Consider the following 204476-nt stretch of genomic DNA (forward strand, 5'->3'; position numbering starts at 1 on the left):
CATGAATATTTTACGCACAGGCTCCGTTCTGGAGAACCGAGGGCTTTTTTTTGCCGACTGTTCTTCCGCAAGGGAAGCTTGATATAGAAATGTTTGATAAGTCAATTTGTGTTTTCTTTGAAGTGGTAATAACAGCCACTTGTCGCGTTCTGGCAGTGCACCATTCAATGGGACTAAAATACCTCGTTTTGTGGAAATCGGTGGAGCAATAAGAATGTACCACCCTGAGCATTAACCTAGTCAAATTGGAAAAGAAGTCTTCTCGTGTATTTGATTTTTTTTTTTGGGGGGGGGGGTAACATTTGTATATTTTTGCTGAAGATAAATGAATATGAATGTTTTGTGCTCACAATTGTTGATGCTCTAATGCAATGCAAACGTTAAATGACATTTCATTAATTGTTGATTCTTCTTGCTAGCGCTTTCTTTCTTTCTTTCTTTCTTTCTTTCTTTCTTTCTTTCTTTCTTTCTTTCTTTCTTTCTTTCTTTCTTTCTTTCTTTCTTCCTGGCAGCCGTGGCATTTGACTGAATCCTTTTGTTTTGGCTTTTTCCCCTTTATTGATTTTTTTTTCCTTCTTCAACACAAACCTCGTACGCAAATGTTCCGCCACGGCCGGCTGATCGCTTTTAATTGATTCTTCTGCTCGAAATTAATTAGGGCGTCCGAGGCAGATTGAAGACAAATCATTTTCCGCAACGGCAGCCGGCGTTAGAGAGCCGCACTGACGGCTGGTTTTAATGAGGGCGCAGCACGTGGGCAGGCGGGGGTGTTTGCCCCCCCCCCCCCATATTCTGTCAGGTCAGCGGTCATCATGTTATTCTCTCGCTCTTCCTCTCTTTTGCCGCCTTCTCGCCAGATGTGAGCAAATGTGTCGTGCGTGCTTTCTTCAACCGACATAGCAAATGTCCGCTGCCTTTCTTTCTATTTTTAGTCTTATGAGTCTTTCTATGTTATTGTTGGTGTCAAAGTGCAAAGGCAGAAACGTTTCAAAGTGGAATGTGAAAATCCGCCGTTGCACTTTGTATACATCGCGGAGAAGTCACGGCTGCCTCCCGTCCCGTCCAGGCCGCTCCTCTCCTCTCCTCTCCTCTCCTTGCCTTGCCTTGTCGCTCAGCCACGTGTGAAATGAAGTTCCGCTGCCTCGCCTTGCCTCACCTCGCCCCGCACCGCACGTAGCTGTCTCGTGTGGACGCAATGAAGCCGCAAGAGCCTCTTGTCATTTGATTTTGTTTACAGACGAGGGTTCGCAAAGGGTACACCTTGCTCAAGCGGAGTCTTTATGCTGGCTGGCCACAGTCCAATATGAATCCATCCATTCGCTCTAGAGCTTGTCATAAGTTGGGTGACAGGTGAGTCTATCTACGCTTGGTGCTTTTGGGCAGGTGTAGACAGCCGTTCATGTTCATCATTAAAAGGCCTTCTGTAGCGTGCCGCTGTGCTTGCAATGCATTTTGCCTTCTTTTCCATTTGATGCCTTGAAAACGCTGGATGTCAAAGGCAAATGGCAACTAGTATGTGACAATCTGCCTCTCAAATCTATTTGGACTGGGAGGGAGGGAGCCAGGGAGCCAGGGAGCCAGGGAGCGGATTTGTTCGCTGTGTGATGATTTATTATTTATTTCTTTTTTAATCATCCGCCCGTCACCTTTCACTGACTTCTTGCTTGCAAACAAACTGTGCGCTCGAGCGTGTGCGTGTGCGTGCGTGTGCGCGTGCGTGCGTGCGTGCGTGCGCCGCTGAATAACAAATCGCATATTTTGGCTTCGACTCTGATAATTAAAGAGCAGTGTAAGAGTGAAAATGTTTGGAATGTTTGCCTGTTTTGCGAGGTCTTTGCAAGGGCATGTCTCATTGAGATCTTTTTTTCTTTTAATATTTCCTTGGCAAGTGGAAAGTTTGAAAATATTTTCCTCGCACCAATCACCATGGAATTGGATGGAATGGATATATGTGTCATGACAGCCCACTTTGAGCAGAAAGCCGGCCAGCCAGCCAGCCAGCCAGCCAGCCAGCCAGCCAGCCAGCCAGCCAGCCAGCCAGCCAGCCAGCCAGCCAGCCAGCCAGCCAGCCAGCCAGCCGTTCTGAGCAAAGCCCCCCCTTGGAAAATGAGAAACAAAAAATGATGTTGCTTGTATAGGATGCAACAAAAAGTCTTAAGGATGGAGCATGAAGTTAGCCATGTTATGTTTGCTCTTTTCTAGCCACCACTGCGCTCACACATTTTTCTAGTGTTTGCTTTTATTGTTACATCGTCATGGTGATCACGGCCAGAGTGCTTGTTGTAATAGTGGCGAACGGCTGGCCCTCAGTTATTGACTCAAAAGGCGGAAAAGTGCCACTCTGACTGGGGAACCCATGGGGGCACGCCCGTCGGGCATAATCAAGTCTTGGAGATGAAAGTGTGGAGATGAACATCATGTATTCACGCGTGCGCGTCAGCCCGGGCCCGGTGTAGCCTTGTGTGAAATTGCCACCGACGTTCATCCGTTCACGCATCCGTTTGTTCATCGGCGCCGCGTTGCATCTTCAAGGTGGCCGGACCTTCTGACGAGCCTTCAAAGGCTTCCGCTGAGCCGCCTGTCCCAGTGAGAGATGACTGCGTGACGGAGCGCCAATCCATTGTCAGGGAACACTGACATTTAATTTAGAGCACAACAAAGCTAATGCGGACGTGGCGGAGCTGGGACCTTACCCGGGACACGCTCCCAACTTTAAGACTTGGGCTCAGAGAGAGAGAGAGAGAGAGGGGAAAAAACAAGAGTTCTGGCCCATCTATCAGTTGTAAAAATGGAATGCGGCCTTTGAGTTTTCCCACCTCAGCATCCGTGCGAATGCTTGTTTGTTTCTGGAGCAGGCGGGAGAGGCTCCACTTCCCCAAATGAAAAGGAATGGAATGTTCCCATAGCTGCCTTTGGATGAGAGCTTCTACCGTGTGCCGGCAATTAGCTTGAAGCATACAATACGTTATATAGTCATGCGGTATCATTCCTCATCCAAAAGATGAAAAATACACTTAATGCGTGCGACAGGCAGAAACATGACACCACACGCCACGTCACGCCACACCACGCCATGCCATGTCCTCCTTTTAAGCAGAATTGATGTGGGCGAGGCGAGGCGCGGCAACCATCTTGGAGAAATGTCAGCGCCATCATTCAAACGGAAACTTGATGTTATATGATGACCTTTTACACGCCTCCTTCCTTCCTTCCTTCCTTCCTTCCTTCCTTCCTTCCTTCCTTCCTTCCTTCCTTCCTTCCTTCCTTCCTGGATGGATGGATGGTTATTGTTTAAAAAAAGAAATGTCTTCACCTTGTGCTCTTTAGCGAGGTCATAATCAACCATTGTACATTTTCTTTGTCTTTCTCCCTGGGTGGGGCGCCGTCACCTTTAGAATAGCGAGCAGCGCTGTCGAAAAAGAAAAATGAGTCGGCAACACCAGCACGCAGTCGCTCGCTCGCTCGCTCGCTCGGGTCCAAAAGGGCCAACGGTGAACTATTTGATGTGCGCAAATGAAAATTGGCTTTTCTGTTTATCCAGCGTTTTGATAAGAAAAAGAGCGAAAAAGAAGCAGCAACTGTTTGAAAATATTCCTTTCGTTTCTTCCAATTGCCTGTTATTGCTGCAGGCAGGCAGGCAGAGGCAGGCAGGCAGGCAGCGACCAACATTTATGACATGGCACATGTTTAAAGGAAGGTTTTTTGAGGGCTTTGTGCGTCAAAGAAAAGAAAAGAAAGGTGGCCTCAGATGTTAGCCACACAGAGCCCTCTGCTGGCTTCAACCAAGTCAGCTCCTCATCATTGGAATACACTTACTTTTATTTCTATGTATTCATTTGACATGACCTTCTGAGCTCCAAAATGATGACTGTAAACATTCTATTGTATGTTGTGTTTCTTTCCTTCTTTTTCTTTTGAACGCATTGCCATCCTCGCATATTGTCATGTTTTGTTGCGGCGGCGGCAAACAAACGAGGATGGAGGCAGGGGTGAAGGGGGATGAAGGGGCATCTTAGCGCAGCTAGGGGGGGAGGAAAGGGGGGGGAGGAAAGGGGGGGAGGAAAGGGGGGGGGTCTGCTCGCTCGCTCGCTCGCGGCTAGTGCTGCGGGAAGCAGAAGACGAGCCAAAGCGGAGGGAGGAAGACACGCGGGAGTCAAGGCAAGCCATGGAAAGTGGCAAAAGAGGAGGAGGAGCACAGAGTTGATGCATTGGAGTATTTTTAGAAGGCAGGCAGGCAGGCGAGCGAGCGAGTGAGCGAGCGAGCGGTGGCTTCACGAGGACAAAGTCGTCCGCGTTGTTGTGGTTGCTTGCTTCCCCGTCTATAGCCATTCTGTAGCCTTGCGCTCCAGACCTTCCAGCCAGCCAGCGAGCAGCAGCAGCACGTGGAAGTCAAACAAGTGAGAGCGCAGACGCTGGCTGACCGTGATGCCGCCAAAAGCCGGCAAACGGTACGACGGAGCCGCTCTGCTCTGCTCTCATTGATTTCATTAGCTTCTCATCTCACGTTTGTCACCCTCCTCCCCCCCACCGCTCGCTGGTTTGTATTCCGTCCTCCCTCCCTGCCTCCCTCCCTCCTCCTCTGGCATCCTCTCTTGCTCGCTGTGTCACACGAGCCGAAGCCGCTGCCGCCGCCGCCGCCGCCGCAGCAGCAGACACTCTTCAACGTGTGAGTCGACAGCGCCGGAAGGGACCGAGGAGCCGGCCGAGCGAACCTGCTCGGGGGCCGGCGTCCTTGCGAGCCGCAGCCGGAAGGGTGATGGTCCGGGTGTGGATTTAGCCTTGACCCTGGAGCTCCATGTGGGCGGCAGCCCCGCAAGCCGGGCTGGGAAATGACGCCGTTCCCGCGGTGGTAGGAGCCCTGTGGGCGGCGGTCATGGCCCGAGAGGGGCGCCTTCACCCGTCAAGTCGGGCGCACGCTTTTGCTCTGCTGTCACGGACGCGCCTCCACGGCCTGAGGCAAGTGTGCGTCCCCGGCGGCTCGCTGGGCCGAAGGGTACTGTGGCTCCTGGCGCTGTGCGCTTCCCTGGGCCTGCTGCTGTCTTGGTCCTCCAACCGGCTGCTGCACTGGATGTCCTTCCCCACCTACACCCGGGTCCACACGGAGTGGGCCAAGGAGCTGGCCTTCCCCGTGGTCACCATCTGCAACAACAACCCCATCCGCCTCTACAAGCTCACCAAGAGCGACTTGTACTTTGCCGGACACTGGCTGGGCCTGCTGCTGGCCAACCGCACCGTCCGGCCCCTGGTGCTGGACCTGCTGCAGGAGGACCGCGTGGGCTGGTTCGGCAAGCTGTCCGACTTCAGGCTCTTCCTGCCGCCGCGCAACTTCGAAGGCACCAACTTGGAGTTCGTGGACCGGCTGAGCCACCAGTTGGACGACATGCTGCTGTCCTGCAAGTACAGAGGGGAACCTTGCGGGGCTCACAACTTCTCGTCTGTAAGTCGACCACGCGCGGCACCGTTCGTTGGGTCCGGAGGCCGAGTCGCCCACCGTGGCGGCTCACGTGCTCGACCGAGTCCAAGTCTGTAGATGAACTCGCTCGCTCGCTCGCTAGGAAAGCTTCCGCTGCTTTGTCACCGAGCGACTCGATCGGCTTGGACAAAAGCCTTCCACGGCTTGGGTCATTATCGTTTCTTTTTTACGGCGAGCCATTATTCCAATTACGCGCGGCCCATAGAAGCCTTTGATTAATAGCGTGGAACGGGCTGAGCTAGGCTGTCTTTGCTACACTCCCAGACACTTGATTTGGCATGTTTTAAAAGGGGCCAGGTTGCTTTTCCAAAAATCCAAATTTGGCCCTTTCCGAGCTGTTTGGGATCACTAAAACGGTGAGGCCTCTTGTAATGATCCGAGTCCTTCGAAGCACGTGCAAATCGATGGCGTTGTGACATCCCGTTACAGCCAATCGTTACAGCCTCACTTGTTGGAAACGCCAGCAAATTGGCCTTGCTGGAAGAGGCTTGCAACCTGTGCTGGATCATTTCAAGCTTCAACAGAAAGGTGCCATCTTTTCACTTCCAAGAGCCACCCGCCCGCGTGGTTTCAAAGGGAAAGCAAAAAGTTGGAGCCTGTGTGGCCGTTGCTACGCTTATTTTGGCTCTCTCCTCCTCCTCCTCCTCCTCGCATTGTTGTTGTATTGGTGTTTGCGCACTGACAACCCAAAAGCCCACGAGATGCATCAGAGCCTGGCGCTGAAAGGGCTTTAATAACAAGCACGTGCGCACGCGCGCTCCCTTCCATTAGCTTTCAGCTCGACCGACACGTGAACGCCGAGTTAGCTTTGATAAAGTTGTGTTGAAAATGAGGTCGCGTGTGCTCGTCATCATGGACGACGTGGACGAATCCAACTGGCCTAATTGAAAGTGAACAATGTTGTTAGGTCGCCTGCAAAAGTGAAGTTGTGATTTGAAGAGGCTAAAAAAGCCCGGGAGAGAAAGCGCTCCCACCTGCAACTCCAGCAATTAAACAGCGTGATACCTGATCAGGCTTGGCAACTGGCGTGGAAAGAAACGTTTTTTTCCTCCGCCCTGAGGCCAGCCACTATTGTTGGCTATCTCCATGCACTCAAGGTGTTTTTTTTCCTACACGACTCACTCGGCGGGGAGTGGCGTGCTTGACATTTCTCGTTCTTTCAGCCTGATGTTTCCATTGTAACGCGGCCGTTAGTGCCAAGTCGCGCCGCTGAGACCATGGGCAAAAACAAGACGTTTGATTTGAAAGGGATCCATAGATGGATCCGCCCACGGATGGTGTCGGGTATCGCCGCCGCAATTGAGGGCGGTCAGAGTTCAGCTTTTGACAAAGGTAAGCTGCTGGGCTATCCACTCACTTGTCTGTGACCCCTTTTGCGGGTCGGAATGGCGCCTGTCCACTTGGTAGTGCGCACGCACGCACGCAGTCATGAAGGATGCTCCCCGGTGTTCACCGCGGGCTGACCTTTTTCTGCCTGCCACCAAGCGTGAGATGGATCCAGTTCAGGCTAAAGCCACGCCGGGCGGGCTCTGGTGGCTCGCCACCATCTCGTTTTGCCCTTCCCGCGATCCAATTTCCCACCCACTGCGGCATTTTGGCTTTTGTGATTGAAAAGAACGGTGTGGCTAATGGCGGCCAGGTAGCCAGCCCCCTTCAACACGACTGACAGGCCAAAATAGCATTGTTCATTTTTGTCGCTTTCAAGCAACATTTTTGGCGAATGCTCCTCAATTGACCGACCGACCGACCGACCGACCGACCGACGGCCCAAAACCACGCTGCCTCTTTCCAATATATCGCAACGCCCACCACGCTCATATTTCTTCCCTTTCAGGCCAGCAAACGCCCACACGAGTGAGCATCACATTGGATGCAGTTTGGAGTTTTACTTCAGCGCCCAAAACTTGCCACTGACTTCACTCTGAATTTCCAAACGTTTTAAAAAGGCCAACTGGATGTGAACGCTTCAGTGGCTAGTTGTTGACCAAACGGCAGCTCGGCCCAAATCAGGTGCGGGCTTCTGATGATGCGCCTTCATTATCGTCAAACGAGGTCACGGTGTTCCCGTGCGTTCGTCGTCCTCCTGCTGACAGCCAGGGAACGGAAAGCGCCGGCGGCCAAGCAGGACAAATGTCCATGGCTAATCGCCCCGTCGTCCTTAAGCGTCTTTGGTGTCTGGCGCTCTGCAATGAAAGAGCGACGAGTTATGCGGGCGGGCTCGTCGTCCCCGCCCGCCCGACTCGTTGAAGGCGATGACACGTGAAAGAAAGCGCCGATGCACACGTTGCCCTTTGGGATTGTTCGATAGAAGCCCTTTATTTCAGCTACATTATGAAATGAAACTCCAGCTGTTGTTTTGTGTGGTCGGAACACGCAGGATGTTGCTCGTCAATTGGGAAAAATCGCAGTCATCTTGAAACACTCGCTGTTTTTTCTTCTTCTGTGTTAAACACAAGCGCATTCTGCCACCTAGTGGTAGAAAATTGGCTTCTAAATGGACCTTTTTGCCATCAAGTGACCTCGTGCATGTGAAGCGTTTGCTCTCGTGCGGTCCCGACAGTCATGTTTTAGTGTGCGAATGTGATTTTTTCTCATTTCTGGCGGTCTGAGCGCCGAAAGGCCTTATCTTCCTCATACACTGGCTTCTTTCATCCGCATTCCTGATGAGCGCCGAGAGAGACCGTGCGGGGTGCTTTGGTGGCGCCGCAGTCGCTATCTTTTGTGCTCTTTTATCAGCACGAGGCAACTTGGCCCTTTGGCAACGATCCCACCGGCAGGCTGGAACATATTCCAAAAATGAAGAAAAAGCTGTCTACTTTTCCCCCCTCCTACTGCTCCTCTTTATCTTTCCAAATGAGAGGGGGAAAAAAACCTTGATGAGAGGCGATTTGCGGCGCCTTCCAACTTAGCACTCAGGAGCACTCGACCCGCACTCCAATTCCCACTCGATGCGTTGGCCGCATAGTTGGTTAGTCTCCTCCAAGTGGAGGGTTGAAAGTGAAGGTAAACAGCGAGGAGGAGCTGTTGAGCTCCTGTCAATAATTGAACGAGCCCAAGCACTGCTATCGTCTTCTTTGCAAAGAATGGAGGCTTGGAGGAGGCCATTTGCACTCATGCCTTATGTGTGTGTTTGACGGCTCCCTTTCATTTTGCCACCCTTCAACCCCACTGTGTGTATAAACAAACTCAATTCCACATCATGGAAAGAAACAGTCAAAAAGGCCTTCAAAGGCAAACTGCTCCCAATCCTGATTGTATGTCGAGCCACAAAAAACATCCAAATAGTTGGCTAGTTTAGTTTGAAGATGACTTTTCAGGGTCATTTTTTTCAATTTCCACTTGTCCCTCAAGGACACATTACTTCCAAGAGATGATGAGACAACCCACTCGTTTGACTTTTTTTTTGAATTTTTTTGAATTTAATTTAATATAGCCCCCGCAGCCTTTTTAACTTCACATGAGGAGACTGACCCCAAAAAATGTATCAATCAAAATGTCAAGGCACCATGCCTGAAAAGACACCATTTTGACATCAAACGTGGACGACCAAGATGTCAAACAGATGGAGAACAAATGTTTTGTGGGTAATGAAGTCTGCTTACTTTCCAAACTTTTCCCAACAAATTTCACATTTTTAGAAGCAACTGTTGATCCAAACTCTGACTGGCACATCTGTGTTTGTGTGTGTGTGTGACCTTCTAAGTAACCTCCAGGGGCGGCACACATGCTACCCCCCCACCCAATGCAAATGTCAAGCAGCACGGCCAGGACGCTTATTTGTCTGTCTCCAAGGTCACTTGACAAGTGGGCAAACTCCGCCGTAGCGGGTGTGAGCACTTTTCTGGGGCCAACTATAACTTGGGCCGTCAGTGGACGGTCAAAGACGACCGGATACTATTCACATAAGCAATTAACAGCGCTCCATTTTGTATTGGTGGCCTCGTTGGCTTTTCAGCTCAGTTGGGTCCGCTAGGCTGTTGGGTCTCCCACGTGTGGCAGCGGCGCACAGCAGGGAAATGTGCTAATAGGGTGTCCATATTTCCCGACTCCTGCTAAAGACACCCGTGGGAGTCGGCGTAATGAGCCGGCGCCACCTCTGCCCGCCGAGTGATGCGGATTACAATACTTGGCGTTGGCATCCGTCTGGCGAATGTCGCTGGTGGCAATTTGGCAATTTGACCCAGAGCGGGAGGAATCGCATGGGAGACTCCTGCCTGGTCGTCGGTCGTTTGGCCAAGCAGGCAGAACGGGAACATATTTGGCTGCCTGCCTGTTTTTTTCCCGCTCTCGCTCATTTCACATGAGTCATGAATAACAAGAGGGGCATCTTAGTCGCCTGAGCAACAGAGCAGCAATTTAATTTCAGCTATCTGCGTGAAAAGAAGCCAGGAGTTTCCAAATGAGTTTCTAAAAGTCGTTAGGAGGAGCACGCTCCTAAACAGAACAATTCAAGCTGCTGGCCGAGGTTTGTTTTGGATGTTTTCAAGGTCTTTCTCGGTGGGTCGTTGCAGATGCCGACCAAATGTGAAGTTGCTGAGTCCAACTGGTTTCGGCAACAGCCGCACTGTGACAGGCGATATGAATCATTTACATTCACCGGTCGGACTCCCTCCCAGCCTCCCTCCCTCCCAGCCTCCCTTCCTCCCTGCTTGTTGATCCCTGCGATATCCCCACCCCAAGTCCGTCTCTGGAGTCTGATCCAAATAAGCAGTGTTGCCAAGGTAACGCTTAGGGTGCCTGCCTGGCTGCCTGGCTGCCTGGCTGCCTGCCTGCCTGGCTGCCTGGCTGCCTGCCTGCCTGCCTGGCTGCCTGCCTGGCTGCCTGCCTGGCTGCCTGCCTGGCTGCCTGCCTGGCTGCCTGCCTGGCTGCCTGCCTTCCTTGTAGTATCGCACTGACACTTTGTCCCCTGTTCATTCCGTGGGAATATTCCAACGCACGTCACCGGGATGTGGCGCGTCTCTTCCGACCATTGACTTTGACTCGAGGACTCCTTTCAAGCAACGTGTGAGGAGGCGAGACGGGGATACGTGTCCTTGGAGCCTTTGAACGCGTTCACTATATAAACACTGACACACACCCTCAACTTTGTGGAGTGACCGATGTCAAATTAAAGAGTAATACGAGTGGATGCAGACAACATGATCATCATTCATTTTGTGATAACCTGTTGACCGAAAACGGTAAGGATGCGCTATTGACATTGCTGCCGTTTTGGTTAGCAACAGAAGTCAAACGGGCTCAGCAATGACGTTAACCTCGGTGAAGTCGTACGCTCTGCAATTGTTTCCCCCCAATCGCGTCATTCTAGACTAGCAAAGCGCTGAATGGTGGAAGTGCACTCCCAGAGGGAGGAGGGTGAAGCAGCCAAATGAGAAATCGTAATTAAAATAACATGATTACAATCCCTTTTCTTCCTGGCCACCGTTGGATTTCCCCTGCCATGGTGATTCGTTTCAGGTGACGGCTTTTCTCCCCACCTTTAATGAAGGGGCTTGGATGTTAGCGCTTCTTTTGGCGTCAGCCCCAGTTGGCCAGCCAGCCAGCGCTGACAGGCCACTGTTTTGTCACTCAGATCCCAACCTAACCCCGGCGAGCGCTCCGCTCCGCCCGAGGCTTGTCATTTCACTTCCGTATAATAGATCTGGGCGGCTGTCGTCCATCCCCGGTAGCGGCGAGGACAGAGTGCTCTGTTGTCGCTGCTTATTTGAGGCTAATGATGCCGCTGTGGTGGGTCAAGGGCAAAGATTTTGCTTATGGAGGATTTTCATGTTGTGTGGATAGTGGAATTGGTCCGTTTTTTATTTTGCTCCTGAAGATAGATGACTCGATTTTGTAAATGCTTGCATCTTATTAAGCTACTGGCTAACATGCTCGCTTGTCATGCTTACGCAAATCCTCTTCTTCAGCAGCTTGGGATGTGTTTGCTTCTTGTCAAACATCAACGCGTGCTCTCGCTTCATCTATTTTGAGCGCGTCCCGTGGAGCTAGTCCCTTCATTAGCCCCGCTCTGTGATGATGCGCCTACTCATCGCAGACTACCGTTAAATAATTCCCACTCACCTTCGCTCAAACTCGACAGACAGGAGGAGGGATGTGGCGAGGAGGGTACGACGATGTCGGCGCTCTCTAATGCCGCGCACTTAGCTTAAGCCGCGCCTTAATATTTCACAGCGTATTCAGATCACTACGTGGAGACCCGCCAAGACGCCTTTTGTTATCGTTTGCAAGTCAATAAGAGGCGAGCATGCGGCGCAAACGATATTCTCACCAAACTAATTGCTAATGACTCACGCCTTATGATGAAGGAAAAAACGAAGAAATCACGCTGCACTGGGAACAGCTCTGTCTGTCCATACCTGATTTCAATCTGATGTAATCAGTGTGCAGTTAGCATAATGCGACCATGATTTGATCGCACCCCCTACCTACTAGAGCTTTGATAACCCAAGATTTTTGGGGTGTGCGTGCGTCACTCCTTGTTGGCCGACCACTCGTCATCATCATCATCATCATCACAACCACCACCAGCAGCATCATCGTCATGGTGAAGGCAGGCATGAATTTCACATTGTCGCCAGCTTGCCTGTGATTAAACTGAGAGTTGGACAGCTGTGAAATAGATGTGAAAAAATCCAATGAAACACAGTCTGGTCTTCTCCAGTGAGCACCAAAACATCTGTTGAGCATTTTGAAATTCTGCAGGCATTTGGAAGCATTGCAGAGCGAAGCTGTGTTGTGGCTATATGTGATAAAACAGTGAGCTGTTCAAAATTGCAAAGTGCATACCAATGGAAAACAAGGCAGCGTACTGTCAACCTCATGCGAAACACAATGTGGTGTTGAAATCAAGTCTCAGCCGTGCGTGCGTGCGTGCGTGCGTGCGTGCGTGCGTGCGTGCGTGCGGTTGTATCCCGCGGCTTCAGGCGCTTCCCACCTTCAGGCCTTCCGGAGCGGAACGGCTGAGCCGTGCCGGCGCATCTTTCAATCTCCCAGGCAGGCCAGCCAGCCTCGCCAATGATGTCGCAATGACATCAGCAGCACTCGGAAAGGGACGTCCGCGGGTGATAGGCGGGTGACGGGAGGCGTCACCCGTGTTTGATGTTTGATGCATGTGGACAAGTGTCCACTCTTCTCATGTTCTGACGAGAGGAAAAGCAGGCCAAGCTGTCACACTCCTCATATTTATTTTCTTCCTCTCATCTATCATCGAGCGAGCGAGCGAGCGACGGGTCTAGCTGTCGCTTACCTAATTAATGAGTGCGTTCCCCATTTAACCTGAAAAAGTCCTGGCTGGCCATTGCAAAAGGCTCCAAAACGGCATCCCTCCCTCGCGAGGCGGTATTGCAGCAGATCCCGGGAGCGTGCCGTGCGAGAAGGAGGTTAAGCATCATCAGAAAAGACACGACGGCCATAGTCGACGTGAAGTCAATCCTCCTTATCGGGACTGCCACGTCTCTTCGTGGTTTATTTATTCGCTCCCGCTATTTCGCAGCTGTCAGAGCGGCAAAGTGAAGAGCGAGCGTTTGGATGAGAGGGGTGGCGGCACGGCACGGCACGGCACGGCACGGCACGGCACGGCATGCCGCGTCGCGCCACGCTGCATGGCGCCGCGCCGCGCCACGCCGCTTGTCTAGGCAGACACGAAGCCAAGCAAAATACGTCCGAGACACTCGGGCCCATCTTAAATGCATTGCGCGATACGGTTGACCTGGGGAAAAGACGGTAGTTGACAGCTAAAAACACCATTTGGTGGCAAAAAGGTTGACGCGCAGCTCGCTGTCAAAAGTCATTATTCAAGGTCATGATATTTATCTCCAAACGTTGTATTTTACAAACAACTGCGTACATTGAGCTGTTAGTGTTCCTCTTTCCATTCTATTGGACCACCAAAACATTGTTTCGACCCTCAAAGTTGTTGTCGTTCACCAAAATGGATGGACCTTGGGGATGGACGTCAGCACATTTTTCTAGGACATTTTTTAAACTATGGTCTGTGTCTAATTTCTCTCTCGCTCTCAGAGTTCATTCGAATAGTTTTCCGCCGGCTCGCTTTGCGCTGATGCCACAAAATGGCCGACAAGCACTCATTGTCTCCGAAATCACAAATGGGCAGCCGGACGGAATGTTTGATTCTTTTTGTTAGCCTATTTTGCGCATTGTGTGTGGGCGGGCTTTCTCTCTCTCTCTCTCTCTCTCTCTCTCTCTCTCGCTCTCTCTCTCTCTCTCTCTCTCTCTCACTCTCTCAATGCAATGCTTCAGCCGTGAGATATTGTTGTGAATGCACTGCTTTCCAAGCGGTGGCCATCATGGCAGGCAGGCCCAACTGCTTGGGAAAAAAAAAACAAATAAGGGCAAATGGGGAAGGATACCGTTTTGGTTCATGGCAAAATGAAAATCATTTCAAAGTGGCGGCGCTTAACGTAACCATTTTTCCAAAACCTGACTGACTGGTTTTCATTGACTTGAATTGTTTCAAGCAAGTGTCAAGCAGCCTGCTGAGTGGGCTCATTAGCACGCGGTCGAGCGCGTCTCATCCAACAATTAGCCTCCACCGCTACTAGCCATAAATTTGCACGGCACAGTGGGCAGGCATCATGGCACCTTTTAGAGGTTTGAATTGCGTTCTCTTCTCTTCTGTAAAGTCCCACCGTGTCTTTAAACAGCTCAGCAGTCGGCTCACGGCCGAGAGGGCCTTTGCTCTCTCGCTCCGATGTGCCTCCTTTTTTTAAAAAGAAATGATGCGTGTCAGCCCGCGTCGCTCGCTCGCTCGCTCGCTGGCCGGCCGGCAATCTCCGGAAAAGTTACATCCCCCTTAAATGCTTTTGTGACTACTGTTGGATTGAGGAGCGCCTTCAACTGCAAGTGAAGGGAGTCTGTAGTAAAAACTCCTATCAGGAAGTTACAAACGAGAACAGAAGATTGCCTGTAAATTGGATTGGCGTCATCCGTGACTTTGCTTTTGCTATCAATTACACCAGTAATGGATTTAGGCGTCTTCTTTTTTTTTTCCAGTCCGCAGCTCGTGCACCAACATGGTGCATACCGAGGTCACGCTAGCAACGTCTGAGGCCTTCTTCGTATCCGTCCGGCTTACTAAGAGCCATGTAAGTTTGAGTTTGCCGGCTGCGTCTGACAAATAATTCAAAGTCAGATGTAAACACACGAGCGCGTAAACACAGTTTTTAGTGATGGCAAGTCTTTTCCCGCCCGTGGTGTGGTTCCGGCCGGCGGCGTCAGCGGAGACCTCATTTTTCACTGATCTCCCGGCAGGTTTAAACATATTCCATAAACCGGCTGAATGAATAATTCAGAGCTGCAACCTGTGCAAAGGCCCGAAGCGCGACTTCCTCCCAAATTCCTATTTTCAGCATCCCGCTGCTTGGCCTTTCAATCTCCCTCGCTGCCATTCTCGGAATATTGTCAATGCTCGATAGGAACGCGGCCGTGTGGACAGCCCGCCCCGCCCCGCCACGTCTGCTTTCAGCCTCTAATTCCTTCCCAATTATGAAAAGGTTTTTTCCAGCAAGGATTCTTGAGGTTTTTTTTTTTGGTGGGTCTAATCATGCCAACCAAATGTGGTGATGCTAAGAGACAAATTAGGCGTTGAAGCCCGTGGCTCCTTCCAAGCTTAAGTTTCCCCCAGGATGAACCCACCTGCTTTTGTTGTAAGTTTCCCTTTCCTTCCAAACTTTCCCTTCCAACGAGGCACATGACCGAACCGCAACGTTCGTTCTCTGCTGAGCATTAAAGACAAGGGTTTGTACCGCCGAGATGAAAACGAGCTCATCGTCACACGCAAGTTATGCAAGCGAGTGTTTGATGCTAAGGTCGGCCGGCCGCAATTGTGCTTTCGTATTATTTCTCTGCGGGAGTGTTGTGCCGTGGCCAGATAAAGCAGTTCTCGCTTGTCTTTGATGCTAACACAAGACCCAATATTTGACTTTCTTTTCGTTCGCCTTGCAGTTGTCTTCTATTTCCGTGCCTTGAGCAAAGAATCATGGCTAGTCATTAGAGATGAAACTGTTTCCTATATTTGCCTATATTTGCTCTCTAATCAGCCAACAGTTGACTGCGGTCCAAAGTCAGTGTGACGAGGATAGACAGGATCGAAAATGGATTTCTGCTTCTCCCTCTTGGCAGTAAACTTGTCTGAGTCGTCACCGTCCCACTCGATTTGGTCTTATGCTACGATTGTGAAGTCTTTGCCGGCCGCAAACATGATCAGACACACTCGGTTCCATCGTAGAGATGGACTCCTGCTCGCTCGCCATCTTTGTCATTGTCTGGCGTCCGTCCTTTCACGTCAGCCAGCCAGCAAGCCAGCCAGCGGGCCAGCCAGCCAGCCAGCCAGCGGGCCAGCCAGCCAGCCAGCCAGCGGGCCAGCCAGCCAGCCAGCCAGCGGGCCAGCCAGCCAGCCAGCCAGCCAGCCAGCCAGCCAGCCAGCCAGCCAGCCAGCCAGCCAGCCAGCCAGCCAGCCAGCCAGCCGCCCTGCTTGAATGACGCGTCCGTCCACCTTGAGTTACCGATCCAACCGTTGGAATACTTTTAGATTTGGCTCTCCAATCCCGGAGGAAAGGAAAAGAAGTGTGCGGAAGGAAGGCCAGGCAAAGAGGCGTTCTTTAAGCCAAGGAGACTCTCACATCAGCAAGTGAATGGAATCAATCAGTCGCGGCGGCGGTGGCGGCACTTAATAACGACACTCCTGTCGCGACCTTGCAAATGATTACTTCCTGGAGGTCAAAGAGCCCGTTTGAAGAGTCAAGCGCAGGACAGTCACACTGATAATTGGCCCAGATAAATTGGAGCATTTTCCCCTCACAAAGGACGGATTAGAGGATGATTATCCGGATGGCTTCGTCGACCGGCAAAAAAAGTCTCGGGAAGCCGTGCCGAAGAAGACACCGCCCACCGCTACGTACGCAAACGGACAACGTTTGCATTTGCGTCCTTGCGAGGAGGCAAACTTCGACGAGGGCTTCATTTGGAAGAATATATGCGGCTTGGGTGGGGCAGCGCTCTTGTTGTTTATGGTTATTATAATGACCGTTATTATGGGATACGCTTATCAAATCTCACATGGTCGATAAGCAAGATGCATGACGACTAATGACCGGGGATAAATCAAGACTCTTTGCAAATGAAACCCGACCTCAATAAATGAGCGAGCACAACTCTGCCATTGATTGGGTGCGTGCCTGCCTGCCTGCCTGCCTGCATGTGTGTGTTTACTGTCCGTACGCGTTTATCCAGCTCTGTGATTAAGCGAGCTGAGGTGGATTGGCGCTGTTTTGCTAAGTCATGCGGGATTTATATCATCATGATATGAATAATAGACAGAGGGTCTTTTATAGCCAGATACACGTTTCTCCATGCCGTCGTCAGCTGTCATTCCAAATTTTCGAGAACAGCTCGCACACCCGGCCGGGCAGGCGGGCATCATGTAAAGTATGCAAATAGCCGTGGCGCTAGAGGAGCAGTTGAACCAGTGACTGTGTTCTCCAGAGACAATCAATGGCCTCTTAAAGAGCGCCCCCCCAATTGAATCACCTCTCCCCTCACTTCATTTCCACTTTTATTTCACTCACCTCTTGCAGAAAATTCCGTCAAGTCAATGCGGCATGGCTTCCTGGTAGATTGACTCTGGTCCAATCAACTCCATCCCGTCAAATTTTGCCCGCTGTTGCAGTCTTGTGTCCCGGCCTTTCTTTTTTATAAAACCATTACAAGCCATCCAATATTCATGCGCTGTAAAACATGCAGCACAAAATGGTCGCACGCTAGCCCGTCATCATCATCATCTTGAGACAAGAGGAGGAAAGTTGGCACGGTGGATGAGCGGGTGACAGCTGCCTTGGGCAGCAGCAAAGGTATCAAACCATGAGCACGGAAGCAGCAAGCCAGTTAACGTCAAAACATTCCAGATGACTCTTTTAGCCTGCGTTCTTTATATAAAATGGATTCTTTTTTTTTTTTTTTTTACGGTATAGCAACCAACAATATTGGCAACATGTCTTTCTTTCTTTCTTTCTTTCCTTCCTTCTTTCTTTCCCTCTTTCTTTATCTCTTTCTTTCTGTCTTTGTTCTCTTTCCACTGTGATTATATTTCAAATTTCCCACTGTGTGTTTTATCCCTGCAGATAAAACGAACGGTCGTAATAATCCAATAAGTTTGACAACTCTCACTCGTATCGTCCGATAAGAGCTCCTGGTGTGTCCTCCGCTTGTATTACCATGCAGCTGTTGAGCCAAGCTGTGAAAATAAATAAACACACAAGTGATGAATTCACCATGAAATGGTCAATTAATGACTGATATTAAATTGGATGTAGCTTGATTATTAGCATGCGTCGCGCTGGAAGACCGATCGTGGAGATAATGAGCTCTATTGTGCTTTTAGCCCAGCGGGATGAGATTGGAGCGCGTTTGGCGTGTCTGGAAACGATGGCATGTCAGAGTGCGTCAGCATATCGGTCCGTCTCAGCTAATTGAGGCGGCACGTTGGTTTCGGCATTCCACATGTACAAATGTGGCGGAAGCGCGGCCAGAAAATGACATTTGAAACACCCTCCCCTGCACGATGATGCTCATCTTTTTTTAATATGACATTCCTATGAAAATAGAGGCCCACTGTACAGCAAAAATTCTCAAGGAGTCCAATTATTGCCCAAAAAAAGTATCTCCTGTTGAAATAGCACTACCACCGAGCACTTTGTCGACTCAGAAGACTGCCTTGATACGTATGTTAGCATAGCAAGTGTTGGCAGGCTAAGATTTGGTCGATTGACTGTACAATTTGTATTGGTTCACTCTGCCGCCGTATGAGTCCATCTCCTGAACGTGATCATGACGGTGAGCCACTTTGATTTGTTGTTGTTGTAGATTGGACTGCACCGTCTCAATGAGCTTCTTGTACTGATGGCAGGCGGGGGCGGGGGATCATAAATCGCAACCTTTAAGCGGCATCCGCGCCAGCTCAGCCCGATGCTGATGATGCGCTTTAAGGCGGCGATTGCAAAGGGACGTCAGAGCCAATCAATCCCACATTGATTCTTTTTTTTTCTTTTTCTGTCCGACACAAAGAACTCTTTGTCCTCACCGTGTTCCGGTGTAATTTATGGCAGTTGAGGAAACCAGGGGACGGACTTTAAATGTCTTGTTTACATGTTAATGATGATGATGATGATGATGATGGCGGCAAGTACAGAGGCGCTGGGAGGACAGTGTCGTCGCGGCGGCGACTGATAATGAGCTCGGGGAGCCCGTCACCTCCCCGACCGTCATGTGTTTAACGAGGTCGGCAACCCGCTGCGCGCTGAGCTAACTGACTTTTAATTGCTCTCTGATAACAACACACACGCACGCACGCACACACACGCACACACACACGCAAACACAAAACACTTGCATGCAGTGCCCGATTTTTTTTCTCAATGCTATTGTTTCAATGCTGATGTCTCTGATGCTGTTAATATCTTGTGAGTCATGAAAGATGTCCAAATGCTTTACAATTGCTGGCTGCCAGCGAATAAAAAAAAAAAAAAAAAAAAAGGCTTTAGTATTTGAAGGGAATTTGAGAGATGTGTTAAAAAAGTCAGCGTGAAATTATCATCTCACAAGTCGTGAAGAAAACCCCCTCTACCTTTTCTCCATCAGCACGTGCATTTGAAAGCATTTGGACAGCAGAGCGTCGGCCTCGGGCGACTTGCGACACTTTACAAGGGCTCTTTCTATTTATTCCTTTTGCGCCGCACATAAATAAATGTTCTTGACATTTCAAATGTCACCTTGAAGAACTGCCGTGAAATGTCAGCGTTTGATGATTGCCTGCGCACATGTGTCATTTTCTACATATTGAAGGCAAGGGGGAAAAAACAAAAGAAAAAGTTGCGCTCCATCTCAATAATAGCAATAATAGCAATAATGGCATGTCTGCTCTGGCACTCTCACAATTGGCTGGCAATCGTGAAGCGGCCCGTCACCCATTTTGTCTGAAGCCCTGAACACACCCTCCATTTACCTCCCTCTACCAATACTCTTGACCCTCAGTCAATAAAGTAAAGTTAAAAAAAACAACAAAAAAAAAACACATGTTCTAACTTTCCCTAATGGTGCTCATTTAAAAGCTTACAGAAAATGTTTCTCCATTTTCAACCACCACTGCTTTTGTTCCTCTCCCTTCCGCACTTGGATGATTCGTGTGAACAAAGACACTGGCTAATAATTGATGGCGCAGCGAGCCAGCCAGCCAGCCAGCCAGCCAGCGGTCGGTCGGTCGGTCGGTCGCTTTGAGCCCAGTTTGCTCCTCCGATGAGCAAAAAGCTAGGAGAGCGGGCGCTGATTTTGGAAAGGCCCAGCAACAACGCACAAATCCATCAGAGGAATGAGCTGATGTTATCGCTAAAGCTCCTCTGGTGCTAGCTAGCTCGCCGGGGGTGCGAAATGAACAGTCGCAACGGCCAAGTCTGTTCAGATCATTTGGCCCACGATGAATAAGACTCTTTCAGTGTTTGCTTTCGCCGCCGAGCAAATGTTGTTTACCGTTTATTTCTTGTAAGGACAAATAAGTTAAGCGCGTGACACGGTGAGTGAGTCTTCAGAATGGGAAATAGAAATCAGTTTTTGTTCGCAGCTTTTGTTTGCGTTTATTGCTTCCGTCACTCTCGTTTGTTCTCAGCTTGCAGGTATGAAGCCATCACGGGGATGTTGCCCTGATGTCACACCGGCGACCAATCACATTGATGTGACATCCCTAGCCAAAAGTCCGCAGGGCTAAGCGAAATGGGGAAAGACACGAAAAGAAACCGCCTCGGCGTGTTCCTGTGACTAGCAAACCCACGGCAAGGTTTCCGAAACGGCATTGGGATTTGAAATTGGCTTTTTAGTTATTCATGTCCCCTCATGTTATCATTTCATTTTCTTTGCAGATTAATATTTCACTCATCCGCGCTCCATATTCATGCCAATCACTGACTGGCACATAATGCGGAGGGAATTATTGGAAAGCACATTTGGAAACGACTCCATTTGGAATTTGATGTATTACCCACAGTAAAGTTCACCGCTTTTAATTGCTTCTTTCAGCTCTTTTTCCGTGCGGCTTCTTTTTTTATGATCGCGTCACGTGTGGAGTGAGTGGGCTTTGGCGAGAAAGCAGGCCATGATTAAAATTGCTGACCTTTTGTCCAAGCGAGAATGAAAACGTGTCAATTGAAAAAGGACTGTTTCACATTCCGCGCAGTTCAATACAATTGGCACAACGGGGAGGAAAAAAATGCTTGGCGGCTACTTTGTAACTTCCCACCACTAAGCAGGTGTGCCTAATCCAACGACCGTGAATGCCTCGTGCGACTCGCCTCAAGCAGAGTGGATGTCATTTTTGATGCATTAGCATTAGCTGTGCTAAAATCCTAAGAAATGCAGGCGGTCATCGCGTTTCACTGGTTCGTCCCTTTGCGTGAGCAGCTACGGTCGCTCACGCTACAGCTACGCCACAGCTACGCTATGGACGGCAAGCGATGCTAGCAAGAAATGGCCTTTCGATGAAGCAATAGCTGTTGGGAAGAATCCACCGCGCCATTCAAGTTAGGAACAACAGGACATTTAGTCCCCTGATAGTTGGATTGCAGTTTCATGTGACTTATTGACTCTCCTGCTTCAATCCTCCACTATTGGGGATGTGGGACTAACCTCCACTCCATCTTTTCTCCGAATAAACAAGTGAGCGGGACTCCATCTTGGCGGGGACTGCCGCGCTAATCGGTCATTAGCGGCCATGGGGACGCTAATGTAGACGAAGAGCGTGCAACTATGGAACAGATGGATGAGCGAGTGAACAGATGGAGCCACGACAGACGCTTAGAGTAGATATAGAAGATACGATCGGACTCGTCCTTGGCGTGTTTGACCTAATGTGGGGTGACAGCAATTTCCTTCCTTCCTTCCTTCCTTCCTTCCTTCCTTCCTTCCTTCCTTCCTTCCTTCCTTCCTTCCTTCCTTCCTTCCTTCCTTCCTTCCTTCCTTCCTTCCTTCCTTCCTTCCTTCCTTCCTTCCTTCCTTCCTTCCTTCCTTCCTTCCTTCCTTCCCTTTCCTTCCTTCCTTCCCTTTCCTTGACTACGGGGCGCTGTATTAAGTCACGAGGGTGCCTGACGACTGTTATCAGGTTTCACCTCCTCACTGAAAAGAAAATGTGACAAGCGAAGGGGAACATCTTTCATGGATTTGCTCCGCAGCCAGCCCTAGCCACTCCCCAGCCACCCCGCCGTGACTCCCCGTGCGTCACGTTATCTCGCCGCTGTCAATGACACAATGCAGACGTGGTCGTAAATCAGCCGCCGCCGCTGCCACCATGTCATTCCAAATGACACGTTGTCACGGACACTTTGAATTTGCCTTATTTGAAGGAAAATCAATTCGATATGGGTCTGTCAATTGAATATTCCGTTGACTGCTAGCGTTAGCATGAGCAATATTTCTCAGCGGACATGACCACGCTAAGCAGCTAACCTCACATTCATTTCACTGTCCTATAACTCACCTAACCCGTCCCGTCCTTATTGTTGACCCCTTCCTCCCCTCGCTCGCTCGCTCCCTCCCTCCCTCTTTCCCTCCCTCCCTCCCTCATCCGCGCTCATATAAATCTCGCACCCACCGCCCGCCATTCTTTTGCACTATCGCAGCAGCATCGCCTTGTAAAAAAATAAAAACATCATCATGGAGCGCCGTGATGAACGACTTCCATAAAAAGTGGCCGTTGGTTTGGAGGTGGCAGGAGCTGCGAAGTCGACCCCACGGCGACCAAGGAGAAGGCGAGGCCGACTGGATGGGTCACAAATACTGATTTGCACTCTTTTTGTTCCACTTATACATTTGCCAGAAATTTCAACAAACTTTCTTTCTTTCTTTCTTTCTTTCTTTCTTTCTTTCTTGCTTTCTTTCTTTCTTTCTTGCTTTCTTTCTTTCTTGCTTTCTTTCTTTCTTGCTTTCTTTCTTTCCTTCCATCTTTCCCTCCCTCCCTATCCCTCCCTCTTCCTTCCTTGCTTCCTGTATTGTTCTTCTTTCCTACTTTGCTCCTTTCCTCCTTCCTTTGCTTTGCATTTATGCATTCTTATTTCCTTCCTTGTCTCATCTTTGCTTCCTGCCTGCCTCCCTTCTTTCTTTTTCTCTTCCTTCCTTGCAGTGGTCTATCCTGCCATCCTGTTCCTTCCCGGCTTCCTTACTATCCTTCTCCATTCTCCTTGCCTTCTCTCTTGCTGTTTGGCTGTTTGATATGATTGAGTGTTTGGAACTTTCAGTTGCGATGATGACTAAACTATTTTTGTTCAGCCCCCCCCCGATTTAAGCCAGTATGCTCGCTCGGACTATTAAAGAGCCTCACATGAAGGTGCCTTGATTTGTGTTGAATAATTTAACAACGGAATACAGTCGTTTATGTGAAATGCCTTCATGACTGATTAGAGTCGACGGCGTCAATTATTCACACATTTTGGCGGGCGGCAGAGCTGGAACCCTTTGCGCAAGTGGAATCGAGAAGGAGGCTGTCATTTCAAAAGGGGGCATGTGCGGGTATTATTGATTGATTGATTGATTGATTTGCTTATTTATTGATGTGGAGTTTTTGCACTAAAAGTGTTTCTCTCCAGTCATAACTTGTGTGTACTTATGGTCGTGTAGTCTGCTCTCATAACAACTTCTTGATTGTCCGAACAATAACTCGGCCGGCGCCTCCTAAGAAGTCCCAGCTCGGATCCCCGGCGTTTCCATTTTCTCATTCCACCGGGCTGCTAAAGGCAAACGGGGAAAAGAATGTGGGTATTCATTTAATGCGGCCATTTGCATAATTTTTCATTTCCACGTCGCGTGCCGACGAGTGTAATTTGAGTCTTCAAATTGGATTGAATTTTAGATTCGATTCTGTGTCAGCAAATGACACCATTGGCTAAGTGTGGCCTTGTGAGAATCCAGTATACTGCCATCCATCCATCCATCCATCCATCCATCCATCCATCCATCCATCCATCCATCCATCCATCCATCCATCCATCCATCCATCCATCCATCCATCCATCCATCCATCCATCCCTCCCTCCCTCCCTCCCTCCCTCCATCCACCCATCCATCCACCCATCCATCCACACATGTACTGTGCTCTGCAATTTCTCCACTTTGTTGGAATGTTCTTTTGTCATGTGTCATATCGCTTTTCTTGCCTCACCTTTTTCCTCTTTTGCATTTATATCTGTCAACTTATCCGATGCTCCCCTTTCGTCCTTCCTTCCTTCCATTTGGTGTCCTTCTAAAGCAGACCGCATGTCTTTTCCTTTCAAAGGAATAGTGCAATTCCTCTGTGGGATTTTTTTCTTGCTCCTCTGACTATTGTGTCAGATGTGTGGACAGGCCTGAGAGCTCATTATGGGCTCCTCTTTTTCTTTTTGGACGTCTCCACCGGAGGCAACAGATGGATGACAAGTAGCAGGAAGCGACGGCTTATGATTTTCACCAGCGGAGGCCGCGGTTAGTCGTTAGCATCTTTTGTCATCCCGTCGCCCCGCGGGATGACAACTCTTTTCTCCCGGGACCTTGTTGACTCGGGCCCCGACCCGCGCGGGCGCCAAGCATAGTCGAGCTCGACAAATGCAGCGGTGACCTCAAATCCATTCCGAGCCGTAGAGGGGAGGGGGGGGAGAACCCCCCAAAAAACACACCTGCTAGCAAATTGTGCAGATTCCCAAATAAGACCACGTAGCTATGTATTATGTTCCATTTTTGTCAATTGTGAAGTGACATGAATGTCTTTATTGTCGATGAACACATTCCGTCTTATGATGGAATTTGAAGTCAGCCGGTGCCGCTGGTGTGGCTCGGGGGCCGAGTGTGTCCGTTTGACTCCAATGCAGTCCACGTGTTGGTTGATGTGTTGTTCCAGTTGAAATGAAGCCACAAATGTGTTAGCATGTTGACTCTTTTGGGTTTGTGCCACACTCCAATTGTGACACTGCTGAGTCTGTTGGAGGGGATTGTGTTGGGGGGGGGGGCTGCTCGTGTAGTTAACGTCTCACTTGTTGTTGCGCCTGCGGGTCTGCTATTAGCAAGCGCATCGTCGAGGCCAAAAAGACACGCTGGTCTTGGTCACAGTGATACATGCAAATCTCATCTTTTGTTTGTGAACTAATTAAAAGGAGTTGCCTGATTATCTCAAAGCAGATGGATCTTGGTTAGGCTAATGAAGTGGGCGGTGCTGGCTGGCTGGCTGGCTGGCTGGCTGGCAGGCTGCCTGGCAGAACCTCTGACAGCACAATGAAACACGGCTTGGGCGGGCGGGCGCTGGCTCGCTGGCTGGCTGGCTCGCTGGCTGCTCAGCTCCGTACAATCGGACCACGTTTGTCGTTTGCGCTCCGGGAGTCCCGCATGACTCTTGACGATGGCAATGGCCTTGTTGCAAGTTTAGTGCTGGAGTCAATGGGCAATGTGTGTGTGTGTGTGTGTGTGTTTTGCGGCAGGTGTTCACCCGCTACGGCAAGTGCTACATGTTCAACGCGGCCGAGGAGGGCAAGTCCCTGCGCAGCACCGTCAAAGGCGGCACGGGGAACGGCCTGGAGATCATGTTGGACATCCAGCAAGACGAATACCTGCCCGTGTGGGGCGACACAGGTGGGCCTCGCCACCGCCACAGATCATTTTTTTCATTCATGCAATTTCAAATCATGAAGGCGGCGACGGTGACTCGCGGTGACTTCTGTGGACGAGGGAGCACATGGCATTGTTTCATTTTTTTGTTTTGTTTTTTGTTTTGTTTATTTCAGCTTGTACACAGACATCATCAAAGTCACACTTTCTTTACAAAGCTTAGAGTTCGTTCCGTACTTGCCGAAAACGGAACGGGTGGAAGCAGCCTTGCTTATCGAGTCCCGTCCCAAAACTTTCATCCAAAGATTTTTCGTGTTTTCGCAGCCATTGTTGTTTTTGCTCACTTGTCGTTATTTAGGCCATCTGCATAGTGCGTTCACAATTGTTCCAAAAAGATGCTTCAAGCTAATCTCACTCCCACTTGTCAAACAAGGACAATGAAATGGAGCTTTGCATTTGAAACCGTTACAAATTAGCGCCGGTGCCGTCCGTCCGTCCGTCCGTATATTTGCCCTCGGTGAGCAACTCTCATCACCATTCATATTATGAAGAATGCTTTGAGCTTGTTTAGTTACACAAGGAGTCTCTGGAGTTTCTGGTTGCCCGGTAACTAGACTTTATTTCAAGAATGTGGCTGCCTGTTGTTGTGCATCCAACAGATGCGGCAACTTCTCCACAGTAGGCCAAATCATTAAGCGCCAGCCGGCCAGCCAGCCAGCCGGCCGGCCGGCCAGCCGGCCAGCCAGCCGGCCGATATTCTCCAAATATCAATGTTGCTTGGAAACCCTGAAGCAGATATGAAAGGCTACTTTTGAAAAAGCAAATTTTTTTCAAATTTTTTTGCTTGTTTCCAAGCAAGTCTTCCTTTGGTGATGTTTGTTGCGCTTTCCCCTTCGGATGGATCCTCAAGCACAACGACGACAAGCTGAGCCGATGATCATTGTTTGCCATCGCAACTAATGAGACATTTCTCGAGAAAGCAATTATGCTTCGTGCTCGCCCCGCGACTATTTTTAGTCTTCTTGTGAAGCTTTGAGCAACGATGGAAATAATTCATAAGCAAACAAGTGTGTGCTGCCTTGACTTGTTGTTGCTTTTTGCTTTTGTGAATCCAATCTTTTGCCATCAGTTTGGATGTAGCGTGAGCGCATGGAGTGGCATCAGCGCTGGCGAGAAGGCATCGGCGTGCTTTTTTTGGGTGACTTTTACGAGCGCAGCTTTCCGGAAGCCTTTCCTTTTCTTGCGAGTCTTTTTGCATGCAAGGACTCAGTCGCTAGCGTCAGGGCCAAAGCTAATTTGCATGTGTGGGTGTTAATGTGCCAAGAAAGCAAAAGGCCTTAAACAAGAACGCAAACGAGGTGAGCTTTAAAACACTTGATGAATGACCACGCTCCTTCATTTACAACGCCGGCCCGGCCGACCGCGCGCGCGTGTGTGTGTGTGTGTGTGTGTGTGTGTGTGTGTGTGTGTGTGTGTGTGTGCGTGCCTGCGTGCGTGCGTGCGTGCGTGCGTGCATTTTTTTTTCCGTCTCTTCAGAGCTGTAGCAAATGCATCAAAATGGATGTCAAGATTTTGAAGGTTGTCAGACACTAGGCTGATGAGTGGGTGGCGCTACTTTATTGGCAGGGAGCGGAGGGAGGGCTTGATTAAATGCTTCCTAGAACACAAGCGCCAACGTGAGTGACACGCTGGCATTATTGATTTCCACGCAGAGACATTCACCGCCTGGCTCGTTTCCCATAAATGTTACTTTGTACGTGGGTTTTTGGTCAAACCCTCTTCACAAGCTTTTTTTTTTTTTTTTTCCCCTGTGCACATGTTTTGTGACAAAAACATTCCTATGATCCAGCTGCATTTTGTCCTCAAACGGTTTTTCTTTACTCGTCAGTTGTGTTCAGCTCCCTTCTGATCTTCTCCATCCATGGCTTTTATTCAAGCGCCACTTTGTATTCCAATCAAACAAGTCAAAAGAAAGCCATTGGGCGTCTCCTCCCCATCTGCTGTGGTGTCCCCGACCGATTGTGAACAAAAGGCATTTGTATTCCTCGCAGAGGACACGGCGTTCGAGGCAGGGGTCCGAGTCCAAATCCACAGCCAGGCCGAGCCCCCGTTTGTGCACGAGCTGGGCTTCGGCGTAGCGCCCGGCTTCCAGACCTTTGTGGCCACGCAGGAACAGAGGGTGAGTTTGCCCTCGCCCCGGAAACTCGCGCTGGAAAGTGTGTCATTTGAAACGCTAACCCGCAATTGAAGGCTTAACTTCCATTTTAAAGTCTCATTTGGAATCCTTATTTGAAAGCCTAGAAGTCCTTAGCCTGGCTTCAAATTCGACCTAAAAAGTCATTTCTTTTTCAAATAGGCTCCTGAGTTATTCTTTCTCTCTCTCTCTCTCTCTCTCTCTCTCTCTCTCTCTCTCTCTCTCTCTCTCTCTCTCTCTCTCTCTCTCTCTCTCTCTCTCTCTCTCTCTCTCTCTCCCTCCCTCCCTCCCCCCCCTCTCTCTCTCTCTCTCTCTCTATCTATCTACGAATGTCACGATCAATGTGTCTCTTTTAAGATGACGCCCTCGCTTTCACAAGTGTCTGCCGTTTTGACTTGAGTGTCATTTCTTGCGTATTTTGTCATAAACTCCATCCCTTCGTCCTTGTCCGGGCGTGGTGTTCCCCGCTAAAAAGACGCCACGGGTCGTATTCCACCTCCAGAAAGTTATCAAAAATGGCCACAGGAAAGCGTCTCGTTTTGATCGCATCAAGGCTGAGGTGCGGTGCGTGTCGTGCAAAAGGCGTTGTTGGCTTCTTCGCATCTTAGCCTTCAGGGTGAGTGTCCGTTCCCGTCCGTCTCGTCAGCATGACAACCATTACTCGAGCGTGAAATATCATCGAATAATACGTTAGAAAATGGTACAGACCCCAAATTGGAAGGCGCCAAGCATTTGTGTAAATCCTGCCTCAAAGGCCGCCGAAATCTAACTCGAGTCTTTCTATTTCACGGCGTACTTTGATCCAATTGAGCCTGCGCTGTGAAGTTCAAGTGCGTGATGATAAAACCAAAACAAAACAACAGGCTTTCCCAACAATTTGCCGAGTGAACCGTAAAGCCTCCTTTAAGTCCCCCATCCCTCCCCTCCCCTACCTCAGCACCGGAGTGAAATATTGATGAAGACAACAAATGGCAGGCGCCTGCCAAGGCTTTTGCCGCTTATTAGACCACGGCCTCACATGCCATTACACCAAATCAATCCGATGGCCAATTAGCCCCAATTTGCTTTAATTGGGCCCAAGGAGAAGAGAAGATTAGCTTAGCGATCGGAAAGGTTACGAATTGCCCAGCAGCACCTTTCACCCGGGTGTTTGTCGCATGGGGGCATTCCGCTTTGAGCCGACGACGTACGCAAACAAGCGTGGGGACGCTTCCGTCGACGTGCCGCCGCTGTTTTGGTTGGCAGCACTTAAGTCTTTAACTTCGAGGGCAGGGATGGCCGAGGAGCCGGTCCTAATGGCGTCGGGGGAGGACGTCGGCCGCTTTCTCGTCATCCGTCACAGCCTTCCACGGTAATCAGTAGCATTGGGCATGCGCACTTGGCTGCGTTTGAAGCGGAATGTTGGAGCATAGCCAGCTAGCGCAGCGCAGAGCAGACGCGCTTTAAAATCCCAGCCAGCAGCGAGCGGTCCAACCCAATTTCACCTGGCAAAGGGAGCGTCTCGCCTCATCCCCAAAATGGAGCGAGCGGCTCCTCCCTCGTGCCCAACAAGATGCTTAATCAAGCCTCATTCTTGTTGTTCTTCAGCATGTCGGGGTGCCGCCCGCCTCTTCTCTTGATTATTTGGGTCAAGTATCTGCGCAAGTGTGAAATGGTTTGCCCACTGTTGAATCTGTTGTCTCGCCAGTGTTGAATTTTGCGCCGCCTATGGTTTGGGCGCTAACTTGTTGTCCTTAGCATTTGTCAGCTAGCGCCATTTTGTTGGTCGAGGGCACTCGCAATTTCTCCCTTCCTCCCTCCCTCCCTCCCTCCCTCGTAGCTGAGCTTCCTGCCTCCGCCCTGGGGCGAGTGCGAGTCCAAGGCTCTGGAGTCGGGCTTCTTCCAGGTGTACAGCGTGACCGCCTGTCGGATCGACTGCGAGACGCGCTACATTGTGGAGAACTGCAACTGCAGGATGGTGCACATGCCTGGTAGGTCCAAAGTGAACAATGCAGCAGCATTGGCGCTCCAGGCTAACATACTCACTCGTTGGTCTCGGTGACAGGCGACGCGTCCTACTGCACTCCCGAGCAGTACAAAGACTGCGCTGAGCCCGCCCTGGGTGAGTCACGTGATGGTGCCGTGCCGTGCCGTGCCGTGCCGTGCCGTGCCGTCGGTTTGCAAACTTCTTCCGAATACGATGTAACTCAGAACGTACTACCTACTGAGTGAAGGGGGGAAAACAGCTAGTTCTTGGAATTGACACTCAGTGAGAGCAAACACATTTCAAAAAGTTCACATAGGCTAAGAAATACGTAAATGAGCCCCGTGTTAAATGTTGCAGTCAAACTTGACTTGAACACGCCGCAGCAACCGCCCAGAAAATTCCCGCCTAAATCAATCAAATCAATCAGCTACTTGAAAAACTCTGAGGCCACGAGTGTCAGTAGCGAGGCAGAGGATTGCTCGCCGGCTTGCTCGCTCGCTCGCTCGCTCGCTCGTCTTCTCTTGTAATTGGGCCGCTTTTTGGCGCCCGGATCTCCGCATGCAAATCAGGTCACGTCGGTGCCAATTTGTCGAAATCTTTCCGACTTTGTTTTCCCCCCTTCCTTTGAATATGATTGTATGAGAGAAAACAAACGACAGCACCTGTCTCCAAGTTGTCAGAGGAGATTACGCATCGCTCGTCTCATCCGGCGTTGAAAGTTGAAGAGTACGCTTTGACGACCGGAGTTGTGTAATTAGCGGCGAGACGTTGAGCCCGTGTGACAAAGCGTCTCGTTAAATGAGCAAGACTACTTTTGTTATTTGACGGCTTAGGTCGGAATAGTCTTCAGGTACCTTGTGGCTTCGCATCAATTGTCTTTGGTTGGCCGGAATATTTTGCCAGCTAGCGAGCTCGCTTGCTTTGTTTAAGGTCACTTGGGAAAAGAATTACCATCCGAGTTTGATTGGGACTTTTCATTGGATGTGGCTAGAGATTGCCTCCTCTTCTGCGCCCTTCACCGTCACCACCCCTTCATCATCCTCATCATCATCATCATCAACCTCCTCATCCTAACGGTCATTAGCCAAGCTGTCGGCGTCGGCGGAGAGCAGCGGCTGCATGTGCCGCACGCCGTGCAACGTGACGCGCTACAACAAAGAGCTCTCCATGGTGAAAATCCCCAGCAAGACTTCGGCGCGCTACCTGCAGAAGAAGTTCAACAAGTCGGAGAAATACATCGCGTACGTATGCCCACGCTGTCCGTCCGTCCGTCCGTCACGTGCTGGCCGACGCATTTGCTCTTAGCGTGTTGTTTTTTTCACAGAGACAATATTTTGGTGTTGGACGTCTTCTTCGAGGCGCTCAACTATGAAACCATTGAGCAGAAGAAAGCCTACGAGGTGGCGGGCCTGCTGGGTAATCCAAATAATGATGATTTTTTGAATCGCTGGACAAATGTGGTGGAAGAAGAACGCTCGCACGTCAATAATAATAATAATGGAGGTAATCGCCCCGACAGGTGACATCGGCGGCCAGATGGGCCTCTTTATCGGGGCCAGCATTCTCACCATCCTGGAGCTTTTTGACTACGCCTACGAGGTCAGTCGTGCTTGCACGGAGGAAGAAGCACGGTACGGTTGGTTAACTCGACTGGACTTTTTCAGGTGGTACGGGACAGACTACTGGACCTCCTGAGTCGGGAGGACGAGGAGGAAGGCCGGCGACGGGATGTGGTAAGTGCGCCCCGCCCCGCCCCGCCCCTTCAGTGATATTTAACTTTGTTTTTCTAAAAATGTGGTTACTGGTGTTTTTTAATGATAAGACATTTTCATGTAGTAAAGGTTTTCTAATTTTATATACTTTAATTTGCAATTCTTTGTTCATTTCAAAACAAACAAAATGTCCGGTACTTTTATTCGTTTAATATTGGGTTTTGTTATGTTGTCATCAAATGACGTATTTTGAATGAAATTTCATTTGGGTACTCGGACTTTTTCATTCCATTGTATTTTAAAAAATGAAAACCATTGTTGCCTACTGTTCTTTTCACCTTATTTCTTTTTTGTTGACTTATTTGTTTGTTTAATTTGATTTCCAATGAATGAAATGAAATGTTGGGTATCTTTTAGACTTCCTGTGACCCTGTGGCCAACCACTCGGAGTCCATCAGCCACAGCGTGGCTGTGCCCCTGCAGGCCACCTTGGAGGAGATTGCCTGCTGAGGCCCTGCCTGGCCTGGCCTCCTGACCCCGCCTGGCCTGGCCCCACCCCGCCACCCCATCCCCTCCGTCCACTTTGAGGAGAGCCAACCATGAGACGCTAAAAAACCTCAGCCGAGCCAGATGGGTCAGGGAGGGGCGGGCCGAGTGGCGTGGCGTGGCACAAGGTTCAAGGTTTGGAGACACACACCTGAGAAGCATCCGTTGGTGGCTCAGCGGACACCATAGTGAACCAAAAAAAAGACTGAAAGCCACCAAAGCGTATGCATCACTCATAATGTGGCCGCCCGCTCGCTCGCTCGCTCGCTCGCTCACGTGATGAATGTACAGCTTCACCCTTGGATTCCTCTTTCAGCTTTAAACGAAGAGACTAATCGCTACTTTTTGTCGGACAAGGGAAATAGAAATGAGCCGGTGGAGACAGAAAAGAAACTTTCTTTCGATTTGGAATCAGTCCACCAAAGGCCTCAAGGGCGTACTCACACTAGGCAACATTTCTTCTCCTTCCGTTGATTTCTATTTCACAAGATGGCAGAATCCTAGCATGATGGGCCATTGTCATTGTTGAACAGCCTGGCTTTTTTTTCCTCATTATTCCGTCCTACCGCTTGTGTCACTCCAATGACACACGCAGACGTGATGAGCACCCATCCATTGGAATGTTCTACCTGAGGATTAGTTCTATTGTGCAAGATGGCAATCATCAAGAATGCGGAGCCGTTGTTCCATGAATGAAATGATAGGCGAGCTACCGAGAGTTGAGAAGATTTCAGTTCTTCACTCCATTTGTGTAGTGCGGTGGAGCAGTTATGGCTTCGGAGATGAGAGGAGTGATGGCGCGAATCAAAAGCTCTGCTTTGCCTCTTTTTTTAGCTGTGCATTTGTGTTGTCATTGAATGCTGCTCTTTGCAGTTTTTTGGACTCAATGGATTCTTTCGTCTCATTTATATCGTGCACGATGCTAGCTAGCGTACGGTGGACTCGGTCGGCCCAAGTGCCGTTACGATGGCCCGGTGTGAGCGCGCCCCGACAGAGGAACGGAGGATCTTTGACAGGATGCCCGCCGTCCCACTTCAAGTGGGGTGGCAATGGAAGCCAGAGAACAAAATGGTGAGCACGTCTTAAAGCAAAACATCCCTGACAACTTTTCACCATTTTACCCCCAAAACAAAGAGCTCTGACAGAAAGCTTTTTTTGTCTCTCTCTCTCTCTCTCTCTCTCTCTCTCTCTCTCTCTCTCTCTCTCTCTCTCTCTCTCTCTCTCTCTCTCTCTCTCTCTCTCTCGTATTGGTGTTGTTCAAATATGTATGTTTTTGAAGGTTTTACTGAGACACATTGTTCTTCAGAGTTTTGGTGGAGCGCTGCCCTCTGCTGCCTTGCGATTGGCCCGTTGTCTCCTGCTGCGGCTTCCGGAATACAGCATCTGGAATTGTGATTTTTTGTTCCGTTTCCACCATCAATCCCAGCATGGTCTCGCCATCTCACTCGGAATGGATTCATCACTGCACTTTTAATTCTAATTGGTCTTTACCCCCCCATGTGTCCGCCGCGCTTGAAAGCCAGCGGCGTCTACGTGCTCCGCCTCGGCGCGACCTGGAACTGCTCGCCGTGCTCCGGCGCCGTTTTTGTGCCACAGCGCCAACATTGTGTTTGCGTGTGTGTGTGTGTGTGTGTGTGCGTGTGTGTGTGTGCGTGTGCGTGTGTGCGTGTGCGTGTGCGTGTGCGTGTGTTTTCAATGTGAACCCATTAAACAACACTTTTTTGTAACACGTGTCTTCTTCTCTTTGATGTCATTGGTGGTCCCCGCACAATTTTGCATATCTGAACTCTTGTTATTTATTTACAATGGGATATCACCAAGAAATTGTTATCAAAACTTGATCCGTTCCAGGGCGTTGCAGGTTGGTCTATTATTTCTGGAATCATCTTCCAAAAGCAATATGGACACTTTGATTTTCAATGTGTTGCCACTCGTTTTGTTGTTCCAAAGAGCAGATGTGTCGCCACACAACACTCTTCATCGATCAAGAAATAAAATTGCAAGCAACCATGGCTGGCTGGAGGTGTGCTTAAATAGGTGACTTTGCCTTGGATTAGGATCATGTAGAAATCTCCTGAGTGAACCCATGCAAAAGAGCTGAGAGTGTCTGTTGCTAGGTAACAAACATTAAACACAGCAAGACTTGGTGGACTTGTCTTAAATGCGCTGCGGGAAGAACTTTGAGTCAGAGAGGTGGCTTCCCGTTCACGAACAAGTAAGTGAATTGCATTTCCCGTTCACCGATTCTACCCAATGGAGTGTCCAAGTGACGTCACAGATCAAACAGCCAATCAGGAGGTGGGGGTGAGGCCGGGTGTGGCACTTTTGGTTAAGCTTTGACCATGATATTTCCCTAATAAAGTGGCCTGTTATTAGATGCGCTTGAAAATGGCGGTGTACCTAATGGAGTGTCCGTGTGACGTCACAGATCAACCAGCCAATCAGAAAGTGGGGGTGAGGGCGTGTGTGGCACTTTTCACTTAAACCATTGGTGTGGACCTCCAGTCCTCGAGGGGCCGCGTTCCAGTATGTTTTCCAAGTGACCCTCGTTAAGCGCACCTGCGTGAAAGGTTTTAGCTCTTTTCACGTTCCGCAGGAGCTAAAACATTTCAGGCAGGTGCGCTCAAGGAGGGAATCACACGGACCCTCCGTTAGGTACACCGCCATTTTCAAGTGTACCTAATAACAGGCCATTTTATTAGGGAACTATCATGGTCAAAGGTCACAGGTGTCAAGCTCGAGTCCTTGGGGCCGCATTCCAACATGTTTTCCAAGATAATAAAGTTCGCGAGAGTGACCGAAAAGATCTAAAGATCTTTGTAGCCATGACGGAATAACTTGTTTGGACCCGTTTGAAAATCCTTGATTTGCTATGACTCAAGAATTGTCTCTGTGCAACGGTGTGGTGTTTCTTAACAACTGAATTGAAAACGAGTCCACGGGAGCACTGCAACGGCCGCAGAATTTTTGCCAGAACAATTCATTTTAGGATGAACTATCGATACAAATCTTTTCATTTGATTGAAGGCAATGGCGTCCCCCTGCCTGGCAGGGGTTTTTGAGTTTTTCCTTGCCCTTTTGGGAGCTTAAGATCAGGGGATGCTTTGAGAATAATTGTCAATTTTTGTCTATGCGAAGCCCTTTGAGACTGTTTGTGATTTAGGGCTAGACAAATATTTTCATTTGATTGAAGGCAATGGCGTTAACCACTCGACCAGAGCCTGCTCGGAAACAAAAGGAGATTTGGTCATATTGATAGGGTACCCTCCATCCAAACATGTTGGGTGTTTCAACGGATAGTCATCCGAAGCCACCCTTTCCACAGTAGTCGCCATGACAGGCGACCACCTGGTGGCGGCAGTGTGCCGAGGGCCGCTGGACGATCAGAAGAAGAAGATTTGAATCGACGGATGTGACGTCAGGTCTTTAGGTCAATTGAAGACAGGTGTGCTCGCCCAAGGGGAGTTATCATATGCAGGTGCCACCGAGCGCGTGGCGGCGGCGGCGGCGGCGGAGGACGGTTTCTCAGGTAAGCGAGCATGCAAGCAAATGTTTGTCGTCTCCTGCCGTTTTTCACGACGGACGCCGTCCGTGTTTGTTGCACGATTGGCACGCTTTGTTGCCTTTTCTCACAAGCCGTTTTTGTTTTTCGTACTCGTGACTCGGCCACGTCACGTCCACCGCGACGGAGGTAAATTGTAAGCCGCAGGCCATTTAGCCCGTGAGCAAATGTTTGCAGTTTCTTACGATGCCATTTATTATTTCTTGCAGGATTTTCGCTGTCTAGGGAGTGCTTGAGGTTTCGGCACGGCACGCCACAATCCACTTTGCGTCGTGTCGTTGCGCGTTTTGGTGGTATTTTAAATGTCTTTCGCGGTTGTTTTTTTTAATGCTGGCCAGCATTTTTTCATTCGTTTGTCTGTAGAAGGTTCGTAAATGACGCCGCCGATAAGCGCGTGTTTGTCGGACTATAGGAAATGTTAGTTTGACTCTAGTCAACTAAACCATTTTTGATTATTTTGTATCATCCGTGTGCCATTTCCGTGTCATGCAAACTGGTGAATGCAACGTATGTGTTACGTCATGTCCAAATCGGACCAAATCCATTCAAAGATGGCGCCCGCCCGCTCGTTCCGTTACGCAACAAACATTTGCGTGGGTTATTTTCTCCCCTTTTGGACGCAGCGCCGCCAACCTGGATCATCTGTCCAATGTGAGGTGAGTTGTAGATGATGAAATTAAAATACGAATTATAATCTTTAATAATTCTTGTAATTTACCACAATGTAATGATTCTATATTTTTTCAAATGTAAAACTCTACTTAGAATGTATCAAATTAAAATATTAACTACAATTTTGATCAATTATCGTAACTTACTACAATATAATAATTTTTTTCAAATGTAAAACTCCTAGTATGGATAATTGTTGGTCAAAAAAATCATGCCATTGGCACTCTACTCAATGTCTATTTTTGTTGCAATAATTTGCTTGTCTTTTGTAGCACTTAAAAAGCCCGCCCAGCCAGCATCCCTCTATACAAAGCAAGCAGGAGGCTCTTGAAGGAGCCCTTTCAGTGATGTTGAGGACACTGAGGAAGAGTAGTCCTAAATCAGGTGAGTTTGTGCTTCCCAACACACAATGGTTGTCGAGTTTTAGCTTCCCAGCACACAATTAATGGCTGTGTGTTTTTGTAGGCTGCAAGAGGAGCCGAATGGGAAAAGTATAATTCCATATGAAAAGGCACAATGGCCTATCCAAAGGCGCAATGGCCTATCCAAAGGTGCAATGGCCTATCCAAAGGTGCAATGGCCTATCCAAAGGCGCAATGGCCTATCCAAAGGCGCAATGGCCTATCCAAAGGCGCAATGGCCTGTCCAAAGGCGCAATGGCCTGTCCAAAGGCGCAATGGCCTGTCCAAAGGAGCAATGGCCTGTCCAAAGGAGCAATGGCCTATCCAAAGGAGCAATGGCCTATCCAAAGGAGCAATGGCCTATCCAAAGGAGCAATGGCCTATCCAAAGGAGCAATGGCCTATCCAAAGGAGCAATGGCCTATCCAAAGGAGCAATGGCCTATCCAAAGGAGCAATGGCCTATCCAAAGGAGCAATGGCCTATCCAAAGGAGCAATGGCCTATCCAAAGGAGCAATGGCCTATCCAAAGGAGCAATGGCCTATCCAAAGGAGCAATGGCCTATCCAAAGGAGCAATGGCCTATCCAAAGGAGCAATGGCCTATCCAAAGGGGCAATGGCCTATCCAAAAGAGCAATGCTATATCAAGTCAAGAATCAAGCAGCACGCTGCAAAAGTCGATGTTTGCGGATCATGTGCCCAGGAGGGGGCAGTGTGGTTGCCTTTGGTTATGGGTGCACGACGGAAAGGTTGCAGGTGTGGCCAGTGTTTGGGGCTCTGATGGTTGGTCTTGCTTAAGAGGTGTGCTGTGGTTGTGGCTTGTCTGGATCCAGCGTTGTCTTGTGCTTTGTTGCCATTGACGGCTCACTTGGGGGAGGACGTGGTTACGTGGACGGAGACAAAACGAAACTTTGATGTGGATCCGAATGTTCAATTTTGCCATATGATGTGTACCATTTTGTCTTTTTCTAACCTGCCACTGTTGTACTTGCTGCATTCTTTGTTCTCCCCCATCGGTGTAGGGCGGCGTTGGAGCGAGCCGATCCCGAATGTCCAATTTTGCAATTTGACTTGTACCATTTTGTCTTTTTCTAACCTGCCACTGTTGCACTTCATCTAACCCTAACCTACCACCGCTGTGGTACTTGCGTTCTTTGTTCTCCCCTTAGGTGTAGGGCAGCATTGGAGCGAGACGGTAACATTTTGTGTCTTTTTCTAACCTACCACTGTCGTGCTTGATCTAAGCTGTGTGTCCTTTGTTCTCTAGGTGTAGGGGGCGGTGTTTGGGCGAGCCGGTCCACGAGGAAGACGTAATGATGCGAGCAGCGCCCAACTCATTGCATGTTCTGCCATTTGCAGGCCGGACGCGAAAGGGGGGGGCGCACGGCCCGATCCGACCGGGCGATGCTCACCAATCGTAGCTAGCCGCTGTGATCAAGTAAGCAAGTGACCGACAACTTGGGGTGCTGTTTGTGTTTCTAACATTTGTTTCTCTTTCTGCAGATGGCGACCGGGATGTGACACGATCTGATCAGAGGTGAACGTACCACTGTGGCATCGCTCTGACGTCGCCGAGTTGTGAGGGAGACCCGCTTCCCTGGAGGCGTCGACCTGCGCAGCTTCAACGTGTGAAATGGATTCTTTTTTTCTTTTTTAAATTACACCAGCGGTGTCCCAATGTCTGCTTGAGGGCTGCATACTGAAACAAATTCTGAATTCTTTGACGCAAATTCATTAAATCAATCACGAAATGTTGCCATTGATATTTAGTGCTACAAAGCAGTGTCGTGTTCAGTCGTGTGGTGTGTTGATCAAGTTGCCCCGAGGCTGCCATTTGGACACCAATGGTGACGTGTGTGTAGGGCTGCACGTGTATTGGAAAACTGCCATATGGTGGTCTAGGTTATTGACATGCACTTTAAGACAGCAAAGAATTTTTTATTTTCATGTCTCAAATGAAAAATGCTTTCTTGCCTAACTATTTGTAATGAGTTAAGACGATAAGTCATTGATGTAAGTTAAAGTTAACTCATCTAACTGATCTCATTGCGATCAAATAGTTAACCTCCATCCAAGAATTTTGCACAACTTGCCTCAATGCAGTGGTCTGGCCCAATACTGCCATATCATTGATTTTCCAAAATGTTGTGCAGCCCTCATTGAGTGCCAAACGCGCAGCGACGGCAAGCGCAAGCGACCGCGCAGCGACGGCAAGCGCAAGCGACCGCGCAGCGACGGCAAGCGCAAGCGACCGCGCAGCGACGGCAAGCGCAAGCGACCGCGCAAGCGACGGCAAGCGCAAGCGATTGCAAGCGACCGCGCAAGCGACGGCAAGCGCAAGCGACCGCGCAGCGACGGCAAGCGCCGGCAAGCGCAAGCGACTGCGCAAGCGCAAGCGACGGCGCAGCGAGACTTTTGTGCTTGTCTTGCTAGGTGGAAGAGACGATGTATGAAACGAAGAGCCGGTGGACGGAGGCCACCAGACCCGCGATTGGTGAGCGGGGTGCAAAGGAAGGAATCACCCAAAGAAAGCAGTCGCCAAGTGTTGAAGAGGAGCCTGATGCACGACTGGCCAAGGCTGGCCAGAGGCGGTGACATGGCAATCCAATCTGCAAGCGTAGTGTACACAGTGTTGGTTTTAATTTGATTTCCTTATTTGTCTGCCGTTCAGGGTTGCCGGGGCGGCGGATGGGACGAGGGCCAGCCTGCACCGAGAGGGACTGGGCTGCACCCACAAGACCAGGGAGGGGGCAGGTAATGAGTACGTTGACACAAGTGAGCCGCATGCAACTGAGTGCCGTTTGTCTTTTTGCACTTGTGCGAGGCGGAAGACGAGTCCAACACCGGCCGGAGCAGACCCGGACCTTGGCCCGTGACGAGCGGCCCACACGAGACTGATGGGTGCAGATGCAGCCAGTGTTTCGGGGAGTATGACTTTGGTTTTTCTTTTGTGTTTTCCCTACCCCTGTCTATTTGAATAGGGTAACTAGTAGCACGCACGGGCATTTGGGTTGCTGTGACCCTCTAGATACGAATCGGCAAAGTAGACACCCCCTGCCCCCCCTCCTTCCCTCCCTCCCTCCCTCTCTCTCTCTCTCTCTCTCTCTCTCTCTCTCTCTCTCTCTCTCTCTCTCTCTCTCTCTCTCTCTCTCTCGCGCTCTCTTTCTCCAACGCGCCCGGCAGTACCTGCATGGCCTGGTGCACTCAGGGTGGAACGTGGCTATACCTTGCCCTTTGTGGAATACCAGGGTATAATGTCTGCCAGACTGGGTCCCAGTGTCGTCGACGGTGTCGAGGACAAGGAGATTCTCCGTGACGCTCTCCGTGACGTCACGTTTTCCTCTTTTTTTCCTCTCGGGGCCAAGCCAGCTCTACTCAGGGGGAACTGGCCGGTTACGCTTAAGTGCGCACCAAAGCCTCTTTTCATCTCCTCTCGCTCTCTCCCTCCCTCCCTTCCTCCCTCCCTCCCTTTTTGTAAGGGGTTAAACATTTCATAACCCGGATTGCGCCAATGCGGGAGGGCCGTATGAGACATGCGCCAGCCCGTGCGTGCCGCTAGTTACCTGATTCAAACTTACCTTAGTCTAGGTTGGGGGGGTGCTAGTGGAATTTTTCCCCTTGCCAAAACCAACACAATATGTCTGCCTTTCAGGATTGCTGGGGCACTGGATCGGACGAGTGCCTGCACAGAGAGGGACTGGACAGGACCGCGAGACCAGAGGGTAATAATAAAAAACTTTATTTGTAGAGCACCTTTCATACAAGAAATGCAGCTCAAAGCACTTTACGACAAAGAAAGAAATTATAAGCATTGAATTCTTCATATAGGAACAGACATAAAAAGAAAACAAAAACATTCATGTGTGCACACGCTATTAATGAAGGGAGCTTAAAATAGGAGCAAGCTTTAATAGACAGGTAATGAGTACGTCCACAGAAGTGAACCGCATGCAACAGAGCCGTTTTTCTTTTTGCAGTGGCACAAGGCGGAGGATGAGTCCAAACGTCGAATACCGGCCGTGGGGGGAGCCAACCTTCGCCCGTGATGAGCGGCCGACACGAGACGGACGGGTGCGGATGCGGCGAGGGCAAAGCGCCCAGCCAGCATTTAAGGAGAGTATGACTGCGTTTTTTCTTTTGTCCTTTCTTTCCTTCCCTCCCTCCCTCCACTTTTTCACTGGGTGTGCACACTGGCTATCTGCATGATGCCGCTTTCTTTCTCTCAGCGCCGCGTCATTTTGCAATATTGTTGTTTTACTGTTGTTTTTTTAATCATGAAATGAACTGTTTGTACTGTAATTGTGTGTGTACCACTGAACTGCAATTAAACTGTGAACTGAATTCAAGTGGTCCATTTTAAACATTGGCATTGGCAGTCTATCGTGCATACAAACTGGAATCATTTGAGACATTCTCAATGACAAGACAATTGTAAAGTTAGGCTGAAACCAAATTGACTTAAATATGCAGTGTCAGGCTTTTTATTTATTTTTTTAACTACACAAAGAAAAGCTGCATGCATTCTAAATTGTTGACAAAAGCCAAGTAGCCAGACACCCATAGATGCAAACGACAAGTGTACATACGGTCTCTGTTGCGATCAGTAAGTCATCTTTGGCAACCCTGCTTTAAAATGGCCACCGAACTCAGAATCTTGCAAAATGTTGGTACATTTTTCTGTAAGAGTAAAAGCTGTTGAGTCTAGTCAGAGCCATTTTTTGGTTTGTTTTGAATCGTCATGCATCATGTGGGCATTCTTGTGAATAAAATCAACAGTGGTGTGTTTGCTTCCTGTTGGTGGTCTTGTAAATAAAGTCAACTTTGGTGTCAGTCATCATTCGCAATGTGCCTCAATCAATGGTGCTGCTCTTGAATGTGAAACTTATTGCATGTTTTGTTACAGGGCTTGATGTCTTCATTGGCTGTTTGACTACAAAAAAGGCTGTTGCTGTCCAGTCCAGGTTGCTGCTATAGTCAATTGAATTTATAAACGTAGCGTGTAACTTCCAGGGCCTTAGCTTTCAATTCAAAGCAGAGTTGCGTAACTACACGGCCAGCCTCGGCACATGTACTGGGTGGTACCACCCAGTTCAGAGTGAAGTAAAGGCCAGAGTGGTCCTATTCATACCGGGATCCTTATGAAATTGACCATATCAGAAAGGCTAGATGAATTCCAAGTGCTGCCACCGAGTAGCAGCATATTTGCCTCAACCTGTCTGGTGCTGGGTCAATGCGATGCACCTTTCGTTGTTTTGCCCAAAACAACCTAAGAAATAAAGTAGTACTGTTATCTTGCCAGTGTGCATGTGTGTTAAAAGTACAAAAACTCATTTGCATGATAGACGTCTAAACCACATGCTAGATATTTGCCTCAACCTGTCCGATGCTCTATTTAACTGTATGCGATAATTTTTAACAATTTTAATTTAAATTTTTAAGTACATTACAAATGATAGGCGCCCCAATTAGACAGCTGGATCAATGTGACCTGTCTTTTGCGGTTTGTTCTGCCCAAAGCAACCTAATACACATAAGTACTGCCGCTATCTCGCCAATGTGCGTGTCTCTAAAATGTACAAAGCAAGCAAATTCATTTGCATAATAAACTTCCAAACCACATGCTAAAAAAATATTCATGTGATGCAGAAAGTCTTCTGTAGCTTGCTAAGATTTGCCAATTTGAGCAATGCCGTATCCGAACCCGAGGCTGGGGGTTGCCCGTCCATGTGCCTAATCGCTCGGGCATTGATACATCAGCAATGTCAAGTCAAGTTTATTTGTATAGCCCTAAATCACAAACAGTCTCAAAGGGCTTCACATAGACAAAAATTGACAATTACTGTCAAAGCATCCCCTGATCTTAAGCTCCCAATGCTTCCTTCTAGGTCTCCTCATGTCCTCAGCACTGCAAACCTTTGTGCCGGTACACCATATGAAATAAATGACGGAATATGTTTTTTTTTTTTACACCTCTAATGTGTATCAAGCATACCAGATGGTGTTTTAGAACAGCCTAGAATATTAAGTTACAAAAAGTTAAAAGTTAAAAAAAACTTACTAAAGCTTAAAAAAGTTATTGATTATATATTTGCTCCAAGGAGGGAGTATTGACAAACGTCACCTCCTTCATAGGGGGGGGGGGGGGGGGGGTAGTAGGCGCAGGCGGCACGGGGAGCAGGCGGCGCAGGCGGCACTGGGAGCAGGCGGCAGGGGGCGCAGGCAGCAGGGGTGGGGAATCGAACCCTGGATCTCAGGTGTTCAAGCGCAGCGACGGAGCCACTCGCCAAGCGTGGCGAGCTCGGCAGTGACCCCGCTTTCACTTCGAGTCATTCTTATTCGTTCAATATTGCGCTCCGCGCGCGCTGGGTAAGTACAAAAGAGAACTTGCGGCCGCCAGCTGCCATGTCACGCTGGCCGACCGGTTCGTGACACGGCCTCATGCGCCGTACAGCCCTGGTTCGATCCCAGCGGTGGGAACTTTCTCCGGCCCACTTTTGTAAGCGTCTGGATACATGCATATAGGTTGCATGTCGACGCATTTATTTATGTGTAAACGCCCAGTGTGGCCCCGCCTGCAAGTGGGCGGGGCGACGCAGCTGGCCCCGCCCCCATCAAAATGGCCCCGCCCCCATCGAAATGGCCCCCCCCCCTGCCCTACAAAAGACAGTAGGGTAGGGGGCGGGGCCATTTCGATGGGGGCGGGACCCCATCGAAATGGCCCCGCCCCTGGCCCCGCCCCCCTGCCCTACAAAAAGACAGTAGGGGAGGGTAGGGTAGGGGCGAAGCCCCGCCCCCTGCCCTACATAAAGACAGTAGGGTAGGGGGCGGGGCTTCGCCCCGCCCCCTGCCCTACATAAAGACAGTAGGGTAGGGCCCCGCCCCCTACATAAAGACAGTATATATATATATATACTGTATATATATATATACAGTATATATATACTGTATATATATACTGTATAAATATATATACAGTATATATATATACTGTATATATATACTGTATAAATATATATACAGTATATATATACTGTATAAATATATATACAGTATATATATACTGTATATATACTGTATATATATATATATATATACTGTATATATATACTGTATATATATACTGTATATATATATATATACAGTATATATATATATATATATACTGTATATATATATATATACAGTATATATATATATACAGTATATATATACTGTATATATATACTGTATATATATATATACAGTATATATATACTGTATATATATATACTGTATATATATACTGTATATATATATATACTGTATATATATATATATACAGTATATATATATATATATATATATATATATATATATATATATATATATATATATATATATATATATATACAGTATATATATATATATATATATATATATATATATATATATATACAGTATATATATATATATATATATATACAGTATATATATATATATATATATATACTGTATATATATATATATATATATATATATATATATATATATATATATATATACTGTATATATATATATATATATATATATATATATATATATATATATATATATATACTGTATATATATATATATATATATATATATATATACTGTATATATATATACAGTATATATATATATACAGTATATATATATACAGTATATATATACTGTATATATATATATACAGTATATATATATACAGTATATATATACTGTATATATATATACAGTATATATATACAGTATATATATATACTGTATATATATATATATATATATATACTGTATATATACAGTATATATATACTGTATATATATTTATACAGTATATATATACAGTATATATATACAGTATATATATACAGTATATATATACTGTATATATATTTATACAGTATATATATACAGTATATATATACTGTATATATATTTATACAGTATATATATACAGTATATATATACTGTATATATATTTATACAGTATATATATACAGTATATATATACTGTATATATATTTATACAGTATATATATACAGTATATATATACTGTATATATATATATACAGTATATATATACTGTCTTTATGTAGGGGGCGGGGCTTCGCCCCGCCCCCTACCCTACTGTCTTTATGTAGGGCAGGAGGCGGGGCTTCGCCCCTACCCTACCCTCCCCTACCCTCCCCTACTGTCTTTTTGTAGGGCAGGGGGGCGGGGCCAGGGGCGGGGCCATTTAGATGGGGTCCCGCCCCCATCGAAATGGCCCCGCCCCCTACCCTACTGTCTTTTGTAGGGCAGGGGGCGGGGCCATTTCGATGGGGGCGGGGCCAGCTGCGTTGCCCCGCCCACTTGCAGGCGGGGCCACACTGGGCGTTTACACATAAATAAATGCGTCGACATGCAACCTATATGCATGTATCCAGACGCTTACAAAAGTGGGCCGGAGAAAGTTCCCACCGCTGGGATCGAACCAGGGCTGTACGGCGCATGAGGCCGTGTCACGAACCGGTCGGCCAGCGTGACATGGCAGCTGGCGGCCGCAAGTTCTCTTTTGTACTTACCCAGCGCGCGCGGAGCGCAATATTGAACGAATAAGAATGACTCGAAGTGAAAGCGGGGTCACTGCCGAGCTCGCCACGCTTGGCGAGTGGCTCCGTCGCTGCGCTTGAACACCTGAGATCCAGGGTTCGATTCCCCACCCCTGCTGCCTGCGCCCCCTGCCGCCTGCTCCCAGTGCCGCCTGCGCCGCCTGCTCCCCGTGCCGCCTGCGCCTACTACCCCCCCCCCCCCCCCCCCTATGAAGGAGGTGACGTTTGTCAATACTCCCTCCTTGGAGCAAATATATAATCAATAACTTTTTTAAGCTTTAGTAAGTTTTTTTTAACTTTTAACTTTTTGTAACTTAATATTCTAGGCTGTTCTAAAACACCATCTGGTATGCTTGATACACATTAGAGGTGTAAAAAAAAAAAACATATTCCGTCATTTATTTCATATGGTGTACCGGCACAAAGGTTTGCAGTGCTGAGGACATGAGGAGACCTAGAAGGAAGCATTGGGAGCTTAAGATCAGGGGATGCTTTGACAGTAATTGTCAATTTTTGTCTATGTGAAGCCCTTTGAGACTGTTTGTGATTTAGGGCTATACAAATAAACTTGACTTGACATTGCTGATGTATCAATGCCCGAGCGATTAGGCACATGGACGGGCAACCCCCAGCCTCGGGTTCGGATACGGCATTGCTCAAATTGGCAAATCTTAGCAAGCTACAGAAGACTTTCTGCATCACATGAATATTTTTTTAGCATGTGGTTTGGAAGTTTATTATGCAAATGAATTTGCTTGCTTTGTACATTTTAGAGACACGCACATTGGCGAGATAGCGGCAGTACTTATGTGTATTAGGTTGCTTTGGGCAGAACAAACCGCAAAAGACAGGTCACATTGATCCAGCTGTCTAATTGGGGCGCCTATCATTTGTAATGTACTTAAAAATTTAAATTAAAATTGTTAAAAATTATCGCATACAGTTAAATAGAGCATCGGACAGGTTGAGGCAAATATCTAGCATGTGGTTTAGACGTCTATCATGCAAATGAGTTTTTGTACTTTTAACACACATGCACACTGGCAAGATAACAGTACTACTTTATTTCTTAGGTTGTTTTGGGCAAAACAACGAAAGGTGCATCGCATTGACCCAGCACCAGACAGGTTGAGGCAAATATGCTGCTACTCGGTGGCAGCACTTGGAATTCATCTAGCCTTTCTGATATGGTCAATTTCATAAGGATCCCGGTATGAATAGGACCACTCTGGCCTTTACTTCACTCTGAACTGGGTGGTACCACCCAGTACATGTGCCGAGGCTGGCCGTGTAGTTACGCAACTCTGCTTTGAATTGAAAGCTAAGGCCCTGGAAGTTACACGCTACGTTTATAAATTCAATTGACTATAGCAGCAACCTGGACTGGACAGCAACAGCCTTTTTTGTAGTCAAACAGCCAATGAAGACATCAAGCCCTGTAACAAAACATGCAATAAGTTTCACATTCAAGAGCAGCACCATTGATTGAGGCACATTGCGAATGATGACTGACACCAAAGTTGACTTTATTTACAAGACCACCAACAGGAAGCAAACACACCACTGTTGATTTTATTCACAAGAATGCCCACATGATGCATGACGATTCAAAACAAACCAAAAAATGGCTCTGACTAGACTCAACAGCTTTTACTCTTACAGAAAAATGTACCAACATTTTGCAAGATTCTGAGTTCGGTGGCCATTTTAAAGCAGGGTTGCCAAAGATGACTTACTGATCGCAACAGAGACCGTATGTACACTTGTCGTTTGCATCTATGGGTGTCTGGCTACTTGGCTTTTGTCAACAATTTAGAATGCATGCAGCTTTTCTTTGTGTAGTTAAAAAAATAAATAAAAAGCCTGACACTGCATATTTAAGTCAATTTGGTTTCAGCCTAACTTTACAATTGTCTTGTCATTGAGAATGTCTCAAATGATTCCAGTTTGTATGCACGATAGACTGCCAATGCCAATGTTTAAAATGGACCACTTGAATTCAGTTCACAGTTTAATTGCAGTTCAGTGGTACACACACAATTACAGTACAAACAGTTCATTTCATGATTAAAAAAACAACAGTAAAACAACAATATTGCAAAATGACGCGGCGCTGAGAGAAAGAAAGCGGCATCATGCAGATAGCCAGTGTGCACACCCAGTGAAAAAGTGGAGGGAGGGAGGGAAGGAAAGAAAGGACAAAAGAAAAAACGCAGTCATACTCTCCTTAAATGCTGGCTGGGCGCTTTGCCCTCGCCGCATCCGCACCCGTCCGTCTCGTGTCGGCCGCTCATCACGGGCGAAGGTTGGCTCCCCCCACGGCCGGTATTCGACGTTTGGACTCATCCTCCGCCTTGTGCCACTGCAAAAAGAAAAACGGCTCTGTTGCATGCGGTTCACTTCTGTGGACGTACTCATTACCTGTCTATTAAAGCTTGCTCCTATTTTAAGCTCCCTTCATTAATAGCGTGTGCACACATGAATGTTTTTGTTTTCTTTTTATGTCTGTTCCTATATGAAGAATTCAATGCTTATAATTTCTTTCTTTGTCGTAAAGTGCTTTGAGCTGCATTTCTTGTATGAAAGGTGCTCTACAAATAAAGTTTTTTATTATTACCCTCTGGTCTCGCGGTCCTGTCCAGTCCCTCTCTGTGCAGGCACTCGTCCGATCCAGTGCCCCAGCAATCCTGAAAGGCAGACATATTGTGTTGGTTTTGGCAAGGGGAAAAATTCCACTAGCACCCCCCCAACCTAGACTAAGGTAAGTTTGAATCAGGTAACTAGCGGCACGCACGGGCTGGCGCATGTCTCATACGGCCCTCCCGCATTGGCGCAATCCGGGTTATGAAATGTTTAACCCCTTACAAAAAGGGAGGGAGGGAGGAAGGGAGGGAGGGAGAGAGCGAGAGGAGATGAAAAGAGGCTTTGGTGCGCACTTAAGCGTAACCGGCCAGTTCCCCCTGAGTAGAGCTGGCTTGGCCCCGAGAGGAAAAAAAGAGGAAAACGTGACGTCACGGAGAGCGTCACGGAGAATCTCCTTGTCCTCGACACCGTCGACGACACTGGGACCCAGTCTGGCAGACATTATACCCTGGTATTCCACAAAGGGCAAGGTATAGCCACGTTCCACCCTGAGTGCACCAGGCCATGCAGGTACTGCCGGGCGCGTTGGAGAAAGAGAGCGCGAGAGAGAGAGAGAGAGAGAGAGAGAGAGAGAGAGAGAGAGAGAGAGAGAGAGAGAGAGAGAGAGAGAGAGAGGGAGGGAGGGAGGGAAGGAGGGGGGGCAGGGGGTGTCTACTTTGCCGATTCGTATCTAGAGGGTCACAGCAACCCAAATGCCCGTGCGTGCTACTAGTTACCCTATTCAAATAGACAGGGGTAGGGAAAACACAAAAGAAAAACCAAAGTCATACTCCCCGAAACACTGGCTGCATCTGCACCCATCAGTCTCGTGTGGGCCGCTCGTCACGGGCCAAGGTCCGGGTCTGCTCCGGCCGGTGTTGGACTCGTCTTCCGCCTCGCACAAGTGCAAAAAGACAAACGGCACTCAGTTGCATGCGGCTCACTTGTGTCAACGTACTCATTACCTGCCCCCTCCCTGGTCTTGTGGGTGCAGCCCAGTCCCTCTCGGTGCAGGCTGGCCCTCGTCCCATCCGCCGCCCCGGCAACCCTGAACGGCAGACAAATAAGGAAATCAAATTAAAACCAACACTGTGTACACTACGCTTGCAGATTGGATTGCCATGTCACCGCCTCTGGCCAGCCTTGGCCAGTCGTGCATCAGGCTCCTCTTCAACACTTGGCGACTGCTTTCTTTGGGTGATTCCTTCCTTTGCACCCCGCTCACCAATCGCGGGTCTGGTGGCCTCCGTCCACCGGCTCTTCGTTTCATACATCGTCTCTTCCACCTAGCAAGACAAGCACAAAAGTCTCGCTGCGCCGTCGCTTGCGCTTGCGCAGTCGCTTGCGCTTGCCGGCGCTTGCCGTCGCTGCGCGGTCGCTTGCGCTTGCCGTCGCTTGCGCGGTCGCTTGCAATCGCTTGCGCTTGCCGTCGCTTGCGCGGTCGCTTGCGCTTGCCGTCGCTGCGCGGTCGCTTGCGCTTGCCGTCGCTGCGCGGTCGCTTGCGCTTGCCGTCGCTGCGCGGTCGCTTGCGCTTGCCGTCGCTGCGCGTTTGGCACTCAATGAGGGCTGCACAACATTTTGGAAAATCAATGATATGGCAGTATTGGGCCAGACCACTGCATTGAGGCAAGTTGTGCAAAATTCTTGGATGGAGGTTAACTATTTGATCGCAATGAGATCAGTTAGATGAGTTAACTTTAACTTACATCAATGACTTATCGTCTTAACTCATTACAAATAGTTAGGCAAGAAAGCATTTTTCATTTGAGACATGAAAATAAAAAATTCTTTGCTGTCTTAAAGTGCATGTCAATAACCTAGACCACCATATGGCAGTTTTCCAATACACGTGCAGCCCTACACACACGTCACCATTGGTGTCCAAATGGCAGCCTCGGGGCAACTTGATCAACACACCACACGACTGAACACGACACTGCTTTGTAGCACTAAATATCAATGGCAACATTTCGTGATTGATTTAATGAATTTGCGTCAAAGAATTCAGAATTTGTTTCAGTATGCAGCCCTCAAGCAGACATTGGGACACCGCTGGTGTAATTTAAAAAAGAAAAAAAGAATCCATTTCACACGTTGAAGCTGCGCAGGTCGACGCCTCCAGGGAAGCGGGTCTCCCTCACAACTCGGCGACGTCAGAGCGATGCCACAGTGGTACGTTCACCTCTGATCAGATCGTGTCACATCCCGGTCGCCATCTGCAGAAAGAGAAACAAATGTTAGAAACACAAACAGCACCCCAAGTTGTCGGTCACTTGCTTACTTGATCACAGCGGCTAGCTACGATTGGTGAGCATCGCCCGGTCGGATCGGGCCGTGCGCCCCCCCCTTTCGCGTCCGGCCTGCAAATGGCAGAACATGCAATGAGTTGGGCGCTGCTCGCATCATTACGTCTTCCTCGTGGACCGGCTCGCCCAAACACCGCCCCCTACACCTAGAGAACAAAGGACACACAGCTTAGATCAAGCACGACAGTGGTAGGTTAGAAAAAGACACAAAATGTTACCGTCTCGCTCCAATGCTGCCCTACACCTAAGGGGAGAACAAAGAACGCAAGTACCACAGCGGTGGTAGGTTAGGGTTAGATGAAGTGCAACAGTGGCAGGTTAGAAAAAGACAAAATGGTACAAGTCAAATTGCAAAATTGGACATTCGGGATCGGCTCGCTCCAACGCCGCCCTACACCGATGGGGGAGAACAAAGAATGCAGCAAGTACAACAGTGGCAGGTTAGAAAAAGACAAAATGGTACACATCATATGGCAAAATTGAACATTCGGATCCACATCAAAGTTTCGTTTTGTCTCCGTCCACGTAACCACGTCCTCCCCCAAGTGAGCCGTCAATGGCAACAAAGCACAAGACAACGCTGGATCCAGACAAGCCACAACCACAGCACACCTCTTAAGCAAGACCAACCATCAGAGCCCCAAACACTGGCCACACCTGCAACCTTTCCGTCGTGCACCCATAACCAAAGGCAACCACACTGCCCCCTCCTGGGCACATGATCCGCAAACATCGACTTTTGCAGCGTGCTGCTTGATTCTTGACTTGATATAGCATTGCTCTTTTGGATAGGCCATTGCCCCTTTGGATAGGCCATTGCTCCTTTGGATAGGCCATTGCTCCTTTGGATAGGCCATTGCTCCTTTGGATAGGCCATTGCTCCTTTGGATAGGCCATTGCTCCTTTGGATAGGCCATTGCTCCTTTGGATAGGCCATTGCTCCTTTGGATAGGCCATTGCTCCTTTGGATAGGCCATTGCTCCTTTGGATAGGCCATTGCTCCTTTGGATAGGCCATTGCTCCTTTGGATAGGCCATTGCTCCTTTGGATAGGCCATTGCTCCTTTGGATAGGCCATTGCTCCTTTGGATAGGCCATTGCTCCTTTGGACAGGCCATTGCTCCTTTGGACAGGCCATTGCGCCTTTGGACAGGCCATTGCGCCTTTGGACAGGCCATTGCGCCTTTGGATAGGCCATTGCGCCTTTGGATAGGCCATTGCGCCTTTGGATAGGCCATTGCACCTTTGGATAGGCCATTGCACCTTTGGATAGGCCATTGCGCCTTTGGATAGGCCATTGTGCCTTTTCATATGGAATTATACTTTTCCCATTCGGCTCCTCTTGCAGCCTACAAAAACACACAGCCATTAATTGTGTGCTGGGAAGCTAAAACTCGACAACCATTGTGTGTTGGGAAGCACAAACTCACCTGATTTAGGACTACTCTTCCTCAGTGTCCTCAACATCACTGAAAGGGCTCCTTCAAGAGCCTCCTGCTTGCTTTGTATAGAGGGATGCTGGCTGGGCGGGCTTTTTAAGTGCTACAAAAGACAAGCAAATTATTGCAACAAAAATAGACATTGAGTAGAGTGCCAATGGCATGATTTTTTTGACCAACAATTATCCATACTAGGAGTTTTACATTTGAAAAAAATTATTATATTGTAGTAAGTTACGATAATTGATCAAAATTGTAGTTAATATTTTAATTTGATACATTCTAAGTAGAGTTTTACATTTGAAAAAATATAGAATCATTACATTGTGGTAAATTACAAGAATTATTAAAGATTATAATTCGTATTTTAATTTCATCATCTACAACTCACCTCACATTGGACAGATGATCCAGGTTGGCGGCGCTGCGTCCAAAAGGGGAGAAAATAACCCACGCAAATGTTTGTTGCGTAACGGAACGAGCGGGCGGGCGCCATCTTTGAATGGATTTGGTCCGATTTGGACATGACGTAACACATACGTTGCATTCACCAGTTTGCATGACACGGAAATGGCACACGGATGATACAAAATAATCAAAAATGGTTTAGTTGACTAGAGTCAAACTAACATTTCCTATAGTCCGACAAACACGCGCTTATCGGCGGCGTCATTTACGAACCTTCTACAGACAAACGAATGAAAAAATGCTGGCCAGCATTAAAAAAAACAACCGCGAAAGACATTTAAAATACCACCAAAACGCGCAACGACACGACGCAAAGTGGATTGTGGCGTGCCGTGCCGAAACCTCAAGCACTCCCTAGACAGCGAAAATCCTGCAAGAAATAATAAATGGCATCGTAAGAAACTGCAAACATTTGCTCACGGGCTAAATGGCCTGCGGCTTACAATTTACCTCCGTCGCGGTGGACGTGACGTGGCCGAGTCACGAGTACGAAAAACAAAAACGGCTTGTGAGAAAAGGCAACAAAGCGTGCCAATCGTGCAACAAACACGGACGGCGTCCGTCGTGAAAAACGGCAGGAGACGACAAACATTTGCTTGCATGCTCGCTTACCTGAGAAACCGTCCTCCGCCGCCGCCGCCGCCGCCACGCGCTCGGTGGCACCTGCATATGATAACTCCCCTTGGGCGAGCACACCTGTCTTCAATTGACCTAAAGACCTGACGTCACATCCGTCGATTCAAATCTTCTTCTTCTGATCGTCCAGCGGCCCTCGGCACACTGCCGCCACCAGGTGGTCGCCTGTCATGGCGACTACTGTGGAAAGGGTGGCTTCGGATGACTATCCGTTGAAACACCCAACATGTTTGGATGGAGGGTACCCTATCAATATGACCAAATCTCCTTTTGTTTCCGAGCAGGCTCTGGTCGAGTGGTTAACGCCATTGCCTTCAATCAAATGAAAATATTTGTCTAGCCCTAAATCACAAACAGTCTCAAAGGGCTTCGCATAGACAAAAATTGACAATTATTCTCAAAGCATCCCCTGATCTTAAGCTCCCAAAAGGGCAAGGAAAAACTCAAAAACCCCTGCCAGGCAGGGGGACGCCATTGCCTTCAATCAAATGAAAAGATTTGTATCGATAGTTCATCCTAAAATGAATTGTTCTGGCAAAAATTCTGCGGCCGTTGCAGTGCTCCCGTGGACTCGTTTTCAATTCAGTTGTTAAGAAACACCACACCGTTGCACAGAGACAATTCTTGAGTCATAGCAAATCAAGGATTTTCAAACGGGTCCAAACAAGTTATTCCGTCATGGCTACAAAGATCTTTAGATCTTTTCGGTCACTCTCGCGAACTTTATTATCTTGGAAAACATGTTGGAATGCGGCCCCAAGGACTCGAGCTTGACACCTGTGACCTTTGACCATGATAGTTCCCTAATAAAATGGCCTGTTATTAGGTACACTTGAAAATGGCGGTGTACCTAACGGAGGGTCCGTGTGATTCCCTCCTTGAGCGCACCTGCCTGAAATGTTTTAGCTCCTGCGGAACGTGAAAATGACCAAAAGCGTGCTCTGCATGTGCAAAAGGAAATCATCAGCGTTGATCAGAGACGCTGAGTCGGATCACAGTCAATCATCAGTTTCCGCCTCCTTCCCAACAAGTCAGGCTTGGTAGCATGTATTTTTGTCTTTGTCCAAAAAAATGTCTTGATGATTGATTAGGGATTGATCAATTAGTCATGGTTTCTTCAGCGACTTGTGTTAAATGTTTCTTCAGTCAGCCAGCCGGGCAACGCATGAGCACATTCGTGATGTAATCGTGGAACTCACATCATTTCATAGCTATTGGTTTGATTTTAGGTCCACGTTTGCTTGCTCGTGTGAAAAATGAACCCGACACAACGCTGCCCTCTAGTGGTACCTGAAGACATCACGTGCCTCAAAAGTCATGAAGGTAAGAAAAAACGGTTACATTTAATCACGCACGCAAACAGATACAGTAGAATTAAAAATACATTCAAATTGCACATTTCATTCAATGTGTTTTTGTTTGGGAAAAGGGACGGCAACATATAGTTGCGAAAATGAGCTTAGCATTAGGCTCGTTTGTCAGTCCAGAAGGTGAGCGGCGTGTCGACGGCAGTACTCGCTGAAGGTGAAGTGCTCCACGGCGAACGGGACGTCCTTCCACTTCTTGACCGTGGTCCTGCCGCCGGGCGTCTCCAGGACAAAGTGCTTGATGGCCAAGTTGGGCAGCAGCGCCAGCTTGTGGTACTTAAGCTCGTAGCCCCACCGCTGCAACGCAATGCATGGTGGGACACTCGCGACGCAACAATGGGCTTTTTCCCCCATCTGGAAACGACCCGATGAATCGTTTGTCCAGAAACTACGGCGGTAGTAAGCTTCTAGTCTTGATCGTGCCTGACCGTTATTGCGACACGTACGCTCCAACGCTCTATCTGCGTGACTGCTAGTGAAAAGTCAAGGCAAAGTCGACCGATACCTTGTTGCAATTGCCGTTGTTGCACGTGATGTTGCAGCCTGGCTCCCAGTCCTCAAACGTCTTGTCCAGACGCACCAGATTGCCCTCGTTGTAGCGACTCCTGAGACCGGAGACTGGTGTCAAACATCAGGCGGTCGGTGCCTGCCGCTCCGTTGGCCGCACGCCAGCTGACCTGAATTGCGGGTTGACGTTGACGTAATGCGTTTTGTCCAGCAGCCGGATGTCGCTTCCTCGCGCCACAGCCGTCAAGCAGTTGGCGCACAGCAGCTGGACTTGGGCGGCCGAGTAGCCGCCGCTGCCGCCGCCACCGCCGCCGTTCTTCTCCTCCTCCTCCGTGCGCATCTCTGCCAGCCGAGCGCGCTGCTGGAGCTGGGCGATCTGGAGCGGGTTTGGTTGCCAGTCTGAGCGCGACTCTTCTTGGTTTTGGTCAAATCATTTCAAGATACGTGATAAAAGTCCCAAAAAAATAGCGTGGGTTCTCTTTGGCCTGGCAGGCTCACTCACCTTGGCCCTGAACTCCGGCGGGCTCATCTGGTGAATGGTGCCGACGGCGGCGGCGGTGAGGCCCTCCAGGTAAGTGTTGAGGTGCTCGCGTCGCTCCTCGGGCCCGCCGCGCTGGGCCACCAGCGAGTAGTGGCTGTCTTGGGCGCGGGCGCGACCGCGCGCCTGCTGCTGGGCGATCTCGTTGGTCAGCAGGCCGTAGCGCACCACCAGGTTGCACTCGCTGATGTCCAGGCCCTCTTCGGCCACGCTGGTGGCGATCAGGAGGTTGACGGAGCCCAGGCGGAAATTGCGGATGGTTTCGTTGCGTTCGTGCTGCGGGAAAAGTGACAGTTGATCCGAGCGGGTTGCGAGATACCACGGCGTCTTTGCGGTGCGCTCGCTCGGTCGGCTCAATTGTTTCGGTGATCTACGACGCTAGCCGGCTCACCTGCGTCATGCCGGCGCCGCCGGTCACGGCGGCGGGCTTAATGCCGGCCGAGCGCACTTCGTCTTTGGCGAGCGCCCATCGGTGTAGTGCCTGCGTGCTCCGGCGGGTCTTGCTGAAGATGATTCCTCTGGACTGGGCGTTGGGAGAAAAGTGCCTCAGCAGGATGCTCTCCAGCTGCTCCATTTTGGGGTTTGTGTAACGTGTGTCGCGAGCCAGGGTCAGCAGCCCGGCTTGGTTCTCTGCGGGCCGAGTAAGCCGTGTTGGAATCGAAAAATGTCCAGTTTTTCAAAGAGAAGCAGCCACCTTGGAAAAGATTGACCAGAAAGCGGTCGATGTCATCCATGATGGTGGTCTGTGTGTAGAAGTCCTTGAGAGAAGTCAGCGCGTCCTCCATCAGCAGCGTGTCGTGGATCAGCAGCGCGTCGTTGTACTGCCGCAGATGGATGGCGCATTGTTGCAGTCGCCTGTCGCGCTCCTTCACGCCTGCAATCCGCCGTTGGCATCAGCTCAAGTGCAATCACAATCAAATCTGGATTCGCAAATTGCAGCGGGATGGATGACATTGGAGTTGGAAGTGTATTTTTCTTGCGTTTACATTCCACTTGCTGTGGAAGTTCAACCAAAAGTTTGAACATTTCTTCCAGCTAAGCTAGAAGTCAAAGGACCTCGCTTCTGCAGTGCAACCACATCGCTCTCGTACTCCTGCGTGCCAAACTCTCGGAGGGTGACGTCCTCGGGAGGCTCCATGAAAGCGTGGATAGCTTGCATCATCCGCTTCACGTGCGCACCAAATGGATCCTACACGCGCAGTCAGTCCGCCCGCTTAGATGCTTGGAACAAAATAGTGGCGTGCGTGCGTGCGTGCGTGCGCGCGCGCGTACCTCCTGTCTTTTGTCCACAATATCAAAGGTTTGAAGAGGCCTGGCTATTTTTACGTTGAGCTCGTCAATGCAGTTTTGGGCGCAAACGATGGCGCAGTCCAAGTTGGCGCACATCTGATACACACGTGATCATGGCAAATGCACACCATCCAAATGTACGGAAGCGTTTGTACCTGCAGGACATGCTGCACGGCCTTCTCCGGACTTTTGGCTCCTCCCGATCCCAGCGACGCCGTGAGGCCGAGGATCTGCGGCAGCCGTCCGTCGCCGCCGCTCATCTTCTTCTCCAGGTAGAGCCTCATGATCTTGCTATACACCGTCTTCTTGACAGTGCGGTGACACTCGTCCACCACGAGCAGGGTGATGTCTGCGAGCGCGCGTGCGTTCACGGCAACATCACCCGCCGTTGGCTCGCTCGCTCGCTCGCTCGGGGTTCTCGCGTCAACCTACCCGAGAGCTCCACGTGTTTGTCCTCCTCATCGCTGTCCAGGGCATTCAGGAGGATCTGCGCCGTGCACACGAGAAGGTCGCGGTCACGCAGCACGGCGCCCAGGAAATCCTTTTCGTGGCTGTCGCTGCTCACTGCTGTCACTTTGTAGGCGTGCCCCAAGAATGGGTGGAACTCCTTGCTATAGTGCTGCTCAACCAGGTGCACCTGGAAGAGTCAAAGCAACACTGACAACCGGAGTGGGCTAAGTCCGTTTTGATCATTCGGTGATGACAAGCGCTTAACTAAATGCATGGGTGGATGGAAAAAGGAATGCAGTTCAAATGAATACATTTGATGATCCTTACCGTATTGACCAGGACCACCACCTTGGCCCCAGGCGTCCTTTCCAAGTGCTTGCGGGCCACGTAGACGGCGGCTCGCGTCTTCCCCGCTCCCGTTGGCAGCCACACGATGATGTTCTCCCCCTGCAGAGCCCTTTGGACCACCTCCTCCTGGTACCCGTGAAGAATCACATCTGCCATCCCGGAACGTCTGGAACAGGTGGCTAAAAGGAACTTGACTTCAACTAACTTGTGTTCAGAGAGCCGAATGTCAAGGACCCAGCCGTCTCGTCTCGGCGAAACTCACTAAAGCGATCAGCTGACCAACAGGAAAACGAAAGTAAACCCGAGTACTCGGAGCCGAGCCGAGCCGAGCGGGGCGGGGCTCGGTAGGAACGACACGATTTCAATACGTAGTTATTCGAATACAGTTATGACACGCTGTAGCTAGCGTGCTGGACGGCTTCCAAATAGTGCTGCAGCCAAGCCTTTAGCAAAAAGATGGAGAAGAAAGTATGAATGTTGACAAGTCGCATGCAAATGCACGCATTGGCATTGGCGTGCTTGCTCCTCCTCCTCCTCGCGTGGGAAGATGGATGAAACTCAACGACATGACGACATGAAACCCAAATGTGAGGAGTCAGTCGAGAGGAAGTCAAGTGAGCTAGCTTGCTACACTTGACGACTAAAGATGACTTAGCACAAAATTTCTTTATTGTCATGAACAGTACTATAGTGACGGCAAATGGCAGGCATTTCAACATTGGGACCCAAAAGGTATGCGCAGGCATGCGCGCGCCCGCCCGCCCGCTTGGGGGCGGGGCTAAATAGCTTGTCTGTTCTTGTTCCTTGATGTGCTTCTTACTTCTGCCACAACGTCACGGAAACGCAACACTTGATAGTTCAAGTAAAAAACCTTTTTTTTTCTGGATGTACATGAAGGCAGCACATTCTTCCCAATGAATGCACTTTTTTTGAAGACAGAAGTACAGCAAATGTCTGTTTTAACCTCAGATCTAGATGGAACCGCTTTTTAAGCACAAAGGAGCTCAAATGCCTTCATTCACTATGACGAACAAGACCTAAAAGGTTCATCGGAACACGTGTTTGCTTTCGTGCTCTTTTTTTTAAATACATTTCTTATGTACAACAAAATAATAAGCGCAGTAGGGAGGCTTCAAGTGTGTCAGTAACCGAAGGCAGCGTGGCGGCTTTCAAGTCCCCGAGGTCCAGTTTTTGGCGACATGTGGAATGACATTTGACTCTTTTTTGAAATAAAGTGGGTTTCTGGTGTAGAACTTTGGTACTGCGTTTTGCCGCATTGGAGTCCTGCGCAAAAAAGTAAAAAAAACCAACAAACCCAGCAGCAGCAGCAGCAGCAGCAGCAGCAGCAGCAACAACAACAACAACAACAACAACAACAACAACAACAACAATAACAAAAAACCATGTTCATTTTTCAATGAGGCCACCGTCTTTGAGCTTGAAGTAGAAGAACTTTTCGAGCGTGTTGGCCGACTTGCAATACTCGCTGTCGGGCGGGTTGTACTCGCGGCAGTTGGTGATGATGCGCTGCAGGTCGGCGATGAACAGCTTCTTGGTCACGTAGTAGCGATTCTTCAGGCGCTCCGTCATGGTCTTCAGGTCTGCGCAGATCATAGAAAAAGCAAAGAAAGAAAGAATGTAGGTGAATAATCACTTTCAACTAAGCCCGGGTGAGAGATACTATTTGGAAAGATGACACGGAATGAGCGGCGGCGGCATACCGATGGGAAAGCGGATGATCTCGTAGTAATCGGGCGCTTCGGACTTCTTGACGGGTTCCATGAAGGGCCAAGCGTCAGGGTGAGTCTAAAATTGTCACAAATGTTTGCGTGCAGCCAAAAGCGGTGAAAGCTGGCTACTCCAAGTATGCTTACGGTAGCTACCTTTATTTGGGCCAGTAGGTTCTTGAGCATATTGTACAATACATCGGGGTCCTTCACTTCTTTCCTATTCAACAAAAGCAAGTCATCAAATGTGGATTTGAAATCAAGGATTTCCATTTCCTATTTGACTGCAATGTCCATTTTGCACTACCAAAGGGTGAGCTTGTTGGAACAAAGTCCAATTGCGTTCCATATTACAGATTGGAAAGGCATGCGCTCCACTCATTGCCACTTACACTTTCTCCTTGACGCTTGGCTTCCAGCCTGTTTCTCCTTGGGGACAATAAAGAAAAGAACTTGAGCACACTTTAGCTAATATTGCGGCGCTGCCGGACGGCCGGCGACGCTCACGTATGCCGGGAATGCTCTCCACGGGGATCTGTCGCACGCCCTCTTTGAAGCAGGTGAGGCCCGGGTAGACCTTCCTGATCTGACTCTGCTTCCTCTCGATCAGCTTCTTGATGATCTGACGGGGAGGGCAGGGAAGGCAAGGCAGTTGGAGGGGCGACGCGACGTAACCGTTAGCATCTGCGCACGTGCGCACATCCAATGAGACGGCTAACCTCTTTCTGCCTCTTGATGATATGCGACAGCTCCGTGTAGGGGATCCTGGGGTTCAGCTCACACTCCATCAGCGTGGCTCCCTCGTAATCTTTAATGTAGCCCAGGTAGCGGCTCTTGGGCACTTTGATGTCTTTGGAAAATCCCTGCCAGAACCAGGTCCGATTTGATGGAAAGGAACCAAAACCCAAAAGTCGAGTGGAGAGAGAGAGAGAGACAGAGAGAGCGAGAGAGCGAGCGAGCGAGCGAGAGAGAGCTCACCTGCTTTTTGAAGTAGCCAATTGCGTACTCGTCGGCGTAGGTGAGGAAGTAGAGGATGTTGTGCTTGATGTGGTACTCCTTCAGGTGGTTCATCAAGTGTGTGCCGTAGCCCTGACCGAGGGAGAGTACATTTGAGTTGGAGTCTTGTTCAGATAAAGCCGCCGGCCTCGCGTACCTTCACTTGCTCGTTGGAGGTGACGGCGCAGAAGACGATCTCTGTGAAGCCCTGGGTGGGAAACATCCTAAAACAGATGCCCCCGATGACGCGGCCGTCTTTGATCAGGGCTAAAGTCTTGTGCTTCCTTTTGGTTGAAAAAAAGAAAAACAAAGGAAAACTTGTGAGGAGCGCTTGCCAGTGGCGGACCGGACCGGCCCGGACCGGCCCGGCCCGGACCAGACCAGCCCAGACCAGAGGAGGGATCTTACGGGTCAAAGACGAGGCGCGTGATGTACTCTTTGGGCATGCGAGGTAACTGGTGCGAGAAGACATTCTGCAGGCCCACCAGCCACATCAGGATCTTCTTGTTGGACTTTTGGGACAGCGAGTTGCCGATCACGTGGAACTCGATGATGCCGCGACGCTCCTCCAGACGGGCTGTCTCGTCACGGGCCGCGTTGGGCGTCAGCAGGTTGGTCTGCAAACGGAAACGTGTCCCGTGGCTTCTGTTCCGACACTAGCCGTGATCAAATGGCAATATCACCACCTCGGGGCCCAACATGGCGGCGGGGTCGGTGATGGTCATCATGACCTCGTTGACCAGCTCCATTGGAATGTCGCCCATCACCCGGATGCGCTTTGCGTCCTCCAGCGTCAGCGCCTCGGGGAGTTTACGCTTCTCGCCTGAAAAGAGGAAGAGCGGGTCATGACGAGGATTTTGGGCAGCACCCCGCGCACATCCGAGACGCTAACCTGGAATGAGCTCGGAACCCGACGCATCCAGAGACGAACCGGCGGCGCTCAGAGCCTTGGAGAGGGCGGACGAGCAGGACGCCGCCGCCGCCGCCGCCGGACCGATCACTGCACGACCACGCTCGCATTTTTAGATATTATGTATGCTATCGATCCCTCTTTAATGTTTTAATGACACACGTGAGAAGTAAAAATGGAAAATGTCGTCCCTCCCTCCCTCCCTCCCTCCCTCCCTCGCTCTCACCCGTCTGATGTCCCAGCTGCGTCCCGTCGGCGGCAGGCACGGTGAAGTCGGCCTCCCAGATGGGAGAATTTTCCCCGTAGATTTCCTCCTCCAGCATAGAGAGAAACCTGTCCGCAACGCATGCAATTCCTTTGGCAAAGTGCGCCAAATAGTTCCGGAGGCCGATATTTTCAAGTCGAAGGAGACGATTGGCCGAGTAATCAGCATTGCCACATATGGAGCCACGGTTAGTCGGCTTGAAGTGAACGACGCACGCTTGAACTTGGACGACTCATTTGACGGTCAGCCGTAAAAGTGGCAATCGTCGGTCGGGCGAGGCTTACTTGGGAAAGTGCGTCAAGATGAGCGTGCGCTTCTCAGGCAGCAGCTTGTCCTTTTCCACGCGGAACTTCTCCAGGAGCTGGCGCCGCGTGACGGTGAAGATGGACTTGAGCAGGCTGCGCCCAAAGACGTGCGTGGTCTCGTAGCGCGGCAGGCTGTCGTTGCTCTGCGGCACGTGGCAGTAGCACAGCCAGCGCGTGTAGTCCACCTTGTAGGCCGTGCCGTCGTCCTTCTGCGTGCGCTGCCGGTACTGCGTGGGCGTCTCCAGCTTCCAGTAGTTGAGGCACAGCAGGAACATCTTGGACAGCTCGAACATGGTCTGGCGCTCCTTGGGCGCCAGGTGGCTGAATTTGTACTGCACAAAGTTCAACACGCCCTTCGGAGAGGAAGATTGCAAAAATGTCTGTCATTTTTGCTTTTTGTTTTGAATATGACATGACATGACATGACATTGGCCATTCACCTGCTCGATGTTGGGTTTTTCAAAGGGCGGACTGCCCAGTGATCCTTCCACCACTGGCTGGCTCATCTGCAGGATGGATTTCCTCAGCAGCTACCAAAGAGAGACCATGTGATGACACACTTTGTACGGACGTGGCTTGAATGTGTGCCTGCGCTCACCTTGAACAGGTAGAAGTAGACCTGCTTGGTGTCCGTGTCCTCCTCCTTGTGCACGGACATAAACAGGTTCTCCACATCCACCACCATTCCGAGCAGCCTGTTGATCTCGTCCTCGGACACGTTCTCCAGGTGAGACACGTGATCGGCTGCAAGACGCAAAACCACGAGGCGGCGGAATGAACCTTGATGCATTCATCTCCAAGAGAATGTGGAGTCCCATCTTTTTGAAATGTTCACTTTCTCCCCACATTTGGGCTAATTGACGTAGTAACACGCTAAGTTCCTCCACCAATGTGACTTGGACACTCGTTTGTCTTTGCCTTATCAGTGACGCCGCTACAAAATGACGCTACACTTGAACATTTCGTTTCACGTAACATTCGGACAGACTTGAGGCAGCCGCTTGGTTGGTGAACTTCACTTGTTGCCAAGTGGTGATTTTGCAACGCTGCTCCGATGACAATCGGCAAGGCAATGTTTATAAACACTGTCAAACCTAAACTCTGAAATTGTGATGGGCTCAAGTCTGTTCGAGTGACACCTGAAAGACAATTGAAGTTGATAATGACTTTTGGGACACTCCACCCCACCCCACCCCGTCCTTCCGTATTCTGGGAGTCGCTAGGTACCGACCCAGGGCATGTCCACAACTGCGGCACGGCTCGCTCAGGCTGGCGGCATGTTGCTGCAGGTCGACACGGGGTGCCGTGGGAGGTTTCGGGTTCTTCCATCCGTTGCATTTGCATGTGTCACTGGCCTGAACACGAACACACATAGCAGAGAATAGAAAGAACGCCATGTGGATGGATGGATGGATGGATGGATGGAATACGTACAGCGATCGACTTTGTTGTGGTTTGGTGCCTTGAAGCGAACCTTCATTAGGCAGCTGAGTAGCGAGCGACGCGGGAAAGTTAACATTAGCTCTTGTCGCTATCTACGTGTTTATGAACTCTCACAAATAGAATAAATGCAGTCATTCCAGCGGAGTGAGTGCTTTGTTTTGAACTTTAGCCAGCCATGCTAATTGGCGAGCTAACTACCTTGCAGGCGGAGAAAACCCCAAGTTTCTCGAGCTTCTTCGCCCGTGGAAAGGCTCGAACTTGGGCTTTCTTCTGGCTGGCGCGTTGCTGCTGGCTCAGCCCAGGCCTGGCCGGGTCACTGTTCCCTGAACCGGAGCCGGTCGCCACGGTGGCGGCGCCAGACCCGGTCGACCCTGCAGCCGACTGGGCTTGGAGAAGCCGGGGTTGCAGGCCCTGCACCGCCGGGTCCGACATTTCAAACGCTTTCCTCTTCTACTTCTTCGCTTTCCGGTGAGCTCATGTGCTGCGTTTGGGTACGCTAGGAAAATTGACAAACAGCTGGCTGAGAAAAGGACGAAACATTATTCGTATTGACTATTCACTGCGATTCTCCCCTCTCTTAAAAGAACAAACAAACAAACAAAATATAGTCGTCAAGACTAATAACTAAACCTGATGCCACCGATGTATACTCTAATTCCTTCAACGGTGACCAATAAGCGCGTCCATGGAAAAATGCAATGTTATTGACGTACTCAAGTTAGAGAGCTTTTTAAATGAGACGTCAGAGTGCAAAATGTCATTTAGCACAATCCGCTAGGTTTTCAGGTACCCTGAAGGCAACGCGCTTTTCCAGAGGACAGTGGGTAGTGTAGTTTTTTTGTGTTTCGTCCATTCTCCCGCTAATAAACTTTTAACATTGGAAGTTAGTCCTCTTAATTCGTTAATAAAAATGGAGATTGATCTCTAAAAATGGAAGAATCTTTCATTTAAAATATAAAAATAGGTGTCACTAGACTGGATGTGATCATGTTTGCTTATCAGGAATTAGACACTGGGGAAAAACATATAACTTGTCCAGGTTTATTGGTAAAATTACATGGTTTTCTTTTTCCACCCACCTTGTCACTCTTCTACGCATAATACAAATGAAGAAAATTGCCAAGGTAAGCAACTAGAGTCACAAAGATGATGAGACAGGAAAACCCAGAGTCGAGCGTCTTGATTCACAAAGATGTTGAGACAGAACCAGTGCATTTCATACTATAGATTTAGCAAAGAAAATTAAGACATGGAACAAAAACAACAAAGAAATAATGCTGAGAAAGATGGGGAAGCTGATTGCTTCTGATTGGTTATAAACTCCACAAATTAGTTGTTATTGAGGTTTAATGTTCAACCTACGCATGGGTGATGTTAATGACATTACTATTTTTATGCTTGGGTAATCTAACAAGAAAAAAAGAAATCATAATGATGTTATCATAACATTTGTTATTATGAGGACGATATTGCGGCTGCACAGTTCTACCGAGAAGGAAGTCTGCCTGCTCTCCATCTTTTCCTGTTGCATTATTTTTTCCACACAAATACAGAAACAAAATTAAGTGAGCTTTCGTGATTTTTTTTTTTTTTAAATTTTTTTAATAATACCACAACTGGGATGTTTGTTCCCCTACGAGTCCACCATCAAAAGTTTGGGAGGGGTTGGGGGTCGGGGTCTTTAAAAGGTGATTGGTCGCCAGGCCGATGATGTCATCGGCCAGAGTTTGTAATTTCCGCCGTGTTTTGGTCCCAACGCCGTGACATTGTTTGACAGCTGGCTAATCATATCCGGTCCGGTCCGCTCCATCCGAGTGGGTTAAGTGGCTGGGATCAGCTGGAGTGGAGGACGCCATGCCCCGCCCCGTGAGGGTTAGTTGCCACCGCCGCCGCCCCCACAACACTGGCCGCCACCGCGACCTTGGGGTGCCGCCTCTTGCAGGTCCACACCGCCTCGGGCCCGGCCGCCACCGCCCGCCCCGCCCTGCGGCTCGTTCTTGGGGAGCTTCTTGGCTGTTAGGAATCAGTGGAGATGTTTTGTTAAAACATTTTTCCCTCACACATGGTCGTCGGCACGGTGGGTAATCAACGAGAGTCAAGAAAGCCAATCAAAATCGGTTTTTCTTGTTTTCCAAAATGATGACAAAAAAGTCATTCTAGTGACAGAAAACCCTTGCATTCTTGCCGGCCAATAAAAAGCCATTGTTTCCAAATGTTGGACGTTTTTCTACTGATACAAATAGAAAACATAAGTTCCATATGTGAAATACAAAATGAAATCATTTCCACCTTACTCAGGCAACTTTTCCCAAATCATATATTACAAATGCAACAAGGCTTACCTATTGCCATAAAAATCTCGTTCACATTCATGGCGGTCTTAGCTGACGTCTCCATGAAGAGCAAACTGTTGTCATCTGCGTACGCTTGGGCCTCCTGAAGACAATGCATGTGAGCAATTACACCAAAAAGCAATCATCAAACCAAAAACAAACGCGTCCGTTTCCAATCTTGACCTGGAAATCGACAGCTCTCTTGTTGGGCAAGTCGGCTTTATTCCCTGCCAGAGCGATAACAATGTTGGGGCTGGCCTGTCGCTGCAGCTCTTTCACCCAGTTCTTGGCACGTGTGAAAGTGTCCTTCAGAAAAGGAGAAGAAAGTTGGCAAAACATACATGCGTAGTTATATATAGTTATACATAGTTTCTCACGCACGCACGCACGCACGCGCGTGCCTACATATCCACTACAAATGATCAAGTGAGAGCACAAAGGTCAGTAGGAATAAAGTAATCATCAACCCAAATGGGAGGACAAGGGTCAGCAAACTAATAGCTTGAGTCTGCTCGTCTGAGCTTATGGCTTACTGTGTTGGTGATGTCATACACAACAATGGCCGCCTGGGCGCCTCTGTAATACATGGGCGCCAAGCTGTGGTAGCGCTCCTGGCCCGCAGTGTCCCAGATCTCAAACTTGACCGTTGTGTCATCCAAGCATACCGTCTGCGTCAGGAAGGCCGCTACGGCGGAAGAGAAAAGACGGCCGTTACTGGACTTTTTGACACACATTTATTTCACACTCCAAAACGGTAAAAACGACAAACATTTGTTGATCGGAAATATATTGTCCTGAAAACTTTGTGCTGGTGACAGCCATAACCGTGATAAGAGTTTACAGGGCGGGTGGGGGCTGCTGACTCAGGTCCTCGTCACATGACAGAGGAACCCGAGCTCTCACTTCCACGGTGCAGACTTTAGAAAAGAAAAGAAAAAAAAAAAAGTAATCTTCGACCAGCACGCCCGCTGACTTAGGTGAAGATTGAACCCACCTCCGATCGTGCTCTCTTGATACTCGTGGAATTGGCCTTTGACAAAGCGTAGCACCAGGCTGGACTTGCCCACCGCCGACTCGCCCAGCAGCACCAGCTTGAACTGGCAGATTTTGTTGCTGGGCGCCGCGGCGCCGTTGGTCCGCGCGGGTCCGCCTCGTCCGGCCATGAGTGGGACTTGATTCGGGGTGGGGGAAGGTCGACGCTGGCGGGCGGGCGGGCGGGCAGGCGGACGGGGTGGCCGGGTTCAGTTAGGGCAGGAGCCGAAAGGAGGAAACCAAGCCAGGGCAACTGAAAAACACAAGCGGTTCCACTTCAAAAGGCGTGAACTTGACGTTGCGATGATCAGCTGCTCGGCTCCACCACTGTCAGCGTCTGGCTGTGGGTTGTGGCCTACTGTTAACAGCGTTGTCATGTTGGATTTGTGCACATGCAAAAGTGCACCGGCGTGTCAGAATCTTATCAACAGTTTATATCTGCTCCGTAGGCATGTTTTAGAGTGCCGTGATGTAATATCTGAAAGCAAGTTATGTTTTAGCTTGCATTCACTCTGATGCTAACAGCACTCCGCTCTACGTATGACTTATCTTATTATTATCGATGCATTTTGACTGTGACTAAATATTGCAATGTGTTCATTTAAAAAAAAAAAAAAAAACACATTTTGTGAACGATACAAAAGGAGGAGCTGAACTTAACCCACGACTTCCTCATCCTGACACCAGCAGCTTGCGAGTTTTGTGCCGTTCTGTGTTGTAACACCTACCTACCGCTCAGTGGTACCATTCAAAAAGCTATACTTGCACTAAAACGTTGCGAAACGTGGAGGCGCTCTGCAACAGGACAGGAAACGAGGGAAGTGGAAAGAAAGTGAGCAGAAAAGCGTTTTACCGCTGAGCACGGTAAAAAGTAGGGATCAGCCTCGGCTGGGTCACATGGCTCCAGCGGGGAGGCGTCGAAACATGACAAAAGGTGAAGTTAAAACATCACGGCTGATGCAATCAACTCCAAGTGCCGCTGAGCCCGGCTTAATCTTCAACATGTGATGGCAGATCACGACTCCCTCCATAAAATATTCAACAGCAGCCAATGGGGAGACTCAAGCGCACACACACACTTTTGGAACATTTGTAGGTTTCATGATGGATGTGTAGGACACTGAAACCACATGACTGTCAGCCAGACCAACGGACTGACGTTTGAAATAATGCACCTCGATTGGCCCTCAGGTCAAATTATTTTCAAGGTTACCACCATCAGCTCAGTCAAAGTCTGTTTTATTGAAGGAAAAAAAAAATCATTTGAACCACAATTCAAAAGCAATGCCCCATTCTCATAAAATGTTCATTTACTTCTCTGGCCTTTTCTTGCATTAAAAATTTTGGCCATGTGTGTCAAGCGCCGATTGTTTTTCTTGGTTGTTTTTTTTTTTTTTTGCCCCTCTGGGATTTACAGAGCTGCTCACATCGACGGATGCTTTTTTGGTGGTTGTTGCTTGCATCCGTAATGGACCTCCACTGGGAAGTGGGTCAAAGAGGGAGAGAAAGAGTGGGACAAAGAGGCAAAAGAAAAGGCAGGAAGGAGGAGCTGTCAAGAGGAGGGGGCTATGATATATTCATGACGACCTCCTGTACATGATGCCGAGGCGAAAACTAACGGGTGCAGTCGCGTTTGAGGACGCGACTGACAAATATGGACAGGCAGGCTCACGATTGGCCTAAAAGGAGGTGAGGATAGTATGGGACTGGCTCTTTCTCGAAATGAAACCTTTATTTACACGGCGGATAAAACGTGCAAAATGAAGCTATCAATCAAGCTACTGTCAGCTCCAGTCACTCTCCTGAAGCAAATGCTAGCTCAGTAGCATCATCAGCTGAGCATAACAGCGAGATATCGGAAGGGAGGAAGGAAGGAAGGAAGGAAGGAAGGAAGCTCCCTCCGTCCCTCCCTCCCTCCCCCCAGAAAAAAAACTTCACATTCCGCTTACGTTAGCAGCCTAACATCAAAGTAACCTAAACGCCGTTTCACGATGATACAAATCGGCGTTTCCTCTCGTTTGTTACTGTGGCCGGCAATTGTGTCATGATATGAAGTCGTGTCGTGTTGTTTTTTTTCCTGGACGTTCGGTTCGGTCTCGGCTACCTAGCGAAGCAGCATCACCACTTTGACTGAGATCGCTTTTGGAACATGAGCAACGTTTAGCTCATTTTCATTAATAATTAAACGACTAGTGTTACGATCGACCCACTGGTTCATTAGGTATTTCAATAGATTTGACTTACATCACTCTTTCTTCCTTGGCTGCTCTCATCGGCCGTCTTCTCCTCCGTCTTCTTTTTGGGCTCTGTGGCCTTTCCTTCCGGGAACCGCCCACTTTGACGTCCTTGTCCGCCTGACCAATGAAAGCCGTACGCAACAAGTATCGCGAGACTTTAATATTTAGGCCAAATACGTGTTTGTTTGTTTGTTTGTTTGTTTGATTGATTTTTGTTGTTGATACGTTTGGAATATTTTATTTACAACAAATCCATTCATAGTTGAACGAAAAAAGGGAGGACTTCAATGCAATGGTATCGTCGTGACAGTTGAAATCAAACAAATAAGGCGGTAAATTGTCCAGTAAAAATATTCTTAAAACAAGAACAAAACATACATTCGAAATCCAACAAATACGGCAGTGCATTTTCCAGCAAAAAATATCCTTATAACAAGCAAAATGTATGAGACAAAACGAAAAAGTAACAATGGTGTATGTATAACATATTCAGTCTCAACAGTATCAGTGGCTTGTCTTTGTGGAAAATGAAAAATGCGCGCAAAGTCAAAGTGTGTTTTGCCATTTTTGAAGGACTACAGCACATCTTGCAGTTCACTAACAAGAAGTCGAACAGTAAAATTCACAAGTTCAAACCGTTTGCTGTATCCCAACAACTGCGTACTATTTCTCGGAATTTAGTAGTTTACTTTCCATTTTGTTGTTTTGTTTTTCTCCAAACCTGCACAATACATTTCCGAATTTACTGCGTGGGGGAGGATAAATACCCTGCCACCTCTGGGAACCAATGACACGCAAACATGGCAGATGCCAGTGCAGCCAGCAGATGTCAGTGTAACCACGCGTTGTTTTGACATTCGCCGGACGCTTAAAGTGAACGTGGCAAAGGCAGATGTGCACAAATGTGATTCTTTTTTTTCTTTTTTTGACCGTGAGTCCTGCAATTCGATTTTCCCCAGGACGCCAACGCAACAGGAGTGTTCGATTTGGTTGACGTAACGCACCACCCGTGACACAGGTTATCTAAAAACAACGAGAATTAGTCAAAGTCGTCAAAGTGCGTGATGTGACGTATCGTGCTTGATTTATGATGATATGTGACGATTATTTTTAATTGGAGGAGAGCCTCCCACGCTTGTGGAAACAGGATCGCGCGTGCGCGCGCGCGCGCGCGCGCGTCGGGCCGGGAGGGGCGTCGGCGACGCGCTTTCCGCGTCGGCTCGGCTCGGCTCGGCTGCTGCCTCTAGTTCCCAGTGTGGACTACTGACAGCCAGCTGTGCGGCTACACGACGACGACAGTAACAGCTGCGGACCCACCGCCTTCGAACATTTAACGCTCCGCTCCTGAGGTGCGCGTTTGGGAGGCGATCTAAAGCTCAAGAGAGAGAAGAGAGGAAAAAGAAGAGCGAAAAGGGCTCGTTTCGTCGTTGGTTCCTGTGCTAGCTTAGCTGAAGACGAGCATTCCTCCGACATGAATCCGCTGTGTAGCAGATGTAATCTCGTCGTCTACCCCACGGAAAAAATCAATTGTCTGGACAAGGTAAGAGCACCACAATCTTTTTTCATCGTCACTACAATAACTCATATTCAATAGCCCTACTTATTCAGGCTCTTTTTTTAGCTTGAAAGGGAGACACCTTGCGTTTTTTTTTTTTTTTTTTTTTTTTGGAGGAGGAGGGGGGGGGGGGTGAATGAATCGAGTAGGAAGAACCCAGAAAGGGACACACACACACACACGCACACGCACAGGTATGGCTAGCATGGCCAGCTAACAGCGATCAATCGTAAACACACGGCCTCCGTTTTGAATAGGGATTTTCAAAAGTGACATTGTGCTATTTTGTTGGTTGTTTTGTAAAGCTGCTCGGCATCGTAATGGGGGAAAGCGCACACGAGCGCGAGCGAGTCTGGCTGGGGCCTGCACCTATCGAAAACGTGACGTCACCGCCATAAACCCCAATTTGTTCCCTCACTTCCAGTTTGACGTCATTTTCTTCACGATCGAACAGTTACAATGTGGTCGTTTCCTGTCAGGGGTTTCCCTTGTGCCATCGGCTGCTCTTTTGCTTTTCAATATGGGACGTGTCGCACTCAGTCCCCTTGTTAATCCCGCAGATTAGTTTGCTGAGATTTGCTTTCAATCCCGTCCAGGTTTAATCTCACACTCAGGTGGCAAAATCTCATCAATTGTGGATCCGAGTGGAATATCAGTGGGAGAAAACAAACAAGCACCGTGGGATAATGCGTGAGGGAGGAGATTGTCATTTTGTAGAAGGGTGCATATCCCTTTTTGAAAGTTATCCTTAAACCATCTTTACGGTGGAGAGCACTTAAGTGTGAGGCAATCCACCGACGAATATTGATTCATTTGTTGAACGTATAAATAAAAAGATACCAATTTAAAAAAAAAAGATAAACATGTTCAAAGGAAGTAGGAAGTCAATTTTTTTTCCCCTTGAGTCCTACCTCCCCTTTACAAAATGATGACTTGTGTTAATTAAAAGCATTACTACTCCATGGCTTTAAAGGCTCACTTCCTGTTTTGTGCCGTTTAATTTAAAGTATAACTATTCAGACGTTTCTTGTCAATGGCCATGCCTTTTGGTGTTCAACCTGGAATTTGTCACGCCCCCTCTCCTTAATCCCACAGACAGACAGGCAGAGAGAGAGAGAGAGAGAGAGAGAGAGAGAGAGAGAGAGAGAGAGAGAGAGAGAGAGAGAGAGAGAGAGAGAGAAAGAGGGATGATTCACTTGTTGAGATTTGCCTTCAGTCCCAAGGACGAGACTGAATCGAGTGGTCAGGTGGCAGTTCTGGCCAATTACGAAGCATCAGCACGAGGGACAACAAATCTCCTGGGCGAGTGTGTGATTTTACATATTGGAGAGAGTCTTTTGTTTTTCTCGAAGGGTGTTGTCCACAACTTGTGGCCCCACGCACGCACGCACGCACGCACGCACGCACGCACGCATGCTGCAACTCCAGATGTGGGTGTGGTTTGCCTCTTGCAATGGAGCTGGAGGCCAAGTGGGCCATTTGTTTAATGGACGTGCTGTTGAAAATCAATCCCACCCTTTCTCCCAATGGCCACGTCTTTGTCGATGGACATCTGCCCTATCTCCATGAGCTAGCTATTCTTTTCACATCCGGCGCATAGTGTACTTGTACGGCGTCTGCCTGTACATTATTGGAAGTTTTGGCACTCAGGCTTTGTGCAAATGCATGGGATGCGGATGTTTTGTCTGCGTTCCCCTCCCTACAATTAGAGTTGCGCTGGTTGGAATCTGGCCAGAGGTGGAGCACAGATGGGAGGAACGCGCGGTGTCAAAATGCCGCGCGGTCTCTCGTGATTTGTCAGCTCAGGTTGACTCTGCTGCTGCTGCTGCTGCTGCTGCTGCTGCTGCTGTGCTGCTGCTGCTGTCTTGCTAATTGTGGCTACCTTCAAAAAAAAAAAGAAGCTTTACCTGCCAAGCTCCTTGCTCGCCTCTATGGCGCTCCAGTCCCCACAATGGCTTGCTTGTGTGGCAGCTGCATTCCGCTCTAGCCCGAGCAGAAGGAAGGAAAGGAGCGCTGCCAAAAGACAGCAAGGCTTCCTTTCCTTGGTAGTCTTAGCGACGGCGACGACGTATGTCCTAGCAGGGCTTTTTGCAACAGACTACCTCCGAGAAAGGTCACGTTTCCCGGTCTGTGCCATTTATAGAAAGCGGTGAGACGAGCAACGGTTTGAACCCGTTTCGATTTTCCAGACGCTCAATGAAGCCTCGGCAGATTTAGCAGCGGCAGCAGGCAGTCACCTGAGTGTGAGGCTACTTCCTCATCGGAACCAGGAAGCAGGTCGGGTGCTCTGCAGCAGCAGCAGCAGCAGCAGTCAGTCACCTGAGTGTGAGGCTACTTCCTCATCGGAACCAGGAAGCAGTGCTACGCTTTCATAGGTCTGTGTGTGTGTGTGTGTGCGCGCACTTTGTCAATCGAACATTCATCTCCCTTCCAAGTCTGGCTTGCTCTATTCGATGAACAAACTGCGTGAATGTCCTTAAATGTGTGCTCATGGGCTCGCTAAGCAGATGTCTGATCTTAGCGAACATTCAAACATTCTAAATAGGTTTTAAATGGGAGCATTTCAAAAGTTCTTGAAAAGTCTCGAATCTTGACTTCTTTGCAAACAGTCCGGGCACAGTGGCACGTGAGAATCATCGGCTAAAGGACAAGAATAGATAGAGTCCCTCAAGGTTGGAGCTTTGTTACCACAGCAGTGCTAGCAGCTTCACTGTCCACTATTTGGGCGATTTCCGTGAGCCTGACTGAGCATCAATGTATATATAGATATATAACCTACATAGTGTGTATTCATACACGCATGTACGCCGCACACTCATGTGCCCTTGAGCCGTGAAGACGACGCACCGAGACGGTAGTGTTTTTTTTCTAAGGGCTGTTTCTGGCGCTCCATCTCAGCAGTGTCCTCATTTTTCCATCTCGCTGCCCGGTCACGGAAGCCGGCCGGCGCTATCCCAACCATTTGATGCTCTAGCAGACTGCGCTTCCAAAAGGAAATGACGGGGGTCCGTCCGTCCGCCCGCACATCTTTTGCTTCCACTTGTTTGAACGCAAACACAATGGAGGGAGTGCCATGTGCCTGCCTCCTGCCTGCCTGCCTGCCTGCCGTTGGTCATTATGCTTGATAGCGCGTGGAGAACAATATAAGGTTAAGGCCATTCCTCACAAAGCTGACATTTTTACGCACGCCTGTGTGTGGCTGGCCACTGATGCTGCCAAAGAATTTGAGCCGATTTCAAAATAATGCCGGATCATTTTAGCCCATTTTCAAATGATGTATTGGATTGGGGCAGCTAGAGCCCAAAAAAGAAAAAGAAAAAGTCAATCAATCGAATGACGGCAGCAACTAAATGGAAGTCATTAAGCCAACTCCTTTCTGGGCGTAGTTCAGGTTGCGCTTGAGCGACAATAATGTGCCGCTTGCGGTCTGCTGTGTGGCAAGAGGAAGTAAAGAAGTGTGCATGGCGTGACACGGGCAGGTGGAACGTGGATCGGCAGGTTTTTGCAAATGGTTAACGCGTGAGCGAGCGAGCGAGCGAGCAAGCAAGCGAGCGAGCGCTCTTTGTTTTTGCCAAGATCCAAAGTACGAGCTGACAGGATGGCTTTCCATTGGAGTTGTGTTGAAAGCGCAAGCGCTACAATGGTCGCTCGCAACATTGGGGCTGTCACCAACAAATGCAAACTCACTCTGGCCATCCAATGGCTGCCACACTGCTGTCTGTTCCTTCTCTCCTTGGTACTCTTCCTTCCTTCCTTCCTTCCTTCCTTCCTTCCTTCCTTCCTTCCTTCCTTCCTTCCTTCCTTCCTTCCTTCCTTCCTTCCTTCCTTCCTTCCTTCCTTCCTTCCTTCCTTCCTTCCTTCCTTCCTTCCTTCCTTCCTTCCATGGTCCTGTCCCTTCCTTCCTTCCTTCCTTCCTTCCTTCCTTCCTTCCTTCCTTCCTTCCTTCCTTCCTTCCTCCCTCCCTTCCTTCGAGGCAGGCAGTCGCTGCCTTCCTGGCCTCCCTCCCTCCCTCCTGCTCTTTGGCCTTGTGTTTCCTCCCTCATCTTGGCATTTGTGTGTGTGTGTCGTGTCAGCCGTGGCTGTCAGAACCCCCCTCACCTCAGTCCAAAGTGCCAGAGGAGGAAAGGAAAAGGGTGGAGAGAGGTTGACTTGGGAGGGACACAATAGTTCCTTTTCTCCAAAGTTTGTCTTTTGCTTCTCTAACAATAGCGTTAGAGCCTGAAAGTCCATTTCTTTTTTTTGTTTTGCTCCAAAAACCTGACCGTGAGTGGCTTTCAGGAAGGAGAAGTTAGTTGTCTTTTCTTCTCTTGGTTGACATGTGTGCGCTAACAAAACGCCCTCCCTGCCTCAACTGCCATTTTGAGAGGAATTTGTAGGGCAGCGCAACTGTGGTGGAAGATTTTAATTAGCAGCGACCTGGCAGATTCTGCTGCTAATGGGAGCGGTCTGAGCGTCAACTTTCCAAGGGTATTTCTGTATTTTCCAGCGGCTTGCCCTGCCCTGCCCTGCCCTGCCCTGCCCTGCCTTGCCCTGCCCTGCCCTGCCCTCCCAGGCTCTAAAAAGCCGCCACCGTGCAATTGGCCTGCAAATACTTTGCCATTTTCTTTGTCTCCATAACTAACGTGTTGACATGTTTTGTTTCTCTCCCACAGTACTGGCATTCGCGATGTTTCCGCTGCGAGACCTGCAATATGTCTCTAAACATGAAGAACTACAAAGGCTTTGCCAAGAGACCGTACTGCTCTGCGTAAGTCTTTCAATGCGTTTGTGCTTGTCCTGACCTGACGTGACGTGGAGGCCCTTCTTTCTCTTTCCCCTCCTCCCTTGTTTATCTGGGAGGGAGTGCGCCATGGCTCGCTCACTCGCTCTCTTGCTGACAGAAAAAGTCCTGTGATATGTGGTGTGGGAAAGCGCCTCCCTCCTCGCTGGTGGGAGGGGAGGCGGGGGGGGGGGGGGGTCAACAAAGGAAATTCCTAAAGTTCCTCTCAAGTGACACAGGAGGACACGGCGCTAACTAGCTTGTTCACTCATGCCGCAACACACCAAATGTGGAATCTGCGGAATCTCCCCTCTCAGAATGATGTTCTTTCATTCGGCAACCGTTGCGCCGCCAAGCCATGGTGTTATCATACGGAGATTTTTTTGGGGGGGATCGATGGATTGAAATATCTTTATTTTGAGCCAGGGCGTGAATTGAACAACGCCCTTATTTCCTTTTTCAGTCGGAGAATTTGCGAGGACTTTCATTTTTGGCGGCTGCTTTCCCCCCAATATGTGAGCCAGACAATAAATGTGCGCTTGTCAGGGAGGCTTTAGATTGCGGAAACATTCAGTTTGAATATCCGCGCGGTTGCGGCTCTGAGCTACATCAATTATGAGATTCAAGCAAATCTCTCTCCTGGTTCATGGTTGATGCAAATAAAGACATTGGAGTGCTTATGTAGCGGCGTCGGGGAGAGCGCCATTTTAACCAAAAGAAATGATGTCAACTGAAACGGTGAGCCCGAGTTTCATCTCAATTGAGTGCTGCACTCGTTGCCTCATGAATTCACTTTCCAGGCTGCGTGGAAATGGAACGGAAGATAACAAACAAAAGATGATTTGTTAATCGGCCGTCTGCCCTGGCAAAAATCGGGGGTAGGGCGTACAACGTCGGCGTGCGTCTATGCTCACCTCCTCGCACGGCCAAACTTGCAACGGAGCGCCACGCGTTTGGACTGCCGCAGATGTTGCGAACAGAGACGCCGTTCACTCGTGCACATTGGCGGAGCAGCGCAACGCTATTCCATGTGCACCAGCCAGCCAGCCATCCAGCCATCCATCCATCCAGCCATCCAGCCATCCAGCCATTCAATCATGCTATTATCAAACTCTGTGAAGGCTCCTACAGTAGCACCGATTTGAGTGCGGCCGGCCAATTTTGGGATTCTTTTTTCTGGCTTCTCCTTTTTGTTTTTTGCTGGGCCCCTTTCGCTGGTGGCGTCTGCAGGAGCCAGACTCTTCACGGCGTGTTTATTTGGCCTCTTCACGTTTGTTTAAAAGAGTCCACTTGAGCGTCAACACGCTCGGTCCCTGCCGCCCAAGAAACATTTCTATTGCTTAAGTGTGCTCCATTCAAATTGGATATGCTGTGTAGTTTTGACGAGTTGATTTCAGAATGTACGCGCGCCAGTTCTTTCACGGGGAGTTTTCTTCCGATGACAGGCTGCCGTCCGTCTCCTTCAAATGTTCCCCTTTGCTATTTGCAGGCCCTCCCCTCCGTTGAACGCCGCCGCCGCGTTTCCCGCTCCGAGTATGTGGACGTCGCCACTCTCCGACAGATTATGTGTGTGCGCCCACGTGTGCCTAGTATAGCTACAACACACACATGTAGCCATTAAGCCCCCTGCTGGGCAAAGCGTCCTTCCTTTTTGCGCTTGCCATTTATGCATGTGCCTCCTACTCAAATGTGTGAGTCATTTTTATGTGACACAGTCTGACTGACGGATGCGTGTTCTTGGGACTCACCCGCACTGTAACGTACGCTTGGTTGAGTGAGTGCACGCACGCACGCATGCACGCACGCACGCATGCACGCACACACACACACACACACACACACACACACACACACAGACATGCACCTCTTTTTCAAAAGCCAATGACGATGAGTCCTGCGCACTCAATTTTACAGCTCTGGCTGTAAATTAATGGCAGCAGGATTCCAGGGGAATTTATTTTGAATGCGTTGTCAAAGAAAGTGTAAAGAAGCGGCTTAAATGGGCTACTCGTGGTCATTGAGACCATCTATTCAAGGTGGCCCAAAACCCCGAGTGAGGCATTGTGGGAGTTGTAGTTATTTCAATTTGCCATATGTACACAGGATTGCAATTTTTTTTGGACTGCTGTTTCTTCTCTACTCTGAGGTAGAAATGAAGCTTTTAAAACCTGGGAACGTTTTCATAAATCTCGTCACATGCCGTTCGTCTTCCTGCTACGTCCCCGTCAATGTGCCTGTGTCTGCGTTTGTTGATTTTTGATTTTATTTTCTTTGCCCCCCCTCTTCCACACACCTGCTTAGGAACTTTGAGGCTCCTGTTACCGCACACACACACACACACTCAAGCCTCACTTCCTCTCTCTCTGGCTACCGGGTCTCCCCCGACGGCACATTGTGTGCCTGCGGTCTTCGGGGGCTCCTAGCTCAACTTTTGGACCTCTGTGAAAAAGAAATGCCTGTCAGTTTTGCGGGTGTTGATTGGTGCTCGGCGTGTGTTTTGCAGACACTACCCCAAGGCAAACTTCACCTGCGTGGCTGACACTCCAGAGAACATCCGCCTCAAACAGCAGAGCAAGATGCAGAGCCAGGTGAGCAAGCTCAATTCCAGATGTGGAGTTCACGCGCACGCACATAGGCAGTGCAAGTAAGTTGTTGGCAAAGGTCCACAAAAATGAAAAACGCAACGTTGGGCGTGCTGAAGGCCGCTCCAGCCTGCCTGGCTTGCTTGCTTGGTGTTTTAGTGGCCAGCAATCCTATTTACACATTGTATGTATGCTGCTTTGGACCGGGCAACTCATCTTTCCTGTTGGAGCAAAATATGCGTTTGAAGCAGGTCATGTGTTGTAATAAAAAAATGCCTCCAAAGAGACTCGAAATGACCCAGCAAACTCTTGCTCCTCCCACTTTCGGTTTCCTGTTGGATATATCAAATTGAGATGTCTTTGTCACACAGTGCAGATTACACTACATGTTGGGGGGGTTGGATTATTGGGGTGAGAGCGGAATAGCCGACGGGCTGAGTGACAGATGGTGTTTTTATTCATGCATGCTCATCCTCAACAAGCGGACAGGACAGGACAGTGACAATTTGCCCGTTTAGGGTCCAAGCCCTGACCCTGCAAGCCAGTTTGTTTGGGGACGTTCACGTGCCATGGCAACCCTATTGCTATGGAAGCTAGCTGTCACCACCTCATTACAAGACTTTGCCAGGGGGAGGGAGAAAGGAAGAACACAGAGTGAATTGTGGAGCGCGAGCGAGAGAGCGAGAGCGAGAAAAAGAGGAAGAAAGACGCAGGCAGGCAGGCAGTCAGGCAGACCATTGGAGTTGGCTGCTCGGAAAGGAGGAGCCTGTCTTAAAGAGGCTAACAGCCCCAGAATGAAGACCAAAGATCTCTCCGCGGTGGGGCTTCATACATATGCAGTGAAATATGAATGAAGGAAGGAAGGCGACCAAAAAGGAGGCGGGGAAGGAAAGCAGCCATGGGATTGGAAGAGCCAGAGAGACCAACAAAAAAAAAAGTTCATCTTTGCTTGATTTGACACTTGCATGCATCAGCCCTCAAGTGTCCTTACTGGGAGAGAAAAGCCCCCACCACATGCCATCTCCTGGTGCCCATAGATGGTTGCCACCTTTGGAGTTGGGATTCTTCTGCTCATTTATCCCACCAGAAAGCCAGTGCATTCAAATGAAAGAAATGTGCATCTTTGAAAAAGAATGTAGGTCAGCGGCCATGAATAATGTTGGATTTGCTGACGCACGGACGCACACGTGCACTTTAGCTCACTTATGTAGATGTGATGTTTGCTATGTGGTCATTTGTTTTTTTTCTACTTAGGTTCTCTACAAGGAGGATTTTGAAAAGAATAAAGGGAAAGCCTTCACCGTGGTCACAGACACGCCAGAGCTGCAGAGACTCAAGAAATCACAGGACCAAATCAGCAACGTAAGTGTCAATCTTGCAAGACTGGCTTTTGCGTCTTGCTCATCATCATCATCATCATCTCCTTTTTGCCTTTCGATCTGATAAAGCCAAGCGACACATAGGGTGAAGAGAACAAGTGTCCCCCCACTTGAGAGTCGTCGAAACTATTCGTAAAGGAAATTGGAAACAATTTTATGGGTCGGGCACCCGTGATTTACAATGTTTTGCTATTTGCGTCTGGGCTTGGTCACTAACTACTGTGAATAGTATGCTTTCGCTGCAGTACAGACCTTTTTTTGCTCGGTGTCCCGCATCAAGAGCCATTAATTAGCCTCTAAATAAGAGCAGTGAAGTCGAAAGACGCCCGCCCGCACACGCCGCTTGGTCTCATGTTCTGCCACTGCCTATTCCCACGGGAATGGCACACAGCGCACGTGACGACGCAGTCGGAAGTGGAGGCTGTTGCTAAAAGGTGCATTACAGAAGCTGAGATTGAGGCGCCGGCCGCATCTGCTTGCAATCACTCCCGTCCCGTGGAATGCCATCCTGTGTCCCGCATCTTCCATTCGCCACCATTGAGGAGCGCGGGCATGGCCACTTCCTGTAAATCAGACTGCTCCTCAAAAGGGGAATGAGCCATCGCATCGCAGCGCCGCCGCCGCCGCAGCAGCAGCAGCAGCATATTGCACTTGAGAGCATTGTTCTGTCCGTCACTCGGCCCGCTGTAAATGGACTCGTCGTCGTCACCGCCGCCGCTAAACACAGTGGGCCCCTTTGATAGCGCCTGCGAGCCGAGCCATAAATCTTGACCCGGCCGGGAGTGCAGCGAGTCAGTCTGTTGACAGGCCTCTATTCATGAAGGGCAAGGCGTCGTCTTTTTTTTTTTTTTTTCTTCTTCCGTCGCCTTCATCTGCTTGTGTCGGCAGCGGTTGCTAGGCGATAGCGCTCGCCGGGTTTCCTGCCGGCCAAGATGTCACATCCTGTCTGTCAGCTTGTGGAGGTCGGAGGTGTTATTGCACTCAGCGACATCCCCACCCACACCCATCACGGCTGCAGGCGTGTTGCAACTGGGAGACCCCTGGTGGTTAGAAAGTCAACTGCATTGTGTCTGTGCCATAGTGAACACAGTGCATTTAACCCCTTTTTTTTTTTTCTTCACAAGTACTGGTACTTTACAATGATTTCAAATATGAGTTAAAAGTGGTCCTCCTTACAAATACTTTAGTGACTATTTCATGAAAAACTCCTTAAGTACCCGGTGAGTATTTTTTTTTTTAATTTTTTTTTTTATCGAAACACAAATGTCACCTGAACGAGTGTATGAAATAGTTCTAAAGTAAGGGAAGGCAGCTGTAAGAGAAAAGTCAACCCAGCAAATTGTTTTCTCCCCAATAGATCAAGTACCACGAGGAGTTTGAGAAGAGCAAGGGTTCACATGTCCATGAGGAGAGCAAGACTCCGCATCCACAGCCAAGCAGCCCTGCCCCAGGTAGTCAGTCCTACTGCAAAAGCACTTGCAATTGGTTCCAATGGCAACCACCGCTGACTGCCATCTTGTGGTGTTTTTGTGTTCAGCCGCTTACCAGCCCGTGGCCGCCTCTCAGAACTACCACTACGATCCTACTCCTGAGCCTGTGCGCCCGGCAGCTGCCGCACCGCCTTCCAGCGCTGGGGTACGTCACCCTTGGCTCGGCCCCGAACAAACACCCGTTTTATTTCAGACGAGTGCAGCGTCGCCCCAATCTTGTTGAAACGTCAAAGGGCGGGGGCTGTGTGGGTCCACAGAAGCGGTACCGGGCGGTGTACGACTACGCCGCCGCCGACGAGGACGAGGTCTCCTTCATTGACGGCGACGTGATCGTGGACGTGCAGCAGATCGACGAAGGCTGGATGTACGGCCGGGTGGAGCGCACCAATCAGCAAGGGATGCTGCCCGCCAACTACGTGGAGGCCATCTGAGAGAGAGGGAGAGAAAGAAGAGGTAGAGAAAAGGGAGGGAAATGAGAAAAAAGGAAGAAAAAAAAAAAAGACCAGTGCCATTTCATCTTTAACGCCGCTTCTCTTGATTTGCCCCCCCCCCCCACCTCTCCGCTTTCTCACTGTTCAGCTCGCTAACCTAAAGCCTTCTTCTGTCTTAAATATTTCTTGTCTGTCTGTGCTGATGTTTGGATGTCACTCATCCTCCTCCGCCATCTACGTCTCTTCCACCTACAGCACTTAACATTCCCCCCCCCCCACCCCGGTGCAAATATTTGGAAAATCCCTCATTGTGCGCTCGCCAACGTTTCTTTGTGTACGCGCGTACATTTTCCTTTCCATGACTGGAAGAAAATTTAATCTCAGTTGCGTCTACATTCCTTTGCTCTTTGAACCCTGGGATCAGCAGCCAGCTGTCCATCCTAACAGAGTGTTTTACTCTTAATATATTTATAGACCCAATGTGATGCACTGCATTGTGGGTAATGTTGTTCGACTGGAATCCGGAGCTCCTGCTGCTCTCGTCGTCATTTTGCTTGTTTGTTTATTTGTTTTTTGTCTTAATGTCGGGCAGACACAAGAGGGATCAGGGATAAGTTGGGGAACGTTTGCATGTGGGCGCATGCCTAACCTCCCTCCCCTTTTGCCCCAACATTTGCGTACATAGCACAACTCTGTAGTCCGACACTTTTAAACCTTTTATTCCACCGCTTCAACAACATTCCAATCTTTATTTTTCTGTTAGATGTGAATGAATGTCTTATCTATCCTCTCCTATCTTGTGCTCCTTTTTCCTTTGTTCGCCTTTTTTTTTTTTAAATCGTAAAACGCTTATTTTGAACAGGACAAATTGTCAAGTGTACGAAATAAATAAACCAGCAACGCAATTGATGAAGGTGGATGAGTTTATATCAAATGCAAACAGCAGTAAAAAAAGAGGTAGTGGGAGTCGGATGAGGAAGCAGTGGTGAAGCGAGCGGAACGCGTACGCCTGATATCAGTTGTGTGGCCAAAAACGGCACCATTGGTCGGGGGCCGCGCTTTTCTGCCGTTGCTCTCTCGACGTAGTAGCTAGTGGAGATTTCTACAATTGGGTATCGTAATAGGCGTCGTCAGTCTTTACTCACAGTTTATTTGATGGTTTGTTTTTGGGCCCTCTTCCGCTCTATCTCGTCCAAGTTATCCCGTCCTCGCCTTCTCCATCTGTGCTTCTGACCCGTCATTCCATGCTTCTCCTCGTCGCCGCTTATATGTACACGTCATAATAGGAATCTTGTAATCCCGCAGGTGGAAGCTTGCAGACCAGTTTTGTGCATCTCCATCTTGATTTTTTTAATGTCATTTTTTAAGGAATAAAGATAGCATATGCATATTGACACGTTTTAAAAAAAAGTACAAGACATTGTCAGATGTTAGGACCAGATATCATCTCGTGTCACAGCACTTCAAACTGTACTTAATGATTCTGCAGATTCAATAAAAGTCATTTTTCTCAAGACTCTGGTTGACTGACTTCCCTCTGTCCGAAGTTCATGATGCGCTGTGGCGACCCCTACTGGGGTAAGTAGAAAAGAAAAGCGTTTTCTTCTTGAGGGAAATATCGTTATCGCCACCTGGCGCACTTACCCTGCAACGACACCATAGCCGCGTGTTCCTCTTTATTCATCATTCAATAAGTATTAAATGCACAATAAGACATTGTGATGATGAGGAACCCCCATAAACACATTCATCAAAACGGATTCAAGACCTTTTAAAATAGACGTATGACTCTTTGCTCCGATTTTGGTCTGCCAGGTGTCGACCGTAAAAGGCTAACGCCATTTCAAACAAACTAAACATAATATAGGTACACATGCACGATATTAAAATGTCCTAAACAAACTAGTCGATAGTGGTGGATTTGAAATATTGTCCCAAGTCATCGTATTTGGGTGCTTAACAGCCTTACAAAAACGCGGAGCATAGAGTGGTTTGTCGTTGCCCATTTCCGAAGTCTTCCGATTGTAGCCGAAGGCAAACACCGGCTCCCGCCCAGTTCGCTTCGCTCCTCGCTGACCAATTTGTCGTCATCGCAATCATGGTGGACATTATGGTGTTGATGTTCTTTGCAATTATGGGCCTCGTTTTTCTGTCGTACATCATCTACATGCTGTGAGGATGACGGTGGTGGTCCTGCGGAGTGCGACGAAAAAGAAAAGGAGGCGACGGGAGGCGACGCGAGGCGAGGCGAGGCGAGGCGAGGCGACGCGAGGCGCCTTTGGTCTGCATCCCTTCTGCTTCCATCCCGGACGAGGGTCAGGATGCGTTTATAGGCATTACGTAAATGGGATCATTTTGCCTATGTGTTTATTTTGCACTTTTTGGAATATGTCCGAATATTTGTTGTCTGGTGACGTGTGTAGTTATTGGGCCTCATCTGTTTCAGGGAGGACAACCAATGGCTGGACAATGAAGCCTCTCCATGCAGAAGCTAACAGATGGACTCTCCCGAATGATTCAATTAGTTCATCTTGTTTTTGTGACAAGTCAGCGCAATACGGCTTGGAAACACCTCAGTGGAGCATTCGCAGTGATTTAAACTCACTTGTTTTTGGTAGTTATTAGCTGTACACACGCATGAAGATCACCTTTTGGTTACCACCAAAGCTTACTTGCTGGCATTGTATTGCTTAAAGATTTTGTGTTCATTAAAGATGATTCAAATGGAAGTCGTGGTAGATGTGATGGGTTTTTTTGTCCAGCATGGGGCGCCCTTTGACAGTTTTGTTTGGGTTTCTGATGACTTCACCAGGTATTTTGTTAACTAGTATTGGATATTTTTTCGCCCAATTATCTCAAGGCACTACTGTATTTCCCCCAACTTCGGCGTGCACCTGAACCTCCCCTTTCACCGCCGGTTATTCGTAAATGCATCACGTCCGGCTTGAAAGCCTTAAGGGTGTGTATTTGTCTCACTCAACTCTTCACTTGTGGAGTTCCTGTTATTTGCCGGTTGGGAGTTTCCCTTGAAAGGATGCATGGGTCATTCCCCCTTCCCTTGCGCTCAACAGGAATGGCCGGGCCGAAAACAAAAAAAAGAGGACTACATGTCCCAACATGCCCCTCTCTCGCTGTTGGGCGGGGCTTGTAAATCCATCCAATAGCGCGTTGGTTGCTGTCGTCAATGGCAACAGAGGTTTTTAGTGAAGGAAGCATGAGAGGGACAGCTGGAGCGCGCGCGCGAGGCACAACTCCGGAGGCAGCCGGCCAATCAAGACGCGGCCGCCCTTTCCGCTGCTTCCCTCTGATTGGCTACCCTAACCCTCTGCAGCGGGAAAGGGGGAGGGGAAAGGAGCAAAGGGAAGAGACGAACAGCAAAGTGTGTGTGCGTACGACACAAGAGAGCGGGAGTCTTATTTTTTCGGTGGCGAGGATTCCCATCAGGACACGGGAGAAACCGGGAATAGAACGTGGACGAGAGTTGTTTGGAATACTACGCGGGCAAGAAGAAGAAGAGGAGAGCCGTCATGGCACGCTGAAATCATGGAGCAGGTGAGGATGCATAGGGGGAAAGGGAAGGGAAGGGAAGGGTTCCATCTCAATGCTTGCATGACAACGTTACTTTGCTGCCCTTCGTTTCATTGACGTCCCTTCGAGAGGTAACGCAGCCTCCGCAGATGTGCAAACAAGTGTGTACATCCCATGACCTCATCCCGCATCCCGCCCGGAAGCGGGGTGGTGAGGGAGGGAGGGAGGGGGGACACGCCCTGGCTGGCAGGGCAGGGCTTCGGTTCACGCCGTTGGTCACCCCCGTACGTAACCTGCCCCGTGAAGCCTCATATACTAGAAGTGGCGATGATGTCAGCAGTGTCACAATAAGTGTTACGCTATCAATGCTCGGTTTATTAGGTACACCTGCACGCGCGCTAATGCAATGCAATGCAATGCAATGCAATGCTGTGTTGTATCTTGCAATGATATTTTGGGGTAGAAGTTTTCTCTTTTTTTTTGCTGTCCAATAGAAGCAGAATTTTCTTCACTTTTTATTGTGATGCACTATTCACTTGTCTGCAACAACATTTAGGGTTTTCTTGTTTATTTTCCCCCCAAAATACAGACAAAAAAATATGAAACACTTTGTGCAGGTGTACCTAACATTGTACCCGTTTATTTTGAATGCTAGCAAAACAATCGCTTTTAGCACAACGGCAGGGAGGGAGGGAGGCTTAAATGCTATTTCTAAGTTGATGACTCCTGTCATTCGAACACGAAAATGGTTATCCTACTTCCTGTGGGTCATGTGACTCGGTGTTATTATTGCTGTTTAGCAGCAAGGCCGCTTTATCTTTATCTTTGCCTTGTGTTTCCCCCTCTGCAAGTGTGTGTGTGTTTGTGCGGAAGATGACTTTCAAGGATAAACTCACTCACTGACATGAGTCAACCGTATCCAGGCAGAACTCCCACAGACGCACGTGGAAACGACCTTATGCTGGTTAGCCGAGCTAGCGCTGTACTGTACAGTAGTCGCAGCTCGATGTACACATCAGAGATGTCCAAATAAATACGCATGTCATGCGGGTTGTTAAACTTTTGCAATAATGGAGTGTGCGAAGGAGGAGGGCACAGAATTAGGGCCAGCGCCCTCTTTCTGCCACATCCTTCTGGATCGATGCGAGGGGAAAAGGAGCACAGGCCGAGGCCAGGCGATGATCCAAACGTCGACATTGCCTAGGGTCAACGCACTTTTTCGGTCAACGGTCATTAAGGTCGACCTGGACGGGCGGCAAGGGAGAACGTCTCCACGGAGGGCGGATATGTACTACATACTACTAGTTGACCTACTGTACGAGATGACTTGCCACCGTATTGCATATTGTAGTATTTCACGTGGCAGGAAAAGTCGAGAGCGACCGTGCGCGGCGGTGGCGGCGGCGTCCAAGCGCCTAATGAGTCACAACTGTCCGACCCAGTAGGTGAGAGGGAATGTGGACAAATGTGCGAGAGAGAAGGATCAAGGAGAAGAATGAGCATGTTTGTGCGCCTGCCTGCCTGCCTGCCTGCCTGCCTCCCTCATGGTGGAACAGGTGGTCTAATCTGACAGCCCACCCCAGGAAAGCCCCCCCCACCACTAGCTTCTCATCTTGGAATGTTTTCTTGTTTTGTTTGGAGGAGTCAGAATTTGTCCAAAGCCATTTGAGTCGAAAAAATCTATTTCATTGGAAAATAATTGTGAATAAACTCGCTTCTTAGCTTGGTCAAACTAAACTTGTATGTCAGGGTAGGACTATACCTTCCTGGGTGTGTGTGGTGGGTGGGCACTTAGCGTTTGTCCAGTACAGTACAGCGTCCGTGTTGCTAATATGCAGGCAAAGGCCAATGTGGTGGATGCCCGCAGGCTCGCACAATGGCCAGATTGTCCCGGGACGCAGAACTAGGACACCCGTCTCTCCAGGAAGTAAACAGATACTGCTTTACGACCATCACTACTTTGTGTCTCACTATTAATGTGTGTGCGTGCGGGGGGAGAGAGAGAGCGAGAGAGAGAGAGAGAGAGAGAGAGAGAGAGAGAGAGAGAGAGAGAGAGAGAGAGAGTGAATGTGCAGGGTAGTCAACCTTTGTTGGCAGCACTTTGTTTCTTGTGTTTGTTTTTCCATTTTCTCATTTTCTAATGGATTTCTCAAATTGATGTAGTTTTGACTGTATTATTTTTAAAATGTGTTGAAATGTGATTTGTCCCAAGTGTTTGAACCTAAACCAGTTGACTAGGAGCAGAGGAATACATTTGGCGTTCACTCTACGCATGCTATATTGCGCTCTCGTGTGGCGTACATTGCAAGTGCATCCAAGTGTGTGTGTGTGTGTGTGTGTGTGTGTGTGTGTGTGTGTGTGTGTGTGTGTGTGTGTGTGTGTGTGTGTGTGTGTGTATGTGTGTGTCTTCCAGCTAGTGTGGTGGGTAGGTGGGTGGGGATTATCTCTTTCTGGAGGACGGACGTCTGTCTGTACAATGAGCTAGCTGCAAGAGAGCAGATGGTGTGCTCTTCTTCTTATTCTGACTTCAGTCTGACTATTTCTTTGTTTTATTGCATCACTTTTTCTCATTAGCCAGTCTGTGAAATTGAGCAAACTTCCTTGTTTTCAGTTGGAATGTAAATTAAATGCAAATGTATTGTAGTAAAAAAATTCCAAGAATTTCACATTTTCATACATTTTGATTTTCGACCTCCTACGTATAGCCTGACCTATGGAATCTAGGACGTATTCTTCCAGACGCGGCACGCAGACGTCTGTTTTCCAGTAAGCCTCATCTATCCGCTCTTCGTCATTATTAAGACACTCATGAAGGGATTGCGAGGTTGCGCTTTGTAAATATTGTGGGCGATAGAGAGACAAAGGGCTTCCTGAATGACAAACTCTTTTGTCCGGGAGTCACATTGTCCCATCGCCGTAGGAAGTGACGGAGCCGAGTGGACGGGAAGCGGAGATGTGAAAGGTGCGGCGGCACTGGCACTGGCACTGGCACTGGCACCGGCACTCTGAAGCAGCAGGAACGTGCCGGCCGGGTTGCTACTGGAAGGATGACTCAGCCCCAGGATTTATTTTCATTCTCACAAGAAAGGCGAGAGGAAAGGGGAAGTTTTCGGGGATTGAAAGATATTTCTAGCCACAGATGCCATTTATAAGAAGCGCTGAATAGCCCGGAATGTCGCTCCCGTCAACTTTGTTTTATTTTTTCCCCATGCTGCCAAAGTCGCAGTAGTCGTTTTCTTGAATCGTTCAATCAATGATTTGACCAAATCTTTGAACGAGGCTGCAGTTTGAACTCAATTGCCGTTTTTGAAATGAAACGACATGTATTATTCCTTCATTTATTTCAACGTATTATTGATTGTATTTGATCTTTGTGTCATGATCATCTTAGTATCATCATCATCACCCAGCGCTCCGCCTCCCCTCATCATCTCAAGGGGGGGTCTCCGTGATTGGTCTCCCGCATGAGCAATAATCGCTAGTGGAGGGAGGGAAACGTGCGCTCGCTCGCTCGCTCGCTCAAGCGTCTCAACACTGACGCTTGTTTACAGCGTTGGGCTGAGCACGGCATTATGTAACGGCCCCCTCGAGGGTCTGACCCTCGCTCAGATGGTGTCGCCTCACTTTGGCGTCATGAATTGCAACGGACGGAGGAGGCCTGTAAGTGCATGTCATCATAAAGAACGAAGGGATTGCTTTGAAACCTAGTAGTATATATTTCGAAACAATTTGGGACTGCTCTTTGAAGTGGTCCCGATGGCGTAATGGCAGCCGCACGGGCCCTCCTCATCTTGGAGCCTCTTCAACGATTGCGTTGCGTTGCGTTGCCCTTCCAATTTGCTCGTGCTTTCATTGCAAAGCGCCACGTTGGATCACGTCCTACCCAAAGTGAAATACTTTTTCCTTCGACACCTTTCCCAGAATGACTCCCAATTGTAGCGTGCCCCGCAAGGAAGGGGAAGGCGGGCGGGCGGTCGGTCCGTCAGGACCACCGTGTGCATATTTGTTGTCTTTGTGCTTAAGATGCGGGCCGTTATGTACACTTAGTATTTGCGATACATTTTAGACATGCAATTTTAAATACACAATGTATTTAAAAAGTGCGTTGTAAAAGTTGTTTAAAACGTGTGGGGTGGATTCAACTGCGTATGTATATTTATGGGAGGAAAACCTATATGTAGTCTATAACTGGTTTTGATCATGGCAGGTGAGTGTGGAACTTCTATCACAGATAATAAAAAAACGAAAAAAATGCTGACCAAACTAGTTTTCGCTTTTGCTGGAATAAAAATATTCAATCCAGTAAAGTACGTTGTTCAATCTAGCCACCTGGGATTCTTCTGAATCACTCGTCGTGCTAGCGCTTTACTTTGAATCGCTACTTCCGGCGTCTTTTGTGTTGTTTGCCGCTGACTTGACGGAAACGGCCAACGACCGAAGAAGGGGAAGAAAAAGTAGTAGAAGAAGGAGGGGCGGCGGGCAGGCAGGCAGGCTGGGCAGGACAGGGAATGGAATGATATGGAATGGAATAGAATGGAATGGAATGGAATGGAGGGGGCAGCCCGCTCAGAGACACACGCAGAGGCAATTGTCTGGGGGAAGTAGTAGTAGATAGAAAGAAAGAAAGAAAGAGAGATAGATAGATAGATAGATAGATAGAAAGAAAGAAGTGGCGATGGTGCTGGCGTTGAGGAGAGAAGGAAGGATAACAAGTCGAGCTTCTCCGAGTTGTTAGGAAAAGCCCTGCCTGCAAACGTGTCTCGTGGCCACCGTCCGACAGCCTCCGCCGCCCAATGAATGGAGTTGCCTTCTGCCTTGTTGGAATACCTCCCTACTCCTCCGAGCTGCACGTAAGTCAACGCCGCCCGCCTTGTTTTGTGCGTGGAGGAGAACCGACCGAGTGGCGGTAGCCGTTGTGCGAGCGAGCGAGCGAGCGTTCCTGCCTGCGGGGAGCGCTGACGCCGCCGCCGTTGTGCCGAGCCAGCCGAACGTGATTCCTAAGCCGATTAACAAACAGCACACGGACGGAGAGTGCAACTTTTGAAGCCTTTGTTGGAGCATTTTGAGCGCCAAATGTTGCAAAGACCGACGACATGTGAACGCGGCGTTGCCCGGAGGGACCCCAGTCTGGCCAGGGCCAGGGCCAGGGCCAGGGCCAGGGCCAGGGCCAGGGCCAGGGCCAGGGCCAGGGCCAGGGCCAGGGCCAGGGCCAGGGCCAGGGCCAGGGCCAGGGCCAGGTCGAGTCTTTTGTCCGAGTCGATGCTGCATGGTGCGGCAATCGCCGAGGGGAGGGCGGACTGGCCTCAGCTTGGCTGCCTGTCAGTCCGAGCGGGACGTCCCGAGACGGGATGCAGTGACACTCCGCGGAGTGACTCGCGAGGGCCTCATATCGGCGTCTGTGAAAACGTTATGCGTCGTCAAATTGCGCTTCGGGCAAAGGTGAGGCAAGCCAAATGGGTGGCGGTGGTGACGTCACAGCAAATGACAAGATGGGGAAAGTGGGACCGAGTCAGTCAGTCAGTCAGTCAGTCAGTCAGTCAGTCAGTCAAACATCTCAAGCTCTCCCCGGCAAACCTTTACATGGCAAGTTCTTAAAAGTCATTTTTCCAGCCCCACACGTGTGTGTTGTGCTCAAGAAGCGCTTGTGTGGTTTTGTGGTGTTTTGGGGAATCATGGCGGCCATCGCAACAATGGTGACTATTCCTGATGTCACCAGAGTGAGTGCTAATACAGTTTCCCACTTTGTGTCTTGGGACTATTCTGTCTGCTCCGTGTTTACGTTCCCATGGCTGACATTTTGGTCTGCATTAGGAAGGAATCTTCTCATCCACATTTTGATAGCCCTTCTGGACATTCTGATCTCATTTATGGACACTCTCGTATTAGTCCGCTTGAGGATTATAGCGGTTTGCTCTGAATTGCCATGTGGATAACAGCACTCCCCGCTTTCCGGTCATCCGTGCTCCTTTGCAGCATCAGCCAGGCAGCCACGCCCTGCTCAAGGGCCAACCAAGGCCGGCCTTGCCTCCCCGCCTGCCTGGCTGGCTGGCTGGCTGCAAAATGCGTCTATTGATCCAAGTTGCGATGCGTTCATAGAGAGGATCGTGCGCCGTAAGACAATACTTCAATAAAGTTGGATTGAATTGGTGGAGGTTATTTATGGACATGAAACACGTACACATGCACACTGTCATTATGTTTGCAGCTCTGTTATTGTACTTGGTCTGCCATGTTTGCACGCGGAGGTTCTCCGCACCAGCTGCCGTTGTGGTCGCGTCGAAGGGCATCCGTCGTCATCGACGTTGTCGACTCGAGCAGAGCGCCCATTGTTGTTTGGTAAACCTGTTAATGGCGATTTTTTTTTTTTTTTTTTTAAATGTATGTAAAAACAGACATCTCCTCCCCAGCCGGCGTGCTTGAGAGATGAGGCCATTTGATATATTCCGGAAAGAAGGACAGGTCTGGTCTTGTTGGTTCAGCGTGGACTTGGCTGTTCCATTGTGCGCTGGGTGGCTGGCTAGGTAGCTGGGTGGCTGGCTAGGTGGCTGGCTGGCTGGCTGGCTGGGTGGCTGGCTGGCTGGCTGGCTGGCTGGCTGGCTGGCTGGCTGGCTGGCTGGCTGGCTGGCTGGCTGGCTGGCTGGCTGGCTGGCTGGCTGGCTGGCTGGCTGGCTGGCTGGCTGGCTGGCTGGCTGGCTGGCGCTGGGGTGGCTGCTGTGATCCATCCACTTGACGACATTGTCATCCACTTTGGGAACATTCTAGTCTAGTGTCCACGTTGAGGATATTTTGGTCCGCTTGAGGAGCATTATGGTCCACCGTGAAGACACTCGGATGTAGTACGTCCGGTTTTTTTTCTGCTCATTTTGTCACTTCAGAATCACGGTTATCTTGTGTCCAATGAAATCCCCTCCAGGCTTTTTAGCGGTTGAAAGTGGAATGTCAGCAGAGGAGGGAAAGAAGAGAATCCATCCCAATGATTCATGGCCACAGAATGATGCTCATGGAACAGGTTGGGAAGTTGCTCGGCAAGTCCAGCAGACAAGTGAAGCCGAGTGACGTGCCACTTTCCACTCATGTTGTTGTTGTTGTTGTTGTTGCTTGCGGACCGGACCGTCTTGACAGTCAGAGTCATGGGATGGAAATTAGCGAGAAGCTAACAAAAGCCGCAGAGAAGCTAGCGTCACAATGCTGCCATTGTTTACGTTCAGTGCTGGCATTATGTTGTCGGTGCCCACGTCCACGTACGTCATCTCCACAATGCTCTGCATACTTTTTTTTTCTTGTCGTTTGCTTGAGTTCAAAATTCGGTTCATTTAGAACGCAAGAATGTTTCCCAACAAAGTGAAGCGGCGAGTTCCCAAGGCGGACCTTTAAATTGTGTCCTCAAGGTGGAGCAGAATGCGCTTGTTGTGCTCAGCTGTGCCAGTTTATTAAGAAAGTGGATGGATTTCATGCTCCACGTCAAGATTCATCAAGCTCCCGCTGCAATCACTCCCTCCCTCCCTCCCTCCCTCCCTCCCTCCCTCCCTCCCTCCCTCCCTCCCTCCCTCCATCCATGTTGTCGCAATGATGGCACGGCACGGCACGCTCTGCTCTGCTCTTCTGACCATCTTCAAAGAAGCGAGCGGCAGCAGGCTGGGAACGACAACTCTCACTCGGGTCCTTTTGCAAATAGAGTTGGGAAAAGCTTCACGAGCATTGGCACCAGGTGGAATTTGGAGCTCGTTACATACGTACGCATATCCTCGGAGAACTCCCTAAATGGTCTGGACAAGGCGGGCGGGCGCACCTCCTCCGGAGCACTCTGGAGCCCTGATGCGTGGCAGGAATGCACAAACCAGATCAGCTCAAATGGAAACTCCAGGCGGCACGTGTCGCTGGCTGTAATAAACTCCGGGGCTCCGGCCTCGTTGACCACGCCTCCCCCAGTGACGTCACCGGCCAACGCCAAACTTATAATCTCACCGGTGTAATTACACAGAGGCGGGGATGAGCTAATTTTGGACATGCGGGGCCTCTGGCTGCCCAGATGCAGAAAGAAGAAAGGCAGGGAGGAAGGAGAGAGAGAGCAAGGGCAGGCTCTTACTGCAGCTCAGACGTGACCGCTCTGATTGCTCCCAGCGGCTGTGGTCGGCACATGGATGGGAGATGAAGCGATGGAGAAGTGTGTGGGGGGCACTTACGCTCCCCCCCTCCCTTTCCAAACGGCATCATCGTCACAGGAAGTAAAGCTTCCGAAACCGCAACTGCCGACGAGTGTCGTGCCACATTGGGCATTGTGAATGCTTGTCTGTAGCCACAATTTTCCTCCATTTTCAGAGTAAATTGAGCTTGAACTCTCTTGTGAAGCAGTCTTTTTGAAAAGCTTAACCTTTCACCTACAGTCAGTCCATTTGAAACGAGTTGTGGTTGCTCTGAACCTCTGGAAAAGTTGCCTGGCTTGAGACTGGCCCCGCTCCCATTGTTAGCTGAATGTGGACGCTCGACTCCCCTTTTAAAAAGTAGGGATTTTTTGTTTGTTTGTTTCCGTCGTTATCTTTCCTCGTCCCACGGCGGCTCAGGCCTGTTTGGGATCGCTCAGGATTCAGGACGGCTCGAGTCACGGCCGCTCCGGATGGCCTGCGCCTCGGCGTTAAATCAGCATCCCGTGATAGCGCCGCTCGCGTGTCACGACAAGCGGGGAAAAATCGGTCAGGAATTTGCCGTACAGGAGCTAATTGGAGCGTGTCTGCGAGGGAATGTGTGTCACGGCCGGCCGGCTGCGGGGGATGATGAAACCCAGCCGACCGACGCAGCTCTCCAGATGTCCCCAACATCTGGCATGGCCCTTATTGCCTTTATTTGATGCGATTTGTAGTTCATAGCAGCCCTCCCTCAGCTGTGTCAGGCCCAGTGCACACGCTGGCTGGAAGGCTGGCATTGGCGGTGCTGTCCATGAACGTGGTCCCTCGCTCCCTCCCTCGCTTCCTCCCTCCCTCGCTTCCTCCCTCCCTTGCTCCCTCCCTCGCTCCCTCCCTCCCTCCCTCGCTTCCATCAGGCCCAGTGGTGGCTTCCCTCTAGTGGCCGCCTGCTGCTAACGGCACCCGGCATGTACAGCCAGCTCCGCTATCACTTTTTTCAGCCTAAGGCCTTTTTCCTTGTCGTTTATTTTCAATGGTTTTTGTTATAGTATTTTAGTTCTTCTATTTTGGGTTATTCCTTGTCTATATTTTGTGTTTTGTTTGTAATGTAATAATTCTGGGACATTTTGTGTGTTGTGGTTATTTTTGTCATTATTTGTGGTAATATTGTGGTTTTAGTGTCTTCATTTCATCACATGTTGTTCATTCTATTGTTTAGTCTTGGCCCTCAGTTCCAGTTGGGATAAAACCAAACCAAACCAAAAAAACAGGTTGAGCTTTGTTAATCTGTTGGCCCAGCATTGATGATGTGAGATTAAACGCTATCATCGGGCTAATCTGATGGAGCAAGCAACACATGCGCTGTTGTCCCCGCAGCGACACCCGATGGATGTTTGTAGTGGCGCACTTAAGGAAGGGCGGCTCGACGCGCGGCGGCGGCGTCTCAGCCAAATCGTGCAGCTGCGCCGCGCCGCGCTACACTGCTCTGCCCTGCCCTTAGAACGGAGCTTAATTATATACAATAGCCAAGTGTATTTATAGTTAGCCTTGAGTGCGTGTGCTAACAATTGTTGCACGCAAAGTGACAGCGTGTTTTCTTTCCATTTTTATGACCTCCATTGTGTAGTCTTTAAAACGACAAATCAGTGTAGAAGGCTGAAGAAATCATTTTGGCCAGCGAGCATTTTTGTGGCAAAATGTGTGGTTAGAATGACAACAACAAGTAAAATGTGTACTTTTCATGGCACTCTTCTTCGCAGTTGCTCTTTCCCCATGCATGTCCTGTGTGAAATATTATCCCATGCAGGCAGAGAGAAGCAATTTGGCGCATTGGAACAGACACACTCTCCATTCTTGACACTTATTTGTGCATGAAGCAAACACGGAATAAGCCAAGCATCTGGACACGCGCACGAGCCTTTGCTGGGACAATTAACGATGTCAACCTGAGTGACTCCAACGCTGAGCTCCGTTTGGTGCATGCACGGGAAACTTGTCTGCGTTGATTGTTTTGAAAAAGAATATCGGTCCAGTTTTGAGGCACTTGCTCATTTCATTGAATGACAAGTTGCGCTTGCAAAATCTTTTCCTCTCTTGTCGAGTACCACTTTGTGTCAACCCGCCCACTTCCGCACGCACGCACGCACGCACGCAGCACACGTGCTGCCACGGCATCTGCCCCGCGTGATGTTTTTGGGGATTACACGAGTTGTTCTTGCCCTGGTGGAAGTTGACTTCTGGTGGCTTGCTGACAGAGATGAGAGGATTTGTCAGCTTTTAGCCATCCACAGTGACGGAGGAGGAGACAAGCAAACCGGCCAGCCAGCCAGCCAGCCAGCCAGCCGCTGTGTGTGTGTGTGTTTTGGGGGTGGACGCACCGCACTGGCTTTCTATGCAGAAGAGCAGCGGGAGGGACGGCCACGCTGTCACTCTCTCTCTCTCCCTCTCTCTGTCTCCCTCTCTCTCTCTTCCTCTCTCTCTCACTGTCGCTCGCTCTGTCCAGAGAGCGTACGGGATTAAGACTTGCCGAGGGAGATGGCAAAGGGAAGTCCAGTCAAGTCCCAGATCCTCCACTGTGTCCCATGCGCTGGGTTAGCCATGCGCACGTGAGCCAGCGCCCCGTTCCCATGCCCGCCGCTATGCTCCCACGCCCCGTGCCGGTGGGGTCCGACTGGAGCTTCCAGAACCCGGTGGGAGTGGACTGCAGTTCCCCCGAGCCTCGCTGCATCTGGGTGGCGGTGCTTCGCGGCGTCGCCGGGCCGCCGCCGATCGTGCCCGTCGGATGTCACCACATTTCCCGTCAGTTGAGGGTAAGGCGAGGAGGGCGCGTGCGTGCGTGCGTGCGTGATGGTGGTGGCGTGACGTCACGTGATTGCTTGCAACATTTAGGACTGCAGCACGTGTTGTCGATTTCAAGGCCATAATTAGCATTTTTTGTAGCAATTTTGGTCCAAAACTAGTGGAGTGTATGGCTGAAATATTGCATCTTTCATGAGAAAGCATTGTAGATGTGGCAAAGTATGTAGTCCTTGTGATTTGGAGCAAAGCTTCTTTTCTTTTTTGGGCTTTGGTAGCCTTCAGAAGCCGCTAAAAGCATCTTTTCTAATCTGGATGGACAGTATGCCGTCATCATCATTGCACCTTGGGCCCAAAAGATTTGGGCCTGCTACTTGATGCGCTTTTAGCCCCACTGCGCCCAGCCCAGCCCAGCCCAGCCCAGCTCAGCTCAGCCCAGCTCACTAAATGTTGTCACTCATTTCCAAAGTCATTAGTTGCATGCTGGTGCCATTCACGCTAGCGTAAGAGTTGACAAGAGTTTGCCTGGTAAACATCGGCCGCGCATTCCCGAGGTCCCGGCCGCGAGCGTGACCTGAACCCCGACCGACCGACCGACCGACCGAGACCACTGAGCGTCCGTGTCCTGTGACCTCTCGGCTTTTCCCACAATTACGCTTGAAAACGGCTCGCATCATCATCTTCACTTTTCACGCTTCCTCTCTGTTTTTCTCCTCGCCTAAAATAGCGAGAGCACGGGTCGGAGGTCACGTAGCTCCGGCGGCCCCCCGCGACACCCAGTTTAGAAGAGAGAGAAAATGTTGACGTAGTACATGCGGCTCATTTTATTTGGAATGGTGATCACGAGCGTAGGAGCCGGTTCCCTGAGCAGAGCTGGAATCCTAGACGTGGAGAAACCGGTTCAACTGATTTGCCCAACTGACATTCAAATGATCCCAATAAAAGCTCACCTTGGCCGCTTGAGGAATCACCCCACCGCCGCTGCCGCCGCCATCGGTCATCGGGATTAAAGGCTCATTTGTCAGCATTTGTGTCGGCGTAAAGCTCCACTTTTCAAACAGGTTGCAGCTCTCAGCTGCCCCATTGTTGCAGCGGGCCCGAAAAGGGGGCTACCACTTTGCTATTACGCCGACTGGAGGCGTCAAATTGTCGTCAAAGTAGAGCAAAACAGTATTTCCTTGTTTTTGGACCTACATAGTATACTGTATGTATTTTGCTGTGTTCACTTTGACTTTCAGCTAGGCCGTGCTGTGCTAGCCACTGGTCAATGGGGTGCTCTGCCCTGAGCAGCGTCGCTGATTGAACGGGACATTCGCGCACGCAAACGACATCGTTTCTCGGTTGGCTGCTTTCAAAAGCAGACCTAACATGAGTCTGTTTTTCATGGTGCTTTGAAAGACTCAATTGCTCATGGGGGGGGCAGGGGGCGGGGCTATCTCTTGTTAGCTCACTGCTGATGATGCCAACTTGACTTTTGAATGGTTTCCTGTGCAGGTTGATCCCGCTTCCCTCCCGTCATGGAGTGAAAAGTCACTTCCTCCAAAATTGAGGACGAGGCCAAAATATGCACTCCAATGGGAAGTCAAAATATGGACATAGTCACTCAACTGAAATAAGTCTTAGTCCTAATCCTTGCGTGCGTGTGTGTGTGTGTGCGCCTGTGTGTGTGTCCCTCCCCGTGCACAAGGTGCACAGCTCCGGCCGGACCAGGCTCCGGTGCCGCCGGCTCTGACCCTTCGGGCCTGTGCTGCCGTGTTTGAGCTAATGACAGGTTTGGCTGGCTTTTCCCAGCCGGCCGGCCGGGCGGGGCCGTGCGTGGAAAAGCGGCGTGCCGGAGCCTGTCCCTTTGCCGGGACCCGATACTCCACCTCCTTCTTTCTCTTTCTCTCTCTCTTCATCCTCTTATTCACGTTGGCGTGTGTTGCGACTTGTCCAAAGTGCTCCCTCTGAGGAATTTCTCATTTGGCCCTCCTTCACTTCCTTTTTTGGCCTGTTTTTTTTCTCTCTCTCCGACCAACCCCGCCCCCCCCTTCCGTGTGCCTCTCTCTCTCTCTCTCTCTCTCTCTCGCTCTCTCTCTCTGTCTCTCAAGCAGCATCTCTCGCTCATGTGGCATGAACTCACAGAAGCAACACTCGTGATCCCTAAAAAGTTTTCACAAATAGAAAGTTTTAATGCATTGAGTATGAACGCTTTAATTATTTTTAAGAATGAAACGTCAAATACGTTTCAAAAAAAGAAGTGATATCATTCATAATACGAAAAATGATATCATTCATAATCCGATGGGCGAAACGCTCTGAATGTTCTGCTATTTCCACAACATTGAAAAATGGAGGCGTTTTTTCCTGATGGAAAATGAAGGAGAAGGGTGAAGGAGGAGGCGAAGGAGCAAAGTAGTGGAAGTTATTTTTAGGCGCGTCTGGTTGTCCTGCCCTGTAACGCGAGCCCACTTCCTGCCTCCGGCATGCCACTTCCTGTTGCGGTGCACCCACCTGCTTAAGCGCTTGTGTGTTGTCAGCCATGTGTGGTCATGTTTATGTCAGGAAGTGAAGTTTTGACCAAACAGACATTTAAAACAAAAAAAAATCGGCAGTAAAGCTGGTAAAACAGTTGCCGAGACATTTAGCTAATGCTAGCTTAACTGAATGACATCACGCACCGGCCCACCAAGCCTTGGCTTGTTTTTTTTTTGGTGTTAAATAGTGGGAAAGTGTCATTCCGCACAATTTTTGTAGCTTTGAAGTTGTCGGGGCCATTTAAGACTTTGTACCCCAAGGTGTCCCCCCCCCCCCCCCCCCCCCGGCCCCCGCTTGTTTGGTCAGGTGACAGCGTGTGATTGACAGATGTGAGTCTCCGGGGCAGCACGGGGGTGAGACTTCTGGTGTGTGTCTGTTTTATTGACTCAGCCTTTTGGGAATGACATCTTTGGAGAGAGGCTGGGAATCTCCAAGGTCAGGCATGCGGGCCAGGATCCTTCCTGACACGTGGATTCAATGCAATCTCTTTGCAGGCGAAAGGGCGGAGGGATGCTCTCTCGTCGCCCGCCGCCGCCGCCGACAACAACCCCCGGCCGCCCGTGGCGACCCGGCCGGGCGTGGCGTGGAAGGGCCCTCGCACACTGGTCCTCCGCAAGAACTCGCAGGGCTTTGGCTTCACCCTGCGCCACTTCATCGTTTACCCGCCGGAGTCCACTCTGCACAGCGACCTCAAGGTGAGAAATGATCTGACATTTGAAACTTGCCAATTCAAGAAAAAGTGAAGGCCACACCGTCGGAACAAATTGATGGTTGTCCCTCCATGGGTGGAAACCCTAATCGTCCTCTCTGCGATTGTCCAAATCCAGCCCAAAACAAACCAAGGTCCAAAATCCAGCATGCAACAGCGGAGGCAGAGAAGCATTGGGCTCTATTGTTCCAGCGTGGCCTGGTAGCGCCCGCCTGCGAGCGGCACCGCAGCCAGCCAGCCAGCCAGCCAGCACAAGGCCTTCCATTCAGTATCATAATAGACGGGTTGTTTTCAACGGCCTGCCTCCGCCATCTGGAGACGTTTGGCCACACGCACGCACGGTCCCATGAGCACGGCTGAAAAGTCCTCCTTCCCGACCCGATCGGACCGCGTTAATGATCTTTGCTCACTTGAGCGTTTGTCTCGACCCGCTTGACCCCGCGCCCGCCGCTGAGCTACAATTAGCCTTATCTTGCGCACAGTAAGAACCGGGCAGAAATGGAGACCATGTGTGCTAGAAAAAGAAACGCGCAAGAGGGACCTGATTGTTCTCGAGCAAATTCAGGTTTGGTTCTGCGCCTGAACTCGTCGTCTTTTTGACACCAAATGAAATTCTGGAGTCTCATGTCGTCTGGGGTCTCCGGGCTGTAAGGGTCTCCTCCGCTTTGTGTAAAGCCCCGGGCGGCCCGCGACATTGTGCGCAGCCAGTCAGGAATGAGCCCACTCAGCGAGGCCTAAAGCCCACACTCGCCCGCCCTCAGCAGAAAGTGTCCACTCAGCTGGCTGGCTGGCTGGCTGGCTGGCTGGCAGGCAGGCTGGCAGGCAGGCAGGAAGGCAGCCTCGCAGGCAGGCAGGAAGGCGGCCTCGCAGGCAGGCAGCCTCGCAGGCAGGCACACTGTGTGGATCGCATCATTGTGAAGCCACGTTAAGTTTGTTGGAGCTTCTTCAAAGGAAAACAACATCAAGTGGTGCACCCAGAAACGATTTTGCTATCTCAAGTGCAATAAATAGTTTGCCCCAAACCTAATGACATGTGTATCAAAAAAGGCAGGCTGACCCATTGGTGTAAAATTGGCATTGTTTTATTTGCAGGATGAGGAGAATGGCAACGGCAACGGCAACGGCAAAGGTGAGCCGTCTTGTTTTTCCTCCCAAGCCACGATGAAAAAGCATGCAAATTGCAGTCCTGTTGTATTTTCTTTTTCTTTGGTAATGGAAGTCTTAAGGTGATGAAAAGGTTGTGAATGGGGGGACTTGAAATGCACGGCTCCTGATTACTTCCACTCTGCAGCAAAAAATGGGCCATCTCGAGGACTCTTTTTGATTTGATTTGGCGCAGGTTACCAGAAAGGACGACTGGAGCCGATGGACACCATTTTTGTGAAGAATGTGCGGGAGAAAGGTCCTGCCCATCAAGCGGGCCTGTGTACCGGTAAGGGAGAACGCCGTCCGCTCCTTCCGCGTTTGCTTTGTGAAGGGCGGCAAAATGTAAAGCAACAACATAAGGAACATGGGAAAGTGTTCAGTGCAGCCCAAATGTGAGGAATGCCTTGAGCCCCAATAGGAGCAGCAAAATATTGGGAAACATTATTTGTCCGTCAGGTGATCGTCTGGTGAAGGTGAACGGCGAAAGCGTGCTGGGGAAGACGTACTCCCAGGTGATCGCCCTCATCCAGAACAGGTGAGAGAGAAGCTCCCGTGCCGCTCCGTCTTTAGAAGCCACGCGCGCACACGACACGTACGCTCATCACGGGTGAAAGAATTGACGCCTCGTCTATTTGTCCCCAGTGAAAGTGTGCTGGAGCTGTCTATTATGCCAAAGGATGAAGACGTGCTTCAGTTGGTAAGTGGGACACGGAAGAAAAACATTGGCGATTGTTTTGGAAACAGAATGCTCCAAATCGGTGTGCCTTGAGGGAACTTTTGTTCGACCGCAAATGTGTCCACCTTACCCAAGCAAGAGTTGTGCATTGTCAACCTCCGTCGTCGTCTTCTTCTTCGTCAACCGCATTCCTGGCATGACGTCACTCCTCCTGTGCACTCCCACTGGGTGGAGTGACACACACGTACACGCGCGTACACACAAGCGCAGAGCGAGAGAGCGAGCGTAGCCGAAAACAAGATCAAGGGAGCCAGCAGTCAAATAATAACTAGATTGGATATATTCAACGCAAAGAGGAGACACGTATACGACTTTGGAATGTTTTGATCTTTCACAAGGATTTGTTGGGCAACATGTAAGTCGTGGTGGCTTCAGTCAAGAGAGTTTGCGGCCGCCGCCGCCGCCGCCACCTCCTCCTCTCCTCCTCACTGGCGCGTTTGCGGCTCCGAGCCCGTTGCCATTTTGAACGCGCCGGCGTCTTTGATCGTGTTGTTGTCGTCAAACTTGTTCACGGCATGTGAGAACAGCACCTCAGCCGCCTCACCTGCCTTGGCTTTTGTCGCAGGCGTACTCGCAAGATGCCTACCTGACTGGCAACGAGCCCTTCTCGGGGGGAGCTGAGAACCTGCCGCCGCCGCCGCCCCTCTGCTACCCTCGCGCCATGTCGCCCGCAGGCGCTCCCCCGCCTGCCCCCGTGGGCCACAACCAGCTGGATAATTGGAGTCGCTGGCCCGGTTCCCCCGGTCCCTCCTCGCCCTTGGACAACCGCACGGCAGCCGCTTGGCAAGACGGCCGCTCGGTGGAGCCCGGCGGCGCGGCGGCTCGCAGGAGTCCGGTCCGCTGCCGCCGCCGCCGCCCCGACGACGACATCATCCGGTACGGCGTGAGCGGGCAGCAGCCTCAGGGGCAAAGCAGGGGGCGCTCTTACTCGTCTTCATCCTCCTCGGGGGGACCTTTATCCAGCAGCCCCTCGCAGGTCCGCCACCCCGATCGCCACCACGGCGCCGCCGAGGCCGGCCGAGCCCGACCGCGCGATTCTCATCCGGGTCACGACCAAAGCCAGCGTTGCCAGCGAGCGCTGTCAGAGTGGTACCGCAACCAAGTGCCGGAACGCTCCGGACGCAGCGTGCGGGCGCGCCAACGGAGCTACTCCCAGGACCGGCTGAGTGAGTCCGGGAGGCCTCCGCAGCGGGCGGGCGGAGGCTGGCCGCACAGCGCCTCCCAGGACACTCTGCTGTTAGCGCAGCCGTCGGGACGCTGTGAGGAGTGGGCCCCCGACTACACCAGGACTCGCTCAGAAAACCTCCTGGTGCAGTTCCATAGCCACGGACGTTCGCTGGAGATGTTGGACCGAGCCTCGGCCGGCGCGCAGCTCTCGTCTCGGTGGAACCGAGCGCCCAAGCCGCCCCCCAGGACCGACGTCCACCAGAGGCACAGCGGTCCGTACCCGGCGCCGCAAGCCGCCCCCGTGGCCCGGCACTCGCACTCCAAGCAGAGCCATTGCCCGGGCCAAGGCCAGCAGGCGCCGGCGGTCGCCAAGAGCAGCAGGCGGCTTCCTCCGGTCCAAAGCGCCGACGAGCAGCCGCTGGGCTACCGCAGCTACAGCCCTTCCTTCTATCGTAAGACGGGCCGCATCATGCAGCAGGCCCACTCTTTCAGGGACCCCTCGTACTCTGGCCCCCACTTGAACTGGAACAGTAGCCCGCCCGAGGGCGCGGTGGCCGGGCCCGAGGGCGCCGCCCCTTTGGCCTCCGCCTCGCCCGAATCCCAGGAGAGAGCCTACAGACCCACCAACCACGAGCGGGGGTCGGCTGAGGTGGCGGGCCAGAGCCAGGAGGTGGTGATGCGGCAGAAGCCCCCCAGCGGACGGAGGAACGCCATGCGGCACCCCCACTACGCGCTGGCCATGGACGGCCTGGAGCCCTCCTTGTTCTCGCCGGAAGCCCCGGCGGACTCGGCGGCCACCTCCAGCTCTTCGGGAGACACGGCCGTGCTGCCGTTCAAGGCCAACGGCAAGCTGGTCTCCCCGGAGGACGATTCGCTGGCGTCCATCCCCTTCATCGGTAAGCGTGCGTCTTGACTCTCGACCTCATCCTTTCTTGCTTCCAAATGTGGGTGGGCTCACTTTTGACCGAAAGGGATTTCCTGGGCTCACCCCCGTGACAAAACAGATATGTACGTATCTGCGCATGGTCACCTTTGATTTAGCGCACGGCCGATGAAAACAGTCGAGCCACTACAGTCAGTCAGTCAGTCAGTCAGTCAGTCAGTCAGTCAGTCAGTCAGTCAGTCAGTCAGTCAGTCAGTCAGTCAGTCAGTCAGTCAGTCAGTCAGTCAGTCAGTCAGTCAGGAGACGTTGCGCCCGCCCAAACGCTTGAGCGCATTCTTGCGGCGCGGCAAGTCGCGGCACGTCCAAGCGCCGTCCTCTCGATCCGTTCCCCGTTGACACGTTTGGTCACATGCGGCTGGCTGTTGGGCACAATGTCAACAGGCACACGGCACTTTTTGGACGGATGACAAAACGATTGGCGCCCGGATTTCAATTGGGAAAAGTCAAAAGCGGCGGCGGCGCCTGTCTTTGCCGAGACGCCACGTGGATTTTGCGAGCGTGCCCGTGCGTGCGTGCGTTCTCGCCGAGATCCTGGCCCGCCTTCCTTAAAGCCGCAGCAGGCCCAACCACCCACCCACCCGCCGCGGTGCCGGCCGACCGGATTGATTGGCAATGATTTGCTCCTGGTGCTGCGCTGCCCTCCCGTGGCTCAAATGTTTGCGCTATTCTCCACATGCGGTTGACGTTGGAGCAAAAGAAGCCGTTTCTGCTCAGCGTGTAGCAGCACGTTTGCATGTTGCGTCGAGTGACACCGCTAGGAAAGTAAAGCAATTTGTTGCCGAAAAAGATTCCCTTCCTCCTAATTGGTCTTCCTAACAACACCTAACTCACGGTCCTCCTCTTCCTCCTCCTCCTCCTCCTCCTCCTCCTCCTCCTCCTCCTGCTCCTCCTTTGGCGCGCCATCTTTTCCCCACGCAGACGAGCCCACCAGCCCGAGCGCCGACTTGCACGCCCGCCACGTGCCGGCGTCCTCGGTGGTCTCCAGCGGCGGCACGAGTTGGGCCTCGGCCGCCGGTCCCGCTTCCCCCACCTTCACCTTCCCCGCCGCCGCCGCCGCCACCGCTAGGCTCAGTGAGTGGGCCCCCTCCCGTTTGTTCCCCGCCAACGCTGCTGCTGCTGCTGCATGCCTTGCTTCTTTCTTTCTTTCTTTCTTTCCTTGGCTGGCTTCCAGTAGCGTATCATCAGCTTGGAAATTGGAATCAAATCAAGTGAATGAGTCTCGGGACGCTCGAATGGTTCATTTGAAAATACACTTTTGAAAGGAATGAGTCCATGTGCCGTACTCAAATACTTAGTTCGTAAGTATCGTGTGAATCAATGAATTTGGAGTCGAGCTCATTTTTTTACGAGACGGATTTGGGGAAAACTTGCTTTCCCGTTGGACAGAAAATGACTTGATTATCTCTTGTTTTGATTTTTTGGGGGCATGCTGCACGTTCTCAACATAGTTGTGACCACAGCAGTTTGGATTTTGCAAGGTTAAAACGTCAACAAGTGAGACGGCGGCAGACACCTGAGCACACTTATGGCCGGCCATCTTCCCGCTCCCTCCCTCCCTTTCCATCGTCACCTGAGCCGACATGGCCGATGATTGGCATTACATCACCATTCTTGATTTTCAATCCATCCATCCATTTTCCTTTCTTTCTTTCTTTCTTTCTTTCTTTCTTTCTTTCTTTCTTTCTTTCTTTCTTTCTTTCTTTCTTTCTTTCTGTCTTTTCCTATCTCCACCGGCCGGCTCACGGTGTGGCCGTGCAGGCGCTATTAAATCAGGTCGCCGTTCCTCCTATCTTCTAGCCATCACCGCAGAGCGCTCCAAATCCTGCGACGAAGGACTCAACGTTTTCCGGGACGACGGCCGTGTCTTCTCGTGAGTGAATTTGCGCCAAGCAGCTCATTGCTTGCGAGTAATGTCATTCAGGAGCCTTTGTTTTCCAACAGGAGGCTACCAAAGCGGGTCAAGAGCTTCTTCACTGATGGGGTAAGTCAAATCAGGGAGTGAAAACACTCCTCCCTCCCTCCCTCCCTCCCTCCCACAAAATGCTCGATTTTGCCCTGACAAAGAGAGAAACGGTCGGCCTCCTTTCCAATTGGAGTCATCAGCCAGTCGAGAAGGTTTCGACAGCCAACTTGTCATTGCGTTCTAGCGCCCTCCGCTGCTCGATCTGCAGAACGACAGCAGTTGTCTTTTTCAGTCTTTGGACAACCTGGGCACGGCAGAGGAGGTGCGCTCCAAGCGCCACTCCACCTCCGAGTTGGGGAACATCACGTACAGCGACATGCGGCGGGAAGGCTGGCTGCACTTTAAGCAGATCCTCACGGAAAAGGGCAAGGTGAGCAGTAAAGCAAGAGCAGAAAAACAACCACAACAACAGCAGCAACAACAACCAACCCATCGGACTACCGCCACTCTCTCTGTCTCCGTGGCAGAAGGTGGGCAGCGGCATGCGCCCGTGGAAGCGCGTGTTCTGCGTGCTGCGCTCGCAGTTGCTCTTCCTGTACAAGGACAAGCGCGAGGCGGTGCTGCGCGGCGCCACGCTGGGCGCCGGCGCCGAGGACGAGCAGCCCATCAGCATCCGCGGCTGCCTGGTGGACATCGCTTACAGCGAGACCAAGCGCAAGCACGCCCTCAGGCTCACCACGCAGGACTTCTGCGAGTACCTGCTGCAGGCCGAGGACCGGGACCACATGCTGGACTGGATCCAGGTCATCAGGGACAACGGCAAGACGGAGAACGAGGTGGGCGTCGGCGCCGCCGCCGCCAAATTCAGGGCGGACGGAGAAAGAACAATTGCTCTTTGCTCTCGTGTGTTGCAGGAGCTGGGCCTTTCCAGGCAGGCGCTGATCAATAAGAAACTTAATGACTACAGGAAGCAGAGGTGAGGCGCACTGAGTGATTTAGCCACGCTAATGCATTTCAGCCAGCGAGCGCTTGCATTTCAGCTCATATCTCGACTCTCCTTCCCTCCTCACACCTTGTTGACTCTCCCTCCCTCCCTCCCTCCCTCCCTCCTCAGCCCGACTGGCAGTAAGCCCGACTCTTCGCCCAGGATGTCTCGCATGATGCCTCCCTTCCTGCTGGCCAAGACCGACAACGCTTTGGGGGCACCGCGCTCGCCCAGACCAGACGGCAAAGGTCCCCGTCGTGAATGATTCCGAAATATTTCGTCGGGAGCAAAACTCATTTGTGTTTTTTCCATCTAATGTGGCCTCCTCAGATGAAAGCAGCCCTCCCAAATCTCCTTGGGGAATCAACATCATGAAGAAGAGCAAGAAAGCTGGACCCAAAGCCTTTGGCGTGAGGCTGGAGGACTGCCAGCCGGGGGTCAACAACAAGGTCAGCCCCCCCACCCCACCCCACCCTTTCTCTCTCGCTCAGAAAGGCTCACATCCCCCTCATGTGCGCATCAGTTCATCCCGCTGATTGTGGAGATCTGCTGCGGCCTGGTGGAGGACATGGGTCTGGAGTACACGGGCATCTACCGCGTGCCCGGTAACAACGCCATGGTGTCGCTGCTCCAGGAGCAACTCAACAAGGGCGTCGACATCAACCCGACAGAGGAGGTGAAAGGAGCGCTTGAAGACAGCGTTCTCCTCACGCAGAAGCTGAAGCCGTTTTCTTTCCCTCGTTGCGGACAGAAGTGGCAGGATCTCAACGTGGTCAGCAGTTTACTGAAATCTTTCTTCCGGAAGCTTCCGGAGCCGCTCTTCACCAACGGTAAGTTCTGCCGCACGCACGCACGCACGCACGCACGCGCACTCTGACACTGTGTCGTTTTTGCAGACAAGTACAACGATTTCATCGACGCCAACAGAACGGAAGACGCGTCGGATAGGCTGAAGACCATGAAGAAGCTGGTACACTCCATTGTGTTCACGCTACTTGAAAGCGGCCCACTCCGTCCTGATCGCTCATCGTTTTGTAGATCCGAGACCTTCCGGATTATTACTACCACACGCTCAAGTTCTTGGTGTGTCACTTGAAGACGGTGGCAGACCATTCGGATAAAAACAGGGTGAGTCGCCGCCGCCGCCCAGCTTGAACGCACTCCAGCGACAAAGGACTTTTTCTTGTAAACGCCGTGCGCTCGCTGGCTGGCTGGCTGGGTGCAGATGGAGCCTCGGAACCTGGCTTTGGTGTTCGGGCCCACGCTGGTGCGCACGTCCGAGGACAACATGAAGGATATGGTCACCCACATGCCAGATCGTTACAAGATTGTAGAAACGCTCATACAGCATGTAAGCGCATACACGCAGGCGCGCCGTTTTGCCCTCACACACACACACACACATTGTCACTTTACACATTCATTATCATGACGTGATTTTTTTGGGCAGTACCTCTGGTTTTTCAGCGAGGAGACGGACAAGGAGGAAAAGGTTTGTAACCATCAAGTCTCAATGTATGGGTTATGAATCAAAGAGGCCTAATGGCAAGAATTTGTATCCAGACGCCAGTGGACACTGAAGACGTGCAGCCCGCCCCTAACATCGACCATCTGCTTTCCAATATTGGGCGGACGGCTTTGTTCGGCGACGCTTCAGGTGAGCACCGCCGGCCGCAGCTAACGCCGGCCGCAGCTAACGCCGGCCGCAGCTAACGCCGGCCGCAGCTAACGCCGGCCGCAGCTAACGCCGGCCGCAGCTAACGCCGGCCGCAGCTAACGCCGGCCGCAGCTAACGCCGGCCGCAGCTAACGCCGGCCGCAGCTAACGCCGGCCGCAGCTAACGCCGGCCGCAGCTAACGCCGGCCGCAGCTAACGCCGGCCGCAGCTAACGCCGGCCGCAGCTAACGGCTAGAGCACCCTCCTAGCTGTAACGCAAGCAGAAAGGAGAAGGTCAAGGGACCAATGAGCGTCGCTATGCCAGACAGCACGGAGAATATTGAGCGCGTCGCCCAAACCTCAAATCGGCTCCTGCCTGCCTGCCTCATTTTCATTTGAAATGATAAAATACTAGGTAGGCTTAGATCACCTTGGTGATGACGTTTATACCTGCGCCTTGTGGAGCAGTCCGTTGTGTCACATCCTCCCTCCCTCCTTTCCATGACAACTCAAGTTGCTCACTTAGCCTTTAGTGGAACTTTTTTTCCCCTGTCCTCTCTGCTTTCAATTTCTCTCTGCACATCGCTCATCTTGTGACTCTGCTTCACTTTCTTAGCTGAGCCTGTGGAGCAACCGCTGCGGTAGGACGCCAACATGCGTGTGTGTGTGCGTGTGCGCGTGCTTGTGTGTAAGTGTACGAGTGTGTCATGGTGACAGTGTGATCCCCCAGTAGCTTTGTCAGAGCATATTGCCTTCACTGTCCTCAAGTGTGTGTGTGTGTGTGTGTGTGGCAGTGTGACAATGCGACTTTTCCGCCACCTAATAGTCAGAGGTTTTTGTGAGAGCATGTTGCCTTCACCGTCCCTCGTGTGTGTGCGTTTTCTAATTGCTGCATTGCTCTGTCACTGACTGCAATGTTTGATGATCCTTGTGGTCTTTGTTTTTTTCTCTTCCTGCGTGCATGTGTATCAAGTCAAGAGGGCACAGAGGAAGTCAGCCTTGGTGTGTGTGCTAGTCTGGGAGTGGAGTGCAAAATTGCTCTGCTGCCCTCTATTGGTGGCTGGCTGTGACTTGCAGACAATTGACTTGGTAGCCCCGCCCTCCATTTTGTCGACGGGACTCCAATCCAGTTAATAATCGCATGGCGCCAAGTGTCTCTGTGCCCTCCTTCCCAAACTTTTTGTCAGCGCTGCTAAATGTCCTCTTCTTTACCTTTCAGACTCCACCAACAGTGACTCTGCCAAATCCAAGGTAAACCATGATCAGTAACTCTCTCCAGCCAGCACAGAATCAGGAGTGTTGCAAAATGCAGTGTCTCGCCCCGCCTCTGCCTCAGGGGTCCTGGGGTTCCAAGAAAGACCTCACCGCCAAGGACTTCCTGACTCTGTCCATCATGTCGGCGGTGACGGGCCGCAAGCGCCGCAAGCGTCACAACGCCCGGCGGGTGGGCAGCAGCACCGACGACGACTCGGAGCACGAGCCTGTCAAGACGGAGGAGGAGGAGGAGGAGGAGGAGGAGGAGGAGGAGGAAGGGGAGACGGAAGAGGCGGCAGCCGGCAGCGCTCCTTGTGCTGAGGGAGAGCAGGAGGAGAAAGAGGAAGTGAAAGAAGACCCAGGAGAGGAGGCGCTGGCGGAAAAAAGTGGCGAGGAGGCGGGAGGAAGGGCGGACGCCCGCTCCATCGTGTCGGGCTACTCCACGTTGTCCACGTTGGGCCGCAGCCTGGGCGCGGACGACGCCGACGATGAGCACAGCGAGCTGGTGAGCGAGACGGACAACGAGAGTGGCTTTGCCTCACGGGAGCGTCCCGCCAAGCCGCCGCCGCCGCCCCGCAAACCCTCAGCGGCCGTGACGCAGAGAGCCGGCGATGGCGGCGGCGGCGGCGGGGCTCGCTCCACCACGCCGTCGTCCACGTCTTCGTCACACAGGTTGCACTCGCGGCCGTCCTTCAACTCGCATAAGCTCATCCAGTGCGACACCCTGGCACGCAAGAAGATGAAGGCTCGCTCGCTGGACCTGCTGGAGATCCCGGCCGCCACCCCCGAGGGAGACGCTACACCCAGGACAAGGAGCCACACGTCGTCAGGGAGCAGCCAGGAGAATCTCCGCCCGTCCCGGGTCAGGCCGGCCGCCCCGCCGCCGCCCTCCAGCGAGGCGACGTCCTTCGCCCCCACCGCCTTGGTGCGCCAGGCACGCCTGATGGGCTCGGCCGACGACCTGCGTAGCGCGGGCATGCGCAAGCCGCTGTCGCCCGAGAGCCGCCGCAAGAGGCGCGCCTGGCGCCGACACACGGTGGTGGTGTCGCCCACCGAGGCGCCGAGCGACAAGCGGCCGCTGGCCGTCACGGAGTTCCCGCTCTCGCCCGTCAGCCCCAAAGGAGACGACGGCGCCCAGCCGGCGGAGTCTTCTGCTCGCCAGACGTCCAGGTTCCACCAGTACCTGTGAGAAAAGACGCCTCCCGTGCCTGAAGAATCAGAGACCCCAGTGACGACGGCATCAAGTAAGGCTCTTCCGGGTCCGCATGCCACCACCACGAACCGCTGATGCCGTGCCACGTGCTCGTCGTCCGCGACAAGCCGACAGGATCCCAATCGTGCCACCGTCACCGAGAGGAGACGCCTTGTCAGGAAGCAGCCAGGTGACTCTCAGCCTTGCCTATCGCAGGCTGGCCGTCTCGCTCGCCCCCTCCCTCCCTCCCTCCCTCACTCCCTCCCCCCAGCTGCGGGTCAGCACGCGCACTGGCTAATTTCATTGGTGTTGTTTTTTCATGTAAACCCATTGCCAAAGCTTTCTGGTTTTGTTACTTCTTTTTGTAAATGTGTGCTTTTCTGAGGTGGAGACCCTCTGACCTACCTGATCAGCGCCACTATGACTGAGCAAAGGTTTGGGCCGCCACCACACTTGTTTAAATAGCAGTTGTCCGTTGGGAGTGGATGAAGGTAAATGACCAGCAGAGGCGCTATAAAGCGAAAGAAGTGTCCATGCAAAAAATGAATGTTGTGTTTAATTGTTTAGTCAATCGAGATTGAATATTTAGAAAACATTTTATTGTATCCGTCACAATATGACAAAAATAACACGGCACCAGCATGCATAGATGCCCCCCCCCCCAAAAAAACAAAAAAACAAGGTTCGCTATATACCTTTGCTTTTAAAGTCACTGTTCACTTGGCAACAAAAATATGATTTTATTTTCTTTAAACAGGAACACATCTAATTGATGAAAAAATAACAAAAGTAAATGACTAATGATGCAATCCATTAGCCCCTCAACGGGAACATTGTTTTAAATACACAATGAGTAAGTGGCTGGTTTTGTTTTTATTTTGACAGCCAACCTGAAGCAGGTGTGGCATTAAACAGCTCGACGTTTTTTTCTTTTTTTCTAAATGTGTTCACTCCGGCAAAGCGACGCCGCTGACTGCGAGTTGACACGAGCTCTCTGCCACTGTACACCGAGCGCTCGTAGCTCGAGGCACCACTGGATATCTTAGATTGTGAGTCGCTGTAATGATCTTCACAGTTTGAACATGAACACTGTGCTGAAAATATGCAGATACCAGTCAATGCGCTCAGCTTTGATGGTGGCCGGCCCAAGACTTTTGCTCGGAGTCCCCCCGTTGGTGCTTTTTCTTTCATTGTTGTTGGGAGAGAGAAAAAAATGTTTTGCTTCCTTTCCTTTTGTAATATTTGTATAAAGCCTTGTTAAGTTGTACATATGAAAGTTTGGTTCTTAAACTTAATAATAATAATAATACTCCTTTTTTAACGGTTTACAAACATTTCCTTCTCCGGACGCTACTTGAAACGTTCCCTTAATATATTTAAATATACAGTATTTTATATATATATGTTTTGTATTGTGACGTCACTGCTTACAAAGGCCTTTTTGTGTCAGGATAGTCACTCGTGTTAGGTTTTATGTCGACGCTTCCGCTTGTCACTTCCTGGTCACAAACCTCACAACTTTGCGTTCAAACAAGTGCCTCCTTTCTGGAATGTTCCATTGTGCCATGCTGGCTTCTTATCTCCTCCTTCTTCCCCAGCTCACCTCCAAAGATGTGTACAATGATTTCATAAGGGGGGGGGGGGGAGAAAAGAAAAAGCACACTATGCACTCTCCTGTGTGGTGTAAACTAATATGGTGTCGCTCGTATGTTGTACATAGTTCATATGTAACATATTGCCCCTCGTGTGTACATTTTTGGAATGGCTTATGAGTATAAATAACTCTGCTTAGCTTATTATATATGATGTAAATAAAACAGAAGTACGTTTAAAAACCTTTGTTGTTTCTATATCTAAATGGCGCCCTCTTGTGGAGCAAGCACCTAATTTCATAAAGCTGCAAGCAGTGATGGAGGGACTCAAACCAAAATGGCCATCTCACTGTTCCGGCCGGTTCAGGTATATTGATGAGGTGAGTTGAAGAATTTCAGTTAGACAGTGCTTTGTTGCAGTCCTCTGGCAGGTAGGTAAATACACATTTTCACGTTCCATTCCAGAGCTTGGCAAAAGTGGTGACATTTCCACCTCGTCTTTGGCAATATTTAGCTGTCTGAAAAAAAAGAAACATTCAGGGAGGGCCTTCACATTTTAATATTAAGTCAATGCATGCATGGCTGTCAAAAAGTGTACACACAAACGTGTTATTTCTTAAGATGTTTATTGAACAGCTGTTAACACACCCACAAACTGTTCAAATGTTAAACAATGGACTTGAGTGGCTTGATTGCCTGTCATCTTTCATGCTGCTGTAGTGGACAAAATGCAACAGAATGGTTGTTAAAAAAATAAAATAAAAAAAAGGTTGACATGAAATTTGGACTACAGTCCTGGGGGTAAAAAAGGCAATTTTGTAATGACCTTTTTTTTTGAAAATCTTCAAGTAAAAAAACACCAAAGCCCAGATAGGAAAAATGAAGTCGATTTTTCCTTCGAGCCCGTTGACGATTTTAACTCGGGCCAAATGTCAACATTTTAGAGTCCAGATACAAAACACGTTTTTAAATTTTCTTTAAACACAAGTCAAAATGTGAACAAAGTCCATATGACAGTGATTATTATTTTTTTTTTTTTAGCCTCTGGCTATTTTTATGGAATCTCGAACACCCCCCAACCAAATGTTGACTAAAAAAACCCAAATGATGCAAACGTAGATTTCCGTTGACTATTCCGTTTTATAATCGAGTTGAAAAGTGAACCAAGTTATTTTTGTATTTAATTTTCTCTTTTTATAAACTTCAGGCCAAGTGTCACAGAAAAAGGTCGAGATAGGAAAACGCTGTTTTGTAATGATATTTTTTAACCTCTGGCCAAATGTTGACCGAACAAAACATATAAAGTCCAGATAAGAAAAAGTCGCTGTGTTTTTATGACCTTCTTGGGAATAGTTTGCTGAATGTCCGTCCCTAATTGTCCGTGGCGGGCTGGCTCCGCAGCAGGAGCTCTGTATTCTGGGCCTTGAGTCTCTCCAGCTCCCGCTCCAGCTCCCGGAGACGCGCCAGGGGCTCCTCCACGCTCATGCCGCCGCCGCCGCCGGGCTCCACGGCGGCGGCACGCCTCAGCCGGTTGTTCTCCTCCTCCAGACGGGACATGCACTTCTCCAGCTCCAGGTACTCCCTCACCAGCTCCTGCTTGGTCATGTTTTGCAGGCTCTCGACGTGGTACATCTCGTAGGTCTCGGAAAAGTCCCGCTGGAGAAACTCTCCGCCGGCGTTGCCTGGCCGCCCGATGCCGTCACTGCTTCCCCCGCCGCCGCCGCCGCCGCCTCCTCCTCCGCCGCCGCCGCCTCCACTCCCGTCTTCGTCGTCCTCGTCGTCATGCTCGAAAAGGTCCTCCTCGCTGCCCGTGTCCTCTGGCCGCCGCGCCTCAGTGTTGAGATCCGGTTCCTCGCGGTCGTGCTCGTCCATGAGGAACTGGGTGGTGTTGTAGGGAGCCACTGGCAGCCCCTTGGCGAACATCTCCTCACGCAGGCGGGACGCCCGGGCAGTCTCTCGCTCGTCCTGCGCCTTCCGCTCCTCCCACGAAAGTTTGTAGTAGGGCTTCCAGTTGCGCTTCTTTTTGGCAGCGCGGCGTCGGTGCCGCTTCCTGCCCAGGCACCGGGTGTCCACCACCAAGCCGGTGTCCGAGTCGATGTGGAGCCCCCCCGACGGCGGCGGCGGCGGCGCGTCCCTGGCGTTGGGAGACTCGTTTCCGGGACACACCCCCCTCAACTTGTCGGTGTTGACATCCTGGTGGTGTTTGCCGCTCCTCTGGCGCCCTCTGTCGCCGTTGTGCGGCGGTGCAGCGCGATTGCCGGCTGGGGGATGCTTGGAGGCGCCGCCGCCGCCGCCGCCGCTACCGCCGCCGCCGCCCCCGCCCCCACCTGATGGGCTGCTCGAACTTTTCAGGCGGTCGGTCTGCTCCGCTGGTTCTGTCATCGTGATGCTCCTCTTGTCTGCCTTCTAGTTTTTCAACGCATTGTAAAACAACTGATTGTTCAGAATGAAAGCCCAAAAAGTTGCTCCGATGGGAGTTCGGCCACAATTTGTCTACCAAACATCCACAATGACGAGTAAAGAAGGCCTCCTCCTCCCCCTTGAAAAGTGGTGAGGAGAAAGTGTCAAGGAGTCCAACTAATGGCTGAACGGCTCTCCTCCGAGGGTTTGCCTCTATTAACCGTTTCAAGGCTGTCACAGTCCCGCATGCGCTAGAAGAGCTCGCCCCGCCGTCACAACAGCGTCCAGTCTGCCGAGCCAGTGGAGGGAGCAGGCATTTATATAGGCGCTCCGCCTCCAGCCGAGCACAGAGCGCCCGCCGTTCGCCCGCGCCGAGGGATTGTGGGATATGACGTTCCGGCCCCAGCACGTCGCTTTCAGGGCGCTCCCATTTCAACTACAGTGTCCAGAAGGCTGGGAGAAGTGACGAGCCTGACAGCCAATCGGATGGCGAGATGGCATCGGTGCAAGCGCCACCCCCTCGAGAGGCGGATTGGGTCAGAGCACACTTTTTCTGTTGCTAAGCTCACGGAATTTCCCTATTGGACGCCTTTGTTGTCAATCCAAATGAAGCGCTGTACAACCAAGAAAGCAGTCCCGGGCTTTGCTTGGACGCTACCAGCTCTGAATTCCGGGTACAAATTCAAAAAGATCGAAAAAGAAAGGAGGAGGATCGCTCAAACCCGACCATAAAAAAAATTCCCTCAAACAAATCGACTCTTTAGATGACATTTTAGACTTTACTGTTAGAAACCAACGTCACAATCGAACGTCAACTGTAGAAGCAGAAAAACATCCCTCCCTACTTGAAAGCAAAGTGAAGAAGCCCGCTCTCAAGAGGCTAGTCCGTTTTTTTAATGTTCGCAAAGAGAAACGCTTTTTAAAGACTCATTCCCCACACGCCACAAAGTGAGAATTGTTATGGTAAACAAACGCGTCATTCCCGTGTCGATTTGACCAATTATTACTTTGATGTGAGTATTTTGCTGCATCGCGCGGAGTGATACGAACCGAGGCAGAGGGTGCTTAGAGTAGCTGGCGGAACTGTAGAATCAGCGTAAACAAACTACAAATGCAGTAAAGCCTCTGCGAGGAGCGCATCTCCGACCCCCTCGCTCTTAATAGGGTGGGTCAGGCGAGACCAACTTTGCTCGATAGTAATCTCTGAAAAATGAATAAATGAACATACGACTCAACGGAGCGGCGTCGAGAGTGTTACTGTGCTCAAGACTTTTTTGTTTTCGAAGTTGCAGCGATTATGTCGTTTTACACTTGTGTGTGGAACACGCTAAGGATAAGCTAACTTGCTAACCTGGGCTAGCGTTGGCTTTTTTCCTTCCCGAAACAACACGTCAAACAAAGTCACGTTCTCCCTTCTCACGCCCAAAAATGCATTAAATGGCGTGTGGCGGTTATGAAATGGTCATTCTAGCCAAATAGAGGGCAATAACGCCATGACTGACACCGCCAATGAAGCGACAATGGCGAGCGAGTTGCTTCGATGCAAAAACAATGCAAACGGTCAGTAAAAGTAACACGCATCCTGCTCCTCTTTCAATAAGCACGTCTTAGTTGGTCACTTTCTCTTTTTAGTCACAATAGATAGGGAACAAAGTCGATCAAAGTTAAGGAAAGGACCATTAACGCTTAGGCCAGCGTGTGGTTACACTGGGGCGTAGTGTATTTGCTGGGTACGTGCCACTTCCCGTAGGTAGGGAGTTCCGCATAACTTGATTTAATCTTCGAAAACATTTCAATTGCGTCTTGATGTCGTCAAGGTACTTAAATGATCGAGGCTCCGACGTGCCTCAATTGGGCGATTATGCGGTTAAACCGTGGCGTTAGCACCGCTTGACGCTTGGTCGTTTCAGGAATTAGACGGCACTCAATTCTCGGTGGCAGGCTTGGTTTAATCGGGAGGACGAGAAAACGAGTTTTTCAAGACAGACACCATGTGCGCTAAAACGCACATTAAGAAGCGAATCGTTGATTTAATGCGTCATAAAAGCCAATTTGCAGCGCAAATGGTTCCATTTGACTGGGGAGTAAACTGATGCATGTTAAATTGATCCTGCTTAACTAGTTGTTTTTGTGTTCAGCCATTTTGACTTGCCAAAGACTACTAGTAATAGTAGTACTATGTAATCGTAGTAGTAATGTGACTATTAATCGTGGTAGTAGCATGATAGTGGAATTCGCTTATTCCTTTCAACTATTTGGAGGAAACACACATTGGTGTTACTGGTTCAGCCTGGCTATTTCATAGTTTTTATTGACCATTTTTGCTTTCTTGCAACCACTAGTAGTAGTTGTATCAGTGCCACACTACGCCTGCTGGTAGTCGTAGCCGTTAGAATCCAGTGTCTTCTTTTAACTGGAGTAAACAAGCAACCATGTGATGTTGAACTGAGCCTGCCCAGCTATTTTTCTATTTTAAAAGGCTGACGACTTCTAGTAATAGCAGTAGTACTAGTAATAGTTGTCGAAGTAGTGTGACAGGGGAATTTACTGTCTCCAAAGAACACAAGGCCTTCTGTTTCCACTAATAGAAGCAGCCCTCGTTCGTCAGTTGGAGCCAAATGGCAGGCGAGCGAGAGCCAGTTCATGTGAAACAAAGCTTTAAGGGCAGAGGAGATTGAGAAATCATAGCCACGGCTTGCCGCCGGTGTTGTGCTTGCAACCGGAGAGAGGAGGGAGCCATGGAGCTGCCATGCCACCGCTGCTGCACACATCACAGCTTGTGCGGATTAGCAAACTTAATCTTAACATGGCCGCCGCCGCCGCCAGTGCTGCAATTGAGGGAAGATGAAAGATGGATATTGTTGTGAAGGCCTTCCTTTATCTCAACAGACCTTGGACAGCCCCGTTCAATGGCCACCTTTGTAAATGATCTTTCAAAAGCCCCTTTAAGTCTTTGAACACACACTTAACACAACCTAATTGTGGAGCATTGTTTTCCATTTGATCTGTCCAGACAAGATGCATTGCGCTAATAGACTCTGACTACAGTAACTGTGGATGACCATCAGATGGCGCTGCTTCCCTAGTGATTGGTAAATTGTTCTTGGTGCTTTGAGCGTCTGTGTAGCCCTTCTTTCTTTCTTTCTTTCTTTCTTTCTTTCTTTCTTTCTTTCTTTCTTTCTTTCTTTCTTTCTTTCTTTCTTTCTTTCTTTCTTTCTTTCTTTCTTTCAGATGGATCGCTGCAACAAACAGTTGAGGAAAGGTGACGTCACCCTCTTGGTGGAGGCCATCGCCATGCTCCCAACACAAGTAATAAGTACGCTTTTTAAAAATTAAAGGTGTCATTTGATGACCTACCTGCCGACGCAGCAAAGGTTGAGATCCAAAGCTCAGTTTTGCCATCTAAATTAGGTAACCGCATTTTATCATTCAGGCTCACAGAGAAGCCGGAGCATTCCGTGCGAGGCAAGAGGCCTATGGAATCACAGGACTGACACAGAAGAGACGTTTTCATTCACACCTGTATGAACCATGAATGAAGGTAACATCCGTAAATATTTTTTGAGGTCTTATAGCACATTAACATGCAGTTTGGCAAATTCTCATCAATGAAGTCAGTCATTTTCCTTCTCTGGCCACATCCAGGGAAGTTGGCTACAGACCGTGGAGCTTAAATTGAAAAAAATGGGAGCAATATTAATCACAGGAACATCAAGGTTCTTGGAGATGGCCGTGTAGTCCTTGCCTTTTAACATGCTTCCCTACAGGCAGCAGAAGCACATTTTAAACAGAGATGGCTTATTGTGTTCCTAAATGTTTCAACTTTTTGACGCTGATTAAAAATGTTTTAGCAATGACGTTTTAAGGGGGGGGGGGGGGACACCTTGTGCTCAACTTAACCTTTAACTGATAAAAAGTATCAATATTTTCTAATGACAACCCTCCTCTTCCTCTAGTTTTTTTTATGTGTTTTGCACGACACCTGTGGGCCAAAGGTAGTACTGCACCAAGCATGATCCGGTGACTATAACGACATACTTACTACCACACTTAAAGCGTGCATATTGTCAATGTCTATTTAACTTGCATACATATTTAATGTGGATATCATTGAAGTGTTGGCATTTGAAAATGCATTTGAAGCCTCTATCTATCTATCTATCTATCTATCTATCTATCTATCTATCTATCTATCTATCTATCTATCTATCTATCTATCTATCTATCTATCTATCTATCTATCTATCTATCTATCTATCTATCTATCTATCTATCTATCTATCTATCTATCTATCTATCTATCTACGTAGCATTTAAAAATAACAGAAGTGGCGGGGCCTTGGTGAGTGGCATGTGGAGCGTCAGGTTGCTGTGTTGATGCAGGCGGAAAAGCAGCGCAAATGTGCGCCTGCTTTGGGGCTCATATTACGAGAAGTTACGGGGGCGCTGCACCGGGGAGGGACTGCAAGGGGCCCTCCCCCCTTTTCCTCCTCTCTCCCTCCCTCCCTCCCTCCCGTCTTTCCTCGGCGGCTGAGTCCGCTGAGGCACCTGGCCGCAAGCAGCCGACCCAAGCAAGCAGGCAGGCAGGCAGGCAGGCAGGACGCGAGCGTCTCTCCACCATCATGTTGGCCAGCAGCGGCAAGTCGCCGGTTACCTCCGCCAGGGAGCCCAGAGCCAAAGTGGCCGAGAAGAGCGCCGATCCCATTCGAAGGCTGGGTAAGTCACCTTATTTATTTATTATTCCTCACTTGTTGTTACTAATTCATTCAGCAGCGTAACTTTCAAACGCCTGCTCTGTGATCTCATGAATACACTACCCTTCTTACAAATGTCTTTTCCGTTTTTCTTTCTTGTGAGTAAAAAAGAGCACAACAGACCATCTGCACACGTTGAAATGTTCTACATGTTTTGCATGACAAAACCGATTTGGTTGAAACAGGAGGACCAATTACAAAAGTTAGGAAAAGTCGTTGTAAACGTCAAAGGCAATTTGCTGTTTTTATTTTCGGAATCACAATCCAAAGCGACTTTTTCAAAGACCATGCGTGCTTTTCAGCGCACCTGATTGCTTTTGTGAGAGATTGACAAAACGTAAACTTTGAAGTTGTTCAGAGACTTCAAATTGTCATCTCCAAAAGGCATTTGGTGTTGATAAAACCAAATGGGACAACTCATTTGAAGGACTGAATTGCCTGTGCATTTACTGCGCAGGAAGCCCTCATTTAATGAGCTGCCTATCAGGACTCGTGCCCGATCGTTTCATAGTTCTGTTCGTGTGTCTGTGTGCTCGCCCCTCCCCTCCCCTCCCCTCCTGCGTGCCCATGATCAGTGTGATTATTCCCACCGGGCTCTCGTTACCTGTCGTGCATATAAGTCCTGTCTGCCTGCCCCTCACTCCCTGTCGGATGGTCGATGTCGTCCCGTTTGCTGTCCTTGTGGTTCCTGTCTGCTTCGAGTCTGCTTTTGTTTGCCATCCCTGTCGGTCAGTCTGTCATGTTATTAGTTTGCCAGTTCTCGTCTGTTTCCCTCGATGCCTCGTTCCACTTCCCTTTTCCCTCAATAGCCCTGGTCCAAGCTGCGCTTGGTCGCCCTGCTCCATGTTCCATGCGATCCGTGACACTGCCTGCCATATGATGAGCCCCATAATCCAATGGGCAGGCTGGGTGGGCGGGCGGGCGGGCGGGCGGGCGTGGGCCATCTTGAACGGAAGAGGGTCATGTTTTATTCCTCTGATTTGAGCATTTACACGCCCACCCACACTTGTCAGTAACACAAACACAAAATCAACTCAGGTTCACATACAGAGATCATCTGCAAATGGCGATAAAAAGGACGTCCCTTTTATGCCCTAATGCGTCATGTATGTTTTGAATACACTCGTTATATATAGCTCGCTCGCTCGCTCGCTCCGGGGCTGCTCAGTGGAAGCGGCCGCTCTGCTGGACTTTAATGCAAACAGCTAGTGTGGGGTTTGTGACCTGGGGACTGCTGGCTCCTCTCAAAGAATGTGGAATGTAGAGAATAGAAAAAAAAAAAAAGAAACAGCCGGTGGATTCGTCTGTCTGTCTGTCCGTCCGTCCGTCCGTCCGTCCGTCCGTCCGTCCGTCTGTCTGTCCGTCTATCACAAATCCAATGTGCTGATCATCTTCCCCGTTGATCTTTGACTCACCTCTTCCAAGCTGCGCTCTGACTCAAGTGAGTGTTCTAGTGTCCCGTAATAATCAAGAGTTTACCATGAGTCACTTGTCAGTCACAAATGAAAACTCACATGCTCAGTAAATCAACATGGTTGATGTGTCCAAAACACCTTGTCAGAAAAAATATGAAAGACATGCCAATCAGTTGAGGTTTAATACCCCAAATTGCCCTCTATGTGACGGAGTGCCAAATGATAAAAGTAAATGCCCCCCTGGCGCCCTCTCCTTCATTGCTCAGACTTCCTCAGGCCGTCCTCTAGACCGGACTTGAGCCAGGCGGACAGCTGCCCTACTTTCTCGCCCGCCCACCGCATCTCACGCATGCCCAAGTGTCGTCGCCGCCGCCATCAGCGACACCTTCAATTCGTCTTTATTCACGCAAGTGTGCGATCCTTTGGCTCGCCGGGTCCGGTGGCGCTCCTCATCCCGAGGGAAACCCGAACCCGGCCCCGGGCGGAGCTGCGGCCGACGGCGCTCTCGCTCATATATACCTGCTGATGTTTTTCTGTCTCATGTTAGCTTTGGATATGCCAGTGCCGTTACTAGCCAGCCAGCCAGCACTTGGGAAGGGGGGAGGCACACCGAGGGAGATTTTCTGCAGTCGAGCATGAATAAAAGAGCCCTCGGCTCTGCTGCCTGGACGGCGCCCCCCCCCCGCCCCCCATCTCTGCCCTTTTCAAAGTAGCAGCCCATCGGAATGCACTTTAATGGCTAGAAAACACCACTTGCGCAGTCGTCAGAAATAACGGAGTGCATGTTTTGATGGTTAACTCGATGGCTCCTCTTAACCGTTAGCACCACCACACCGAAAAAGTCCTCTGCACGCACGCTCAGTATAAAAGTGGCGTGACTCTTGCTAGTTTTTCCTCCTAACCGCTTTGCGCAATCAAAGTCAACACAAAGACAGAAAAGCGGATTTTGCAGGCTTGAAAGAGGCCGTTTGGCCCGCTTAACACTGTTGTCAATGACCTGAAAGTTCATGTGGGAATGCCTCGCATGTGCTAACAGCTTGGGCCCGACGAGGGAGGGGAGCGGGCGGGCGGGCGAGCCAGTGAGAGTTCTTTGTGTCCAATGGGGCAAAGAAAAGGGCAAGGGGAACTTGCTTATATCTGCACAGGAGTTGGCGTCATTAAAGCATTAGAATGCGCCGGCAGTTTTCCAGAGAAACCAAGGCCGCCACCGCCGCCGCCGGGAGTAATGTGACATGGGAGCGCTCTGGAAAGACTGGCCGGCCACTCTTTTTCCTTTTGTCCTTGCCCGCCGCCATTCACGGCAGCAAACGGAGCGGCCATGCATAGCCGAAAAGCAGCGGCCCTCCTTGAGCGCAGCTACTGGAAAACACTTGGTAAAAATGCAGAAAGTTCACAGTGTGTGTGCGTGTGCGTGTGTGTGTTTTGAACCTTTGGAATGAAAGCTGCGTAAACACTCCAGTTCCAAAATCAGATAACAAAGACGCCATTGTAGGAAGCTGCACTTTCTCCTGCATCGTGCTTACATAATGACCTTCCCTCGATCACTCGCCTCACATTTTATTGTTCAGTTTCATTTATTGATGTATTTGTATTTTTTTTGCGCGCGTAATTACATTTCCATGCACGGAGGCAGAAGTCGTTCATCCAGAGCAAACGTTGGCCACTCAAAGCTAACTCCAGCTTTCCTTTTTTCCTTGGCCGGCCGGTCGGCCGGGGACGAATAAATCTGCATACAATAGCGAATGATTTACTCTCGTCGGCCCGTTGTGGCGTATAAGCGTGTTTTTTCCTCCTAAAAAGTCTGCACAGATAAGTCTTTATGCCGCTCCAATTCTTGGGTCAACACTTTAGCAAGGTGGTGTGTGAATGCGCTTGTTTTTGCTGCAACGAAACGTGCAAGGAGGGCAGCCTCGGTCCAGAAATGCTGTTTTCTTGAAATGGACAATCGACCTGAAATGACTGCGTTTTAGGTCTGCTGGACAACGAGGACGTGCGCGTGATGATGCGGGGCTCCAACATGGTGAAAGTGCGCTCTCCAAGGTGGCAGAAGAGCCGCAACCTGCGCCTGCTGGACGACGGACTCACCGTGTGGTGCGAGTCGTCCAAGAGCTCCCGCAAGGCCAAAGCTCGTCAGACGTGTGAGTTGATCGCCCGTCGCTCGTGCGTGCCCCGGAAACGACGTTTATGGTAACTAACCGCCACCTTGAACCAAATGAACTCAAGAACTAGAAGCACCTGCTTGCTATTCTTGCTATTCTTGCTAACCTTGCCACGGGAGCGCAGAGAGTACGCGAGGAGGAAACGGGCTCCAAGAACAAAGGGAGAATGGAAAGCGCTCACGCGCCCGACGACAATGAAAAGGTTTTCGTCCAGAGGAAACTGAATCCATGTCAAAACAAGTGAAAGGGGATTCCCCCCCCCCCCCGAGCAAGAGTGTAAAGGTGTACCGAATCAAGTGTCCAGGGAATGGAAAAGAAAATTCATCCATGCAGTATGAATGCTAGCACTTCTGGATTCACCTACTTCTGGAATTGGGTCTCATTTCAATATTTGAGTGCATCTCCAGAGATGAGCTGGTCTCACCGCACCAGATATTTGGGTAGGTGCGATGTGACAGCGACACACACGTGCTAGTTTTGTCACATCCCAGTCAAAAAACACGTCCTAATGCAAGGTCAGAAGATCAGGTGAGCGAGAGAGGCTATTATGAGAGCTGATTGAGTCATTTAGAAGAAGAAGAAGAAGAAAAAAAAACGATTTGTATTTTTTAAGAATGATCATCTTTTTATTTTTCTCTTTTCATTCATGATGTTGCCAACCAAACCCAAAATGAGACCTGCAATCATTTCCCAGATGACGTGTGGAGCACAAAATGTGAATCTCATGCTATACATACGATGTGACTGTCGGTTCCTAAAAAACGTGTTTGACACCTGAACCTCCACCATTTCGGTCCTGTCTTATTTGGACTTGCAGCCAAGAAGCTCCCTCCCTCCCTCCCTCCCTCCCTCCCTCCCTCCCTCCAGGGCCCATATTAATGTCATTCATTTGAACTCCTCCAGTTGCCGTGACTGAAGTGGAGTGCGTGCGAGAGGGCTGCCAGTCGGAGGCGCTGCGTCGGATCTCGGGCTCGGTGCCGGACAGCCGCTGCTTCACCGTGGTCTTCAGGGGGGCCCGCAAGAGCCTGGACCTGCTGTGCCCGTGCGAGGACGAAGCGCAGCGCTGGGTGCGAGGCCTGCGCACCCTGAAGGAGCGCGTTGCCAACATGACGCAGAAGGAGAAACTGGACCAATATCCTTGAAGACGCATTGGCATCAAGCTCTCTTTTTTGCCACCTTTTCTGCCTTAACTAACCCCTCCACTTGGATCCGCGGCTACCTGCGGCGAGCCGATCAGAACCAGGACGGCAAGATGAGCTACGACGAAGTCCGCCGGCTGCTGCAGATGATCAACATCGACCTGAGCGAGCAGTACGCTCGCTCCTTGTTCAAGGTTCGCCTCCAGTGTCCGTTGAATTGAGTGGGCATCACGGCTGTCACGGCTTTTTGCTGTATGCTCCTTCCCGACCGTGGAGTGTGATCCCATCCCCTCCTGAGCGATGCTGTTGCAAGGCTTGCTCGGTGGGGAACGGGGATCACGCCCTTGGAAACAAAAGCATCGCTTTGGTTTGATCTGCTCTTTCTTTGTAAGTTGACCAGGGCACCGAGTCAGTCCGTGATGTTCTCACATGACTCATCTTCCCCAGGATGGCTTCGAAAGTTGAAAGAAAAAAAAAAAAATTAATTGCATCTTGACCGTTTCACATGCAGAGGTGCGACCGGTCCGGGGACAGCCGCCTGGACCACAACGAGATCGAGGAGTTCTGCCGGGAGCTGCTGCGCCGGCCCGAGCTGGACGCCGTCTTCCGCCACTACTCCGGCAACGGCTGCGTGCTCTCCACCGCCGAGCTGCGAGACTTTTTGGGGGACCAGGGAGAGGACGCCAGCCTTGCCCACGCCCAGAATCTCATCGGCACCTACGAGCTCAACGACTGGGGTGAGTCAATGGATGAGACAAATATGTTTAGCCATTGTTTTGGGGTGAAAGGAATGCACAAAATAACCCTTGCGGCTGGCTCACTGACTATTTGTGAACCAATCAGCTCAGAAGAACCAATTCATGACCCAGAACGGCTTCACTATGTACATGCTGTCGCGGGAGAACGACGTGCTGAACCCGGAACACGCCCGTGTCTACCAGGACATGAGCCGCCCCCTGGCCCACTACTTCATCTCCACCTCGCACAACACCTACCTCACCAAGGACCAAGTGACCAGCGCCAGCAGCACCGAGCCCTACATCAGGTATTGTCAAATGATTTTTTTTTTTCTCCCCCCCCCACCAAAAAATGGTCCCAAATGTGTGCACGTCAGGGCTTTGATTCAAGGCTGCCGCTGCGTGGAGCTGGACTGCTGGGACGGAGACAAAGGCGAGCCGGTCATCTACCACGGTCACACGCTCACCTCCAAAGTGCCTTTCAAGGAGGTCATTGTCACCATCGCCCAGTACGCCTTCAAGGTGCAGTCTAACGGCGGCTTGAAATAAACTTTGCTTCCACGGTATCCGACCAAAGCCCTGACTCAATAGACGTGACGCGTGCGCGAATTTCATTTGCGTGAAGTGAGACTGCTTTCGGAAGTGCGCCTTTTGTCCACTAGGCGTCTCCGTACCCTCTGATCTTGTCCCTGGAGAACCATTGCTCGGTGGAGCAGCAGGTGGTCATGGCCAAACACCTCCACGCCATCCTGGGCAACAAGCTGCTCAACAAGCCCCTCAGCGGCCACTCGCTCAAGGACCTGCCCTCACCCGAAGTACGAATCGCGTTCAAAATAAAACCAAACCAAACCAAATCAGATGGTGCTCCTTCACGGTGCTCCTTGCAGGAGCTGAGGGGACGTATTCTGGTCAAGGGGAAGAAGCAGATCCCTCAGCTGGGCCAGCTGGGCAAGAACGGAAGCTACGGCAGCTTCTCCTCGAGCTCCGAGGACGAGCAGACGGGCGGAAACAAGAGCACGCCCAAGAAGGACCCAGCCAAGGTCAGAGAGGAGGCCCGATTACCTCCAGCGAGGAAGATATGCTTTTGTCGTTTGCTTTGTTTGTTCCTAGCCAGTGTCCAAATGTGTAGGGGAAACGTGAAAAGAAAAAAGTTGAAAAGCACAAACAAAAACAAATATTATTCGAGTGCAGCCATTTTAACCATTTGTCCTCAAAATAAAATTCCCAATTCTTTTTGTAGCTTATTTGTTGTATTAAACATTGACAGACCTCTTCTAAGCCCTACCAGACATCAAATTGTCCTTTTCGTACCTGTTCCACTCCAGCGCAACGTGTCCACTAACAGTTTGATTGGAACTTGCTCCTGCTTCTCAGGTTTGCTCCAAACTGAGCGTGGAGCTGTCAGAGTTGGTGGTGTACTGCCGCAGCGTCCCTTTCTGCGGTTTCGCAAACGTGGGTGAAAAGCCGGCGGATGAAATGTCCTCCTTCTCCGAGAACGACGCCCTGAAGCTCATCAAAGACTCGGGTACCAGACAGTGATAGGGCAAAGCCTGAGATTTATTGTACACGTCCCAAATGCAATATTGCATCCATCTGGCAGTGTGACACTTCACGGATCACAGTCCTGCCATTTGATTTGTTTGCATGAGTAATTTAGCGATGGCAAGGCGACGGGCGCATCGTAGCGATGAATTTGACACTTTGCAGATAGATACCGTCCTTTTGTGGGAATGTTCATTTTTCAGGGAAGCTCTTTGTGAGACACAACAGCAGGCAGCTGAGCCGGATCTACCCCTCCGGACAGCGTCTCCAGTCCTCCAACTTCAATCCCCAGGAAATGTGGAACGCTGGCTGCCAGATGGGTAAGCAAGCCCTGCAATACAATATGGAGGCTGGAACCAGACGGTCTCGATGAACACGGTCAGCGGTACCTACAGCTGTTTGAACGTGAAAAATGGACTTTGGTCCAGTAAGAGAGCCATTGTTCCTTTTTTGTGTGCGTGCAGTGGCTCTGAACTTCCAGACCCCCGGTGAGCCCATGGACCTGAACCAGGGCCGCTTTCTTCCCAACGGCCGCTGCGGCTACGTGCTGAAAGCCGACTTCCTGTGCAGCGGCGATTCCGACTTCAACCCGGAAAACACGGGCGGGGGTCCCGGTCACGTCCCCACCCAGCTGACTATACGAGTAAGTCCGCTCCCAAATGTTACCGACCGTCGTATCCTATCCTGAATGTGTTTACGACTTGTTTGTTTGTTTGCTTGTTTGCTTGTTCACAGGTGATATCAGCTCAGCAGCTTCCGAAAATCAACACGGACAAAGCCAGCTCCATCGTGGACCCGCAGGTGTGGGTGGAGATTCACGGCGTGGCCATCGATAACACCAGAGACAAAACGCACCGTATCGACAACAATGGTGCTTCTTCCTTCGTGTCATTTTCTTTGCAGCACAAGTGCTGCTGATAGCAGCTATATATATATATATATATACATACATATATATATATATATATACATACATATATATATATATACATATACATACATATACATACATACATATATATACATACACACACACACACATAGCAAATGCATGCGACAGACTTCCTCTGCTCTGGTGCGCCCCCTGCAGGCTTCAACCCGCAATGGGACTGCACACTCAGCTTCCAGTTGCAGGTTCCTGAGCTGGCGCTGGTGCGCTTCGTCGTCGAGGACCATGACCACAAAGCCAAGAACGACTTTGTGGGACAGTTTACGTTGCCCTTCACCAGCTTGCGTACGGGTACGCTTGTCGTTTCAAATGCGCAATGAGCTGTCCGGTGCATTTTTGCTGCCGTCCTTTTGGATTCTATTCTACGAATGGCAACCGCTCAGTCATCTTTGTCTGCTCTCAGGTTACCGACACGTCCACCTGCTGAAGGCCGACGGTTCTCGGCTGGCCCCCGCTACGCTCTTCATCCACGTCAAAGTGTCCCGCAAAGGTGTTCCCATCAAACACGTGTGTGAAAGTACGCCGTCCCCCAGGAAAAAAAGTGTCAACCTCAATAAGTAAGAGCTTAGTTCGGCGCTGGGCTGGGCTGGGCTGGGCAAACTCAAGGGACACATTAGATGTTTAAAATGAGCCAGCTCGAAAATAAATTCAAATGTTAAATTAAAATTAATTCTCATTTTTATTCTTTTGAATGAATCTAATTCCACAATCAGACAAATACCTTTTTATAGATACCGATTTTAGGTAGGAAAAAGCCTGTTCGCGTCAACAAATATTGTCCCTCCTTGCCTTAGTTGCACACAAGCAGCACTTCATTGCCTGGAAGCACAGTGTGCTATTTTTGCTCGCACTAAAGATGAATTTATTTGATCATGAATAAGCACTAATGAAGTACTAAGAACAAACAAACGAAAAAAAAAAAGTCTAATTTACTGTACTATGGCACTTTTAATGTCTCTTAATATGTTTTTACCTCAATAACTTGAACTTAACATGACAAAACGAGCAGTATTAGAAACAAATGTTTACGCGTGTCCTAATATGAACTTAGAAACTCGATTTCACACAAGCTAAGGAAAGGAGATGAGTCAATTTACTCATTTTGACTTTGAGACCTGTGTCTATTTCTCTATTTCTTGTCCTCTATGTTGCCAAAATACAACAAATGAATTGGATGATTGTTAAAGATAAACCATGCAGTATTACAAATCATGTCTTTTTTTTTTCCTTGCAGTTTCAAAGGTCATTTATGCAGTGGTCTATTTATTGTGACTAATATCTTTATTGCAAATGAATAAATACACCCACTATTACGAATCTCTTTCTATAGATGTACTCAAAGTCATTAATATTGGAGAATATTCTTCGTGTTTGTCATTGTTTTGTTGCTGTTTTTTTTGTAACAAAGCACTTCTTAGTGCTGGCCGTCCTTTAACTTTTAACTATGTAACCTTGTCATTGTCACCCACAAAGTGCCAATAAAGTTTTGATAAAGACATTTTTTGGGGTGTTGTATTCCCAAAGGATAACTTCCCTGCAGTGTCAAAGGATTTCTTGTCGAGTAACCTTTTTAAGGCCTTTACGGACAAAAGTCAAGTCACGGGTTTCCTTCCGGTAATAAAGGCCAACTGGCAGATCACATGGCTGCAATTTCAAACATTTTTTCCTGTCCAAAATGTTTCATTCTTCATGTTATTACCCCAAATGACCAGGCCAAATGAAAATCAATGCCATAAAAACACTGATTATCCCTCAAGAGGACGTTCAACGATGAAGACATACATATGAGTGATAGTTGCTGACGTATTCTCCAACTGGCCAATCACAGCGAGGGACGTTTAAAGACCTCGCGGACGCGCCGTCGTCTCGCTTCCTGGTTGAAAATGGCGGATGAGAATGAGACAGCACCGCTGCCGGGGAAAGAAGACGTAGAGGACCACGGACACTGCAGCGACTGTGAAAATGAAGAGCACCACTTCGACGATGGGTAAGACCGCTCGCCGGACGTCGCGGAGTTGTGAGAAAATATTCATGGGATAATGGAATAAAGTGAAAGGCGAGTGCACGCTGGCCACGGTGAGCTTGTCAGGGAAAAGCTAGTGGGGACTGTCCCGCCCTCTTGCCTTTATGTTATTGGCTGGAGAGAACGTTTGCCCGCGTGCTTTGTGATTCCATTGGTTGGGAACAGTAGAAGTGGGAGTCATTTCATGTGACGTCATCGTGGAGGAGTAGGCTCGATGCACGGCCGAAAGTTGGTTTTTAAAAAACAAAGCTATTAAATTGGAGACTCAGACATTATGCAGATACAAAACAATAACTCAGCTTTGACTCCGTCGCGTTCAAAGCTCACCCTGAATTTTCTGTTCGTGTCTCATCAACTAAAGGAGTCTGCGCTGATCCCGGTTGACGTTTTGGTAATTAGCTTCTAATGCTACAGCTAATAGCCGTGAAAAATGTCCCGCCTCCTTACTTTGACCCCATTGGCTGGGGAGACCGTTTGGCCGACTGTTCTGCGATGTGACTGGTCCGCAGCAGTTAAAAGTGGGCGGTATCTCATGTCAGCTTTGCGGCCGGCGCTTAGCAAGGCGTTGTAGTCGACATGAAATTAAAGCTATTAAGCGACACGGATGAGTATTCCTCAGCTTGCGCGCCTACAGAATAACAACATAGCTTTGACTCGAGTGACACATTCAAAGTTCAGCTTCATGACTATGTTCAATGCGTCTGAGCAAACCATGGCGTTCGCGCTGATGCACCGTTAACGTTGTGCTAATTAGCTTCTCGAGCTAGCTGTCAAACCCTTTTGTCTGTGAGAATATGTGGCTTTCTTTGACGGAGTCTAAATAAAGAACAATTGAGGGCAGCAAGAAACAAGTGTAAAGTTGTTGCGTTGCGCCCTACAAAGACGCCCTTGTCAACGTCATCCTTTTATTCACCACCGCAACCCATATTACATAGACTACTTTCAAAAAATGTCTATTCTTATTTTCAATGGTGATGAAGACGTGGAAGCCAATATCAATGCATTCCTGTCTCTTCTTTTTAGTTGGTCAAATGTGGATGAGTGAGAATTGCAGTGTTTCCCAAGCTTGATGGTTGAGGCCTAAAATGGTGCAACAGTATTGTATTCTGTCTAAGTCTATTCAATACAATGAATCCTTCCTGTACATATACCACGGGAGCCCACGGGAGCCCACGGGAGCCCACGGAAGCCCACGGAAGCCCACGGAAGCCCACGGAACAACCCACACATAACGTTTTGTTTGTCGTCCATTGTCCCTGGCCCCTCACTTGCCCCCCTTTGTATATGCACGCATGTATTTATGCATGGTCCGTCACCCCTTTGCTCCAAAGGTCACGTGACGTGCCATCTGTGCGCCGTCGCCCTCGGACAATAAGGAGATTATCCTGCGTAAATTTGGGGACGCAAGAAGAAGGATGAGTGGGTGCGTTGGCGAGCAAGTCCGGGGGTATACGTACGGCTGAAGATGTGAAGAGGAGTGCGGTTTAGGTAGAGAATGGAGTGGACCGTGGGGGAGTTCTTTTTTATTGTTTAGTCATGGGGATTAAAAGAGATTTTTCAAAATGGGTCTAGATGCATTAACTTCCGTTCAGGTAAACTCCTATAATGAGTGAAAATATTCATCAATAGAGATTGTCGTTTGTCCCGTGACATTTTGAAATGAATCTTACATTTCCGTGTTGTTTCTTTTATTTGTGTTTGTGTGCCAGTGACAGGGGTCAGGGCGACGACAGCAGTGCCAAAAAGAAGAAGAGGAAGCAGAAGAAGAAGAAAAAGAGCGGCGCGCCCACAGAAACCTCTCAAGACCCCCTCGCGAAGGCATGAACAATTCAAATGTTTAAGTCCAATGCAGCTGCTCGTAATTTACTGGACATACTTTTCTGCTGCAAGTCTCAACTTGTCATTGTTTGAGCTTCAACTCTACAGTAATGGAACGGCAGACTCGGCCGCAATTTGTGAAAATCTGAAATGCGCACAAAAAAACCCAACGGATTTTTAAACTCACCCTGTCGTCTGTCTCGCGACAGGTGAATTCGCTGCCCGCTGACAAGCTGCAAGAGATCCAGAAGGCCATCGAACTCTTCTCAATCGGCCAAGGTCCCGCCAAGACCATGGAGGAGGCCAGCCGGAGGAGCTACCAGTTTTGGGATACGCAGCCTGTGCCCAAGCTGGGTATGAGCAACACCAACAAAAACAGCCATACATGCTAACCGGACTGAACCACTATCCCGTGTTTGGAATCCAGGTGAGACTGTGACATCGCACGGCTCCATCGAACCCGACAAGGACCACATCCGTGAGGAGCCCTACAGCCTCCCGCAAGGCTTCTGTTGGGACACCCTGGACCTGGGCAACCCTGCTGTGGTAAGATGTGGGTTGTAAACCCTGACCCAAATAGAGTGAAAATTGACCCCTTTTGGAGTAGGGCTATGTAATTACACACTTTCTCCACACGATGTCAGCAAAGCATTACCTTTTGATTTAATTCCACTTTTGTTTTTTCTTTTCTTGTCACTATGCACGATGCTATCTCCGAAATAGAGTGAAAGTGCGGCAGAATTAAAACCATGTAACCAAAAAACAAACGTGTTATCCCCCCAACCAGCTCAAGGAGCTCTACACTCTTCTCAATGAGAACTATGTGGAAGATGACGACAACATGTTTCGGTTTGACTACTCGCCCGACTTCCTGCTCTGGTGAGTGTTTTCATCCCTTTTGATGGCCTTCCAATCTCACTGCTTGTTTCTGATCTAATTGGTGGCATTATGTCACATCCGCAGGGCTCTGCGGCCCCCCGGCTGGCTGCCTCAGTGGCACTGCGGAGTGAGGGTGAATTCCAACCAGAAGCTGGTGGGCTTCATCAGCGCCATCCCCGCCACCATCCGCATTTACGACATGTACGCACGCACGCACGCACGCAGTCGAACGTCCTTGTCATACAAAGAGACAAAGTCCTGATATGGGTCTTGACCTTTTTATCTTAGTGAAAAGAAAATGGTGGAGATCAACTTCCTGTGCGTCCACAAGAAGCTCCGAGCCAAGCGAGTGGCCCCGGTCCTGATCCGGGAGATCACCAGACGCGTCAACATGCAGGGCATCTTCCAGGCGGTGTACACGGCCGGGGTGGTCCTGCCCAAGCCCGTGGGCACGTGCAGGTGGGGGCCCTGACCGGTTAGTGAAGCCTCTGTCTGGAACCATTCACTTCTTCCCTAATCACTCGTAGCAGAATCGATGTTTATATGGTGGAGGTACGTAGGTAGGAATACAACTAGTATTCAAACTTTTTGCTGCCTGCGCAGGTACTGGCATCGCTCATTGAACCCTCGCAAACTGATCGAGGTCAAGTTCTCCCACCTGAGCAGGAACATGACAATGCAGCGCACCATGAAGTTGTACCGCCTGCCTGAGGTCCTTTTTGCGTGACGTTTCACACCATTCGCTAGCTAGCCTCTTTTGTCGCGCAGCCAACACCTACTGCGCTTCCTCGCAGGCCCCCAAGACGTCTGGCCTGCGGCCGATGACCAAGAAGGACGTGGCGGCCGTGTGTCGCCTCCTGCGCGAGTACCTAAGCCAGTTCAACCTGGTGCCCGTCATGAACCAGGACGAGGTGTCCCACTGGTTGCTGCCCCGTGACAATATCATCGACACATACCTGGTGGAGGTAAAGGGAACTGGAGAATATGGCAGTTCATCAATCAAATCGACGTTAGTTCCTGGCAGCGGTCGTAGTGGCGCAGCAATCATCACGCGGCATGAGTTCCACGATTGTTATCGTCAGCTATGGTATCGGAAATGGTGAACCTTGTATGCGCAATTCATCCTTTCCCCGGCAGAACGAGGGGAAAGTAACGGACTTCCTGAGTTTCTACACACTGCCATCCACCATCATGAATCACCCGGTGCATCGCACTCTCAAAGCTGCCTATTCCTTCTACAACGTCCACACCACCACCCCGCTGCTGGACCTCATGTCCGACGCCCTCATCCTGGCCAAATCGGTGCGTCGTATGAAACCAGGCGTCTGTGGGCCTAAATTCATCCCAGTCCACTAAGCGTGGACTTGTTCTTTTCTTTTTGTCGTGCAGAAAGGTTTTGACGTCTTCAACGCGCTGGACCTCATGGAAAACAAGACTTTCCTGGAGAAGCTCAAGTTTGGCATCGGCGATGGCAATCTACAGTATTACCTTTACAATTGGAAGTGTCCCAACATGGGCTCGGAAAAGGTACGTTCCGCGTATTTGAACGGCAAATTGCATTCTTCCCTTTTTGTCTTTCTCCAAAATGTTGTCCCATTTCTAACCGTATTTCTCAAATGGTGTCCCATTTCTTCTTCTCAGGTTGGCCTGGTCTTGCAGTGACGCACCCCCGGCCGGCACCCTGCCCATCCCCTCCGGCGTAAAGTGTTAAAACAAGACCACCGCGGCCGCACCATCGCACCCGCCACCTGACTGATGGGCACGAAGACTCTTTCGAGAGGAAACCTACTGCCCGTATTCTTTTCTTTTCTTTTCTTTTTTTTTTGGGAACTTTTTGGACCTGCATTATGTCTGCTAGGCAGGGCAAGACACCCCCCCCCCCCCCCATTTCAGGCGAACTTTGAAGCTGTTGCGGTTACATCAAAGCCAATATTTGACATTGGAGGGTGATTGTACCAACACACACACACACACACACACACACACACACAGTCTGCAAGAATGACTGCAATCCAACTATGAAAAACAAACATCCATGTATATAACCAACACCACCACTGCTAAATTGTGCCCGAATGCACACCACTACTGTTTTTATGTTCGGAGTGCTCCCCCCCCCCTTCCCCCAAAGTAAAATTTGACCTAGAGTTCAAATGAAGACTTTTAAAATAGGAAGCTCATGATGTGGTAATCATCTAACATGATATAATAGCAAGGGCTTTTTCCCCATTCCTGCTTGATCATCTCAAATGTTCTCATCCAGTCGTCATTCTAGAAGATAACAAGCTGAATCGCCATCAACAAGGTGAGCAAGGGTTTCACCCTGATAAGCCACGCTGTGATTGCACCAGACTTTGACACCTTTGTTAATAATAAACCTGCTGTTAAAGCTCACTAATACAATGACTTATTTGCTGAAGCGTTGCATTTTCCTACTAGATAGTAAGAGAACGACTGCAAATATGCTGTTTCAAAAATCTAAATAGAAGCTTGGATGTGTGAAAAAAAGCCGTCTCGCCTTTAAAATGGCAGTTGTGAAAGAGCGCAAATGGGGATGGGTTCAAAAACAAAAAAAAAGCTTTTGGGATTTTTTGCCATTATTTCAAGTAAATCAATGACTGCGAGTGAAGCTGTGGATGACATTTTTGGAGCAAGAAATAAAATCTACAGAAAGCGATCTTGTTTTTTTTCTTGTCGGAAACAACATACTTGAAATGATTATTGTGTCAATTAGTATGGTGGTTATTGCTGTGCAACCGTATTTAAAATTAGATTTAAAAAAATAAAAATCTATTTGTGGGGGACAACCGCGATTGTACAGAGGTCGACTGTTGTGGCGTTCTTCCTGGGACTCCTGAGTGATTGTGATTGGTCGATTCAACCTGAAGGCGCGCTCTGATTTGCTAGAAGAAGAATGTGCTTCCTCGCTTTTTAGCACTACCGGGGCCGCCGCCGTCACCGCCGTCGTCAAGCCGAAGAAGGGAGTCCAAAGCAGCAATGTGGCTTACTTTAGCGATTATTAGCGTGGCCTTACTTGTTTGCTGTCTTAAATATGTCGCTAAACATAGCGCTACGATCGGCTCGAATCCCTTTCATACGGACACGCGAGAACCCCTGAAGCCGATGGTCCATAACCGCAAAGAGAAAAATAAGGTGTTGAAACAAGGTGAGTCGCAGCTGTTGTTCTTAGAATCTAGAAGTAGCCTTTGCTCTCACGAGGAACTTTTCACCGACTTCGTTTGTCCATTCCACCTTTCGTACAACCTGAATTAACTAGGTAGTCGAACAAGTGAGGTAAAACGGACGAGTTCCATTTGATGTGGTCCATGGACAGCTCCTCACGCGTTTGTTCCACTGCAGGGGCGTCGCTAGCTTTTGTTTGGGTGGGCACATAACGTCCTTGTAAGGGTACTGAATCCAATGAGTTGATTTGTTTGTTAACTTACTTGACGGCAGTGTTGCAAAGAAGCCTTGCAGACTTGTCCACCTGCATTCCGCCATCGTGGATAGCGTCACGTCTCCGACGCTTATGTCACCCGCACTTCTGGTTTTCCAGAGGAGCTGAACAATTTTCACATACGTACAAGCAACCTCATTCACGGATGAATCTTGTTCTCATTCCAACGGTTACAGGTTTTGCGCCTTCCTACCAAACTCCAAGTAGTCGTAGGGCAAGGTGCGTGCGGTATGCCATATTGACTCCATTATCTGCATTGTTATTGTGTCCAGGCTTCCTGGCCAGTAAAGTTCCTGACAATTTAGACGCCGTCGTCATCGGTAGCGGCATCGGCGGGCTCGGCCTGGCTGTGCTGCTGGCTAAAGTGGGAAAGAAAGTCCTGGTTCTGGAGCAGCATGACCGGGCAGGCGGATGCTGCCACACGTTCACCGAGAAGGGTTTCGAGTTTGACGTCGGTAAGAAAAACCATGGGGATTGTTGTCATTATGACCGGAATCCATCCGCAAGGCGTTGTCCACCGTAGGAATCCACTACGTCGGCGACCTGCAGGACCACAAGCCGTTCCGTTGCATGCTGGACCAGATGACCGACGGGCAGCTGCAGTGGGAGCCCCTGGAGAACCCGTTTGACCACGTTGTTATCGGGCCGCCAGAAAAGCGCCGCCGCTACCCTATCTACAGCGGGCGCACACGCTTCCCCGAGGAGCTGAAGAAGTGCTTCCCGGGCGAGGAGGCGGCCATTGACGAGTACATGCGACTTGTCACGGTAAGAAGAATGGGGTGGGAGCAGATACTTTGATGATACGCAGCCGTCAAAATGTGCGATAGTGGCAAACGGCCAGCTCGGCACGTGACGTGACGTGACGTGACGTGACGTGACGTGACGTGACCTGACGTGACCTGACGTGACCTGACGTGACCTGACGTGACCTGACGTGACCTGACGTGACCTGACGTGACCTGACGTGCTGAACGCTCGGACTTACTTTGACACGCCTTTGACTTTGATCTATCTGTAGAAGACGGGCAGAGGCATCTGGTTCATGGCCTTGCTCAAGTATTTACCAGCTTTCTTGGCTGAGCTGCTGGTCCGCAGCGGCGTGGTCAAATATCTGTCGCCCTTCTACAAAATGGCAAACCGCAGCCTGACCCAAGTCGTCAACGAGCTGACGGAGAACGAGGACCTCAGGGCCGTCTTCTCCTACATCTTCGGCACCTACGGTAGACTCATGTTAGCAGCTTTGATGCGACTGGACAAGTCTCCTGCCCGTCCGCCCCCCTTGACTTTCTCCATCCCCGTCCGTCCAGGTAATATGCCAAAAGAGGCCAGCTTCGCCATGCACAGCCTGCTGGTCATGCACTACCTGAACGGAGCCTGGTACCCGAAGGGCGGCGCCAGCGAGATCGCCTACCACATGATCCCCATCATCGAGAAGGCGGGGGGCGCCGTTTTGGTGCGAGCGCCCGTAAACCGCATCCTATTCAACCACGCGAGGGAAGCGTGCGGTGCGTCGAGTCGCCCGCCGTGGAAAAGTTGCGTCGCTTCCGTTTGCTTTTAACTGTCCGTGGCTACGGCTCTGCCAGGTGTGAGCGTCATGAAGGGCCAGGAGGAGGTACATATCCATGCGCCCGTTGTCATCTCCAACGCGGGTATCTTCAACACCTACCAGACGCTGCTGCCCAAAGAGCTCCAAGCCGTGCCAGGTAATAAGGAACGGGCAGCCGCCTAAATCTGTCTGTCTGTCTGTCTCTGTCTGTCTGTCTCTGTCTGTCTGTCTGTCTGTCTACCTATCATTTTCTTTTGTTTTGGTAGCAATCCAGAGGCAATTGAGCATGATGAAGCACGGAGCAGGTGGCCTTAGTATCTTTGTGGGACTGGACGGCACCAAGGAGGAGCTGGGCCTCAAAGCTGACAACTACTGGATCTTTCAGGAGAGCAATTTGGACCAACTGTAAGTTCAGCCGTACAAATTCCATCCAGGAAGTGTTCTTCAAAGATTCAACAAAGTGCAAAAGTCTGCTTGCGCTAGCTTAATGCGAGCACATCACGCAAAAGGACTAAGCTAAGTAATCGCTTCATCAGCACAGTAAAAAGCAGAGAATAATGAATCAAAATGTCCGCACTAGTATTGTAAAAAGGGCTACTGCACTTTAAAGGTCTCAAGTATGGTAATTCAGGCTCAACACATTGTGTCTTGCTTGTTTGCCGTTTTCTTCCTCAGGGTGACCAAATACAGGGACAGCAGCAGAGAGGAGTCGTCGAAAAACATCCCCCTCCTGTTTGTCGCCTCTCCGTCTGCTAAGGATCCTACCTGGGAGGAGAGGTCACCAGGTAGTCGTAGGCGGCTTAAGATCTGGTGAGGCCGCAGCAGCGTGTGAGCGAGCCGTTGATTATTTTTGGTTTGACGCCGTACGGTAGGTAAGTCCACCTTGAGTCTGGTCAGCTTCGCCAATTACGACTGGTTCGAGGAGTGGAAGGACGACAAAGTGACCAACCGGGCGTCCGACTACAAGGACTTAAAGCGAGCTTTCATTGAGACAGCCCTGCAAGTGGTGCTGGAGGTCTTTCCCAAAATCACAAAGGACAAGGTAATGTTTGCTGCAGTGTCCAGGCTTGTTTTTCGATACGAGCCCTGAAACTGGCCAAAAGTCACCCGGGATTAGCTCCGGATGGAGGGAGGGAGGGAGGGAGGGATGGATGGATGGATAAACAAACAAACGTTTGCCTCTCGCTCGGGCGCAGGTGGAATATGTCGACGCAGGCACGCCCATCACCAACACTCACTATATCGGCGCCCCCAAAGGCGAGATCTACGGGGCAGACCACGGCATGGAGCGCTTTACCCCGGAGCTCAGCGCCAACATGAGGCCCCAGACGGCGTTCAAGAACCTCTACTTGACAGGTAGTCCCGTGGTCCCATCCAGTGTTGACATATTTGAATGAGCGCTAGAAGCTTTGTCCAATCAGCAGCCGTTGTCACACTGCGTCTGTCTGTCATAGGTCAGGACGTGTTTCTGTGCGGCTTCGCGGGCGCACTGGCCGGCGCGCTCGTCTGCGGCTCGGCCATCCTCCGCCGCAACCTGCACGAGGACGCCATCGCCCTGGCCAAGAAGACCAAGTTTGTCCACACCAAACATAAAGGGGTGTAAGCGGGAAGAATAGCTGGTGCTTTGACAAACCTTCTCCTTTTGCTTTTTGCTTGGCTGAGGCCGCCAACGCAGAAACAATGAATTCCACTCTAAAGCTGCTATCGACAGTGCCTTGAATTGTTTCAATATTTGAAAAATCGACCACGTTTGCCTCAACATGCAATGGTATCAAATGTTTGCAAAGATACATACTCGACTTCTAATAACAATAATGCGCTCTCTCGTTAATCTAGAAACGCCTAATATAAACATAGTTATGTACCGTAACAAAATGCTAATATTGTTTTTAGATGTGAAAGAGGAATGCAACCAAATCTGGTCATCAATCTAGCTACTGAACTGCTTCCTGTTTTGGTTTGTAATATGTTTACCAACTGAATAAATATTTCAAACTACCGCGTTAAAAGTGAAGACAACCATTTTGTATTTTCCGTTCCACTTTGCGCCAAGATTTATTGTCAGTGCGTAGCTCTATATTTACATGGCACAGTTGAAAAAAATACAATGAACTGTTATTCTGAATGTAATTTGCATAGCTTTGCTTTTTTAAGACACGAACATGTGCTTTGTATAATACTGAATACTGTAAGTGAATGCGCATAATAGGCGGGCATGTGCGCGTGCGTGGACAACACAGAGCACCGGTGCCCGCCCGCCCGACCGCCAGCCCGCCAGAACACGTCAACGGCCGGTGTTAACTTTTAGCTTTTCTAATTGAGTCGCACACTTATTTTGGGAGGAGAGCCCGCCCGCCCGCCCCATTTGTCTGGAGCGTCAGCGACACTGAAGCAAGATATTTCAAATCATCCCTTTAGGTAAAGTAAATAGTAAAGTCATGTACTGTACTGTATTGTACTGTCGTCAAGTTAATGAATCGCGCAGGCTAACCTGCTAATTGGTATAGACTCGTTAGCTCGTCACGTGACATGCTTAGTGTACTTTGCAATATTGATTAAAATGGGTCTTTTTCACTCAATAATAGCTTATAACTGTATCATAAAAAGGTATTTTCAGACTCATTGGCGTCACCGCCATGTTGAATGGGGTAGGTAAAGTCGAGAGAACGTTTTTTGCACTTAGCCAAGAATGAACGGGATTGCCTTTCTCAGGTAAGGCTCAACAATGACTTTTGGGTCTACGTATTTCCTTCTCATTCCAAAACATTTGGAATAGCATTTACGGACGTCTTGGGGAATATACCTCACAGGAGACAGTGGCTTTGCTGCCTTTTCTTCTCAGGTGTTTATCTTTGGGAAACTTGCCTAGTATGACCAAATGTAGCCCTGTCACTAACAAATATCATAATTGTTACATTTGGGCATCATTCTGGCACAGCCATAGTCCCCTTTGGCACAATTGACAGCCTCAAGTTATTATTATCATTATCATTATTATTATTATTATTATTATTATTTGAATGACTCATGCGTTTTCCCCAACTGCTCTGCTCTGCTCTGCTCTGCTCTGCTCTGCTCTGCTCTGCTCTGCTCTGCTCTGCTCTGCTCTGCTCTGCTCTTTCGCCTCCCAGGTGATGGAGGTTGGCGCAAGTTCGCTGCTCTACGAGCTCCTGGCAGAGATTGGCCAGGGCTCCTTCGGCAAGGTGTACAAGGCCAGGACAGTGGGCGAGGAAGGGCGACTCCTCGCAGTGAAGAAGTTCCACTTCTGCAGCCAGTCATCGCCAGACGACAACGGCATCCCTTCCTATATCCTCCGCGAGGTCGCCCTGCTGGATAGGATGAAGTACTTCCAGCATAGCAACGTTGTCAAGTAAGAGCACGTGAGACATTTTGATCCAATTACTCATCTTTGGCATTGACTGTTCTTGTTGTTGACCCACTTCATTTGCAATTTTCAGGCTAAAGCAATAAAAGTACTGCTTTGCTGCCATCTTTTGGCATCTGGGTGCCAAGTCCCTCTGTCGACGTCACTATCGATCCAACGAATATTTACACATGAATCAATCCTCTTGTTGTTGCAGGTTGTTAGATGTGACGGCCACGCTGGCGGGCAACTTGTTGGACCTCACTTTGGTGTTGGAGTACATCGACCAGGACCTGTCCACTTATTTGTCCAAAGCCCCTCCGTCTGGACTCAGCCGGGACAACATCAAGGTAAGAATAATGACAAAGTGGAGCAGAAGTGAAATGTTGCTTCTGGTCCTGACATTCCAGCAGAGAGTGCTGTTCTCCAACAGTAGCCCAAACCCCCGTTTTTAGCACCTACTCCATATCAACCGTTCTCGGATCCCTGCAAACAATAAGCAAATGGTTCCTATTTGGCACCAAAAGTGAAGATGTCTCTCTGCGTCCAGTTGTTGATGCTGCAGGTGATGCGTGGCCTGGACTTTCTCCATGTCAATATGGTGCTGCACCGCGACCTCAAACCGGCCAACATCCTGGTCAGCAGCTGCGGCCTGGTCAAGATCGCTGACTTTGGCATGTCTCGCTTGTACACTTTTAACACTGCCCTCTCGCCAAATGTACGTACGTACGTGCGCTTTTTGTGTACTCTGTGATGTCCATTTTGGGCAATTAAAAATACAAGACAAGGGCGGGCTCTTATTTGCCTTTGCAGGTTGTCACCCTGTGGTATCGAGCTCCGGAAGTGCTGCTCAAATCCTCTTACGTGACATCTGTGGACGTGTGGAGCGCGGGGTGCATCTTTGCCGAGCTCTTCTTGCTCAAGTAAGCGCGTCACTCGCCACGCAAAAAGGACACGTTGACGAGACGTCGGTCCCGCAGGCCGCTCTTCAACGGAATCAGCGAGGCGCAGCAGCTGCAAATGATCTTTGAGTGAGTATTTCGCCGTACTAAATCCTCTTCTCGGCAAAAATGCGCTCACGGCCGCCGTCGACCCTCGTAGGTTCATCGGTTTGCCGAGCGAGGACGAATGGCCCGAGAACAGCCCCGTCGGCTACTCGCTCAACTTTGGACCCAAGAATCCCAGTTCGTGCCTGCTGTTCTGCATGGACCCTTATGGGAGAGACCTCCTTCTGGTGAGTTGATAAACGCTTACGCTTTAGAAAAGCGCAAATTTGAATCATGTCACTTGCATTTCCTTGGAGCCAAGCGGTAACCATGGGATTCAAGTGAAGTCAATGTGGAATCATGGCCATTTTGCCCAGCTTGAGCATCCATTTTGTTCACGTGCAGCAATGTTTGACCTTCGTGCCGAGCAGACGCATCTCGGCCGCCGCCGCCCTCGCTCACCCCTTCTTCAACCAGCCCTGAGGGAAAGTATCGACTCCATTCCGTGTCGTTGTGACACATTTACAAAAGTATGATGAGCACCTAACATTTGTAGGACACTTTTTGTTTTTGCTTTGATCCAACCTACCTGTAAAAAGGCAGCGCTTTCTTTATGCTGTTCGAATCTTAACGCGTTCCGACCCCGATCACTGACTGACGGTCACAGTACATTACGACAGGTGTTTGGATTTGCCTTTCCAACCGTTACTAATCACTGCCTTTTGATGACTTCTCACCTTCAAGCAGATCAACGTTGATTAAAGAAAACATTTCTTGCCAACATTCTAATATGGCCCAAGCGTCTTCATAACACCGATCAAGAATGACTGAGGAAGTGCACGTTTGCAGAAGTGACAGATAGCAAAATTGGTGGTAGGCAGGCAGGCAGGCAGGCAGACAAACAGGCAGGCAGGCAGGCAGGCAGGCACAACTATTTGTAGACAAACTATTATTAGGCCAAATTTCCCCACCCGGGCGCCATTTCACGTCACCATGGAAACGTTTGTGTTTATTGCTTTCGTATACAGTAAAGCAGGCATTTTTAAGTCACCAAATAAGAAGATTGATTCAATGGTCGACTCGCATCACCTTTCGTTAAAAAAATGCTTTCAACTTTTTGATATGAACATTTCAGTTAGCCGTCAGTTGGCACTTTTTGATCCCGACACCGCCAGCCAGCTCCCAAGACCTCCGTTGCTGTTTTGCCAACTATTTGCCCATTCCGCTGGAGTATGGATCCAGACACAGCACGGGTTGTCGCCCTATTTTTACTCTTCATTCGTGTGTAGTGTAAATGCCCCACCCACCCAGCCAGTCAGTCAGCCAGCCAGCCAGCCAGCCAGCCGGCTTCCCTGCAGAGGGGCAGACTACTTTTGGAGCAAGCTGTCAACGTCAAGTACAAACTAAGCCAAGCGAGGAGCTCGTTCCTGCTCTCGCCGCAGCATGCGTGTAAGTATCACTTTCATTGAAAAACACAAAATCAATGTCATTTAGTTACATTTGATATCTTGATTGGTATTGTCTCCAACTGGAAATGATTTTTAACCGGTTTCAAGTCAAGGGAGTGAAAGAGATATCTGACAGTCACAATCCAAAACAACAAATAGCTCTGTGCGCATATTTGCTGTCACTCTGTGTTATTTATGTTAGTAGGCAAGTTAATGCTATCCATGAGCTTCGTGGAAGTGCTTGTTTCCTGCTGAATTTTGTTCTGATCCTCTCCAAGCGATTCCAGAAATCCAGTTAATTGCGGCTCTCATCCAAGGCAGCAGCCCCCCGTTATCTTCTTGGATGCCCTTCTCCTGTCGACATTCCCTCCTCAGCTTGGCACGTGACGTTTCATCGCCTCGAGCTGCAAACACCACCACCACCACCACCACCACCACCACCAGCAGAGTGTGTGACGGCGACCACGGACGCTTGAGCTTTGAGGTGAGTTGACTCGTCAAGTCGTGTCAGCTCCTTCCTTGGTTGTCACCAGAGCAGCACAGTTGGCATTCGTTTCACTCTTCCACCTCAAATGTTTTCCGAATGAGTGTTATCCTCTGTATATTTTGTCAACTGTGCTGCAAACAGAAGCCTTAGCCGGTCAGGGTGCTAAGTCCACGGCTCATGCCTCTTTTGTTCCATTGTGCTTCCTGCACGGCGGCTAAAATATCAGGAATGCTGACGGCCACAGTTTGGGGAAACACACACGCAGCACGCACACAAGTGTTGGATGGCTGTTATTTATAATGTGCATGAAAGCCCCTTGCGGCGTGATGACCGCGTTGCCGTGTAACCTGTTGCAAGTTGATTGTGCGTAAATAACAGGAAATCGTCATTTATGACAGGGCGCTTTTACACTAACACCCTTGAATCCGTTTTTAATGCTGCTCTGATGCTTTGGCTATGTCTGAACATAGTTTGAGCAAGCCATATACACCTTGGAGGACAGTTGTGTGTTTCGAATGTGGGAGCTAGTGTCAAACTATTGCATAGTTGATCACTTTTATTGACTTTATAGACATCCGAGCCCTGTCGGGCAGCGCTGAAAACGTCATTTTTACCGCAGTGACGGACGGCCGTCCTTTTCTTTGCTACGGTATCCAGTTTAGAAATGAGCCGGAAAGGGTCACACAAGGGTCATGCAGCAAGGGCTGCGTTTGGATTTGAGCACGCTCGCGGCGTATTTCCTCACGCACCCAAAAACGTGCCCACGGGTCTGCCGTCATCCTCCGGTGAAGTATAAGAATCCGTTTTTGTACGTCTTTATTTTCTACTGTGGTCACCAGTGCCAACGGGCCACTCTTTATTCATTTATGGGCCGGTGGAAATTTGAACACGGGCCGCAATCGGGTGGGCCGAATTTTGTATCAAAGTGCCGCAAATGCTCTGTTCGTACATTCGGCGTGGCCTTCGGAGGCCTTTGTAGCCAATCCTAAAGCTTAGAAAGCAACATCACCTGACTTGATTGACTAAATAATTCAGAATGATGTGTTTTACAATCAATAATTCAGTCCACTTTACAATCAGAAGCACTCCCTCCTTTCTTTAATCATGATTGTTGTTTGTATTGGGCCCTTCCCTGCAGTGTCCTAGTCTAATTGGCTGAAATGCTTGCTCTGTTTGTTTGACTCTTTCTTAACCGGAAACAAACCAAAACCCCCAAAACAGATCTAACCACAACAAACCTTGTCGAAGAACCCGATTGCGGCTTTGGCCGTGTTGTTGGAAACGGACCGCGGGAAGGTGATGATGATGGTGGCGGTGGCGGCGGGTGACGCTGCTGCTGCTGCCGCCGCCGCTGCTGTTTAGGAGCCACTAGATTAAGTTACTTTAGGCTTGGCCGAAAAGACCTGCCGAGTCATGAGCCTAGAGAGGATAGTCGGGTGTTGCCTTTCAGTGCAATGGGAGATTCCAGCTTGGCACTGCCGAGGCTCGCCTTACAGGAGAGAGAGAGAGAGAGAGAGAGAGAGAGAGAAAGGTTACATGTGGGATGCAGTCAATGTTCAGCTTTAGTCCTCTCGTAGGGCCCCGAAACTTCTCCATGGCCATGTTTTAGAGCCAACGTGAGTCATCCTTGGACGCCATGGAGGACCTGGTCCTGGAAGCCCGCTCGGAGCGCATTGCCCGCTACAAGGCGGAGAGGAGGCGGGAGCTGGCTGAGCACTTTGGACACGCCGAGGGCTTTTTGGACCCCCGACGGAGCAGTGGCAGCGGGCAGGCGCAACACATGGCTTCCCAAAACGTCAACAGCAAGACGCACAGTGTTCCCAATGGATCGGACGCTTCCGTCTGCCTGACGGGGTGAGTCACTGTTGAAAAAGCTGCGTGGTGTGCGCTGACTGCGCTGATCTTCTCCCATGTGGAACCACAAAAGCGCCAGCTTCACTTGGTCACATGAAATTTGGCACACTGCATCTGTCTAGAAACATAATGTAAATAAGTAAGCGAACTGGATTTAGAAAGTCACACACACACACACACACTACAGTAGATAGACAGATGAGTGATTTCTTTGTTGTCCTGCAGGCAGGATTGCCATGACACAGCGGCAGGGGAGGAGCACCCGGCGGCGCAGCAGCAGCTCCGCACTCGGGTGTCGGTGGGCCAGCTGAAGAGCGCTCTTCTGCAGCAAGCGGGAAATGGAGCCGAGGCGTAAGCGCCCGCCGTGACAATCGTTTGACCGGATCTTAGCCGCAGGTTAACTACGTTGCGCTAGTGTCCAAATGACTGTCCCGCTGTGAATGAAGTCACAAACACAGCAAAACTCCTCATCCTTTGAAGATGTCTGACATAATGTAAAGTAATAGGTAGTTTGCTTGTCGTGAGCCTTTATGCATTCAGCGACTCTATATGCTATTTAGCACACAGCCAAAAGGTAATATCTCCTCATTGTTGCCCATTGACTGTGGAAGGCACCATACGGCGGGGCGGGCTCCTTTACAATTCATTCTGAGCCAGCCGCATCGCAACGTACCGCTAGGTGAGCTGTCCTCCAGACTAACGCTTGCGTGTCAGGTGTTCCCAAGACGGGCCACGGGCCGCGTCGTCGTCTCTGGACCCGACGGTGAAGTCCACGTCAGATGGGGCTCGCCGCCGCACCCGCCGTTACTTCCCCGGCGGGCCAGGCGGCGCGCGCAAAAACAGCGAGCGCTTCAAGACTCAGCCCATCACGGCCAATGAGATGGAAGAGAGCGGCGGCGGCGGCGGCGGCAGCGGGTAGGCGCGCCACAGCGCTCGCTCGAGCGCTCTACGCTCGCCCATTCGCTGGCCGGCCTTGACATTCCTCTCTCTTCTAGGCTGCTGGAGACTGAGCAAGAGGAGACACGTGAAGAAGGTGAGTGGCATTTGGGGATCGCCTTTGATACCTGAAGAGTCATAAAGGTTAGGTCAACATCACCCCACTTTTTTCACAAGAACTGAAATCTGACAGCACCTCACAAGTTTGGCTGCTTTTAAAGAGCCTTTGTCCAGAGGCCCTTCCTTCCCTTTTGCTTCATTTCTTGCTCAATGCAAAAAAATTGGAGTCGTTCTATTTTTAGACCCATGCTCGCCGGTGACACATTCAAGAGACACGAAAAGACGACAAACTTACAACATTTCACTTTCCCCAACGTGAATTCCTTACTGAATCAATCTGATGTACACCAGTTGAACGTGAGCCGCCTTACCCTTTGTTTTCCATGTCCTGCAGCTGACGTGAAAACAGACGCAAGAGCCCAGATGAGTGTGGCGGCCAAGATGTCTTTATTTAAAGTAAGTCACTTTTGTGTCTCTGAAAGTCGACACTCATTGCTATTCATAAACGTCCCCCCCCCCCCCCCCCCCAGCACTGTGCGTTCATTTGTGCGCCGTCACAGCTTTATTCATCGAGGAAGGACGCTTTGGTGGCACTTTGTGCTCACTTGCTCACCGGAACCAACCATGGCTCAAGTGGTCCATTTTGCTTTCAAGCAGCCACTTTCTTTCCATGACCAAGATTCTTTGAAAGACAGTCAGCCTTGCCGTTTGACGATCTCGGCATGAGTTTGCAAATGTTCTGTTGCGATGCGCGGAGGGCTGAAATGCGCTCACAGCTGTCGCGCCGGCTGCGCCACCGTGTTGAAGAATGTGAAGTGGCCCAACAGGTGTTGTCCTCAATTCCACCGACGGTGCCGCTTTTGCGCTTCAGCGTAGGCCAGGCACCGAGGTGAAAACGTGCCAATGTTGCCGCCGACCGGCTTATTATTAGCCGAGGCGGGCCGAGCGAGTAACCCGACGCGGCTAACCCCGCTCGTGTTACTACCACGCGATATCGACCCGCCGTTTCGCGTCCCCTCGTATCCTTACTACAAATGGTACAAATCTTTTTGGGTCAATATTAATCACGGGGGCCGTCCATATGTTTCCGCGCAGGAGCTGGAGAAGACGGCCGCCCCCGAGGCCTCGGCGTTCCTCAAGCCTCGCTCGGGAAGCGTCTGCCACGAGCGCAGGCAGCGGCGGGGCAACGACCATCGCTTCCTCACGCAGCCAATCACCTGCGAGGAAATGGTGGCTGTCAGGTGCGCTGTGTTGTTACTACGCTGAAAACAATCTCAGCACCAAATCTCCTGAGAATAAAGTTCTTGTGGCGGCGTTCTCGGGCCGCAGTCCGGCGCCGGAGGAGGCGCGCCCTCCTCCCCAGGCGGAGCCGGCGGAAGTGGACGACGAGACCTGCAAGCTGAGCGTGAGCGAGAAGCTGGCTCTTTTCAACAAGCTCTCTTTGCCCGAGGGGCCGAGCTCCGACGGCGCACCGGAGAGGCGGCGGCAGAAGGGCGCCCGGTATCGCACGCAGCCCATCACGGTGGAGGAGGTCAGCCTGGTAAGTGGCTTGAATGACAATAGGATGGATGCTATACAGTAGATGTGACGTCATTACAAGGCGCATTTGGTAGCAGTTGAATGAAGAACACGATGATGAGCGTCAGTGCTTTGAATGATACGAGCGATCCATCACACCTTTGTTTCTTTCTTTCTGTCTTTCTGTCTTTCTTTCTTTCTTTCTTTCTTTCTTTCTTTCTTTCTTTCTTTCTTTCTTTCTTTCTTTCTTTCTTTCTTTCTTTCTTTCTTTCTTTCTTTCTTTGTATTCAGCTGCAGAAAGGCCCCGTGCAGCTCCCCGCCTTGTCTCTGTCTTCTCACCTATGCGACAGGCAACAGGCCTCGTCCGTCAACCTAAAGCCCAGCGAGCTGCGCCTCTCGTGCTCCAAACCCGACGTGGCGCCCTCGCCCGCCGCCGATCAGGCCACGCAGAGATGCGACTCGGAACCCGGGCTCCGACGGATCCTGAAGAGGAGCCGCTCGGAGCGCGCCGGGACTTCCGAGGCGGAGCGCGACGGCGCCGTTTCGCACGGAGATGCTGCGCCCGGGGAGGATGGCGGCTCACGGGCGCCCGCCCCATGGCGGCAGAGGGTTCGGGCCAGGCGGGAGACCATCGCCTGCACGCCCGTGCTTGCGCTGTTGAAACGCACTGGCAGGTGGGCACAAGTCACGAGTTTCATTTCAAACAATGGAGTTCTCTTCATGACTGCTATGGGGTGATTTGCCATCTGTTCCGAAAGGCACGGTCACGAAGTCGCCGATCCATCAGAGTGCCTTCAGGTCGCTCCGGTGAATGAAGACGCTCAAGCGCACCGCATGACCAATGGTAGCACTAGTAAGGTCAGTAAGTTTTCCAAAACTGGAAGCTCTTTTTTTTTTTTAATGGTGTACATGAAGTGGATGCTTGTGTTTATTTTAGGGAGAAAGTGCTCACGAGGATGCGGTGAGGCCTCAGTGTTGGGTGAGTGAGTGTTTGTCAAGAAATCAATCCATGGATGGGCATTTGAACCTGTCTTCTTTTTCCTTTCACAGGAACCTGTCTACGCCTCTGTCTATTCCAGCACTACACCTCAGTATGTCATGTGCTTCAACCAGGTAATGGCTGCCTGCCTGGCTGCCTGCCTGCCTCCCTCCGTGGCTGCCTGTTTATGCACCTTTGGAGCCGTTTTGAAGAGAAACCAATCTTTCATTTCAATTTCAGAACAATCAGTGCTACGAGGCACACGAGGTGGCATCTTCTACAAAGAACCAGAGTCCCGCTCAGACGGTCAAACTCCGAAACGGTACGTTTGGGCTCGTTCTCATCCTAACGAATATTCATTTCCTTTCTGCAGGTTGAGGAAGGTAAACAAGAGCAGCCTCGCTCGATCAAATCGCAAGAGACGAGTGAGTTAACACTTCAACTTTACCTGAATGCAATTTTCCTTCTTTGTCGGATATGATCATCTGTTTTCCGAATTCTCTGCTAGGTGCTGAATGTCCGCAATTGGATAGCAGCGACATCCGTCACAATCAATCTACGGAAGCTTGGACGTGCTTATCTGGTGGTGAGTGCAACTGAGCGCAAAAAAAATGGCACAATTTCATTTGTGCACAGTAAACATGTATCGTGTTGTCCTCAGCGATGAAAGAGGCCGAGGTGACACCGGAGAGTGATTTGTCCGGCGGGCCACCCTGCGGAGCCCCTTCAGGCCTGGACCTGTTCTGCCAGACCAACACTCCCATGTGAGCAAAGACCAAGCTCCGTAGACTGTAGACTAGATCTCCCTCCCTCCCTCCCTCCCTCCCTCCCTCCCTCCCTCCCTCCCTCCCTCCCTCCTTCCCTCCCTCCCTCCCTCCCTCCCTCCCTCCATCCATCCATCCATCCATCCATCCATCCATCCCTCCATCCCTCCATCCATCCCTCCCTCCCTCACTGCACGTGCGACAGCAGGCTGACGTCTGCGGTGGCAGAGCACCGGCGTTCCGTGCGCCCCTCCCGGCGTACCCAGGGATCCCGAAACCCGCTCCGAGCCCTGGCGGCCCGCGAGGACGTCAGTCAGGACTTCATGGGCCTCAGCGCTGCCGCCGAGGAGAGGCTCCAGATTGAGAAGAGTGAGCCAGCCAGCGCCTTCTACATTCTGTTTTGCTTCAATGTCTTGCCTTTCAACTTTGTCATTTCAGTGTGTGTCTACCCCCGTAGATTCCAAGAACTCCTCCAAGGCCAATTCCGTCAGCTCCTCCCCGGACCCTCGGGAGTGCCATCCACCCTTCACCAGCCCCATGCTGCTTTTCATCAAAGGTCAGCGCAGCACGCGTGCTCCTCGTCCGCATCGCGTCTCCATCCTTCAAACTGACGCTGGCTGGCTGGCTGGCTGTCTCGCGTGTGCCGACAGGAAGGCGGCACGTCCAGGTCCGCCTGGCCCCGCCGTCGGCCAGCTCCTTGAACAGCGGAGACTGTTTTCTGCTGCTCACGGCAGAGGACTGCATCGTATGGAGCGGACAGTCGGCCAACCGTGAAGAGAAAGCCAAAGTACAATGTTCCCCTGCCTCGTGCTTGTTTTGGGATGTCCAGGAACTGTATCCACATGTTCTATTAAAAAAGCGGATGTAGTAGGCTGTGATGACTGGAGTGAGCATTCTTAAAGATTTGCCGTTTGTATTTCAGGCCTCCGAGTTGGCATCTTTCATTCAAGGCCGCAAAGACCTAGGATGTCATGCCACCTGTGTTGTCCACCTGGAGGAGGGGCGGAACTGTGACAGCAGCCTGGCCACAAACTTCTGGAACATCCTGGGAGGAAGAACCACCTACAGAGGTCAGTCAGTCAGTCAGTCAGTCAGTCAGTCAGTCAGTCAGTCAGTCAGGCTTGTCTTCTGACATGGTCCTCAGTCAACCAGGAAGTAGTCTGACATGTGTGGCTGCCTCCAAACAGGAGCTGGTGCAGCAGAGGAGGATGAGCTCTATGAGCGTGGCATTGCGGAGTCCAACTGCGTTTACAAGATGCTGGACAACAGACTGGTGCCCCACGAGCAAGCCTGGGCCTCCGTGCCCACCATCTCAATGCTGGACTCCAACGAGGTCTCACGATTGTCCCTTTCAAAATGTGCATGATGTTACCAAATAACATCATCATGTTTAGTCCCGTGTGTCTGTCCAGGTGCTGGTGTTTGACTTTGGCGGCGAGGTGTACCTGTGGCTGGGGAAGGACGTGCCCGCCGAGCGTCGGAAGGTGGCGCTCCAGCTGAGTCGACAGGTGTGGCTCGGGGCGTACGACTACCGAAACTGCCGGGTCAACCCCATGAATCCCACCCAAAACGCCGCAGAGACGCAGCTGTAAGACGGAGGGAGAGCGCTGCGCCCGCCGCGCCCGCTCGGGTCACGCGTTGATTTGGTTTTATTTTTCCAGGATCGGCGAAGGCCGTCCCAGCTGGGCTCTGTTTGGCGTCGTGCGGGAAAACGACGAGACGGCTCTGTTCAAAGACAAGTTCTCGGACTGGACGGGAAGAGGAGGAGGAGACGAGGAGGAAGTGATCCGGGAGACTCGGGATTGTGCGGCGATGGTACATTCGACATATTTTGGAGCGTTTGTCAGAGTTGATTGATCTGGTAACTATCGATCCGTTGTTCTTTTCCGCAACAGTCCCGCTCAGTGACGCCACCGTGTGACCACTTGAAGCCCTGCGACGCCAAAGCTCTGGTGTCTGGCCAAGCGACAGCGGCCGGAGCGTCCCCGAGCACGCTGGCCGGCGTGGGCCTCCGCGGGGGCTCCGGCTCGAGCGCGCCGGGACTGAGGACCGTGGCGGTGGACGTGTGGCACGTCCACGAGTTTGATGACTGCGAGGTTCCCTTGGAGAATGCGGGACAACTTCACCAAGGAGACTCGTACGTGGTCCGCTGGACGTACAGTACCGGGGAAGGCGCTGACGACAGCACGGCTTTTTTTGTGTGGCGAGGACGTCGCTCCAACGTGAGTGGACGGGACACTGTGGCCTTTCTCTCCATCGGGCTTGACAACGATGGAGAATCACAGGTGACACAAGCTCATCCATCAGGTTTTGCCTCCTCGATATCGTCGCTCTGTCTATTCTGAAAGGCCATCTTTTTTAAATGCTTCTTTGGCTGGTGCTGAAGGTTGTGGTTGACCAAGGGAAAGAGCCGCCGTGTTTCCTCCAACTCTTCAAGGGAGCTCTGGTCATTCATCAAGGCCACCGAGAGGCCTGGTCTTCTCACGCAGGTGCTGGAAATGCAATCGATGCGCCGCACCGCACCGCACCGCACCGCTGGCTTGTTTGTGACTGAATGCGTTTGCATGCCTTCCTTTTCCCGGTAGCAGAGCAAGCGGGCACGTGGCGCCTGTTTGCCGTCCGAGGGGAGCTCCCCGACGAGGGCTCGCTGCTGGAGGTGGAATGCTGCTGCGCCTCTTTGCGCTCCAGAGGTTCTCTGCTTCTGATCAACGGCCACCAGGCGGCGCTGTACCTTTGGACCGGTTGTAAGGCTCTGGCCAGCTGCCGGGACGTTTCCCAGAGGGCCGCCGAGTGCCTCGCTCGAGGGTGACTTTCATTTTCTCGCCATCAAATTGGTCAGGGCTCGCGAGAGATCTGACGCGTGCTCGTTTGTGTGCGCTTGCGCCTCAGGTGTCCGGAGGAATTGGGCCTGAGTAAAAGGAGTCTTGTGAAGATCCAGGCCGTAGAGGAAGGTTCAGAGCCAGCTGACTTCTGGGCGGCGCTGGGAGGCATGGACAGGAAGGCCTATGACTGCATGTTACAAAGTACGCCGAGAGAGAGCATGGTTAACGTCGTTAGTCATTAAGTAGGAACTGGGCCTCTGAAGCCTAACCCTTGCGACACAAGTCAATGGGACTTGACTTGAAGTCGCTCCATCGCACCATTATGATAGTATTAGCCAGGTTTTGCTGGAACCTTTCAAAATGCTTGCCGCCCGCCCGCCCGCCAGATCCAGGTAAATACAAGTTCACACCACGCCTCTTCCACCTGAGCGCCTCTACCGGCACCTTCCGAGCCCAGGAGCTGCACGGGCCGTCTCGCTCGCCGGGCCTTGTGGCGGCCATGCCTTTTGTTCAGGATAACCTGTATGAGGCGGCGGTGGCGCCGCCACCCGGTGAGAGCCCAATCTGCACTTTGACACGTATGGCTTTGCATCCGACCCGACCCGACCTGACCGGCACCGCTCCGACTCTCCCTCCCTCAGCGCTGTTCCTGCTCGACAACCGCTTTGAAGTGTATCTGTGGCAGCGCGGCACGGCCGAGGAGCAAGCGGACAAGTGGCACGGCGAAAGGAAGTGCGCCATGGAGACGGCGCTGCAATACTGCAAAGGCAAAACGTCGGCCGAAGCACGCAAAAGAAGTTAGTTGAGAAAGAGCTAAATGCGGCGCTGCTCTCTGTCTCTGTGACACAGAAGTCAACCCGAGACGCCCGCCACACGCTTACCTCATCTTGGAGGGCTCTGAGCCTTTGACCTTCACTAACGTGTTCCCTGGCTGGGAAAGGAAAGAGGCAGCCCTCGGACAGGTCTGCGCTACAGCCACGGTGCGTGGCGGCGACGACATTATCATGTAACACACGGACGGCGGAGCAAATGCGTGTGCCAAGATGGAGTCAAATGCTCATTCACCTTGGTGGTGCAGCATGATTTATATCCATCCATCCATCCATGTTAATTCTTCATCTTGATGCGCACGCACACGCCTGCCAGACTTGTCTGAGGTCAGGGTTCCTACGCCGGTATTATGGAAGACGATGGAATTTCATTTCGTCAATGAGTAGCCAATTGTTGCGCGTGTGCCGGAATAGTTTTTTTTGCTTTTCTTTGTTCACCTATGGCTTATTGAACCCGAGCGTCTCCTCCCCGCGTGCGCTAAGACGAGCGTGTCGATTGCACGGACGCAGGGCAAGCTGACCTCGGTGCGGGACGCCCTGGCCCAGCTCACCGAGACCAGGACAAAACAAAGCCCCTCACCTGACAGCGCGGGCGCCCAAGGCCTCCGGTCCGACCGCCGCTTGCAGGTAGACCTCACGTCAACCAGCGGGAGCTCAGTGCATCAAACAGGCCGGAAGCTGCGTCTTTTATCGCCACATTTCAGTGCGAGTCGTTCAAAGTGCGTCCCCGCTGACTTAGTCTACCGAACTAAGCAGGAGAGCAATCGTTTGAATTGAACCATTGTAATCTCTGCGAGTGAGTGCCTTTCGTTTGAATTGAACCATTGTCGTCTCTGTGACTCTGTGCCTTTCGTTTGAATTGAACCATTGTCATCTCTGTGACTCTGTGCCTTTCAGACTACTTTGGAGCTGAAGCCAGAGTACTCCAGCTGCTAACAAGCTGACTTGAAACCAACCTGAGGACTTGTTTGCCAAATGAACACAAAAAAACCATGGTCAAAGTAGCTCGACTTTATTTATGTACCTTTTCAACAAGACGCAGTACAACAACCATTTTATCTGTACAAATTGCAGGTAGAATATATGAGAGGCTATTATATCGACTTCACACACACACACACACACACACGACAAACTACGTACTGTATGTGGTGCCCGAGTGCTTAGAAAAGATCATCTAATAAACAATACAACGCAGTAGAAATTGATTCCGAGTTCCAAAGCGCGGTCTAGATGGCATGCTCCCTCTGGCCCTCGGCCCCGTTGAGGACAGCGCGCTCCGGTTCAGAGGCCAGGGCCGCCTCCCTCAGAACCACCATGTGGTCCTCGGCCGCGTGCAGCGATTGATCGATCCAGTCCAGGCTGCCCGACATGTGGCAGGCGTTGCGGGTGACCAAGACCAGGTGGCTCACCGACAGGAGAAGAGCGGTCGCCCTGTGGTGGGAAAAACCTTCAAAGGTACAATACAAGTGTGCCACAGTCTCATTGTCACACAAGTTGATTTCTATTGTCACCTGGCGTCCAGCAGAATGGGGTCCAAAGGGGGGTACATGGACCGTACCACGTCGTCCACCCTGTTCAAAACAAACCAAAGTGTTAGCAGTGTGGCCAAGACTTTGACTTTGAAGAGGGAAACAAACATCCATCACCTGGGGCTGATGCGCTTGGCCACAGTGATGATGTCAGCCAGGCTGGCCGGCGCTTTGACTTTGGCCCCCGAGCCCATTGTCAGGGCAACCAGTTTCTCCGTCAACGTGTGGCAGATCTACAAAGGCAAACGGCCTTAAAAGTCTGTCAGTCACTCCTCTCGAAGGTTTTCTTCTGTTACCTTCAGGATGGCGATGCAATGAGAGACCAATCCGCTGCGATAAAAACAACTTTTAAAAAAGCCATCGGTAACGTTAACCCCGTTTGCTGATGCAGAAACACCTACGAGGCGTCCTCGATCCAGTCCTCGTTCTCCAGGATGGCCTCAATGTGCGGGTTGGTGATGACTACGTCATCCAACTCCAGCTCTGACAGCTCGCTCTGCGTCTCCATGGCGCCGATCAGGTCCACCGTAGGCCTGATGGATGGATGGATGGATGGAGCAGGAAGTGCGCGTCAATCACTTGCTTGTTTGACCACCGGGTGTACCTAATGAATGATTTTGACGCCCACTTGGAATCAAAGTGGTGCAGAAGGTGGTGCGGGTGGCAGTAGCGGTGGCGGCACACCACCACCAGGGCGGCCAAGGATGCCAGGAAGATGGTGGCGAGTACCCCGATGGCCACGATCACCACCGTCTCCATCACAACTGCTCGGAGATTAGGGATGGGACTTCATCTGTGGAGTATGAATCAGGTTAAAAAAACATAACATTTTCATTTGAGTTTTCCAAATGATTTTGGGCGTCTCTAAAACGAGACTCAGTGACGCGCTTTGGCGTGAGTAACCTTTTTACTATCCCTTGTTATCTGCCATGAGCGCGCGCGCGCACGCACGCACGCACATCAAGGTGCGATGTTTATTTTCACAATGGCATCTCTTTTAAATACAACGTTGAGTTTTCTTGCTTTTCACCACAACGATGCAACTCGTCCGTCCCCTGGTGGCACACTGCTGAGGAATGCTGTAATTCTTTAATCTGATTATTTTTGGGTTAAGTGGCCCGTGTCACACGGAGCTTTTCAGAAGAAAACATTATTCTCTTGGTAAAGAAACGCACTTTTTGGAGTTAAAAACGTACAATTTCATAACTTGCGCACCACTACTTGATCCCACTTTTTCCACCTCACCAGCCCAACCCAGAACCTCAAAAATGTGAGGTCAATATAGTAAATCAACCTAACCACCAAGATTGTCGTTATTATTGTTAATAATGCCAGTCATTTACCGAAAACAAGTATAAAATTCAAATAATTTAAAAAAAAAAACCTTGCCACTTTTTCTTCCCCCATTCAAATGCATTGCTCCAATTGGGTGTGTGCATTTCAAAAACAAAGGAAGAGACAAAGCCAGTCATTAAAGACTGCAAACCGCAACCTCGACTGTCAACACATATTTGTTTGTCGTACAAAATCCGAAATATGACTTACCTTCATATTCATCAGTCAAAACTAAAAGCAAAGTTCCACCTCCGTGTTCAACAGCAGGACGAAGGCGGAGACATCGCCGATGTCTCCAGACAACGAGGACACGTGAACGCGCCTCAGGAGAGTCGGCCAATGAAACTTTTTGGACGCCGCGCGGCGCGCTCCCTTCATGTGTTTTGGGTCTTGTGCAGACTGAACGTTAGATGGCGCACGGATACCACAGTAAGGTAAGCAAACTTTTTGGACGTTGATGTTATCGAGCATTTTGCTTTTCTTACAGTAAAAAGATTGAGGCGAGGAAAAATGATACTAACGTCTTGAGCATGATGTACGCCGTGACGTCATACGTAACTTGAACGTAACGTATCCAGTCACGTGCAAAACGTCTTGTTGAGAGCTCACCGAATTATTGCAGACAAGGGCAGCATAAGGTAAAGTCATGCAATTTACGGCCGATTTATCGAACGAAAGTCAATAAATGAGGCATGTAAAATAATGTAGTCCAACGCACTCGCATGCTATAACACACCTTTAGTGAGAACCATATGTCGCTTCACGTCTGTCAAACAATGCTCGTTGTTAATTGACACCAAACAATTTCTGTCTTGTGATTTTCTTTTGACTTTGCTTGTTGTTACAATTTTCCAGTATTCCCCCACATTGATTCTTGTGCAGATGGGAAAAGTTGAGGAAAATGCCGGTTTGTGTGACGTGCTGCTGTGCATTTATTCACCGGAAGTGCTTTGCATTGCAATTGCAGTGGTGGGCCGCTCTATTACAGACATGGATGGATGGATGGATGGATGGATGGATGGATGGATGGATGGATGGATGGATGGATGGATGGATGGCTGCCTGCAGAAAGCACCTCTGTTAAGCTACCCCTTTTTATCTTTCACAGTTTTTACACTGGAGTTGGCACCGAGTGAATGATCCACAGCCGCTGCGAGCCAGCCAGCACAAAGATAATTCCACTCTTGAAGTCTGGTACCTCGGCTGGTCCGAGCCTGGTTACCGTAGGTGTCTTTCTGTTTTTTTTTTGCGTACGAATGGCATTATTTATTTCCTCTTTGGGTCTCCGTTGTCGTGAGTTTCTTGACAAGCGCTCAACAGCTCATCAAACATCAGCGCTGCCTCGGGAGACACGCGGAGGGAGGGAGTTAGGGAGGGAGGGAGGTAGGGAGGGAGAGTGATGGAAAGGGCAGAGGCCATCGAGATGTCATTTGCTGAGTGCTGCGCAGCCAGGCGGCTGTCAGTGCAACATGAAAGAGCGCCTGGACTTTGGTCGCTCAAAGATGTTTCAACGTTTTAGTCTCTCAAGTTGGAGCATGCTGTAATATGCATGCCGGGCCACGAGTTGGCGATATCGCTTTAACTTGCAGCGTGTGCTTGGGTGTTTAAAATGTGCCTTATATCTAAAGTAGTGCATCCGTGTTTGAGCAGGGAATTCTATAGATTCATCTGGAGTGTGATGATGATGATGTGTGTGTGTGTGCGCGCGCGCGTGTTTCATCTGGAATGGCGCAATGTCCTTGAGCCGGGCTCTCGTCCAAATAATTGTGCCGGCGCTTTATTCTCTTGGCTTCAGATCCTCTTCCATCCCTCAGAAGACAATAGTGGTCTTTTGTCATCTTCCTCAGAGATTAGGGGAAGCTGCCGTACGGGCGTGTGCTCATACTACAATCTTCTTCTTCATGGTTGAGGTTTGATATCCATTTGGAGTTTGTGTAAAGCTTTCAAAACAGGGTTAGCCTTAAACTTTTAAATTAGGATCACAAACCTGGATTAGGATTTTATTTTTAGAGTCATGTTTTTCCTAAACTCACTTTTCCTCCCCACACTTTGAGTGAAATGAGTACAGCAGGATTAGCGGTAGCAGCAGCAGTAGCAGCAGCAGGCTCCCTCTCTTTTATCTCCACATCGCCGCCACATCGTCTTTCCTTTCCTCTCCTCTCCTCGGATTCTCGCTCTAATCTCTGATATCGACGGATCTGACGGCGGAAAGTTGCAGCTCGCGCTTTTCTCACGCTCGTCCAACCGCGGCCAATGAAGCGAGTTCATCTCACGGCCTTGCGCTCCGCATGTGAATTCTCAGCGATAACGTCCTTTTTTTTGTTTTTGTTTTCGATCATAGCTAAATAGGCAATTGACAGGTGAGGAGTAGATCGGGTTGTTAACCATACTCTTGCCTTTGGTGTGTCCAGTTTTGAAATTGAGTTTCACTCTTTTGGGATCTCCACAAAGCGCTTTCCCCGTCACGCCTAAAAAGCCCATCAATCATAGCTTCAGAACGGCTTTGCCTTCCAGCATGTGACAATACACGTTGTGTCACAGTTGCGCAAAATCCCTGCAGAGACGCACTGTAAATGAGCATCTTGTCGCTTGTCGGCATGCAGCTCATAAATCACGTCGAGAATTGCCCCGGATCAACGCAGCACGTCTGCCGAAGTCACAGCGCGCTGTCAAAAAATGGCACGACGGGCTCGCTCATTGACACTCGCTGCTAATTAGAGCTCAAATGCTAATTTAGCACTTAGCGGAAAAGCATGACTCGACAGAATCCCGACAAGGACCATCGCTTATGGCGAAAATCATCCTTTCATGTTGTAGCCTCCGTCGAGTGCACGGCTGGGGTGGGGCGGGGCGGGGCGGGGGCTGTGTGTTTTCCCGTGCTCCTCGCCCACTATCGCTGTGGAGTGGCGGAGAGTTCAAACAAAACGGCGTTCCACTGGGCCCGGGGCCGGGCCATGCCATGCCATGCCATGCCCACGCTTTGTTCTGTTCTCCGCAAACTGTCAGCACATACATTGTGCGTGTGGACGACATCTGGCAAAGGCAACAGGCAGAAAGAAGAAGCCATTTGCATTTCTATTGCTCAGACCAATAGTGTCCAATGCTAACTGGCTGGAAGATGGAAGCTTATCCACGCCTCACCTTTCAAAGCTAATAAGCCAGCAAGCACTGCAACATGCTGCTGCTGCTGCTGCTGCCGGTGCTGCCACCACATGCATGGCCTTCCTTCCTTCCTTCCTTCCTTCCTTCCTTCCTTCCTTCCTTCCTTCCTTCCTTCCTTCCTTCCTTCCTTCCTTCCTTCCTTCCTTCCTTCCTTCCTTCCTTCCTTCCTTCCTTCCTTCCTTCCTTCCTTCCTTCCTTCCTTCCTTCCTTCCCTCCCTCCCTCCTTCCTTCCTTCCTTCCTTCCTTCCTTCCTTCCTTCCTTCCTTCCTTCCTTCCTTCCTTCCTTCCTTCCTTCCCTCCCTCCCTCCCTCCCTCCCTCCTTCCTTCCTTCCTTCCCTCCCTCCTTGTCGTTGGCGGCGTGGTGCATTGGACAAGCGTTGCGTGCAAGCGCTAATAGGAAGTTGCGCCCCTGTTATTTTGCATCCTTCCTCGTCACCTCGATTGAGAGCATTCCGCAGGCTACGTTGTGCGATATAAACAATCAAACCGTGTGAATAAATTCATCACGTTAGCATGTCAAGTGGCTGTGTGGGGGAACGATGGAGTGACACGTGCACCCACCTTCGCTCTACAGGGAATCTGAGATGTGAGAAGACGCACCAGCGGGAAGAAGTAGATGAGAAAAAAATGATATGGATGACATCCACTTTAATTACATTGTGAAATGATGATGATGATGATGATGGAACTCCCTCCCAGCCTCCCTCCCTCCCAGCCTCCCTCCCTCCCATGTGCGTTATTTGAAATAACACATCTGAGCTGACACACGATAGTAAATGTAGCTGGCAATCATTCACGCAGACCTCAAGTCAATATGAACGTCTTCTTGATTCATTTCCATGACTTAGCTAGCGCTCGTTAGGATCATTTTGAAGCTTGTACTGGCGTTCTTGGCATTGAGTATAATGGGTGCTGTGCACTATGTAATCAGTCTGGCATGGAGTGCCTGCGTGCCTTTCTGAGTTTGCCAACGAGGATCCATTCAGAAGACCCTGGAGGAAGAACAGACGAAATGTGTGTGACCTTGGATGCGCTGCAGCCAGCGGCGGCTGAATGTAATCTTCACATGATTCATCACCTTTCATCGAGCAGCATTGTTGCTTCTAAGCGCTCCCATTGTTCTTTGTGCTTCTTGCAACTGGATAGAATTGTGCTTACCGCGAATTGGTTTTATTTAGTCTCATTTGAAACGTTGCAGCGTTTTCCGCCATTCTTCGCATTTGCCTCCCTCTAGTGGCACGTGAGCGAATCACCCAGTTCAGTTCTTTTCATCTTTGGCTGATCGAGTTATCCAAAGGGTTTTTTGGATATGGGCGCTTCACACACGTGACTGACGTGACCCGCACCTGAGCATGTTCTCGTAGTCTCCCTCATCTCCATCCGTGCTTTGCTTTGTTTTGTTTTGTTTTGTTTTGTGTGCTTGTTGGCATGAAGCCCGCAAGCATCCAGCAGTCCACATGAGCACCATCCATCACCTTTCTTTGTGTGTGGAAAGCCTGGAGCAACTCCTCTTCTTCCTCTTTCCCTTCCTCGACTTTCACCGTGAGCAAAGTGAGATGTGATTTCCGTGGCAGCTTTTTCCTAGAAGCCTTATGTGACCATCGGAGCATCCAAGCGTGAGGGCGCAGCGGCTCAGGTGTGTACGGGAGCTTTGCTTTTGTTCCACCCCCCCCACCCCCACCCCCGTGAATGTGGTGTTGCTTACGCGGCGGCGCTTCCTACGGGACGCTTAGCTGAACGCCAGCTGAGCCCCGAACCTCCAGGGAGGGAGGCAGGCAGGCAGGCAGGCGCACAGCAGCGGCGTCTCTGGGGTTCGGCAGCTTCCCGGCCGTTGAACCCGTTTGAACTGGATCGCTAACAAAAACAGCAACACCAATCGATAGCCACGCGAACGAAAACCACCATTTGCAAACTACACTTCCCCCAAAGTTTTCTTACAAATTCCCAGCTCTAAGTAAGTGCAGGACACGGGTAAGAATGTAAACGTTGCCTTTGTGAAAAGTAGCAGAAGAGCTAATTGGGTTCAAACTGGAGCCCAAATTGTCTGCTGCCACCCCAAATATTTGGAAGAGAAAAAGAGGCCTTTTCCTATTAGCATTTTTGAGCCAGACACGGCCGCTTGATCCACGTGGAAGAGCGAGAGAGCGAGCGAGCGAGCGAGCGCGCGCCTGGGGGGAACGGGCGGCCCGGGCTGGCCCAGGCCCGGCCGGCCAGCTGGTCGGGCAGCTAAACTAGGAAAAGAGCCAAACGGGGAAGGGGTCGAAAGGTTTCTGAGAGCGCCCGGAGACAGCCGGTACGACAGGAACCCGTGTGAAAATAGCAGCTCCTCCCAATCCAGACGGCGGCGCTCGGCTCATCCTGTCGGTGGTGAGTCAGCTGTCTGAAAATGTTCTGCTTCCGTTTTTCCTGATCTCCACAGTTCTCTTTCAAGGTTTTCTCTGGCCGTGCGCACTCGAGTAATCCCCGTGCTTGCATCATCAAAGCGGCTAAGTCGAGACACCTCGGGCTACTGCCGTAGGAACAGCTCCCTCGCTCGCTCGCGCCTTTTGTGTTCTGATACCTTTGCCGCCGAGATGAGTCCAAAAATCCGTTCCGTTCCAGCCCCGACAAATTTTAGAAGAGAGAATTAGCGCAGAGGACGGTCGGTCGGACGGACGGACGGACGGACGGAAGCACGGACGGACGGACGAAAGGCATCCGTGTCTTCCAGTCATCTGACTGTCACTTCTGGTTGAAGCTCAGAGCTTTTATTTTGGCCAGCGGTCCTAGTTACGCAATCGGCAAATGACTGACCGTTCGGTGCGCTTGCGGCCTTCAATATGATCCAAAACAAGCGTCGCGCTATCTGTATGTCGATCCTGCCATAAATGACACAAGTTAGGTGAAGCAAGTAAGCACATTTGGCTGTCTGTTTCTCGTTCTGAGCCGTCACCAACTGTGCGATGCGCTTGAAGGTCACCGTGTTTTTTTTTTTCTTTTCGCCCATTGATGCCGCAATGTTCCACCAGACATCCCGCTGTGACTTCACTCTGAATCAATGTTAGCATCAAAGCCAAAAGGTCAAGGGGGGGGGGGGGGGGTCAGGAGTTAACCAGAAGGTCCTTTTCGCCCTACTTGCTCACCTTCCGTCTCACATCCTTCATGCTCTTTATCAGCAGATGCTCACTTTTCTCCCGCTGATTTGGCGTGTCACGCTGATTTAGCTCGGCCAAGCGGCTTATCATCAGCACCTTGTTTATATTAAAAAAGACTCCTCGCCCGCCCTCGTGGCCTTCTTCTCTTTTAGTTCTCCAGTGAGAGAAGTGATGAGTGGTTGATCAAATGCCTGTCTCGTAACATCTCGGGCCATCAGGGTGCACCCTGGATTGGTCTGAATATCGATTGCTGTTTTGTTCACTTTGGAACATACATACATACATACCAACTTGTGTCTCGGTGAAGTTTCATTCGCGGCTGCGGGACGGCCGCTTTGGTATGGTCTGATCGGGGCGCGCTCACGTGCCGGGCCGCAAAGCCGAGCGAGCAGCGACGGGCCTGGCTCGCCTCGCCTTACTGCCTGCCGTGTGAGACTTTTTGAGCAGGATTTAGAAAGGACAAAGGCGGCGGGGGGCACTGGTATCAGCGGTTACCTTTTTTTTTTTTTTTTCTTTCTTTCTTTCTTTCTGAGTGAAGCCCAGCTGCTCCTGCTCGCCAGTTGCCAGGGAACAGATACAGACAGAACGCTGCCTCTTATCTTGTCACGCGCCTAATTTCCTGCCGACGACCTCTCCCTTGTGGCTCCCGTTCCCGTGACGATGGAGATGAAAGGCGCCTGGAGTAGGGGGGCAGTGGGGGATGCCGCCACTGGAGAGCTTTGTAATGAGTGTACAAACAAACGCACCCGTATGGACCCCCTGGTTGCCGGGGCCGACGCCTCCTCCTCGCCCCCGTTGAACAAACCACCTCCCTTAACGTCAATCGGGGTCAATGAGCCTCGCGTGAAGCTCATCCCGATGCTCTTTTCCAGTACAGCTAACACACTGCGCAAATGGAGGCAAAATATTCCCCAAAACTACGAGCCGATCGAATATGGCGAAAATCTGCACTGAGAATGTTTTCCGTGTCATATGCTCAGATTCTTTGGAAGGTAAACTGGTTCCTCTTGGAGTGAGGGTTAGCATCTTAGCATGTTGCCATTTAAGGCTTAACAGGAAGATTTCTCTTGACGAGAAAACGTGAATTTTCAATGTTGCGCTTCTTTAGATGCGGGCCCCTGTTCTCCATTTTGCTTTGCTCAATCATGAGCTCGTTAGCATGTAGCACTAGCCTCCTCCCGCAATCAGCCACACTCACTCACTCGCTCGCTCGCTCGTTGTACTTCAGCACGTACGTGTCATTGTCCTCGTGGTGATTACGAAGAGCGCCGATCTGGCCGCTTAGCATATTTACATGGCAGCAGAAGAGGCGCTTTCAAGTGGCGTAATCGCTCTTGTGTGTTGGGCCTGGACGACGGACGCCGGCTGGCTCGCTGGCCGGCCGGCTGGCTGGCTCGCTCTTGCTGTCCACGCTCTCTCTCACCTGATGAAGATGTGCCACACCGGCAATTCAATTAGTCGAAAGCGGCCAACTGTGATTACATGTCAACGATCAATGGTCTTTTGCTGCAGAGCTTCCTCAGTCTGTGCATTTGTGACTAATGTCGTACTATCTTTTCTGCATTTAGCAGCTCGCTGCCGACGCATGCGTGCATGCTTGCGTGTCCCTGCTTTGATGCTAATAACGCCGGGCTTGGGCTGGAAAGGTGGAGTAGTGGCCACTTTTCTTTTCAGTCTTAGTTTCACTTACTGTTTTGAATGCTAAACAAAAGGCAAAGACAGAGTGCACCCCAAATTGACCTTGTCATAGCAAGAAAACCAAATGCTTAGCTTCGTTCCATTTCCATGGAAATAAATGACCCCGGTCGCACTCACGGTGGCCTCACACGTCACGGAACATTCCTCGCTGCCGTCGTCGTCTCCCGGAAAGTTCCGTCGACGTGTCGAGCGCCATGGTGTCCTCCCGATAACGCCGCACGCTAATCATCTGTCAGCGACGTGTTGGCGCCTTCACCCGCTCGTGTCAAAACATCCTCCCTTGTGACTCCCCCGATTCATTCACACCCCGTCCGTATGCGTGTCTCCCGTTTGCGCAGCGCCAAATGACGGGAACGTTCCACCGCTCGTTTTGTCCGTGATTGCATGGCAAAGAAACGTGGCTGCCCGTGCGTGGCATTTGGAGCGCCATCTCCCTGTGCCGTCTCACTTGATGTGTTTAATCTTGTCAAATCTAAAAAGTGAGTTTGTGCCGCTTGATCACGCATGATGATGTGGGGAGACGAGGCAAGACTGCATATTTGTCATTTGCGTACTTGAGTGTGATGCTAACTAATATCATTGGGTTGAAGGCTGAGCGCTTAGGAGCTCATCACGTCCACTCGCGTCACTGAAGGTGATGAAAGTGCTTGTTAATTGAAGCCTCCAATTGTCCCTGTTGACGATACTGTTCTTACGTACTACATGTGTGATAGTGGAAGGAAAAAAAGAACAAACGACCTATGGTGATGATGTCAGGACGACACTAATTGCGTTCATTAAGCGTTCTCCCCTCACAAAATCATTTTTCATCTGCTGCAACATGAATACGAGCTCTTCTTGTTATTTCAAGAAGCCATCAATTAGCAAGTAGCAGGCGCTCTTTACAGCAAGCCCTCCCACATAATGCTAGGGCGTCAATTCTATTGGAATTGATTTGATTAGCGATAGGGTGCACAGCCCCCCCCCCCATTACACCCACTTGCACGCTCACACATTGGGTCGAGAGGTGAGGCCCGCCCGCCAACGCGGACGTCTCTGAGAGCTCCCTGGAGAGAAGCGGATCAGGAGACATGACGCCATATTGAATACTACGTCAATATAGGCATTTTGAAATGCCTCAAATCTTTATTTGAAAGCCAAGGCCGTATTCGAAAGCCGAGCAATTGGCGACGACTCCAGAAGCTACGCCGGGGCACTCAAGCTAGCCATGCTAGCGAGCCGTCTAACGGCATCAGGCAGGCAAAGGACGAAGGAGCACGTGGCGCGGTGGCGCCGCCGCCGGCGCCACCGCGCCCAAGGCTGCAAACGTGGCTTTTAATACCCGGTGCGCCGCAGCGCAAATGTCAAAATGCTAATGGCAACATTTATCCAAGGCCGAGAGGTGGGGCTGTGCAAACGGCGCAAGATGCCGAAGGTCACGGCGGGGCCCGTTCGTTCCTCTGTTGAGCAAATGCTGATCATCCCGAACGTCCAGCCTGCTGATTTACGCAGCGCGAGAGAGAGAGAGCGAGAGAGAGAGAGAGAGAGAGCGAGAGAGAGAGAGAGAGAGAGAGAGAGAGAGAGAGAGAGAGAGAGAGAGAGAGAGAGAGAGAGAGAGAGAGAGAGAGAGAGAGAGAGAGAGAGAGAGAGAGACGTCGCTGTTGTGGCTTTGGCTGGGATAAGGAAGTGCCGTTTGGTCTTGGCGCTTCTTATCGCTGAGCACACGCAGGGACCGAGCGACCGAGCGACTGACGCTTTCAAATTGAGGCTGGCTGGAGTTGAAGAAGAAAAGTTTATATTTACAACACAAAAGCCCATTTGGAGAACTAAACGTATGGCGTATTGTGTGCATATGCCGTACATGTGGGGGACTATTCCATCTGCTGAGGCTTTTAATGCTGCATCTTTTTCCACCAAGCAAGCAAGCAAGCAAGCCTGATGACTTTGTGCAAGCATTGCGTCTTTGCAAAGCAAAAGAGCAGAGATGTTTCCGCGGCAGCCCGACAATCAAGGCTGGAGCGTAATCCCAGGCGCGTGTGCTTGCGTGCTTGCGTGCAACTCGAGTTGCATCCACTCGGGCCCTCCTCCACCCGGATGAGCTTTGGCTAGCTAGGCCAAGTGTTCTAGTCTTGTTGAATTTGTTCTAGCCTTGTTGCCAGACATCAACATCCCGAGGCCTCAGCTTTTCTCTACTCCTCGGTGGCTTTAAGAACATTTTTGAGGTCACGCGCCAGTGTTTTTCTTTAATTGACGATTCGCCGGCAAGTTTAAGCTTTTGGCTTGAGTTACGGTAGGCTGAAAACGAAAATTGATTTTTGCGCCTGCTGGCGGGCGGCGCTAAAATATTTGCCCTTCTTGGGTTTGGTGGGGGCCTCAGCTGCTGTTTGCGCACGGCTCCGATTTGAATATTAATCCTCGGAGGAGGGCGACCTTTCCGGCTCGCTCGGCCCCGAGGCGAGCGTGGCGGACGGATGGGACACGAGGCCAGGATGCTGTCCGGCGTCCGTTGACCTTTTTTTCGTTTCTAATTGAAGCGAGATGTGCGGACACATGGAGGAGAGGGGCAGCAGCAGCTAATCTCCATCATCCTACGTTATTGGGGATGGCTTGTGCGTCCCAATGAAGGCCCTACTTGAGATACGTCTAAATATAAAGCCTCAGTTGAAGCACATCATTGAAAGCCTATCTTAACATTTTGAAGGCCTTCTTTAAAAGCGTAAGCCGTATTTGAAAGGCTAAACATCATTTGAATGTTTCATTTCAAACTCAAAGAATGTTTTCAAATTGAAAGCCAACAACTTGAAAACCAATTCCTGTCTTTGAAGCCCAAAGTCTGTCTTGAAAAAGAGACCCGAAATGGATTTCTTTCTCCCGGGAATGAACCCATCGGAACACTTGGTAACAGGAGTCTTCAAAAGGTTGAAGGACAGCAGACAAAGAGGTCTCAGATGTCGTCCTTGTCCAAACGGAGCAATTATACATGAAAGGACTTTTGGCCACCATCTTAAAAGTCTCAACGAACGAGAACCAGCCGCACCAGCGAGTGCCGCATCAAAGAAATAATATGGCCGTACCGAGCCAAGCCATCGCCGGCGGAAGACACTAGTCATCGGGCACGACCTCATTAAAAGTCAGACCGCGCGCGGGCAATCGAGCAGCCGCAGACTCGTTCCTGCCAAGAAGCGCTGTCGTCACACCGTCGCCTTGGCACGCCAAGGGACCCCGCCAGGGGACCCCCCGTGAGAAATGTTCTTTCTTTTTCCAATTGGCAGCTGCCACTGAAGTGTGGGGGAAGCAAATGGAAAAAGAGCAGAGCGTCTCATCCCGAGACCCGCGCCATCAAATAACAAAAACAACGTGGCCAGATGTCCTATTTTATACTCCAAAAGACAACTTAGCGTCTTGGCCATCTCACAATCACCATCGTAAAGAACAAAAGGGCGGCCGCTCGCCGTGATTGTCTTTTCAGAGGATATTATTCCATCAGAGCGAAATTGCATTTGGCGTCGTAGCTGAGGACCACGGAATGAAAATGATCAGCCCTCTCCCCCTCCTGTGGCCATAGAAGCAAAGCTCCGTGTGGACAGCGCTGGCTGGCTGGCTGGCTGGCTGGCTGGCTGGCTGGCCGGCCGGCTGGCTGGCCGGCTGGCTGGCTGGCTGGCTGGCTGGCTGGCCGGCTGGCTGGCTGGCTGGCTGGCTGGCTGGCTGGCTGGCTGGCTGGCTGGCCGGCTGGCTGGCTGGCCGGCTGACCGGCCGCGTTTAATGTGAGGCCAATTTGCCGGCTGCTGCTGCTGCTGTGGACGGAGGGATAATTAAGAAAGCGGCAAACGGTCCGTCCGTTATGTTTGCATTGTTATTGCTTCGGGGCCTCCGGTGGGTGGGTGCCACGCCACGCCACGCCGCGCCAGCCACGCTGGTTTATTGCAGGTGGGAGCCAGCCAGCGCAACCAGACTGGCTCCGGGGCATTCTCGTTCACATTGAGCGCTTGGATTGGCCGCATTTGAGCGGCTCCATCTGTTGAGCGCAGCAACCTGTTCTCCTCATCACAGTTTAGCTGGAGAAGATAGAATCCATACTTTGCTGGGAGATGAGACTGCTGGTGTCACACGTTCCCTCTGCTCTATTGGCTTTTTTGTTCCCGTCAACGGCACACAAAGTTTTGGGCGCTCGTCTGGAGCCGTGTCACGAGCCATCTGTCCGCCACTTTCCATTTCAAAACATAGCCTTATGTTTTCTCCACCAACGGTTCTCTCTTAATTGCATAAAAAGGGGGGCGGGGGGGGTCGCAATTTGTCCGAGACATTTTCCAGGGATGTCGAAGTAACGCGCATCCGTCCCACCGTTGCAATGTTAATGGAGCGATTAAGCCTTTGCTTAAATTGTCAGAGGGGAAACACGGCGGCGGCGGCGGCGGCGGCGGCTCGTGTTAACGTTTGCTCCGGATGAGCCGGCACAAACACTAATTATTGATGAATAAATATGACGGCCGTCGACTCGGCTAATTGGCGTGTGGCGTGTCTGTGTCTGTGAAAAGAACCACAAAAAAAAGATCCGGGAGGCAAACAAGCGGCGATGAATCTCAATGTGGGAATTATCTGACGGAACGGCGGAACTGGGCTATCGAGCTGGAGTTTCGGTGCGCTTAACAGAAGCGCTTCTCCGGGCCGTCCGTATCGGCGACCGGGTAGTTCTGGGTAGACTATAGACTGGGTAGACGTAGTATGTAGTTCTCGTATCAAGCGGCGACGGCAGGAAGCCGGCAGGCGGCCGAGAAAAAGCCCGCCCAGTGTGCCCTTCCTGTTGCCGCTAAAATCATCACAGCGTCACCCAATCATCCATCGCTTCTTTCCAGGAAGCGTATCAGACGTCAAGTGGAAAGGAATGGGCAGCCATTTGCTCTTAAGAGTGGAGGTCGCTGCTTGGCTTCATTCTCCAATGAGAAAAGATGATCACTTTTTTGCTTTAACTTTGCTTATGTGTGCGCCAGGCGTTGGGTGAGAACAAAAGCGCTTGAACTCAGTGGAAAGTAGTAATTCATGAGGCACGTGTGCTGGGGACAGAGTCGCGGCATGAGCTGGCTATGCGCAGTAATTCTACTTTGACACCTACAAATGAGGCCACCACTAGAAAGCAGTATTTTTTTTTTTTTTTAATTACAAGCACTTCATTATTTGTTAACAGACGTATTTATTTATTTGGACGCATGCATGTATTATTGATGAAGTACAATGACAGATGGACCCGAGGGAGGGACGTGTCTATTACATGGGAGGCCTTTCGTTGGACAAAGACAATTTTAGAATCATACTCAACAATTGTTGCCAGCACAATAGGCGCTAGGTGCTGCCTTCAATTTGGCAATTTCCTCGAAGAGGGAACGACAATTCAACCGAAACCTAATTGTGCCCAACAAAAGTATGCTAACTTCATGAATGCTAACATAGACAGGCTAGCATCATCAATGTCACGGAAGAGGAATGGGCTACTCGGGCAACATGGAAGCGTTTTTTTTTTTTTTTTTTGCAGTCGCCACCGTCGCCGCGTGTGTTTGACAAGTACAATTTCGCAGCAGAGATAGCGCCAGACCAACTATTTGTCCAGCTTGGGAAAAAACACTCAATGTGCTAACGTGACCGTCGGGACGGGGGAGCATAAGCAGAAAGACGAATGAGATGGATAGTGTCCAACAGTAAGAAAAGAGCTTTTGAAATGGACAAAAGCAGCATGGCGATCAAGCGTGTTTGCAGGGTGCTGTCACTTATGATTGTTATTATTGTTAGAAGTAGCATTCTGATCAACATTACCATGGCGACAGTCGTTTCTCAAGCCTGTCATTGTTTCTCCCACCAAGGGCACCCACATCAGTAGCTTCTTGAGGCTGGAGGAATTGCTGCAAATCCTCTCCTAGCTCAATGGCAAATTCGCCCCGTTTGCTGTTCTTTCTTTCTTTTGATTAGAAGTTAGCTGTATTAAAAAAAACAATGATAAAAAGTTTGACTTGAATAAGAAAATAACAGCTGATGTTGGTTTACCGGCTCCACCTGGCCTCTGCCGTCTTGGACAAGAACATTTTATTTTTAATAATGTCCACATGTAATGTGGCCTCTTTCTCAGGCAGGCAGGGAGGCAGGCAGGCAGGCAGGCAGGCAGGCAGGCAGGCAGGCAGGCAGGCAGGCAGGCAGGCAGGCAGGCAGGCAGGCAGGCAGGCAGGCAGGCAGGCAGGCAGGCAGGCAGGCAGGCAGGCAGGCAGGCAGGCAGGCAGGCAGGCAGGCAGGCAGGCAGGCAGGCAGGCAGGCAGGCAGGGAGGCAGGCGTTGGCGTGAATGAAAATTGGATACGTGAAAGCCCCTGGCTGCCTTTTGCGGTGGGCGGGCGGGCGGCCGCAGATGTTCTCCACGCCTGGCCTTTGATCGCTTGGAATGTTCACGTTGGGCGAATCCCATTTGCGGGTTGCCGCGGTGTGAATAATTCACACAAAGGCGCGACCTGCCGGAGGTGTGGGCACCATGAAGGGAGGTCTCCGTCCCGTGTATCGATTCCCCGTGAGGCCAAACTTCCATCAGAAGCTATTGATCCCCCCCCCCCCCAGCCACCTTGATTCTTGAGAGCGGTCGTAGATGCTCAGATCTGCTTTTCTCCCAACACGTGGCTGCCGGCATTGCTCTCACTGGCAAGATATCGATATGTCGCTGCGATTGCTGCAAAACAATGGCTTACGAATCCAATGCGACTCCAATTTGGACTCTCGTGTCGTGAATTTCTGCGGTCGGCGCGGCAATGCTCACATTTGATTGACGGCAGACGACCGTTGGTTTTTGTTTTTCCTTTCATTGAGGCCCACTTCCCTTTTAGCCACCCAGAGGCGGCCCATCATCAGGATCATTTTAGAAAAGCACAGCTTATCTAGTCTTTTCTCTTCTTCGTCCCTTTACCAGCTGTTTGCCAATGGTTTTGTAATGAGCGATGGGAGCGCCGCAAGCTCAAGCTTGCCTTCCTCCAAGCGGGCCGGCCGTTCCAGGCAAACACTCTCAGAGCATTGATCGCTGCTTGCCTTTGGTCGTTGGATGTTTGTTGTTAACGTCATCCTCATTGAGAGTGAACGAGAGATATCAACGGTCCCTTGGGGGCACTCTCATTGCATTACGTTCTTCTATTACATGATATGCCGATTCGTTGTATTACACGATGTCAACTCTCCGTTATTCCATTTGAACTCATGGCATCTGGAGATTTTTGGCCCCGTGTAACATAGGTCTGGGTTCAGGAAGGCTTGGGAAACATTGACTGACTGACTGACTGACTGGCTGACAAAAGAGACGCAAGAAGGGTGATTATGATTTATTCATGAATACAACTAAGATTTGTGTACATGCAGCACGGTGGCTCCATTTGTTATGCGACATTCAGGTGGAATGTCGTCAATTGAGGCTCCTATGGCACTGAGCGCCTTGGTGAATCATTGCCAATGTTGCCTTTACGTCAGAGTTGCTCAGGGTTCATTCAACATTTGGGATATATATGTGTACATAGAAATGTTTGGGTTTTTTTTTTCCCCCCCGTCCCAAAATTCAGCGGTTCATCTTGCGCAGCTTGGCAGGCAGGTTGTCTTGGGGCCTCCCGCCGGCCGACAAAAGGGGGCTGCGCGCGTGCGGCTGGGTCGGGCACAAGGTGCTCATCGGGCTGTGCGGGCACAGGTCCCCGGCGGACTGGGACACGGCTTCCGATCCCGCCTCCAGCGAGTCGTCGGGCCCGGGAGAGGATCCGAGGCGCTGGAGCTTGAGCGGCAGGTCCCCGGTGCTGCAGGCCTTCTCGGAGCGCTGCGAGCTCAGCATCAACACCTTCCTCTGGAGGTCCTCCTTCCCGGACGAGCTGATCCGCTGCAACTTGCTGGGCAGCCGGGCCCCGGCGGTCGCCGCCGCCGCCGCCGCCACGGCGCTGATGCAGTCCACGGAGAAAACGCGGTCGCGGCGGGCCCCCCGGCTCTCGGCCGGCGCCGGGGTGGACGCGGGCGACGGCAGGGAATTCTTCTCCTCGTGCTCTTTGACGCTATACGGCGGCGTGGGGACCTCGAAGGTGCTGTGGAACTGCGAGTAGTCCACCCGGAAGAAGCCCTCCTCCAGGGACATGACGGGCAGGAAGCGATGTCCCCACAGGACCTCGTCCTCTGTGTACGAGGTGCGCGCCTGGCACGTCATGCCTGCAACCGAAACAATGTTGTACTGTAGCGTGAAGAGCGTCGAGTGCTATTGCAAAAGTGTTCAAATCCTCCTTTGGACAGCGTAATGCGTCCAAAGTTGAGGCTGAGGATAAAGCCTTCCAGTTGAGGGATAGCGAGCCATAAACCTGCAGTGGCACGCTGCTTTAACGGCACTATCATCACAACACAGACCCCGTGGCCACAGCAAACTGCCCATCCGCCTGCCCATCCGCCCGCCCGCCCGCCCGCCCGCCTCTATACATCCAACGCCCCCTGCCCTTTTGAAATGTGCTAAGCCTATTGAGCTGGCCGCTGTGTCCTCTAGCAGCGGGTTAAAAGTGAGTGTGTTATCTGGGGAAGAGAATAGAAAGGAGGGATTTATTCGGAGCACACCGCGGGGAAAAGAGTCTTGCGGTAAATACGCCGGGTTGGAGAAATTGCCCACTGACAGCATTCAGGGAAGACAAAAGTGGCAGTAAGCTCATTTTAGTTGACGCCGCCGCCACTGCCACCGTTTTGGTGATCAAGAGAGTCGAGGGATTTTGGAGCTTTGAGTATGATCTTTTACTATCTACGCATACTATCTATTGCGATTGCTATTTTATCCTTCTTTGAACATGATCTCCCCCCCAAACGCCGACGTCCCGCTTTTCAGTTGACGGCTCGGGAAGCTTGCCGCATTTGTCACGGTGACACACGGTGGCACGGCACAGGAATAAAAAAAGCCGCCGAATTTGCAAAGTGGCTCTATGTGCGCTGACTGACTCATCTGTCCACTGGGTGGTGGCTCACCGGTGGTCTCCACGATGCCCTCCAGGATGACCACGATTTCAAACTGCTCGCTGGTGAGCGAGCGCTGGGACAGGTCGAAGAAGGGGCTCTTGGGGTTGATCTCGTGGCAGATGGTCAGCGGCGAGACCAGGAAGAGTTGGTCGGCCCCCGTGCCGAAGCCCACGTCCAGCTCGCACTGGTCCAGGGGCAGGAACTCGCCCTCGGGGGTCTGGCGAGACTGAATGACGGATGAACCAAAACAAAAAGCAAAGCTAATTGCTTCTTTGCATATTGAGAAAATTGCACATGGTGGTTATTCACACACCGACCCGAGCACAAATACGATCGTGCTTACTGCGATCCCATTTTTATATATTTTTTTCTTCTAGAGATGAACCGTAATGGCCAGCGCTAGAAGTAAACAAGACTCGGACTAATCCACAGTGGAAAAAGGGCCACTCGCTCTTTGACGCGTACTAAAGATGGAACATTGAATGCAATCCCATGGCTCCTGTTATTGATGCGAACAGCTTTGTGCATCATAGAGAAAGCTAGATGATGTCTGCTCAGTGCACCTGTCCTGTCATGGAAGCATGCAGGTCTTTTTGTTGCAGGTTTGCACGTCATCCCGCCAAGTGAGCCCTCGTTGGGCCGTTCACTGAGAGTGACGGTCTCATCTTCCGCCTCCTCCTTTTGGTCTCATCTTCCACCTCCTCCTTTTGGTCTCATCTTCCACCTCCTTCATCATTCCTGTTGACAGCTGTCAGCCAGCCGCCAATTATCCACCACGCCAACAACTTCCTGTCCAAAGAGCCGCTATTGTTTCACGCAAAACAGATGGCGGAGGAATAAGGAAGGCCGCTCCGCCACCCAACGGCCCACAGGAGGGCCCTTTCTTTGGCTTTCAAAATAGGACGTACCAATTGTCTCCAAAAGTCAAAAGAGTGGCCCGTGAGTCAAGAGCCGCCACCTTGCCCAATAGAAAGAAGCAAGTGGGAAAAGGTCGGTCGGTCGGTCAGTCGACCGGTCGGTCGGTCGGTCGGGCCGGCCTATTGGCCAGCCTGCTGGCCTTTTCGCTCCCTTGCCAAATTGAAATGAATATGACAACAAGTGGAAATAATCCACAAAGGCTTCAAGACACTTGCTGTCATTGGCAAACCTTTGGCTGCTTTTTCCCGACCTGAAATCTCTTCTGGTCCAACATGCGCCTTGATGCTTTATGCTTGCCAATGTGGAAAGAAAAAGTCCAAGTCCTCCTCCTTCACGCATCATTAAGAGAAGCAGCTCCCAGCTAATGCTGTTTGTCTTTTCTTTTCTTTTTTTACAGCCCCTTTTTGCACGCTGAATGTGGAAAGGAAGTCAATTATGATAATTAAAAGAGCAGCCGCTCGGTCAATCCTTTTTGCTCTCTTGTTCCGCTGCAGGTTTTAGGTGGCTCCCCCAACAAAACACACAGTAGATAAAAAAAAAAAAGATTTACGACATCAACGTTATAAATGGTCATCTTCCAGAGATGATGACAAATTCCAGGGGTAAAATTGGATTATGGGCGCTTTGAGCAGAGGTGGCCGTCGTCCGAGATGTTGAAAGCAAAAGCTCCCGTGCGAGTGAGTCCCGAGGTGCCATAAATACAATTTGATGTTTTGCGCTGGCTTCCGGGAGAGCTTTATTTGACTCACTGGGCTACTCGGGTCTCTTGGAAGGAAGGCCAAGTGTGCTCCTGCTTTCACACCTACCTGACTTGCACGGCACGGCACGGCATGGCGGAGTCAGCCTCTTATCTCACACCTGCTGGCCGGCTGATAGCAGATAAGGCCATGCAGCCAGCGTGTGAGCTGTTTGCTTCCACCTAAAAAGCTGAGCGTCTGCTGCGCAATGACACCTGCTCGCTCGCTCGCTCGCTCGCTCTCTCTCTCGCATCAGTCAATGTGGCCTGAGCGTAATGCTAGTAGGCCAACAAGGAAATTCAATAGCTGCCGCCTCCATCACATGTGAGCCACCATATTATTGTTTTGATAGTACATTCGCTGCCAAAGGCTCCGATTAAGCTTCGGCAATGTTGAGCCTTTTGCCAATGCTCATCAAGATAACTTTGTGACTTTTGTCAAAGAAACAAAGGGACGTAGCATTCGTGCAGAATTTGGAGAGAGCTTTTTGCTCATTTTTGAAGTGGAATTTCAAATGGGAGTGACATACTTTGTCCACCTCACTCACCTTGATGAGCTTGCAAATGGGAGTGACATACTTTGTCCACCTCACTCACCTTGATGAGCTTGCAAACGGGAGTGACATACTTTGTCCACCTCACTCACCTTGATGAGCTTGCAAACGGGAGTGACATACTTTGTCCACCTCACTCACCTTGATGAGCTTGCATCGGATCTGCGCCGACACCATGTGGCTGTTTCGCAGGTTGCCCACGCGGAACATGAGGCACAGCCGGCCGTCCCGCTGCGAGACCACGGCGTCCTGGCTGAACATGAGCGTCTCGGCGCGCTTCTTGGGCTGCGACATCTTGATGAACATGCAGCCGATGAGGAAGGCGTCCACGATGGAGCCCAGCAGCGACTGGAAGAGGAAGAGGATGATGCCCTCGGGACACTTTTCGGTGATGTAGCGGTAGCCGTAGCCGATGGTGGCCTCCGTCTCGATGAAGAAGAGGAAGGCGGACGGGAAGTTGTACACGTTGGCCACGCACGGCGTGTAGGACGCGTCACGGCCAGCGTGCTGCTGCTGCTGCTGCTGCTGCTCCTGCAGGTCGCCGCGGATGAAGGCGATCACCCACCACATGGACGCCATCACCAGCCAGGCCACCGTGTAGGTGAGGATGAAGATGAGAAGGTTCCAGCGCCACTTGAGGTCCACCAAGGTGGTGAAAAGGTCCGACAGGTAACGGCTGGTCTCTCCGCCCAGGTTGCCGTGCTGCACGTTGCAGCGGCCGTTCTTCTCCACAAAGCGCTGCCTCTTTTTCTTGGCCGCTGGAACCGAAAACCCGCCGCCCCCAGCCCGGTTGGTGCTGACCACCTGGTAGTCCTCGCCGAATTTCCTGCGAAGTGCCGCCATCTCAGCGCGATACAAAGTAAGCGACTACTCCATCGTTTCCTCCGGTTACCTGCGGCGCGTAAAAGGCGCCATGGTCACCCTTTACGCACGGGGAGACTTCACTTAGTGCTTGCGCTTAGTCCACCGGTCGAAGCTTGCCTTTCCATCTGAGAAAGAGGAAGAGGAGGAGGGTGGATGAGGAGGTGTGCCCGCCCGCCTGCCTGCCTGCCTGCCTGCCTGCGTGCGTGCAAGAGGGCGAGAGAAAGGAGAGCAGGAGAGAGTTACGCGTGACCACGTGTGTCAGCAATAGTCCCTCCTATTGCTTCATTTGCCCGATTTGATCAGTATGCGAGTTGGAGCCACTAATTCCCCTTTTGGTACACACCTCGTGGCCTTTTCCAATGGGCTTATACGTACGTGTATTATGAGGATAGCGCTCACGCGTTTTCGAAAGCTAGTGGCCGATTGCGCCATCTAGAGGCGGATTGACCAAAGTGCAGCTACATTCCTCAGCGATACGTACCTTTTTCCCTCAGTGATCAACTTTCTATTTGCGAGTGTAATTCGTTCCGTGACGAAAGCTCGTAACTCATCACTCACGAATAATACGAGACAAAACACATAACAAAACACTAGAACAAAAACAGAATGCAAAGAAATACTGATTTAGATCCTGTGCGTCGGGACAAGTTGAATGTCATGACAACAGCTGTCTGCTCTTTTCCTGGCTCGTCCAAACTTTCTGGCCCAACAAAAGGGAAGTGTGATCTTTGAGGGAGGATTAGAGCGCCCACCCGCCCGGTAACGCCATCTGTTACGCGGCTCACTTTTCTTGATTTTGGGAACATCCGCATGCTTTGTTAGTTAGATTCATGGCGAGCAGGAGGAAGAAACAAAGAGGTTCTGAATTATGAATCAGTGATGTACAAGCGTCTTCGTCATCCCATACGCTCTCATGAGGGCAGCCGGCACGTTCCTGCCTTTGTTTGCTCCACCTTGGAGAAGGTGTGCACGCAGCAGACTCTGCTCTGCTCGTCTCGTCTCGTTCTTGCCCTTTGTCAGTGCACAGAGACAGCACGAGACAATGTAGAAATCATCTGTGTTGACTTTTTCCAATGTATTCTGACATTCAAGGCAACAAAATCCTTGGTCGCTCGCATTGTGATTTTTGGAGTTTTTCTGCGACTGTGGGTTGTTATATTGCCCTAAGCTTATTTTTTTAGATGTCTTCATTCCCACTGAGGAAGGCTCAGTGTTCAGGATTTGTTCTTCTTTTTTTAACCTTCTAAACTCTCCCATGCACTTGCCAGTCCATGCTCCAAAATGACTACATTTCCACAATTAATCTGTAGTCCAAAACTATCAGACTTGGACGACTCTGATTTCCATCCGTTGTTACACATTTAGAACTAATAAAGCCATTTCAATGCAAAACTACATTCTGGCCCATAATCGTGACAGCAAAATGTTTGGAGCGCGTGTGCGGGCGCGTGCACGTACAAGACCCACAATGCCCCGCGCGCAGCCAAGATGGAAGAACCCGGGAGCTGCGAGAGAACAATGTTTTGCCTCTAGATTTCGGGGAGAAACGGAGCGCCGAGGACGCCGATCCGAGGAGCGGCTTGTAGTGGTCAGGCGCCGGTAAGAGACGCCGGCTGGGGTAAAAAAAGAAAAGAAAAAGAAAAAAGTCCGCTTCGAAGCGGCTCCGTCTCGGAAAGTTGCAACTTCTCGTGCGGGACAGACAACAAAAGCTGTCCGCCCGCCCGCCCGCCGGCCGGCCGGCCGGCCCGCCCGCCGTCTGGCCCGCCGTCTCCCAGTCACCCACCGCTAGGTTAGCCTTGCTAAGCTAATGGCACTGAGCATCATATTGTTCGCTCGGGACTTTTATTGTGGGTCATGCCCGTGGTCGCTGCTCCCTCCACCCAACGCGTGCGCTCGCTCGCTCGCTCCCTCCGGTGTCCGATGAAAGAGGATCACCAGCTCTCGCCAAATCAGTCTATATGAATGAAAAATTCCATTTTTTTTATTTGAAAAGTAGTAGTTGCTCTGTCGTCCTTGGTTATTTGATCGCGAGCGTTTTTCCTCTACGATCTTCAAATTCAGCACTCCAGGTAACTTTTGGATCAAGTTGTAGCGCCTGGCCACAGATCGTTTTGTCTGCTTTCTGAAGGCTTTGCTGTTTGCGCGCTGTGGTGATGCTGATGTGCGCTGCTGAAAGTGCGTGCGTGCGTGCGTGCGTGCGCGCATTCATTATTGTCCCGCATCACAAAGAACAAGACGGCGGACGGACGGACGGACGGACGGAGGGCCTCCGCGAGATGGTTAGCATCATTCTTAGCCTTCTTGCCGCTACAGAGCATTTCATTTCCACCTGAAAAGTGAGTCATAAATGCGAGTAGTGGGTCTGTCATCGCTCATGAGCTATGAATGGGATGACGAGTGTTTTGCAAACAATGGCTTCGGGTTGCCAATTTGGATCCCAAGTTTAAGATTTCAATAGATGCGGTGTAAGAGTTTGAGCAAGTCGGTTTTTGGGCAGTGCACTTTCCTGTGCGTATTTACTCTAATTGTAGCTTTAGCTTCGTGATGAGAGACGATGGCACGTTCAGACTTGCATTGAAATTTGGGTGACATCGTTGCAGTAGGAATTTATCACCATGGTTAAACAAGGACCCATATTTATGTCAAAATGGATAAAAGGCAAACGATGCCCTGTTTGAGCACCCGTGGTTTACAACATACCAGACTTAAAGGTTACAATCAATGTGCGCAATGAAGGAGTTTCTCTTTTTCAATTCCCCATCATTCGTATTTGTACACCATCCGTAGCACTTTGTCGCACCATTTGATGTGTGTCTTCCGTGGAATCATTGGCGTGTAATCCTCATGCAAATAGGATGACTGGATCAGACATGGGCCCAGATTAACGTTGAATGGGAAGCGGGGAATGAACGGCGTGTCTCGTCCCGTCCCGTCTCGTCCCGTCCCGTCTCGTCCCGTCCCGCCCCGCCCCGCCAGACAGCAAGCGCTTGCATTTGTCCCCGTGCCAGAACGCAGCCCTTTTGTTGACCCACCAATTGAATGGGTCCAGTTGAAGCAAGCCTCTTTTGCGCTTTCTTTTCCCGTCAAATTGCAGCGTTGATCCCACCTTTGCCTTTGTTTGTTTCATACGTCCGTCCTATGTTGAAAACCCAGCAACACCTCGTTTCCAATTTGAAAGCGGGATCGGCCCAGTCAACTCTGAGTGAGTTTCACGTTGTAACGCCTTTCTCCTGGCAGGATGAGACGGACTGGCACGCCGTAGATTTCGCCCGCCAGGATGAGCATCGTTCAAGACAAGTTAGGCAACGACTTGCTGCGCCCCAACGGCGGCGTGGTGGACGCCAACTTTGGGGCGGGCATGATCATGTTCAGCCACCTGCCGCCCGTCGCCAGCTTCACCCGGCTGCATTCCGTGGGGCCGCAGGAGATGATCCTGAAGAAGGAGCGGGACTCGCCCGACTACAGCGGCGGCGGGTTGCCGGGAGCGGGCGACTACGTCCACGCCATCAAGCAGGAGAAAGTGAGCGAACACGACTACCGCCTGCCGCTCTACCCGGCGGGGCTGCTGGAGGTGGCCGTGGGTCACCACAACCTGCTCGTGCACGACGTCAACGCGGCCGACGTGAGTAAAGTCGGTTGCGTTACCTTTACAAATGCCAGCCGTTCTTCACTTTTGGAGCCAGCTCTGCAAGGCAAATAGAAAAAAGGAGGGCCGTAGCTCCTTCTTCTTTCTCCCTATCCCATGGGGGCTGGCTGGGCCACAGCTGTCTTGTGGGCGGGCGCTCAGACATCTTTTGCGCCGGTTCAAACGCTTGTGACAATGTAGGCAGCCTCCCGAGGTTAAGCCGACGTGACCTGCGCTCACACTATCTGGAGCGAGCCAAAACAAAGATGTATACTTGCGCAGATGTTTTTCTTGGTTTACGCCGCCAACTTACCATCCGAGTCAAAGAGAGACAATTGGATGGCCGGCCCTTGTCGACAAACGCACGCGTCCTCCTTTGTCATGCCGGCAGCTGCCGAGTCCGTTGGGAAAGGAGCCCGTCGGGAGGAAAGGTCGCAGGTCAAACGCTGACGGACAAGAGGGCCGCTCCAGGAAGAAGCGGCGCGAGGCGAAGGTTGGACACGCTTGATTTTCAAGTTGATCAAATCAATTGTGAGGCCTTGCTATTGAGGCCACTTGCCGTAGACGCCACCGAGTCTTTGTAACCCTCTGTCCACTCGGACGTCGCACGTAGCCGATGCCGGACGGGGGGGGCGGCGTGTCGCCGGGCAGGAAACCTCACATCTGCGAGCACTGCGGCGCCGCCTTCAGGAGTTCCTATCATTTGCGCAGACACGTCCTTATTCACACGGGTAACGCCGATGCACGCCGCTGATATTTTGCCCGTGAGCCCAGAAGGTCGACCGATGTTGTCTGTCTGTCTGTCTGCCTGCCTGCCTGCCTGCCTGCCTGCGTGGCTGCCCGCCTGCCCGCCCGCCTGCCGGCCCGCCCGCCCCCTTTTAGGTGAGCGGCCGTTCCGATGCAGCCAGTGTAACATGAGCTTCATCCAGAAGTACCTCCTGCAGCGACATGAGAAGATCCACAGCGGTGAGTCACGGCACGGCACGGCACGATTGATTCCTTCTGTAAGCTGGACTTCCCACCTCACTGTGGGATGATGATGATGTCAGGGGAGAAGCCCTTCAGCTGCGACCAGTGCAACATGCGCTTCATCCAAAAGTACCACATGGAGAGACATAAGCGCACGCACAGCGGCGAGAAGCCCTACAGATGTGACAATTGCCAACAGGTGGCACATTTTCACTTCTCGCAAGCCAATCCGTTCTTTGTTTTCTTTTTGAACATTTCTTTGTCCGCTTCAGTTTTTTTCCAGGACCGATCGACTGCTGAAGCACAAGCGCGCGTGCGGAGATGCCTTGAGGAAAGTGCCCGATCCCAGCCTGCTGGACTTGGCTCGCGTGGACACGGCCAGCTACGGAATCACTCAGGGAAGCGGCGGGAAAAAAAGCAGGTCCAAAATTGCCGCCGAGGGAGGCGGCCGAAAGAAGAAGAAGAAGAAGCAGGGGGAGGACGCCGGCTCGAGAGTACCTCCTCACATTGTCAACGGAGCCTACGGCGTCCACCAATACCCGTCGGAGAATCAAAGCGAGCCGGGTCCCAGCGTGCAACACCACGGCCGCGCCCCCAAGATGGCCTTCAAGAAGGCCCATCGGAAAAGCGGGAAAGCGGATTCCGTGGAGCCCGGCGACGATCTCATGCAGACAAACGGAAAAGCGGGCAACTACGACGGCGCCGTGCAGTTCCTGAAAAAGCGCCGCTACCTCCAAAACGTCACGTCGTCAACCAGCGAGTACGACCTGCTGTCCCCGCTCCCCGCGCTCCTTCAGATGACGGACGCCGACTCGGGCCTGGACAAGTCCTGCGTTCCCGACGAGGTTCTGCAGAGCCTGCTGGAGCAGTACGCCAACAAACCCGACGCCTTGCAGCAGCAGCACCACCACCACCACCAAGACATCCATTTCGATCTGGGCGAGCCGCACGTGGAAGCGCTCCAGCCGGCCCCGGACGCCGGCGACAAGGGCGTGGTGACGAACGAGTATTCGCGCTTCCTTCTGCAGGCTTTGGAGCGCAGCAACCACGGCGCCGGCTTCCCCCCTTACGGAACTTTCCTCTACTCGGAGTGCGGCTTTGGGCCGTCGGGGCCGGCCGACTCCTCGCCTCAGTCCGCCTTCCACCTCCTGGACCAGCACCACCAGCTCACCCCCTCACAGGAGCTCAACGCCTCTGCCAGCAAGAGCGGAACGGTCGGCGCGTTCCCGCCGCCGCCGCCGGCCTCCTCCAAAGCCAGCCCCTACCAGATAGAAAACTTTGCGCAGGCTTTCGGATCGCAATTCAAGTCAGAAGAACCGATAAGGACGCCCGTGTCCGACTTCTCAGGGTACAGCGGCTTGTTGGCCGACGTGGGCGAGCCGCCGGGCCCCGCCGCCGCCGTCTCCAAAGCGCCGAGCAGCCAAAGCTTCAGATGAGACCACAAAGGTCAAAGTTAGTGTTGGACTGATTGTGATGCCACTCCTCGTTCCCCACCGTTAATTTCCTTGATATTGAGTTTCCTTTTTATTTATGAATTACAACCGTTTCAGAAAGTGTCGTATTCTTTTTGCGATGATACTAATATTATGATATTTTCCACCAGTTAGCTGAAATAGCTAGTGTGTAGCGATAAAATAATAGCCCAGGATTGGTCATGCAAAAAAAAAAAAAAAAAGTACTACTCAGGAAACAAGAAGTTGCTGACATGATGAATGAGTGTGAACACTGAAAACACTTTCTCCTTGGCAATATAGAGATTATGCAGTCTTTTCTTGACCATGCTTGTGTACATGATCTATCAATATATATTTATAAGAATATATATATATATATATTATGATACAGATTTAATCACGGTGGCCATCAAGGAAGAACAAGGGTCGTTTAGGGCAAAAACGTCATTGGAATAAAAAGAAAAAAAACCTTTTGTTGACCAATAGGGGTTGCTAGTGGACAGCAATAGGAAAAGCGCTTCACTTTTTTCTCTCTCTCTCTTCAACGCTTCCCTCGCTCGCTCGCTCTCCCTCCCTTTTCTTTCCTTTTCATTTGCCATTTGTGTGCAAAGCTGTATAATAAGGGCCACAACAAAATGGTAATGAGAGCCAAGATGTGATTTGGATTGAGCGGAGTGAATGCCAAATAAATTCCCAGCTTATAGTGACAATGAGCATTTTAATACTTGCTCGAAATGTGCCATAGATTTTTCTTGAAATTTCATCTCCATCAAGTGTTAATGCCCTTGTTATATATATATCCCCTCCTCTTATTCATGTACAACATTATAGTTGTGAAAGAAGGACGTTTTCAAGCAAATTGTGGTTTTATTCTTGTATAGTCGTTTTCCCTTCAACATTTGGGCTTCTTGACTTTTTTCATACTTTCCTGGCAGACTTTGGTGTACGGATTGACACGATGAGTTGTGGCCCTCATCCTCAACATTTCTTGCGAGGAATCCATTGAGCACTTTGATCCCTTTTGCATGAGGTCAAACTTTTTTCTTCTTTTGAGCCTTACCCTGTGTGTGTGTGTGTGTGTGTGTGTGTGTGTGTGTTCTCCGTGTGTGTCCTTGTGTGTCCCATCCGTCCGTCACATTGTTGTTAGTTATCCCATTTGCTCTGCTGATTATTTGGTGTTTGTGAATGAGTCATTCAATTGAGTGACAAAAATGTTAGCTTAGTCCAGATAAGATAATTGCCTTGTTTAGTAAATATTAGGTGTCATTTGTAAATGTATTTATGCTTGTTTTTTTTTTAATTATTATTATTTGTAAAATGTCTTCCATTGATTGATATCTGCTGAAAATTTGCCTCATATACCTCATATGGATATCAAATATATCATGAGATGCGGGGATAGCACATCTCACTGTTTACAAGCCTTTATTTTAACACTACATATTAAAAATATTTTTGGGAGTTTATTTTACAACCGCCAAATGTCATAGCTGTGTTTTTTGTTATTGTTATTATTATTCTTATTTAAAGTTCTCGTGAATCGCTTCACTCCAGACGTTGCCTGTCCAGTAAATTTAAGAGTGATTAGGGAGAAAACAATAAAACTCGTGCCAAAAAAACTGCTTGTATTTTGACTAAAAAAGCCATTAATAAGAAGACGAAAAAGATTGTGTTAAGAATCTCTTTTGTCTATTTCCGTGAAGAGGTTGACTTTGGCTGGATAGCATGAGCCGACCGTCTCGCTCGCTCGCTCGCCGGTGGTTGCTAAGGCCCACGACGACGACAATAGAAATTGAAAAATGGCGGCTGCTCGCCCGCCACATGTGTGCCCGAGATAAGCGCGAGGTGAGCACGATGTCTCGAGGCCTTTATTCCACAGGAACGGGTTCCGTACGAAAACCTGATGCTGGAACGCCTACGTTATGCCGTACATCTTGACTAAGGTACTTCCACTTTTGAAAACTTTTCATTTGATGCATTTAAAATCATCTAATTTTGGTGCCAGAGATACCAAACCATGTGTGGTAAATTTCTAAATGTATTTTTTAAAGAGAGGTCTTAAGATGAGACTAAATGACATAAGAGCTTGTGGCTGTGACACTGTGACTTTTGTGCGTTGATGTGAGAGAAATGAATGAAGATTGAAAAATCAGCGCAATCTGTCTGGCCCTCTAACCGCACTCGCTCGCTCGCTCTCCTTGGCTTTGCTGCAAACTTCGATAGTTTGTCGCCTTTGTGGCTTCCCTGTGGGGCAGCCAGCGTGAGAGAAAGCGGGGCAAACAATCGTGTTAAAAATAGAACTTGATTGTACACCAGCCGTTTTGTGTGTCGCCATTGGCAAGCCGGGCAAAGAGGTGGAGGAGGCGGGACCTTCGGGACGGCAAGGCTAATTGACAGCGACAGCGGTCCAATCGGAAGGCGCAGCACAAAATCCTATAATGCCCCGATGGGAGGGGGGAGAGGCTGTGCCCCGTCCGGAGCGAGCCTCCTCCTGCTCCTCCTCCTCCTCCTCCTCCTCCTCCTCCTTCGCTCGCCTGCCTGCCTGCCTGCCGCCAGCCTGAGAGAGAAGCACCTGTAGCGCGCATTCGGGCCCGCGTCGGTACCGTTATAAGTTTGCGACCACCGGAATCATGCTGCTCCACCACTTACATGTCTTCAACTCACTCCTTGTCGCCGCCATGGGTGAGTTAACCTGGCAATTTCTGGCTGACGTGACGTCACGTAGGACATGGCTTGTATTTTGGTTTGTTTTTTTCTTTGCATTGCTTTCTGCGCGTTTGCCTCAACTGTAGTGGATACGCTTCAGCCCATAAACTAATAGCAGCCTCGGAGACGAGGCATGCCTATTTTACTTCACAAAAGTCTCACGGCACTAGCAAAAAAAAAAAAAGAAAAACATCACAAATGAAATGAAATGGTGTGAAATTAGGGCCTGTTGACTTGCTGACAGGGGTGCCAAATTCAAGATTTTCTGGGAATACGAAAAGCACCAAACCCATTTCGAAAGAAACGTGAAGTAGACACTCTGTTTGCCTTAGTGGGCCGCATAAAATTATATGGCTGCCCCGCCTATATGAATGGCAGCAGGTGGATGCACAGGTTATTTCTGCTTTTTTTTATGGCAGCATTTGTGAAAAAGAAGTGCTCCAAAATAGCATTGTGTCCAAAAGTCATTTCAAAACTAACCAAAGGACGCTCAATAACATTGGGCCAATTTTTAGCTGCGGCCGAGACTTGACCGAGTCAAGGGGGCTCGTCACGTGCCTGCCCTGCCCTGCCCTGCCCTGCCCTGCGGCAAGGGTGTTGCCCCCCTTTTGTGACGGACGGACGGAGGCGTGACCAAGTGCGCCTGAAGTGGCGGCGTCCTCTCGGTTCCGCATTCTGGTTTCATCAGAGCCAGCCCCTGATGTTACACCTGGCCCACGTTTCCAATTGTGTAGCAGCGTTACTTCCCGTTCCTCTGCATCAGGCGACCGACTTCAATTTCCTCCTGACGTTAGGTACCCCTTTTTTTTTCTTTCTAACCATCATACGCCAGTGAGTTTGTGTACGTCCATTTGTGTGGATTAGAGTGCAAGAGGACGCAAGTGTTAGGTTGTGCTTGGCCCAGTTTTAATTGGATATGATACCTGCAGAGGTCGTGCGACGCGGCCATCTGTCGGGCCTCTCTCTCATAAGGCTTTATTTCCACAGCAGGAACTTTAGCCCGGATCCAGGAAGTTTTGGAGGACTGTTGTGTGTTTAGCTAGGATACGAGCGGAGCACTTTTTCTCAGAATGACTGAGTAGTACCAGTCTACCCGGTCCTGATGAATGACCCCAACACCAGATTTGCTTTCTGTTTAAGCGATTAAACAGATCTTACACACACACACACACACACACACACACGTGCCCTCAAGCGACTCCAAGCCGTCTGATGCCATTTTATGGAGTCCTGCTGAGTCACGTGACATGTTTGAAAGGTGCGCATGCCACAAACAGCAGTGTATTTTCCTTAACATTTGGGCGGCACTGCACATCCATAATGCCTGAACTCCTGATTCAATCTATCATCGCATTGGAACAGCATGAGCCGATACTTGGCAAAGTTCCAGGAAGTGAACCTGCTCATGGTATCCAGTTGTGTGAGCTGAAACGAGGTGTAAAGTTGGAACACCCGACACTCGCTTCTCACGCCAGGTTGTGTCGAAAGCACTTTTGCGTTTGTATTTCACATGAAAGGCCTAGGCGGCTGGCTCTTTTGTTACACTTGTCTTTTTTGGGTTCTCTGCCTGAAAGAGGCTCGGTCACGACAGGAAGCGCAAAGGACAGCGCCTGGCCTGGCCTGGCCTGGCCTGGCCTGGCCTGGCCTGGCCTGGCCTGGCCTGGCCTGGCCTGGCCTGGCCTGGCCTGGCCTGGCCTGGCCTGGCCTGGCCTGGCCTGGCCTGGCCTGGCCTGGCCTGGCCTGGCCTGGCCTGGCCTGGCCTGGCCTGGCCTGGCCTGGCCTGGCCTGGCCTGGCCTGGCCTGGCCTCGGGTGGGATCAGCACCCTACAGTAGCATCATTGTATATGCGTGAAGCATGTGCTTTTCATGGCAAAAGCGGACCTTTCTGATCCGCGTCCTTCTGAGTGTGTGTTTGCAGACCACCTTTGACCCAGTCACCCCTTTTGTGTCTGCGCGGATTATCTATCTGCAGCAGGATAAACCCACGCAGGCAGGCAGGCGGGCAGGCAGGCAGGCGGGTAGCCACGCAGGCAGGCAGGCAGGCGGGCAGCCACGCAGGCAGGCAGGCAGGCAGGCAAGCGGGCAGGCGGGCAAGGCACTCTTAATTAGCGCATGGCATGCTGCTCTTAGTTTATGGCTGTCATCATTAGCAAGTCCAAACGCAGAAAGCAAGGCCTCTTTCATTGGATTCCGCCTGCTCAGTTGGTTTGGAAAGGATTTTGCTTGCTTCATCACAGCATCGTATTTCAGCCCGGTTGTATTTTGGACAGCGTTGTATATTTTGGACAGCGATTTCTAAATGTATACTGTAATGGAACTGGTTTCAAATCAATTGACTCTGATTTATTGCCGATTTAACAAGGGCCGTGCCGTGCCGTGCCACGTCGTGCCGTGACGCGCCGCGCCGCGCGGCCCTTTTACTAACGCCGGCACAGACTTAATGTTCCACTATGACCATTATATGGAGATGAAAGGTGCTGATAACGCGCGTACATACATACACACGCACGCACACACACCTCTGTACACATGCACACACAAATGTTGACTTATGTCACCATAACGACCACACTCACTACTTGACCAGTCAAACAATGACACATCATAGGACGAGGTGTGAAATAAAGGATCAAATGGAGCAAGTTGAATGGAAAGAATGCAGAGAGAATGCTCTGCGTGAAAGCTAATCTAACCTTCAGCCCCCCCAACACGGTGAGGCGAGCGGGAATGAAGGCGAGCACCGCTGGATGTAGTTTAAGAGGTTTTGCCGTCATCTCCGTCACTGGTCATCCAATCCCAGATTAGCGCGCTGTTGTTAAATTGTAACCCAGACGAGCGCGTCACCGGCCAGCGGCCATGTTGTCACGCTACTTACGGGCAGCCGGCGCTTCATTTCCTCTGAGAACCAAGAGCCACTTCCCCTTTTGCTCGTTCAGGTGCTAAAGCGACAATTTCAATTGCTGAATGATGAGCAGTTGTCAACCGAGCAAGCAGGCTGCCGCCGCCTGGCCGCCGCCTGGCCACCGCCTGGCTGCCGCCGCCTGGCCGCCGCCTGGCCACCGCCTGGCCGCCGCCGCCTGGACTCGGTCGGGCTTCATCCCGTCGTAAACGCGCTGTATCTGGGAACAGACGTCGGATAACAAGCAGCGCACTATGATTCATGTTTTTGTCCCGTTCCTCCAACTATGTACTATGTCAGCCTTCCGGATGATGTTGATATCATCAAAGTTCAAATGTGACAATATTGCCTCGAATGTCTCTTGAGTCATGTTTAGGAATGTCAGACAACAGAATGGCCATCAAATGGGCTGGCTACATTGTTAGTCATGTCGTATTTCAACACATTCCCAAAGAGATTAGTTTCATTGAGAGAGAAAAGAATGCCACAAAAATCTGACAAGAGCGCTCCAACTAGTTGGAGGAAGTCCAATACTGTCAAAACATGCACATTCATTTTTTGGACTGATATTGTCAGAATTCCTTCTCCCATCAACATATCTAAGCTTTCTCCCTATTTGCTGATTTCTTCGTCTTTCTTTTGACTGCAGTGATGCCAATAGACTTTGACATGGTGACCGCCACCGCCGAGGGAATGTTCGGCGACGGCGAAAACACCACCACGACAGAAACGCTGGCTCCGATGAGCAACCGCGCGACGTCCACGCAATCCGCAGCCAATCCATTTACGACAACCGTCAGAGAGGAGACGTCTGGCAAAAACTCCTACGCAAGCAGCGCACTCTCACCGACAAGCGGCGGAGCGACATCAACGGGCCGAACCGGCAACACTGTGACGGCACGGCCGCCGGACCCCACCGATCGCAGTCCCGCCGCAACGACAGCCGCACGAGTCACGCTCACGACCGTGAGCGACCGGGGCACCGCCTGGATGACGACGACCGGCCCAGACGCCGCCTCCGCCGCCGCCTCCGCCGCCTCCGCGGTTGCTCCGACAGACGGTGACATCATGTCGACCGGTCAGACCGACCACGTAACATCAATGACATCGACCGGCCAGACCGACGACGACACGTCGACGACACGTCCAGAAAACAATGTCACAACCTCAATGGCAACAAGGGGCAGATTAACCACCGCTGTAAACAACCAGACGAGCGCGATGATTACGGGCCTGACAAATCATGGCGCAACTTCGACGGCAACAACCGATTCGATGGACATAACATCCGGCCACGACACCGTTACCTCAGTGACGAGCGGTCTGACCAAGGACGGCGCAACGTCATTGACGACGACGAGTCTAGCCCGCAATGACACATCGTTAATGACGACGACCGGTCCGGCCAACAACAACAACACGGCGACCTCGACGACAACAACTAGCCTGACCGACGACGATACCACCTCGGTGTCAACAATCAGCCTGACGTCACGACCGACAACCGGTCCGCCTGACAACGACACAAGCCCAATGACAACAACGGGCTTAACGAATGACCCTACCTCGGTGACGACAATCAGCCTGACATCGCTACCGACGACCGGTCCGCCCGACACAGACGCATCCCCGATGACAACAACGGGCTTAACGAATGACCCTACCTCGGTGACGACAATCAGCCTGACGTCGCTACCGACGACCGGTCCGCCCGACAACGACGCAACCCCAATGACAACAACGGGCTTAACGAATGACCCTACCTCGCTGACGACAGTCAGCCTGACTAACTCCACTTCCCTGACGACAACAACAACCAGTTGGACTAACAGCAGCACAACACCAATGACAACAACCGGCTTGAGCAACGACACTACCTCCACGACAACAATCGGCCTGACTGACAACTACACGTCACTGACGACCACCGGCAACGACACAACATTTATGACCGCAGCCGGTCCGACCGACTCCGTGACGACGAGCGGTCCGTCTGACCGGACCACCTGGATGACACCGAGCGACGCTGAGGCGACAACAGCTGTAATAACCGCCAGCCCGTCGTCAACTCTAAGCGTCGACGTGACAGCTTCGGTGGCGACCGACGACACCAAACCCACCGGTGACGCCACGGCTCGGACGACGACCGACCCTCAGTCCGACAAAGTCACAAGGACAAGAGAAACGTCCGGCGTTATCACCACAAACGGCCCGACCCCGGCCTCCGAGGCCACGTCAGGAGGTACGGCCGCAACAAAAGGAACTTGCGTGTTGTCGTCTTTGGATTGACGCTTGCTCCTTTTTGAACATTACAATGCAGCGACTACTCGTGAAGCGACGAGCGTCCTCACGCCAACCTCAGCCAGCAAAGCCACCCAAAGCTCGCCCGGCCCCACCCAGAACGCAACCATAGGTATCAAGTTGTACCGTTTGGATGAACAGGCTCTTGAATGCGTCATTTGTGTCCATCCGCTCCGCTGTAGTTTGTCCTGCAGAACAGTGTCCCCTTGAAAGCGTCTGCTTAAACAGAACCTGCCAGTGTCTCTCCGGAAGCTTCCTCCTGGGCGCGCGTTGCATCCGCGGTAAGCCTAACTTCTTCCAAACGTCCGCCGGTAAAAAGGCGTGCGTGTCTTATCGAGTCATCTTCTTCAGCTCAAGTGTTCCCAGGGCAGCTCCACCTCACGTCCTTGACATTTGACAAGGAAATGTTGGACAGGTCCTCCAAAGTCTTCCAAGAGACGGCCGCGGACATCTCGGCTTCGGTCAGCTCGTGCGTCGGAAATGAGGACCGTTTGGAATTGTTCTTTGTTTAGCAGCCAGATGGTGTGTTTTGCAGCTCGCTGGCGCCTTCGCAGGTCGGCCGGGATACGTGCGCTCTGACGTGGTGCAGCTAGCGTGAGTAATGAAGTCCCGTCCCGTGGCCCGGCCCGTCCCGGCCCGGCCCGGCCCGGCCTGGCCCGGCCTGGCCTGGGGAAAGTTTTCACCGTTTGCCACCGTTTGCTTTTCCCACAGCCCAGGAAGCGTCCTGGCCACTGTCAACAACATCTTTGACAACACGCAACACTCTGAGGAGGCAGTGGAGCAGGTCATCCAGGATGCCATCGGGAGCAGCTCCCAAGGCTTGCTGCTCAACGCCACGTTTCGCGGTGAGCCAACACCACGGTGGTACCTGCCTAGCCATCCCAGCCAGCCCAGCCCACTGGCGACCCCGTTTGTTGACATTTCTTTCTTTCTTTCTGGTAGGCACAAAGTTGTGTGATCAGGTTCCACTTCCCTGCGACGCCGTCACGACTCGGTGCACCAGCGCTAACGGTCGCGTGGGCTGTTCCTGCAAAGCTGGCTACATTTCCACGGTGTACTCCAACACCAGCTGCAAGGGTAAAGGAAGACATACAGCATAGCAAGCAAAAAGAATGACAAGGGCCGGTGGGACCCCACGACAGCGGGACGAGCCCGACCCATACGCTGACGACCAAAAAAAAAAAAAAAAAAACTCTTGACAAAGACTGGACGGACGTTCATGACAGCAATGGATAAGAGCACCTTGAGTTTTGTCATGCATTTCTTTGTGTGTGTTTGCAGCTTGTCCAAGCGGGCAGGAAGTGGTGGGCAACAGCTGCCAGAAGTAAGTCAACCTGTACATTTCCATTCACATAAGAAAGCGACTACCTGTTTCGTTTCGTTGTTTTTGCCGGTCCAAGCGCCCGCCGTAGCAGACTAACTCGCAAGTTTGAATCCCCCTAAGAAAGAAAATACACGAACCGATTTTCTCCTTGACATCCGGGCACTTTTCTTTGGACATTTCACTCCATTTGAATGTTTCCTGTCTTTTCCAGATGCGCCTTTGGATACGCGGGCTTCAACTGCACTGACTGTGAGCGGCGGCGGCGGCGACGACGACATGATTTGAATGATGTCGTGCCGAGAGTGTCAACAAATGTGTGTGTTGACAGCGTCTCTGCTGGCGCTGGTGGTCATCTCCTGCGTTTTGGGCGGAATTCTACTCATCATCATCTTGGCTTTGCTCTCCTACTGCTGCTGGTGAGTCCGTCCGTTCGTCCGTCCGTCAGAAGTGAACTGACGTGTGCAATGACTGACCACTAGGGAGCACTGTACTCCACGACACAAAAACTAAATCGACAAACTATTTGTAACATAGAAGCAACAAGAGATATAAAACATGATGAATGTTTGAGACGACAGACATTGTTTTGCAATTTTTAATGGCCCAAACAATGCTTCCATACATACCGAAAAATGATGAAATGAAAATGAGCACTGTCCACACCAGGCGGAGGTGCTCTGGAGGCCAGGCGGAGCACAGCGATGCCAGTCCGTACCCGGCGGGGGGCGAGTTGACCAAGCCCTGGCCTGTTGGCATCACGCCCATTCCCCGCGCTACCACCGCCGCCACCTGGGACGCTGCAGCCACTATGGAGATGATGGAAAAGCGGCATCATGGCAACGGCGTGGTGAGCGCCACTCTTTCTTTTCACAAGCCAGGCAACTAAAAAAGAAAAGGGGGGGGGGGGAAGCCATTCCATCCATTGGCGTATCCCCACAGTAGATGAGTCATTTGAGGGAAACTCAAGGCAAAATAGGTAGTTGGTCTAATAATGTACCATGGTATTAACAAAAAGGTCGAAGCAGACCAGACCAGACCATGGGCCTTCATCAATTTAAGGGCCCCGCCATTTTGCCCCTATGCTGTCCGAATGAATCGTTGGCAAAAGAGATGATATCAAAGTTCATCTTTCAGATCCTGCAGTGAATTGCCACTTTAAATGTACTCATTTGGTAGCACGGGTACTAGCTAGTACTGCTAGTAGCTAGTTTCTTGCCCTTGCTCCCAGCTTTGGCTGACTCCTGATGTGTCGCTTTAGGCCTTTCCTTCCAAGCAGAGAGGATGGAAAAAGGTAAGGTTTGATCCCTCCCTCCCTCTTGGTGGCTTTAGTGTGCAGCACAACTACGGTGATGCTGCTGCTGCTGCTGCTAGTGGTGGTGGTGGTGGTGGTGGTGGTGGTCAGCTTCCTGTGGTGGCGTGGTGCACGGTGCTGCGCGTGCGCCACATGTGACACTAACACGTCAACCGCTCTCACTGCCGTTTCAGTCAGGGTCGTACGATCTCAACCCCGACGGAATGAAGACCTTCACCAATAAGAACCCGTCGCGTTACTCCTATTTGATGCAAGGCCACGAGAACCCCTACTTCCTGCCTGGCGACGATAAGAAAAACTGACAGCCACCCCGACGGATGCTTTTTTTTTTTTTTTCCATGTTGCAATCAGATGGGATGACAACCAAGTGTCGCTTGGAGTGGAACATCGCTCGCTAAGAGTGGCCAGTAGGTGTCACCCATTTTCCTTTTCTTTTCTTTGTCGCCTTGAAAATGTGGCAATTGGGCGACCTGTTCAATCAACGCTTCATTGAATGTGGCTTATTATTACCTAATTCGACTCCATAACGACAATAAGGGCTGGTCCCCCGTTCTGAATGCTGGTGAAGGGATTTCATTTTTTATAATTTAGCACTCTTTGAAGCTTCTTCATTGGAACTACTATGTTGGTTTTTGTGGTGCGTGTGCCAACGTTCACTTTTGCTATCATACTGCTGTTATTTTATTTGTCTTTTATAAGTGTGTACAGTTTTGTGTAAATAATTTCCCATCCGCAGAATAAATCATTTCAAGTGAAATGCAAGTCATCCTTCCAACATTTCAAAAAAAGAACTAAAACGAACTTTAAGACATACGGTACTAGGTCGGGGTAGTGCGGCATCTGCTGTGGCATGTACTTCAACATGGAAGCCAGTCCAAAAGCTGCATGTTGTCCGACGTAATCTCACTCTGCAGCCAGCAGGTCACGGCAACACCGTGGCTGACATCCAAAAATGGCAAATCTGACATACAGTATTTGTACTGTATGTGCCATGTGCTGTATTTATAAACTGTATGTGGACCAGCTCCCAATCCTCAGATCTATTCAAAATGAGGCTGGATTAAATCACACCACTAAAAAAAGTAAGTATTTTTTTTTTGGGGGGGGGGGGGATTTACTGCACAGTGATTATGACAAGACGTGGCTTCAAATGTAGCCTGTGCTGTTTTTTTCCTCGTTGACTACGAAGAAAATTGTGCATGGCTATCGCGTGTCACGATACTTGTCTGAGCAGTCATTGGATGGAGAGAGAAATCCGATCCAAGCTGCCAGGACGCGAAGGAGATCCAGCACCTTCAAACGGAGAAAAACAAAGAGTTGCGTACATACGACAGACACTGGCACGGATCACAATGTTGACTCGCTCGTGAGTTGTCAATGATGGCGATACTCTAGCAACAATGTATCACGATGCAATAGCGACGCAACAATGTATCACGATGCAATAGCGACCTTGCTGATGAGATCACCATCGCAGGGACGGACGGACGTGCGGTCGGTCGGTCGGTCAGAGGAGGCAAGGGAGGCCACGCCTCCCCTCCCTGCCATCATGAAAAGGGGAAAAACCAAATTCAATTGTTTTTATTATCAAGACATTTTCCTTTTCATTTCAATAGTTTTGTATCATTTTGAACCCACATGTTTATAGTTCTTTTAAAAGCGAAGACGATTCGCTTCCTGCCTCGCCTCCCCCCTCTGACGATTGCGTCATCACACAGCTGCCTCGGTTGACAGGCTATGGCTATGGCTATGGCTATGGCTATGGCTATGGCTATGGCTATGCCCATAGCGATGGCTATGGCTATGGCTATGCCCATAGCGACGGCTATGGCTATGGCTATGCCCATAGCGATGGCTATGGCTATGGCTATGGCTATGCCCATAGCGATGGCTATGCAGTTCGACCGAACTGCTCTCTGTCTTTATGTTTAAGTGTTCAAACACGGTGGCTATATTAGCTCATTTCCCTAGTTAGGCCGGTGTATATAATATCTAGTGTTTTTTGTCATCTGTCCGTACCGTCGTGTTTCTTTACGGAGGCTACGAAAAAAGGTTCTCCAGCCTTATGGCAGGGGGTGCTAGTGATCCCGGGATGCCTCATGCGCCTACCTGTAGAAGAAGAGATCGCCACTTCGAATTGACAGTGAACAGCTGAGGCGCGGTCGTGCATTTCTTTCCTTTTACATTCGGGGCTTTTCCCACCCCCGTTTTTACATTTCGTTTTCCAATGGAGTATTACGACATATCCAAACGATTTTCAACGATGGGTTTTCGGTCGAAGCAGGAGGTCATCAGGAAAGGAAGAGCAACTCCGGAGGCCAATGGTTGGATTCGGACAACGGGACTTGGGAGCATGTCTTTTCAAACGGAGTGGTAAGTACGATCGTTTTGGATTCCATGTGCTTTATTGAGTGGTTTGATGTGTGAAGACTGCTGATATGAGATTTGTATTCAAATGGTTCCAATGAAATAACCAATAAGCCACTCTAGCCCAACCTTGTTTGTGACACGGATAGTTGCCGGACAAATTGGACCGGGGGGTGACGTCAGTGCCTCGACCAGTCATATAGCTCACCCCACGTCACTGCACCATCGATTATAAACAGACAATGCTATATAGGGCAGGACTGGATGATATGAAATGATATCACAATAGGGGGACGAGCAGCAGACGCAGCTGACTTCCAGTGCGGGCTAATGCAAGTCTGCAGCACTCACTCAAGTGCAATTAGCAGCAGGCATTTCCCAGCAGCCTTTGGTGTCACATAACCACCTCCAACTTCATCATCATCATCATCTCCACCACCAGCCAATAGGAAGATATTTGACCTTGACTGGAGTCTGGAGTGGGCATCCGCTGTGGGCAAAGTCTGAGGCCTTGCTTGACTTAAGTCCTCAACCTAACCTCATGGCACTACACAATATGCAATGCAATATTTGGGAACTAATTCCAAGGCGATCTTCAGTCTCGTCCTTTCAACAAACAGCACGTGTGTGTCGTGGGCTGGAAAGATTTGCTAGCCAACACCGCAGAGCCACTATCCACAACCGTTTGGATGACTACAAAGAAATCAACCTCTTGGGCTCACGCAATGCTATTCAAGCCATCGATGTTAAGATCGATCCGCTATGGTCAAAATGACCATGTAAGACACGAGATAAAACAGTGAATGAAATATTTGTGAAATGTTCAATATTGATCTGCAAACAAAACATTTTCCAAATCAGTGAGCCGTGAACCCCGAAAGGTGTTTTTCGAAATGAAGACAATGCACAGCTTGTGAAGAGATATGAGCGAGCGTCCAGATGGAAACACCGTCAAAACAATTAGCGTATGAAAAGCTGGCTTGGTATTTGGGGGGGTCAAGTGGGTGCACAAAGCAGACTGCTTGATTAACCAATTGGCTATAGAGTGATGACATCATCATGAACACCAACACAAACCAGTTGTTGTACTTTCTGTACAATTTTCACAATGTCTGCCATCATTCAAAAAGAAATAGGGAAACAAATGGTTGTATTTCTGACACGTTATGAAAATGTTTTATTGATTTTTATTCTTTATCTACTCAGTGTACTGTATATTATATTTATTGTCCGCCATGAATATAAAAGTATCTGTCTATTTTGTTATGAATTAATTTGTGTGGTTTCAAGTAGTAAATACACCTAAAGAACTACGATGTACTTCTTTTGTGTATCTGTCTAGCGTCATGACAGAGGGAGGGAGGGAGGGAGGGAGGGGCGTAATAAAGGGGGGAGGGGTGTCCAAGTGTGCAGCAGGTTTATGAGCACAGCAGCAGCAGCTAGAAGAAGCGGAGAGAGGAGGAGGAGGAGGAGGAGGAGGAGGAGGAGGAAAGAGGAAGACCAGCCTGGGAGGAGCAGTCGAGAGGAGGAGGCCAGGAAGAAGGTAGGACAGCTAGTTTGATGTTTTTAGCCTTTTGAACGGCGTCCACATGAGCCAGATGGGATGCACCCTCATCCCTTCAGCTGTCTGTTTTCCCTTTTTTGTGTCCCTCCATCTGCCTGCCGGCGGGCGGGCGGGCAAGAAATAGCGGCGGCGTGATACTGCGCAAGGAGGATGGCAATGCAATGGAAGGGGAGGGAGGGAGTCTGGGCGGAATAGCATCAATATGATAGCAGAAAAAGGGGTGCAGTAGATTTTCCGGGGTGCGGGGACCACACCCTCCGTCATGAGGATAAGAATGATGGAGAAGAGGCTGCCTCTTTTGTCACACGTGCTCTGCTGCAAAATGCCGTATTGCTTAGGTGGATGTGGTGAAGCGTGACACCACACTGTGTCAGTCCTACAAGATGCTCTCTGATTTCAATGGACTTGTCTCTTAACACTGATTGGTGGCTACCATATGGCGCGTGATACTATGGAGACTTTAGCCATAGTATCGCCATCCATCCCTCCCTCCCTCCCTCCCTCCCTCCCTCCCTCCCTCCCTCCCTCCACACCTTTACATCCAAGTGCCAATGCATATGTATGGATACATCACTGCTACCAAAATACTGATACCCACAACATTCTGACAGTCAGTCTCTTACAACGATATCACAAGACGTTACTGAAGCCATACTTGATGGAAAGTAGCGACAGTATTACGATATCACGCTAAGGTGTCTTCCGATAGCATCACAATGTGACAAAGAAAAGAAAGTATGGATTATTATTACCATATTGCCATTCTAGAGGATGTAGCTGCTATCACTGCTGCTGCTGCTGCTGCTGTATTTTGCACAATCAGTCTTTTGTGTAACATGCAGACACTTAATAGCAATGGATTACTTTGAGCAGAGTGCCGTGCCGTGGCGTGCCGTGCCGGCCGAGAACAGCTTGACTTTTATTATTTATTTTGCTGCTGCAAAACAGACGCTTGCTTGCTTGCTTGCTTGCTTGCTTGCTTGCTTGCTTGCTTGCTTGCTTGCTTGCTTGCTTGCTTGCTTGCTTGCTTGCTTGCTTGCTTGCTTGCTTGCTTGCTTGCCTGCTTGCCTGCTTGCTTGCTTGCTTGCTTGCTTTTGTTGTGTTACACAAAATGGCAATTTGAACACTTTACGAGGCAAACTCAGCATGTCGGCTGAAACGTACGCGAAATTGCTTTTCAGGAGACACCGACCGTCTGGACCTTTCTCAAGTGAGTGGAATGAGGTGGTGGTGCATCAAGTGTGCAGGCAGTGGATTGGGGCTGTGCCAACATTTTCAGACAGATCTTGAAAATGTGACATCCAATCATCTGCCCCGCTGAGCGCCATCATGTTTGTGCGATCCGCCCGCTAAGCCGCTAACGAGATTTGAGTGCAGCGTACGTCATTTTTGTTGGAACGCCACCCAGAAAGTGTCTGAGGTTATTTGTGGAGCTGCTGACGTGGACGCTCTGCCCTGCCCTGCCCTGCCCTGCCCTGCCCTGCCCTGCCCTGCCCTGCCCTGCCCTGCCCCGGCCTATTCGAATAAGTGCATTTGTGAGCCATATCGAAAGCAGGAGTTTGGAACTCTCACCAAGCTCCATTACTGTACGAATGCTGTGCAAGCCACTTTTTGCTTCCTTTCCTTGCACATTAAAGCACTCCAAGCCATTTCCATATCTGGGGCAATTGCAATTGTATTTTTTGTGAGTGTTAAGTGTCGGCAATCCCTCCCTCCCTCCCTCCCTCCCTCCCCCCCCTCCCTCCCTCCCCCCCCTCCCTCCCCAATAGGTGTGCTCCGCCTTACCTGGAGGATTCATGAAAGAAGCCATGCCTGTGCTGACAGCAGGAGCAGGTGAGATGAGATGAGATGAGATGAGAAACCTCAGCGTGCGTCGTCATCTCTTCCATCCATGGCCTTTGGGTGCTCTCAGGGCTCCACGAGACGTTGGCCTTGCTGACTTCGCAGCTGCGGCCCGACGCCAACCACAAGGAGGACATGGTCTTCCTCAAAGACGTCTTCAGCGAGAGAAGCTTGGCGTACCTGATGAAGGTGCCTTCATAAAAACAGAGTCGAATACTGACAGAGTTAATGTTGTGTACAACTCCAATGATGGTTTCAAATCTGATTGACTATCTATCCATTTGTGTTCCAGATCCACGAGAGGCTGAGACAGTATGAGAGACAATGTCCGAGTCCTGTCCTGCATAGCGTTTCCTCTCTTGCTGAAGACGTAAACATGCGCACGCGCGCACAATCATAATAAATGACACCATAATGTCCTTGGCGCATTACTCCGACTGCCGGAAAGCTGTAAAAAAGTGCCCAGTCATCACCGGGCACATCTCGGCAACCCGCCCGCGGCAAAAGTGCTGACCTGGGCCCGCTCGGCCGGCAGGAAGGAAGCGAGGAAGCTGATTTGCGCGTGCCTGCGTGTGTGCACGTGATTGACAGGTGACGGACGAGTTGCAGACTCGCCCGATGAACGCAGAGGAACAAGAGCTGCTCCATCTGCTCACGTCACCGCATCTCAAAGTAAGCCAGCCGTCGCCTCGCAAATTGCTGGCTTGGCATATCAAGCACTTTCAAAGTGGAAATGGTCCCGTTTTGTCCAGGCCCTCCTGTCCGTGCACGACACGGTAGCCCAGAAAAGTTTTGATCCCGTCTTGCCGCCGCTGCCGGACGACTACGATGACGAGCTGGAGGAGGAGTCGGTGAAGATTGTGCGTCTGGTGAAGAACAAAGAGCCCCTGGTCAGTGTTGATGACCATTTGGGAGCGAGCAGAGCAGAGCAGATTTTGATGGCGGGCCATGTCTGTCAGGGCGCCACCATCAGGAGGGATGACGCCAGCGGGGCCGTGATTGTGGCTCGTATCATGAGAGGGGGTGCGGCCGACAGAAGTGGTAAATTGTCAACTCGAGCGCTGTCTACTGCTCGCTTTCAAAAGCAAAAGAACGGAGAGCAAGCTTTGTCGACAAAAGGAAGACTCCCCTGAGTATTGATCTGTTTTTAGCATCTTGGCTTTGATAGTTGCGCTTGCAGCAAAGACAATCAGAAATCATTGCAGCCCCCCCCGCCGAATGGATGATTTGCTTCTTTTCACGGTTGCGGTTCCTCGCAGGTTTGGTCCATGTCGGAGACGAACTCAGGGAAGTCAACGGCGTCTCGGTGATCCACAAGAGGCCTGATGAGATCAGTCAGTTGCTGGTGAGTCCGGACGGTCGGACGCACGCACGCACGCACGCACGCACGCACGCACGCACTTTGCGTTCCTTCTTGAGGAAGTAAGTTCCTTGGCTGCTGCTTCTTCTGATCCAGTCGCAGTCACAGGGCTCCATTACGCTGAAGATCATCCCCGCCGTTAAAGAGGAAGACCGATTGAGGGAGAGCAAGGTGAGCCTCCGAGACCTGGCCGTGACCTGGCCGTGACCTGGCCGGCTTTTTGCATTGTTGAAATGCCAAAAGGCAAATGACGTATGAACTCAGGTGTACTTGCGAGCCTTGTTCGACTACATCCCGTTGGAGGACAAGGCCACGCCGTGCCAGGAGGCCGGACTGCCCTTCAAACGGGGCGACATCCTGCAGGTGGTGACCCAGGACGACCCCACTTGGTGGCAGGCCAAGCGAGTGGGCGACAGCAACCTGCGCGCCGGGCTCATCCCATCCAAACACTTCCAGGAGAGGTCAGCTGCACTTTTGGCCCAATTCCTGAATGGCCCCTTCAATCTTCTTCTTCTTCTTCTTCTTCCTCCTCCTCCTTCTCACCAGGCGATTGGCCTACAGGATGAAAGTGGGCACGCTGCCCAACCCCAAGTCGCCAAAAACGCCTTCCTGTAAGTGGCTTCATAAAAATCACAATCTCCATGGGTTCAATGGCTCACTTTTCTGCTCGCTTCAGCCGGCTGGCCAGCTGGCTCACTCTGCCTTGGTTTGGGGGGCAGAATGGGATGGGTGATCCGATTAGATGAGCAGGGGGGCTTAGTAAGAAGGCAGCCACCCTTTGCTCACTCTGGGGGGCCTGCCTGCCTGGCTGCCTGCCTGCCTGCCTGCGAGGCTGCGAGGCTGCGAGGCTGCCTGCCTGCCGCCTGCCTGCGAGGCTGCCTGCCTGCCGCCTGCCTGCGAGGCTGCCTGCCTGCGGGGCTGCCTGCCTGCCTCCCTGCTGCTTTTCCCACTCGTGACTTTTATCTCCTTAAATCCAGCATATGGCAATTTGGATTTTTTAGCACGTCAAAGTATCACCAGAAGTCAAGCCGTCCGTCTAACCCAAACTAAGGCACTGACAAACATGACCTATTTTAATCTGCACTAAAGCACTCTGAGCAACTTTGAGACATAGGTTAAAAACAACAACAATTTTGTTGTTCTTCTCATGCATGTTCTTTGTGTTGTCTTTTCTTTTCTCAGATGATCAAGCGTGCGATAAAGGTGAGTACAAACACAATAGAGGTGATTTTAAAGGCCTCTTTGCATGCGTTTGCATATTTCCACAGCTAAACCCTGTCACCACTTGAATAACGCTGTCCATCTACTTTCATCGTGTCGCACCGTTTCAACTCGATTAGGGATGGGAACAACTGCGGAGTAACGAACGATATTGTGATGTTTTCCATGAAAAGGAAAAGGGAAGTGGAGGACAAAACGTTGGTAGCTGTCTAGTATGGTTTTTGGCACGCTGTTTGACTTTGAATTGATTCTAATGATTGTGTCAAGCTCTTCATTTGAGTTTTTAATTTGGGCTCATTTTCATACTCAGTCTAGCCACGTTTCCGTCGGAGCCTTTTCGTCTTATTTGACTCTTGGTCGTCACGCAACCGTGTATAAGCCTCCACATAAATGGAACCAAGAGTCGAATAAATATCAAACGTTGACAGAAAAGCACAAACCGCACTGAAAACAAAATAAGAATGACTGACTGACTGTTATGTTGATCAACGGTGCTACCAATATTGATGTTGTCGTCCCATCAATGTGGTTGCGATGTGTTGTTTGGGTGACGTCTGGGCATCTGGCCACTTTTCCTTGGCGTCATTCCTTTGTTACCCGTGAGCTCTCGTTTGTACTCTGTTGCTTATCCCTCCCTCTTTCCTCCCTCCTTTCCTCCCTCTTTCCTCCCTCCTTTCCTCCCTCTTTCCTCCCTCCTTCCTCCCTTCTTTCCCTTGTTTTCCCTGCAGACGACTGTGACTGTGAGGGCTATTTCAATGGACAGTACATAGGTGAGCGGCAGCCAGCGTGTTCACCCTTTCTAATCTCGCTCGCTCGCTCGCTCGCTCGTCATGGCACTTGGCTGGTTTCCCTGGGCGGTTGGGGGAGCTCCCATCCCATGCAGATGTTTGGCTGCAGGCTTTTCAGGCGCCACCAGAGACGCTCTTGTGTCCAAAGTACTGACAGCAAATGTCAATGTTGAACGTCTTTTGGCTTTGGTGGCCATTAGTGCTGACTAGAGGGCACCGTTTCTCCCGAAAGGGGTGAGCCTTCGTCCCTCAGCCAAACATGAGGCGTCTGCTTCCCTCCCTCCCTCCCTCCCTCCCTCCATCCTGCTGGAATGCTCTGATTGGGAAGAGGCGGCCGGTACCGTCACCTTATAACACCACAAGGGCAACATTTGTGCTTGCGGTACATTTAGCACCCCGCTTGGAGCCGAGTTCCCCTCCCCTTCCATGCCACTTCCTCCTTGCGCCCTTCCCCGCCTGCATCTGCTGCATCGGCTGCAGTGCTCCAGCGTGCCACCTTGGCAGCAAGCAAATGGCAGCTGCCCCCCACGCCACACCACGCCACGCCACGCCACGAGGGCCCACGTCGGACGCATTTGCACACTGTACCAGGCACGTCTGCTGCTTGTTCACCTTCCTGGTGTGCACGTGTAAGGGAGGCTAAGTGGGGGGAAGCTCTAACACCAGTTGTAGTCTCTCCCAAGTGTAACGCAGTGGCGCCCTCCTGTGGTCAGGTGTTTTCCTGGGAATTTTATTCAGGTACGGTGGCCGCTTCCCTTGGGTGCGTGCGTGCGTGCGTGCGTGCGTGCCTGCCTGCGTCGTCTAGCGTCCGGATGACAGACGGACGGACGGACCCGACTCCACGTGGGGGTGGGTCCGAGGTCGGTCGGGTCCATCTGTCCTGCCTCGGCCGCGTTGCTTTGGTTCTAAGACAGTGGTTCTCAAACTGATGACATCACAGGCCACCTCAAACATGTCCAAGTAGCGCTAGAATGACCGACAAGTGGTCATCAAAAAGCACAAAGTACACAAAATATGGATGCAATATGATGATAGTAAGCCACTGTAACATCCTGATTCAATAGAAGCATGCATGCAAAAGTATTCGAAAAGAACACAAGTGAATGCTACGAATCGAAAAAGGAAGTGTAGTGGATTTTAAAAAAGCCACATTTCATTCAGTGGTTCTTTTGTGTGTCAGAGGGAAGAAGCGCCTCGCCTCAATGCCTCTCCTCTCCTCGCCTCAATGCCTCAATGCCTCAATGCCTCGCCTCGCCACACACTTTGAGAATCACTGTTCTAAAACAACACCTCCTATTTAACCGCTCCAAAATGCATGGATACGACTCGCAAGTTTTGGGTTTTTTTTGTAATCATTTTCATGTGGTGGCCCTCTTGCTGTTGTTTTTTTTTTTTTTGTCATGCTATCCGTCATCCTGGCCGGAATCAGCCGGTCTGCGCAGGAGCTTCCGCCTAAGTCGGAAAGACCGACAAGGCTCCTCAAGCGACGGCTCTGACCCGGGAGACTCTGAATTCCTGACCTACGAGGAGGTGACCCGCTACCAGCAGCGCCCCAACGAGAGGCCTCGGCTGGTGGTTCTGATCGGTAAGCTGGGGGAAGCGCCTCAGGAAATGCGCCGGTGGCTTCAGGGACGTTTTGAGAAGCCGCTTACATGGTCGCTAGCTTGCAAACCCATCTTTGGAAATGTGTCCGGATGTGTTGAAAGGTTCTCTGGGAGCACGGATCAATGAACTCAAGCAGCGAGTGATCGCAGAGAACCCGCATCGCTACGCGGTGGCCGTACCACGTGAGTCTCCGAGTTCCACATCTCAATGTAGTTTCACTTTGTCTCGGTCTGGTCTTAAAGCATTTTTGCTCGTTGCGAAGATACCACCAGGCCCAAGAAAGCGCACGAGAAGGAAGGTGTGGAGTATCACTTTGTCACCAAGCAGCAATTTGACGCTGATGTCCTCCACAACAAGTAGGCTTGTTGTTGTTGTTGTTGTTGGATCTTCATAAAGAACTTCAATGTAGTTACAGATCGGTTCTGGTGTTCAGGTTCATCGAACACGGCGAGTACAAGGAGAACCAGTACGGCACCAGTATCGAGGCCATCCGCTCCGTGCAGGCCAAGAACAAAATGTGCATCGTGGACGTTCAGCCCGAGGTATTTGCAAGTGGCGCTTGCGCTCATACAACAGCCAGCTGACTCGCGCTGATGCTTTGCAGGCCTTGAGACGGCTGCGGACGGCCGAGTTCAAGCCCTACGTGGTTTTTGTCAAACCGCGGGTTCCCGAAAGCAGACGGCGCCGTGCCGCCGCCGCCGCCACCTCGCCGGGAGGGGCGGAGCAAGGGCGTGTTACGGTGACTTTCCTGAAACGCTCCCTCCCTGCATCAAACCAGCACCCAGATACTCAACGTCTTTGTATTTTCTTCGACAGGACGAGGACCTCCAGGAGATGCGCCAGTCCGCTCTCCAGATGGATCAACAGTATGGACATCTGGTGGATCGGCTCCTAATCAAGGAGGACTCTGCCAGCGCCTGCGCAGAACTGCAGAGTATTTTGGAAAGACTAGAGCGCGAGTGCTTCTGGGTGCCTCTAAGCTGGCTTCGGACCTAAAAATGCCTCCAAAGCGCCTGACTCTCATTTGAACTCGAGGGTCTGCCGTGGCGCGCCGTGGCGTGCCGTGCCGTGCCGTGGCGTGCCGTGCCACCCGCGCCACCCGCAGCAGGGGAGTGGAAATTGCCAAGATCCCATCCCATGCAAGGGCACATTGATCAGGTTTGCATTCGAGAAGTGATCGCTGCTGCCTGGCATGGTGAAGCACTCAGTCAACTTGACCACGACTCCTGTTGGAGTCCACCTAGTAGCATGTTTTATAATGAATACAGGTCACACACAGAATGCTTCCCGGAGACTGAACATCTGATTATTTTTCCACCAGATTCGTTTCAAGGAACTGCATGTCCACTTGCGCATTTCATGTAAATGATGTACATGTGACTCCTGGTGTGCCAACCAACGCAACCTGTTTACCTTGGCGTCCCTTGGAGCCTGCACCTGTTTGTATGGATGGAGGAATATTTTTGGGGCTTTTATCAATTCGAAAAATACCAATGGTAAATTGCAATTAAAAAGTGATGACTGCATTGCATCTTGTCCCCCCAAAAACATTTTTAAGAGTATTTGGATGAACATTACATTGTGGCTGCTGTCTTGCAGGTTACCAACATTTTTAACCTTGTTGAGATGATTTGACGATATGATGATGCTCAAGTCCTGAAAATGCAATAAAACCTGACGATGGGAATTCTTATTTTTCCTGGTATGCTCATTTGGTACAAGAGGCTAATTTCAGAGCAAATATAACATTTGGTTTGCTTTTCAAATGCTTTACCAGGGGCCTCAAAATCATTCGTAACGTGTAAACATGTCAAAAGTGCCATAATAAATAAATAAATAAATAAAGCTCGGAAGGCTGACTTTACTGATTGTTGTTTTCACCCAATCACACACACACACACACGTCATTCTTGAGATGAGTGACGTCAACAAAGAGCAAACAAGAAACAGGAGCGGGAGCCACCACTGGAGGGCAGTAGCGCAATAGGCAAAACTCTTGTGCTTGCGATGTCACAGCTAGGATTCACATTGAAGCCATCTATTCCATAGATATGGGCAAACCCCTCTTTGGACCACTTTGCCCATTGATTGGCTTGCGAGCGGCTTGCGTTAGCGAGGACGGCCGGCCGGCGTGCACTAAGCTGTCTTGGCATCCGTAAGCAGAGCTGTCAGCACCCAAAGGGCACCCGCATAACCCGACGGGGGGCAGGTGCGCTCGGCCTCCCTCGGATACCGTACCTCCTGCCAAGCTTTAACGTCCTGACCTTTAGTCTCTCCACGTGAATCAGAGCATGTTGATCAAATAACACGTCAATTCAAGCTTGGTAGTAGGTTGTGTTAACAACAACAACAACGCTGATTCTTCTGGAACGTTTAAGACGGCGAGGAGGGATGGGCAGGGGGGGGGGTTATGTTTCAGGAGCCCGCATTCTATTTTTACGAGCAAGGCCAGCCCAGCGCGTTTTGCACCGAGGAGGTTGAACGCGAGGCCAAAAAGTAGTCGTTGCCTCTCGTGGGTGACAATGTCGTTGGTCCGTGTATACCTCCCGCAAGGAGCCAGCCACTCTATTTTCAGGTTTGTTTGGCTTTTCCGTTTATCGAATGCCCATCAGTCCATTCAGCTCGTGTTTATTTTCTGCAATTCTGGTCCAAGATAAGAGGAAAACAAAACACAATGGCCCTCGCAGGGCACGCTGGGTAACATTTAGGTGCTCTTACAGTCAACAAATAGCAGAAGAACCATCCACCCTGTACTGCTTAACCTCACTGGACTCGCGGGTGTGCTGGAGAAGCTGAATTTAACGTTAGTATAATAACGGGGGGGGGGGGGGGGGGGGGGAGTATTAACAACAACTATCAAAGTATGTTCAAAGTTATAAAGATAATATTTGTGAAGTGAATGTCATTTATTGGTTTAAAATGCAATGCAATGCAATATAGTTCCTACGGTTCTTTATTGAATGCC

The 204476-nt window shown here is 50.5% G+C and overlaps 17 protein-coding genes and 3 long non-coding RNA genes across 59 annotated transcripts; 13 read left to right on the forward strand and 7 right to left on the reverse strand.

Moving 5' to 3' along the window:
* The first annotated feature begins 4112 nt into the window (after positions 1 to 4112).
* Positions 4113 to 33526, forward strand: asic2 (acid sensing ion channel subunit 2). Of its 3 annotated transcripts, none has more exons than XR_015853275.1 (11): positions 4113 to 5437; positions 24970 to 25120; positions 27148 to 27275; positions 29110 to 29260; positions 29335 to 29391; positions 30341 to 30497; positions 30581 to 30672; positions 30776 to 30855; positions 30921 to 30989; positions 31386 to 32585; positions 32794 to 33526. XR_015853275.1 is itself a non-coding variant. In XM_088357137.1 (10 exons), exons 1-10 carry the CDS (start codon positions 4796 to 4798, stop codon positions 31476 to 31478), a joined length of 1620 nt encoding a protein of 539 aa, XP_088213263.1. In that variant the 5' UTR covers positions 4113 to 4795; the 3' UTR covers positions 31479 to 33526. The 3 variants fall into 3 exon arrangements, 1 of the variants encoding a protein (XP_088213263.1); XR_015853276.1 differs by having other exon boundaries at positions 32821 to 33526; XM_088357137.1 differs by having other exon boundaries at positions 31386 to 33526.
* A 1027-nt stretch (positions 33527 to 34553) lies between these two features.
* On the forward strand, positions 34554 to 40982 carry LOC148384692 (uncharacterized). 6 transcript variants are annotated; one of them, XR_015853469.1, is made up of 6 exons: positions 34554 to 35043; positions 36021 to 36132; positions 36214 to 37586; positions 37652 to 38902; positions 38973 to 39870; positions 40126 to 40982. It is a non-coding gene; the product is annotated as an uncharacterized LOC148384692 (long non-coding RNA). The 6 variants fall into 6 exon arrangements; XR_015853470.1 differs by lacking the exon at positions 34554 to 35043 and having other exon boundaries at positions 35052 to 36132; positions 37652 to 38739; positions 38820 to 38902; XR_015853471.1 differs by lacking the exon at positions 34554 to 35043 and having other exon boundaries at positions 35052 to 36132; positions 37652 to 37774; positions 38582 to 38902.
* A 5281-nt stretch (positions 40983 to 46263) lies between these two features.
* On the reverse strand, positions 46264 to 57247 carry dhx58 (DEXH (Asp-Glu-X-His) box polypeptide 58). 5 transcript variants are annotated; one of them, XM_088358803.1, is made up of 17 exons: positions 56708 to 57247; positions 56363 to 56567; positions 56086 to 56279; positions 55913 to 56026; positions 55697 to 55829; positions 55335 to 55514; positions 55032 to 55270; positions 54605 to 54916; positions 54273 to 54478; positions 54101 to 54200; positions 52205 to 53892; positions 51116 to 51227; positions 49662 to 51034; positions 49474 to 49596; positions 48346 to 48666; positions 47376 to 48275; positions 46264 to 47120 (listed from the first exon to the last, which is right to left on the reverse strand). In XM_088358803.1, exons 1-11 carry the CDS (start codon positions 56882 to 56884, stop codon positions 53707 to 53709), a joined length of 2046 nt encoding a protein of 681 aa, XP_088214929.1. In that variant the 5' UTR covers positions 56885 to 57247; the 3' UTR covers positions 46264 to 47120; positions 47376 to 48275; positions 48346 to 48666; positions 49474 to 49596; positions 49662 to 51034; positions 51116 to 51227; positions 52205 to 53706. The 5 variants fall into 5 exon arrangements, with proteins under 5 accessions (XP_088214929.1, XP_088214928.1, XP_088214931.1 ...); XM_088358802.1 differs by having other exon boundaries at positions 48346 to 48428; positions 48509 to 49596; XM_088358805.1 differs by having other exon boundaries at positions 48346 to 49596; positions 49662 to 49740.
* A 132-nt stretch (positions 57248 to 57379) lies between these two features.
* kat2a (K(lysine) acetyltransferase 2A) lies at positions 57380 to 62950 on the reverse strand. Its single transcript, XM_088358800.1, has 17 exons — positions 62573 to 62950; positions 62163 to 62286; positions 61530 to 61675; positions 61372 to 61461; positions 60911 to 61284; positions 60588 to 60694; positions 60344 to 60451; positions 60138 to 60274; positions 59860 to 60068; positions 59609 to 59735; positions 59434 to 59544; positions 59175 to 59318; positions 58963 to 59077; positions 58848 to 58884; positions 58612 to 58675; positions 58450 to 58534; positions 57380 to 58329 (listed from the first exon to the last, which is right to left on the reverse strand). Exons 1-17 carry the CDS (start codon positions 62804 to 62806, stop codon positions 58136 to 58138), a joined length of 2406 nt encoding a protein of 801 aa, XP_088214926.1. The 5' UTR covers positions 62807 to 62950; the 3' UTR covers positions 57380 to 58135.
* Positions 62951 to 63953: 1003 nt separating this feature from the next.
* On the reverse strand, positions 63954 to 68111 carry rab5c (RAB5C, member RAS oncogene family). Its single transcript, XM_088358807.1, has 6 exons — positions 67984 to 68111; positions 65702 to 65992; positions 65241 to 65392; positions 64891 to 65013; positions 64717 to 64810; positions 63954 to 64387 (listed from the first exon to the last, which is right to left on the reverse strand). The coding sequence occupies exons 2-6, from the start codon at positions 65868 to 65870 to the stop codon at positions 64248 to 64250; spliced, it is 678 nt and encodes a 225-aa protein (XP_088214933.1). The 5' UTR covers positions 65871 to 65992; positions 67984 to 68111; the 3' UTR covers positions 63954 to 64247.
* A 1037-nt stretch (positions 68112 to 69148) lies between these two features.
* Positions 69149 to 81686, forward strand: lasp1 (LIM and SH3 protein 1). Its single transcript, XM_088358806.1, has 7 exons — positions 69149 to 69516; positions 74184 to 74278; positions 76794 to 76878; positions 78127 to 78234; positions 79609 to 79702; positions 79789 to 79886; positions 79999 to 81686. The coding sequence occupies exons 1-7, from the start codon at positions 69448 to 69450 to the stop codon at positions 80170 to 80172; spliced, it is 723 nt and encodes a 240-aa protein (XP_088214932.1). The 5' UTR covers positions 69149 to 69447; the 3' UTR covers positions 80173 to 81686.
* A 1828-nt stretch (positions 81687 to 83514) lies between these two features.
* arhgap23a (Rho GTPase activating protein 23a) lies at positions 83515 to 110659 on the forward strand. 3 transcript variants are annotated; one of them, XM_088356917.1, is made up of 24 exons: positions 83515 to 83724; positions 97628 to 97828; positions 98935 to 98971; positions 99182 to 99274; positions 99445 to 99523; positions 99631 to 99685; positions 100290 to 101787; positions 102753 to 102905; positions 103593 to 103704; positions 103776 to 103815; positions 104030 to 104167; positions 104265 to 104573; positions 104652 to 104713; positions 104852 to 104970; positions 105053 to 105171; positions 105246 to 105398; positions 105474 to 105552; positions 105619 to 105692; positions 105761 to 105850; positions 105948 to 106073; positions 106173 to 106214; positions 106286 to 106379; positions 107598 to 107629; positions 107715 to 110659. In XM_088356917.1, the coding sequence occupies exons 1-24, from the start codon at positions 83716 to 83718 to the stop codon at positions 108819 to 108821; spliced, it is 4821 nt and encodes a 1606-aa protein (XP_088213043.1). In that variant the 5' UTR covers positions 83515 to 83715; the 3' UTR covers positions 108822 to 110659. The 3 variants fall into 3 exon arrangements, with proteins under 3 accessions (XP_088213043.1, XP_088213042.1, XP_088213044.1); XM_088356916.1 differs by lacking the exon at positions 83515 to 83724 and adding an exon at positions 88150 to 88550; XM_088356918.1 differs by lacking the exon at positions 83515 to 83724 and adding an exon at positions 94170 to 94630.
* A 366-nt stretch (positions 110660 to 111025) lies between these two features.
* On the reverse strand, positions 111026 to 113536 carry hexim1 (HEXIM P-TEFb complex subunit 1). The gene has a single exon (XM_088356953.1). The coding sequence runs from the start codon at positions 112796 to 112798 to the stop codon at positions 111788 to 111790; it is 1011 nt and encodes a 336-aa protein (XP_088213079.1). The 5' UTR covers positions 112799 to 113536; the 3' UTR covers positions 111026 to 111787.
* A 3680-nt stretch (positions 113537 to 117216) lies between these two features.
* On the forward strand, positions 117217 to 127009 carry plcd3a (phospholipase C, delta 3a). 3 transcript variants are annotated; one of them, XM_088356933.1, is made up of 15 exons: positions 117217 to 117532; positions 120956 to 121123; positions 122048 to 122276; positions 122348 to 122477; positions 122795 to 123020; positions 123127 to 123328; positions 123398 to 123542; positions 123683 to 123835; positions 123908 to 124060; positions 124395 to 124545; positions 124766 to 124882; positions 125027 to 125205; positions 125298 to 125433; positions 125653 to 125802; positions 125915 to 127009. In XM_088356933.1, exons 1-15 carry the CDS (start codon positions 117217 to 117219, stop codon positions 126070 to 126072), a joined length of 2613 nt encoding a protein of 870 aa, XP_088213059.1. In that variant the 3' UTR covers positions 126073 to 127009. The 3 variants fall into 3 exon arrangements, with proteins under 3 accessions (XP_088213059.1, XP_088213060.1, XP_088213061.1); XM_088356934.1 differs by lacking the exon at positions 117217 to 117532 and adding an exon at positions 120062 to 120358; XM_088356935.1 differs by lacking the exons at positions 117217 to 117532; positions 120956 to 121123 and adding an exon at positions 121182 to 121584.
* Positions 127010 to 127379: 370 nt separating this feature from the next.
* Positions 127380 to 132908, forward strand: LOC148384700 (glycylpeptide N-tetradecanoyltransferase 1-like). The gene is made up of 12 exons (XM_088356954.1): positions 127380 to 127498; positions 129244 to 129352; positions 129562 to 129706; positions 129780 to 129898; positions 130140 to 130231; positions 130316 to 130432; positions 130520 to 130690; positions 130835 to 130943; positions 131026 to 131196; positions 131369 to 131533; positions 131621 to 131758; positions 131873 to 132908. The coding sequence occupies exons 1-12, from the start codon at positions 127395 to 127397 to the stop codon at positions 131891 to 131893; spliced, it is 1461 nt and encodes a 486-aa protein (XP_088213080.1). The 5' UTR covers positions 127380 to 127394; the 3' UTR covers positions 131894 to 132908.
* Positions 132909 to 133147: 239 nt separating this feature from the next.
* Positions 133148 to 137243, forward strand: retsat.2 (retinol saturase, tandem duplicate 2). Of its 2 annotated transcripts, none has more exons than XM_088356946.1 (11): positions 133148 to 133397; positions 133961 to 134143; positions 134212 to 134453; positions 134707 to 134908; positions 134996 to 135193; positions 135272 to 135391; positions 135501 to 135639; positions 135910 to 136022; positions 136107 to 136276; positions 136431 to 136590; positions 136689 to 137243. In XM_088356946.1, exons 1-11 carry the CDS (start codon positions 133229 to 133231, stop codon positions 136835 to 136837), a joined length of 1845 nt encoding a protein of 614 aa, XP_088213072.1. In that variant the 5' UTR covers positions 133148 to 133228; the 3' UTR covers positions 136838 to 137243. The 2 variants fall into 2 exon arrangements, with proteins under 2 accessions (XP_088213072.1, XP_088213074.1); XM_088356948.1 differs by having other exon boundaries at positions 135910 to 136019.
* Positions 137244 to 137374: 131 nt separating this feature from the next.
* Positions 137375 to 140373, forward strand: cdk21 (cyclin-dependent kinase 21). Of its 2 annotated transcripts, none has more exons than XM_088356955.1 (8): positions 137375 to 137652; positions 138366 to 138604; positions 138816 to 138948; positions 139149 to 139316; positions 139412 to 139521; positions 139579 to 139629; positions 139700 to 139832; positions 139990 to 140373. In XM_088356955.1, the coding sequence occupies exons 2-8, from the start codon at positions 138369 to 138371 to the stop codon at positions 140065 to 140067; spliced, it is 909 nt and encodes a 302-aa protein (XP_088213081.1). In that variant the 5' UTR covers positions 137375 to 137652; positions 138366 to 138368; the 3' UTR covers positions 140068 to 140373. The 2 variants fall into 2 exon arrangements, with proteins under 2 accessions (XP_088213081.1, XP_088213082.1); XM_088356956.1 differs by lacking the exon at positions 137375 to 137652 and adding an exon at positions 137696 to 137946.
* A 133-nt stretch (positions 140374 to 140506) lies between these two features.
* Positions 140507 to 154083, forward strand: svilc (supervillin c). Of its 9 annotated transcripts, none has more exons than XM_088356919.1 (33): positions 140507 to 141033; positions 141311 to 141516; positions 143097 to 143373; positions 143599 to 143724; positions 144088 to 144288; positions 144369 to 144406; positions 144764 to 144825; positions 145465 to 145610; positions 145699 to 145909; positions 146179 to 146561; positions 146646 to 146745; positions 146825 to 146866; positions 146938 to 147000; positions 147107 to 147172; positions 147240 to 147291; positions 147375 to 147452; positions 147528 to 147630; positions 147836 to 147999; positions 148088 to 148186; positions 148281 to 148417; positions 148553 to 148700; positions 148818 to 148963; positions 149043 to 149218; positions 149292 to 149445; positions 149526 to 149915; positions 150017 to 150119; positions 150216 to 150435; positions 150520 to 150653; positions 150839 to 151003; positions 151094 to 151219; positions 151302 to 151414; positions 151766 to 151909; positions 152180 to 154083. In XM_088356919.1, exons 3-33 carry the CDS (start codon positions 143156 to 143158, stop codon positions 152216 to 152218), a joined length of 4347 nt encoding a protein of 1448 aa, XP_088213045.1. In that variant the 5' UTR covers positions 140507 to 141033; positions 141311 to 141516; positions 143097 to 143155; the 3' UTR covers positions 152219 to 154083. The 9 variants fall into 9 exon arrangements, with proteins under 9 accessions (XP_088213045.1, XP_088213051.1, XP_088213049.1 ...); XM_088356925.1 differs by having other exon boundaries at positions 151793 to 151909; XM_088356923.1 differs by having other exon boundaries at positions 150219 to 150435.
* Positions 152274 to 154550, reverse strand: tmem98 (transmembrane protein 98). Its single transcript, XM_088356957.1, has 7 exons — positions 154360 to 154550; positions 153443 to 153607; positions 153216 to 153347; positions 153111 to 153144; positions 152932 to 153047; positions 152797 to 152856; positions 152274 to 152716 (listed from the first exon to the last, which is right to left on the reverse strand). The coding sequence occupies exons 2-7, from the start codon at positions 153571 to 153573 to the stop codon at positions 152512 to 152514; spliced, it is 678 nt and encodes a 225-aa protein (XP_088213083.1). The 5' UTR covers positions 153574 to 153607; positions 154360 to 154550; the 3' UTR covers positions 152274 to 152511.
* Positions 154551 to 154566: 16 nt separating this feature from the next.
* LOC148384705 (zinc finger protein 281-like) lies at positions 154567 to 181696 on the forward strand. Of its 5 annotated transcripts, XM_088356942.1 has the most exons (10): positions 154669 to 154787; positions 155258 to 155372; positions 173503 to 173911; positions 174004 to 174169; positions 177412 to 177796; positions 178191 to 178292; positions 178413 to 178530; positions 178682 to 178765; positions 178849 to 178967; positions 179041 to 181696. In XM_088356942.1, exons 5-10 carry the CDS (start codon positions 177452 to 177454, stop codon positions 180202 to 180204), a joined length of 1932 nt encoding a protein of 643 aa, XP_088213068.1. In that variant the 5' UTR covers positions 154669 to 154787; positions 155258 to 155372; positions 173503 to 173911; positions 174004 to 174169; positions 177412 to 177451; the 3' UTR covers positions 180205 to 181696. The 5 variants fall into 5 exon arrangements, with proteins under 5 accessions (XP_088213070.1, XP_088213068.1, XP_088213069.1 ...); XM_088356944.1 differs by lacking the exons at positions 154669 to 154787; positions 173503 to 173911; positions 174004 to 174169 and adding an exon at positions 154567 to 154583; XM_088356943.1 differs by lacking the exons at positions 173503 to 173911; positions 174004 to 174169.
* Positions 169446 to 175050, reverse strand: LOC148384706 (G protein-activated inward rectifier potassium channel 1-like). Of its 4 annotated transcripts, none has more exons than XM_088356952.1 (5): positions 174550 to 175050; positions 174203 to 174299; positions 173452 to 174136; positions 171112 to 171328; positions 169446 to 170319 (listed from the first exon to the last, which is right to left on the reverse strand). In XM_088356952.1, the coding sequence occupies exons 2-5, from the start codon at positions 174223 to 174225 to the stop codon at positions 169691 to 169693; spliced, it is 1554 nt and encodes a 517-aa protein (XP_088213078.1). In that variant the 5' UTR covers positions 174226 to 174299; positions 174550 to 175050; the 3' UTR covers positions 169446 to 169690. The 4 variants fall into 4 exon arrangements, with proteins under 4 accessions (XP_088213078.1, XP_088213076.1, XP_088213077.1 ...); XM_088356950.1 differs by having other exon boundaries at positions 174203 to 174369; positions 174518 to 175050; XM_088356951.1 differs by having other exon boundaries at positions 174203 to 174369; positions 174550 to 174566.
* A 287-nt stretch (positions 181697 to 181983) lies between the features above and the next one.
* LOC148384707 (uncharacterized) lies at positions 181984 to 191521 on the forward strand. Of its 3 annotated transcripts, none has more exons than XM_088356932.1 (14): positions 181984 to 182165; positions 186477 to 188069; positions 188148 to 188240; positions 188311 to 188409; positions 188480 to 188589; positions 188664 to 188722; positions 188840 to 188973; positions 189071 to 189205; positions 189410 to 189452; positions 189664 to 189701; positions 189781 to 189868; positions 190119 to 190299; positions 190711 to 190743; positions 190938 to 191521. In XM_088356932.1, exons 2-14 carry the CDS (start codon positions 186479 to 186481, stop codon positions 191064 to 191066), a joined length of 2733 nt encoding a protein of 910 aa, XP_088213058.1. In that variant the 5' UTR covers positions 181984 to 182165; positions 186477 to 186478; the 3' UTR covers positions 191067 to 191521. The 3 variants fall into 3 exon arrangements, with proteins under 3 accessions (XP_088213058.1, XP_088213056.1, XP_088213057.1); XM_088356930.1 differs by lacking the exon at positions 181984 to 182165 and adding an exon at positions 182715 to 182904; XM_088356931.1 differs by lacking the exons at positions 181984 to 182165; positions 190711 to 190743 and adding an exon at positions 182719 to 182904.
* On the reverse strand, positions 191126 to 192638 carry LOC148384708 (uncharacterized). The gene is made up of 3 exons (XR_015853253.1): positions 192403 to 192638; positions 192217 to 192305; positions 191126 to 192057 (listed from the first exon to the last, which is right to left on the reverse strand). It is a non-coding gene; the product is annotated as an uncharacterized LOC148384708 (long non-coding RNA).
* On the forward strand, positions 192536 to 194442 carry LOC148384709 (uncharacterized). Its single transcript, XR_015853252.1, has 2 exons — positions 192536 to 193137; positions 193281 to 194442. It is a non-coding gene; the product is annotated as an uncharacterized LOC148384709 (long non-coding RNA).
* Positions 194443 to 194528: 86 nt separating this feature from the next.
* mpp3a (MAGUK p55 scaffold protein 3a) lies at positions 194529 to 203198 on the forward strand. 6 transcript variants are annotated; one of them, XM_088356940.1, is made up of 21 exons: positions 194608 to 194674; positions 195877 to 195905; positions 196465 to 196528; positions 196608 to 196726; positions 196830 to 196907; positions 197129 to 197209; positions 197290 to 197427; positions 197497 to 197578; positions 197797 to 197882; positions 197994 to 198068; positions 198162 to 198358; positions 198444 to 198508; positions 199080 to 199100; positions 199847 to 199888; positions 200579 to 200644; positions 201336 to 201491; positions 201613 to 201693; positions 201774 to 201867; positions 201945 to 202053; positions 202116 to 202250; positions 202328 to 203198. In XM_088356940.1, the coding sequence occupies exons 3-21, from the start codon at positions 196492 to 196494 to the stop codon at positions 202505 to 202507; spliced, it is 1842 nt and encodes a 613-aa protein (XP_088213066.1). In that variant the 5' UTR covers positions 194608 to 194674; positions 195877 to 195905; positions 196465 to 196491; the 3' UTR covers positions 202508 to 203198. The 6 variants fall into 6 exon arrangements, 4 of the variants coding, with proteins under 4 accessions (XP_088213062.1, XP_088213063.1, XP_088213065.1 ...); XR_015853250.1 differs by lacking the exon at positions 195877 to 195905 and having other exon boundaries at positions 194532 to 194674; positions 201784 to 201867; positions 202328 to 202341; XM_088356936.1 differs by lacking the exon at positions 195877 to 195905 and having other exon boundaries at positions 194536 to 194674.
* Positions 203199 to 204476: the final 1278 nt, after the last annotated feature.

Source organism: Syngnathus floridae, chromosome 17 (genome assembly GCF_059516105.1).
Source record: "Syngnathus floridae isolate MCC-2025c chromosome 17, RoL_Sflo_1.0, whole genome shotgun sequence".
Taxonomy (NCBI): domain Eukaryota; kingdom Metazoa; phylum Chordata; class Actinopteri; order Syngnathiformes; family Syngnathidae; genus Syngnathus; species Syngnathus floridae.

Excerpts from the sequence above, each read along its gene's own strand:
- retsat.2 (XM_088356946.1), top strand. The coding sequence starts at position 133,229 with ATGTGGCTTACTTTAGCGATTATTAGCGTGGCCTTACTTGTTTGCTGT. Across the intron at positions 133,398-133,960 it reads AAATAAGGTGTTGAAACAAG|GCTTCCTGGCCAGTAAAGTT; the intron begins GTGAGTCGCAGC and ends TATTGTGTCCAG. Across the intron at positions 135,194-135,271 it reads CCACGCGAGGGAAGCGTGCG|GTGTGAGCGTCATGAAGGGC; the intron begins GTGCGTCGAGTC and ends CGGCTCTGCCAG.
- cdk21 (XM_088356955.1), top strand. The coding sequence starts at position 138,369 with ATGGAGGTTGGCGCAAGTTCGCTGCTCTACGAGCTCCTGGCAGAGATT. Across the intron at positions 138,605-138,815 it reads CAGCATAGCAACGTTGTCAA|GTTGTTAGATGTGACGGCCA; the intron begins GTAAGAGCACGT and ends TTGTTGTTGCAG. Across the intron at positions 138,949-139,148 it reads TCAGCCGGGACAACATCAAG|TTGTTGATGCTGCAGGTGAT; the intron begins GTAAGAATAATG and ends CTCTGCGTCCAG.
- LOC148384707 (XM_088356930.1), top strand. The coding sequence starts at position 182,853 with ATGCTGCTCCACCACTTACATGTCTTCAACTCACTCCTTGTCGCCGCC. Across the intron at positions 188,723-188,839 it reads TCTGACGTGGTGCAGCTAGC|CCCAGGAAGCGTCCTGGCCA; the intron begins GTGAGTAATGAA and ends CTTTTCCCACAG. Across the intron at positions 189,869-190,118 it reads TTGCTCTCCTACTGCTGCTG|GCGGAGGTGCTCTGGAGGCC; the intron begins GTGAGTCCGTCC and ends TGTCCACACCAG.
- LOC148384705 (XM_088356944.1), top strand. The coding sequence starts at position 177,452 with ATGAGCATCGTTCAAGACAAGTTAGGCAACGACTTGCTGCGCCCCAAC. Across the intron at positions 178,293-178,412 it reads AGAAGCGGCGCGAGGCGAAG|CCGATGCCGGACGGGGGGGG; the intron begins GTTGGACACGCT and ends CGTCGCACGTAG. Across the intron at positions 178,968-179,040 it reads GATGTGACAATTGCCAACAG|TTTTTTTCCAGGACCGATCG; the intron begins GTGGCACATTTT and ends TGTCCGCTTCAG.
- asic2 (XM_088357137.1), top strand. The coding sequence starts at position 4,796 with ATGTGGGCGGCAGCCCCGCAAGCCGGGCTGGGAAATGACGCCGTTCCC. Across the intron at positions 30,498-30,580 it reads AAGTCGGAGAAATACATCGC|AGACAATATTTTGGTGTTGG; the intron begins GTACGTATGCCC and ends TTTTTTTCACAG. Across the intron at positions 30,673-30,775 it reads CGAGGTGGCGGGCCTGCTGG|GTGACATCGGCGGCCAGATG; the intron begins GTAATCCAAATA and ends TCGCCCCGACAG.
- rab5c (XM_088358807.1), bottom strand. The coding sequence starts at position 65,870 with ATGGCCGGACGAGGCGGACCCGCGCGGACCAACGGCGCCGCGGCGCCC. Across the intron at positions 65,014-65,240 it reads TGTATGACATCACCAACACA|GACACTTTCACACGTGCCAA; the intron begins GTAAGCCATAAG and ends CCTTTTCTGAAG. Across the intron at positions 64,811-64,890 it reads AGAGAGCTGTCGATTTCCAG|GAGGCCCAAGCGTACGCAGA; the intron begins GTCAAGATTGGA and ends CATTGTCTTCAG.
- tmem98 (XM_088356957.1), bottom strand. The coding sequence starts at position 153,573 with ATGGAGACGGTGGTGATCGTGGCCATCGGGGTACTCGCCACCATCTTC. Across the intron at positions 153,348-153,442 it reads CTGCACCACTTTGATTCCAA|GCCTACGGTGGACCTGATCG; the intron begins GTGGGCGTCAAA and ends TCCATCCATCAG. Across the intron at positions 153,145-153,215 it reads GACTGGATCGAGGACGCCTC|CGGATTGGTCTCTCATTGCA; the intron begins GTAGGTGTTTCT and ends TTTTTATCGCAG.
- svilc (XM_088356919.1), top strand. The coding sequence starts at position 143,156 with ATGGAGGACCTGGTCCTGGAAGCCCGCTCGGAGCGCATTGCCCGCTAC. Across the intron at positions 143,374-143,598 it reads GCTTCCGTCTGCCTGACGGG|GCAGGATTGCCATGACACAG; the intron begins GTGAGTCACTGT and ends GTTGTCCTGCAG. Across the intron at positions 144,407-144,763 it reads AGAGGAGACACGTGAAGAAG|CTGACGTGAAAACAGACGCA; the intron begins GTGAGTGGCATT and ends CATGTCCTGCAG.
- LOC148384706 (XM_088356952.1), bottom strand. The coding sequence starts at position 174,225 with ATGGCGCCTTTTACGCGCCGCAG. Across the intron at positions 174,137-174,202 it reads GCGCCTTTTACGCGCCGCAG|GAAATTCGGCGAGGACTACC; the intron begins GTAACCGGAGGA and ends GGCACTTCGCAG. Across the intron at positions 171,329-173,451 it reads TCCGATGCAAGCTCATCAAG|TCTCGCCAGACCCCCGAGGG; the intron begins GTGAGTGAGGTG and ends TCCGTCATTCAG.
- lasp1 (XM_088358806.1), top strand. The coding sequence starts at position 69,448 with ATGAATCCGCTGTGTAGCAGATGTAATCTCGTCGTCTACCCCACGGAA. Across the intron at positions 76,879-78,126 it reads AGAGCAAGATGCAGAGCCAG|GTTCTCTACAAGGAGGATTT; the intron begins GTGAGCAAGCTC and ends TTTTCTACTTAG. Across the intron at positions 79,887-79,998 it reads CACCGCCTTCCAGCGCTGGG|AAGCGGTACCGGGCGGTGTA; the intron begins GTACGTCACCCT and ends GTGGGTCCACAG.
- hexim1 (XM_088356953.1), bottom strand. The coding sequence starts at position 112,798 with ATGACAGAACCAGCGGAGCAGACCGACCGCCTGAAAAGTTCGAGCAGC.
- mpp3a (XM_088356936.1), top strand. The coding sequence starts at position 194,552 with ATGAGCACAGCAGCAGCAGCTAGAAGAAGCGGAGAGAGGAGGAGGAGG. Across the intron at positions 196,908-197,128 it reads TTTCCTCTCTTGCTGAAGAC|GTGACGGACGAGTTGCAGAC; the intron begins GTAAACATGCGC and ends CGTGATTGACAG. Across the intron at positions 198,069-198,161 it reads ACCGATTGAGGGAGAGCAAG|GTGTACTTGCGAGCCTTGTT; the intron begins GTGAGCCTCCGA and ends GTATGAACTCAG.
- plcd3a (XM_088356933.1), top strand. The coding sequence starts at position 117,217 with ATGTGCGCCTGCTTTGGGGCTCATATTACGAGAAGTTACGGGGGCGCT. Across the intron at positions 123,329-123,397 it reads AGCACCGAGCCCTACATCAG|GGCTTTGATTCAAGGCTGCC; the intron begins GTATTGTCAAAT and ends TGTGCACGTCAG. Across the intron at positions 123,836-123,907 it reads AGGACCTGCCCTCACCCGAA|GAGCTGAGGGGACGTATTCT; the intron begins GTACGAATCGCG and ends TGCTCCTTGCAG.
- kat2a (XM_088358800.1), bottom strand. The coding sequence starts at position 62,806 with ATGTCGGACCCGGCGGTGCAGGGCCTGCAACCCCGGCTTCTCCAAGCC. Across the intron at positions 60,695-60,910 it reads ATCTTGACGCACTTTCCCAA|GTTTCTCTCTATGCTGGAGG; the intron begins GTAAGCCTCGCC and ends CGTTGCGGACAG. Across the intron at positions 58,885-58,962 it reads GGAGAGCATTCCCGGCATAC|GAGAAACAGGCTGGAAGCCA; the intron begins GTGAGCGTCGCC and ends ATTGTCCCCAAG.
- arhgap23a (XM_088356918.1), top strand. The coding sequence starts at position 94,403 with ATGCGCTGGGTTAGCCATGCGCACGTGAGCCAGCGCCCCGTTCCCATG. Across the intron at positions 104,971-105,052 it reads GCCCAGACCAGACGGCAAAG|ATGAAAGCAGCCCTCCCAAA; the intron begins GTCCCCGTCGTG and ends TGGCCTCCTCAG. Across the intron at positions 105,553-105,618 it reads GGAGCCGCTCTTCACCAACG|ACAAGTACAACGATTTCATC; the intron begins GTAAGTTCTGCC and ends TCGTTTTTGCAG.
- dhx58 (XM_088358804.1), bottom strand. The coding sequence starts at position 56,884 with ATGGCAGATGTGATTCTTCACGGGTACCAGGAGGAGGTGGTCCAAAGG. Across the intron at positions 55,515-55,696 it reads GGTTGCACTGCAGAAGCGAG|GCGTGAAGGAGCGCGACAGG; the intron begins GTCCTTTGACTT and ends GGCGGATTGCAG. Across the intron at positions 54,917-55,031 it reads GCGGCGCCGGCATGACGCAG|CACGAACGCAACGAAACCAT; the intron begins GTGAGCCGGCTA and ends CTTTTCCCGCAG.
- LOC148384700 (XM_088356954.1), top strand. The coding sequence starts at position 127,395 with ATGGCGGATGAGAATGAGACAGCACCGCTGCCGGGGAAAGAAGACGTA. Across the intron at positions 131,197-131,368 it reads TCGACACATACCTGGTGGAG|AACGAGGGGAAAGTAACGGA; the intron begins GTAAAGGGAACT and ends TTTCCCCGGCAG. Across the intron at positions 131,534-131,620 it reads CCCTCATCCTGGCCAAATCG|AAAGGTTTTGACGTCTTCAA; the intron begins GTGCGTCGTATG and ends TTTGTCGTGCAG.